At 40.2% G+C, this 288,358-nt stretch overlaps 4 protein-coding genes across 7 annotated transcripts; 1 reads left to right on the forward strand and 3 right to left on the reverse strand.

Moving 5' to 3' along the window:
* Window positions 1-51,890: 51,890 nt before the first annotated feature.
* MEST (mesoderm specific transcript) lies at window positions 51,891-70,743 on the forward strand. 3 transcript variants are annotated; one of them, XM_069541023.1, is made up of 12 exons: window positions 51,891-51,964; window positions 60,753-60,907; window positions 62,992-63,071; window positions 63,480-63,557; window positions 63,681-63,817; window positions 63,970-64,028; window positions 65,124-65,164; window positions 65,703-65,773; window positions 66,025-66,126; window positions 67,496-67,572; window positions 68,741-68,804; window positions 69,724-70,743. In XM_069541023.1, the coding sequence occupies exons 2-12, from the start codon at window positions 60,754-60,756 to the stop codon at window positions 69,839-69,841; spliced, it is 981 nt and encodes a 326-aa protein (XP_069397124.1). In that variant the 5' UTR covers window positions 51,891-51,964; window position 60,753; the 3' UTR covers window positions 69,842-70,743. The 3 variants fall into 3 exon arrangements, with proteins under 3 accessions (XP_069397124.1, XP_059876883.1, XP_059876882.1); XM_060020900.1 differs by lacking the exon at window positions 69,724-70,743 and adding an exon at window positions 69,368-69,677; XM_060020899.1 differs by lacking the exons at window positions 51,891-51,964; window positions 69,724-70,743 and adding exons at window positions 55,533-55,622; window positions 69,368-69,677.
* A 21-nt stretch (window positions 70,744-70,764) lies between these two features.
* On the reverse strand, window positions 70,765-200,772 carry COPG2 (COPI coat complex subunit gamma 2). 2 transcript variants are annotated; one of them, XM_060020897.1, is made up of 24 exons: window positions 200,663-200,772; window positions 199,451-199,503; window positions 198,808-198,888; window positions 195,225-195,296; window positions 185,902-185,981; window positions 169,569-169,644; window positions 167,780-167,872; window positions 166,715-166,801; window positions 165,468-165,625; window positions 137,545-137,678; window positions 136,485-136,552; window positions 127,938-128,126; window positions 115,780-115,875; window positions 115,236-115,479; window positions 112,805-112,880; window positions 111,857-111,960; window positions 111,245-111,370; window positions 110,202-110,264; window positions 109,604-109,743; window positions 108,869-109,040; window positions 73,315-73,412; window positions 72,421-72,559; window positions 72,027-72,125; window positions 70,765-71,549 (listed from the first exon to the last, which is right to left on the reverse strand). In XM_060020897.1, the coding sequence occupies exons 1-24, from the start codon at window positions 200,697-200,699 to the stop codon at window positions 71,419-71,421; spliced, it is 2,616 nt and encodes an 871-aa protein (XP_059876880.1). In that variant the 5' UTR covers window positions 200,700-200,772; the 3' UTR covers window positions 70,765-71,418. The 2 variants fall into 2 exon arrangements, with proteins under 2 accessions (XP_059876880.1, XP_059876881.1); XM_060020898.1 differs by lacking the exon at window positions 200,663-200,772 and adding an exon at window positions 200,297-200,327.
* Window positions 200,773-201,132: 360 nt separating this feature from the next.
* On the reverse strand, window positions 201,133-215,373 carry TSGA13 (testis specific 13). Its single transcript, XM_060020005.1, has 7 exons — window positions 215,351-215,373; window positions 212,882-212,960; window positions 210,943-211,014; window positions 209,851-210,057; window positions 205,190-205,329; window positions 204,492-204,619; window positions 201,133-201,302 (listed from the first exon to the last, which is right to left on the reverse strand). The coding sequence occupies exons 1-7, from the start codon at window positions 215,371-215,373 to the stop codon at window positions 201,133-201,135; spliced, it is 819 nt and encodes a 272-aa protein (XP_059875988.1).
* A 36,372-nt stretch (window positions 215,374-251,745) lies between these two features.
* KLF14 (KLF transcription factor 14) lies at window positions 251,746-252,729 on the reverse strand. The gene has a single exon (XM_060020006.1). It carries the CDS (start codon window positions 252,727-252,729, stop codon window positions 251,746-251,748), a length of 984 nt encoding a protein of 327 aa, XP_059875989.1.
* Window positions 252,730-288,358: the final 35,629 nt, after the last annotated feature.

Consider the following 288,358-nt stretch of genomic DNA (forward strand, 5'->3'; position numbering starts at 1 on the left):
GAATTGTTTATTTAATAGAATCCTGATATGTGTGGAGAAAAACATAGGTATCCACACGCACAAAAAAAAATCGACAAAAAAAATATTTAAAATGTAAACCGTCTCTGGATTATGGAATGGAGACATTTGTTTTATTTTTTACACTTTGTACATTTTGCAAATTTGCTTCAGGGACTATGAATTAATTTTATATCTTAAAAAAAAAATTCTCCCCCTAAGAAACAAAAAACCTGATTCTGACTTCAGCCTGAAAATTGTCTCTGGTCTTTGTCTGGGCCGATTTCGAGCCAAGCTGAATTCTGTGTAATTCTGCCCTCTGAAGTGCTATAGCTCTCCCATTCTTGACAGTAAAAGACTCTCCAGGCACTTGAGTAAGGTCCTTGCAATCAGAGTTCTGATTGCTAAGAGGTTCAAGCTTTGTTTGTAAGAGAAGAAGTTCTAATTCTTTTCTTTAAAAGTTCCTACTTTCACTGATTAATCTTATTTTTCATGAAGTTAGGAGTGCTCTTGTGAACTTCCATTTGTTGGCTGTCTTCTTTTTAACCCTGTGTGGGTTCTAAAAATCTTTTAGTCCCTACAGAGTCAGTGGGAGTCCCAGATAGGTAAGTGTGGCTGGCTTAGGGCTAGTTAGTGTCTTAGGTGCCCCTGTGCTTGGTCAGTCCCCTCCCCCCAGCCTCCCTTCCCCAGCAATTAGATGGGTATTTGGGTATTAAGCAGACTGGCCCTCTCTGAGCTAAAACCCTCTGGACCCTGCCTTTCCCCCTTCATGCTGAATCCATCCTCTCCTTCAGTCTCACACCAATTAGCTCTTCATCCCCTCACCCTCAGCTCTCAGCCTGGTTTCCTGCTCAGAGCCCAGCACCCTCCCCTCAGACCTGTCTCATGACATTGCTTCTGGGATTTGGGCCTTGGCTCTCTTCCTCGGCTTCATTTACCTTGATTCCCTAAATGACATGCACTTCGAGATGTTTAAGGAAATAATTCTGCCCAATCCAGTCCATTCCTGGGTCTCTTCCCTGAGACCCCAGAAATGGAACTGCTCCTGAGGCAGTGAACCCACAGATCCACAGGCCCCATGCAGTGATAATTCTCTGCAGCTCTGATAACAATTTGATGTTGTTCTACCTGGTGGTGGAATGTGCCAGGGAAGGAGCACGTTAGCCTCTGAATGGAGGGCTGACCCTTACCCTCCTCCAGCTTAGGACAGGGTTGAAGTACTTGGCCTGGGCCCAAAGACCTCAACCATACTTGCAGCCCCTCCCAGGGGAGTAATACCTACCTCCCCAGGATACCTTTGAGACCATTACAGGCTACACTGCTTGCTGGTGAAACAAAGAAATTGGCATGCTGGTTGCATACCTGATGGGATTGGCATTCCCACATGTACAGTTCTGCAGCCACTTCTGAGAGCCACGTAAGACTCTTACCTGTGGTAGAAAGGATGTATAATGTCTCCTCCCAGGGAGGTCTAAAAGCTTCTTTACCACTTGTGAGCCTAGGGCCTTTGGTTGTCATGTGCTGTGTTCTGCTTCTGGCTTGGGATTTGCATAGAACAATGCTTTGCCACAGAAGTAGCTCCGAGGAACTCTGAGGAGCCAGCGTAGGTCCCGAGATGGTCCACCCCAAGGGGACAGAGGAGGAATCAGTGTTGGGAGGTACCTGTGTCACTCTGCGCACAATGGTCAGTTGGAGAGCTTGTGCCCCATAAAAAGGCCAGTAAAAGTGGTTCAAGTGTGTCATATGGTCACATTTATCAAAATAATCTAGAAACCTGGGTTTTCATGTGAAATCTACAGGCCACTAATTTGCAACCCCTGTACTACACTCTGCAAATATAATTCCTGTCCTTCACAGTTTTTAAATAATCAAGATCATACCCATGGTAAAAACAAACATTAGTGGAAGTTCTGCTTCCATTTAGGATGTAGAAAGCAGCAAAGGACATCACTCACATCCTAACAATAAGAAAAAATGAATAATCTACAGAATCATGTTTTCTTGAATCCTTCAGAGAGCTGAGATCACAAGGCAACCAAATAACCAAATTCCAAGAAATGACAAGCTCTGCTGCAGAGAGAAGAGATGTGCAAACTGTTTCATGTTTAGCAGATCACTGAAGAAAAGGTGACTGCCATAGAAGTGGGTAAGAAGAAATCAGCTACAATTTTCACTAATTCCTAAATGCTGAGTTTCGGCTAGCAGATCAGTTTAGAATAACTGGGAGCCTGTGTTGGTTAATTTTATGTGTCAACTTCACTAGGCACGGTATCCAGATATTTGGTCAAACACTATTCTGGATGTTTCTGAAAAGGTTTTGTTTTGTTTTGTTTTTTTGGCCGCATTGTGCGGCTTATGGGATCTTAGTTCCCAGACCAGGGATTGAACCTGCACCCCCTGCAGTGGAAGTATGGAGTCTTAACCACTGGACTGCCAGGGAAGTCCCTGTTTTGTTTTGTTTTTTAATGAGAGTAACATTTAAATCAGTAGGTTTTGAATAAACCAGATTGCTCTCCATCATGTGGGTGGGCCTTATCCAATCAGTTGAAGATCTTAAGAGAAAAAGACTGAGGTCCCCCGAGGAAGGGGGAATTCTGCCAGCAGACAGCCTTTAGACCAGAGTTATAACATCAGCTCTTCTCTGGGGCTCTAGCCTGCCAGCTTGCCCTGCAGATTTTGGACTTGCCAGCCTCCATAATTGTGACAGCCAATTCCTTAAAATAAATCTTTCTCTCTCTTAGATGTATAGACAGATAGATATAGATATACATTTGTATCTATATGTATTTATACTGGTTCTGTTTCTCTGGAGAACCCTGACTAGCACAGAGTCCCAGACACAAGGGGAGTTTATGCTCACTTGCAAGGTCTTTTCTGTGGGTGTCTAATGGGTGCTCCAGAGAAAGATTGGGGGCAGGACAGGAGACCAGAGAGAGCCTCTCTTGGTGGTATAGGTTTGTAGAGGTGACTGGCTGCTGCTGGGGTTAGGCACAAACCACCACCGTATCATCTGGCCCTACTTTATTAAAGCAAAAAACCTTTAAGCCACCAGGGGAGGGGCTGTAGACCCTCCTGCCCCCCGAGTCACCAGGGGAGGGGTGGAAGCAAAATCTGTCTGCATATGGGGAGGGCAGGAAACCATTTCTCACTCCCTGGAGCCCAGCGGACATCTGTTGCTTCGGGAAGAAGGGTAGAAGCAAAAGATGTTTGCTCCTGGGGCAGAGTGGGGGAAGGGGGGGAGAAATCATGGGACCCTCTTGGGTCCAAGAACCTACACCAATATAAAGCAGAGGGAGAGAAACAGGTACCTCTCTTCTGCCAAGCCCCACCAAAGATACAAGGCAGAGTTTGGCTACCATGGGGGAAGTAAGGGAAGGAGGGTAGGAACATTAACAAGGTCCCACTCCCCAGGCCCAGATGCACAGGCCTTATCTGAGACTGAGATTGTACCAGGAGAATCAATAACCACCACCTGCCTCCACCACAGTCTAGCAACAAGCAGCAAGCAACAGCAGCCTATTGCTGAGGGCGAGACAAGACTGTGAGAGAAAATCCTGCAGCAACCCATATCCCACACTAAGCACAAGGTAATGGCGCTTGCTGGTGCACCCAGGGTAATGACGGCAACAACTAAACTCAAACCAGCCCAACTACTGACTAGATCAACTCAACCCGCTCAATAGTTGCTTAACAGAAGAAGCATGATTCTTTCCAGGCATAAATACTGTTTACCTAAGTCTCTATTGGCTTCTACACATAATGTCCAGCATTCAATAACAAATTATGACAATACAAAAAGGAAATGGTGAGAGAGAGAAAGAGGGGAAGGCTTATCATCAAGAGATAAAGCAATCAACAGAACCAGATCTCAGCAGTAAGTGTCTATCAGACAGAAACTTCTAAATAACTATGACTAATATATTAACACATATTGACTGGAGGATTTTGCAGAAACTAACGCCTGTGGCCGTAATATGTCTCTGGTCAAAAATGTATTAAAAGATCTAGTGGAAAAAGGCAGAAAACATGTATGCACATATGGAAAGTTTTGCAGATAGATGGAAACTATAAAAAGTAAATGTGAGAGATAAAAATATACAATATCAAAGATAAAGAATTCTTGTAATAGAATCATAAACAGACTAGATAACTTGAAGATAGTACATTAGAAATTATCCAAAATGAAACACAAGGAGGAAAAAGTGGGGAGGAAGGTTACAAAAAGGAAAATTTTTAAACTGTGGGACAGGGAATTCCCTGGCGGTCCAGTGGTTAGGACTCAGTGCTTTCACTGCTGGGCCTGGGTTCAATCTCTGGTCAGGGAACTAAGATCCTGCAAGCTGCGTGACACAGCCAAAAAAAAAAAAAAAAAAGCCCAAAAAACAAAAACAAAACAAAAAACTGAAATGGTAGGACAATATCAAGGAGAAGATAGAGAATAGGGCAGTAGAAATACTTAAAGATATAATGGCCAAGAATTTTCCAAAAGTAATGAAATACAACAAACTGCAGATATAAGAGGCACAGAGAATCTCAAGCAGCATAAAAATAGCCAAACCAAAACAAAATCAAATCTACCTATACAGTCATATGTCATTTTGTATGTGCTTTGCAGATACTGCAGGTTTTATAAATTAAAATTTTGTGGCAGCCCTACATTAAGCAAGTCTATCAGTGCAATTTTTCCAATAGCATTTGCTCACTTCATGTTTCTCTGTCACATTTGGTAATTCTCACAATGTTTCAAACTTGTTTCAAACAAATTATATTTGTTATAGTGATCTGTGATCAGTGATCACAGTGATGTTACTACTACAACTTGTGAAAGGCTCAGATGATGGTTAACATTTTTTAGCAATACAGTATTGTTAAATTAAGGTACATATATTGTTTTTAAGACATGATGCTATTGCACACTTAATAGACTACAGTATAGTATAAGCATAACTTTTTTTAACGTCTTTATTGGAGTATAATTGCTTTACAATGGTGTGTTAGTTTCTGCTTTATAACAAAGTGAACCAGTTATACATATACATATGTTCCCATATCACTTCCCTCTTGCATCTCCCTCCCTCCCACCCTCCCTATCCCTCCCCTCTAGGTGGTCACAAAGCACCGAGCTGATCTCCCTGTGCTATGCGGCTGCTTCCCACTAGCTATGTATTTTACGTTTGGTAGTGTATATATGTCCATGCCACTCTCTCACTTTATCACAACTTACCCTTTCCCCTCCCCGTATCCTGAAGTCCATTCTCTAGTAGGTCTGTGTCTTTATTCCTGTCTCACCACTAGGATCTTCATGACCTTTTTTTTTTCTTCTTAGATTCCATATATATGTGTCAGCATACGGTATTTGTCTTTCTCTTTCTGAATTACTTCACTCTGTATGACAGACTCTAGGTCCATCCAACTCACTACAAATAACTCAATTTCGTTTCTTTTTATGGCTGAGTAATATTCCATTGTATATATGTGCCACATCTTCTTTATCCATTCCTCTGTCGATGGACACTTAGGTTGCTTCCATCTCCTGGCTATTGTAAATAGAGCTGCAATGAGCATTTTGGTCCATGACTCTTTTTGAATTATGGTTTTCTCAGGGTATATGCCCAGTAGTGGGATTGCTGGGTCATATGGTAGTTGTACTTTTTTTTTTTTTTTTTTTTTTTTTGCGGTACGCGGGCCTCTCACTGTTGTGGCCTCTCCAGTTGCGGAGCACAGGCTCCGGACGTGTAGGCTCAGCAACCATGGCTCACGGGCCCAGTCGCTCCGCAGCATGTTGGATCTTCCCCGACCAGGGCACGAACCCACGTCCCCTGCATCGGCAGGCGGACTCTCAACCACTGTGCCACCAGGGAAGCCCTATGGTAGTTCTATTTTTAGTTTTTTAAGGAACCTCCATACTGTTCTCCATAGTGGCTGTACCAATTCACATTCCCACCAGCAGTGCAAGAGGGTTCCCTTTTCTCCACACCCTCTCCAGCATTTACTGTTTGTAGATTTTTTGATGATGGCCATTCTGACTGGTGTGAGATGATATCTCATTGTAGTTTTGATTTGCATTTCTCTAATGATTAATGATGTTGAGGATTCTTTCATGTGTTTGTTGGCAATCTGTATATCTTCTTTGGAGAAATGTCTATTTACGTCTTCTGCCCATTTTTGGATTGGGTTGTTTGTTTTTTTGTTATTGAGCTGCATGAGCTGCTTGTAAATTTTGGAGATTAATCCTTTGTCAGTTGCTTCATTTGCGAATATTCTCTCCCATTCTGAGGGTTGTCTTTTGGTCTTGTTTACGGTTTCCTTTGCTGTGCAAAAGCTTTGAAGTTTCATTAGGTCTCATTTGTTTATTTTTGTTTTTATTTCCATTTCTCTAGGAGGTGGGTCAAAAAGGATCTTGCTGTGACTTATGTCATAGAGTGTTCTGCCTATGTTTTCCTCTAAGAGTTTGAAGTTTCTGGCCTTATATTTAGGTCTTTAATCCATTTTAAACTTATTTTTTGTGTATGGTGTTAAGGAGTGTTCTAATCTCATACTTTTACATGTACCTGTCCAGTTTTCCCAGCACCACTTATTGAAGAGGCTGTCCTTTCTCCACTGTACATTCCTGCCTCCTTTATCAAAGATAAGGGGACTGTATGTGCGTGGGTTTATCTCTGGGCTTTCTATCCTGTTCCATTGATCTATATTTCTGTTGTTGTTTTTTTTTTTTTGGCCATTTAAAATATTTTATTTTGTGTAATTTTTCTATTGAGATAAACTTCACATGACATAAAATTCACCATCTTAAAGTGTACAATTCAGTGGGTTTTAGTATATTCACAATGTTGTGCAACCATCACCTCTAATTCCAGAATATTTCCATCACCCCAGAAAGTAACCCCACACCTGTTAGCAGTCACTCCCAATTCCTGCCTTCCCCATCCCCTGGCAACATTAGTCTACTTTTTGTCTCTCTAATTTGTCTATTCCAAACATCTCATATAAATAGAATCATACAATATGACTCCTCATCTTCTGATATGTTTGTTTAGCAGTTTATGAAATGACAATTTGAAAACTTTCCAAAATCAGTTTTTTGGTTCATGGTTTTAATTGTGATCATATCTGGAAAATAATAACAAAGAGCAATAGATCCAAGCAGAGGCACATCATCTGTTTCAGTCCCACCCATCAACCATTTTGTTGAAATCTGGCTAGGAGGGTACTCATCTTCTCAAAGTGTTCTTTTTTTATTTTTAACATCTTTATTGGAGTATAATTGCTCTACAATGGTGTGTTAGTTTCTGCTTTACAACAAGATGAATCAGTTATATATATACGTATGTTCCCATATCTCTTCCCTCTTGCGTCTCCCTCCCTCCCATCCTCCCTATCCCACCCCTCCAGGTGGTCACAAAGCACCGAGCTGATCTCCCTGTGCTATGTGGCTGATTCCCACTAGCTATCTACCGTACGTTTGGTAGTGTATATATGTCCATGCCTCTCTCTCGCTTTGTCACAGCTCACCCTTCCCCCTCCCCATATCCTCAAGTTCATTCTCTAGTAGGTCTGTGTCTTTATTCCTGTTTTACGCCTAGGTTCTTCATGACATTTTTTCCCCTTAAATTCCATATATATATGTTAGCATATGGTATTTGTCTCTCTCTTTCTGACATAATTCACTCTGTATGACAGACTCTAGGTCTACCCACCTCATTACAAATAGCTCAATTTCGTTTCTTTTTATGGCTGAGTAATATTCCATTGTATATATGTGCCACATCTTCTTTATCCATTCATCCGATGATGGACACTTAGGTTGTTTCCATCTCCGGGCTATTGTAAATAGAGCTGCAATGAACATTTTGGTACATGATTCTTTTTGAATTATGGTTTTCTCAGGGTATATGCCCAGTAGTGGGATTGCTTGGTCATATGGTAGTTCTATTTGTAGTTTTTTAAGGAACCTCCATACAGTTCTCCACAGTGGCTGTATCAATTTACATTCCCACCAACAGTGCAAGAGGGTTCCCTTTTCTCCACACCCTCTACAGCATTTACTGTTTCTAGATTTTTTGATGATGGCCATTCTGACTGGTGTGAGATGATATCTCATTGTAGTTTTGATTTGCATTTCTCTAATGATTAGTGACGTTGAGCATTCTTTAATGTATTTGTAGGCAGTCTGTATATCTTCTTTGGAGAAATGTCTATTTAGGTCTTCTGCCCAGTTTTGGATTGGGTTTATGTTTTTTTGTTATTAAGCTGCATGAGCTGCTTATAAATTTTGGAGATTAATCCTTTGTCAGTTGCTTCATTTGCAAATATTTTCTCCCATTCTGAGGGTTGTCTTTTGGTCTTGTTTATGGTTTCCTTTGCTGTGCAAAAGCTTTGAAGTTTCATTAGGTCCCATTTGTTTATTTTTGTTTTTATTTCCATTTCTCTAGGAGCTGGGTCAAAAAGGATCTTGCTGTGATTTATGTCATAGAGTGTCCTCCCTGTGTTTTCCTCTAAGAGTTTGATAGTTTCTGGTCTTACATTTAGGTCTTTAATCCATTTTGAGCTTATTTTTGTGTATGGTGTTAGGGAGTGATCTAATCTCATACTTTTACATGTACCTGTCCAGTTTTCCCAGCACCACTTATTGAAGAGGCTGTCCTTTCTCCACTGTACATTCCTGCCTCCTTTATCAAAGATAAGGTCGCCATATGTGTGTGGGTTTATCTCTGGGCTTTCTATCCTGTTCCATTGATCTATCTTTCTGTTTTTGTGCCAGTACCATACTGTCTTGATTACTGTAGCTTTGTAGTATAGTCTGAAGTCAGGGAGCCTAATTCCTCCAGCTCCGTTTTTCGTTCTCAAGATTGCTTTGGCTATTAGGGGTCTTTTGTGTTTCCATACAAATTGTGAAATTTTTTGCTCTAGTTCTGTGAAAACTGCCAGTGGTAGTTTGATAGGGATTGCATTGAATCTGTAGATTGCTTTGGGTAGTAGAGTCATTTTCACAATGTTGATTCTTCCAATCCAAGAACATGGTATATCTCTCCATCTGTTTGTATCATCTTTAATTTCTTTCATCAGTGTCTTATAATTTTCTGCATACAGGTCTTTTGTCTCCTTAGGTAGGTTTATTCCTAGATATTTTATTCTTTTTGTTGCAGTGGTAAATGGGAGTGTTTTCTTGATTTCACTTTCAGATTTTTCATCATTAGTGTATAGGAATGCCAGAAATTTCTGTGCATTAATTTTGTATCCTGCTACTTTACCAAATTCATTGATTAGCTCTAGTAGTTTTCTGGTAGCATCTTTAGGATTTTCTATGTATAGTATCATGTCATCTGCAAACAGTGACAGCTTTACTTCTTCTTTTCTGATTTGGATTCCTTTTATTTCCTTTTCTTCTCTGACTGCTGTGGCTAAAACTTCCAAAACTATGTTGAATAAGAGTGGTGAGAGTGGGCAACCTTGTCTTCTTTCTGATCTTAGTGGAAATGCTTTCAGTTTTTCACCATTGAGAGCGATGTTGGCTGTGGGTTTGTCATATATGGCCTTTATTATGTTGAGGAAAGTTCCCTCTATGCCTACTTTCTGCAGGGTTTTTATCATAAATGGGTGTTGAATTTTGTCAAAAGCTTTCTCTGCATCTACTGAGATGATCATATAGTTTTTCTCCTTCAATTTGTTAATATGGTGTATCATGTTGATTGATTTGCATATATTGAAGAATCCTTGCATTCCTAGAATAAACCCCACTTGATCATGGTGTATGATCCGTTTAATGTGCTGTTGGATTCTGTTTGCTAGTATTTTGTTGAGGATTTTTGCATCTATGTTCATCAGTGATATTGGCCTGTAGTTTTCTTTCTTTGTGACATCCTTGTCTGGTTTTGGTATCAAGATGATGGTGGCCTCGTAGAATGAGTTTGGGAGTGTTCCTCCCTCTGCTATATTTTGGAAGAGTTTGAGAAGGATAGGTGTTAGCTGTTCTCTAAATGTTTGATAGAATTTGCATGTGAAGCCATTTGGTCCTCGGCTTTTGTTTGTTGGAAGATTTTTAATCACAGTTTCAATTTCAGTGCTTGTGATTGGTCTGTTCATATTTTCTATTTCTTCCTGATTCAGTCTTGGTAGGTTGTGCCTTTCTAAGAATTTGTCCATTTCTTCCAGGTTGTCCATTTTATTGGCATAGAGTTGCTTGTAGTAATCTCTCATGATCTTTTGTATTTCTGCAGTGTCAGTTGTTACTTCTGCTTTTTCATTTCTAATTCTATTGATTTGAGTCTTCTCCCTTTTTTTCTTGATGAGTCTGGCTAATGGTTTATCAATTTTGTTTATCTTCTCAAAGAACCAGCTTTTAGTTTTATTGATCTTTGCTATTGTTTCCTTCATTTCTTTTTCATTTATTTCTGATCTGATTTTTATGATTTGTTTCCTTTTTCTAACTTTGGGGTTTTTTTGTTCTTTCTCTAATTGCTTTAGGTGCAAGGTTAGTTTGTTTATTCGTGATGTTTCCTGTTTCTTAAGGTAGGATTGTATTGCTATAAACTTCCCTCTTAGAACTGCTTTTGCGGCATCCCATAAGTTTTGGGTCGTCGTGTCTCCATTTTCATTTGTTTCTAGGTATTTTTTGATTTCCTCTTTGATTTCTTCAGTGATCACTTCGTTATTAATTAGTATATTGTTTAGCCTCCATGTGTTTGTATTTTTTACAGATCTTTTCCTGTAATTCATATCTAGTCTCATAGCGTTGTGGTCGGAAAAGATACTTGATACAATTTCAATTTTCTTAAATTTACCAAAGCTTGATTTGTGACCCAAGATATGATGTATCCTGGAGGATGTTCCATGAGCACCTGAGAAAAAGTGTATTCTTTTGTTTTTGGATGGAATGTCCTATAAATATCAATTAAGTCCTTCTTGTTTAATGTATCATTTAAAATTGTGTTTCCTTATTTATTTTCATTTTGGTTGATCTGTCCATTGGTGAAAGTGAGGTGTTAAAGTCCCCTAATATGAATGTGTTACTGTCGATTTCCCCTTTTATGGCTGTTAGTATTTGCCTTATGTATTGAGGTGCTCCTATGTTGGGTGCATAAATATTTACAATTGCTATATCTTCTTCTTGGATTGATCCCTTGATCATTATGTAGTGTCCTTCTTTGTCTCTTGTAATAGTCTCTATTTTAAAGTCTATTTTGTCTGATATGAGAATTGCTACTCCAGCTTTCTTTTGATTTCCATTTGCATGGAATATCTTTTTCCATCTCCTCACTTTCAGTCTGTATGTGCCCCTAGGTCTGAAGTGGGTCTCTTGTAGACAGCATATATATGGGTCTTGTTTTTGTATCCATTCAGCCAATCTGTGTCTTTTGGTGGGAGCATTTAATCCATTTACATTTAAGGTAATTATCGATATGTATGTTCCTATTCCCATTTCCTTAATTGTTTTGGGTTTGTTATTGTAGGTCTTTTCCTTCTCTTGTGTTTCTTGCCTAAAGAAGTTCCTTTAGCATTTGTTGTAAAGCTGGTTTGGTGGTGCTGAACTCTCTCAGCTTTTCCTTGTCTGTAAAGGTTTTAATTTCTCCATCAAATCTGAATGAGATCCTTGCTGGGTAGAGTAATCTTGGTTGTAGGTTTTTCTCCTTCATCACTTTAAATATGTCCTGCCAGTCCCTTCTGGCTTGCAGAGTTTCTGCTGAAAGATCAGCTGTTAACCTTATGGGGATTCCATTGTGTGTTATTTGTTGTTTTTCCCTTGCTGCTTTTAATATGTTTTCTTTGTATTTAATTTTTGATAGTTTGATTAATATGTGTCTTGGCGTGTTTCTCCTCGGATTTATCCTGTATGGGACTCTCTGTGCTTCCTGGACTTGATTAACTATTTCCTTTCCCATATTAGGGACATTTTCAACTATAATTTCTTCAAGTATTTTCTCAGTCCCTTTATTTTTCTCTTCTTCTTCTGGGACCCCTATAATTCGAATGTTGGTGCATTTAATGTTGTCCCAGAGGTCTCTGAGACTGTCCTCAGTTCTTTTCATTCTTTTTTCTTTATTCTGCTCTGCAGTAGTTATTTCCACTATTTTATCTTCCAGGTCACTTATCCGTTCTTCTGCCTCAGTTATTCTGCTATTGATTCCTTCTAGAGTATTTTTAATTTCATTTATTGTGTTGTTCATCATTGCTTGTTTCCTCTTTAGTTCTTCTAGGTCCTTGTTAAATGTTTCTTGCATTTTCTCTATTCTATTTCCAAGATTTTGGATCATCTTTACTATCATTATTCTGAATTCTTTTTCAGGTAGACTGCCTATTTCCTCTTCATTTGTTAGGTCTGGTGGGTTTTTATCTTGCTCCTTCATCTGCTGTGTGTTTTTCTGTCTTCTCATTTTGCTTATCTTACTGTGTTTGGGGTCTCCTTTTTGCAGGCTGCAGGTTCGTAGTTACCGTTGTTTTTGGTGTCTGTCCCCAGTGGCTAAAGTTGGTTCAGTGGGTTGTGTAGGCTTCCTGGTGGAGGTGACTAGTGCCTGTGTTCTGGTGGATGAGGCTAGATCTTGTCTTTCTGGTGGGCAGGTCCACATCTGGTGGTGTGTTTTGGGGTGTCTGTGGCCTTATTATGATTTTAGGCAGCCTCTCTGCTAATGGGTGGGGTTGTGTTCCTGTCTTGCTAGTTGTTTGGCATAGGATGTCCAGCACTGTAGCTTGCTGGTCGTTGAGTGAAGCTGGGTGTTGGTGTTGAGATGGAGATCTCTGGGAGATTTTCGCCGTTTGATATTACGTGGAGCTGGGAGGTCTCTTGTGGACCAGTGTCCTGAAGTTGTCTCTCCCATCTCAGAGGCACAGCACTGACTCCTGGCTGCAGCACCAAGAGCCTTTCATCCACACAGCTCAGAATAAAAGGGAGAAAAAGTAGAAAGAAAGAAAGAAAGAAAGAAAGAAAGAGGATAAAATATAATAAAATAAAGTAAGATAAAATAAAGTTATTAAAATAAAAATAATTATTAAGAAAAAAAATTTTAATTAAAAAACAAACAAAAAACGGATGGACAGAACCCTATGACAGATGGTGGAAGCAAAGCTGTACAGACAAAATCTCACACAAAAGCATACACATACACACTCACAAAAAGAGGAAAAGGGGAAAAAATAATATATCTTGCTCTCAAAGTCCACCTCCTCAGTTTGGGATGATTCGTTGTCTATTCACGTATTTCACCGATGCAGGGTACATCAAGTTGATTGTGGAGATTTAATCCGCTGCTCCTGAGGCTGCTGAGAGAAATTTCTCTTTCTCTTCTTTGTTCCCACGGCTCCTGGGGTTCAGCTTTGGATTTGGCCCCGCCTCTGCGTGTAGGTCGCCTGAGGGCGTCTGTTCTTCGCTCAGACAGGACGGGGTTAAAGGAGCAGCTGATTCAGGGACTCTGGCTCACTCAGGCCAGGGCGGGGAGGGTGGGGCACGGAGTGCAGGTCGAGCCTGCGGCAGCAGAGGCCAGTATGACGTTGCACGCCGTGCGTTCTCCCGGGGAAGTTGTGGATCGCGGGACCCTGGCAGTGGCGGGCTGCACAGGCTCCCGGGAGGGGAGGTGGGGATAGTGACCTGTGCTCACACACAGGCTTCGTGGTGGCGGCAGCAGCAGCCTTAGCATCTCATGCCCGTCTCTGGGGTCTGCGCTTTTAGCTGCGGCTCGCGCCCGTCTCTGGAGCTCCTTTAGGCTGCGCTCTTAATCCCCTCTTCTCGCGCACCAGGAAACAAAGAGGGAAGAAAAGGTCTCTTGTCTCTTCGGCAGGTCCAGACTCTTCCCGGATTCCCTCCCGGCTAGCTGTGGCGCACTAGCCCCTTCAGGCTGTGTTCACATCGCCAACCCCAGTCCTCTCCCTGTGATCAGACCGAAGCCCGAGCCTCAGCTCCCAGCCGCCGCCTGACCCGGCGGGTGAGCAGACAAGCCTCTCAGGCTGGTGAGTGCCGGTCGGCCCTGATCCTCTGTGCGGGAATCTCTCCGCTTTGCCCCCTGCACCCCTGTTGCTGTGCTCTCCTCCGCGGCTCCGAAGCTTCCCCCCTCCGCCACCCCCCATATCCGCCCGCGAAGGGGCTTCTAGTGTGTGGCAACCTTTCCTCCTTCACAGCTCCCTCCCAGAGGTGCAGGTCCCGTCCCTATTCTTTTGTCTCTGTTTTTCTTTTTTCTTTTGCCCTACCCAGGTACGTGGGGAGTTTCTTGCCTTTTGGGAGGTCTGAGGTCTTCTGCCAGCATTCAGTGGGTGTTCTGTAGGAGTTGTTCCACATGTAGATGTATTTCTGATGTATCTGTGGGGAGGAAGGTGATCTCCGTGTCTTACTCTTCCGTCATCTTCCAAAGCATAACTTTTATATGCACTGGGAAACCAAAAAATTCGTGTGACTAGCAGTATTGCAATATTCACTTTATTGTGGTGGTCTGGATCGAACCCACAATTTCTCTGAAGTATGCCTATATGCTAATAGTCAATTTGCTGAAAACTAAAGATTTCCCTTTTTTGAAAGAAAATCTCAAAGGCAGCCAGAGAAAAAAGAGAAATAACATACAGAAGAAAGATAAGAATACAGCAAACTTCTTGTCAACAACTATTCAAATAGAAGACAGTGAGAGGACATTTTTTAAGTGCAGAAAGGAAAAAGTCAACCTAGAATTCTATACTCAATGTAAATATCTGCTAAAAATGAAAATGATATGGACTTTTTCAGACAAAAATTGAACGAATTCATTGATAATAAACCTATATTACACAAAATGTTAAAGGAAGTTCTTTGGCAGAGAGTGTACTAGTGGAAATTTGGACATACACAAATGAAGAGTAATGGATAAAATGAGGGTAAATATAAAAGACATTTTCCTTTTTATATTTATAATAACTTATTATTTTATATAATATCTATTTAAAAGAAAATTTACTAAGTAAAAATGGTAACAATGGATTATGGGAATTATAACATGTAGAATTAAAATATATAACAACAGGGCTTCCCTGGTGGCGCAGTGGTTAAGAACCTGCCTGCCAATGCAGAGGACACAGGTTCGAGCCCTGGTCCGGGAATATCCCACATGCCATGGAGCAACTAAGCCCGTGCACCACAACTACTGAGCCTGCACTCTAGAGCCCGCAAGCCACAACTACTGAGCCCGAGTCCCACAACTACTGAAGCCTGCGTGCCTAGAGCCCCTGCTCGGCAATGAGAACCCCGCACAATGCAATGAAGAGTAGCCCCCGCTCTCCGCAACTAGAGAAAGCCCGCACACAACAACAAAGACCCAATGCAGCCAAAAATAAATAAATAAAATAAATAAATTTATTTTAAAAAATATGACAGTAACAGCACAAAGGTTAGGAGAGGAAATTGAGGTGTACTGTTGCAAGGATCTTAAACTAAACATGAATTGGTATGTTATTTCAAGGTAGAGTATAATGAGCTTAGGATGTATATTATAAACCTTACAGCAACCACTTAAAAAGTCATGAATAACAAGACAATAATGGAGATAAAATGGATGAATAAAAATACTGCTACTCCAAAGAAGCCAGAAAAAAAGAATAAAGAATAAATGGGACAAATAGGATATGAATAGTAAGATGTTAGGTTTAAATCCAACCATACCAATAGTCAAAACAAATATAAACAGTCTATACCTGGAGTCAGTAAACTATGGCCCTCAGCTCAAATTTAGCCTGCTGCCTGTTTTTGTAAAGTAAGTTTCACTGGACCACAGTCATACCCATTTATGCATTACCTATGGCTCCTTTCTCATTACAATGGCAGAGTCAAGCATTTACAACAGAGACTGGATGACTTGCAAACCTGAAATACTTACTATCTGGCCCTTTACAGAGAACATTTATAGCCAACCCCTTCTATAAACATCCCAATTAAAAGACAAAGATTTTCATATTAAATAAAGAAAATCAACTATGTGTTACCTACAGGAAATATACTTTAAATTCAAAATACTTGTTGGCTAAAAGTAAATGGATAGAAGAAACTATACCAAGTAAGTACTAATCAAAGGAAAGCTGGACTAGGGAAAGGAAAGTCTGTTCAACAAATTGTGCTGCGGGGGGAGGGATAAATTAGGAGGTTGGGATTAATTTATACACATGACTATATATAAAATAGATAATCAACAAGGACCTACTGTATAGCACAGGGAACTCTACTCAATACTCTGTAATAAGCTATATGGGAAAAGACTCTGAACAAGAATAGATATATGTATATGTATAACTGAATCACTTTGCTGTACACCTAAAACTAACACAACTTTTTAAATCAACTATATTCCAATATAAAATTTAAAAAATTTTAAATGATGCTGGGAAAACTGGATATTCACATACAAAATAATGAAGTTGAACCTTACACCATATACAAAAATTATCTCAAAATGGATCAAAAGCCTAAATGTAAGAACTAAAACTGTAAAACTCTTAGAGGAAAACATAGGGGGAAATCTTTATAACATTGGACTTGGCAGTGCTTTCTTAAATATGACACCAAGGGCTCAGGCAACAAAAGAAAAAATAATTGATCTTCATCAAAATTAAAACATTTGTGCTTTGAAGGATACTACTATAAAGAGAAAGGAAGAAAATATTTGCAAATCATACTTCTGATAAGGGGTTAATATCCAGAGTATGTAAAGAACTCCTAAAATTCAACAACAGCAACAACAAAAGAGACAACCCAATTAAAAAAGGGCAAAGGCTTGAATAGACATTTCTGCAAAGAAGATATACAAATAGCCAATAAGCACATGAAAAGGTGTTCAACGTCATTAGTTATTAGAGAAAAGCAAATCAAAACTGCAATGAGGTACCACTTCGTAACCAGCAGGATGGCTATTATTTTTTTTAAAATGGAAAACAGGTGTTGGTGAAGATGTGGATTGGAATGCTTGTGCATTGCAAGTGGGAAGGTAAAATGGTTCAGCTGCTATGCAAAAATAGTCGATGGTTCTTCAAAAACTTAGACATAGAATTACCATAAGACTCAGCAATTCCACTCCTGGGTATTTACCCAAAAGGACTGAAAACAGGAACCCAAACAGATACTTGTATACCAATGTTCATAATGGCATTATTCACACTAGTCAAAAGGTAGAAACAACCCAAGTGCCCATCAACTGATGAATGGGTAAACAAAATATGGTATACACATACTTTAAAATGTCTAAAATGGTAAGCTTTCTTTTGTATATATTTTGCCACAATAAAAACAAAACAACACCTGGACTGGCTATGTTAATTTTAGACAAAGTAGACTTCAGAACCCTTCAGTGATTTCCCATAGTCTTATGTTCAAGTCTATATTCTTTATTTTATTTTTAAAATTTTTTAAAATTAATTTTTATTGGACTGTAGTTGATTTACAAAGCTGTGTTAGTTTCTGCTGTACAGCAAAGTGAACCAGTTATACATATACATATATCCACTCTTTTAGAGTGACACACAAGACCTTTGAAATTCTGTTCTTTGTTTACCATTTCAGCCCAATCTCTTACCATACAGAATGGCTTCAAGTATGCCATGAGTCTTTGTGCTTGCTATTCTTTTTGTTTGGAAAATCCTTTTTTCACTCTTCATTATCCCTTTGGGATAAAGATGGAAATCACCTCTTTCTGGCAGCCTTCCCTGACTAACTCCTACCCTCATCCCAGACTTCAGGAGGTGCTTTTTCAAAATGGTTCCATGGAACCCTGTGTCTACCATGCTGTGCTGTGATGGGTGATTTCTTTGCCTGCCTCCTTCACTACCTTATCAGCTCCTTGAATGCAGGGATAGCATATCTCATTCTTTATAGTCCTAGTGCCTGGGATGGTACTGGCAGATGGTAGGCACACAATAAATATTTGTCAAATTAATGAAATTCTGTGACAGTGCTCATGAAGACACATGGGAGACCAAACCATAGGAAGGCTCCCCCTTTATCACACTGAACATTTTCAACCTTTTTTTCTGCTGTCTAGTATATCAGTACATAGGGCACAGTTGTAAAATGTCCTCCAAACTGGTAAATAATATCAGCCTTTGATTGTTAAACTAGTGAAATCCACACACAATGAATGTGAATAAATGTCTGCAAATGTCATCTTAAGAAACAGGATGTAGCAGTGCCTGGAAATTTAATCAAGGCATGATGGAATGTGGAGCAAAGCTGTAACCTAATCAATGGCCTTAACAGCTGAAGAAAGAATATGTGAGCAGAAGGGGGGTGGTCTGTAGGGAGTGCTGAAACGTAGAGCCAAGGAACAAACATTTGTCATTATGTCTCCAGCTCTGTCAAGGGAAAGAGTTGTTTTTTGACCATTTGACAGAAATATGCAGTCCACCCTATATCCCTATTGATGCCACAGAGCTCATCCAATTCCCTGCTTTTGTTCTGATTTCATGCTCACAAACAACCTCTTGATTATAATTTGGCTTTCCATATAGATTTTCCGACAGGAGAGAATGCAATGACCACTCAGCATGAACATCTGGTCTCTTTGGCAAGGAGCATCCTCTTTGTATATGAACGCATTGGTGTTCTGGTTTATAGATCAGTCAATTCATAGCCCCCGGGGGCTGCAGAGGTGCTCATTCTCCCAGCTCTTGCTGAGACTGCCAGCAAGGTCCTGTTCCCCTTTGTTTGCACCCTCACTCAGCATGAGCTGAGGACAAAGTATCACAAGTCAGCCATAGCTCCTCCAGGCTTGAGCCCATCTTGCTTCAGACTTACTCCTTCCTCATAGAAGAAAAGTGCTTTTGGACTTACAGTCCATGCTGATGCTCAGGGTCTATTGTCAGGACTTTCTCTCCTCTTCAAAAATCTGGCCTCTGGGCTTCCCTGGTGGCGCAGTGGTTGAGAGTCTGCCTGCCGATGCAGGGGACACGGGTTCGTGCCCCGGTACGGGAAGATCCCACGTGCCACGGAGCGGCTGGGCCCGTGAGCCATGGCTGCTGAGCCTGCGTGTCCGGAGCCAGTGCTCCGCAACGGGAGAGGCCACAACAGTGAGAGGCCCGCGTACTGCAAAAAAAAAAAAAAAAAAAAAAAAAAAAAAATCTGGCCTCTGCTGATGATACAGTTCTCATCTTCCCATACCATGATTCCTTGCCAATGTGTTTATTTATCTTAGTAATCGTTTCCAAAGGCCAGAGATTAGGCAAAATACTTTCAGAGAACATAGTTAGAGTTGATATGAGTCTGGCCAGGGCTTACCCTGTCAAGGACTCAGGCACAATTAGCATTGAAGATGGAAAAGGAGACAACCTGGTTGAGTTAGTCTTGTTGAAATGGATGCTTGGACAAGTTCTGTAGGTCTAGGGCCTCAACTAATGAATTTGGTAGTCCTATGGGTATTCTGTGGGGTTTTTTGAGTTCTAGGAAAAGTTATGGGCTAAGTTAATGGAGCTGCTGAGAGGAAATGCCAAATGGGTCAATGCTGGGCTGCAGAGAGGCCTTGAATACATATTCAGGCAGAAGGAAAGCTCTATAGAAAGTAGAGGAAAGGAAGGTGGGGTTGGTGAACACTAAGGAAAAAAAAAAACCCTAAAATTTTGTAATTAAATAGGAGGAATTAAGCATTTATCCTCCCTTTCCAGTTGGAACTGTATTTCAAGGTAAGCAAGTAGCCCTAGCCGATGAGGGAAAGTGCTACCAGAAGAATGCCAGCAAATAAATGTAGAAGGAATTATACAATAAGGAAAGCAATAGTTGGGAAACTCTAATGAAAATATTGATTCAGGCAAGGTACTTCAGTTAGTTTTAAAAGACTGTTTGGTGAATGGGTTTGGGGAGCTGATACTTGTATAGCACCAAAGCAACACACCACAGACAGCAAGGTGGAAAAACTGTACGGCAAAGGGGTCAGACTGTCATCACTCTTATATCCTGAGATCAGTCTCAGTGTTCCTAATAGACAGTCAACCAGATGTTATGTGTCCTATGATGTGACTCCATACAGAGTATACAATATAACCTATGACACGTTCTATCCAAATATATTTAACTTGAATAAATAGTTTAGATACAAGTTTTATTTTATGTGAAAAACAGGAGATGGAGGAACAAGTTGAAAAATACCATGAGGAAGCAACCAGACAAAGCCTGACAGTAGGATATTCTGCAAGACAACTGCCTTGACCTCTTAAACAGTCAGTGTCATGGAAAAGGAGCTGTGCTATGTTCAAAGAGACTTAAGGGACATCAAACAAGATGTAATATATGGTCCTGGATTGGTTAATGATTTGGGCAAACCAACGGTAAAGAACATTTTTTAAACAAATGGGGAAATTGGAATACGGATTGGGTAGTAGATGAAATGAAACTTACAGAAAGTGCAAGGTGACTGAAAAAGAAGGTTTCAAAGAGTATATCTACTAATATGTCATTTTGGTTAAAACAATACATATCACATGTAAGCATAGAGAAAGATTCGAAAAGATACTAATGTGGGTATTAGCAGTAGCATATCTCTTTTTTATTGAGATATAATTCGTATACCATAAAATTCATCCTTTTAGAGTATACGATTCAGAAGATTTAGTAAAATCTTGTGCCACAAATGCTTGTGCCACTATCATCACTATATAGTTCCAAAACATTTTCATTACCCCCAAAAGAAGCCCCATACGCATTAGTAATCTCTCCATATATCCCCCTTTCTTCACCTCTGGCAAACAATAACCTACTTTCTGTCTCTATGAATTTACTTATTATGAATATTGCATATACACGGAATCATATAATATGTAGCCTTTTGTGTATGGCTTCATTCACTTAGCATAATGTTTTTAAAGCTCATCCATATTGTAGCATGTATTAGTACTTCATTCCTTTTTATGGATGAAAAAATATTCCACTGTATGGATATACCACATTGTGTTTATCCATTCATCAGTTGATGGACACTTGGGTTGTTTTAACCTTTTGGTTATTATGAATAATGCTGATATGAACATTTGTGTACAAGTTTTTGTGTAAACATATGTTTTCAGTTCTTTTGGATATATACCTAGGAGCAGAATTGTTGGTCATATGGTAACTTTAACTTTTTGAGGAAATGCCAAACTGTTTTCTAAAGAGGCTGTACCATTTTACAGTCCCACCAGCAGTGTGTGAGGGTTCCAATTTCTCCATATCCTTGCCAATACCTGTTATTGTCCATATTTTTTTTATCAGAGCCACATTGCTGTGTATGAAGTGGTATGTCATTTGATTTTCATTTCCCTGATGGCCAATGATGTTGAGCATATTTTCATGTGTTTATTGGCCATTTGTGTATCTTCTTTGTAGAAATGTCTATTCATGTTCTTTTGGCAATTTAAAAATTAGGTTATTTGTATTTTTATTGATGAGCTGTAAGAGTTCTTTTACTGGATAAATATCCTGGATACCAGACCCTTATCATACATATGATGGGTAAGGTTTTCTTCCATTCTGTGGGTTGTTTTTTTAACTTTCTTAATGGCATGCTTTGAAGCACAAAGTTTGTTTTGTTTTGTTTTTGTTTTTGTTTTTGCTTCATTGTCCTGGCTAGAACCTCCAGTACCATGTTGATTAGAAGTGTCAAGAGCAGACACACTTGTCTTGTTCCTGATCTTAGGGAGAAAAGCTTTCAGTCTTTCACCATTAAGTATGATATCTGTTGTGGGGTTTTTGTACATGCCCTTTATCAGATTGAGGGAGTTCAATTTATACTTTTTGGGGTTTTTTTAATCATGAAAGGGTGTTGACATTTGTCAAATGCTTGTTTTGGCGTCTATTGAGATGATCATATGGTATTGTGCTTCATTCTATTAATATAACATATTACATTTATTTTCATATGTTGAACCAAACTTATATTCTGTCATAGTGTATAAGCTTTCTTACATCTTACAAAATTCAGTGTTCTGGTATTTATTGAGAACTTTTGTGTCTAAGTTCTTAAGGGATATTGATCTTTAGTTTCCTTTTCTTTATTTTTTAACATCTTTATTGGAGTATAATTGCTTTACCATATTGTGTTAGTTTCTGTTGTATAACAAAGTGAATCAGCTATACATATACCTGTATCCCCATATCCCCTCTCTCTTGCGTCTCCCTCCCACCCTCCCTATCCCACCCCTCTAGGTGGCCTCTAGGTGGTCACAAAGCACTGAGCTGATCTCCCTGTGCTATGTGGCTTCTTCCCACTAGCTAACTATTTTACATTTGGTAGTGTATATATGTCAATGCTACTCTCTCACTTCATTCCCAGCTTACCCTCCCCACTCCCCGTGTCCTCCAGTCCATTCTCTAGGTCTACGTCTTTTTTCCTGTCCTGCCCCTAGGTTCATCAGAACCATTTTTTTAAATATTCCATATATGTGTGTTAGCATACGGTATTTGTTTTTCTCTTTCTGACTTACTTACTTCACTCTGTATGACAGACTCTAGGTCCATCCACCTCACTACAAATAACTCAATTTTGTTTCCTTTTTATGGCTGAGTAATATTCCATTGTATATATGTGCCACATCTTCTTTATCCATTCATCTGTCGATGGACATTTAGGTTGCTTCTATGTCCTAGCTATTGTAAATAGTGCTGCAGTGAACATTGTGGTACATGACTCTCTTTCAATTGTGGTTTTCTCAGGGTATATGCCCAGTAGTGGGATTGCTGGGTCATATGGTAGTTATATTTTTAGTTTTTTAAGGAACCTCCATACTATTCTCCATAGTGGCTGTATCAATTTACATTCCCACCAACAGTGCAAGAGGGTTCCCTTTTCTCCACACCCTCTACAGCATTTACTGTTTGTAGATTTTTTGATGATGGCCATTCTGACTGGTGTGAGGTGATACCTCATTGTAGTTTTGATTTGCATTTGCCTAATGATTAGTGATGTTGAGCATCCTTTCATGTGTTTGTTGGCAATCTGTATATATTCTTTGGAGAAATGTCTATTTAGGTCTTCTGCCCATTTTTGGATTGGGTTGTTTGTTTTTTTGATATTGAGCTGCATGAGCTGCTTGTATATTTTGGAGATTAATCCTTTGTCAGTTGCTTCATTTGTAAATATTTTCTCCCTTTCTGAGGGTTGTCTTTTCTTCTTGTTTATGGTTTCCTTTGCTGTGCAAAAGCTTTAAAGTTTCATTAGGTCTCATTTGTTTATTTTTGTTTTTATTTTCATTTCTCTAAGAGGCAAGTCAAAAAGAACCTTGCTGTGATTTACGTCATAGAGTGTTCTTCCTATGTTTTCCTCTAAGAGTTTGATAGTGTCTGACCTTACATTTAGTTCTTTAATCCATTTTGAGTTTATTTTTGTGTATGGTGTTAAGAAGTGTTCTAATTTCATTCTTTTACATGTAGCTGTCCAGTTTTCCCAGCACCACTTATTGAAGAGGCTGTCTTCTCTCCATTGTACATTCTTTCCTCCTTTATCAAAGATAAGGTGACAATATATGCATAGGTTTATCTCTGGGCTTTCTATCCTGTTTCATTGATCTATATTTCTGTTTTTGTGCCAGTACCATACTGTCTTGATTACTGTAGCTTTGTAATATAGTCTGAATAGTCTTCTTTTTTTGTAATATCTTTGTCTGGTTTTGGTATTAGAGTAATAATGGCCTCATAGAATGAGTTGGGAAGTGTGCCTTCCTCTTGTATTTTTTACAACAATTTGTGAAGAAATGGTGTTAATTCCTCTTTAAGCGTTGGGTAGAATTCACTGGTGAAGCCATGTGGTTCTGGGCTTTTCTTTGTAGGAAGTTTTTGATTATTAATTCAATCTCTTTCCTTGTTATAGGTCTATTCAAAATTTGTATTTATTCTTGAGTCAGTTTTGATAGTTTGTATCTCTCTAGGAATTTGTGCATCTTATCTAGGCTTACCTAATTTGTTGGCATACAATTATTCATAGAATTTTTTATAATCATTTTTATTTCTATGAGGTCACTATATTGTCAGTCTTTCATTCTTGATTTTAGTAATTTGAGTGTTCTATCTTTGTTTACTTGGTCAATCTAGCTAATATTTTTTCAATTTTGTTGATCTTTTCAAAAAACCAATTTTTAGTTTTATTGATTATCTCTATTGTTTTTCTATTCTCTATTTCATTTATTTCAGGTCTAATCTCTATTATTTCTATCTTTCTGTTTGCTGTGGGTTTAGATTGCTCTCCTCTGCTAGTTTCTTAATATGGGAGGTTAGGTTGTTGACATGAAAACTTTCTTCTTTTTAAATATAACAATTCAGAACTATACATTTGCATATAAGCACTGCTTTCACTGCATTGCAAAAGGTTTGGTGTGTTGTGCTTTCATTTTCATTTATATCAAAGTGCAGTTAACTCTGAACAACACAGGTTTAAACTGCACAGGTCCACTTATATATGGATTTTTTTCAATAAATATGTAGTATAGTACTCTACAATCTGCAGTTTGTTGAACATATGGATGCAGAACTGAGGATATGGAGGGCTGACTGTAAAGTTACACATGGAGTTTTGACTGCATGGAGGATCAGTGCCCCTAGCCCTTGTGTTGTTCAAGGGTCAGTTGTATTTTCTAATTTCCCTTGTGACACTTCCTTGACCTGGTGGTTACTTAGGGATGTGTTGTTTAATTTCCAAGTATTTGTGAATTCCCCAAATTTCCTTCCATTAGTGATTTCTAATTTTAGTCTCTTTTGGTCAGGGAAAATACCTTGTATGATTTCTATCCTTTTAAATTTAGTAAGACTTGTTTTATGTTCTAACATATGGTCTATGCTGGAGAATGTTCCATGTGCATTTGAGAATGATGTGTATTCTACTGTTGTTGAGTGGAGTGTTCTATAAATGTCTATTAGATCTAGTTGGTTTATAGTGTTAAGTCTTCTGTTTCCGTACTAATCTGTCTTATTATTTTACCCATTATTGAAAGTGGGTTATTGAAGTTTCCAACTTTTGTTGAATTGCTGATGGTGTCCCAGAGATCTCTAAGATTCTTTTCATATTTCTTCATTCTTTTTTCTTTCTATTCCTCAGACTGGATAAGCTCAACTGAACTATTTTCAAGTTTGAAAATTTTTTCATCTGCCTGCTCAAATCTGTTCTACAGCCCTTCTAGTGAATTTTTCATTTCCGTCATAGTACATTTCAACCACAGAATTTTCATTCGGGTCTTTTTGTCAAATATAATGTCTACCTCTTTATTGATATTTTTATTTTATGAGATATTGTTCTCATACTTTCCATTAGTTTTTTAGACATGGTTTCAGTTCATTTTTTTAAAACATTTATAATAGCTGATTTAAATCTTTGTCCTTTCAGTCCAACAGCTGGGCTTTCTCAGGGAGTTTCTATTGATTGCTTTTTCCCCCTATGTATTGACCATATGTTCGTATTTATTTTCATTTCTCAAAATTTTTTACTGAAACTGGACATTTTAAATAATATAATATGGTAATCTGGAATTCAGATTGGCAATCTGGAATGTAATCTGTAAATCAGATTCTCTCCCCTCCCCAAGGTTTGTCATTGCTGTTCCTGTTTGTTATTGCTTGTTTAGTGACTTTTCTTAACAAATTCTGTAAAGTCTGTATTCTTTGCTGTATATTGAAATCTCTGATTTCTTAGCTTAGTGGTCAGCTAATAATAGGGCAGAAGTTTCTAGGAACCAATAAGTCTTCCAGTCTTTGCAGAGGAGCTCAGTGTATATGTTGGGACATGCCTTCAACACTCAGCTAGGCAGTTGAAAATTCTTCCTTTGCCTTTACTTCCTGCTTGCACAGAGACTCAAGGTCTCAAGTAAAAATGAGCTCTTAAGGTCTTTGCTGATTATGTGTACAGCCCTGAGCATGAGCACAGCTCCATATATGCATGTGGCCTTCTAGGTTCCCAGGAATGTGCAGATATTTTTACAGTCCCTGTGGTTTCATTGTCAAATTTTCCTTTTACGTTTGTCAGTTAGTCTATTATTTGCCCCAACCATTATCCAATAAGTGAGGCAGCTGTGAAGTTAAACAATTACCTCTAATTGTTTTTGACAACTGTCTTGGGGAAAAGGTTTTTTGCATTGGATGAACCCCGAGTCAGTCAAATAAAGACAACCTTGCAAGTGGGATCTCCCAGGAACCACCAGATAGGTCAAATAATGACAGTTCTTTATGAATGAGCTTTGAAGGAGCTCCAACTCCATTCTGCCCCTCTGATAACTGCCAGGCTGCTGGTTTTCACTGTAATTGTGGGCTATTGGTTTCCAAGACAACTATGGAGCTGGAAAGAAGTACATGGGAATATGGCAAATTAAATTATTATACAAATTATCATACAAATCTCAGTTCTTACTGAGATTCAGCTTTTTTTTTAATAAATACTTTTTGGATTACTGTAACCCTTTGTTTATTTTCCAGAGTTCTGAAAAAGTTGATTCTGATTATTTTTGCTAGTTTTTCATTGTTTTTGTGGAGGAGAGAATTTTGAGGTTCTTAGCCCACTATTTTTGCTAACATCACTCAGTAGTAGTAATTTCTAGGTGAAGGTGTTTTATTTTGTAGTTTTGGTTTGTCAACATTTTCTTATTTTTCACAATACACATGTGATGTGTCTGCAATAATAGGTGGTCATTTACATAAAGAAAAGGAAATAAAATCTAAAACTAAAGTCCATGAAATTTTAGTTGCCATCTCAGTGTATTTGGCTATTTAGGGACCATAAATTAGGTACTTTATATTCTTTTAATTTTCTCTTATTAGTTATCATTGTCAATTTACCTCTAATGACTAGAAATAAAACCTTTAAAATGCAAAGTCTACTTGCATTTTTGTGGGGGCAGCAAAGAGAATGGTGTGGTGACTGTGACTCTCCAGTTAATTTTGAGAGAGAACTCCTTGGGGCAGAGGAGTCATCATTAGAGTGACTGTATGTCCTGGTTTTCCTGGGATAGTCCCAGTTTAAACCTGTTATCAAACTGTAATAATTAATAACATGCACTTTACATTCTCAGGTGTCCCAGTTTGGATGATAAACTTTATGACCACTCTAGTTATTGACAGCAGCAGGAGGTGAGGAAGCTAGTGGATGACTCAGGAACTGCTGCAAGAAGAGAACACATGGGGTGCCAGTCTAGTACCAAGAATGGACCTGGGGATGAACAGTTGAAAGTCCTGAGCATGACTCTCCAACAAATTCACAGAGGTTTCCACCACAGTTTCTCAAGTATTTCTTGGATCGCCATCTTGGGTGAGTTCTTGATTCAAACTGATTCCTCCTGAGTTACTACAAAGCAATCATTAGATGCTCCTCCCAACTGCTTTGACTAACAGGGTAATTTGGGCCCATCTCCAGACTCTTGCAGGCATTTCCCATTTACTACTGGTTAGAATAGCCACATGGGCTCTTGAGTTGGCATTTGTGGTGCTGAGTTATCTGGTGAAGGAAATCCTGCTATAATGGTCTTCTTGGTGTTGGGGCTTTGCTGAAGCTTCTTTGAAAGTGCAGGGAAAGAGATTCACATTGGCTATAGGAACTTAGGTAAGTAATCAGGTTTGGAAGAACAGAAGCTGAGTCCTGTTGCCTAGAGATTAGTGAGAGCAGGTTCCTGGGATTTAGGGTGGCTGTTAAATGCAAAATCTGGCTGTGGTGATTTTGGATGCCTCTGGTTTGAGGCAGCATGTTTCAGTAGCTTCTTACATTTTTGGAGGAGAGGAGCATGAGACAGGAATTCTCCTTGTCTGGGGCAAATATCTGGCTTTATTATGAATAAAACTGCTATCAATATTCATGTATAAGTCTTCTCTTCGGTAAACAGGTGTAGAATTGCTGGTTCATGTGGTAAGTGTATGTTTAACTTCATAAGGAATTGCCAAACTGTTTTCCAAAATGGTTATACCATTCTACCTTGTCACCCACAATATATGAGTTCCAGTTTCTCCACAACTTCTCCAACACTTAGAATAGTCACTTTAAAAATTTTTAATCATTCTACTGAGTGTGTAGTTGTAAATTATTGTAGTTTTAGTTTGCATTTCCCTGATGGCTAACTTTTTGTATATCTTTTCATGTGCTTATTGACTAATTATCGAATTTTGTAAAGATCCCTTCAAATCCTTTGCCCATTTTTAAATTGGATAGTTTGTCTTCTTACTAATAAGTTGTAAGATATCTATAGACATATTCTGGATTCAAGTCCTTTGTCTGATATATGTGTTGTGAATACTTGCCTTTTGGGGTATCAATTATTATTATAAAGAGTATTTTTCAAGGTTTTTCCTCATTTCATCTTGGTTGTCAAATTTATTGCCATAAAATTATTCAAAATATTATTATCCTTTTAACGTCTTTAGATCTGTGGTGATAACACCTTTTCATTCCTGGTATTGGTGATTTGTGTTCTTTATTCCTGGATCAGTTTAGCTAAGGGCTTCTCAGTTTTATTTATCCTTTCCAAGAAGCACTTTTTACTTTGTTAATTTTTCCATTATCTATCTCTTTTCTCATTTGTTAATTTCTGCTCTTATCTTTATTATTTCTTTTCTTTTATGGTCACGGGCTTGCTTTGCGCTTCTCGTTCCAGTTTCTTAAAGTGGAAGCTTAGGTCATTGATTTCAAATCTTTCTTTTTCTGATAAGGTAAAAGTTTTCCTATAAGCACTGCCTGAGTAATATGTTGTATTTTCATTATCATTCAGTTCAAAATATTTACTCATTTTCCCTGTGATTGCATCTTCAATCCAAGAATCATTTACGTTTGTTGTTTAATTTCCTTCTCTTTGGGGTCATGATAACCGTATGAAAGAAACAAACTCCAATTGACGTTTGATTTAATGTTAGACATCTTTAAGCCTTATTGCTTGCCTGTGTTTGTTGCCTCCTGTAGCATCCTGATAAAGCTCACCCACGCCCAAGGCCCACGAGCACAGGTGACCTCTTGCTGCCTCTTTGCCTCTTTTCATGCCAGGTGGAACCTCTTTCAAACTTTACACTGACAGGTATTTCCCTTTATGAAATATTGCACACTCACTATCCATTCTTTCTCTCTGTTCTGGATTTTCACTCAGAGAGAGCAATCCTCGCCACCACTCACCTTGGGACTTCTACACTGTGTGAGTAGTTAATATTTCTTTGACCATACCAAAGGATCACAGTCATACTGACATCCAAACATCAAGTTGGAGAGTCTCCATGTTGTGGTGGAGTTGCTATAATAGGGGTTTTATTGAGTTCTAATTTAACGCCTTTGCAGTCAGAGAATACACTCTATAATTTCCATCCTCTTACATTTGGTGAAACTTATTCTATGGCCCAACGTATAGTTTATTGTGGTGACTATACCACATGAACTTGAAAAGAATAGCTTTTCTAAAATCATTGGAAGTAGTGCTCTACAAATGTCAATTAGGTCAACTTGGTTAATAGTGTTGTTCAAGTCTTCTGTATCTTAACTAATTTTCTGTCCTTTTGCTCTATTAATCACTGAGAAAGGAAGGCTGAAATTCATAACCACAATTGTGAATTTGTATAATTTTTTTAGTTCCATTAGTTTTTCTCTCATATATCTTAAAGCTCTGTTGTTAGATGCAAACGTATTTAGTCTTAATATGTCCAGGTGACTTGATCATTTTATCATTATGAAATGTCCTTATGACAGGAAGAAGTCTAAGATGACCCACAAAATTTCCTTCCCCTCTGGTATATATAACCTGAATAATCTCCAGGGCTGTTGATGTGATGGGTTTTACTCCGTGGGTTAGGTTTTATTGGCACTATTGACCTGAGACTGGGAGATTATCTGGGTAAGACTGACCTAATAACACAAAAAACAAAGTTTTCTCCTGCTGGTCACAGAAGAGGAGTCTGAAATTTGCAGCATGAGAAGGATTCAGTGCCCTTTGCTGGCTTGAAGATGGAGGGTACCACATATCAAGGAATGACAGTATCCTCTAGGAGCTGAGTGAGACCCTGGTTGACAGCAAAGAAATGGGGAACTTAGTTATACAACCACAAGGAACTCAATTCTTCCAACTACAAGAGTGAACTTGAAAGCAGATTTTTTTCCCCCAGAGCTTCCAGATGAAAACTCAACCTGGCCAATTTAAGCCTTGTGATATCTTGACTAGAGAAGCCAGCCATGCCATGCTTGGCTTCTAATGTACAAAATGTGAACTAATACGTGAGTATTGTTTTAAGCTGCCAGGCTTGTGGTAATTTGTTATGCAGCAACAGGAAACCGGTATGGTCCTTCTTTATCTCTTAGCAATATTCCTTATTCTAAAGTCTACTTTCTCTGATATTTATATAGATGCTCCAGATTTCTTAAGTTTAGTGTTTGCATGTTATATTTCTCCATCTTTTTATTTTAGTCTAACTATTTCTTTGTATATCAAGTCATTTCTTGTAGTCATCAGATAGTTAGGCCTTGCTCTGTTATTCACTCTGACAAGCTCTGCCTTATAATTGAGTATTTACATTTAATTTAATTACATATATTGTCTGGCTTATGTCTACCATCTTGCTACTACTTTTCTATTTCTTTCATCTGATTTTTGTTCTCTTTTTCTGCCTTCTTTTGCCCTAATTGCATATTTTTTAGTGTTTCATTTTATTTCCTCTAATGCATTACTGGTTATGCCTCTTTGTTTTCTGTGATTGTCCTATGTCTTATAACATCCGTCTTTAACTTGTTACACTGCACCTTCAAATAGTATTATATTTAATATTAAGTGTGAAACTATATACTTCTACATACCCCTACTGTCATTTGCACTCTTGTTGTCATATATTTCACTTCTACATATATAAATCCCACAATACATTGGTAACAGTTTAGTTTAAACAGTCAAATATGCTTTAAAGAAATTACAAAAGTGAGAAAATTAGTTTTTTTTAACCCACATAGTTGCCATTTCTGATTCCTCTGTGTGTGTGTGTAGATCTGAGGTTTCCTCCTTCAAGAAGAAATCATTTTCCTTCAGGTATTATTTTCCTTCAGATTGAGAAACTTCATTAACATTTCTTGTAGTATAGTAGTGTTGGAGACAAATTATTTCAGCTTTGTGTTTGTCTGGAAATGGGTTATGTCACCTTCATTAGAAAAAAAACCTTTATATTTTGGAATAACTTTAGATTTATAGAATAGTTGCAAAGATAACAGAGAATTCTCATAAGTCCCTCACCATTTCTTCTATTTTTAACATCATACATTTGTCAAAACTAAGAAACCAACATTGGTATATCTTTATTAACTAAATTTTAGGACTTTTTCCATTAATATCCTCTTTCTGTTCCAACATCCTATCCAGGATGCCACACTGCACTTAGTAATCATGTATCCTTAGATTCCTTGGGTCTATGATAGTTGCTCAGTCTTTCCTTGTGTTTTATGACCTTGACAGTTTGAAGGGTACTAGTCAGGTATTTTATTCAATGTTCTATATTTGGAGGTTTTTGGGTTTTTTTCATAGTTAGACTGCAGTTGTGGGTTTTTGAAGGAAGACCACAGAAGTGAAGTGCCCTTCTCATCCCATCGTATCAGGAGGTACATGATGTCCACATGATATCACTGGTGGTGTTAGCCTTGATCACTTGGTTAAGGTGGTATTTGCCAAGTTTCTTCATGATATAGTTTATATTTCTCCCTTTCCATACTCTATTATTTTGAAATGAGTTGGAACGTCAAGAAAGGAAGAAATTAAATTTCACCTGCTGGAGTGGCATAGGCAATTAATAAATGTATTTGGAAGTGTCTTGTCACTTTCATTTTATTTCATTCATTCAATATTTTATTTATATCAGTATGGACTCATGTATATTTGCCTTGGGTTATAATCCAATACTATTATTATTTTGTTGTTCAAATTGTTTCAGATTTTGGCAGTTGGGAACACTTTCAGGTTGGTTCCTATGTCCCTTTATTAGGCCCCCCATCATTTTATTTTTTTGAGAATTTTCTTACTTTCTGTTACTTCAAGATATTCCTTTCTTGTATTTTCTTCACCCCAATCTTAGAATTCAATCATTTCTCAAAGATGCCTGTTTTGTTTTATTTTACTTCGGAAATGGTACATGGAAACTAAAATCTGAGCACTGGGTTTATTCATTACTACTAGGATGCTTTTTGGTCCTCTCAGCAGACAGAGCTGCATAATATATTTATGTATACTAACTAATAAATACAAGTATATCTATGATTGTTTCTGCATGTGCGTATATGTGTATATATATACATACATATATATAAAAGCACAGACGAGTTCATATATATAATACATACATGAGCTCATATTGATGCCTCTGCCTTCAAAACCAGCACTGTAAGTTTCATTTTAACTTTCCTTTCTTCTCTGTAACTTCCCTTGTCATAGTGAGGAACCTGATTCCCACCATCCACCATCCATTTACTTAGTTGTTCATCTTCGATATACATGTAAAGCAATTTTAGAATTGTGAACCTGTACTCCAATGAGAAACAAATTTACCAGGTAAAATTCAGTTTTTATGCATAGTTTCTTTTGTCTTTAGCCTTAAAGCTTCTAGTCGAAATGCAGTTTCCAAAGTTACTTAAGGTCAGCTCCTTTTCTCCCTACACCCTTAAATGTGGTTATGGCATACATATGTAATACAGTTAAACTTATTTGTCACAGTTTACATTCCATCCTGGGATTCCCCCAACATCCCAGTTAATCTATATCTATAATTACTATTACGATTACTGTAGTATTATAGTAATAGTAAGTCTTAAAATCAGGTAACATTTTTTTTTCCCCAAAATTGTTTGGCTATTCTAATTTCTTTGCCTTTCCATGTGAATTTTAGAATAAGCTTATAAAAATCTACAAAAAAGTTGACTGGGATTTTGTTTGGGACTGCACTGAATCTGTAGACCATATTTGATGGAATTAACATCTTAGCAATATTGAGTCTTCCAGCTCACGAGCATGGTACATCTTTCCATTTATTTAGATCTTCTTTATATCTTTCATAAATGTTTTTTAGTTTTCCACATACAGATCTTGTACGTATTTTGTTAGATTTATACCTAAGTCCTTTTTGAGGGTGGTACTATTGTCAATAGTATTGTTTCGTTTTAATTTCAGGTTCCAATTGTTCATTGCTTGTACATAGGAATACAACTGGCTTCTGTATGCTAAGCTTGTATCTTGCAATGTTGTTAAACTCAATTTTTAGTTTAGAGGTTTTTTTTGTAGATCCTGTGGGATTTTCTGGATAAATAATCATGTTGCCTATGACTAGTTTGTTTATTTCTCTCTAATCTGTATACATTTCTTTTTCTTACCTTATTGCACTAGCTAGGAACTCAAGTACAATGTTGAACAGGAGAGGTAAAGAGGACATCTTTGCCTTGTTCCAAATCTTATGAAAGAAAGCATTCAATCTCTTGTCATTAAGTATAATGTTACCTGTATGAGTTTTTGCAGGTACCATTTATTAGGTTAAAGAAGTTCCCTTCCATTTCTAGTTTCCTGAGAACTTTTATCATGAATCAATGTTGAATTTTGTCAAAAGCTTTTTCTGCACCACTGATATGGTCATATTATTTTTATCATTTAGTCTATTAATATGGTGAATTATATTGATTTATTTTCTTCCCACCTGTATTGAGATATTATTTACATATAACATATGTAAATTTAAGGTGTACAGTGTGATGATTAGATACATGTATATTTTATAAAATGATTACCACAATAAGGTTAGTTAATATCTCTATCCCATCACATAATCATAATTGTTTGTGTGTGTGGTGATAACATTTAAGATCTACTTTCAAGTATATAATATAGTATTAATAATTATAGCTACTATTATACTGATGACTTTTAAGTGTTGATCCAGTCTTGTGTTCCTAATATGAACCCCACTTAGTCATATGTATTTTCCTTTTTCTCTATTGGTGGGTTCAGTTTGCTAACACTTTGTATCTAACTCATGAGAGATATTAGTTTATAGTTTTCTTTTCTTGAAATCAGTCTTTGTCTGATTTTTGTATTTAGGATAATGCTGGTCTCATAAAATAAGTTGGGAAATGTTCCTTCCTTTTTTATTTTGTGTAAGATAGTATGCATAGTTATAGTGTTATTTCTTCTTTAAATATTTAGTAGAAGTCACATTGAAACTGTCTTTTATAGGGTTTAATTGGGGACAAGTTTTTGTTTAGTTTTGTTTTATTGCGGTACGCGGGCCTCTCACTGTTGTGGCCTCTCCCATTGCGGAGCACAGGCTCTGGACGCTCAGGCTCAGTGGCCATGGCTCACGGGCCCAGCCGCTCCACAGCATGTGGGATCTTCCCGGACCAGGGCATGAACCCGTGTCCCCTGCATCGGCAGGCGGACTCTCAACCACTGCGCCACCAGGGAAGCCCGGGGGCAAGTTTTAAACTACAAATGTATTTTCTTTAATAGATATAAGGTTACCAGAATTATCCTTATCTATTCCTTCTGTGGTGAGTTTTGGCAATGTGTGTCTTTCAAGGAGTTGGTCCACTTTACCAAACCTTTTGAATTTTGAGACATAGAGTTGTTTTATCTTTTTAAAAGATAATTGCCTAATTATCTTTTTAGTATCAGAGGGGTCTCTCTTCTTTTATTCCTAATATTGGTAATTTTTATCTTCTCTCTTTTTTCTTGGTTAGCTGTGCTAATATTTGGTTCTTACTGGGGAGTAGGGGACATCAGAGAGCAACAACATGCCTAGAAAATCAGTATGCAGTGAACTCAAGCACTGGTCTAAGAACACCTGTAGATTTTTGACTCTCAATGAAAAATTGAATTTCTTGGTATCAGGAGGGCTAGTGCTATTGATCCTGCTGGGGACCTCTGTGCTGAGATGAATGGTGAATTTATGTTCTAGCATAATTCCTTGACAACCTGAGTTACTCTAGTTGCATCAATAAGTGGGTGCCTTTAAACGTGGGTCTAGAATCTTTTGTGATAAGGGATTAATTAATGGTTCAAGGTCCTAGAAACTTGCTTAAGAGCTCCTTCTTTGGGATAGTTAAAAGCTGGATCTTTGGGAACATCTTTAAAGTAAATAAATCTGTAGCCATACTGATCAGAAAGAAAAGAGAACAAAAATTACCAATATCATGAATAAATGAAGGGATAACACTACAGCTCTAACAGACATTAAAAAGATAATAACATTTATGAAAAAATGTATGCCAATAAATCTGACAATGATTCAAACTACCAAATCTTTCTCAAGAAGAAATTGGTAACCTGAATAGTTCTGTATCTATTAAAGAAATAGAATTTGTAGGTTTAAAAATCTTCCTTCCCCGCAAAACAAACTAACTGACCAACAAAAACGCTCCAGGCCAAATAGCCTCATTGAGGAATTCTACCAACAATTTAAGGGAGAAAAATACGAATTCTATACAAAATTTTTCAAAAATGGAAGAGGAAGACATTTCCTAATGCATCTTATTAGGCCAGTGTTACCTGGCAAAGACATTATAAGAAAAGAAAACTGGATATCAGTATCTTTCATGAATATAGTCACAAAAATTTTCACAAAAGTTTAGCAAATCAAACCCCAATCAAATAAAACATCATTTGAATTTACTTAAGAGGAATATGTCCACACAAAGCTTTGTATGTGAATGTTCATAATAGCTTAATTTGTAATACCTCAAAATGGAAACAACTCAAATGTCCATGTACAGATGACTAGATAAATGAGTAAATGAATAGACAGTTGATGGCTATATAGTTGATTCCATATAACTATGGGATACTATTCAGCATTGAAAAGGAACAAAGTAACAATAAAAAAACATGGATAGATCTTAAAATCATTATGTTGAGTGAAAGAAGTCATCCAAAAAAGAGTACATACTCACAATTTTATTTATATAAAATTCTAGAAAAGTCTAACTAACGTACAGTGACAGAAACTGGATCAGTGATTGCCTGGGGATGGGTATATAGGAGGTGAGGGAAGGAAAATAAATGCATCACAAAACAGCAGGAGGAAAATTTGGGGGTGACAGATAATGTTCATAATCACTAACTAGATTATTTTAAATATTTGTGATTTGTTATATATCTGTTATATCTCAAAAAATTATTAAAAATTCACCCCCCAAAAAAGAGAGAGGGCTGAGGAAAGCTTTTTTTTTTTTTTTTTTTGCGGTACGCGGGCCTCTCACTGCTATGGTCTCTCCCGTTGCGGAGCACAGGCTCCGGACCCGCAGGCTCAGCGGTCATGGCTCACGGGTCCAGCCGCTCCGCGGCATGTGGGATCTTCCCAGACCGGGGCATAGAACCCACGTCCCCTGCATCGGCAGGCGGACTCTCAACCACTGCGCCACCAGGGAAGCCCTGAGGAAAGCTTTTAAGTGGACTTGGTCTCTGGCAGTCATCCATCTCTGGCTCACCCACTTGCCTAGTTCTCATTCTTGGGTTTCCTAGTACCTTGATCCTCCCTCATTTTGACTCTGTATCTTAGCTTTTATTTCCTATTGCGGCATCAGCAGTTTATGGGGTTAGAACTTGGGGACGGTACTAGGTCTTTTCACTCTTTCCCTTAAGCCCCTGTTATATCCCTAGTTTACTGTCTGTCATTTTCAACGCTAACACCATTACCAAAGCAACGGTTTTTGTTCCCTCTATATATCCTGTATATAGTCTCTGCCCCCACAGGCTGAGGTCCTTCCATTGCCTCTCTATAAAACTAAAAGTTTAATGGTAGCAAGAATTGCAGTCAGTTTACTTTCTAGTGCCCTTGAGTTTTTAGCCTTAAAACTCCTTCCTTGGATTGCAGACACTTGAAGACAGTTTCACCTCTGAAGATGGTCCAGGCCCCTACATCCAGGGCTTTGGGCCCCATCTCTTTTGAGAGGGTGGCAGAAGACCTCTTTTCCTTCATATTCAATTTTCCTTCTTTTTCTGAGAATCATTTTAACCAATTTCACAGCCTCCAGCTGCTTCATCTTGAGAGCAGAGAGTGCTACACTAATAGCAGGCAGTCCTCCCAGAGCAATTTATGGCTTCACAGCTCTGAAAATTACAGTCATTTACAGTCTTCTCCATTAGTGCCCTGACCCCATCCAGTTATGTCTGCATGTTTTTGGTTCCTGATGTCTAAAGCTTCTTGTTGCTTTACTACCTGATTTCCGCAAGCTGAAAATGTACTTCTTCCATTTCCTGGGGGCCTTCTAACCTGTATACCTGTTCAATATTCAGATCATAGGGTCACCTTTGTTTGTTTTCTGTTATTGGGTTCACTAATTCTATTATAAACCTGTCATTTTCCAGAGCTAGTTCTGTGATAAGAGAAATTATCAGTGAATTCTGATTCTTCCTAAAGTCCTATTACTTAGGCTAGCCCTGTCTACCTCTCTTCTATGAGCTGTGTAGTTTTGCTTAAAACTTCTCCTATCAGTCCAACACCAGTGTCAAACCCAGACATGGCTTCTTGTGGCTCCCCTTCAGTGAGTCTCACCATTTATTCACCCATCTAGGCCAACCCAGAGGTTTAAGGGAGCCCTGCTCCCTGGCTTGTTGGTCTAAGCAGCCATTAAAGGCAAGCCAGGGATGCTTCAGTAGAGTTGTTCTCAAACTTTAGAGTGCATTGCTTTCACTTCGAGGGCTTACTGAAACACAGATTGCTGAGCCTATCCCCAGGGTTGCTGATTCAGGGGGACGGACCATTTGCGTTTTACCAAATTCCAGATGATGCTGATGGTGCTGGTCAGGGGACTACACGTTGAGAACCACTGCTGTACTCCATTCTCAGCAATTGCCCAAGGCAATATATTATCCACCTGTCCCTATTCCTCTTTCCTTTGTTATTGGCTATTGTTTTTAGCTTCACATCTGTCCTCTGTGCACATCCCAGGCTTGGTTCTCCCAGTTGTCCCTTACTCCAAGCCCTTTGACCGATCTTCCTGGCTTTTTCTGCTCCAGGAAGTCCCTTCTCTAGCTCCAGACTCTCGGGGTTCCTATTTCAGTATCAAAACCCTTAGCCACTTTGAAGAGGGTGTCCAGACCTACTTTGACCAAGTCTTAACCCCCAAATCTCCTGGCCATGGTTGCCCAATCCATTTTCCCTCAATCATTGCCTTGCCTTGAAACTAGCTAATTATTACCTCTGAATTTTATGCTAAATAGCTCTGGACTTCTCCCTCTTAAATCTGCCATCTCAAGTTATTATCATGGGCACCAAGAAGGAAGCTCCCTGGATTTATTTTTATTATTATTTCTCTATCAATAGCTCTCTGAAAGCACATTTCAATAGTACATTCTGGAATAGAGGCTAGGAGATAGTCAAGTGTATCTCAGTTTCTGCTCTAACACATTTCTCTTTTTTCTTCTGTTAAATCTCTTGAGTGTCTGATCGCCCATCCAAACCCAGAAACAACTAAAATATCTTCCTTCTTCCTATCTTCATTATTCAAAGCAGTTAAATCTGTATTTATCCTTTTAAGTACATTTGTTTCATGCAGTATAGTCTGGTTTCTAAGATATCAACCATCCCAGGCAGTGCCTTTTTTCTTCTTTCTCCCTTAAGCCCCTGTTATTTTCCTGTTTGCCATTTCTAAGCTAAGACTGTCTCCAGGGCAACAGTCCTCTGCTCACCAGTGGGGCCTCAGCTCCTGGCACACCCCCCTCAGCGAAGGCCCCTCCACTCTCTATGTGCAAATTGGATTTCCAGAACCTAATGCTCCAGGTGCAGGTTGATTGTTTTTTTCCTTTTTTTGGCCTTTGGGTTTATAATTATTTCATTTCTTCATCCACCTCAGTTCAAGAATCTATATTTCCAATTTAATTCTCTCATTCTGCTCCACCTCCCCTTGTTCCTTGCCCTCTAAAATTCACCATAATGGCCAAGACTTATTAAGATTTCGAGGGTCCCCACCCAGGAGAGACAGAAGCAGGAGTGTCCTTTGCTATCCTGTGGTCAGGTTGTAGATGTCCTGCTAATTGCCATGAGCTTGTCTTTCTCCCTGTCTTCTTTTTTTTTTTTTTCTGAGATATAATTAACATATAACATTATGCAATGTTTAAATTTAAGATGTATAAAGTGTAGGTTTGATACATTTAAATATTGCAATATGATGACTACAGTAGTGTTAGCTCATTCCTCTGTTTTTCAATAAAGTCCTCCTGGGGGTAATTTTCAGTCATCCCAGAGTGCATAAAAGGAAGGACCCATCCTGTCCTTCACTGCAGTATTCTCAGTTCCTCAGAATGCTGTGATCTGTGATAAAATTTTTCTTCTGCCTTGTGATGAAAAAAAAAAAAAAAGACCAGGTGCCAGCTAATGGTCCTTTTCTGGAGAAGGGCTATCATTTCCATTTTTGTCCTTTTTACTTTTGTGGTGTTAAAATGTCCTTTAATTTTTATGACCCTTTGTGGATCTCCCATATCTTATTAAACCTGTGAACTCTAAACCTTCTGGGCTCCATCTCTCTTCTCCACCAATTCTGAGGCAAAAAGCTGCTCACCAGAGCTTGTTGTTCAGAGATGAACTTCCCCTGACCCCAGAAATGGATGTGCCTCTGCGAGAACACTAGATTCCTACTCCTCAAAGAGATGCTAATCCAGACCCTAAGCCAGGGCAGGATCCCATGCTTTCCACATGAGATGTTACCCAGGAATGCAGCTGCTCTTAGGATTTACGTGAGCAGCCCTGAACCTCAGTCCCTTATGCATATACTAGCATTGGTTCTGCCAATCCCTCCAGATGTTAGCCCTGTCCTCAAAATCCCAAATCTTCCTGAATCCTTGCCTGGTTTCTTCTTCTGGCAAAGTGTCTGGACACTGTAAAAACCCCAAGAACATCCTTTATCCCCAGCCCTTATTCCTTAAAGAAATACTTCTCAAAATTTTCCACCAAACAATTTCTAATGGCAGAGGAACCTGAATTCACATGAAGGAGAGAGTGAGAGGCAGCCTGAAGGGGTTATTGCAAGCAAGGAATTTGTATTTTATCTTAAAAATCACATGCAATTTTTGCATTCTACTTCATAATTCATTCTTATTTGTGTTAATATAAAAGTATTTAAAATTATTTACCATCAAGCACAAGTGGCCTGACACTTCAGAAGTGCAGTATCGTTATCCGGCAGCTTGATTCCAGGTAGCACATGGAAGCAACGCCACGATCGTTTCAGCCATCCCCCTATCCCAGAATGGCCACATGGTGTGTCACATGGCCACCCTTGGCTTTACTTGGAAGTCCTTTTTTTCATCTCTAGTCAACCACCTATGTCGTTTCCCTCAAGGGACTACACAAATCTTCTCCAAGCCCTATCTTACCTCTACTCCATTCTACAAATTACCCTCTGTTTTGGCAAGGAAAGGGTTCCCCTTGGATGGCATCTTCCTTAACTCCTCCCTAATCCATCAGAGAAGGCTGATATGTGGGTCATGTAGTCAGCTTGGGCTGCTATAACAATTACCATAGAACGGATGACTTACACAATGAAGGTTTATTTCTTACAGTTCTGGAGGCTGGGAAGTTCAAGATCAAGGTGCTGGCAGATTCAGCGTCCTGTGAGGGCCTGCTTCTTGGCTTATAGATGGCCACCTCCTCACTGTATCCTCACATGGTGGAGAGAGAGTGTTCTAGTCTCTTTCTCTTCTTAGAAGGAAATTAATTCCATCATGGAGGCTCCACCCTCATAACCTCATCTAAACCTAGCTACCTCTCAAAGACTCTACCTCCTAATATCATCATATGGGGGGGTTAGGGTTTCAACATATGAATTTTGGGGGGACACACACATTCAGTTCATAACAGTGGGCTTTATGCTATGCTCTGTTAGAAAAGCACCAGAAGATATTTCCTTGGGCTCTGTTATTACAAAGATTAAAAGCAAAATAACTTTTCCCTTAATTCTAAAAGCAGTATATTGTAGTAGTCATCTGCTGTTTATGCCTGCTAAGCTGCCTTTATTCTGATATCAGACCCTCTTTTTTTTTTTTTCTCTCCTTTTGGGAACCACTCTTCAGTATGGGGCTGAGACCACCCTGCCCTTGCTCAGCTCCATGCATGGTCCTGTTACCCATGCCTTGCCATCAGGGTGCCAGGGCTCAGGGAAGGAAATGTGTCCCAGCTGCATCTTTAAGAGTTGGCTCAGGACTTTTCCTGGTGTGACTTTTCCTCTGGGGTTGCTAAGCTATTAGGCTGCTGTGTCATCCTCACAGTGAGAGAGACAGTCTGAGAATGAAGCCAATGCAGGGGAAGGAAGAACCAATAGATGAGGAAAGCTTCATTCTCAAAAACTTCAGTGGAGCACCTAGATCCAGCTATGTCTGAATCTACCCCCAGATGACACAATAAATAAATGAACTAGTGACACAATAAACCAATAAATTTTGCCTTTTCTTAAATTAGTTTATGTTTCTGTCACTAGCAATCATAAGAATCTTGACTAATATAGAAGTCTCTTTGGGAAAAGATAAAACATTATAGAGTATATAACAAAGTGAAATAGAAGTTGAAAGTCTTTTGTAATTTCTTCTCCATTGTTAAGAATTTAATGTACATTCTTCCAGACTTTTTCTAAACTTATACTAAATATTTTTACATCACCTTAAAAATCAGCTTTACTGAAGTATAATTCACATACAATAAAATTTAATAAGTTTAAGTATACAGTTGACCCTTGAAAAACATGGGTTTGAACTGCATGGGTCCACTTATATGCAAATTTTTTCCACTAAATTTGTACTACAGTACTACATGATCTGGGGTTGGTTGAATCAAGGATGTGGAGGGCTGGCTGTAAATTATGCTTGGACTTTTTTTTTTTTTTTTTGCGGTACGCGGGCCTCTCACTGTTGTGGCCTCTCCCGTTGCGGAGCACAGGCTCAGCGGCCATGGCTCACGGGCCCAGCCGCTCTGCAGCATGTGGGATCTTCCCGGATCGGGGCATGAACCCATGTCCCCTGCATCGGCAGGCGGATTCTCAACCACTGCGCCACCAGGGAAGCTCCTATGCTTGGACTTTTAACTGAGTAGAGGATCAGTGCCTCTAACTCCCATGTTGTTCAAGAGTTAACCGTATATTGTATATATTAGCCATTTCACCACATTCATAATCATGATATAGAGAATGTCTCCACCACCCCCAAAAGTTTGGGGGTTTTATGTAAATGAAATCATATAGTTTGTAGTCTTTTTTGTCTGGCTTCTTTCACTTAGAATGCTTTAAGAAACACCCACATTGCTGCATGTATCAATAATTTGTTTCCTTATATTGCCGAGTATCATTCAATTGAGTGGATATTGTATAATTTATCCATTTACAAGTTGAAGGGTTTTTCTAGATTTGACTGTTATAAATAAAATTGCTCTGAACATTCAACAAGTCTTTATGTGAGCATACATTTTCATTTCTCTTGGGTAATACCCAGTATCAGAGTAATTGAGTCCATATAGTAAGTATGCTTTATAAGAAACAGCCTGTTTTCCAAAGAGGTTATATAATTTCATATTCTCATCAGCAATGTATGAGAGTTTCAATTGTTCCACATCCTTGTCAACACTTGGATTGTTAGTCTTTTTAATTTTAGTCACTTTACTGGGTCTGAAGTAGAATTGCACTGTGATTTTAGTTTGCATTTCACTAATGATGAATGATGTTAAGCATTTTTTAATGTGCTTATTTGCCATTCATATGTCTTCTCTGGTGAAGTGTCTGTTGGCATCTTTTGCTCATTTAAAAATTGGGCTGTTTGTCTTCTTACTGAGTTGCAGGATTCTTATATATGTTGTATACAAGTCCTTTATAAGTTATATGTATTGTGAATGCTTTCAGTGTGTCACTTTCCTTTTCATTTTTATCACAATGTCTTTTGAGAACAAAAGGTTTTAATTTTGATGAAGTCCAATTTATCATTTTTCCTGTTAGGTTTTATATTTTTATGTCCTAGTTGAGAAATATTTGCCTAACCAAAGCCCACTAAGACTTTCCTCTCATGTTTTCTTCTAGAACTATTATGGTTATAGTTCTCATAATGTTTAGATCTGTAATCCATTTTGAATACATTTTTTATGTAGGCTATAATTTATTTTGAATTCAATTTTGTAAATGGAGTGAGGTAAGATTCCAGGTTCACCCCCCCATTTGTGTGTATGTATATATGTGTGTGCTGCCTATGGATATCCACTTGTTCTGGTATTATTTTCTGAAAATATTATCTTTTCACTACTGAATTGCCTTGGCACCTTTGTTGAAAATCAAATTACCATGCATATGTGGGTCTGTTTATGGACTCTCTATTCTGTTACATTGCTCTACATGTCTGTTTTTACAATTACATCACCTTGTCTTGATTACTATAGTTTTATAGTAAGTCTTGAAATAAGGTAGTGTAAGTCCTCTAACTTTGTTCTCTATTTTAAAAACCATTTTGGCTATTCTACGCTTTTTGCATTTCCACATAAACTTTACAATCAGCTGTTACTTTCTACAAAAAAGTCTGCTTGGGGCTTCCCTGGTGGCGCAGTGGTTGAGAATCAGCCTGCCGATGCAGGGGACACGGGTTCGTGCCCCGGTCCAGGATGATCCCACATGCTGTGGAGCGGCTGGGCCCGTGAGCCATGGCCACTGGGCCTGTGTGTCCTGAGCCTGTGCTCCGCAGCAGGAGGGGCTGCAGCGGTGAGAGGCCCGCGTACAGCAAAAAAAAAAAGTCTGCTTGGCTTTTTTTTGTGATTGTGTCAAATCTGTAGCTCAGTTTGGAGAGAATTGCTATTTTAACAATATTGAGCCTTCTAACCCATGAACATGATATAACTTCACTTATTTAGATCTTCCTTAATTTTTCTCAGTGATGTTTTCAGTGTACAAATCTTGTAATGTTTTATTTAATTTATCCCCAAGTAGTTCATAATTTTGGATGTTACTGTAAATGGTATTTAAAAATTCATTTTATAATTGTTCATTGCTAGTAAATAGACACACAGTTGATTTTGTATATTAACCTTGTATTCTATAATCTTACTAAACTCACTTCGTGGTTCTGGTAACTTTTCTGTAGATTCTTTAGGATTTTCAACATATACAATCATGTTGTATATAAATAGATTTTGTTTTACTTATTCTTTCTCAATATGTATGACTTTTATTTCTTTTTCTTGCATTATTCCACTGTCTAGGGCCTCCAGGACAATGCTGAACAGAAATGTGGTAAGTAGAAATCCTTGCATTGTTCCCTATATTAGGAAGGAAGGCATTAGGAATAATGTCAGCTGTAGGTTTTTCATAGATGTCCTTAATTGTGTTGAGGAAGTTTCGTTATTCCTAATTTGCCAAGAATTTTCATTAAAAATGGATTTGACTTTTGTCAAATGCTTTTTGCATCTATTGAGATGATTTTTCTTTTTTAGTTTGTTAATGTGGTGAATTACACTGATTGATTTTTGAATACTGAAACAATTTTACATTCCTTGGATAAGCCCCATTTAGTCATGATGTGTCATTCAATTTATATGTTGCTAGATTTAATTTGCAAAACATTTGTTAAGGATTTCTGCATCTATGTTCATGAGGATATTGGTCTGTTTTCTCTTCTTGTAATGCCTTTGTCTGGTTTCGGGAACAGAATAATGCTGGCCTTATAAAATGATTTGGGAAGTGTCCCTTCCTCTTTTATTTCTAGAAGACTGTGTAGAATTGGGATTATTCCTTCCTGAAATGTTTGGTGGCATTCACCAGTGAAGTCACCTATGCCTGGAGTTTTCTTTGTGAGGAGGTTTTTAACCATGAGTCCGATTTATTTGGTAGCTATAGGGATATTGTGTTCATTTCTTTCTTCTTGAATGATCTTTGGCAGTTTGTATTTTTTAAGGAATTTGTCTTTCATTGAAGTTGTTGAATTTATTGGCATAAAGTTGTCCATAATATTGCCTTTTCATCCTTTTAATGTCTGAGGATCTTTATTCTCTTCTCTTTTATTCCTGACACTGGTAAGTTTTGTCTTCTTTTCCCTGATTCATCTGACTTTTATTAATTTTATTGATCTTTTCAAAGAATTAGCTTTTATTTTCATTGATTTTTCTCTACTGTTTTTCTGTTTTCAGTTTCATCGATTCTGCTCTTTATTATTTCCTTTCTTCTACTTACTTGGGTTTACTTTGCTCTTCTTTTTACAGTTTCTTAAGGTGGAAGATTAGATTTCTCTTTTCTTTTCTTTTCTTTTTTTTGCGGTACTCGGGCCTCTCACTGTTGTGGCCTCTCCCGTTGCGGAGCACAGGCTCCGGACGCGCAAGCTCAGCGGCCATGGCTCACGGGCCCAGCCGCTCCGCGGCACGTGGGATCTTCCTGGACTGGGGCATGAACCCGTGTCCCCTGCATCAGCAGGCAGACTCTCAACCCCTGCGCCCCCACGGAAGCCCCGAAGTTTAGATTTTTGATCTGAGACTGTTATTCTTGTTAAATACCGTCAGCTCCCCTTATCTGTGGGATGGGCAGTTGGTTGAATGCAAGGATGACGAACCCAGGGATAAGGAGGGCCAGCTGTACTACAGCCATTTTATAAAAGGGACTTGAGCATCCTTGGATTTTTGTATGGGGGTGGTGGTTTTGGAACCAATTGTATTCATTGCTATAAATTTCCTTCTTAGCACAGTTTTAGCTGTATCCCACACATTTTTTTTTTGCGGTACATGGGCCTCTCGCTGCTGTGGCCTCTCCCGTTGAGGGGCACAGGCTCCGGGCGCACAGGCTCAGTGGCCATGACTCACGGGCCCAGATGCTCCATGGCATGTGGGATCATCCTGGATCGGGTCACGAACCCGTGTCCCCTGCATCGGCAGGCAGACTCTCAACCACGGCGCCACCAGGGAAGCCCTCCCACAAATTTTGATGTATTGTGTTTTTATTTCCATTCAGTTCAAATTTTTAATAATTTCACTTGTGATTTGTATTGGACCCATGGATTATTTAGAAGTCTACTGTTTAATTTCTAAATACCTGAGGATTTCCATATATTTTTCTGTTATTGATTTATAATTTAATTCCATTGTGGTTAGAGAATATGTTCAAATGAATTCAGTCCTTTTGCATTTATTGCGACCTATCCAATATGATACAGAATATGATCTATCTTGAGTATGATCTACCTTGATGAATAGTCCATGTTCGGTTGAAAAGACTGGGTGTTCTACTTTTGTTGTGTGGAGTTTTCTTTAAATGAAAATTAGTTGTAGTTGATTGATAGTATTGTTCAAGTGTTGTATATTCTGATTTACTGTTTCCTCTATAAATTTTTGAGAGAGGAATATAAAAACCCGTAGTTATAATTGTGGATTTGACTGTTTCTCCTCTAATTCCATCAGTGTTTGCTTAAGTTATTTTGAAGCTCTATTACCATATGCATACGCGTATAGGATTTTTTTTTGATGAATTAATTCCTTTTTCACTGTGAAATCCTTCTTTATCCATGGTAATATTCCTTGTTCCAAAATCTTTTTTATAATATTATATGTCACTTCAGCTTTTTAAACTAATGTTTTCTTGGTATACACCTTTCCTTCCTTTTATCTTTTCAGTAATGACTTTATTGAGATACACTTTGTGCAACATATAATTCACCTATTTAAAATTTACAGTGGTTTTTATTATACTCACAGAATTGTGTAACTATTACCACTATTAATTTTTAAAAATATATATATATTTATTTGTTTTTGGCTGCGTTGGGTCTTCGTTGCTGTGCACTGGCTTTCTCTAGTTGTGGCGAGTGCGGCCACTCTTTGTTGCAGTTCGGGGGCTTCTCATTGTGGTGGCTTCTCTTGTTGAGGAGCACGGGCTCTAGGCGCACAGGCTTCAGTAGTTGTGGCAGGTGGGCTCAGTAGTTGTAGCTCGCAGGCTCTAGAGTGTAGGCTCATTAGTTGTGGCGCATGGGCTTAGTTGCTCCACGCAGCATGTAGGATCTTCCCAGACCAGGGCTCGAACCTGTGTCCCCTGCATTGGCAGGTGGATTCTTAACCACTGCACCACCAGGGAAGTCCCACTATTAATTTTAGATGCACCACCTCCACCCACAAAATCCCTATACCTATTAGCATTCACTCTCCTTCCCCCCTCCTACCCCAGCCCTAGGCAACCACTAATCTACTTTTGGTCTCTATAGATTTGCCTATTCTGAAATTTTGTAGAAATGGAATCATATAATATGTGGTCTTTCGTGTCTGACTTCTTTTACTTAGCATAATGTTTTCAAGGTTCATCCATGGTGTATCATGTATCTCAACTTCAACCTTTTTGTTGCCAAATGATATTCCATTGTATGCATATACCACATTTTATGTATCCATCCATCAGCTGATGGTCATTTGGGATACTTGTGTGAACTTAGTGGATTTGCGCTGAAGCACCTGAATGTCTATGACAGGCATAATATTGTGGACAGAGATAATGGGAATGGGGGTAGAGTGAATCATAGATAGGACGTAATCCCTCCTATAGTTATAAAATCTCTGATTCCTCTCTCTCACTCTCTCTCCCTCAATGAACCAGCCCCTCAAAAAAGAGTAATTCATGGATTGGACTATATTCACGGCCCAATCTCCCCAATTTAGCACCATGATGCATTCCCCACTGTTCAGACTACAGAAGAAAAAGTCCCTGAAATACCAGCCTAAATTCAATGAAAACTTTCAAATGAATAATTTCATTCAACTGAAGAATTTCCAGCAGATGAAAGAGCATAGTATGGCATCCAGGACTCTCACACCAGCTGCTGTCTGTTAACTGCTGCCAAAAACAAGGGAATGTTTCATTTGGGAGTTTTCCTTGTTCTTATTTTAAGGTAAAGCTTTACTCTTATTTACAGACTATTAGGATTTCTAATATTGTCTTGAAGTTGACTGTGGAAGCCACTGATCCTACAGGTAGACAAAGGGCAGGACAGTACTATCTGGTAGACTCGGTACAGGCACATCCAAGTTTGATTTCTGCTGTATATTTGGTGCTGAAGACTCCTGCTTTCTGTACAGCTGGTGCCAACACTGTGAAGGGAAAGAAATTAACTCACAGGCACAGGAGAATGAGACTCTCCAGGAGTGCTATGAGCAGAGCTGGGTTCCCGCAGAGCACAACAGAGTCCTGCCCAGCTGCCCATGTGATAAACCACAGGCTGCGATTACTCATGACAGGAAAGAAAGAAGAAGAAAGAGAAGCCTGTACATTCCTTTAACTGCAGTGGCTGATAAGGGATTTTAAAAGAAGTTTCAAATCTGGGCTTCACAATTCATCCTTGCTCTTACTGGCTGGCTCAGCCTCCGCTTGCTCCTTATCTCGCCTGTAGCAGTAACTTCCAAATCAGTGTCTCATCTCTCAGGATCCTTATTTTCCTCTAGTCCTTGTTCTCTCCGACATGGAAAGACGTCAGTCCCCACTCTACCCTCCCTTAAGTCATAAATGTCATGTTTGCTTACAGATCAGAAGTGGAAAGTAAATACTAAAAGCACGCCTCCAGCTACCCCCACAAGTGCCTGCAGCTCTCCTCACTCGCATTTAGGGACCAGGCCAAGTAACAGCTGGGGGAACTGAAGGGTGTGAGACTAGAGAGTAAAGGGCCCTTTCTACGGGCATTCACATTTAAATTTAAAACAGAAAAGCGCAATAAACGAATCTCCCTGTAGACCAGATTTGCCCCTAAGCTGCCGCTTTGCCACATCTGGATGTTTCCAGGGATTTCTAATACATATGTAAATATATTAATATTGTAAATATCAACATATTTAGTTATATGATACATACAGATTTTTATACAAGTAGGATTATAATATACACACTCTTTTGAACCTTGCATTTTCGTGTACATTGAAAAGCTTTACACGTTAGGCAGCCTCATAACCAGCACCTTATAGATGGATATTTAGCTTGTTTTCAGTTAAAAAGATTCTTTTTCCAAATAATGCAGCATTGTTCATCCTTGGACACATGTCAGGGAGTATACACACAGAATAAATTTGGCCAAGTGGAATTGCCGGATCAATTTTAATAGCTATTGCCAAAATGCCCTCCAAAAAAGTTGTATCTATTCAATTCTACCAACAGTGTTCCTCTGTTTAACGTTTAACTTCGTTTCTGTATGTGTCTCATTAGTTATTCCCATCAGAATAGCTGGCCTCATTTCACTGGTCTGGAGTGAACTACCCACAGAAAGTTTCTTTACTCTGTTTATTGAAGAACAGGAGGAACATAAATATGTTTTGCCTACATGTAAAGTTAATGGCCTGTGGTAAAGAATGTAGACTTTTAAGCAGCCTTCCATGTCGTTTGGCTTGGGAAACACTGAGTTAGTGTGCTAGACACCTGGCATGGGTTTGGAGGAAAAAGGTGGGCCTTCTTGGGCAGTGCCTGCCAAGTTGGATGATGGCCTCTGCCCTTCCCTCCTGATCAAGGCACACATCACTAAGTCTGTGCCCATCTGTTTCTCCTCTGCTAGGGAGGGGCTGGAGCCTGGGGGATGGGAATGTGTTTTCCCCTTCTGGAGTCCTGATTATCCCAGCTGGACTTCTGGGTGGGGCCGGAACTTCCCTTGAGTACTTGGTCACCCCTTCATAAGCTTCAGTCACTTATTCTCCCCTCCTCCATACTTTCATGTCATCTGGGTAAAAGTCTTGCTCTTTTGCCCAGTGGCTAAGGTCCCATTGCTGGGCCAGAAGCAAAAGAATGCTTGGAATAGTAAGGAAACTTTAAACTTTAGAGTTTCTAAGAAACAGAGCTTTCAGAAGTAAAAGATCTGCCAACAAATAAAACGTTTCTGCAGAAGTTAGGTGGTGTTGCTCTGGTTCCAGCAACTTACTCCTTTCTCAGTCATATGGCCTCTGGGTGCCATCTTGTTCCCTGCCCCTCTTCCTATTCCCTGGAAGATCCTCACCCCCGCCTCCTCTGGGAACTCCCAACAGACCTTTGTTCATAGCTGTATTATTCACTCATCAGCTTATGTGTTTGTCTTTACCACTGAATTGGGAGCTACTGAAGTTCTTAACAACAGCAACAGTAATAGCAATAGTAATGATATGGTGCTTTCTCTGTGCCAGAAACTCTTCTCTTTACACACATTAACTCGTTTAGACTCCATACGTCCCTCATGATATCTTGGTATCCCCATCTTTGGCAAGTTTTTGAACATTCTATGGTGACTCTTTCCATTTATCAATAGATCTCTCTTCTCCCACTTATCCAGAAGGAGATTTTTTTAAAAAAAATCTACTTATTAATGGTTTACAATACATCAGTCCCTTAGCAAAAAAATTCATAACATTCATATCATAAGAAAAAATTATACAGAATAATAGCAGGATTGTTTCCTTATTTAGCTTGACGTCAAGGCTATTTATTTGGCCTTCGATACCATTAGTTTAAAGTAGAACACTCTATTTCCATCTACTAGAGTAGAACAGCTGTGTGTTTTTCCTTTAAAAAATAAACTCTGTAATACTTTTCAAAGATGATCTGTGATTTTTCATATATCATTTAATTCTACAAACCTTTTTGATGAATAGATAAACATGAGTAGACATATCTGCGTTCAGATCCTGGCTCCACAACTTACCACCTCTGCATCCTTGGGCAAGCTCCTTCATCTTTCAAAGCCTCAGCTTTCTCATCCGTAAAATTAGGATAATAATAGTTCTTTTATAGCATTATCATCAGAATTAAATGATATAATGTACATAAGGAGTTTAGCACAGTGTCTGGCACATAGTGATCAACAAGGGACAGAGATAGCACAGAGGGAGTGATATTTCTGTAGGAAGGCTTCAGGGAAGGCTTTCAAGAGCATGTGACAACTAAGGTGAATTTTGAGTAATGAAGTTTTTAGGTAGCCTAAGTGGGGACGAATGTATTTGGCAGGGGAAAGATGTGTAAAGGCATGGAGAATGGAAACCACACAGTGTTTTGGGAGGAACTACAATTAGCAACATTAAGTCAGATTATGAAGTTTGGGAGAGGTGCAGGTGGTAAGAGAGAAGATTCTAGAGGAAGGGAAGGTCCAGATTTGGAAGTGTTTTGCATGACCAGTTAAAGAGCTTGAATTTAGCATTGGGAATAGGAGTTAGTACAGAGTTTGAAGACAGAAAGAGATGCGATTTGATTTGCATTTTAGAAAAATCACTTTGGGCAGGTGTGTGAATGATGAATTAGAAAGGTGTGATCATGGAGACCTGGAAACCAATTAGGAGGCAGTAGTCCAAGTGAGAGATAATGAGGCCTGAACAAGGGGAAACTGTTGGGAATGGAGGGAAGCAAGATGAATCCAAGATACTTGGGAAGTAAGATGAAGAGCAGGGGGAAGGAGAGAACTTGCTGGGATTTGTACCCAAGGCTGCTTGGCTTTTTAGCTTCATTCCATTACGCCACAGGTATTGGTAATTGAGTGTAGTAGACTGGAGTGGCTAATGATGCCATTAACCACAACAGAGAATAAAGAAAGTAGCACACGTTCTGGGGAAGGGGGGTGGTTAGTTTGTAGTGGAGGAAGGGTAATGAATTTAACTTAGTCCTTGTGGAGTATAAGACGTGTGTAGGCCATTCATGTGAAGAGGAACAGAAGGCAGTCAAATATATGGATCTAGAGTTTGGAGTAGAGGGAAGGGCTGGAGATATAGATTTGGGAGTCTTTAGGGTAACTATGAAGTTAGGGAAATGGTTGAGATATGGAAGCCTCGCCAAAGATCTCGACATAGTTAATAACTATCTTTGGCCTTCAGTTTTACCATGTAAATGTACTCAGATTGGGCCCTATAAAAGTTTATTCGTTTATTCAGCCTCTTATTCAATGCACAGCCTGCCGTTTCATACCCTTCGCAATAGGTGGCGCTGACGCCCGGCAGGGAGAAGGCGGCAGCATAGGTTGGGCTCGGGGGCGATGGGCCGGTGCGCGGAGGTGGCGACGCTCTAGCCCAGAACCGGGTATTCGGTGGCTTGGCTGGGTCTTCCCTGGGACTGGGGTCAGGCGGAGAAGCTCTGGCCGCGGGAAGCGCATGCGCAACCGGGTCCCCAAACATGGAGTCTTGTAGCCCAGGTCTTACCTGAATCAGGTAGGAAACAGGCGGGGAAGGAGTGACCCTCCACCTTTAGCCTCCTAGCCCAGCGGATGACTGGGCATGGGCACACTCGGGGTATGTGGCTAGTGTGCGTGGACTACACCAATCCTGGGGCCAAGCTTTGAGTGATAGTGGCCCGGGAGGCCGTGAGGACCGGCTGGGGCGTGCCGGATTACGCGGAGGTTGGTGGGTGGCCGCACGAGGTGTGCGCTTCACTCGAGGGCCACGCGGGCGAGGTGCTCGGTCATCGTCTCCTAGAACCTCGCGGTCGGACGAGAACACAGAAGTCCCCTAACCCTCGCCCAAGGCTTGACTCCCCACAGAGCGTTTAGTCAGTCAGTCGGCTTGACCATCCCTCCAGGAAATCGGGTCTCGAGTTCCCGGGAGGCTGCGCCTTCCCGCTTCGGGACCTCATTGGTGGTTGGGAAGGTCGCAGCCACGCGGGCCTGGGCGAATGTTGGGGGCACGGGGACGCGGCCACTCGGCGCCGGTGGGGAGGGGGTGTAGTTTTCGCTGGGAGTTGGAGCAGCGAGTGCGGGGCTGTGCAGAGCGAGTGCTTAGTAACCGGCTGGGGACCAAGCGCTGCGGTAGTAGCGGGGGTGGGGGCCCTGGAGGGCACGGTGGGGGAGGACAGCTGAAGGTTTGCGGCGGTGATAGCAATCGAGGAAAAGCAAAACACCTGCTTCTGGGTTGACTCATCCAGGCTGGGGGGATAATTTAATGTGGAATGTAGTTTTAAAAAAAAATGAATTGTGTGCCGTAGCCCTTTCTTCCCCAGGCAGCTAGGAAATTGCTTGTCCGTCCGAAAGAAAGCTGTTTTCCTTAGAGGACTGTGATGAACATCAGATGAGATAATATACATGAAAGGGTAAAGAGCTATAAAAATGCAAGATATGATTTTATTTCAAATCCTTCAACCTATTTATGTGTGAGTGTATAAGATGTATTCCAGGTGTGGAACAGCAGAATAGTACCAGACTTGGGATTATGGGATGTGCCCAGTAATGCAAAGGGTGTGTAAAGATACTTTAGGGGTGCTCAGTAATACTGTAATCTCTAGAAACAGTCTCTTAGGTTTATCTTATCTGGTTAATGGGTTATCCAGCTCCCTTGCTTCTCTCCTCTCCCACTTATCTTTTGAACTTTTTTCAGCCAAAGATTTTTACCCAAAAACGAGCCTGAAGAGGAAGGAAGACACCAGTCGCCTTTTGGATATATGGGTTAAATTTGATTGAGAGGGAGGTTGATGTGATTGTATGCATAATTTCTTCAATTTGTCTTGCCCTCAGCATGAAATAGCATGTTGTACAAAGAGCTCTGGGTTGAGGGACACCCAGGAAAGATCTTGTTGTGGATCTGACCTTTCAGGGAGGGGTCACCCTGGCCAAGTTCCAGTGCCTCTCTGAGCCTTAGTTTCTGTCAGATGGGAAAAGACCTTAAAGGTCATTCATGCATTTATCCAGACCTTGCATACCTGCCGCAGGGCTACCCAACCCCTAGAGACAGCGAACTTGTCACGTCCCCAAATGGCTGAGCTACCCAGTCTCTAGACAACCCTGTTGGAAAATTCTTTATGTTGAATTGACATCTGTTTCTCTACAATTTGCACTCATTGGAGCCATACAGAATAAAATGTCTAATGCTGCTTCCACAAATATTTGAGGACTGCTAACACATTTCCCTTCTTCCACTCACTCCACAAGGGTTCTTTTCTTCCAACTAAACATGCCCGGTTATTTTAAACAGGGAGGCAGTGTGGGGTAGTGGAAAGAACGCCAGCTTTGGAGCCAGACGCATCTGCGCTCAGTTCCCAGTCCCTTCACATACTAACAGTGCTCTGAGCTGCTGTATCTTTCTCTGAAATATACGGATGAAAGTACTCATCTAGCGAGTTATTATGAGAATTAGGGATAAATTGGGTGAAGATCCATGCTATAGTAGGAGCTTAAAATATGACAGCTGTTACACCTTCAGTGACATAATTTGCAATGCATTTTAGTCGGTCTTCTCTGAACAAATTCCTGTTTATGTGTCTCTTAATATCTGCTGTGCAGAACAAAATAAAACACTTTCTCACTAGCAGAATAGAGCAGGATTAGCTCATTCTGGGTGCTTCTCTAATTACAGTCTACAGTCTACAGTGGTTTTTTTTTTGGAGCCATATCACATTGACTCACTGACAACTAAAATCCTGACTCGCTTTATGTGCTGCTGTTCAGTCAAGTTTCCCCCATCTTGGACTTCTTTAGCTTATTTGAATCGATAATTATGGCTCTTGCAAGTGGCAGCCCCAGTTCTGTCCTGTTGTCTCCATAAATATCCTTGTTGTCATATTATGGGTCTCAAACTGGGGTTCAAAAAAAAATGATTATTGAACCCACAGTACCAGCCCTGCTGATCTCACCACTGTTGCACATCAGCAAGCTAATAAATGCTGAGCTTTCTACCCTCATCTTTGCACAAATCTGAGGTCTTTTTATGTGGGACTGTCTGAGAATTGGAATGTGACAGGAATGTATGATAAGCTACGGGTTGAGGGAATGCTGCTGCCTGTGATGTCGGTCAAGTGTGGTGTTTGTATCCAAGAAATGAAAGGGTGCACTGAGAACCAGCCAGAGGCAGGCTGTGGATTTATGTACGGCTACATGTTTTCTCAGGCACTCCAAATGTTTTATACCTTGGGCCAGATTCTCCCCTGGTGGAGGAAGCTTCTCTCTGTAAGTCAGGCACGGTTAAAAAACTCATTAACTGTTTGGCTTCTGGGGCATTCTCTAGCATTCTCTCCCGGCTTTAGCCAAGCTGATCTCTGTTAGTATCCTCTGCGTTTTCCAGACTCCTTGCCTCTGTGCTGGGAGGTTCTTCCAAACAGGAATGCTTCCTTCGCCTAAACGAGTTACGGGTTTGAAGTCCTTCTCAACCTTGAGCCCTCCTTTTCCAAGGAGGTTTTTCCTAGCACTCTGTCCGGGAGGGTTTGTCTTGAGCATCAGACTTAGAATTCCCGTTGTCTTCAAGTGCTTCCCTTGGTCCCCTCTGCCGCCCCCCACCCCCCAGCAGTCTCTGCTCCTGTCTACCTACTTGTTCCATGTGGTTGGACATGTTCCATGGCTTTCAGAATAAGATCCTTTGTGAGCACTCAGTCCATTAAATACAAAATTGCCTTCATCTCGGATGCTGGTGCTTCTGGTATGGTGAGAATGAAAGTGCGGAATTGTTTGTAGGACTTATAGGTTCCATTGACAGTAAATACGAAAAACTATAATGCCAAGTTTGTTATATATTGTTGTCTTAGTTAAAATAGGAAAGTCTTTATTCTGTTGAAAGGACCGATTTAAATTTTGTTGAGTAATTATTTCAGTCCTTAAAAGGTGGTGGTTCGTTAAAATAGGTAATCTTCCACTTGTTAAGGGGAGTAATTTAAATTTCATTAAGTAACCAATTAAGGCCACAGAGGGTTTAAATCCATCGGTGGCTCCTCATTTTCTTCGGGACAAATTGTAAACTCCTTAGGTTGAAATACTCTTTCTAGCCTAATTTTTTGTCTACCAGCGCCACGGCCCAAAGGACTTGGAGTTTTCCCCAAAGGCTGTGCGGTCCTGCGCCTCCGGTGCTTTGCGAATGCCGTCCCCTCTGGTTGGAATGCTCTTTGTCTCTGGTAAATGTCTATTCATCATTCAAGACAACCCTTTCCCCCCTCCCCTTAATTACTTCCTCCCCTGTGCGCCCTCAAATTCTTGTACTTATTCATGCAGTATTTATTAGGAGTCTGCTTTGTGGCCAGCGCCGTGGCAGGCTCTGGGGATACAAAAGGTGAATAATACTTGGGCTCGGGCTTTGAGGGGCTTGCATGTTAGGGGGAGGGGGCCAACCTGTCACAAAACGCTGATAGGAAATTAAAGGGAAAATTTAAGCACCGTCAGTTCTTGTGTGTCATCCTCACCGGATGGACAGCAGCTCGCTTTGGGGGCAGGGGCCATTCCTCCTTCGTCTTTACACCCCTGGCTCTTAGCGCTCTGGAGGTGCTAAATTAAGCATTGGTTTCATGAACCTCGGAATCGACACCAGTAGAGGTGTACCCTAGACTGCGCCACACGTTTTGGTGACACGCTCATAGATGGCGGTTTCTCCTATGTCTGACTGGTGGCCCTCAGCTCCCTGGCACACTGTGAGGTACCGGGTGGGCTCGGCTGGCCCGGCCTTTCGCCCAGATGTTCGGAATCATGCTCGCCCGCGCTCTGGGCAGTTGAGTGGCGGGGAGGCCTGGGCGGGCACGAGTGGAATAGAGGCCTGCAGCGCCCCTGCTGGAGGGAGCCGGCACCGCTCGGGCCGCCTGGCTCGCTCGCAGCCCACGCGTTTGTCAGGAATTCAATTTACAGCCAGAAAACGAACAGACACTGATTCTCTACACTTTTCTCTTCAAAGGTGTGATAGATGTCTTTTAAAGGATTGTGGATGAGGAAAAAAATCCTTCCCTCTTTTCTGTACCACTGGGGCCCTCGCATTGTGATTCAGTCTTAAATAAATGCATAAACAAAGGGAGCTTTAGTCTCATAATTCGGCCGATCATTCTTTCCGCCACAGGACGGGCTAATGCCGGGAGTGGGTGCCGCGGGAGGGCTGCGGCGGGCCTCCGGCACGCCGACCACGTCGCGCTGCCGCAGAGGAAACGTGCCCAGCGCCGCGGCGGTGGCTGACCGAGAGAGCCCAGACTTGCCCCAAGTTTTGCCCCGTTTTTTGCTCTCGAGCGGTCGTCCCTTGAATCAGCCGATTAGCTCTGCAGTAGCCCAGCCGAGCTTGTCGTTCCCTAGCCACTCGGTTGTGCCCCTGGTGGGTACCTGTAGTTAGGGACCTAGGAGGTGTTGGGCGTTCAGGGACCGCTGCTTTGGCCCGGGCACTCGAGCGGTTCAGAGCCCCCGCCTCAGCGCGGATCGCGAGCGGGATGTGAGCTGGCGCCACAGCGGAAGCCCTGGTCCCACTGCATCTGAGGTCGAGTGGCCACCTCTGGGGCTGGGGTGGGGGGCCTATGGGTGGTCTCGGGGGAGGTGATGGAGTCTCAGGAAGTCTGTCGTGTCTTCCTGTAGTGTTAACTCGCCAGAGGAGGATTTTTGCTACAGAACCTGTGGTTCAGGGTAGGGGGCCGTGAGGGAGCAGCGGGGTGCTGGTGGGGGTCAATACCCCTGAAGGTGCCCTCCGAAGCAGCTGCTGTAGGAGGGGCGCCCCATCCTTGCGCCCTCAGCGGGGCTGCGGGGAAGGGGGTGGCTTCGGCGGGAGGGGCACTGCAGCGCGGTGGGCGGGCCAGGGGCGGGGCGCGGGTGGGCTCTAAAAGTCGGTGCCCACTCACTCTGCGCTGCCGCGGCCACCAGCACATCCCGGCGCATCACGGCGGGCGGCGCCTCCTCTGCGGCAACCGCGCCTTGCGCATTGCCGCAGCGCACGCCCCGGTGGCCGCTCGCTGCTTGCCGCGGCCGCGCCGCCCTCGCGGGCTGTGGGCTGCGCCCAGCTGCCGGCCGACCCTGCACCGCTGCGGGCGCTGCGGCGCGCCCTTTGCTCAGGGCCGGTGTGCAGGCGGCATGGGATAAGACGCCACCATGGTGCGCCGAGATCGCCTCCGCAGGTGGGTGCGTGGTGGGAGAGGGGGTGGGGGGAGCGTGTGTGACTGGCTTGCAGACGTCGTCCCCAAATGGGGTGCGGGCCAGCGGGTGGGACTTTGTCCGTCCGAGCTGGGGCTGCCAGAGCGCGACTCCCGCAGTAGAGGGAAAATCTCCGGAGGGTGAGGGGGGCATGCATTCCCGTCCTCTGAGCCCGTTCTACCTGCTTGGAAGAGGATGTCTCGCCTGCACACAGTAGAATGTTCAGAACGCCTGATCTCCCTGATTTAGGATTTCTAGACCCTGGTATCTCTCTGATGCAATTTAGAATTTCTAGACCCTGGCGTCACCCCGTGCGGTTTAGAATTTCTAGACCCTGGTAGCGCCTTGGAGTGACTTAGGATTTTTAGACCCTGGTGTTACTCTGATATGGTTTACAATTTTTTTTAGACCTCGGCATCACCCTGGCATGATTGAGGATTTTTAGACCCCGGCATCGCCTTGGTGCGATTGACGGTTTTTAGATCCTGGTGTCACCCTTGCGCGATTGAGGATTTTTAGATCCCAGTACCCCCTAGGTGTGAATTAGTGTGTCTAGACCCGGTTTCACTTTGACGCGATTTAAGATTTTTAGACTCCGGTAACGCCTTGGCGCGATTAGGGTTTTTATATCCCAGCATCGCCTTGGCGCGGTTTAGGGTTTCTAGATCTGGATTTTGCCTTGGCGTGAATTAGGATTTTAACATCCGAATATCACCCTGACACGATTTAGGGTTTCTAGACCCCTGCATCGCCCTGGCACGATTTAGAATTTTGAGACCCCGGTATTGCACTGCGGTGATTTAGGATTTGAAGACCCTGGTGTCGCCGTGGCGTGAGTTACCGCATAGGTGTGACTAGAACTGGCAGTGTCTTATCACCGAGGCGTAAGTATTTTTGAGATTTCAGTAACAGGAAGCCAAGTGAGAATGATGTGACCAAACTCATAATATTACACATGAATTATTTGCATTGGTTTACAAAATAGTTCATAGTCTCACCGCGATGCTGTGAAGTGGGCAGGTTTGGTGGTATTAAATGTGTGTATTTTTCCTATTTACAAGATGAAGAAATAAAGGCTCGGAAAGGTTCATTAATTTCTGGAAGGTTTGTTACTGGGGTTTGCTGAATTTGTACTCTTGATTCTTGGCTCATCAAAGAATGGAGATTTGGGTCAAAAAATGTTTAATCTATTTTGCCTACTGACTGCCTGATTGCTTACGTACTAAAAATCCTAAAATGTTGTTGGGGGCATTTTTACTGAAGTAATTAAGACAGAAAGCGGCTTTCTGAGGGGTTGCCTCTTCGCTTTCTTAGCGTAAAAGAGAAGGAAGAGGTGCGGGGTGAGGGTGTCCCGAGCGGAGAGTGTCAGTCCTTTCCCTCACCGCCCCGCATGGTGGTCGGCGGCGGGGCGGGGGAGCCTCTCCTGCTCAGCTCCTCTCGTATGCCCTCCCCGGCTCTCTGCTGAGTCACTGCAGATACTCGGCTGCTGGAACCCGTCAATGAATGAGATGAGAAGTATGGGGATCAGGAGTGATGAAATGCGCAGGTGAAAATGTATAAGCTTAAGTCCAGGACAGGTAGCGCTTAGAAATTATCATCTAAACCTGATACTTTTTGTCATCTCACCTTTTCAGGAGATAATGGGATGTAGCCTACTACTACTGTGGGGGGTGGATATTGCGATATAATGGTCATGTTCCGGGCATTTTTTCTAATCATTTCTTAATCTTTAATCTTTCTACCTTGGAAGGTAGAACCAAATCACTGGGTCTGTTTTATGGATATGCACTTCAGAGGGGGGAAGAAAAAAAAGACCGCCCTGGTGACACCTGAAAAATAGTCAAAAGAGCTGAGATTCTCTGTGGATGTGAAACTACAGGCTCTTATTTTTTGAAAAAAACTCTAAAATAAATAAATATCTTGTGAGTTGGATTAGTTTGTCAGAGATTGTGGCCAGATTACAGGTAATATGGTAGAAGGATACAGGCACAAAGACATTTCCACCAGGGCTTTCACAATTAATTCCCCTTATTTATAGTTCTGTGTTCTTGACAATTCTTATTTTAGTTTTAGACGGTATTTCCATTCTGGCTGTTTTTAAGAGAATTTCCATTCTACTGATGGTTCTTTCCCTGGTGGCCATCAGGAGTCATAAGCTAGAAACAGAGGGAACTGTTTCTAATTCCTGTTTAGCACTTCTTGTCATTGTGGATGAATTGATCTGGACCTTCGAAGTCCTGGGCATGGGAAAGTTGGGTGTGCAAATCAGTGCTTTCCTCCCCAAAACAAAATCAGTTCTCAGATGCTCTGCTCCTCTTTTTGGGGGGATGGGAAGGAAGGGGCATCCTAAGAAATTAAATAAATGGGGGAGCTTCCTCAAGAGTCTGCTAAGAAAAGCAGAAATATAATCTGCTGCCCTGACCTCTCAAGAGATTAGATATTCAGGGTCATGATAAAGCTGCTTACGTTGGAATATACAGGGCACCTATCTTCTTACTTTCACAGACTCTTTACCCTGAGCAGTTTCTCAGCACAAATCCAGATAGTAGTAGCAAACTGGGCTTCACTGGAGTCAGAGGGTTGATAAATATTAGAAAATCAAGAGCAGCTCTCTGCTTTAGGACATGTGATGTTCCTACTTTTTTTTTTTAAAACAAACATTAGTTTTATATATATATATATATATATGTAAAACATTTTACCGGTGCGGGGCTGGTGGGTAGATGGTAGAGCTTTTAGAGTAAATATGAAGGGAACCCTCCCTCCCCCCAGGAAGCCTTGATAAAAGACAATGAAGTTACTTAAGTAATTTATCTTCCTTTTACTTTATATAAAACCTCTACAGCAGGTCTTGGGAAGAGCACAAGGGAGGGGCTGTGGGGTTAAAGTGGGATGAAGTTGAGGGGGAAGATTACATATGAAAATAGTATATTTTTTTCCTTAAAATTAGAATGATGAGCAAATATGGTGATTGCCATAGCAGGCAGAGTACACTTACATTCTTGGTAAATTTTCTGCCACGGTTGACATGGAGGACAGGGTAGTCCCCACATGGTACAGAAATTCCCCACCCTGTTTTACCAGTTTGGGGCTTGTGTTAGAATCATGTACAATGTCACCCAACTGCTTACCCCGGGTTTCTGATTTCCCTACAGGATGAGGGAGTGGTGGGTCCAGGTGGGGCTGTTGGCTGTGCCCCTGCTTGCAGCCTATCTGCACATCCCGCCCCCCCAGCTTTCCCCTGCTCTTCACTCATGGAAGTCATCAGGCAAATTTTTTACCTACAAGGGACTGCGTATCTTCTACCAAGGTAAGAACAGGGCTCTTGAAACACTCTGCACGTAGAGGTCCCGTGGGTCCCTCTGAGGTACTTATTTTGCGTCCATTGGTCTCTGTTGCCCCTCAGTGATGGAGGGGAAAACCCTCTTTTTCTGTGTAGTGTCCATTTGAAGGAATGGACTAATTCCCCTCATTAATTTGATAGCAGGGAAACTCAAAGAAAATTGCTGGGAGGGTGAGGGTGGTGGAATGGAGATTCCAATGTCCATAGACTGACTTGTTAGTATAATTTATTTATTTTTTCTGATTTTGACTTTTTTTTTAACATCTTTATTGGAGTATAATTGCTTTACAGTGGTGTGTTAGTTTCTGCTGTATAACAAAGTGAATCAGCTATACATATACGTATATCCCCATTATCTCCTCCCTCTTGCGTCTCCCTCCCACCCTCCCTATCCCACCCCTCTAGGTGGTCACAAAGCACTGAGCTGATCTCCCTGTGCTATGCAGCTGCTTCCCACTAGCTATCTATTTTACATTTGGTAGTGTATATGTGACCAGTATAATTTACTTTGTAGCCTGATTTGCAGTGATAGATAGTACTGGCTTTCTTTTGTGAGCGCCCCTAGTGTCAGATAATATAAACAACATCCATAGATACAGCTGCCATTGGTTCTGTTCCCCCCATCCCTGATTTCATTTTATTGTTTCTATAAAGATTATTTGTTATATGTATAACTAAATGTGATTTAAGTCTTATACCTTTGTCTAAGTTAATTTGCTAATAATTATTATGACTGCTACTTACCAATTAATTACCTTATGCTAGGCATTGAATTATGTTTTCAACCTTCATAATTTCGTTTAATCTTTACAACAGTACTTGGAAAGGTGCTGTTCACCTCATTTTATAGGTAAAGGGAATGAGAAACAAGATTGGAAAAGACTGCTTTTGGGCGGGGGTCAAGAGCAATAACGAAAAATGTTTGTCATAAACCGTTTTTCATTATTGCTCCTGACCTCCTCTCATTCGCTATATTCAACTAAAAGTAAGTATATAATTTTCTTTATGTTGGTCACTTAGGTTGTTTCTAGTTTTCCAATGTTTTAAATAATGTTAAAGGGAAATCTCCATGTATGTGTTAATTTTTTCCTTATTTTTTCAAATAGTACTTCGTGTAAATGAAATGATTTATTTGCATGGATTCTCAAGAATAAGACTCCTAGGCTAAAGTATATACAATTTTTCATTGCTTCTAACTAAATTATTTTTGTAAACCTTATTATCAAATTCTCATGCCAGTGGCAGTATATGAATCTATCAGTTTTAATCTAATACTATTTTTTATTAGCAAGGCTACTTACCGTTTAAATATTTGGCTAATTTAAAAGATGTTTATACATTAAAAAATGTTCATGTTTATTAGCCTTTTCTTATAGTTGCTAGAATTTTGCAATAGTTGAGCATTATGCTTTTAATATTCAGTTGAGTCTCCTCTGCGGGAAATAAAATTGTTGGACAAATGGCATAAACTGAGGCACCCACTGGGTTGAAGAAGGGAATTTTTGTGAGGCCATTAATAATCAGGTACAAAGAACTTGTAGTTATTAAGTTGTGACTGTATACTTTTAACTGTGAAGCTTTACTTTTTACTGTGGAAAAGCAATTTACATATTAATGACACAGAATAAAGGGAGAAATGAGGAAATACTTCTTAAAAATCTAGGTGAAAGTAAGCAGTCTGCCGTCAAGTATTTTCATATAAAGTGAGCTATTTACGTTTATAAAAAATTGAAGTATAGTTGATCTACAATATTATATTAGTTCAGGTGTAAAACATTAGTGATTCAATATTTTAATAGATTATACTCCATTTAAAGTTATTATAAAATATTGGCTATATTTACAATTTTTAAATATACAGAATAAAAGAAAACATATCAAATGGCTATTCTTACGTAAAGCAATAAGCTTGCATTTTTAAAAAAATCTGTTATTTTAATTTCATTAATTTGGTCAAGGTTTCTTGTCCTTTATACCAGATTATTTCGTTTTTTCATATCTTCAGGGTTATTTTCTTAGGGCGTCGGCCTAACTGCTCTCTCTCTTCCCAGACTCTGTGGGTGTGGTTGGAAGTCCAGAGATAGTTGTGCTTTTACACGGCTTTCCAACATCCAGCTATGACTGGTACAAGGTAAGGAAATCAGACTTCTGGATCCTACTATGCCTTTAAAAATCCAAAATCGAGGATTTTGTTGTCAGCACTGGAAGACTTGCATATTTGAGTTGCTTAATAAAATAGGATTAAATGTAGAACTGTTGCTCATTTACTGTAAGGGAGTAAAAAAGTCTTTGGCAATCTGGGAGCGATCATTGCCAAGTTAAAAAATGTTGGAGTTCCTCCCTCAATGGAGATTAATTATAAGGAATAAAGCACTTTCCAGGAGGATCATTTGTGGGCCTGTGGTGGTTTCATAAGATTTTCCCTTTATCGAAGTCTGTTTATTAAGCTGAGATAGGGATGAAACTCCTTTGCTGCTGTAGGTTGGAGAAGAGGAGGGGCAGGATTAGAAAGACCAAACCATCCCTTTCCTTCTTGTAGATTTGGGAAGGTCTGACCCTCAGGTTTCATCGAGTGATTGCCCTTGATTTCCTAGGCTTTGGCTTCAGTGACAAACCGGTAAGCAGCATCTAGATGGGGCAGTGTTGCGGGATGGGGGTAGGCAAGGATGGAGGGGTCAGGCTGGCAGACACACCTGCACCCTTGACTTCACCCTGTGTATCTGGGCTCTCCTTTCCCTAGAGACCACATCACTATTCCATATTCGAGCAGGCCAGCATTGTGGAAGCTCTTTTGCGGCATCTGGGGCTCCAGAACCGTAGGATCAACCTGTTGTCTCACGACTATGGGGATATCGTTGCTCAGGAGCTGCTCTATAGGTCAGTGAAGCCATGACTTGTGTACGATTCACAGGTTTCACTCGTTTAAGATGAGAGAAGTACATTGTTCTGGGTTCTTTCTGGCCCTTTTCCCTCTTGGGAGTTTGTCTTCAGCTGCTCAGTAAGCTATGTGTTTCCCTCCCCACCTCTAGGTTCAAGCAGAATCGATCTGGTCGGCTTACCATCAAGAGTCTCTGTCTGTCGAATGGAGGTAACTGCCTTGGAGGCGGGTGGAAAGTGAGGTGTAGCCTAGAGGGCCACATTTAGATACGGCAGTGACGTCTAAATGGTAGCCTGATGGTACTGCAAACAGACCCAAGCAAAGTAGTGGATCTTTACCTCTTTCATGCCATGAACCACTTTGTGGCCTGATGAGATTTACTGACGCTTTCTCAGAGTAATATTTTTAAATACAGAAAATAAAGTAAGATTACAAAGGAAACTGATTATCTTGACGTAAGTTAATAGAAAGCTGTGTTATAGTAAGATGTGCTTTTTAAAATGTATTTAATGCATTTTCCAGCAAGATCTTGTGGTGTGTCTGGTAACAACTGTGATTAGAAGTAGTGGGGAGTGCAGATGATATTTCGCAATCTCTGCAACAACTGCAGTGGGTTCTGCAGACATTTGAGATGAAGCCACAGGTGCTTCTACTACTACTGTGGTTTGTGTCATAAACTCTCAATTCACAGTAGTGCCAAGTTTCAGTTGGAAATTAGCGAGCCCTTGATTAGACCTTTTGGAGATGTTTCTTGTTCTTTGCCTGCCATTGAGCCTGGCTTGTAAATCCATGAATATCCAGGTGCCCCCCGAACACCTTAGAATACCTTAAGGGCAGATTGGGAGAGGAGTCTGTTTGTCCCTTTATCAGTAATGCTCATGGCTTTCTCCCGTTGACTCTGGAAAAAAATGGAAACGGAAAAGCTCTAGGTGTTTTGAAGCATCTACACTTCTGAAAAATCTCTGGTTTCCTTTGCAGCCCGAATAGTTAACAACATTGTGTATTCTGAGGAATGGGTGGAAACGCTAAGGGGAGCCAGAGTCTAGTCATCAGCAGTGTGGATGACCATGACATATTTTTCCCTTCTCTCTACAGTGGGGAAAGTGATCCCAGTGGGATAGAGTTTGACCTGATAAACACAGAATTCCCTGGATAAATAATAAATGACAGTACTAAGTTTTTATTTGTAGTTTGGTTTTTGGCAGTAAAAGCCCTCAACTAATAGGGTGAATTGTCTCCGATAATGGGCCTATGTTTGGCCTAAGATTGTTGGTAAATAACTACCCTAAGTCTCTTCTCCTACAGGTATATTTCCTGAGACTCACCGTCCTCTCCTTCTCCAAAAGGTTGGTTACTCCACTGACTAGATCTTTAGTTTTTAAGGTTTATACTGATATAAATAATGCTGGTATCTTTATAACGGCCATACCTGCTCTCAAGGGCTGTAGTTAAAATCTGTTTCATCATGAACTCATGTTAATGAAGTTAATTTTTTCCTTAATAAAGGAAAAATAAAGCAGTAGAAGTGACCCCTAGATAAATAAAGGCTTATTTCTGAGAATGAGAGCAACAAATATTTGGAGAAGTACAGCTATCTAAAGAGTTGTGTCATTAGCATGATGTTTGAACAAACTGGGATCCTAGTCTAAAGTTGAATATATCAGTTAAAAGTCTTCGGGATTTAGGGAAGCGTAGAATGTAATCTTAAAGGGAATTAGAAATAGATTTGTTTTCTATGGGAGAAGAATGTGGGTAAGCAAAACAAGAAACTAAAAGCCAGTAGATTTGGCTAAAGTCCTTTTTTAGTTCCTAGTATAAAACCTTTTATCCTGGATAGTTGTTTTCTTTCTTTGGACTCTTCGATTTTTACTTTCACACCTATAGCTTCTCAAAGATGGAGGCATGCTGTCACCCATCCTCACGCGACTGATGAACTTCTTCGTATTCTCTCGAGGGTAAGTCATTGTCAAACACTGATTCACTTCAGCATGGGAGCAATGTAGTGAAAAGTTGCTGCCATTAAAGTTCTGGGCCAAATCTCAGGGTTTGACCCTTTAAAGTAAAGGTGTTGACCACTGCCAGGCAAGTAGTAGAAGGAATTCATAAACCAGTCAAGGGTCAGACATACATGACCTGAGGTTCCAATCATACTTGATGTACTGAGTTCTTCTCACACTTACCTTTCTGCTTTTTTGGACTCGTTCAGTCTCACCCCGGTCTTTGGGCCATACACCCGACCCTCTGAGAGTGAACTGTGGGACATGTGGGCAGGGATACGCAACAATGACGGGAACTTGGTTATTGACAGGTAAGAAATAACCCTTTGCTTTGGTTTCCAGAGACACTTCTTTTGGGAAGTGGGGAAAGATGTGGGATTGTGTGTTCTGTTCCTTGCTTTCATAACCACAAGGAGAGTGGTTATGACCTATGAGGCAAACCAAAAAGTCATGCTCTGTACTTTCTAAGAAGAAAGAAATTGAGAATAGAGTGAGCTCTGAGCCTAAGCCATTTGGCACCATAAGTTTGGATAAACAGCTGCAAATTCTAATGCTAATTTAGTCTGTAACTGACTGACTGGCAAATCGTCTTTGGACCTTTTGTCAATAGTAAATGTTTCAAAATGTCTAATCATAATTCTGAAAGGTGCTTAATGCCTCTCTCAAAGTACAGATTGTTTCCTTTTTCATATCTTTTCTGTAGCAACAGGGACTGAGAAGGGAGGTTTCTCTGTCTTGTACAAAGAATCCCCATGCCTTGGTTCAAATGAGAATGTAGCCACTTTCGCAGAGGGACCTAGAGATAGTGTATCCAGAACTACTTGGGGTAAAAGGCCCTGTCTCTTTGCCAGCTGGGTCAGTGTAGCTTCCAGTGTGTTAACTGGTGGCTCTGCTGGGAACTGTGAGGTCGAGGGAGCCATTGCTCCCTAAGGAATGGGACCCTTGAAGATTCATTTTAATATAAAAAACTGAAAAACAAAGCCCTCTTGTAAAATTCCCTTGTGCTTTCAAGAAACTAAATACCATTTCTAAGAGGTGATATTTGAAGTTCACAAAAATAATTGTCCTGGAGTTGGCAGGCAGAATAATTAGAATACATGAATTTGAGTTCTAAAATGCAGCTGTGACATCTTACACTGTAGGATGAGGACTCTGCCTCCATTTTATCTGTGGTCAGATGAAATGCAGAGGTTGAAGCTTTGTGCTCATGAACTTCTACACAGAATTTTAGAAGTAGATACCAATTTAGAGATCATGTAGTTCAGTCTCTTGAAGATGAGGAAAGATGTGTGTGTTAGCAACAACTTTTGAGTCACAGAGCTTGTTAGTGGTGAAGCCAAAATCAGAACTCTAGACCCAGACTTTAGTCACATGCAATCCAAAGTAACTTCCAGCCTTCCTAGATTTCATTCCCTGCTTAATAAACACAAAGAACCATTAATTCTAACATCGATAGTAGGCGTGATCACTGCCATAGCTACATGGTGGTTAACTCTAGAGGGTAACGGAAACGGGTAAATTTAAGTGGGCCATTCCCAGGAATGCCAAGTTGCTTCTGGATTAAGAAAACATTGATCGTGTTCAGTAGGTTGTGTTCCTTGTGGTTCCTGTCAGGCCTTTGCATCCCCATAGCAAAAAAAAGTTTCTTGTTTTACTCTTGCTGACTTATCTGTCCTATAGTCTCTTGCAGTACATCAATCAAAGGAAGAAGTTTAGAAGACGCTGGGTGGGAGCTCTTGCCTCTGTATCTATTCCCAGTGAGTATTTCTATATTAACTCTTTTTTCTTTTTTTAAATAAAGTTTATCTTGGGCTGCGTTGGGTCTTAGTTGTAGCACACGGGCTTCTCGTTGCAGAGCACTGGCTCTAGGCATGCAGGCTTCAGTAGTTGTGGCACAAGGGCTCAGTAGTTGTGGCTTGCGGGCTCTAGAGCGCAGGCTCACTAGTTGTGGCGCACGGGCTTAGTTGCTCTGCAGCATGTGGGATCTTCCTGCACCAGGGCTCCAACCCGTGTCCCCTGCATTGGCAGGCGGATTCTTAACCACTGCGCCACCAGAGAAGTCCCTCTATATTACCTCTTGATAGGAAAACTGAGGGACTACGGGTTAAATAACTGCCGGACTTAGCAAAGATACAAGATAACTAGCTAAATTTGAATTTCAGATAAACAACAAACAAACACCTACTTAGGATAAGTATAGGCTATGCAGTATTTGAGATATACTAAAAAAAAAAAGTCATTATCTGAAGTTCAGATGTAACTGGCCATCCTTTATTTAATCTGGCAGCCAGTGACATGTGTTGAAGAGAAGTATATAAAACATTGAGATCCTGTTGGAAAGGGAGTTGGTGTCTCTGTCAGGAGTGAGAGTTAGACCAGTTTCTGTGCTGTGCATTGTCAGTAGCTGCCACATTCAATGCTGAATTGCTGGGACAGCAGGCTGTTTAGATTACTAATAAAGAGGCTATAGGTGGTCTCTGCTTATTTCTCTCTTCATTCTTATGGATTTAAAAAAGAAATTCAGTGCACTATCTCACACAGAGTATTTAGTGCTCAGGCTATCACTGGTTGATTTCAAATGTCAAGGGTCAACTGTAACTGAAGAGAGAGACTTAAAGAATGACAGTCTTCTGGATTTATAGAAATGGAATGTTGGAAGTGGGGCTTATTCCTTTTGGTCCAGGACACGGAAGAGATGAAGGGACTGAATGGTTGTTTACAGGAGAAAAGGTCTCAAATGGACTGATTTTTAGGCTTGTTCCCATATGTTCCTTGTAACCTACTTATTGAAAGAAGCTAGGTTTTCTATTATAAAAGAAATTTAAAGAAAAAAAATTTTGTTTTTGAGGGGTAGTTAATTTTACAGTGGGACTAGGAAAATGGATGTGAGAGCTATTAATAATTCCTTCCTCTTCCCTTTCCTAGTTCATTTTATCTATGGGCCACTGGATCCAGTGAATCCCTATCCAGAGTTTTTGGAGCTGTACAGGTGAGTCTCCCTCAGGGGTCTTTGTTTTCTTAGTACCGCATCCTGACAGTGGTGAACAGGATTGTCTGTTGAGGCAATCTAGCCTCTGTCTCTGACCTCACTGGCTGTTCATCTAGGAAACACATAATAGAGGATGAAATGGGGAATCTTACTCTCACGTAATGTAAAGCTCAAGAAATTCAGTTATACATTCTCTTGGTTTATACAGTCTGTTTTCACTATCATGGTTACTACATGTTCCGAGATGTACAGGTAAGAAACAGCTATCACGTGAACCAAGGAATGGAAGTGGATATATTTTAAGAAGCGTTTGTTTTAGTCTGATTGTAAAGCCAACTCATTGGCCTCAGCTGAGGAGACTGCATGGGGAGAAGGAACTGTGGGAAAGTGCCTTCGCAGGTTGTTCTCCTCTCTAGGTATTTATTTGGAAGGTGTCGGAATATGAGAGCTTGATTATGTCACATAAAAATGTTCCATACCTTCACATGGCCTAGTAGAAACAACCCAGTAGTAAATAGCTTACATTTAATTTTAAACAAAAATACCCTCTCTCATCTCCTCAGGTTAAGCAAGGTCTTTTGTTATCTTTACTTGGACAGTGAATTGCTGAATGGCCCACTTCTCCAAGGAGCTGGAAGTCATCCCGCTCTGACATGTGTTGTATATGTGTTATATTTTCACGTTGTTGTCTGTTGGAATATGAGCATTTAAAAACTAGTCTGTATACATCATAAATGGAATTGGCAAGTTTACCTGCCTAAGATAGATATAATTCCAAAGTAGAAGGTGAATAAGCTCTTTGTTGGTTCCTTCCAGTGTGGTATGTCCACAGGGGCGTTTACTAGGGCTGCCCACTGGCTTACATCCCTCCCCCTCCCTCCAGCCTCAAGTTCACCTACATGCTGTTCTCTTCCACTAGGAAAACGCTGCCGCGGTCCACAGTGTCGATTCTGGATGACCACATTAGCCACTATCCACAGCTAGAGGATCCCATGGGCTTCTTGAATGCATATATGGGCTTCATCAACTCCTTCTGAGCTGGAAAGAGTAGCTTCCCTGTATTACCTCCCCTATTCCCTTATCTGTTGTGTATTCCCCTTAGCAAGAAACGCCCAAAAGAGGTCCTGGCCACCAAACACTATTCTCTCACAAAAGTCCACCTGACTCACACTGGTGAACAGCATATAGTAAAAAGCCAGCAGAAGCTCTAAGGGTGACCTTCTAATAGTCCACCCCCCATTCCTTTGACATCTGATCAAGTGTATGGACTTGCCTTTGTGTTATTAGGAAATTCTGATGGGCACTACTACTCACTGATGCAGAAAGACAGACAGACAGACATTCTTTTGCATAAAAGTCTTTGAAACACTTCTATGGACTTTTCTGAAATATTTAGAAATGCTAATTTCTGGCCCTGGTTGGAATTATCTAAAGGTGCCACCTTCACCTCGCCTTGAATGGCTTTAATTCTCTAAGTGGCACAGCTTCAAGTGAGAATGAGTCTCCCTTGTCATACCTTTGGATTTAGTTTCATTAGCTGCTTCTAACTGTAGTCATTTTGTTAGACTTTGGTTTCAGTAACGCAGTATTCTAAGTATACTTTAAGACTATGATTTACCTACACGTATTATGTATGTATTTTATAAGGACACTAAACCAGCAGACAGTTACTCTAGCAGAGTAGTTTAACCTTATTAAACATGTTTCATTTCTGAGTAAATTGAAGTAAAGCCAAGCTATTTACAGAATTTCCTAAAATCACAGAACATTAAGGACAGTAGTCTCTGTGCCAGAGATTTACTGTTATTTGCTGTTAGAACTGGTCTTTCCAGCTAATAACAGTCGGACTCGTCATACCTCAGTGCTTAGAAGCATGTCCCTCCTGAGCCAGAGTGGAGAGGAGGGGATCGTTGTACAGTCCAAGTTACCAGGCTGAATATATACTGATTGCTTAACTTCTCGTTGGTTGTCCCAGAGAGGGTTCCTCATGTAGCTCAGCAATTCCTGTACTTTACAGACGGGAAAGTTCTAGAAACTTTAAGAACAAAGTCTGAAAGTTCTATGAGCAAATGGTGCTGAATACTTTTTTTTTTAAGCCACAGTTTCATTGTCTTAGTTAAAACAGGATTATTAAGTGGTGATTTTAAATTCTTTTTTTTTTATTAGCAACTTCAAGTATAACAACTGGAATAAGTGTTTATTTTCTATTAATAAAAATGAATTTTGACAAAAGTGGACTCTGGCTCCCGCTCCCCCACCACCCCTCTGGGATAAAAGCTTTCCAACATTGCCAGGAGCTTTCAGATACACAGTGAATTAAAGAATTTAATGAAGTTAGGCAGCTGGGGCATAGGATAGTATTTGATTTTCAAGATCACCCAAAGCTGTACTACCATACCAAAGCTGACCAAGTGTAATAAAAAGAAAAAGGAACAACAAAAAGACATGCACAAGGACAGACATCTGCTTGATCTGCTGGCTCAGGGCCAAACATTTAATTTGCTTTTCTGAAGTCATTCATTTTTGAAAGTATGATTCTGGGAAATTCATGCCAATAGCCTGAAAGCCCACTGACAGTGAAGGGTACATCAACTTCATCTCACCCAGTAAAAACTTATCCAACAGAAGCCAAGATAACATCTACAGGTGTTCCCTCTTTGCTTCTGACAGTCACCTGCATGGTTACCCCATCTGCTAAGGCCAGCCTGGACCTCACCAATAAATCATAGCCACCTCTGTATACACCTGAGAGGAAAAAAGTGAGGAAAACCATGTTAAGAACTCAAAACAAGCTCTGAATAATGAAATTGATCGTGCTCTGCCTGCATTTCCTTTCTATTATTTTAGTTTAGCTTTTCTAGAGATTTGTGCTTATGGTGGGAATTGAATCCTACATACAAATTCTAAATAATCTTTTATATTCCCATAATACCAGGTACATAGAAGGTATTCAATAATATTGATATGGAGTACTTAAGCGGGGGGCACTGGTATCTGTAGAAGAGATTTAAGTGTCTTGGGCCAAATATACATCTTAAATAGCATCTAAGAATAGCATGCAAATTAAACAGCTAAAACAAATTATTCATTTTGATGGGGCTTCAAGTTGTAACTCATATAATGGGATAATGGGACAGTAGCAGGGCATGAGATGCCCATGCACATCCCTTCCTATCAAATTTTGCAACAAAATACAGGAGAAATCTGGTGAAAGTTTCTTACCTGCCAGATAGAGGGAATGGGAATTCTTGTTCTCAGGTACTTTGTCTGACCTCTCACATGGCTGCATGCCCAGAAATGTGATGATGTTGTTGACAGCTTCTGTGTTGAGAAGATTGATGCAACCGTATGAGAAAAGGTCAGCGTAGGGATCTGCCTCTGCACTAGCTGGTGCTGGGAGTTGGGGGTGCACAGGGTTGGTGGTGGTGTGTGGAGGGAGGCTACTGGACTGGAAATGGGTTGACTCTGTTAGATGATGAAGACAGCGTTCTGGCCTTTTAAAGTGAAATAGTTTACGGAGTTTTTAAAGAAAAGGGAGTCCTTTTGGAGTAACAAATATGCCTATTAGGTGTTAGACTGCTATCAGGCAATATACTGATAGCAAAATTGTTCTCACCTTCAAGAGTTTTGGTAGAACTGAGGGCAAAGGTCTCCTCTTTCTCAAAGGTGTCGCCTACCTCTTCCCAGGCAGCAGCAAAGTTAGGCTTCATTACCTTCTGAATGTGGTCAGACACAGTCACTTCAAGATCTTCTAGCTAGTGGGTTAACAAACAGGGGTCAGAAAATGAGTCCTCTCAGTTCAGTACGAAGGTAGAAGAGATTAGTTCATTTGGTTTTATCATTCTGTGTTATAGCCTTTGCAGGAGCCTAGGAAAAACTCTACTACCAAGCTAGTTTGAAGTTCTGTAGTCTGGATAAGTCTAACAAGGTGGGCCCTAGCAAAGGAAAGCAAGAAAACAGGTCATCTGGCAAGAGCCGTATTCAGATCAACGTCTGTAGCCCTGGTGTAGGTACAAAGCAGTCACATTGCCACACGTAACTGCAGAGTTCAAGCCGTACAGGGCCTTCTGAACTTCGCATTCACGAACAGGTAGATATTTCTAAAACCTTTCCCTGCATTCTGTGAAGGCTTTTCAGTCCATGATGTGGCTACATTATAAGCAAACTAAAAGCTGCTGAACAACAACAAAAAACCCCTACCCCCAATACTTTAAATAAAACTGATCTCAATGAAAATCATGTAATTATTTTCATCTCTTAATTATCCCTATTATAAAAACATTAAAAAGGGTGAGTTTTGCTTTAATCAGTACTGAAGTGGTAAATCCCAATTCTCTTTGGCATGATGCACTCCCACGACAGGAGGATTAGCCCAGGTCCTCCTCAGCTGTAATGTGTTTGAGAAGAATACAATCCCATAAGTTCATGTCAGATGAAAATGTTCTCTCCAGACAGAAGTCACTCAGTGGTGCAAGGGGTCAGAGTGAGTCTCTCTGCAGGGGAGACTCACCACGTACTCATCATCGTACCCCTCCTCAGCTGGAACCCCCGTGTCAGGGTCGCAGTCCCGGACAGTGAATTTCATGGTGCAGCTGAAGGTACCTGCAGCTGGAGGAGAGAGAGCAGGCGAGCCTGCGTCAATGGGCAGCGCAAGCGCACGGTTTCCATCAGTAACTTAGGAGGCACCATCTGCCCTTGGCTCTGTGTTCTGAATTAGCAAGTGACACATATGTAGGCTGTTTTCTAGGGTCGTAGTTCTCAAAAGAAGCCGGTACGCTGGACTTTAAAATCTGTTCCCTGCTGCGAGTTAGAGTAGTACAGAAAAGACAACATGGGCAAAACTCTGTTTTTATGTTCAGATAAGGAAAGCAGGGGGTATAGCTCAGTGGTAGAGCATCTGACTACAGATCAGGAAAGCAGCAGGGGAGACACTTTTTAAGGGGCTTTTTGTCATGCCTGTCAACGTTAAGAACCACTACTTTAGGAGCTGACAAACAAAGCATAAAATATGGATGGTAAAACACACAGATCATTAAATTAATACTATGTATATCACAGTCTCGACACCTTTACAGATATTATATCTGTAGATTGTGGACCAAAAGTGGCTTCAGAGATCACTAGAATGAACTTGCTTTATGTCAACTTTCAACCTTTAGTGAGTAGGTCAGTAATGAAGTTCTAATATTGGTGAAGTCAGTGTTGTACAATGGGAAAGCAAGTGGGTAATTACATGTTTTGAGATAATCAGTGGAAGAAATGAAGGAAAATGAAGTCTTCATGAAGAAGATAGGATTTTCTGAACTGTCTGAAGGAGAGGATTTATTAACCATGGATGAAGAAAAGGCACATAAGGGTCTAGTCCATGGTCTGGAAAAGGCTTGTAGGTTTAAAAAATTTCATGTGTGTGTGTGTGTGTGTGTGTGTGTGTGTGTGTATATATATATATATATATATATATATATATATATGAAACTGTGGAGTTAGAAAGTTACTTGGGGAATAGGCAAGGACAGGAAAGAATAGGCTCAGATGTAAAGACCATATATGACAGGTTGGGTAGTGAGACTTTCATTTGTTCAGTCTTAACTTTAAACTCCCTCCATCCAAAAATGTAGAAAATGTCAATACGTTTATAATGTAAAGGTATAAATGAATATGCCAGATCCTTAGATAAAGAGACGACTAAGACATGACCTTTTTCCCCACAGCTGATTGTCTAGGAGTTGAATAACAGTGTGTGTGAGAGATCTACCTATATATACCTGTGACATTACAATTTAGTACCATAGGTTCTTTAATATAAGTTTTAATAGAGTGCTATGTGGGAGTGCAGGATTAACAGCCTTGGAAAATCATAAAAAATTTGAAAGGATGTACAGTTTAATTGGATCTCAAAAGATGCAAAAGAGCTTTGGCAAGCAGAGGAAGGTACACGAGCTAAAGGAGTGAGGCTAGAAAGGCAGTGGTGTAATTGGAAGCAGTAAGAGAGAGGCTAATACATAGGTGCTGAGAAGAGAATGTGTTTAGGAACAAATCTGAAATACCTTATATTTCAAAGGAAGGAGACTAGATATTTTCCAGCAGGCTCTAGTAGCTGAGGCAGTCAAGAGATTGAAATGTTAGAGGTAATTAAAGCCACTGGTAGGAATCCTATGAATAGGCCTGAATTCAGAGAGCAAATGAATTCACTCTAGCATACCGAAAACAGATGATGGGAATGGATTGCCCCATATAGGAAAGAGTGTACCTATCAAAAGTACAGAATGTATTTCAGTGCAATAGGGGGTTGGTGAAAGAAGGATCTTGTTTAAATTAAGGTAGGATTTTCTGCAGGAGGAAGGGGGAAGAAGAAGAAAGAAAGAAGTGGAAATTAACACAAGCCTAGAATGCGTCAGTTGAGGTATTTAAAAAAGAAAAAATTAAAGGAGAGAATGGGATTACGGTATGAACAAAGGTCATGATCAAATAAAAATGGAGAGGCAGGATAGATGTTGAGTAATAGAAGATTATATGAACCCCAGGTTGGTTCATGGAGGCTACTGGCAAATAAGGAAGAGGAATAAGGAGAGACAGTCAGGAATAATGGTAGATCACAGACTGGGCTAACTGGTTGAATTTTATGTATAAGTAAAGACAGAGACACTTTATATATAAGTAAGTGATAAGGAAAAATGGATTAAGGACACAAATAGGAATGATATTAATAGAGATAATGTTTCTGAAACTTTTGTGGCAAATTTTCAAATAAATGGTTTGGTTAATACAGTAAGAGGTTACACGGAATCTAAGGTGAACTCCATTAAAAGCCACTGGTAGCACTCGCTCAGTGTTGTGAGAGAGGATGACTAACACTGGGTGAGGAGAAGGGGGTGGGAGAGAGCCTTTCCATGGCAAGAGAACAATACTGAGTCCACTGCCGTAGCAAAGATGAGAGCTTCATGAATGAAGCACGGCAGATAACCAAGGGAATAAGAGAGGAATGCCCTGGAGGTTTACATTAAGACTGTCCCCAGAAATCAGGCTTGTCTGAGAACTGACTGAAAATGGGAGATAACTACTGAGGAAACTTGTAGGAAAAAGAAATACCAAAACACAGAATTAGAGAAAACATGGATGCTGGAAGCTAAGAAAGGAGCGAGCCGTGTGAATCAGGCCAGGGCGCAGAACATGCAGTGTGGCAAATGGCAGAGTGGGAGATTTGGTGGGAGCTGTCAGGCCTCAACCACTAGAGGGAAGACTATGACTAAATAAGTGGGGTTATGAGGAGATTCCAGAAAGCTTTGCTGGAATAATAGTTACAGAAAATGATGTGGTCAGTGGGGTGAAAGATAAGAGGGTAGGAGGGATGGGCCTGAAACACAGGCTACCTGCAGCAATCCCCACAGGTCTGGACCAAACTGAGAAGGAAGGGATGCGTAGAGTGTGCAGGGAATCAAGGCAGATGAAAGAAAGCAAGTTGAGCAGTGAGTGCCAAAAATGAGGAGAACGTGCCTACCAGGAAAATGCTACACATGTGGCAGAAGGGGTGCTGAAGATAAGGTTTTTCTCTAGGACAAATATGGGGAAAAAGGAAGAAAGGTACAGAAAAGCAAGATTAAAGTTGCCCTCAGACAGAAAGGAGATGCTAAGGAATGACAGACATCAACTGGAAGGATAAGTCAGCATTCCTGGGCCAAAAGTCATGCTGGAATAAAGAAAGAAAAGAGAGACTAGAAGCAGAGAAATGGAAATATTGTATAGTGGAGAGCATAGAAGGCCGAGCAGGTGTGTAATAAAGACCTCAAATGGGGAATCCTGTCAGAGCTCAAAATGGTCTAACTGGACACATTTTGGATGTAAAGACCGTATAGCAACGAGAAGTGCACAGAAAGTGCGAGGAGCAAGGACCTGAGTAGGAGGCAGGAGTAGATTAGCTCCTGAAGCACCGATTTGGAGGGAAACTGTTAAAGGACTTGGGTGACAGGAAAGTTTATAAGGAAGCTGCTTACAATGAATGCGGATAAAAACCCATTGCTGCCAACTTTAGAGAGAGTAGGTTTGACTTAATAGAGGCGTAAATAGGTAGTTTGGCCAGAAGATAGATTATTGTTGGAGAATGGGTGAAGATTCTGAGGGAAATACACCTCAAGAGAAGTACTTTGCCTCCATTCCTTCTGTAGACAAGATGGTAAATGAAAGGGTGATGGATAGCTAAGATATCGTAGATTATTGCAGTGCGCCATTAAAATTGGTTGCTCTTAGAAGTTACCCTACCATGGCTAATAGTGACAGACATTTCCTAGGGAGATTTGTATGAAAATATCATGGAGAGAGGGGAGAAGACGGAGGCTAGAAGCATAAAAACAGAAGATGGAGGGTTTAAGCTGGGGTGCCGAATATAAGGTGTGAGTAGGGAAGGGCATTAAACAGGGCCAAAAGGAGGAACACTGGAAAAGGGCAGAGCTGCGTATTAAGTAGAGAGACGGGAGCTAAGCTAGATTACAGCCAAAGAGGAGAGAGGACATGGAGAGGAAGTGGCTAATAAGAGCTGGTGTTAATGAGGGAGTGCCTCACTAACAGAATCTGGGAATCTTTTCTCAAATGATATTTGAAGCAACAAGTATGACCAATGGAGTGACATATTAAAGAGTCTAAATGGGATGGATCCAAGCCAATGGCCAGTGGCAAGAATCCTGTGAAGGTCTGTACTGAACTGAGAATGCAAGTGTATTCAGAACAGTGTAGAAAACAAGATGAAAGAAGAGACGTCTCAATCCATGAGAAATGATATAAAGATGGTAGCTGAAAAAACAAGTGACTGTAGGTAATATAGGTGTTTCTCTAGGGTCAATCAAGGAAAAGAGTAGAAGAGCTGCAGAAGAGATGGGGTCATTTGAAGATTGGCAGGTACTGACAGGAGGGATATGGTACCATACTTGTACCAAAGATCATGATTAAATAAGAAAGAAGAGAGAGACTGGAAACTACATAAGGGAAGAACTATATGAAGAGTAGTTGAGAACAGGTGGAGTGGCATGGGCAGATAAGACGAGGAACACAGTTTTCCAGAATGAGAACTCTTGTAAGATCTTATAATGGGTCTATCTGGTTAAATGATGGGTCTTAACGCCAGACTTTGAAAAGCAGTATATACGATGGGAGGACAGGGCCCGAAAAGTAATGGGAAGTTTTGGTGGGAAGTTTTAGCTAGGAGGATTGGAAGGAGATGGACTAAGATGAACTCTGATATAAAGACAGGCCAGCAACCTTAAAGACACCAGGATAAATCTCTGAGCACTGGTCTATAGCATGCATGACTAATACTGAGAGCTGAGTGGCTAGCGATCATGCCCAACTCAAAAGTAAAACTTCATTTGTTATTTTCATGTACAGATGGTAGATGAAATTATGCTATATGTATAATTAAGACGTGGGAGGGCAGACCACCAAAGGGAGATACAAATGAATATCTTGCAAATGCCACATTAAAGTTATCCTTAGAATTTACTCTGTCGTGTCAAGATTTTCTGAAAGTGGAGAGACAGCTCCTGGGGAGAGAACCTGGCTAGGGAGTGCTGTTTGGGAGGAGACTGAATCCACTTGAATGAAACAGAGATGGTAGCAAAAAAAGAAGAGAAGCTGAAGATAAGGCAGCATATTTCTTTAGGGCAAGACAGGTAGCAAGGGAAAAGGAATGGGAGAACAACATTACAGGTGCCCCCAGATTAAAAGAATGCCATTTGAAGAATGACAGGTATTGACTGGAGGGAGAGGATCCCATACTTAGGCCAAAAGACACAGAAGGAGGGGTGGGGGGTAAAGCTAAGAGGAGCACTGTATAGACTAGAGAACGATTCTGAGTAGGTGGGTGGTAATAAGAAAAACCACAGGACCATAACGATTCCCAGAATGGGGAAGCCTATAGTGTGAGAATGGGCCTGAGTGGTATGTTGGGTATAAGCCAGACTGCAATGACTAGTCTATATAATGGGAGAGAAATAGAGGCCTGAAAAGGAGTGACAGCAGTAGACTTGCTCTTGATGCCTTCGTGGGAAATTTTTAATTAAAGGGCTTGGTTGGGGGAAAGTTTAGAGCAGTGCTTCTTAAGGTGTGTTCTATCAGCTCTGCCTAGGAATATGTAATTCTTCGCCCTCCTAGACCTACTGAATGAGAAATTTGGGGTGGGGCTCAGCAGTTTGTATTTTAACAAACTGCAGTTTGAGAGCCACTGCTTTAGACAAAGGCAGATTAAGAGTAATCCCGATTAAAAAATCTTTGCTAGCAGCTAAATCTAATTAGCTGAAAATTAGAGAAGCAACTGAGGAGACTTGTAAGAAAGGACAGTAGACAAGGAGAGAATGGCGACTAAAAACGGGAAAAGGGCCATGTGAGTTAGACTCGGGTGAGGAACTTGCAGGAGAGTAACATGGCCAATGGGTAAGGGCATTAGGGAGTGCTAGAGTGAGAAAGCCTGGCACACGGGAGAGTAGGAGCTTTAACAGAGTGATTTTATGTTTATCTAGATTGCAGCCGCTCAAAAAGAGAGAGGAAGGAGGGAATGTGGCTAAATAAGAATTGAGGTTATGAGGGGGAACCGTTCAGGAAGCTTTGTGGAAGAGAGAGGCTGCATGGGCTGGAACTATATAATCCAGTCCAGAGTCTGAACAGTGACTGCTGAGTATGAGGTGTCCGTTTATCTAGAAGAGATTACTGAATCTATGGGAATGATCGTACATACACAGTCTCTGAATGAAAGAGGGATGCTGAATACAAGGTACAGTTTTTAATAAGGCAAAATAAAGAAAAAGGAGTAAAACAACAAAGTTAAAATTGCTGCCAGCCAGATGAGAAGGTATCACTTAATATTGACATAGAAATTGTCACTGATACCACCTGGAGGCATAGGCACCATAGCTGGGCCAAAGAACACGATGGAAAGGAAGAAGACAGGTTAGAAGCTATCTAAGGGAAAGGCTTATCTAAAGAGTAGAAAATTGAGGCTTCCCTAGTGGCGCAGTGGTTGGGAATCCACCTGCTGATGCAGGGGACACGGGTTCGTGCCCCGGTCCGGGAGGATCCTACATGCTGCGGAGCGGCTGGGCCCGTGAGCCATGGCTGCTGGGCCTGCGCGTCCAGAGCCTGTGCTCCGCAACGGAAGAGGACACAACAGTGAGAGGCCCGCGTACCGCCAAAAAAAAAAAAAAAAAAAGAGTAGAAAATTGATTTTGAGTGAGGCACAGAGTGGGGATCAGGAGAGGAGGAAACCTCAAAAAGAATATGCATTCATCACTATGAAAGGTTAAGATATATGGGGGAATCCTCCAAAGGGAAATTGGAAAGAATGTCCCATAAGAGGGACATTAAAGATATACTCAGAAGTTAAGGAAATATATTAGAATTTGCAGTAAGTGAGAGAAGCACCTGAGGAGACTTGTATGAAAAAATAGCAAAGAAGGAAAGAGCAAAAGATGGAGATTGGAAACTAAATAAGCAGAAAGTGTGTGTGAATTGGGCTAGCGTGCAGAACATGCAGTGTAGAAAAATCAATATGGGAGGATAGTGAAGAGGTCTAAATGGGAACATTAGGAAACGGGAATTGGAATTTTGTCAGAGTTGTGTATGAATGAGAGAAAGTGAGGTTAAAATGTAGCAAAGTAAGAATTGGAGTATAAAGTTTTGCTGTCCAGGATGCTTTTTTGGAAAAATACTAGAAGCAATGGGTGTGGTCAATAGAGTGAAAGGTCAGAAACAAGGCCAAGTGGGATGGACATAAAAGGCAGGCCAGTGGCAGGAATCCTATGAAGTTTATGCTAAACCGAGAATACAAACAAATGCAGTAAAGAGTGTAGGACACAAAGGGAAGACAGCAGGGCTTGAGCAGTGAGTGTCCAACATGGGGGGAGTATCTAGCCCAAAGGGACAGCTGAATCTGTAAGAATGATGTGAATGTACGTGGAAGCTGAAAGGAGGGACACAGAAGACAAGGCAGCATGTTTCTCTAGGGCAAAATAAGGATCAGGGGAAAGCAATGGAAGAGCACAGATGTGAAGGGATGATTTAAGAATGGTATCTATTGACTGGTGGTAGTTATGGTACCATATTTAGACCAAGATTGTGATGGAATGAAAAGGAAAAGAAAGTTTGTTAACTGAATAAAGGACTATTGTATGAACTATAGAAGATTTAAGAGTAATGGAATAGCAGCAATACAGATCAGGTGTGTAATAAAGAGACTCAGAATGGAGATTTCCTTAAATGTTCAAATTGGATGGGAAGGCCCAACGGTAATGAGTGGTGTATCTAACAGAGTTTCAAGGACCTGGATAAAAATGGGAATCATAGAGTAGACTAGCTCTTAATGCTGTGGGTAAAATTTTTTAATTAAAAGCTTGGTTAGGGGCTTCCCTGGTGGTGCAGTGGTTGAGAGTCCGCCTGCCGATGAAGGGGACACGGGTTCGTGCCCCGGTCCGGGAAGATCCCACATGCCGCGGAGCGGCTGGGCCCGTGAGCCATGGCCGCTGAGCCTGTGCGTCCGGAGCCTGTGCTCCGCAACGGGAGAGGCCACATGACCAGCTAGGGAGCATGGGCCAGTGGTTTGCCTATAGAGAAGACTACCTGTATTTCTTGAGGAGTAGTTGGGAATCGCTAGGGAGGTAAACCTCACTAGAAAACTACTGTACCCTTTGCTATGACATAGGATAGTAGCTGAAATGGATAGTTAAGATATGGTAGAGCATAACAGAATAAGAAAGAAGAGGGGGTTTTAATCTAAATAATGGGAGCATTGCATGCATTAGAGTAGGGTTCTCAGTAGTCAGAGTAGCAAAAAGGCAAATAAGATGTGAATTGAAGAGACTTGGAATGGAGAAATCTGTCAGATCTCAGAAGGGGTCTAACTGGTTAAAAATGTTTGGTGTTAGTTAAAGATGACAATGAGTGGTATATAACTAGAGAGAAGTAAAGGCCTGCATATAAATGAATAGGAGTTAGAAAGTAGACTAGCACTCAAAGTCTTGATGGGGAAAAAATTTTTTTAAGAATGAATATATATATATATATATATCCCTCAAAGACAGCATTACATATTATTTATGGATATATGAATATTTATGAATAGTATAAAATATATATGAGGATAAATATTTAAGTATTTAGTGATTTTCTCTTAGAAGGAAGGGAAAGAGGTAAATGATTCTAAAGTGGTACAAAGGAAGTCTCAATTATATGTGTACTGTTCTATTTCTTTAAAAAAATCTCGATCAAATATAGCATAAAGTTAAGATATAAAGAAGTGGGGTAGTAGGTATATGAATTTTGGGGGAACAGAACATTTTAAATAAAGGGATTGGTTGATAAGAATGGTTCGAGGGGGAAGTTAGAATGAACCTTGATGAAAAGTCATCGATAGCAACCTGAAAGATGCTGGTTTGACCAACTAGAGAGTGCAGGTGGGTCGTTTATCTGGTGAGAGGATGAAGTGTACTTGGTAAGAAGTGAGTGGAAGTGCGCCTCAAGAGAAGACTAATGTGTCCCTCACTATGATGACAGATGGAAGCCAAAAATATTATAGATGTTCATGTATATGACAGAGCAAATAATCAAAGGAACTCAGGAAGAGCTTGTTGAGGTATGATGTTAAAGTGCTCAGAAATTAAAGTATCATGTTAGGACTGGCTGTGAGAGAAACTGCTGAGATGTATTTTTAAAAAGAGAGAGAAAAAAATTGAGGCTGAAATCTAAGTAAGGAGAGGGAGTCTAGGATATAGGCTGTGGTGCAGAACATGCAGTTTAGCAAAATGTTAAACAAGGAAGGGCATTAAACAGGTCCAGGATGAGGAGCACAGAGAGATCAGAATTAAAAGTTCAGTGAAGGATTGTATGGTAAGCCAGATATCAACCAGCCAAGGAAAGAGGTGAGAATGCCGCCAAGTAAGAACTGGAGTATGATGTGTTGCTGCCCAGAAAGCTTTGTTGGAAAAGATTTGAAGCAATCAGTGTAGTCAATAGAATGAGAGGTTAGAGAGCAATTAAATGTGATTGGACTTAAAATGGGCCAGAGCAGAAATCCTGGGAAAATCCAGACTCAATGGAGGGTGGAAACAGATTTCAGTACAGAATGCAGGAAATAAGGAAGATGGATGAAGGTTGAATTGTGAGTGCTGAACATTAAAAGTGTACATATCCAGAAAAGATGATTAGATTCACTGGAATGATATAGCTGAAAGAAGAAGGAATGTTGGAGGAAATGTAGGGAGTTTGCAGCAAAAGGAGAAAGGGGAAAAGGAGAAAACGGATAGAAGAGCAATGTTCAAGTTCCTTGTAGATGGAAAGACATTATTTGAATAGTCATACAGATGGAAGAAATGGCTTTTGCTCCATACTAAGGCCAAAGGTCATGACAGAATAAAAAGAAAATAGGAGAGGATGGCAAGTAAGTAAAGGGGCATTGTGTGAATTAGAGAGTAGTTCTGAGTAGCTGGAATGGCAACAAGACAGATCAGGTATGAATGAAAGAAACAGAGCCGTCAGGTCCCCGAACTGCATATATAGAATGAAAGAGGATCCGGGCCCTGAAAAAGAACAGGACTTGGGTAGGCTGGCTCTTGAAGTCTTCGTGGGAAATTTATGGCTGAAGTGATTGCTTGTTAAGAAAGGTTAGAAAGAGATGGATTAACATAAACCTTGACAAGAAGGCATTGGTGGAAACCTTAAAGACATCACCACTGATTGACCTTTTAGAAGGTGTGGATTGGATACTTTTCAGTATGTAGAGCAAACGAATGCTATTGGTTGAGGAGTGGTTGCGGATCATGATAAGGCAATCTCAAGGGAATAATACTGCATTTATTGATATATTATAGAATCTGTGGATGAAAGATAAGGGAATGTTTAAGATCTGGTAGGGCAAATAGTCAAAAGGAGTTATGGAAGACCTGCCTGTAAATGTGATGTTAGTTTGCTGAGAAGTTAAGGAGTCATGTTAGGACTGGCTGAAAGTGAAAGAAGTAACTGCAAAGACTCGTATAAAAAAAAAAGAGGAAAGAGGAAAGGAGAGAAGATGCTGGTTAGAGAAGGGGGATGTATGAATTAGGCTGGGTTTGTAATATGCAAGGCGCAAAATGGCAAATATTACTGAGACCAGAATGAGGAATGCAGGTATCACCAGCTGTCTACTCACATTACCAAAATACTTGTTAACATGAAAAGTTTTTACCTACATATCACCATGTGCTTGGGAAACTTGGTACAGTGAGTTAGCATTCTTGTGCTAGCAAAAACTTTGAGTTTGTACAGTCTATTTGGGATAGTATATGTTTGCTGCAGACATAGTTCTTTTATCTATAGGTTTACTTCCTATGCTCAAGGTTTTTAAATGTGTTGTGCATTATTCCTATCATCTTCCCTATAATATGTGTGGAACAACTCCAGCAATTCGCCAATTGGTAAGTAAATGTTTCCCAAGCGTTTCTTATTTATACAATGCATTTTGAAAATGTATATGCATTTGTTATTTCTCTTGAGAACCTTTCATTATTCCATGCATTGTAAAAGGAGAATGCAATTACAGTCTTATATCATAGTATGGGATCATTTTGTACTACAAACATGTACACTAGTGAATGAATTTTATGTTAAATAATTATGTAGTTGTTCTTTAAAATGGTTTATATTATAAGAAATACTTAAAAGTTTTTATAATAGCATTTTTGTGATGGTTGAGAAGATACGTTGGATTTTTTTTAAAAGGAAAATGGTTATGGGCCTTTTCAAATTTAAGATATTGCAATATAACCATTTACTAAGAAAAACTGCGATTCAGCATATTTTAAAGAAAGGATAATGAAAATTGCTTATTGTACTTATAAAGCAGTTGAGCCAGGAAGAGAACTGTGTGGTGAGGCATTTCTTAAAGGAAGAAAAGGGGGAGATAAAGTGATAACTGAAAATGAGACATAAGAGTGGGAAAGTATGTGGGAAAGTACGTTTGTATAAAGAGGTGTAGTCGGCAGAAAGGTCAGAGATAAATTCAGTAAAGTGGACCTAAAACAACACAAATTGCAGTGATCCTACCAAGGAATAAATGGAAAACCAAAGAAGTTCAGCAAAATGTGTAAAAAGAAGAAATACGGAAATGGATTGAGCAATGAATGTAGAACAAAAAGAGGAACCAAAGAGCGAGGTATTAGTGAGCGTGTGAGAATGGTACATACTCAGTATATGGATGGTTAATAAAAGGTAGAATAGGGAAAAAAGAAGAAAATGGGTGGAAAAGCAAAATTTAACTTTAGATGGGAAAGATCATGTGAGGAATGACATACTGAAAAACAAGGTTTGGCACTATAATTGTATCTAATGGAACAAGGAAGAATATAGGTGATAGAAACCAAGTAAAAAGAGCACTGTATGGATAAGAAAACATTTCAGAGTAACTAGATAAAATATAGGGTAAAACAGTTTCACAATAAGGAGATCTTTATTGAGGGCAGAAATGGACACAGGATTAAAGACAGGCGAAAAGTACCGAAGAAAGTGAAGGCAGATGGAAACAAGTCAGAAGGCGACTACATGCAGTAGAGTGGAGTATTAGAAAAAGGCCAAGTGGAGAACGAAGTTAAGACAATATGGATAAAGAAGAATTCAGCTGATGGGGGCAAAGGGTGTCATGGAATGGAACTGAAAACTGCACATCTAGAAAGGATTTATAACTTCGTAAGATGGTACTGGACGAATCACGGAACAGGGACGGGTTAACTAGGGGGTTAAAATATGGCAGAGGAGAGAAAGAGGAACAAAACAGATACGCAAAACTAGAGTTACACATACGACTAAAGGACTCCATGAGAAGAAACAAAAATGAGACGAAAATGACCTTATTCAGTAGTAATGGAAATAGAGGAAGAACAAAGGAGAGGAAAACTGCATGGATTACAGAAAGACAATGACAAAACTAGAGTCTAGTAAAACCAACACATGATGGGGATAATAGCAAAGAGTGGGTAAGATAAGGTGGTAGAACAGAGAATCCTGCCAAACTTGTTATAGTATATAAACTTAAAACATACAGAGTATTTATGAAAGTGGAGAAAATGTTAAGTGGGAATGAGTGGAGTAGAGGAATGAGGGATGAGAGGAAAAGGTTAGAGCATGTCCTGCAAAATATTAAATATAGAAAAGAATGAGGGCTGCAATGAGTAGATTTCCAGGGTTCTGTTCTAACACAGTGAACACTAAGCACTTTGAAAACAAGTAAAATTAAACAATGGAATGAATGTGGGATGGTTTAGGAAGTTTAAGTAAAAAGAATTAAAGTCACATTCAACAATGATACTTGACTAATAGGGAAGACAGACCTAAGAAAATGAAAAGTATAACTATGTCAAGTAGGCTGGCGTTTGGGGCGTGTCAGATGGAAGGAATTGTGTCGGTCCCAAGAAGGGATGGCTGGATCAGTGTCAAAGTGGGGGCAGGGCTAGGATCCTTGAGGAACAAGGGTCAATGGCAATCGATGGGAGCCTAGAGGCGGGCAAGGGGAGAGCGCAGCCCAGGGAGGCACGCTGGGCTTCCACAGCAGTGATTCTTCCCCGGGGGGGGGGGGGTCGATTTCACCCAAGGGGGGCTGTGGGCATGGACCCCAAGGGAGGCCTGTCAGAACATCTGAGGGAGAGCAGTACTCTGCTCAAAACAAAAACAAAACCAAAAAAATCAAAAAAGAAAACACAAAAACATTCCTGAAAGATGATGCTGATAGGCTTGCCTTGGGGGTCACGCATCCTCGGGTGAGAATCACTGGGTGGAAGGGGCAGGGTGGGCAGCTGGGAAGAGGGGTGAAGCATGAGCAGATGAGCCCGAGTAGGGCAGACGGAGGCATCAGAGTCAAGAGTGTCAAACATGGAGGAAAAGGACCCAGGCAGGGCCAGGGAGACAGCGAGTAAATGAATGTAGCCAGCAAGGCACCTGGAATGATTGGGGGAGGGGGGAGGGGGATTACGGTCCATCAGTTGGGAGTGGATTGCAAGCATGGTGTCCCTGAGCTTAGGACTCTGGAGGAGTAAGGCTGAGGGAGATGGAAGTGGTGACTGAAAGGAAGTTGGGTTGTATGTGAGCAGAGAGCACCGGAGCGGGGTGTCCACGCAGAAGGAAGGGGTAGATGGGACAGGAGAGGACAGTGCAGGAGAGCGTCTGGAAGAGAGATGACTGCCCCGAGGGGGGAGGGAGGGCGGACAGCAGGACCCAGGGCTCTGTGCAGGTGCAGACTGAGGGCGGTGGTGTCGGGAGTGGGTCTGGCAGGTGCGGGGGCAGGAGGGTGGGAAGAAGGTGAGAGTGCTGCGGTGAAAGAAAAAGGTCGGAGAATCAGAGGCCGGAGCCTCCCTGAGAGCTGTGTCAGAAGAGTACGTGACAAGGGGTCTGGATGGAAACCTGAAAGGTTACAGGGAGTGATGTCGTGGGGTCGTGCGGCCCGGGAGGCAAGCTCAGCCTGGCTCATGAGCGTGGGTTGGTGGGCGGAGCGTGAGGATTCAACACAGTGTGCCTGAAGCAGAGACGACTCAACCGGGTTGAGCAGTGGATGGGGGACGGAGAAGGGAGCACAGAGCAGAGGAGACAACTGAATCCAGCTGGAAGGTGCACAGACAGCAGCTGAAAGTGTGCCATAGAGAAGCAAAGCAGCAGAGACCTAGAAACTGGGCCCAGGATTAGGAGGTCAGGTGAGCTGCCTCCAACAACTGAGAGTGTGGTAGAGGCGCGGGCTCCGACGGGCCGCAAGAGTGAGGAACTGCAGGTGATGGCGCCCGGCAGCCAGGGCAGGAGAGGCTTGTTGAGAGGATCAGGGAACACACTGCCGAGAGGGATGGCAGAGAGTTAGAAGGAGAGAGTGGGTGTGGAGAATCTGCCCCCAAAGGTGGGCCAAGGGTGAGAGGAAGCCCATGCAGGAGGAAGAGCACTGCGCAGGTAAGGCAGGCGAGGAGCAGGGAGAGGTGGGTGAGGCCCGAGGAGCCTGGGCTGGTAGGGGTAGAGGCCCATTGAAAGTCTAGAGACGGGGCATGGTGAGAAGAACGGTCACAGAGAAGCACGCAGAAGCAATGACCTTCTTCATTCAATGTCGTGGACCCAAAAAGGTAGGGTGTTTAGGGGTGAATTTGGACGGCAGATGGACTTAGTATTAGCACACTGGGGACAAAGAGACTGGCCATCCTGGGAGCATGAGGGCTAGTCAAGGAAAAGAGTACTGAATCCTTCTCATGACTGACAGTGGTAGGGGAGCTGCTCAGGGGGTGGCAGGGAAGAGAAACAGGGACAAGCACCACAGGAGAAGGGAGAGAACCTTAAGAGTATGTGAGGGGCTCAGGGTAGAAGGGGGAAGGCAGCCTGAAGAGCTGTTAATCTGGGGACTTTGGCAGATCTCAGGGTTAAGGGGGGTAGGTTGTGTGGTATTGGGACCAGAAGGCAGGTGCAGTGCAGAGGTGAGACCTAACAGCCTGGGCATTTGAAGACCTGGGGCCTTCAAACAAACGGGGTCCATCCCCTGAGATAAATTCAGTAAAGTGGACCTAAAACAACACAAATTGCAGTGATCCTACCAAGGAATAAATGGAAAACCAAAGCAATTCAGCAAAATGTGTAAAAAGAAGAAATACGGAAATGGATTGAGCAATGAATGTAGATCAAAAAGAGGAACCAAAGAGCGAGGTATTAGTGAGCAAAACGGAGTCCATCCCCTGATACGACTGTGGTAAAACTGAGGAAATTGGGCATCGTTGCACATTAAGGAGGACTCAACAGAGAAACCACTAGTAGGTAACCTCAGAGATTTCGGATGGACTTAGTGGTTGGAGTTCAGAGTGCGGGTAGCAAATATGCTTAAAATGGCAGGGGAGTGAGGGAGAACCAAGGCTGTGTTGACATTTCCCAACCATCACCGATTCTGAGCTTTTGCTATTCCAGGGGCACTGGAAAGGGGGGTGGTGCAGGCCTAGCATGTGGTGGAGAGACTGCACACATGGAAGGAGGGGGACCTTCAAAAGGAGTGGGGTGTCCGAGGTCTAGTCTGAGAGGACAGTGTGTGCAGAAAAGGGGCACAGGGGGAGCAAGCAGTGGGTGGGATGGTAGAGGCTTGAGGGGTAAGGGACTCTTGTTTGGGAGACTTAATCCAGGAAACAACAGAGGGGGCAATGCAGAATGGGATGGAGAGAGAGAGGAGGATCTTAATATCTGTACACGAGGGGATCGTACCCTAGAGGGAAAGAGGGCAAAGAGTGGATCCAGACCATGTCATCGGGGAGTGGGAGAGCAAGGTGATGGGCAGGGGTGCATTCTGGGGCCTATGGGAGGAGAGACGAAAGCAGTGGAGGTGATGGAAGAAGAGGGGGGAGTCGGGCCTGGTGTAAAGAACTGTGGGCAGTGGCTCTATTAAAAGGGAACAGAGAAGAGGAAGGAAGGTGAGGTGAGGTGAGGATGAGTATAAGGCAGCCTAAAGGGAAGGCAGTACTAAACCCAGTGGAAGGACTGGATGAGAGACAGCAGATAATACTGGAGAGAACGTGGCAGGACAGGGGATGGAAAGAGCGTGAGCTGTGAGAGCCGGTCACACAAGGGAGCACCCCCTACGGAGAAGGGATGACCCAATGCAACTCGATGACAGGCATCAGGGAGCACTGAGATGACATCACGGGCCCTAGAGAAGAGGCAGACGCTTTCCCTGGGCCAGGGAGGGAAAGGGAAGGAACGGATCACGTGAGGAGAGGTCACAGGAAGGAATGTTCAAATGGGGTCTTGATGTGGCACGACAGGAGGGCCACCTACCAGAGACAGACCAGGTGATGGGAGGCATCCAGGGGAGGATGGAGAATGGAGCGCAGCAGAAGGGACACAGGCTGGACACCAACGGGGGAGCAGCGGGAAGAGGGAGGTGGGCAGGTAGGAATCCAGGCAGATCTCGGAGGTGCCAACCAGAAGGAACCTCAGAGTTACAGGGCCAGCCAGTGGGAGCAGAGGCTTGGGGAGGGAGGAGTGGAGGGTGGCAGGCAGGGGGTGGGGAGCAGTGGCCACTGCTACAGCCTCGAATATTGTGGCAAGGGTGCAACTCTTCCGCCAGGCTCTTTACTACGGATCCGCTGGGGGTGGGGAGGGAGCTGGGGGTGGGAAGGGAGGAGCTCGGGGAATGAGTGGGGATGGGGATGGCGTTGGGGTCGGGGTGCAGGTCGGGTTTGACAGGGTTGTATGGGAGGACAGGGTTGGGATTGCTGGGAGTGGAGGTGGGGTGGGGAGGGAGATCCAACTGCAGACACTGAGAAAATCATCTACTTTAACTGTGCTTCTGGACTGATTTCAAGTCCAGTGTTGGGGTGATGACTACAGGCTGAGGAGAGGACTGGGAAGACCAGGGAAGCCACCCAGAGAGGACAAAGGAGAGTAGCTGCAGGAAGGGAGGGAAAGGTCTGCCTGGCAGGAATCACAGAGGGAGGTGAGGACAGTAGGGGCAAGGCTCTCCAGGGGGACGGTGTCGTGGGTCTGATATGAGGAGGGGTAACCTAGGGTGATAGACAATGGCAAGCGGCAAGAAGGACAAGCACCAAAGATATTGTCCCAGTGCCTGAGGGTCATAAAGGATGGGGGGCAGGAGGGGTATATAGGGGTGTGTGAAAAGAATAGTGTCTTAATGCAGAACGGGGTTTACGGCACGTCAGGTGTCAGTGAGTTAATATGGAAGGGAATGTGGTGGTTCCAGGAGGACAGTGCCGGGCCAGCGTCAGAGTGGTGGGCGGGGCTGGGATCCTTGAGGAACAAGGGTCAATGGCAATCGATGGGAGCCTAGAGGCGGGCAAGGGGAGAGCGCAGCCCAGGAGGCACGCTGGGCTTCCACAGCAGTGATTCTTCCCCGGGGGGGGGGGGTCGATTTCACCCAAGGGGGGCTGTGGGCATGGACCCCAAGGGAGGCCTGTCAGAACATCTGAGGGAGAGCAGTACTCTGCTCAAAACAAAAACAAAACCAAAAAAATCAAAAAAGAAAACACAAAAACATTCCTGAAAGATGATGCTGATAGGCTTGCCTTCGGGGTCACGCATCCTCGGGTGAGAATCACTGGGTGGAAGGGGCAGGGTGGGCAGCTGGGAAGAGGGGTGAAGCATGAGCAGATGAGCCCGAGTAGGGCAGACGGAGGCATCAGAGTCAAGAGTGTCAGACATGGAGGAAAAGGACCCAGGCAGGGCCAGGGAGACAGCGAGTAAATGAATGTAGCCAGCAAGGCACCTGGAATGATTGGGGGAGGGGGGAGGGGGATTACGGTCCATCAGTTGGGAGTGGATTGCAAGCATGGTGTCCCTGAGCTTAGGACTCTGGAGGAGTAAGGCTGAGGGAGATGGAAGTGGTGACTGAAAGGAAGTTGGGTTGTATGTGAGCAGAGAGCACCGGAGGGGGGTGTCCACGCAGAAGGAAGGGGCAGATGGGGCGGGAGAGGACAGTGCAGGAGAGCGTCTGGAAGAGAGATGACTGCTAGGGAGGGAGGGAGAAGCAGACAAGGAGGGACGGAAGGCAGCACCCATCACTGCAGGACGAGATGGAGAAGCATGGTGTAGCATGTGGGGTGGCAGGTGCAAAGCTAAGAGAAGGGCAGAAGTGCCACTGTGAAAGGAGAAAGGGGAATCAGAGGAAGAAGCTCCCCAAGAGCTGTGTCAGAAAAATAAGCAACAAAGGAGTCTGAATAGAATATGAAAGGTTACAGGGAGCGACATTTTGGGGGCCCAGGAGGAAACCATACACTACGTCCACAGGGCGTGAGTATGGGTTGGTGGATGGACCGCAGATTCAGTGCATTGCTTCTGAGACAAAGATGACTGAATTTGGTTGAGCAGCAGGTGGTGGATCAAGAAGGGAGCACTCAGCAGAGAAGACAACCGAATCCAGCTGGAAGGTTCACAATGGTAGCTGAAAAATGTCACATGGCTCAGGTAGGACAGTTCCTTTGCTATGTATGCAGTAACTGCAAAGCGGCAGAGACCTAGAAACTGGGCCCGGGAGGTAGGAGGTCAGGGGAGCAGTCTCCTAAGGGTGGGAGAATATGGTAGAGAGAGATGGTCCATAGGGCAGGAAGAGTGAGAAAGGGCTGGCCGTGGAGCCTTGGGGTTAGGGCAGGAGCGGCTTGTTGAAAAGGTCAGGAAAGCACTGCACCAAGAGTGGGATAGAATTGAACCTGTAGGTGGCAGTGGACATGGAGAATCCAGGAACTTTTGCCCCTAGGAATGGGCCAAGGGCATGCAGGCGGCAGAGGAAAGAGCAGGTAAGGCCAGCAAGGAGAACGGGAGTGGTGGGAGGAGGCCAGAGGAGAATAAGCTGGTAGAGATACTGGCCCATTGAAAACGCTGGAGACAACTCTGTCAGTGCAGGGCATGGGGAGATGTGAGAGGTCAGGGAGAAGCTCACAGAAGCGTCAACCTTCTCCAAAACAGTGGACTAGAAAAAGTAGGGGGAGAGCAGAAGGATTCATAGCTGCACATGAAAGAGGAAGAAGCTGGCAACAGGTGGAGCTTCACGGCAGAAGGGAGCAGATGTCAAGGAAAAGACCACTGAATCCACCCAGGAACTGGCAGATGGAAGGGGAAGTTGAAGATGAAGTAGAGGAAAGAGAGCAAAGGGGATCTGGACTCTGTCAAGGGGGAGTGTGAGGTCAAGGACATCTGACAGGGGTGCATCACGGGGGCTGATGGAGAAGAAATGGAAGCAGTAGAGGCCAGGGAAGGAAGAAGAGGAGGAAGTGCCAGCCTGGTGTAAAGAACTGTGGGCAACGGCTTAACTAAAAGGGAGGAGAGGAGTGGAAGGAAGGTGAGACAGGGGAAGGCTAAGGCAAAGGCAGCCTAAAGGGAAACAGTGGCCTGGGCCTGTGGAAGGACCGGACGAGAGACAGCAGATGATACTGGAGAGAACGTGGCAGGGCAGGGGATAAAAAGAGCGTGAGCTGTGAGAGCAGGTCACAGGAGGGAGCACCCCCTACGGAGAAGGGATGACCCAATGCAACTCGATGACAGGCATCAGGGAGCACTGAGATGACATCACGGGCCCTAGAGAAGAGGCAGACGCTTTCCCTGGGCCAGGGAGGGAAAGGGAAGGAACGGATCACGTGAGGAGAGGTCACAGGAAGGAATGTTCAAATGGGGTCTTGATGTGGCACGACAGGAGGGCCACCTACCAGAGACAGACCAGGTGATGGGAGGCATCCAGGGGAGGATGGAGAATGGAGCGCAGCAGAAGGGACACAGGCTGGACACCAACGGGGGAGCAGCGGGAAGAGGGAGGTGGGCAGGTAGGAATCCAGGCAGATCTCGGAGGTGCCAACCAGAAGGAACCTCAGAGTTACAGGGCCAGCCAGTGGGAGCAGAGGCTTGGGGAGGGAGGAGTGGAGGGTGGCAGGCAGGGGGTGGGGAGCAGTGGCCGCTGCTACAGCCTCGAATGTTGTGGCAAGGGTGCAACTCTTCCGCCAGGCTCTTTACTACGGATCCGCTGGGGGCGGGGGGAGCTGGGAATGGGGTCAGTGGGTGTGTGGGAAGGGTGAGGAGATGGGGGTGGGAGGTGGGGAGGGGGACAGGGTTAGGGTGGGGGTGTGGGTTGGGTTTGACTGGGTTGGATGGGAGGGTAGGGCTGGGATTAATGAGGTGGGTGGAGGTACATGAGCCAATCTCTAGGCACTGAGAATATCACCTACTTTAATTGCGCTTCTGGACTGATTTCAAGTCCAGTGTTGGGGTGATGACTTCAGGCTGAGGAGAGGACTGGGAAGACCAGGGAAGCCACCCAGAGAGGACAAAGGAGAGTAGCTGCAGGAAGGGAGGGAGGGAAAGGTCTGCCTTGCAGGAATCACAGAGGGACAGAAGGACCATGGGGCAAGGCTCTGCAGGGGGACAATGTCGTGGGCCTGCTATGAGGAGGGGTAAAGTAGGGAAAAAAACAATGGCAGGTGCCAAGAAGGACCAGATTTTGACCAGTGATATTGTCCCAATGCCTGAGAGTCATTGAGGATGGTAGAAGACGTGTGGGATGTGTGTGTGAAAAGAATAATACATGCAGACTGAGATTTGTGTCCTGTCGGGTGTCAGTGAGTAACTGCGGAAGGGATTGTGGTGGTTCTGAGAGTACTGGCCAGTGTCAGAGTGGGGCCATTTGGGGATTCTGAAGAAGTGTCAGTAGCAACCAATGGGAGGCTAGAGGTGGGCAAGGGAGAGTGGAGCCCAGGAGGTCACATTGGGCTTCCCCAGCAGGGATCATCGTGGGGACAGGAGGGTGGATTTCACCCAAGGAGAAGCTGTGGGCAATGGCCCCAAGAGAGTTCCATGAAAACATCTGAACAGTGAGTAGCACTCTGCTCAATACAAAGAGAAATCAAGAAAATCCCCAAAGGAAAGCACAAGAGCACGCCGGGATAATGAGGCTGATAGGCTTGCCCGGGGGTCACGCATCCTCGGGTGAGAATCACTGGGTGGAACGGGCAGGGTGGGCAGCTGGGCAGAGAGGTGAAGCATGAGCAGATGAGCCCAAGTCGGGCAGACGGAGGCATCAGAGTCAAGAGTGTCAGAAGTAAGGGAAAACAGTGAGCAGACAGTGAGCAAATGGATGTAGCCAACAAAGGGCCTGGAATGAGAGGGGGCAGGTTAGGATTCACCATCCATGGTAGAGAGGGTGGGCAACAAGGTGGTGGTCCCTGAGCTGAGGACACCTGAGGAGTAGGGCTGAGAGAGATGGGAATGGCGACCAAAAGGAAGGTGGGTTGTGCAAATCTGAGCAGAGAGCTCTGGGCGAGATGTCCACAGTGAAGAAAGGGCAGACGGATGGGACAAAACACGGAGGAGTGCATCTGGGAGAGAGACGACTGCTGGAGAGGGAGGAGGAGAGAGGGAGGGCAGACAGCAGGACTCAGGGCTCTGTGCAGTTCGAGACCGAACGGGATGATGTCAGGCAGGAGGGAGGCAGAAGTCGAAGTACTGGAGTGGAAGGAAGAGGGGAGGAGGATCAGAGGGGGAGGCTCCCCGAGAGCTGTCAGAAGAGCATGCAACAAGGGGTCTGGAATGGAAGCATGAAAGGTTACAGGCAGCAAGCTTTACGAGGTCCCGGAGGAAAGTACAGCGTAGGTCCCCAGGGCTGAGTGTGGGCTGGTGGGCAGAGTCTGTGGACTCAGTACTGTGTGTCTGAGGCAAAGAGGGTTGAACTGGGTTGAGCAGCAGGTGAGGATCAAGAAGGGAGCACTCAGCCGAGGAACACCTGAATCCAGTTGGGAGGTTCACAGCCGTAGCTGAAAGAATGTTACATGCTCAGGTAGGACAGGTTTTTACTGTGTTGCAGTAGAGAAGCAAAGCAGGAGAGACCTTGAAACCAGGAGGCCAGGTGAGCAGTCTCTGACAGGTGGGAGGGTATGGAGAGAAGAGGGGATCCAACGGGCCAGATGAGTAAGAAACTGCAGGCGATGGCGCCCGGCAGCCAGGGCAGGAGAGGCTTGTTGAGAGGATCTGGGAACACACTGCATCAAGAGATGGATGACAAAGGGCTAGAAGGAGACAGTGGATGTGGAGAATCTAGGAACCGTGCTCCCAAAAGTGGGTCGAGGGCATGAGGAAGCCCATGCTGGAGGAGGCGCACCGCAAGGGTAAGGCAGGCGAGGAGCAGGGAGAGGTGGGTGCGGCCCGAGGAGGCTGAGATGGTAGAGGCAGTGGCTCTTTGGAAATTTGGAGACAGCCCTGTCAGCGTAGCGCATGGTGAGATGATGAAAGGTCAGAGAGCACCCAGAAGCAACGATTTTCTCCAAAATGGTAGGCCCAAAACATAGCATGCTTTGGTGTGAATTCAGACAGCCTGGGTTCAGTACAGCATGCTGGGGACCAAGAAGCTGGCAATGGGGGAACATAAAGGCAGGTCAAAGAAAAAGGGAAAGATTGGGAAATGTGTCACATGACTGGCGGCTGGTAGAGGAAGTAGGATGAGATGTTGAAGAGGAAGCAGAGGGGCTCCTGGAGACAAGAGCAGGAGAAAAGGTGGATGAGGGGCCGAGCCAGTTCAGTGGCAGCCAGCTTGGAAAGAGAGACATTGGAGTCTCGGGCAGCCATGAAAGGTGTCTGCGAGATACAAGTTGGGTCAGGGAAGTCGATGGGAAAAGAAAGGAACAGGTGGCAGTGAAGAGGGGAAAGAACATCATGGACATGCTCGGGGCTCAGAACAGGTAAAGGGGGCACTGCAGAGGACAGCAGGGCAGCCTGAAGGGCTCCCAATCTGGGACTTCGGGAGATCTCAGGAGGCAAGAAGGTTTTGTGCGGCACTTATGCCAGATGGTAGGAGCAAAGCAGAGCTGAGACACCATTGCCTGGGCCTTTGAAGACCCAAGGCCCTCAGAGCAAGGGGGAAAGGGCCACAACGACTGGTGACACAGAGGACAGGGCGGTGCTGTACCATCAGATAGACCCTGCACACAAACTACTAGCAGGTATCCTCAGGGACACTGGAAAGGACCAGGTGGAATCCAGTGTGCAGGTAGCAAGCCTGCTTAGAAATGGCACAGGAATGGGTGGGAACTAAGGTGGTAACAGCATTTGTCATCAATCACCAAATCCATTCTTCTGCTATTCATCAGGTGCTGAAGAATGGAGGTTAGCCAGTGGCAGAAAGACTCTGCGCAGGTAATCAGGGGAACAGCTGGGACCTGTGAAGCCAGTGGGGTATCAGAGGTCTAGTTTGAGAAGATAATGTGGGCAGGAAAGGACCATAAGGGGAGAGAGCAATGGGTGGGATGCTAAATGGTTGGAGGGTGAGGGACTCTTGTTTGGGAGGCTGGACCCAAACAACAGAGGGAGCAAGGCCGAATGGGACGGGGGGCAATTGGAGGGTCTTAAGATCTGCACATGGGTGCTGTGAGGGGATCGTGGCCTAGAGGGAAAGAGGGGTGTCTGGACATGTTATTGGGGAGTCGGAGAGCAAGGTGATGGGCAGGGGTGCATCCTCGGTCCAAAGGAAGAGAGATGGAAGCAGTGGAGGTGAGGGAAGGAGAAGACAGGGAAGTAGGGGCCTGGTGTAAACTCTCGTGGGCAATGGCTTGATTAAAAGGGAAGAGAGAAGAGGAAGGAAGGTGACACAGAGCAAGACTAAGGAAAAGGGAGCCTAAAGGGAAACGGTGGCCCAAGCCAGCGGAAGGACCAGACCAGTGACAGCCCATGATTTCAGGAGAGAACGTGGCAGGGAAGGGGATAAAAAGAGCGTGAGCTGTGAGAGCCGGTCACAGGAGGGAGCACCCCCTACGGAGAAGGGATGATCCAATGCAACTCGATGACAGGCATCAGGGAGCACTGAGATGACATCACGGGCCCTAGAGAAGAGGCAGACGCTTTCCCTGGGCCAGGGAGGGAAAGGGAAGGAATGGGTCCCACGAGGAAAGGTCTTGGGAAGGAATGTCTAAATGGGGGCCTCAATGCAGCACCAAGGGAGAGTCACCTGCCAGAGACAGACCAGGTGATGGAAGGTGCACAGGGGAGGATGGAGAGAGGAGAGAGGTGGAAGGAGGCAGGCTGGTTACCACTAAGAGGAGCAATGAGAAGAGGGAGGTCGCAGGTAGGAAACCAGGTAGATGTCAGAGGCGCTAACTGGAAGGAAGTGCAGAGTACTGGGGCCAGCCAGTGGGAGCAGAGACATGGGGAAGGAGGAGTGGGAAAGGGGTGGCAGGCAGGGGGCGGGGAGCAGGGACTGCTCTTACAGCCTCAAAGGTTGCAGCAAGGGTGGAACTTTTCAGCCAGGCTCTTTACTGTGGATCTGGCAGGGATGGGGTGAGAGCTTGGGGGATGGACTTTGGGACGGGGATCAGGATTGGAGTGCAGGTAGGGGTTGACTGGGTTGGGTGGGAGGGCAGGGTTGGGATCAGTGGGGATGGGGGGACGGGGGTTGGAGTCGGGACACATGAATCAAGCTCCAGGCACTGAGAAAGTCACCTACTTTAACTGAGCTTGTGGACTGATTACAAGTCCGGTGCTGGGGGTGATGAGCACGTTAAGAAGAGGGAGGGTGAGAGCACTGAAGCTGCCCAGAGAGGACAAAGGAGAGCGGCTGCAGGAAGGCAGAAGGGAAACAGCTGGTTGGCAGGAAAGACGGATGGACATTATGACCGTAAGGGCAGGGGGTGTCACAGATCTGAAATGAGGAGGGATAAACTATTCAAAGGGACAAATGACAAGCACTGAGAAAGAGGAGAATTAGACCAAAGATACTGTCACATGCCTGAGAGTCATGAAGCGCAGGGGATACAAGGGGTGGGTGGGGCTGCGGGCATGAAAAGAGACGGGAGAGGACAGTGCAGGAGAGCATCTGGAAGAGAGATGGCTGCCCCGAGGGGGGAGGGAGGGCGGACAGCAGGACCCAGGGCTCTGTGCAGGTCCAGACTGAGGGCGGTGGTGTCGGGAGTGGGTCTGGCAGGTGCGGGGGCAAGAGGGTGGGAAGAAGGTGAGAGTGCTGCGGTGAAAGAAAAAGGTCGGAGAATCAGAGGCCGGAGCCTCCCTGAGAGCTGTGTCAGAAGAGTACGTGACAAGGGGTCTGGATGGAAACCTGAAAGGTTACAGGGAGTGATGTCGTGGGGTCGTGCGGCCCGGGAGGCAAGCTCAGCCTGGCTCATGAGCGTGGGTTGGTGGGCGGAGCGTGAGGATTCAACACAGTGTGCCTGAAGCAGAGACGACTCAACCGGGTTGAGCAGTGGATGGGGGACGGAGAAGGGAGCACAGAGCAGAGGAGACAACTGAATCCAGCTGGAAGGTGCACAGACAGCAGCTTCTTTAAAGAACGTCACGTGGCTCAGGTAGGACAGTTCCTTTGCTGTGTGTGCAGTAACTGCAGAGCAGCAGAGACTTAGAAACTGGGCCAAGGATGTCAGGTGAGCAGTCTCCAACTGGTGAGAGTGTGGTAGAGGAGAAGGGGTCCAATGGGCCAGAAGAAGGAGGAAGGTCGGGTGATGGCGCCCAGCAGCCAGGGCAGGAGGGGCTTGCTGCAAGGATCAGGGAGCACACTGTGCCGGGAGGATGGCAAAGAGCACACAGAAGAGAGTGGGTGTGGAGAATCCAGGAACCGTGCCCTGAAAATTGGACCCAGGGTCAGAGGAAGCCCATGCAGGGGGAAGAGCGCAGCGCAGGTAAGGCAAGCGAGGAGCAGGGAGAGGTGGGTAAGGCCAGAGGAGCCTGGGCTGGTAGGGGTAGAGGCCCACTGAAAATGCTGGAGACGGGGCATGGTGAGAAAAAGAAACATCAGAGAGGACCCAGAAACAACCACCTCTTCCAAAATGGCAGACCCGAAATGTAGGGTCCTTATGGCTGTTTTCAGAGGCCATGGACAGCACTTTGTGGACCAGGAGTTGGCGGTCAGGAACATGAGCGTGTGTCAGAAGAGAGGGAGCAGGTATCGAGGAACAGGCAGCGAAGACCTCACATGACTCAGGTGGCAGGGGAAATAGGACGGATGCTGCAGATGAAGTAGAGCGTTTCTCAGCGGAAGAAAAGGCAGAGTATGGGCCAAGTAACGTCCAATCCCCACCCACTCTGGATAGCAAGAGACAGAGGCATCTTGGGCAGCTATGAGAAGGAGGGAGCAGGTTGGGTCAGGGAGTCGATGGCACAAGTAAGGGACAGGCACAGAAGAGGGGAGAGAACCTCATGAATGTGGGGACATCCACTGATCTCACGGCTCAAGAGGAGTGGCCTGTGCAGTACTGAGGCCCAGTGGTAGGAACAGAGCAGGTCCCAGCTGAGATGCCAAAGCCTGGGTGTTTGAAGACCCAGGGCTCTTAGGAGCAACTGGGGACAGGGGCCACAATGACTGTGGTGACATGGAGGAAACAGGGCAGCATTGCACATTAGATACATCCTGCACAGAAATGACTGGCAGGTAACCTCAGGGACTTCAGGATGGACTCAAGTGGGTGGAGCCCAGTGTGTTGGTAGCAAATATGCTTAGAATTGGCAGAGAAGTGGCCAGGAATTCAGGTGGTATCAACAGTGCTTCTGCTATTACAAGGGAGCTATAAAGGGTGGAGTCCTAGGATGTGGCAGAGAGAGTCCACACAGGGAACCAGGGACCTTCAAACCATATGTGTAGTCAGAGAAGAGAATGGGGGCAGCAAAGAGGCACAGGGAGAGACAGCAAGGGGCAGAATGGTGGAGAGTTGGAGGTGGGGTCTCATGATCAGGAGAGTGGATCTGGGGAACAACAGAGGGGGCAGGCAGAATGGGATGGACAACCAGAAGAGAGTCTTAAAATATGGCCAAGAGGGAAAGAGGGCAAAGGAGAGATCTGGACCACGTCATCACGGAGTGGGAGAGCAAGGCAATGGGCAGGGGTGTACCCCAGGGTCCGAAGGAGGAGAGATGAAAGCAGTGGAGGTGAGGGAAGGAGAAGATAGCAAAGTGGGGGCCTGATGTAAAGTCCCGTGGGCAATGGCTTGATTAAAAGGGAAGAGAGAAGAGGAAGGAAGGTGAGACAGAACACGACTAAGGAAAAGGGAGCCTAAAGGGAAATGGTGGCCCAAGCCAGTATAAGGACCAGACCAATGACAGCCCATGATTTCAGGAGAGAACGTGGCAGGGCAGGGGACGGAAAGAGCATGAGCTGTGAGAGCCGGTCACACGAGGGAGCACCCCCTACGGAGAAGGGATGACCCAGTGCAACTCAATGACTGGCATCAGGGAGCACTGAGATGACATCACGGGCCCTAGAGAAGAGGCAGACGCTTTCCCTGGGCCAGGGAGGGAAAGGGAAGGAACGGATCACGTGAGGAGAGGTCACAGGAAGGAATGTCCAAGTGGGTCTTGATGTGGCACGACAGGAGGGCCACCTACCAGAGACAGACCAGGTGATGGGAGGCATCCAGGGGAGGATGGAGAATGGAGCGCAGCAGAAGGGACACAGGCTGGACACCAACGGGGGAGCAGCGGGAAGAGGGAGGTGGGCAGGTAGGAATCCAGGCAGATCTCGGAGGTGCCAACCAGAAGGAACCTCAGAGTTACAGGGCCAGCCAGTGGGAGCAGAGGCTTGGGGAGGGAGGAGTGGAGGGTGGCAGGCAGGGGGTGGGGAGCAGTGGCCGCTGCTACAGCCTCGAATGTTGTGGCAAGGGTGCAACTCTTCCGCCAGGCTCTTTACTACGGATCCGCTGGGGGCGGGGAGGGAGTTGGGGTCGGGGAGGGAGGAGCTCGGGGAATGAGTGGGGATGGGGATGGCGTTGGGGTCGGGGTGCAGGTCGGGTTTGACAGGGTTGTATGAGAGGACAGGGTTGGGATTGCTGGGAGTGGAGGTGGGGTGGGGAGGGAGATCCAACTGCAGACACGAGAAAATCATCTACTTTAACTGCGCTTCTGGACGATTTCAAGTCCAGTGTTGGGGTGATGACTTCAGGCTGAGTGAGGAGAGGGCTGGGAAGACCAGGCAAGCCACCCAGAGAGGACAAAGGAGAGTAGCTGCAGGAAGGGAGGGAAAGGTCTGCCTGGCAGGAATCACAGAGGGAGGTGAGGACAGTAGGGGCAAGGCTCTCCAGGGGGACGGTGTCGTGGGTCTGATATGAGGAGGGGTAACCTAGGGTGATAGACAATGGCAAGCGGCAAGAAGTACAAGCACCAAAGATATTGTCCCAGTGCCTGAGGGTCATAAAGGATGGGGGGCAGGAGGGGTATATAGGGGTGTGTGAAAAGAATAGTGTCTTAATGCAGAACGGGGTTTACGGCACGTCAGGTGTCAGTGAGTTAATATGGAAGGGAATGTGGTGGTTCCAGGAGGACAGTGCCGGGCCAGTGTCAGAGTGGGGGGGCGGGGCTGGGATCCTTGAGGAACAAGGGTCAATGGCAATCGATGGGAGCCTAGAGGCGGGCAAGGAGGGAGTGCAGCCCAGGGAGGCACGCTGGGCTTCCACAGCAGTGATTCTTGCCCCGGGGGGGGGGTCGATTTCACCCAAGGGGGGCTGTGGGCATGGACCCCAAGGGAGGCCTGTCAGAACATCTGAGGGAGAGCAGTACTCTGCTCAAAACAAAAACAAAAAAATCAAAAACGAAAACATAAAAACATTCCTGAAAGATGATGCTGATAGGCTTGCCTTCGGGGTCACGCATCCTTGGGTGAGAATCACTGGGTGGAAAGGGCAGGGTGGGCAGCTGGGAAGAGGGGTGAAGCATGAGCAGATAAGCCCGAGTCGGGCAGATGGAGGCATCAGAGTCAAGAGTGTCAGACATGGAGGAAAAGGACCCAGGCAGGGCCAGGGAGACAGCGAGTAAATGAATGTAGCCAGCAAGGCACCTGGAATGATTGGGGGAGGGGGGAGGGGGATTACGGTCCATCAGTTGGGAGTGGATTGCAAGCATGGTGTCCCTGAGCTTAGGACTCTGGAGGAGTAAGGCTGAGGGAGATGGAAGTGGTGACTGAAAGGAAGTTGGGTTGTATGTGAGCAGAGAGCACCGGAGGCGGGTGTCCACGCAGAAGGAAGGGGTAGATGGGACGGGAGAGGACAGTGCAGGAGAGCATCTGGAAGAGAGATGACTGCTCCGAGGGGGTAGGGAGGGCGGACAGCAGGACCCAGGGCTCTGTGCAGGTCCAGACTGAGGGCGGTGGTGTCGGGAGTGGGTCTGGCAGGTGCGGGGGCAAGAGGGTGGGAAGAAGGTGAGAGTGCTGCGGTGAAAGAAAAAGGTTGGAGAATCAAAGGCCGGAGCCTCCCCGAGAGCTGTGTCAGAAGAGTACGTGACAAGGGGTCTGGATGGAAACCTGAAAGGTTACAGGGAGTGATGTCGTGGGGTCGTGCGGCCCGGGAGGCAAGCTCAGCCTGGCTCATGAGCGTGGGTTGGTGGGCGGAGCGTGAGGATTCAACACAGTGTGCCTGAAGCAGAGACGACTCAACCGGGTTGAGCAGTGGATGGGGGACGGAGAAGGGAGCACAGAGCAGAGGAGACAACTGAATCCAGCTGGAAGGTGCACAGACAGCAGCTTCTTTAAAGAACGTCACATGGCTCAGGTAGGACAGTTCCTTTGCTATACATACAGTAGAGAAGGAAATAAGGAGAGATGATGAAGGTGGGCCCCGGACGTAGGCAAGATCAGGTGAGCATTCTGAAACAGGTAGTAGAGAAGAGGAGGTCCAATGGCTAAGAAGAGTGAGGAAGGTGAGGCAATGGCACCCAGCAACCAGGGCAGGAGAGGCTTGTTGAGAGGATCAGGGAAAACACTGCACAGAGTGTGACAGCAAAGAGCCAAAAGGATGGAGTTGGATGTCGAGGGTCCAGGAGCTGTGCACCCATGAGTGGGCCAAGGGTGTGAGGAAGCCCATGCAGGAGGGAGAGGACAGCGTGGGTAAGGCCAGGTTGGAACATGGGGAAGTGGACAAGGTGAGAAGAGGATGAGCTGGTAAAGGTAGTGGTCTGTGGAAAATGTTGGAGACGAGCCTGTCAATGCAGGGCATGACGACACGAAACAATGGAAGGTCAGACAGAAGCCTGAGGGACCTGAAAAGACACGGTGCTCAGGGATGAATGGGGACAGCATATGGAGTCACTACAGCACATTGCAGACCAAGAAGCTGGAGACTGGGGAGCATGAGGGCAGGTCAAGAAGAGAGCAGATGTCAAGGAAAAGACCACTGCATCTGTGGCATGACTGACAGGTGGTAGGGGAAGTAGGATGGGATGTTGAAGATAAAGCAGAGAGGCTCTTGAAGACAAGAGTGGGAGAAAAGGCAGAGGATGGGCTGAGCAACGTTCAGTCCACACCCAGCCTGCAAAGAGAGAGATCCTTGGATTCTCGAGTGTCCATGAAGGTGGTAGGCCAGTATTGAGATGGGTCAGGGGAGTCAATGGGAAAAGAAAGGGACAGGCAGCATGGATGAGGGGAAGAACCTCATGAATGTGTGAAGGGCTCAGGGAAGTTAAAGGGGGCTCTACAGAAAAGGGGAAGGCAGCTTCAAGAGCTCCCCGTCTGGGGACGTCAGCAGATCTCAGGGGCAGGAGGGGTAGTATTGAGGCCAGACAGCAGGTGTACACTAGTGAATAAAAGAAAGTACAGGTGCTATCTGTTATATCTGTGGGAAAGCACTGTTTTATGGGAAGATAGACAATGTAGAATGTTTATAGAGGGAGAGGCTACAGCATAGCCAAGTACAAAGCAAAGGTGTATAGTGCAATCAATTGGATTTTGAAAGAATTCTATTTAGCACTGGTAAAATATGCCTCCTACAGATGCCGATATAGTGTTTATACGTTCATTGTTTTTCCAATGAAAATGAGCAGAGGAAAAAGAGAAAAGAAGTGGTTAAAATAAAATTGGAACTAAGTCAACAGTATACATACAAATCATTCTTGGAATTATTAAGGAACATTATAATGGTTAGGATGCATAGTGCGACCTGTTGATCACAATTAATGGAATAAAGGGAAATGGGAGAAATATATAAAAAGAAATTACCACAGGGAAATTGGTGGGTGGCTGCCTGAAAAATCTGTCAGACAATTACGTCGAAGTGGGTAGATTCAAGAGAATAAATGGTCACATAGAGATAAATTCATAAAACAAAATCTGAAGGGAGAGCGTCAGCAGCAGTCCTCGTAACATTAGTGCTCCTGACATCCCAAGATGAAGACACATGCCAGAGAATGGGGTTGTTTTGAATAATAAGAGTAGGTCAAGGAGTAATTTCACACATTGTCACATACTGAATCCATTTAAAGGCCAGACTGTGAACCAGTTTTTCTAAGGCTACAAGATGGGGAAACAGGAAGTGAGTGGATGTGCCATGTTTATACTGCATTCTGGAGAGATGTTATCATTTAAGAAAGGCAGCAATAAAGATGACAGCTATCGATGATGGTGTGAAACGGGAACATGAAATAGGATAGGAAGACAGGTTCAAAGCCAGCACAGAGGAAATGTTGACATTTCAGTGTGTTTGAGGAAAGGGAGGTTGGTTGCAAGATGAATGAACAGGCGAATGAGGTCTCAAACTGGAATCTTGGCGAGTCTCATTAACGGGTCAGATTTGGAGGAATATGGATTCTACGGCTAGGCTGATGCAAATTCTAGTGATAAAGGTAGGGGGAATGGTGGCTAAACAGTAATGTTCAACCTATCCTGCTTTTTTATTAGCATTTGAGTAGAAATTCAGATTACGTGCTTAGCTTGGAAGAATGCAGAGTTTCACCAAGGGTCATTAATATGGATCCCAGTGAGTGGCTGGAGGTGCGTCAAAGTAAAAAAAACAGATAAATTTTACTTAATTGAAGCTGTGGATTTAATTCAGATTGTCAGGAGTTAATATGGCTAATACTGAATAGCAAATAATGGAATGGAGACAACAGATTCAGTGAGGAGATTGGAGTCCATCAGGATCCTGTGGTAGCTCATTAAGATAAAGGTTTAAGGAAGTGTAGAACTGCAAGAACTGCAGTATGTATGTATAATATGAAAGAGTTATGAATTGTTAAATGGGAGGCAGCATCCCTAATGAAAAACAGAAAGAGAGGGCTTCCCTGGTGGCGCAGTGGTTGAGAGTCCGCCTAACAATGCAGGGGACACGGGTTCGTGCCCCGGTCTGGGAAGATCCCACGTGTCGCGGAGCGGCTGGGCCCGTGAGCCATGACCGCTGAGCCTGCGCATCCGGAGCCTATGCTCCGCAATGGGAGAGGCCACAACAGTGAGAGGCCCACGTACCGCAAAAAAAAAAAAAACAGAAAGAGAAACTCATATACATGTCCTGTTAAACTTGATCTTAGTATGGATATTTTCTATTGAAGGCTATTTAAATGAGTTATCTAAATTTGTTGAAATGAGAAATAATGATGCAATGAGGACCAAGAGTTCAATAATAAAAGCAATATAGGGATTAGAATGGTTCTGAGTAAGTAATAAAGCAAAAAGGTAGAGTCATTACAGAGGTCCAAAGTGGGGAAAAATTTGTAGAATGTTGCATATATATGTTGTTACTGGTGTAATAAACATTCAGAGGAAGGAACGTTGCTGGATGAGAAAGGACACTAAGAAAGCATTCTGCCTTGAAGGCTTTTCTAGAAATTTTTCAGTAAAGAGTAGTTGTTGGAGGATGGAAGATAAGTAGGACTAAATTGAGACTTATGATGTTGATTACTCTTTCCACAATTTGCCCAAGATTTCAGGGAAGGAGTTATGGTAATATCTTGATGTTGAGTTAAAGTAAATTTTTTCAGATGGCATAGATTTTTTGTATACTTATAAAGTAAGGAGGAGTGGGAAAGTTTAAAGATACAGAAAAGGTAAGAACAGGTGATGGAATAACTTTCTGAGGATATGGGTGGGTGGGTATCTTTTGAACTGTGAAAGACTTGATTGTTAAAGAGGATAAAAGGAGAAAGTGGATAGTTTCAGAATTGAAACAATAATAGCCTCTATCTATTAAGTATTTACTATGTGTCTGGCACCACGCTAATCACGTTACTTAATTTCATTTTATGCTTACAACAATCCTAGAAGGTTTACAGAGATCAAATAACTTGCCTGTGATTACACACTCAGTGTGTAACAGAGTCAGAATTCAAATCGAATTTATCTCCAAAACCTACATTACTTTCTATTCTATACAGTTTTCAAGTTGAAGGAAATCACAATCTATAGAATTTCTATTTTTTTCTGTGACTATACGGAAAATATATTTTCTGAGATGAGACAAGCAGAGGTGATTGATTGTATAGATCTTCAGGTGATTGGTAAAATCCAGAATATCTGCAATGGGAAAATGCTGAAAGGAAGGCATGTGGAAAAGACTCTTATTACCACCTATGCCCTGGTATTTCACTTCTATTCATTGCACAGCAAAGACTTTGGATTGGCCATGGATTAAAAATTTTAGAGTTTCTAACAAAGACTAAAGAATAGAAAGGAGTCTTTTTTTAAGCAGGTAAATGATAGGTAAAACGTAAATCAACTACTAACAAAATTTTAAAAGTCCAAGTGTTGAGACTTCCATTGGAAGAATTCCATTTCTTTTCTCCAAGATGCAATCACAAGAGTTTATAACTAAGTTTTAACACCAACCAGCAAACCCTCTGAATTTAACAGAAAAGAAAGAAAATTCTCCAAATGACAAATTTTTATAGACAAAATACTAACAACCATCAAGCAAAAGAGTCCATAGCCAGCAGACCAAAGGTTGAAACCTCTGGGCTAATTTGTAAGATCTGTTTTAAAAAGAAATTAACTCCGTAATAAGGAGGGGTAAGAAAATCTCCCTATGCTTTCTGTCTTAGTAGAAGTGTTTTCTGTTGTTGTTGTTTTCTCCTATACTATATGTAACTTATGTAATTTCAATATTGTTGTTTTATGTATTTTGATATTGTAAAATTGTATTTATTGTATTCTGTTAGAACCACTCCCTGGGGTGTGAGGCACCTGAGTTATCAGTTATCCAAGTGAACCTGGGGAAATGGGAGGAGCTAGTATTCTCAACTGGGGAGAGCTTGATTCTTTAACCAATGAGTTCAGCATTTTGCTTCCAAAATTAAGTGGCGAAGTAATGGCATCCCTTAAAAAACAGAAACTTAGTGGGAAGTAAAATGGGGTTAGAATTTTGAAATATGGAGAGGTGCCTACTAGAAAAAACTGAAGAAGTATGGTGTATCCCAGGATGATGGCAGAAGCCATAGGGCTACATTAAGACTGGGCCCAGATACTGGTTTAGAATAAGGGTAAATAAAACTAGCTTTATTTACATAAGAGTACAGCCAGCTTAATTACTGGCTGGTGGACATAAGTCAAATCTAACCAGAGGGAAACAGACCAGGAAAGAAAGTGAAGCTAAAAGGGAATGGAATAAGAGAAACCTCATAAAGGGATAAAGGAGGTAATTAAAGGTTAAAGTTGGATGGCCTAATGCTCGAAGGAGAAATAGTGGAGGCCAGATAGGAAAGTGCCTTCCTACCCAGGAGCTTATGGATCCAGGGTGGCCGCAACTGCAGGTCCACCCAGGGCCAGAGGGAACAACCTGGGGTTCAGACCCAGCAATGGTGCCAACTTGAATCTACCTCGTGCTAGAGTTGAGTAGCCTGGTCTATCATCCAACACAGGTAAGATTGGGCAGGGGCTCCCAGAACCAACATCTAAAAAGGGAGTTGGGAGAGGGGCTAAGGGAAGACAGGTTAAGCCCCAAATGTAATGAATGATGACCAGGGATAACTATTTACTAGTGCTTTTACGATTTCTTGTAACTCTGTAACTTTCCCAATATTTGTTAACTTCTATCTGATTTTTCCTGTATTAGAAGTAAAAATTGTTTTTTCCTGTATTAGTAGTAAAAATTGTTTTTTCCTGTACTAGTAATAAAAATTGTTCAAAATGTAAGTGCAATGTGTGTGCTTATTTCAGTGAAAACTGGGTAACAGCTGTGAAAACTCTGCAGTGAATATGGGAAGAAAAGAACTCAGGTGGGAAAATGGGAAAAAGAAATCAAGTACAACAAATACTTGACATTCATAGGTTAGAAGATCTCAAACCCCCAATTTGTAAATACCACTGGCACTAGCAATTGGCTGTTCTTCACAGGCCTCCCCCACCCCCCCCCCCCCAAGACTGCATACAGGTCAAGCAGATTACAAGCCCTTCTCAAATGTGGATACACAGATGTTGGCTAAGCCACTCATTAGGCTGAGACATACTCTTAGACACTTGCCTCGTGTTACAGGACCCTTAAAAACAATATATTTTATGATGCCATGGATCTACTAAATAAAAAGTCCTTAGGATGCCCTGGAAAGAAACATCAGGGAGAAGTAGGCCATGATCCTTCATAGGAGACATCAGGTATATGAACCCTCACTAGTGGTGACACTGTTCCAACAGAAAGTTTGAGTTCCTTTTTGGGCTACCACTGTATACATCCAGTTTCTGTTTTATAATTAAATGTCCAGCATATTTTACTCAGAAACTTGGTTATAAAATTAGTATTTCTGTAAGCAGTAACTCATTTTATAAATATACCATCATTTAATTCCGGAAAAGAAACAAATTCTTGAACCCCAAACATCTGTCCAGACATTTAAGAGCTCAAGTGGTAATGCACTCTTAATCATATCTCTTCCATTCTGTGTGTTATTACCTGCTGTAGAGTCATCATCAGGTAAACGAACAAGAGTGTAGCATATTCCTGGTTGATTATAAGGTAGGCTGGGGACTGGGATACAACACAGCACTTCATAGGAATCTGATGGTTCCACCTGCACTGTCACTTTCTCCAGTAGCTGGTCATTGAGAGTATTGGTACAGTCAAACTGAAAAGTCAGCAAATAGGAAAGTTATGAAGGAGAAGAACTGTTGCAAGCAAGTTGTTCCTTCCCACCTATAACCCACGACTGAGTTCTGGAACCCTCTATACTTTCTAAACACCACGCATGTCTCCCCCTAAGATTTTTCCTGAGGCAACGAGGATAACCTTATTCTTGAGGTCTTTTTTGTTTATATTAACCAGTGTTTTCCTCCTTCCTGAGACGGAGTTCTACCAAACAAGATGGTAGAAGTCTGATAGCTGTCTGAGAACCAAACTGAAATCCAAGTTCTTGGAATGACACACTTATTTTACCCTGATATTAAATGATGACTATTTTTTCCACAGGTTATCCTTTATGCTATCCAACTTCTTCAGACATTTCAGTTTTATGTCTTTTTAAATTTAAATCATCAAAAGCTACCCATCACATCTCTACAGCTATGGAGTTAGGAAAGAAAACCAGATATGCTGCTAAATTTGCTTCTCTATAAAAGGAACTAGAATCATAAACTAAAAGGGGATTAACACTAAACCCCTTACTGGAGCCAGTTCTGGCGCTTATCTCACCTGGAATACAATATGATTGGTAAACATGTGCTTGATACAACGAACAAAATATTCTGTCTCTGCTTCTGTAAGTTGAACAGGCTCAGAAGACTTGAACAAGGGTCCTAGATTCATAAACTCAGGAATGACAGCCAGTTGTTCTATCAAGAAAAAAGGAAAGAAAAGGAGGAGGAAAGTAAGAAGACAGGGAAGACATTACTCTGGGTGTCTAAAATGTTTTAAGTTTCCATAGTCTTACTAATAGTTGAACACTCAACTAATGTGTCCCCAAGCTTTAGTGAAATAATCTTTTAAGTAAGAGTTTATACACTCAATTACTAAAAGCAACAGACAGACAAACTTAATTCCTAATTTCATAGAATTTGAGTTCCCTGATACAGAGTAAGAAAAGCATTCTCCGTAAGCTGGCAACTGGAAATTGGAAAGTCCCACAGACTCCAGGTAGAGCCCGCAACTGTAAGCTAGGACAATCAATATTCGGCCATACAACGAGCTCCCGTACTGAGAATTAATCAAATTGAACAAAAGTAGTGGCCTTCATTATACTTACAATGCCTCGGGTGCTAGGCTACTGCTTCTACACATCAAATCATCATACCTTGGAAAATGTCTTGCCTGGAAGGAGCCAACTTCTCGGGCTTAGTAGCCATCAGTGTGATTTCTACAAAGACAAGTATGAGCAATCAAATGAGCTTCCCTCCTACTATCAAGCCAAACATGCAGACAGGAGATGAGGACAGAAACGTTAAGCAGATAAACATAAGGTGCTATTGCTGAATCATACTGGGAGGTTCTCTGTCATCTTTTTTGGAGGAACACTCAAAATGTATTTAGTGAACATATTTTATGAAATAATAAAGTAAGTCCTAAAAATACAAAATTTGCTTTAATGAACCGAAATGTTTTTTTTAATTACTCTTAAAAGGAGGAATACTTTATAAAACAAATCTCGTGATTCAAACAGGAAAAACTACTTATATAGTACCAACAAAAAAACCTGAAAATGTTGAAAGCGTAAGCTCTTTCATTTTTGGTTCTAACCACTACACACTTTGTTCCTTTATTTTTTTAAGCCTCCAACAGAAAAATTAATTAAGACGTTAACTAGTATCGGAAAATAGAAATAAGAGGTGACAGCACAATTACTGCTCTGAAACACACGGTGACAACTAACTTCAAACGCTGTAACACTTAGCATTAAAAAAAAAAAAATTTCAACCTGAGTCACAATTCATATTCTTGCTTTCATGAGAAAACCAGGGAAAAAATTTTAAAACCCTAATTTAAAAAGAATCATCCAGGGGGCTTCCTTGGTGGCACAGTGGTTTAGAGTCTGCCTGCCGATGCAGGGGACACGGGTTCATGCCCTGGTCCGGGAAGATCCCACATGCCGCGGAGTGGCTGGGCCCGTGAGCCATGGCCGCTGGGCCTGCGCGTCCGGAGCCTGTGCTCCGCAACGGGAGGGGCCACAACAGTGAGAGGCCCGCGTACCGAAAAAAAAAAAAAAAAAGTATCATCCTTCTTAGTTCTGTAAGATTAGAAGCAGTGACCATTAAAAGAAATATTAAAGAAAGTATGCTAACAGTGTATTTTATTGGTGTAAAACTACTTATACATAGAAAAACTAAGTGTTCCCCTTACCTGCTTTCTGTTCAAAGACAGCAGCCATAGCAAGAGGAATAGATTTCATATCAAAGGGCTTTTCTGAAGGCTCCAGTGTGTACTGGTGTAAGGCTTTCTCCATCCCTGGTACAGAGACTGTCAGACCTATGAAACAGAAAACTCTCAGCACTACTTCTTGCCAATCCTAGGACCCAGATAGGCCCAGATTTGTAATATTTATCTAAGCTTTCTAAAGAAAACTATAACCACAGATTTTATAACCTAAATAATAAAAAATAAAGGCTCTTATAATTCCATCCAAGGAAGCATAGGAGCAGAGCATAGGAATTTTCAACAAAATAGAAGTATCTTCCAGAAAACAAAGCAACAGAGACACATGGAAACGATGATAGCATAAGGGAAAAAAGGTAAACCCATCCAAGAGGGAGCTCAAGGAGGACCAGGAAAAAGCAATATTCTTTGGGCTTTTACATACTTTAGGTCTCCCTAGAAATGGAAGTGCATTCAAAGACAGAAACCAAGCATTTTGCCTAGTGAAGCCAGCTCATATGCAAATCATCATGGATATGCTTCTCAGACACCATTTGTGGAACAAAAGTGTACTTGTCTCCATTCTTGGCTCTCACTGACCATTGAAGATATAGGTAGCATTCAGCGCCATCTGCCTCTGCTGCAGCACATTCAGATAGAAGGTAGCTCTATCCCGTACCTCATCATCAGTATCCATCATACACCTGTCCAGGGATACAGAAGATACATGTCACAGCACCGTAATGATTTCCAATAGCTTCACCACTATACCTAAAGGACACGATCCAGGCCATCTGATACTGCCTTTATAAAAGAGCTCAACAACAGCCAACGGTGGATCCTAAAATCTCTACAAATACCGGGTACTGTTCTCAATTGGTAAAGAAATGGTGTCATTATGAATCAGAAGCACTACATAAGTAGGCATTAAAATAATTAGGAAGGACACAATAACATAAGATAGCAGTTTGGAGTCTATTCTTGGATCTGCAACCACATGACCCTGGTAAAGACTTAGACTTCGAATATAATTTAAAAATGGTAATATTATACTTTCCAAGGATACTAAAAAGCATTCCGAATCCAGGCATTGATATCACTCAAATGGCAATTTATTTGATTTAAACCAGCCAGCCTTTGGCTTGTAATTTTTCTGCTTCAATTACAAGATGTAATCACAGAGTGTTTGCTAAAGCAAGTCTTTTCCTCATCAAATAGGGAGTCAAGGAGACCATGAAAAGCTGGTATTTTCAACTCTACATAGTGAATCTCTTTGAAGTTGGCCCCTGTTATACAAATTGAGGCACATGTATTTAAGTCACTTCCTCAAAATTATGCAAGAGAAATTAGAAGTCAAATTTTACATGTACTTAGCACATGCAAAATTACCAGAAGAATAAGAAAAATGCCATTTGCCCTGACTCCATCAGCTCTACTCTTAGGTCCTGCAATGCGTTTTGATATGGTACAATGAGGAATTCTCTATTCAGCCACATGGCATTCTTATTTTAAAAAGAAAAGAAAAGAAAAAGACATTCTTTTAATTACCTTTGTAAGAGTACTAGGATACTTGGGAGAAGATTCTCATTCTGAGCCCCAAATTTAGCCAAAGCACTCACAGCAGCTGTAATGGAGCATAAAACAAAACAACATGAATATTGGCTTCTCAGAGTCAAGCAGTAATCATTAAAAAAAAAAAATTAGAGGAGTTTCCCCGTGTTCAGTTGGAATAAACTCTTATTGTTTTATTGTGAGTTTCTTGATCTTATTTCCTTGATCCATTTAAGCATAAATAGAAATCAGCAGGCCCAAGAGAGCTCTGAGTAAGAAAACCCACCATGCATTGAGGAAAAAGGATCATATGTATTCCTTATATGAGCTATCTTCCAGTCCAGCTCCTTATAAGCTCTAATCTTAAACAACCAGCCCCACACATTAAAAAACAAAAACCAAAACCCAAAACTCTATTATTAAAAGTCACTGTATCAACAGAGGTTTACTGCTTACTTAACCTTTGTCAGGAGTTGTGCTAGATGCTGGAAGCAGAAAGACAGAAGACATCAAGGAGTTGTACTCCAGTGGGAAAGACAGGTAAGTAAAGAGGTAGTTACAACATAGCACAGAAAGTCCATGGTAGGACTATATCCAGGGTACTACGTGAGGAGATAAAGGAATGTAAGTCACAATTGGAGAAGGAGGAGACAGACAAGGAGTTGACACTTATTACTTGAGCTAAAGTCTGAAGAACAAATACAGTTAGCCAGAGGGAAAAGGCAGGAAAAGAGCATTCGAGGGAGAGAGAATAAAAAGTACCAAGGCCCTCAGGCCAGACAAGAAAGTGTGGCAAGATCCTGGGACTGGACACAGCTGAGCAAGGCTGAAGCACTAGACCTGTGCTGGAGAGCAGGAGAAAAGTGAGAGACTAGAGACAAAACAAAATTCGGTTATGGTTCAACCTCAAGGCTATTATTAACGGGTGTTAAATACAGGATGAATCTGTGTATTTGTAGCAGAGTGTACTACTCTAAATTTGTGAGATTTTATGTCTAACGACCACTTTGGTAGCAGAGTGTGGAGAATAATATACTGGATATGGGCGAAACTACAAGCAGTCAGACTAGTTGGGCAACTGAAATGGATGGGAGCCTAATGCAGCCCTCAGGAAATCCACGAAAAAAGACAATGAAGAAATGCATTTTGAGGAGACAGAATGGAAAGAACTTTGCCAAAGGATAGATGGGGGTTATAAAACAATGGAGTAAGGTTCTAGCCTTGCAACTGAGTGGATGATATAGGTGAGGATTTCCGTTTGGGATAGTTTGAATTTCAAGCTGAATTTAAAGTGCCTTAGATAGCCAGACGTACAAGTTCACGAAAGAGACTGCAATGCCACAGCATATCAGCAGAGCTCTGGAAATGATCACCAGAATGAATGTGTATGTTGAGAAGACAAACCCCTAAGGAAAACTAACGTTTTAAGGAATGGAACAGAAGCTCTATAAATAAGACTGAGGAGTGATGGAAAGATGCAGGCTATTGTGGAAACCAAGGGAAGAGAGTTTCATGAAGTGTTTAGGCAACAGTACATCAAATTGACTGAGGTGAACAAGGGTAAGAACATTAAAGTGTCTAACTTGATTTTCCAACTAGCTTATAAGTAATTTCCAAAAAAAATAGCTTCAGAAGATTTTTAAGGGAGAGAGCAAGATTATAGTGAGTTGAAGAGAAAATGGAGAATAAGTTCATAGGGGCAGCTAGTAATAGCTCCTACAAGGTTACATAACAGGGGGAGTATGGTCAGTAGCTAGTGAGAGACAATGGATCAAAGGAAGGCTTATAGTTTTAACAGGGGAGATTTGTACCAGTTCACATGCTGAGGGGAGGAGGAAGTAAAAAAAACCCTAAGACCTGTTTAAAAAGTCACTTAAAAACTACAGAGGGCTTCCCTGGTGGCGCAGTGGTTGAGAGTCCGTCTGCCAATGCAGGGGACACGGGTTCGTGCCCCAGTCCAGGAGGATCCCACATGCCGCGGAGCGGCTGGGCCCGTGAGCCATGGCCGCTGAGTCTGCGCGTCCGGAGCCTGTGCTCCGCAACGGGAGAGACCACAGCAGTGAGAGGCCCGCCTACCACAAAAAACAAAAAAACCAAAAAAAAACACAAAAACTACAGAGGCAGAAAGACACACAAATTTCACAGACATTCATACTTATGACCATAACTCGGAAAAAATGGATGACGCCATCATAATCTTCCGTCATACCGAAAGTCAAGGGTTATTTGTCTCTGATACAGGCAGAAATCAGGATGGAAATTGGAATACAAAGAAATAGCTGTACATCTGGGGCTTAAGTGTGCTCCAAGATCCCACCATCAAATAGACGTTGCAACTTCATTTTCCAATTTCATTACCACCCCCTTGAGTTAATAAGCATTTCACAAGATCAGCAGTTACACCATTATTAGTGTTGCAATGACTCACCAGCTCTGACAGCCTCATTCTCCAGTACCACCCTATTAAAAATAAAGCGGATATACTTGGAGGGGACAGGCGTTCTGGGGCCCTCTTTGCCCAACAAATGTAGAATCTTAGTAGCCAGAACAGTGTGTTCACAGTCCTCGATGAATTCACAAAGGTGGGCTAGACCTGCCTCTTTACTGTCAGGGTTCTCTTCCACAATGCTGATTATGCAGTCCACAATGGCTCGCTTATATTCAAAGCCTCCCTGGCAAAAAAGAAAACTGCCATTCATTCTGAGGACACTTTTTGGAGAAATGCTTATACTCCAAGGCTCATGCTATAACATTCAGATTTCATTTCCCTTCCCATATGAAAAAAACAAAAGCATTTTTTTCCTCCAAGTGGGAAAGCCAAAGCAATATAGCATGTCTAGTAATAAGACAGAAAACAGAATTAGGCACACTATTTGAGATGCATACTGAGATGATAAAGAAAGCTGCTTTAAATACTACGGCATAAGAATTTAAGAGAGCAACTTCACATGATTAAAAAGTAGTGCACCTACGTCATCTCGGAGCATGTTGGAGAGGAAAGTCATCATGACGCTGTGCTTTCGAGGGTATTTCTGACAGAGAGCACTAATTGCCTGTACAACCACCACCTATAGAAAGACAAACAAAAAGGACATGCACCTTTATAATGACTGTACAACTACCACCTAGAGGAAAACACAGAAAGGACGTTCATCTTTATAACTTTAGCTACTTATGTACTGTAAGCTAAGAAAGCACTATACTTAACTAAAATAACAATACTGGTTCTTCATGAAAGATAAGCAAAAGAGACCTCAGAGGAAAATAAAAAGCAATGTAAAAATGAAGTGTATTCAAGAGACCCCAGGGCTTCCCTGGTGGCGCAGTGATTGAGAGCCCACCTGCCAATGCAGGGGACGTGGGTTCGAGCCCTGGTCCAGGAAGATCCCACATGCCGCGGAGCAGCTGGGCCTGTGCACCACAGCTGCTGAGCCTGCGCTCTGGAGCCCGCGAGCCACAACTACTGAGCCCACGTGCCACAACTACGGAAGCCCGCGTGCCTAAAGCCTGTGCTCCGCAACAAGAGAGGCCACTGCAATGAGAGGCCTGCACACCACAACGAAGAGTAGCCCCTGCTTGCTGCAACTAGAGAAAGCCCGCGAGCAAGCAATGAAGACCCAGTGCAGCCAAAAATAAATAAATAAAATTAATTAATTTTAAAAAAAAGACCCCACCCCTTTGCTCCAAGCAAATGAGCTTTGAGCATATTTTAAAATTTTACATTTAAAATTTTCACATACAAATTTTAAAGTGAACAGTAAAGATAAAAAGCTTAAGGACTCATTTCCATAGAAGAAATAGAGAAAGTTACCAAAGAACTATTTCACAAAATGGTTTCTAGGAAATTTTTACCACAACTTTAAAGACCAGTGTCAAGAAGTAAAATGAGTGTGAAATTTTACCCTACTTGCAAGTTAACAGGTTAGACTGCTACAATTTCATGGATGCTAGAAGAATACACAAGAATCCTGGATCAGAGATGAAAGACAGTTATTTAATGACAGCAGAAGCAGTAGCCAGGATATCAGCATTTGGGGATCAGTTTGCTAAGCCCCAGTTACCATAGGACAATGCAAAAAGGGCCAGATAATACTTGAGCCCACAGTAGGCTGCATTACAGGAGATTTTGAGATATGGAACTTGAATATTTTACAGTGGGCAGTAAGCATGCCAGTCCTCTATTCAGAAGGGAAACATTACCTTTATTATACTAGGCAATAAGCATGTTTGCTTTTTGCTCTAGAGGCAGGACTAGCTGTATCTTCTAGGGCTGTATGGAAACCGGCCATTTACTACTTTTAGGGAGATGCTGTATCTTTTGAGACTGGAAGAGATCTTGCACTACACAAAGGGGACAAAACTGGTACAGTAGGAAACAAAGGGCAGTTAGTGCCTAATTTGCCGGGTGTGCAGAAATGCAAGAAATTTATGGAAGACTGGAGAACTGTCTGCCAACCAGATAGTCCCAAATCTATATATGTTGTTTCAGAGCATAGAAAATGAAAGAAAACATCCACAATCTTTTATGAAGCATTGATATATAAACCTAATAAAGATGGTATACATACAAAAAGAAAAATTACAGATGGAAATCATTTATGAACATTGATGCAAAAATTCTAAGTGATACATTAGCTAACAGACTCCAACACTACAGTAAGAAAAGAATATGCCATGATGAAATGGAATTTATACTAAGAATGCAAGAATGATTCAACATTAGAAAATGAATATCATTCATCAATATTAATGAGTCTGAGGAGAAAAATCATGACTATATCCATAGATGCTGAAAAACCTTTGATAAAATCCAACAGTCATTCCTAATAAAAATTCTTAAAAAAATAAAACAGGAATGGACAGGCACTTCCATTTTACACACACACACACACACACACACACACACACCCCTCAATTGTACTGCCAGCATATTACTTAATAGGGAACCCCAAGAGTCATTTACTTTAAGGTCAGAAACAAAACAAGGACGCTACTGTCTCAACTGTTATTTGCCATTATTCCAGCACTATTAGCCAATGCAATTAGATAGGAGAAAACAATTAGAGGAATAAGAATTAGAAACTAAAAGACAAAACTATCTTTATTTACAGATGATATAACAGTATATCATGGAAACCCTAGAGAATTTATGAGAAAACTAACTCAATAAAATAATTCAGCAAGGTAGCAGGCTGTAAAGTTAAAATGCAAAGATAATACTATTCATATACACAAATAATAACTAGTTAGAAAACACAATAAGTAAAAAAAGATTTATAACAGCAACAATAAAGTACATAAAAGAATTTTTAAAACATTCAAATCTAATATAAAAAATACTATAAAATATTCATGAAAGGCACAAAAGTAGACTTGAACAAATTAAGAAATATCCCTTTTCTTCATTAGGATATCTCAACATCATTAAGATATTTGTTCTCCCCTAAGAAAACTTATAAATTTAACGTGATCCCAATAAAAATGCCAATGAGTTTTTTTTGTTTGTTCATTTTGTGGTTTTTTGCCGCACCATGCAGCATGTGGGATCTTAGTTCCCTGACCAGGGATCAAACCCACGCCCACTACAGTAGAAGCACAGAGTCTTAACTACTGGACTGCAGTAGTTAAGTTACTGGACTGAAGTCCCGAGATTTTTTTTAAATGAAGCTAGACAAGTTAATACTAAAATTCATAAGGGAATATAAACATGTAAGAACAGCTAGGGAAACAATGAAAATAAAGAGCTATGAGAGGAGACTAACAGATATTCAAACATCCTTACAAAGCTTCTATATTTAAAATAGTGTGTAGTACTGATGCATGAATAGGTAAAGAGAACAAAAGAACAGAATAGAAAGCCCCCAAATAGACCCAAGTACATATGGAACTTTAGTATATGATAAAGGTAATATCTCAAATACTGGACAAAGACAGACCTTTAAATAAAATTTGGGGGGGCAACTGGATAGTCATTGGAAAAGGATAAGATTAGATCCACTTCTCATTTTACATACAATAATAAAATCCAATGGATCAGAGATTTACATGTAAAACATGAAAATATACATATACTAGAAGAAAACATGGGTGAATTCTTACACCCATTCAGATTCTATAGTCTGAAGGGAAAGGCTTTCTAACTATTACTCAAAGGCCCAATGTAATAAAAGAAAAGATCAACAAAAGAAGATGTGGCACATATATACAATGGAATATTACTCAGCCATAAAAAGAAACGAAATTGAGTTATTTGTAGTGAGGTGGATGGACCTAGAGTCTGTCATACAGAGTGAAGTAAGTCAGAAAGAGAAAAATAAATACTGTATGCTAACACATATATATGGAATCTAAAAAAGAAAAGTGGTCATGAAGAACCTAGGGGCAGGATAGGAAAAGATGCAGACCTACTAGAGAATGGACTTGAGGACACAGGGAGGGGGAAGGGTAAGCTGGGACAAAGTGAGAGAGTGGCATGGACATATATACACTACTACATGTAAAACCGATAGCTAGTGGGAAGCAGCCACATAGCACAGGGAGATCAACTTGGTGCTTTGTGACCACCTAGAGGGGTGGGATAGGGAGGGAGACACAAGAGGGAAGAGAGATGGAGATATATGTATATATATAGCTGATTCACTTTGTTATAAAGCAGAAACTAACACAACGTTGTAAAGCAATTATACTCCAATAAAGATGTTAAAAAAAAAAGATCAACAAATTTGACTACATAAAAATTAAAAACTTGTGCATGACAAAAGACATCATAAGGAAAGTCAAAAGACAAATGACAAACTGGGAGAAAATATCATAACACATTTCACAGATGAAGAATAAATATCCCTAATATACAAAAAACTTTAACTGAGGAAACAAAAGACCAAAAATCTTATAGAAAATGGGAAAAAGATGTGAGCAGACAATATTAAAAAAGAGATATTAAATGATCTTTAAAAATATGCAAAAATGTTTACCTTCCCTCATCATAAAACAAATTAAAATTAAAACTACACTGAGACATCCTTTCTCACCCAACTGATTGGAAAAACTTCAAAATACAATATATGTACTCTATTGGTAAGGCTATGGGGAAACTGGCACTCTTTCGCACTCCTGGTAGAATTTAACATTCTCTACAAAACTACGTATTTATTTACCTTTCAATCTAGTATATGAACTTCTAGGAATTTACCCTGAGGACACACCTCCAAAATTTCAAGAAAACACATGCAGAAAGTTATCCACTGCAGCATTATTTGTAATCACAAAATACTGCAGACTATCTAAACATCCAAGCATAGGAGATTCATTCAATAAACTATATTACAAAATGACCTTCATAACCTCCCAAGGTTTCCCAAATATTCAAAATGTCTACTTGAATATACAGGCTACATTTGTTTTTTAAAAGTAGATAAATACAAGAAGAGAGTAAATAGAGTCAGCTATACCTCTTGACTGAGAATTAAATAAAAATGAAGGAATAATATCTTTTTACTTTAATTCTTCTAACTGAAATTTATTGCTATTTTGATTATCTCTGACACATTCTCACCAGTTTTCTTCAACACTGTATTGGAAGTCCCAGTCATTTTAATAAGGCAAGAAAAAGAAAGGAAAGGTATTTGGATTGGAAATGAAGTAAAAATGTCTCCATTCATAGATAACATGACTATTTATATGGACAATCCTAAGGAATGCATATAACAACTACTAGAACCAATAAGGGGACTCAGCAAGGATACCGAATTATGAGAGAGTTAAAAAACAAAAAAGAATTTTTTTTTTTTTTTTTTTTTGCGGTATGCGGGCCTCTTACTGTTGTGGCCTCTCCCATTGCGGAGCACAGGCTCTGGACGCGCAGGCTCAGCAGCCATGGCTCATGGGCCTAGCCGCTCTGCAGCATGTGGGATCTTCCTGGACCGGGGCATGAATCTGTGTCCCCCTGCATGGGCAGATGGACTCTCAACCACTGCGCCACCAGGGAAGCCCCAGAAAACTATTTTTAATATACTAGTAGCAAACAATGAAATAGAAATGTTAATAAAATGGAATTTAAAAAGCATAAAATATTTATACATAAATTTAACAAAAGACGTGCAAGACCTCTAGAATAAATGCTATAAAACACTGCTCAGGGAAAACAAAGAAAACCTAAATAAAGGGAGAGGTACACCATATTCATAAACTGGAAGAATAAATAATATTAAGCTATCAATTCTCCTCAAATTGATTATAGATTCAACACAACCCCCATCACAATCCTAGAAGGCTTTGTTTTACAGAAATTATAAGCTGGTTCTAAATTGTATATGGAAATAGGAACTAGAATATTAAAAAAAAGAAGGACAAAGTTGGAAGACCACACATTTAAGAGATACCATAAAGCTACATTAATCGATACAGTGAGGTACTGGCATAGGATTGACAAATAGTTCGATAGAATGTGATATGGATCCTAGAAATACACCTACAATTATATGGTTATCTGCTTTTTAGACAAAGATGCCAAGGCACACCAATGGGGAAAGAGAAGTGTTTTAAACAAATTATGCTAGAATGAGTGGAAATCAGTATGGAAAAAAACTGAACTTATCACACACAAATATTAATTCAAGTTGGATCATAGACCAAAATGTAAAAGCTAAAACTGTAAAACATTTACAATAAAACATAGGAAAATATCTTTAAGACTTGGAAATAGACAAAAGATTTTTAGGACACAGGAAGCAATAACTGTGAAGGAAAAAAATTAATATATTAGACTTCATAAAAATTTAAAACTTCTGCTCATCAAAAGACACTGTTAAGAAACGAAATAGGGAACTGAAACAAGATGGCGGAGTAGAAGGACATGCTCTTACTGCCTCTTGTGAGAACACCAGAATCACAACTAGCTGCTGGACAATCACTGACAGGAAGACACTGGAACTCACCAAGATAACCCACATCCAAAGACAAAGGAGAAGCCACAATGAGATGGTAGGAGGGGCGCAATCACAGTAAAATCAAATCCCATAACTGCTGGGTGGGTGACTCACAGACTGGAGAACACTTAAACCACAGAAGTCCACCAACTGAAGTGAAGGTTCTGAGCCCCATGTCAGGCTTCCCAACCTGGGGGTCCGGCAACGGGACAAGGAATTCCTAGAGAATCAGACTTTGAAAGCTACTGGGATTTGACTGCAGGACTTTGACAGGACTGGGGGAAACAGAGACTCCACTCTTGGAGGGCACACACAAAGTAGTGTGTGCATCGGGACCCAGGGGAAGGAGCAGTGACCCCAGGGGAGACTGAACCAGACCTGCCTGCTAGTGTTGTAGGGTCTTCTGCAGAGGAGGGGGGTGCTGTAGATCACCATGGGGACAAGGACCCTGGCAGCAGAAGTTCTGGGAGTACTCCTTGGCATGAGCCCTCCCAGAGTCTGTCATTAGCCCCACCAAAGAGCCCAGGTAGGCTCCAGTGTTGGGTGGCTTCAGGCAAAACAAACAACAGGGAGGGAACCCAGCCCCACCCATCAACAGTCAAGAGGATGAAAGTTTTACTGAGCTCTGCCCAACAGAGAAACAGTCAGCTCTCCCCACCACCAGTCCCTCCCATCAGGAAACTAGCACAAGCCTCTTAGACAGCCTCATCTACCACAGGGCAGACAGCAGAAGCAAGAAGAACTACAATCCTGCAGCCTGTGGAAAAAAACCACATTCACAGAAAGACAGACAAGATGAAAAGGCAGAGCACTATGTACCAGATGAAGGAACAAGATAAAACCCAAGAAAAACAACTAAATTAAGTGGAGATAGGCAACCTTCCAGAAAAAGAATTCAGAATAATGATAGTGAAGATGATCCAGGTCCTCGGAAAAACAATGGAGGCCAAGATGGAGAAGATGCAAGAAATGTTTAACGAAGACCTAGAAGAATTAAAGAACAAACAAACAGAGATGAACAATACAATAACTGAAATGAAAACTACACAAGAAGGAGTCAATAACAGAATAACTGAGGCAGAAGAACAGATACGTGACCTGGAAGACAGAATGGTGGAATTCACTGCTGCGAAACAGAATAAAGAAAAAAGAATGAAAAGAAATGAAGACAGCCTAAGAGACCTCTGGGACAACATTAAACGCAACAACAGTCGCATTATAGGGGTCCCAGAAGGAGAAGAGAGAAAGGACCAGAGAAAATATTTGAAGAGATAATAGTTGAAAACTTCCCTAACAAGGGAAAGGAAATAGCCACCCAAGTCCAGGAAGCACAGAGAGTCCCAGGCAGGATAAACCCAAAGAGAAACATGCCGAGACACATAGTAATCAAATTGGCAAAAATTACAGACAAAGAAAAATTACTGAAAGCAGCAAGGGAAAAACGACAAATAACATACAAGGGAACTCCCATAAGGTTAACAGCTGATTTCTCAGCAGAAACTCTACAAGCCAGAAGGGAGTGGCATGATATACTTAAAGTGATGAAAGGGAAGAACCTACAACCAAGATTACACTAACCGGCAAGGATCTCATTCAGATTCGATGGAGAAACTAAAACGTTTGCAGATAAGCAAAAGCTGAGAGAATTCAGCACCACCAAACCAGCTCTACAACAAATGCTAAAGGAACTTCTCTAAGTGGGAAACAAAAGAGGAGAAAAGGACCTACAAAAACAAACCCAAAACAATTAAGGAAATGGGAATAGGAACATACATATCAATAATTACCTTAAATGTGAATGGATTAAATGCTCCAACCAAAAGACACAGGCTTGCTGAATGGATACAGAAACAAGACCCATATATCTGCTGTCTACGAGAGACCACTTCAGACCTAGGGACACATACAAACTGAAAGTGAGGGGATGGAAAAAGATATTCCATGCAAATGGAAATCAAAAGAAAGCTGGAGTAGCAATACTCATATCAGATAAAAGACTTTAAGAATGTTACAAGAGACAAGGAAGGACACAACATAATGATCAAGGGATCAATCCAAGAAGAAGATATAACAATTATATATGCACCCAACATAGGAGCACCTCAATACATAAGGCAACTGCTAACAGCTATAAAAGAGGAAATCGACAGTAACACAATAATAGTGGGGGACTTTAACACCTCACACCAATGGACAGATCATCCAAAATGAAAATAAATAAGGAAACAGAAGCTTTAAGTGACACAATAGACCAGATAGATTTAATTGATATTTATAGGATATTCCATCCAGAAACAGCAGATTACACTTTCTTCTCAACTGTGCATGAACATTCTCCAGGATAGATCACATCTTGGGTCACAAATCAAGCCTCAGTAAATTTAAGAATATTGAAATCATATCAAGCATCTTTTCTGACCACAACGCTATGAGATTAGAAATGAATTATAGGGAAAAAGTGTAAAAAACACAAACACACAGAGGCTAAACAATACGTTACTAAATAACCAAGAGATCACTGAAGAAATCAGAGGAAATCAAAAAATACCTAGAGACAAATGACAATGAAAACACGATGATCCAAAACCTATGGGATGCAGCAAAAGCAGTTCTAAGAGGGAAGTTTATAGCTACACAAGCCTACCTCAAGAAACAAGAAAAATCTCAAAAAAGCAATCTCACCTTACACCTAAAGGAACTAGAGAAAGAAGAATAAACAAAACCCAAAATTCGCAGAAGGAAAGAAATCATAAAGATCAGAGCAGAAATAAATGAAGTAGAAACAAAGAAAACAGTAGCAAAGATCAATAAAACTAAAAGCTGGTTCTTTGAGAAGATAAACAAAATACATAAACCATTAGCCAGACTCATCAAGAAAAAGAGCAAGAGGACTCAAATCAATAAAATTAGAAATGAAAAAGGAGAAGTTACAACAGACACCACAGAAATACAAAGCATCCTAAGAGACTACTACAAGCAACTCTATGCCAATGAAATGGACAACCTGGAAGAAATGGACAAATTCTTAGAAAGATATAACCTTCCAAGACTGAACCAGGAAGAAACAGAAAATATAAAAAGACCAATCACAAGTAATGAAATTGAAACTGTGATTAAAAATCTTCCAACAAACAAAAGTCCTGGACCAGATGGCTTCACAGGTGAATTCTATCAAACATTTAGAGAAGAGCTAACACCCATCCTTCTCAAACTCTTCCAAAAAATTGCAGAGGACGGAACACTCCCAAACTCATTCTGGGAGGCCACCATCACCCTGGTACCAAAACCAGACAAAGATACTACAAAAAAAGAAAATTACAGACCAATATCACTGATGAACATAGATGCAAAAATCCTCGACAAAATACTAGCAAACAGAATCCAACAACACATTAAAAGGATCATACACCATGATCAAGTGGGATTTATCCCAGGGATTCAAGGATTCTTCAATATATGTAAATCAATCAATGTGATACACCATATTAACAAATTGAAGAATAAAAACCATATGATCATCTCAATAGATGCAGAAAAAGCTTTTGACAAAATTCAACACCCATTTATGATAAAAACTCTCCAGAAAGGGCATAGAGGGAACCTACCTCAATATAATAAAGGCCATATATGACAAACCCACAGCAAACATCATTCTCAATGGTGAAACACTGAAAGCATTTCCTCTAAGATCAGGAATAAGACAAGGATGTCCACTCTCACCTCTATTATTCAACATAGCTTTGGAAGTCCTAGCCACGGCAATCAGAGAAGAAAAAGAAATAAAAGGAATACAAATTGAAAAAGAAGAAGTAAAACTGTCACTGTTTGCAGATGACATGATACTATACATAGAGAATCCTAAAAATGCCACCAGAAAACTACTAGAGCTAATCAATGAATTTGGTAAAGTTGCAAGATACAAAATTAATGCACAGAAATCTCTTGCATTCGTATACACTAATGATGAAAAATCTGAAAGAGAAATTAAGGAAACACTCCCACTTACCATTGCAACATAAAGAATAAAATACCTAGGAATAAACCTACCTAGGGATACAGAAGACCTGTATGCAGAAAACTATAAGACACTGATGAAAGAAATTAAAGATGATACCAACAGATGGTGAGATATACCATGTTCTTGGATTGGAAGAATCAATATTGTGAAAATGACTATACTACCCAAACCAATCTACAGATTCAATGCAATCCCTATCAAATTACCAATGGCATTTTTTATGTAACTAGAACAAAGTAATCTTAAAATTTGTATGGAGACACAAAAGACCCTGAATAGCCAAAGCAGTCTTGAGGGGAAAAAACGGAGCTGGAGGAATCGAACTCCCTGACTTCAGACTATACTACGAAGCTACAGTAATCAAGACAACATGGTACTGGCACAAGAAAAGAAACATAGATCAATGGAACAAGACACAAAGCCCAGAGATAAACCCATGCACCTATGGTCAACTAACCTAACCTAACTAACAAAGGAGGCAAGGATATACAATGGAGAAAAGACAGTCTCTTCAATAAGTGCTGCTGGGGAAATTGGACAGCTACATGTAAAAGAATGAAATTAGAACACTCCCTAACACCATACACAAAAATAAACTCAAAATGGATTCGAGACCTAAATGTAAGACCGGACACTATAAAACTCTTAGAGGAAAACATAGGAAGAACACTCTTTGACATAAATCATAGCAAGATCTTTTTGGATCTCCCTCCTAGAGTAATGGAAATAAAACCAAAAATAAACAAATGGGACCTAATGAAACTTCAAAGCTTTTGCACAGCAAAGGAAACCATAAACAAGATGAATAAACAACCCTCAGAATGGGAGAAAATATTTGCAAATGAAGCAACGGACAAAGGATTAATCTCCAAAATATATAAACAGCTCATATTAAAAAAACAAACACTCAATCCAAAATGGGCAGAAGACCTAAATAGACCTTTCTCCAAAAAAGACATACAGATGGCCAAGAAGCACATGAAAAGCTGTTCATCACTAATTATTAGAGAAATGCAAATCAAAACTACAATGAGATATCACCTCACACCAGTTAGAATGAGCATTATCAGAAAATCTACAAACAGCAAATGCTGGAGAGGGTGTGGAGAAAAGGGCGCCCTCTTGCACTGTTGGTGGGAATGTAAATTGATACAGACACTATGGAGAACAGTATGGAGGTTCCTTAAAAAACTAAAACTAGAATTACCATATGATCCAGCAATCCCACTACTGGGCATATACCCAGAGAAAACCATAATTCAAAAAGACACATGCACCCCAATGTTCACTGCAGCACTGTTTACAATAGCCAGGTTATGGAATCAACCTAAATGCCCATCTACAGAGGAATGGATAAAGAAGATGTGGTACATATATACAATGGAATATTACTCAGCCATAAAAAGGAACGAAATTGGGTCATTTGTTGAGCCATGGATGGATCTAGAGAGTGTCATACAGAGTGAAATAAGTCAGAAAGAGAAAAACAAATATCGTTTATTAACGCATATATGTGGAACCTAGAAAAATGGTACAGATGAACCAGTTTGCAGGGTAGAAATTAGAGAACAAACGTATGGACACCAAAGGGGGAAAGCCGTGGGGGGGTGGGGTGGTGGTGTGATAAATTGGGCGATTGGGATTGACACGTATACACTGGTGTGTATAAAACTGATGACTAATAAAACCTGCTGTATTAAAAAAAATGTGCCTTCTTGATAAAATGTTTAAAATAAAAAAAGAAAAAATTGTCTTGCGTAAAGAAATACTTATTTGAAGTTCACAATTAACTTCAGTTTTAATTATTTTCCTTTTTAAAGTTCAAAATATGTTTTTATATTGTTAATTTTAAAATAGTATGCATAGTATGATTACATTTCTCTTAATTTTTTTCTGAATATATCTAGCTATTCATTTACCCAACTGCACATATACAGAGCTGTATTTGGAATCATGTTTAACAAATATCATAAAGTTGTTCTGGGGTACTGAGATTGTGGATAATTTGTAGCTGTTTTTTAGGTGATTTATTTATATTCTTCATATATATGTCATGTACATCTCTATTTTTAATAAGATTTATATTTTTAAAAAGCAAATAAAATTTATTGAAATTAAAAAAAAAAAGAAATGAAATAGGTAAGCCAGAGACTGGGAGAAAACATGCTCATATTTAAACTCTTACCTTGAACTCATCTGAGATTTCAGACACAAAGGATGATATCTGCTTCATGAGCCTGTCCACACTGCTCTCACTTCCTGTTTTGAGGAGTGTAGTAATGGCCAGTGTAGCAATGCTTCTGTTTGAGTCTGTGATCAAGTTTTCTAAGTCCAGATTGCAGGCAGTAACAGCAGAGGGGTGCTTCATTGCCACCTGGCCAAAGGGCATGGAAAAAATTCAGCAAATTGCTACTGATAAAGACCAGAACTTTAAAAAATAAAAGAAGATGAAAACAGAAAAATTTTTTTAAATGGAATTTTATTTCCTTTATTTGTAACTTCTATTTGGGCCTCCCCTTATAATATGATCATCACCGTTAATTATACAGTTGTGCAAAACCAGAATCAGGAATTTAAAAGTTTCCCTTTTTTTTTCACAACTCACACACACACACTGTATTTTCTTTTTACAAGAGATAAATAAACAGACACCAAGCATTGTAAATGGATGACCACAACAAAAGCAACAATGATTGCAATTACCAAACATGAAACACACTCATACTATGTCATAATATTGACATTTAGTCCAATAATCCTCCACTGTAACAGCTCCTTTACTTTGCAGTGAAAATTGATTTGTATATTTTTTGCCTCTGAATCCTTGTGGGATTTTTTTTTTATTATTCAAACAGAAAGTCACAAAAATTATAATCATCCTCTTCAGTTCACTCAGTCCCATGTAATTAATTTTTTTATCTTGATCTTGTTAGCACTTTTATGAATTCATAAGTTTTCCATTAGAGTTCTGAAAATGCTTATTCATTCAGTTCAGCAGTATAGTCAGTTACCAGAAACCTGTACTAGTCAGAGTCTTCTCCATGAATTCCTTGAAGGTGAAACTCTTTTATAGGAACATGTTTGTGAAAGCATCAGAGTACACCCAGAACTGTCTGTAAATGACAAAAGACTTAAAAATGACCACGGTTGGGGCTTCCCTGGTGGCGCACTGGTTGAGAATCTGCCTGCTAATGCAGGGGACACGGGTTCGAGCCCTGGTCTGGGAAGACCCCACATGCCGCGGTGCAACTAGGCCCGTGAGCCACAACTACTGATCCTGCGCGTCTGGAGCCTGTGCTCCGCAACAAGAGAGGCCGGGATAGTGAGAGGCCCACGTACCGCAATGAAGAGTGGCCCCCGCTTGCCACAACTAGAGAAAGCCCTCGCACAGAAATGAAGACACAACACAGCTAAAAATAAATAAATTTTTTAAAAATGACCACGGTTAAAGATTTGATGAAAGTTCATAATAATGCAATTGACAAGGAAATTTAGTTATTTCTGAGATACACATTTTAAAGTAATAACTAGAATTATGACTTATAACATTATACCAGAACATAAGATTTTTAGGAATTTCATGTAATGTTTGAAACATTTATATTAACATATTTCCATACAAATAACCCAAAGAAAGTTTAGTATTACTTGTTTTTCTATTTGTTTCTTTGTTTTTTTATACTGCAGGTTCTTATTAGTCATCAATTTTATACACATCAGTGTATACATGTCAATCGAATCGCCCAATTCAGCACACCACCATCCCCACCCCACCGCAGTTCTCCCCCCTTGGTTTCCATGTTTGTTCTCTACATCTGTGTCTCAACTTCTACCCTGCAAACTGGATCATCTGTACCATTTTTCTAGGTTCCACATATATGCGTTAATATACGATATTTGTTTTTCTCTTTCTGACTTACTTCACTCTCTAGACAGTCTCTAGATCCATCCATGTCTCAACAAATGACTCAATTTTGTTCCTTTTTATGGCTGAGTAATATTCCATTGTATATATGTACATCTTCTTTATCCATTCCTCTGTAGATGGGCATTTAGGTTGCTTCCATGCCTGGCTATTATAAACAGTGCTGCCATAAACATTGGGGTGCATGTGTCTTTTTGAATTATGGTTTTCTCTGGGTATATGCCCAGTAGTGGGATTGCTGGATCATATGGTAATTCTAGTTTTAGTTTTTTAAGGAACCTCCATACTGTTCTCCATAGTGTCTGTATCAATTTACATTCCCACCAACAGTGCAAGAGGGCTCCCTTTTCTCCACACCCTCTCCAGCATTTGCTGTTTGTATATTTTCTGATGATGCACGTTCGAACTGGTGTGAGGTGATTTGCATTTCTCTAATAATTAGTGATGAGCAGCTTTTCATGTGCTTCTTGGCCATGTGTATGTCTCCTTTGGAGAAAGGTCTATTTAGGCCTTCTGCCCATTTTTGGATTGGGTTGTTTGTTTCTTTAATATTGAGCTGCATGAGCTGTTTATAAATTTTGGAGATTAATCCTTTGTCCATTGATTCGTTTGTGAATATTTTCTCCCATTCTGAGGGTTGTCTTTTCGTCTTGTTTATGGTTTCCTTTACTGTGCAAAAAGCTTTCAAGTTTCATTAGGTCCCATTTGATTACTTTTGTGCTTATTTCCATTACTCTAGGACGTGGATCAAAAAAGATCTTGCTATGATTTATGTCAAAGAGTGTTCTTCCTATGTTTTCCTCTAAAGAGTTTTATAGTGTCCGGTCTTACATTTAGGTCTCTAATCCACTTTTTTTTTTTTTTTTTTTTTGCGGTACACGGGCCTCTCACTGTTGTGGCCTCTCCCATTGCGGAGCACAGGCCCTGGATGTGCAGGCTCAGCAGCCATGGCTAACGGGTCCAGCCGCTCTGTGGCATGTGAGATCCTCCCGGATCGGGGCATGAACCCATGTCCCCTGCAGAGGCAGGCAGACTCTCAACCACTGTACCACCAGGGAAGACCTTGAATCCATTTTGTGTTCATTTTTGTGTATGGTGTTAGGGAGTGTTCTAATTTCATTCTTTTACATGTAGCTGTCCAGTTTTCCCAGCACCACTTATTGAAGTGACTGTCGTTTCTCCATTGTATATCTTTGCCTCCTTTGTCATAGGTTAGTTGACCATAGGTGTGTGGGTTTATCTCTGGGTTTTGTATCTTGTTCCATTGATCTATGTTTCTTTTCTTGTGCCAGTACCATATTGTCTTGATTACTGTAGCTTCGTAGTATAGTCTGAAGTCAGGGAGTCTGATTCCTCCAGCTCTGTTGTTTTCCCTCAAGACTGCTTTGGCTATTCAGGGTCTTTTGTGTCTCCACAAATTTTAAGTTTACTTTGTTCTAGTTACGTAAAAAATGCCATTGGTAATTTGATAGGGATTGCATTGAATCTGTAGATTGCTTTGGGTAGTACAGTCATTTTCACAATATTGATTCTTCCAATTCAAGAACATGGTATATCTCACCATCTGTTGGTATCATCTTTAATTTCTTTCATCAGTGTCTTATAGTTTTCTGCATACAGGTCTTCTGTATCCCTAGGTAGGTTTATTCCTAGGTATTTTATTCTTTATGTTGCAATGGTAAGTGGGAGTGTTTCCTTAATTTCTCTTTCAGATTTTTCATCATTAGTGAATACAAATGCAAGAGATTTCTGTGCATTAATTTTGTATCTTGCAACTTTACCAAATTCATTGATTAGCTCTAGTAGTTTTCTGGCGGCATTTTTAGGATTCTCTATGTATAGTATCATGTCATCTGCAAACAGTAACAGTTTTACTACTTCTTTTCCAATTTGTATTCCTTTTATTTCTTTTTCTTCTCTGATTGCCATGGCTAGGACTTCCAAAGCTATGTTGAATAATAGTGGTGAGAGTGGACATCCTTGTCTTATTCCTGATCTTAGAGGAAATGCTTTCAGTGTTTCACCATTGAGAATGATGTTTGCTGTGGGTTTGTCATATATGGCCTTTATTATATTGAGGTAGGTTCCCTCTATGCCCTTTCTGGAGAGTTTTTATCATAAATGGGTGTTGAATTTTGTCAAAAGCTTTTTCTGCATCTATTGAGATGATCATATGGTTTTTATTCTTCAATTTGTTAATATGGTGTATCACATTGATTGATTTACATATATTGAAGAATCCTTGAATCCCTGGGATAAATCCCACTTGATCATGGTGTATGATCCTTTTAATGTGTTGTTGGATTCTGTTTGCTAGTATTTTGTCGAGGATTTTTGCATCTATGTTCATCAGTGATATTGGTCTGTAATTTTCTTTTTTTGTAGTATCTTTGTCTGGTTTTGGTACCAGGGTGATGGTGGCCTCCCAGAATGAGTTTGGGAGTGTTCCGTCCTCTGCAATTTTTTGGAAGAGTTTGAGAAGGATGGGTGTTAGCTCTTCTCTAAATGTTTGATAGAATTCACCTGTGAAGCCATCTGGTCCAGGACTTTTGTTTGTTGGAAGATTTTTAATCACAGTTTCAATTTCATTACTTGTGATTGGTCTTTTTATATTTTCTGTTTCTTCCTGGTTCAGTCTTGGAAGGTTATATCTTTCTAAGAATTTGTCCATTTCTTCCAGGTTGTCCATTTCATTGGCATAGAGTTGCTTGTAGTAGTCTCTTAGGATGCTTTGTATTTCTGTGGTGTCTGTTGTAACTTCTCCTTTTTCATTTCTAATTTTATTGAGTCCTCTTGCTCTTTTTCTTGATGAGTCTGGCTAATGGTTTATGTATTTTGTTTATCTTCTCAAAGAACCAGCTTTTAGTTTTATTGATCTTTGCTACTGTTTTCTTTGTTTCTACTTCATTTATTTCTGCTCTGATCTTTATGATTTCTTTCCTTCTGCGAATTTTGGGTTTTGTTTATTCTTCTTTCTCTAGTTCCTTTAGGTGTAAGGTGAGATTGCTTTTTTGAGATTTTTCTTGTTTCTTGAGGTAGGCTTGTGTAGCTATAAACTTCCCTCTTAGAACTGCTTTTGCTGCATCCCATAGGTTTTGGATCATCGTGTTTTCATTGTCATTTGTCTCTAGGTATTTTTTGATTTCCTCTGATTTCTTCAGTGATCTCTTGGTTATTTAGTAACGTATTGTTTAGCCTCTGTGTGTTTGTGTTTTTTACACTTTTTCCCTATAATTCATTTCTAATCTCATAGCGTTGTGGTCAGAAAAGATGCTTGATATGATTTCAATATTCTTAAATTTACTGAGGCTTGATTTGTGACCCAAGATGTGATCTATCCTGGAGAATGTTCGTGCACAGTTGAGAAGAAAGTGTAATCTGCTGTTTCTGGATGGAATATCCTATAAATATCAATTAAATCTATCTGGTCTATTGTGTCACTTAAAGCTTCTGTTTCCTTATTTATTTTCATTTTGGATGATCTGTCCATTGGTGTGAGGTGTTAAAGTCCCCATTATTGTGTTACTGTCGATTTCCTCTTTTATAGCTGTTAGCAGTTGCCTTATGTATTGAGGTGCTCCTATGTTGGGTGCATATATAATTGTTATATCTTCTTCTTGGATTGATCCCTTGATCATTATGTTGTGTCCTTCCTTGTCTCTTGTAACATTCTTAAAGTCTTTTATCTGATATGAGTATTGCTACTCCAGCTTTCTTTTGATTTCCATTTGCATGGAATATCTTTTTCCATCCCCTCACTTTCAGTTTGTATGTGTCCCTAGGTCTGAAGTGGGTCTCTTGTAGACAGCAGATATATGGGTCTTGTTTCTGTATCCATTCAGCAAGCCTGTGTCTTTTGGTTGAAGCATTTAATCCATTCACATTTATGGTAATTATTGACATGTATGTTCCTATGACCATTTTCTTGTTTTGGGTTTGTTTTTGTAGGTCCTTTTCTCCTCTTTTGTTTCCCACTTAGAGAAGTTCCTTTAGCATTCGCTGTAGAGCTGGTTTGGTGGTGCTGAATTCTCTCAGCTTTTGCTTTTCTGCAAACGTTTTAGTTTCTCCATCGAATCTGAATGAGATCCTTGCCGGTTAGTGTAATCTTGGTTGTAGGTTCTTCCCTTTCATCACTTTAAGTATATCATGCCACTCCCTTCTGGCTTGTAGAGTTTCTGCTGAGAAATCAGCTGTTAACTTTATGGGAGTTCCCTTGTATGTTATTTGTCATTTTTCCCTTGCTGCTTTCAGTAATTTTTCTTTGTCTGTAATTTTTGCCTATTTGATTACTATGTGTCTCAACGTGTTTCTCCTTGGGTTTATCCTGTATGGGACTCTCTGTGCTTTCTGGATTTGGGTGTCTATTTCCTTTCCCATGTTAGGGAAGTTTTCAACTATAATCTCTTCAAATATTTCCCCTGTCCTTTCTCTCTCTCTTCTCCTTCTGGGACCCCTATAATGCGAATGTTGTTGCGTTTAATGTTGTCCCAGAGGTCTCTTAGGCTGTCTTCATTTCTTTTCATTCTTTTTTCTTTATTCTGTTTCGCAGCAGTGAATTCCACCATTCTGTCTTCCAGGTCACTTATCCTTTCTTCTGCCTCAGTTATTCTGCTATCGACTCCTTCTAATGTAGTTTTCATTTCAGTTATTGTATTGTTCATCTCTGTTTGTTTGTTCTTTAATTCTTCTAGGTCTTTGTTAAACATTTCTTACATCTCCTCAATCTTTGCCTCCATTGTTTTTCCAAGGTCCTGGATCATCTTCACTATCATTACTCTGAGTTCTTTTTCTCGAAGGTTGCCTATCTCCACTTCATTTAGTTGTTTTTCTTGGGTTTTATCTTGTTCCTTCATCTGGTACATAGCCCTCTGCCTTTTCATCTTGTCTATCTTTCTGTGAATGTGGTTTTTTTCCACAGGCTGCAGGATTGTAGTTATCTTGCTTCTGCTCTCTGCCCTCTGGTAGATGAGGCTATCTAAGAGGCTTGTTGGGAGGGACTGGTCAGAAATTTTAATTAAGGTAAATGGCTTTTTGGACAACATACGTTAAAAGGCAATTGTTTCAAGATGAATGTTTGTAATAAATAAGATATGATATATCATTTGATAAGTGATTAACTGCTAGTTACAGTATAGCACAGCACTTTATCTTCCTAGGTTTCTATAACCTTTATAACAATATCATAGTCTGTCTTTTATTACAGTTGGCCTGTTCGTCCTTATAGTACATGTGTTCATGGTTATCTATTCTACTAGATTTTAGAATATCTGCGAGTAGGACCTAGAATGATAAACACTACTCGAAGTCACTTAAATGTAATATCTTACCACTTACAAAACACTTCTGTATTTAAGCAACCAAACTGCAACCAAACTGGATTGCTCACATGATAAAACATGTGTGTCATTGTCCTGCTTCTTTGCTTTTGTTGATGATGTTTGCCTCTCTGCCTAATCCAATACTGGTATAGAATCCTTTACCCATAATGGTAAAATTTTGAGAACTCAGCAAAGTATTGCCATCAGAATTCACTCAACAGCAAAAAATGACCCAAACTAATGTAAAACTAAGTCTTAATTTATTCCATGTAGTGAGAATAGTCATACGTATAAAGCAGAAATATTAACATGTCTAATGTGTCTAACTGCTCTAGGCCCAAAGGGGTTAGTATTAATATAAGAGATGGCACCATATTACCTCTCTAAAATTCTCAAAATACTGATTTCTGAGATACATCTGGTCCCAAGATTATAGATGATGGAATGTGGACCGATATCAACTCTTCAAAATACAATTCATATTGTTCTATAAAGCCTCCTTCCATGGCTGCTCTAAATTTCTCTCCTCCAGTTGTTAATACAATTAATTTAGTCGACCACATATTACACTAGACCATTATTCTACAACATTAAACTTGCATTTAAAATTTTTAGGGACTTCCCTGGTGGCACAATGGTTGGGACTTCGCACTCCCAATGCAGGGGGTCTAGGTTCGATCCCTGGTCAGGGAACTAGATCCCACATGCATGCCACAACTAAGAGTTCGCATGCCACAACTAGGAAGCCAGCGAGCCGCAACTAAGGAGCTGGTAAGCCACAACTAAGAAGCCTGCCTGCCGCAACTGAGACCCAGCACAGCCACATAAATATTTAAAAACATAAATAAATAAAATTTTTATAGTTATTTAATTCATTCTGTGTTTCTGCACTCTATCCTCTAGATTTATGCTGTCCAATATGGTAGCCAATAACCATATGTGACTACTAAGCCTTTGAAATGTGGTTATTCCAAACAGAGGTATGCTGTAAATACAAAATATACACCAGATATCAAAGACTTAGTATGAAAAAACAGAAGGTAAAATATATCTCTAATAATTTTATACTGATCATGTTGATAAATTTTATAAATGTTAGGGTAAATAAAATATATGTTTAAAATTAATCTCATCATAAAGAATTTAATGTGGTTACAATAAAATTTAAAATTGCATATGTGACTCACATAGTATTTCTATTGGATAGTGTTGCTATAGACCAACATTGTCCAAGAGAACTTCCTGCAATGATAGAAATATTCTGTATCTGCAGTGTCTAATATGATAGTCACCAACTACAGGTGGCTATTGAGCACATGAATAATAGTATAAATGGCCATATCTAAAGCTGCAAATACAAGTGAGGTGCTACAGAAGTGAAGCCCATAAATCATATCTACTAACCTTGGACAGAAAGCCAAATGCTTCGTATTTACTGTTTCTCAATTGAACACTGATACAAGTCAATAGTTAGCAAAGGAACACCTACCTTGTTCAAGGTCCTCACAGCTGCATATCTCAAAGCTGGCTTAGGAGAACTACAGAAAAGCTGAAGAACTAGGAAAGAAAAAAGGTCACTGTGAACATAGCTCATTTCAACCTATAGCATGTTTCTGAAAATACAGTACATGAAGAATCACATTCAAAATACGCATAAGGCAATTAGATGACAGCATCAAAAATTCACATGGGGCTTCCCTGGTGGTGCAGTGGTTGAGAGTCCGCCTGCCGATGCAGGGGACGCGGGTTCGTGCCCCGGTCCGGGAGGATTCCACATGCCGCGGAGCGGCTGGGCCCGTGAGCCATGGCCGCTGAGCATGCGTGTCCGGAGCCTGTGCTCCGCAATGGGAGAGGCCACAACAGTGAGAGGCCCGCGTACCGCAAAAAAAAAAAAAAGAAAAAAAAATTCACATGAAAAATACATCATCAAAAATAGAAAAAGTACTTTTTGTTGAGCTATAAAAACTTTAAATACAGGAAACAAAGTTTATTTTTTTCCTAAAAATGTTAATATACCCATTAATATCTGAATTTAAAGAGTAGGAATATTTATGGTTGTAAGAGTAAATGGGTTTTTTAAACATGGAGAACTGAAGGCATTAAAGTTACTTGTTTTCTAAGTAAAAACTTAAATTTTTTAATATGGGGAAATGATAACTTCAGAAAAAGAAACACAGTCACCCCTCCATATCTGCAGGGGACTGGACCCCGGACCTTCCAGGACCCCTAGCAGATGCCAAAATCTGGGGATGCTAAAGACCCTTCTATAAAATGGTGTAGCACAATCAGCCCTTGGTATCTGCAGGTTCCACATCTCAGGATTCAACCAACTGTGAATTGATTGGGTTGAATTGGTGGGATGTGGAACCCAAGGATATGGAGGTACAATTGTAACTAAAAAACAGCTAAAATAAACCATTTATGTATCAAAATGTAAAAACTACATATACAGAGCTAAGGTTCAAAATTACCTATTCTGTAGACCTATGGAACTTAAAACAAAAACATAAGAAAATAAACAAAAGCCAGTTATCAAATATACAACTAACCTGAAACAGCAGGTGCCAACTCCCTTGCAGTACAGTTAGGAAGATGGATGATAGCTGAAGCAGCTTCATAAATAACCATTTCATGTTTATTTCGCAAGCAGCTCTCAATGAAATCGAAGACTGGACTTTCATGGCTGACAATAAATATACACAGGCCATAATTAGATATCATAAAGAACAGAGGCAATGTGCATAGTGGCTAAAAGCACAGACAGGGGGACTTCCCTGGTGGCACAGTGGTTAAGACTCCATGCTCCCAATGCAGGGGGCCTGGGTTCAATCCCTGGTGAGGGAATTAGATACCACATGCATGCCGCAACTGAGAGTTCATATGCTACAACTAAGGAGCCTGTGTGCTGCAACTTAGGAGCCAGTGAGCCGCAACTAACAAGCCTGCGAGCTGCAATTAAGACCTGGCGTGAAGAAATAAATAAATTTTTTTTTAAAAAAAAGCAAAGACAGAATGAGAAGCACTTTTGGAATTATGAATGAAGGACCTCTGAAAATACACTCCTCCATAAAAGCAATGAGAATACTGGTGTAAAGTTTCAAAATCAACATTTTCAGCACTCTAGAAGTTAGCTGAAGGATTGCAACAATCCTAGGAACATTTATTCAAGAGGAACAGCTGAATCTTCATAAGAACAGTAAGCTTTCTGGTATTTTAACTTGCTCTATTTCATACCCTCTTCCCAGCTTCATGGTAGCCTTGGAAACCAGGGCCTCAGAACCATACTAGCTATGAAAGCCAGCAGCCTAGTAGCCACTGAAGGAGGCAGATGAATTTGGAGCACCATCAAAAGCCATGTTCCTGGAGCACTGTCGCTACTTGACCTGAATGATGCTCCTTAAAAAAGCCCCATTCATGAAGCTAATGTTTTGGCCGCACTACACAGCATGTGGGATCTCAGTTCCCCAACCAGGGGTTAAGCCCATGCACTCTGCAGTGGAAGTGTGGAGTCCAAACCACTGGACCACCAGGGAATTCCCCGAAGCGAATTTTTATTTCATCTAACTCTGAGGACATTCAGTGAGGAAAGCCCTATCCCCAGGAGGTTTGTCTCCCAAAAAACAGCAGCAATTGCTTAACACTGCAGTTGCCACAGGTACTGATTCTAGTTGGCGCAAACAAGAGTCTTGCCAAAAAAACTTAAAAAGAAAATCTAAGAAATGAGATGCCCATAAGGGGCTTTAATTTCTGACATATTCCTGGGGATCTAGAAGGCTGTGCAAATACCCAGGTAAGAGCTTACGGAGCTCTAGCCTCTCACCCATGCTTGACTTTGAGTTTCTGCACAATTAGGAAGGGAAGACTAGGCACAGTTATGCATACCCCCACACACAAAATGCCCACTGAAAAAAAGATGGGAGACATGTTGGTCAAAAGCATTTAAGAAAATCTGTCAAGTCATTATCCAAAGACTCAGCTAACCAAGCAGACTTCAGTAGCCACACGTGACAAAGAATAAGGACTGCAGAATTAGTCCAGGAAAGTCACTAAACAAACAACAATAACAAACAGCAACAAAAACAAACTCTGAGAATGGAAAAGGGAGAAATAAGATTGTCAGTTACCACAGTATATTAAATATACAGTTTTTGACAAAAAGCTATGACACACAAAGAAATAGTGAGGTATGGCCCATATATAGTGAAAAAATGCAGTCAACAGAAATTATTCTTGAGGGAGCCCAGATGTTGGATGTACTAGGCAAAGCCTTTAAGTCAACTAATATAAATATGTTCAAAGAAGCAAAAGAAACCATATCTAAAGAATTAAAGGGAATTAAAAAGTTAAAGGCATGACAATCATGCCTCACCCAAGAGAGAGTATCAATAAAGAGGAAAAAATGAGTTGTTTGTTTTTTAAAGGAACCAAATAGAAACTCTGGATTTGGAAAGTGCATAACTAGAATAAAAATTTCAAATCTGCTCAGATAAAAGAACAAGTACCTACAATATGCTGCCTACAAGAGACTCACTTTAGGGCAAAAGTCACACATAGATTGAAAGTGAGGGGATGGAAAAAGATATTTCATGCAAATGGAAACAATAAGAAAGCAGGGGTAGCGATATTCATATCAGACAAAACAGACTTTAAAACAAAGTCCAAAAAGAAAGACAAAGAAGGACACTATATAATGATAAAGGGATTAATACAAGAAGAGAACATTACACTTGTTAACATATATATGCACCCAATGTAGGAACACCTAAATATACAAAATAAATACTATCAGACATAAAGGGAGAAATTGACAGGAATACAATAATAGTAGGAGACTTTAACACCCCACTGACATCAATGGACGATCTTTCAGACAGAAAATCAATAAGGCAAGAGAGATCCTAAATGACACAACAGATGTACTTAATTGGTATCTACAGGACACTTCATCCAAAAAAAACAAAAACAAAAACCAAACAAAATACACATTCTTTTCAAGTGCTCATGGAACATTCTCTAGGATAGACCACATACGAGGACACAAAACAAGCCTCAATGAATTTAAGAAGACAGAAATTATTTCAAGCATCTTTTCTGACCACAACAGTATCAAACTAGAAATCAACCACAGAAAGAAAAATGGGAAAAAAAATCACACGGAGACTAAACAACATCCTACTAAAAAACCAATGAGTCAACAATGACATCAAAGAGGAAATCAGAAAATACCTTGAGACAAACGACAATGAAAACACAACCTTACAAAATCTATGTGATGCAGCAGAAGTAGTTCAAAGAGGGAAATTCAGAGCGATACATACAGGCCTTTCTTGAGCAACAAGTAAAATCTCAAGCAAATAACCTAACCTACCACCTAAAAGAATTAGAAAAAAGAAAAATAAACAAAAGCCAAAGTCATTAAAAGGAAGGAAATAATAAAGATCAGAGAGGAAATAAATAAAATAGAGATCAAAACAACAATAGAAAAGCTCGATAAAACCAAGAGCTAGTCTTTTTGAAAGGATAAACAAAATCGACAAACCTCTAGCCAGGCTAACAAGAAGAAAAGAGAGAAGACCCAAATAAACAAAATAAGAAATGAGAAATAACAACCAATACTGCAGAAATACAAAAAGTCATAAGAAAATACTATGAAGTTATAAACCAACAAATTGAACAACCGAGAAGAAACAGAAAAGGTTTTAGAAACAGCCAGAATTGAATCAAGAAGAAACATAATTTGAACAGACCAATCACTAGAAGTGAAATAGAATCTGTAATAAAAAACAAACAAAAAAACTAAAAAAACTCCCCACAAACAAAATCCAGGACCAGATGGCTTAACTGGGGAATTCAACCAAACATACAAAGAGGAACGTATACCTATCCTTCTCAAATTATTCCAAAAGATTTAAGAGGAGGAAACACTCCCAAAGTCAGTTTATGCAGCCACCATCACCCTGATACCAAAAACAAAGACACTACAAAAAAAAGAAAATTACTGGCCAATATCTTTGACAAATAGAGATGCAAAAGTCCTCAACAAAATTTAAGCAAGCCAACTCCAACAACACATATAAAGGATCATACACCATGATCAAGTTGGATTCTTACCAGGGTCACAAAGATGGTTCAACATATGCAAATCAATCAACGTGATATACCACATCAACAAAAGAAACGACAAAAACCACATGATCATCTCAATGATAGAAAAAGCATGTGATAAAATTCAACATCCATTCACGATGAAAACTCTCACTGAAGTGGGTATAGGGGAAATACATCTCAATAAAAACCATTTATGACAAACCCAGAGCCAACACAATACTCAACAGTGAAAAGCTGAAAGCCTTCCCACTAAATTCTGGAACAAGACAAGGGTGCCCACTCTTACCACTGCTATTCAACATATTTTTGGAAGTCCTAGCCTCAGCAACCAGACAAGAAAAAGAAATAAAAGGTATCCAAATTGGAAGGGAAGAGGTAAAATTGTCATTATATGCAGATGACACAATACTCTATACAGAAAACCCTAAAGACTCCACACAAAAACTATTAGAACTAATAAATGAATTCAGCAAGGTAGCACGGTACAAGATTAATATACAGAAATCTGTTGCACTTCTTTACAGTAACAATGAAATATCAGAAAGTAAAAAAAAAAAAAAAAAGTTTAAAATCGCACTAAACACACACAAACACACACAAAAACACAGGAATAAACCTAACCAAGGAGGTGAAAGACCTATATGCTGATAACTCTAAAACACTGATAAAGGAAACTGAAGATGATTCACAGAAATGAAGAGATATCCCATGCTCTTGGACTGGAAGAATTAATATTATTAAAATGGCCATACTACTGAAAGCAATCTACAGATTTAATGCTATATCTATCAAATTACCCATGACAGTTTTCACAGAACTAGAACAAATAATCCTAAAATTTATATGGAATCACAGAAGGCCCCGAATTGGCAAAGCAATTCTGAGGAAAAAGAATAAAGCTGGAGGTATAACTCTCCCAGACTTCAGACAATACTACAAAGCTACACTAATCAAAATACTGTGGTACTGGCACAAAAGCAGACATATAGATCAATGCAACAGAATAGAGAGCCCAGAAACAAACCCATACAATTAATCTTCAGCAAAGGAGGCAAGAATATACGATGGAGAAAACACAGTGCCTTCAGCAAATGGTGTTGGGAAAGCTGGACAGCTATTTGTAAATCAATGAAATTAGAACACTCCTTCACATCATATACAAAAATAAACTCAAAATGCTTTAAAGACACATATAGGATGTGACACCGTAAAACTCCTAGAAGAGAAGACAGGCAAAACATTCTCTGACATAAATAGTAGCAATATTTTCTTAGACTAGTCTCCCAAGGCAAAAGAAAAAAAACCCAAAAATAAACAAATGGGACCTAATCAAACTTAAAAGCTTCTGCATAGCAAAGGAAACCATCAACGAAATGAAAATACAACCTATAGAATGTGAGAAAATACTTGCAAACAATGTGACTGACAAGGGGTTAATTTCCAAAATATACAAACAGCTCATAAAACTCAATATCAAAAAAACAAACAACCCAATCAAAAAATGAGCAGATGACATAGACATTTTTCCAAAGAAGATATACAGATGGCCAACATGCATATGAAAAGATGGTCAATATCACTAATTAAATGCAAATCAAAACCACAAGGAGGTATCGCTTTACACCACTCAGAATGGCTATCATCAAAAAGTCTATAAATAGGGCTTCCCTGGTGGTGCAGTGGTTCAGAGTCCGCCTGCCGATGCAGGGGACACGGGTTCGTGCCCCGGTCCGGGAAGATCCCACATGCCACGGAGGAGCTGGGCCCGTGAGCCATGGCCGCTGAGCCTGCGCGTCCGGAGCCTGTGCTCCACAACTGGAGAGGCCACAGCAGTGAGAGGCCCGTGTACCGCAAAAAAAAAAAAGTCTATAAATAATAAATGCTGGAGAGGGTGTGGAGAAAAGGGAACCCTCCTACACTGTTGGTGGGAATGTAAACTGGTGCAACCAGTAAGTAGGGAAAACAGTATGGAGGTTCCTTAAAAAACTAAAAATAGAGCTACTAAATGATCCAGCAATCCTATTCTTGGGCATATAACCAGAAAAGACAAAAACTCTAATTCGAAAAGATACATGCACCCCAATGTTCATAGCAGCATTATTTACAACAGCCAAGACATGGAAGCAACCTAAGTATCCATCAACAGATGAATGGATAAAGAAGAGGTAATATGCATATATATATAAAATACACACACACACACACACACACACACACACACACACACACGATTACTCAGCCATAAAAAAGAATGAATCACTTTGCTGTACACCTGAAACACAGTAGTGTAAATCAACTGTACTTCAATTTTTAAAAAACTGAGAGAGTTCAGAAACAACTTTTAAAAAATTCAAATCTGCAATTCAACAGCTGATTTGCACTGACAGTAGAAAAAGCCAGAAAACTTGAGGATAGGTTAAACTGAGATAATCTAGCTGAGGAAAATAAAGAATGAAGGAAAAAAAAACCAGAGCCTTGGAGACCTATGGAATATGACTAAGTGTACCAACATTTTCATGATAGGAGGCCCAGAAGGAAAGGAGAGAGACAAAGGGACAGAAGGAATATCCTGACAAATAATGACCAAAAACTACCAAAATTTGTTAAAAATATTAATCTACACACTTGAGAAGCTCAACAAATCCCAAGTTGGAAAAATAAAAAAAGATCCACATATAGACACACCATAATCAAAGTGCTGAAAGCATAAGACAAAGAGAAAATCTTGACAGAAGCAAGATAAAAGCTACTCATCACATTGTACAGGGGAGCAACAATACAATTAGTGGCTTTTCACCTGAAACAATGAAATAGAGAATGCCGTATTCAAAGTGTTGAAATAAAAAGATAAAAATTCTCTATCCAGCAGAACTATGTTCCAAAAATGAAGGCTAATAAAAGGACATTCCCAGATAAGCAGTGACTGAGACAATGTATTGCTAACATACCTGATTTATAAAAAATACTAAACGAAGTCTGTTAAACTGAAAGACTGACTCCAGTGACATGAATAATCAATGAGAAATAAAGTGCACCAGAAATGGTAAATATGTGAGTTAATATAAATTATTCTACAAATAATTTTTTCATTTCTCTTAACTAATTAAAGGACATAAAATTGTATAAAAATAATTATAACACTGCATTATTGAATAATGCACATACATGTAATATACATGACAATAATAGCAAACAGGAGCAGGGAGAGAACAGAACTATACTGGAGCAAAGATTCTATATTTTACGAAAATTAAATTAGCCTTAATCTGAAGTAGATCATGGTAAATTAAAATGCATATTCTAATTCCCAGGGAAACAACTTTTTTTTTCTTTTTTTGCGGTACGCGGGCCTCTCACTGCTGTGGTCTCTCCCGTTGCAGAGCACAGGCTCCGGACGTGCAGGCCCAGCGGCCATGGCCCATGGGTCTAGCCGCTCCGTGGCATGTGGGATCCTCCCAGACCGGGGCACGAACCCATGTCCCCTGCATCGGCAGGCAGACCGCCAACCACTGCACCACCAGGGAAGCCCGAGAAACAACTTTTTAAACAGTAAAAATATTGACAGAGAAATTAAAATGATTCAATGAAAATTTTATTTAACACAGAAGGAGGCAGTCAAAGAGGAAGAGAGGAACAAAAAAGACAGACACTTCTATAGAAAAAACAGCAAAATGGCGAAGGTAAATACAACCATGTCAATAATTATATTAAATATGAAAGGTCTAAACACCCCAACCAAAAGATAGAGATTGCCAGACAGGATAAAAAAGCAAAATCAAACTATGTGCCGTCTACAAGAGATACACATTAGATTCAAAGATACAAATGAGATGAAAGTAAAATGATGGCAAAAGGTATGCCATGCAAACTAATCGTAAGAGATCAGGAGTGGCTATATTAATATCAGACAGAGAATTTAAGACAAAATATTACAAGAAACAAAAAGAGACATAATGAGAAGCTGCTCAATACATCAGGATGATATAACAGTGATAAACATATACACACTTAACAACAGAGCCTCAAAATATATGAAACAAAACTTAACACTAGGGCTTCCCTGGTGGTGCAGTGGTTGGGAGTCTGCCTGCCAGTGCAGGGGGCGTGGGTTCGTGCCCCGGTCCGGGAGGATCCCATGTGCCGCGAGGCGGCTGGGCCCATGAGCCATGGCCACTGGGCTGCGCGTCCAGAGCCTGTGCTCCATGACAGGAGGGGCCGCAGCAGTGAGAGGCCCGCGTACCACAAAAAACAAAAACAAAACAAAACAAAAAAACTTAACACTAAAGGAGAAATAGATCTTTTAACAATAAGAGCTGGAGATGTCTATACCTACCCAATAGCTGATAGAACAACTAGACAAAATCATCAAGGATATAGAGGACCTGAACAATTTAATTCCTCAACTCAACCTAGAACATTCAACCCAGTGACTATAAAATACATTCTTTTCAAGTGCATATGGACAGTTCTCAAAGACAGATTAAATGCCAGTCATAAAATAAGTCTCAATACATTTAAAAGGATAGAAATCATCAAAGCATATTCCCCAGCCACGAATGAAGTAAATTATAAATTAGCAACAGAAAATAAAGGAAATCCCCAATATTTGGAAATTAAACAACTTATTTCTAAGTAACCCATGTATCCGGAATAAATCAAATGGAAAACAAGAAAAAATCTGAAACAGAATGACAACAAAAACACAGTAAATCAAAATTTATGAGATGTAGCCAAAACAATGCTTGGAGGGAAACTTATAGCTCTAAACACCTATACCAGAAAAGAAGAAAGGTCTCAAATCAGTAACCTAAGTATCCACAATAAAGAAATTAGAAAAAGAAGAGTAAACCAAGTCCACAGCAAGAAGCAAGTAAATAAAGATCGGAGAAAAGATCGATGGACTAGAATGCAGAAAAATAACAATAAAAAAAATGAACGAAACACAAAGCTAGTTCTTTGGAAAAATTCAACAAAATTGACAAACCTTTAGCTAGACTAAACAAGGAAAAAAAAAAGTGAAGAATACAAATTACCAAACTCAGGAATGAAGTAAAGGACAACACTACTGACCCTAAAGGAATTTAAATGATTATAAGAGAATATTATAAACAACTATATGCCAACAAATTAGATAACTTAGATGAAATGGCAAAATCCCTAGAAATACCAAACTACCAAACCTGACTTACAAAGAAATATAGAATCTAAACAGACCTATGAGTTAGTTACTTAAAATCTTCCCTCAAGGGCTTCCCTGGTGGCGCAGTGGTTGAGAGTCCGCCTGCCGATGCAGGGAACAGGGTTCGTGCCCCAGTCCGGGAAGATCCCACATGCCACGGAGCAGCTGGGCCCGTGAGCCATGGCCACTGAGCCTGCATGTCCGGAGCCTGTGCTCCACAACTGGAGAGGCCACAGCAGTGAGAGGCCCGCGTACCGCAAAAAACCCCAAAAACTTCCCTCAAAAAAAGCAAAGGTCACAACAGCTTCATTGGTTAATTCTATCAAATATTTAAGAAATAATACCAATCCTTCACAAACTCTTTTATAACATAAATGAGGGTACACTACCTCCCAGCTAATGATGTGATGCCATTATTACCTGGATAACAAAGCCTGACAAATTCTCAGAAAACAACAGACCAATATCCCTCCTGACATAGACATATGAACTCCTTAACAAATTATCAGCAACCTGAATCCACCAATACATAAAAAGAATTATATATCATAATCAAGTAGCATTTTTCCCAAGAATGCAAACAAAATTGATTTAACATCAGAAAATGAGGACCTTCAAAATGGCAGAGGAGTAAGACGTGGAGATCACCCTCCTCCCCACAAATACATCAAAAATACATCTACATGTGTAACAACTCCTACTGAACACTGGCAGAAGACCTCAGACTTCCCAAAAGGGAACAGAAGCCCTCAGGCGACCTAAACACAGAGGGAGGGCCAAATCCAAAGCTGAACCCCAGGAGCTGTGTGAACAAAGAAGAGAAGGGGAAATTTCTCCTAGAAGCCTCAGGAGCAATAAACTTGATGTACCCTGCATCTGTGGAAAACCTGAATAGACAACGAATTATCCCAAAATTGAGGTGGTGGACTTTGGGAGCAACTGTAGAATGGGGTTTGCTTTCGGCATCTAATTTGTTTCTGATTTTATGTTTATCTTAGTTTAATATTTAGAGCTTATTATCATTCGTAGATTTGTTTACTGATTTGGTTACTCTCTTCCTTTTATATATATATATTTTTTTTTTATGTAGATATATATATATTTTTTCCTTTTTCTCTCTTCGTGAGTGTGTATGTGTGTATGCTTCTTTCTGTGATTTTGTCTGTATACCTTTGCTTTTACCATTTGTCCTAGGGTTCTGTCTGTCCACTTTTTTTTTTTAGCATAGTTTTTACTGCTTGTTATCATTGGTGGATTTGTTTATTGGTTTGGTTGCTCTCCTTTTTTTTAATTACTTTTTTATTTTTAATAATTTTTTATTTTAATAACTTTATTTTATTTTTTCTTTCTTTTTCTTTCTCCCTTTTCTGCTGAGCTGTGTGGCTGACAGGGTCTTGGTGCTCTGGCCGGGTGTCAGGCCTGAGCCTCTTATGTGGGAGCGCCAAGTTCAGGACATTGGACCACCAGAGACCTCCCGGCCCCATGTAATATCAAACAGCGAAAGCTCTCCCAGAGATCTCCATCTCAACACTAAGACCCAGCTCCACTCAATGACCAGCAAGCTACAGGTCTCGACACCCCATACCAAACAACTAGCAAGACAGGAACACAACCCCACCCATTAGCAGAGAGGCTGCCTAAAATCATAATAAGGCCACAGACACCCCAAAACACACCACCAGATGTGGACCTGCCCACCAGAAAGACAAGATCCAGCCTCATCCACCAGAACACAGGCACCAGTCCCCTCCACCAGGAAGCCTACACAACCCACTGGACCAACCTTACCCACTGGGGGCAGACACCAAAAACAATGGGAACAACGAATCTGCAGCCTGGGAAAAGGAGATTCCAAGCGCAGTAAGTTAAGCAAAATGAGAAGACAGACAAATACACAGCATATGAAGGAGAAAGGTAAAAACCCACCAGACCAAACAAATGAAGAGGAAATAGGCAGTCTACCTGAAAAATAATTCAGAGTAATGATAGCAAAATGATCCAAATTCTTGGAAATAGAATGGAGAAAATACAAGAAAAGTTTAACAAGGACCTGGAAGAACTAAAGAGCAAACAAACAATGATGAACAACACAATAAATGAAATTTAAGATTCTCTAGAAGGAATCAATAGCAGAAAAACTGAGGCAGAAGAATGGATAAGTGACCTGGAATATAAAATAGTGGTAATTACTACCACAGAGCAGAAATAAAGAAACAAGAACAAAAAGAATTGGGGACAGTCTCAGAGACCTCTGGGACAACATTAAACGCACCAACATTCAAATTATAGGGGTCCCAGAAGAAGAAGAGAAAAAGAAACAGAGTGGGAAGATATTTGAAGAGATTATAGTTGAAAACTTCCCTAATATGGGAAAGGAAATAGTCAATCAAGTCCAAGAAGCACAAAGAGTCCCATACAGAATAAATCCAAGGAGAAACACGCCAAGACTCATATTAATCAAACTATCAAAAATTAAATATGAAGAAAAAATATTAAAAGAGAAAATCAACAAATAACATACAAGGGAATCCCCATAAGGTTAACAGCTGATTTCTCAGCAGAAACTCTGCAAGCCAGAAGGGTGTGGTAGGACATACTTAAAGTGATGAAAAGGAAAAACCTACAACCAAGATTACTCTATCCAGCAAGGATCTCATTCAGATTCAATGGAGAAATTAAAACCTTTACAGCCAAGCAAAAGCTAAGATAATTCAGCACCACCAAACCAGCTTTACAACAAATGTTAAAGGAACTTCTCCAGGCAGGAAACACAAAACAAGGAAAAGACCTACAATAACAAACCCAAAACAATTAAGAAAATGGTAATAGCAACATACATATCGATAATTACCTTAAAGGTAAATGGATTAAATGCTCCAACCAAAAGACACAGACTGGCTGAATGGATCCAAAAACAAGACCCGTATATTTGCTGTCTACAAGAAACCCATTTCAGACCTAAGGACACATACAGAATGAAAGTGCGGGAATGGAAAAAGAAATTCCATGCAAATGGAAATCAAAAGAAAGCTGGAGTAGCAATTCTTGTATCAGACAAAATAGACTTTAAAATAAAGAGTATTACAAGAGACAAAGAAGGACACTACATAATGATCAAGGGATCAATCCAAGAAGGAGATATAACAGTTGTAAATATTTATGAACCCAACATAAGAGCACCTCAATACATAAGGCAAATGCTAACAGCCATAAAAGGGGAAATCAATCAGTAACACGATAATAATAGGGGACTTTAACACCCCACATTCACCAAGGGACAGATCATCCAAAATGAAAATAAATAAGGAAACACAAGCTTTAAATGATACATTAGGGCGTCCCTGGTGATGCAATGGTTGGGAGTCCGCCTGCCGATGCAGGGGACGCAGGTTCATGCCCCGGTCCGGGAGGATCCCGCGTGCCGCGGAGTGGCTGGGCCTGTGAGCCATGGCCGCTGGGCCTGCGCACCCGGAGCCTATGCTCCGCAGCGGGAGAGGCCACAACAGTGAGAGGCCTGCATACCACAAACAAACAAAAAACAATTAAAAAAATGATACATTAAACAAGATAGACTTAATTGATATTTATAGGACATTCCATCCAGAAACAACAGAATACACGTTCTTCTCAAGTGCTCATGGAACATTCTCCAGGATAGATCATATCTTGGGTCACAAATCAAGCCTTGGTAAATTTATGAAAACTGAAACCATATCAAGTATCTTTTCTGACCACAACGCTATGAGACTAGATATCAATTACAGGAAAAAAATCTGTAAAATAATACAAACACATGGTGGCTAAACAATACACTACTAAATAACCAAGAGATAACTGAATAAATCAAAGAGGAAATCAAAAAATACCTAGAAACAAATGACAATGAAAACACGATGACCCAAAACCTATGGGATTCAGAAAAAGCAGTTCTAAGAGGGAAGTTTATAGCAATACAATCCTACCTCAAGAAACACCTCAAATAAAGAACCTAACCTTACACCTAGAGCAATTAGAGAAAAGAGAACAAAAAAACCCCAAAGTTAGCAGAAGGAAAGAAATCATAAAGATAAGATCAGAAATAAATGAAAAAGAAATGAAGGAAATGATAGCAAAGATCAATAAAACTAAAAGCTGGTTCTTTGAGAAGTTAAACAAAATTGATAAACCATTAGCCAGACTCACAAAGAAAAAAAGGGAGAAGACTCAAATCAACAGAATTAGAAATGAAAAAGGAGAAGTAACAACTGACACTGCGGAAATACAAAGGATCATGAGAGATTACTACAAGCAACTATATGCCAATGAAATGGACAACCTAGAAGAAATGGACAAACTCTTAGAAAATCACAACCTTCTGAGACTGAACCAGGAAGAAACAGCAAATATAAACAGACCAGTCACAAGCACTGAAACTGAAACTGTGATTAAAAATCTCTTCCAACAAACAAAAGCCCAGGACCAGATGGCTTCACAGGTGAATTCTATCAAACATTTAGAGAAGAGCTAACACCTATCCTTCTCAAACTCTTCCAAAATATAGCAGAAGGAGGAACACTCCCCAACTCATTCTACGAGGCCACCATCACCCTGATACCAAAACCAAAGATGTCACAAAAAAGAAAACTACAGGCCAGTATCACTAATGAACACAGATGCAAAAATCCTCAACAAAATACTAGCAAACAGAATCCAACAGCACATTAAAAGGCTCATGCACCATGATCAAGTGGGGTTTATGCCAGGAATGCAAGGATTCTTCAATATATGCAAATCAATCAATGTGATACACCATATTAACAAATTAAAGGAGAAAAACCACATGATCATCTCAATAGACACAGAAAAAGCTTTTGACAAAATTCAACACCAGTTTATAATAAAAACCCTCCAGAAAGTGGGCAGAGAGGGAACTTACCTCAAAATAATAAAGGCCATATGGTGAAAAACTGAAAGCATTTCTACTAAGATCAGGAACAAGACAAGGTTGACCACTGTCATCACTATTATTCAACATAGTTTTGGAAGTTTTAGCCACAGCAATCAGAGAAGAAAAAGAAATAAAAGGAATCCAAATTGGAAAAGAAGTAAAACTGTCACTGTTTGAAGATGACATGATACTATACATAGAGAATCCTAAGGATGCCATCAGAAAACTACTAGAGCTAATCAATGAATTTGGTAAAGTAGTAGGATACAAAATTAATGCACAGAAATCTCTTGCATTCCTATATGCTAATGATGAAAAATCTGAAAGAGAAATTAAGGAAACACTCCCATTTACCATTGCAACAAAAAGAATAAAATACCTAGGAATAAATCTACCTGGAGACAAAAGACCTGTATGCAGAAAACTATAAGACACTGATGAAAGAAATTACAGATGATACAAACATATGGAGAGATATACCATATTCTTGGATTGGAAGAGTCAACATTGTGAAAATGACTATACTACCCAAAGCAATCTACAGATTCAACGCAATCCCTAGCAAACTACCAACGGCATTTTTCACAGAACTAGAACAAAAATTTCACAATCTGTATAGAAACACAAAAGACCCCGAATACCCGAAGCAACCGTGAGAAAGAAAAATGGAGCTGGAGGAATCAGGCTCCCGGACTTCAGACTATACTACAAAGCTACAGTAATCAAGACAGTATGGTACTGGCACAAACACAGAAATATAGATCAATGGAACAGGAGAGAAAGCCCAGAGATAAATCACGCACATATGGTCACCTTATCTTTGATAAAGGAGGCAAGAATATACAATGGAGAAAAGGCAACCTCTTCAATAAGTGGTGCTAGGAAAACAGGACAGCTAAATGTAAAAGAATGAAATTAGAACACTCCCTAACACCATACACACAAAAAAACCTCAAAATGGATTAAAGACCTAAATATAAGGCCAGGCACTATAAATCTCTTAGAGGAAAACACAGGCAGAACACTCTATGACATAAATCACAGCAAGATCCTGTTTGACCCACCTCCTAGAGAAAGATAAATAAAAACAAAAATAAACAAATGGGACCTAATGAAACTTAAAAGCTTTTGCACAGCAAAGGAAAACATAAACAAGACAACCCTCAGAATGGGAGAAAATATTTGCAAACGAAGCAACTGACAAAGGATTAATCTCCAAAATATACAAGCAGCCCATGCAGCTCAATATCAAAAAACAACCCAATCCAAAAATGGGCAGAAGACCTAAATAGACATTTCTCCAAAGAAGATATACAGATTGACAACAAACACATGAAAGGATGCGCAACATCACTACTCATTAGAGAAATACAAATCAAAACCACAATGAGCTATCACCTCACACCAATCAGAATGACCATCATCAGAAAATCTACAAACAATAAATGCTGGAGAGGGTGTGGAGAAAAGGGAACCCTCTTGCACTGTTGAGGGGAACGTAAATTGATGCAGCCACTATGGAGAACAGTATGGAGGTTCCTTAAAAAACTAAAAATAGAACTACCATATGACCCAGCAATCCCACTACTGGGCATATACCCTGAGAAAACCATAATTCAAGAAGAGTCATGTACCACAATGTTCATTGCAGCTCTATTTACAATAGCCAGGACATGGAAGCAACTTAAGTGTCCATCGACAGATGAATGGATAAAGAAGATGTGGCACATATATACAATGGAATATTACTCAGCCATAGAAAGAAACGAAATTGAGTTATTTGTAGTGAGGTGGATGGACCTAACGTCTGTCATACAGAGTGAAGTAAGTCAGAGAGAGAAAAACAAATACCGTATGCTAATACATATATGTGGATTCTAAAAAAAAAAAAAAAAAAATGGTTCTGAAGAACCTAGGGGCAGGACAGGAATAAAGATGCAGATGTAGAGAATGAACTTGAGGACACGGGGAGTGGGAAGGGTAAGCTGGGAAGAAGTGAGAGAGTGGCATAGCTAGTGGGAAGCAGCCACATAGCACAGGGAGATCAGCTCCATGCTTTGTGTCCACCTAGAGGGGTGGGATAGGGAGGGTGGGAGGGAGACGCAAGAGGGAGGAGATATGGGGATACATGTATATGTATAGCTGATTCACTTTGTTATACAACAGAAACTAACATACCATTGTAAAGCAATTATACTCCAATAAAGATGTTAAGAAAAACAAAAAAACAAACAACCTGATTTAAAAATGGGCAGAAGTACAGAATGGTCATTATTCCAAAGAAGACATACAGATAGCCAACAGGCACATGTAAAGATGCTCAACATCACTAGTTATCAGAGAAATGCAAATCAAAACCACAATGAGATATCAGCTCATACTTGCCATAACAGACATTAAACAGTCCACAAATAACAAATGCTGTGGAGAATGGTGTGGAGAAAAGGGAACCCTCCTACACTGTTGGTGGGAATATAAATTGGTGCAGCCACTATGGAAAACAATATGGAGACTCCTCAGAAAACTAAAAACAGAACTACCATATGATCCAGCAATTCCACTCCTGGGGATATATTCAAAGAAAAGGAAAACGTTAATTCAAAAAGATATATGCACTCCAGTGTTCACAGCAGCATTATTTACAACAGCCAAAATATAGAAGCAACCTAAGTGTCCATCAACAGATGAATGGATAAAGAATATGTCGTATATATACACAATGGAATACCACTCGGCCATAAAAATAAATGAAATTTTACTGTTTGCAACAACATGGATGAACTTGGAGGATATTATGCTAAGTGAAATAAGTCAGACAGAGAAAGACAAATACTGTATGATATCATTTATATGTGGAATCTAAAAAATAAAACTAGTGAATATAACAAAAAAGAAAAAGACTCACAGATATAGAGAACAAACTAGTGGTTACCAGTAGGGAGAGGGAAGGGGGACCGGCAATATAGGGGTAGGAGAGTAAGAGACACAAACTATTATTCATAAAATAAGCTACAAGGATATATTGTGCAGCACAGGTAATACACACAAGATTTGATAATGACTAGAAATGGAGTATAACCTTTAAAAACTGTGAATCACTATGTTGTACACCTGAAACTTATATAATATTGTAAATCAATTCTACCTCAATTTTAAAAAAGGAAAAAGAAAAAAGAAAATCACTTTGTGTTACATACCAAATTAATAATAAAAAGGACAGAAACCACATGATCATCTTAACAGGTACAGAAAAAGCAGTCAACAAAATCTAACACCGATTTATGATAAATACTCTCAAAAAGGCTAGAGAATGAAGGGAATCCCCTCAAACTGATAAAGGGCATCTTCATAAAATCCATGGTCAACGTCATGCTTAATGCTTTCCCCTTAAGATCAGGGACAAGGCAAGGATATCTGCTTTCACCACTTCTATTCAACATTGTACTGAAGGTTCAAGATGGTACAATTAGGAAAAAAAGAAATTAAAGACATCTAGTTTGGAAAGGAAGAAGTAAAACTGTATTTGTTCTCAGATGACATGATCCTGTACATGAAAATCCCAAGGAATATAACACACACACACACACACACACACACACACACACAAATGGAACAAATAAATGACCATATCAAGGTTACAGGATACAAGATCAACACGTGAAAATCAACAATCAACTGCTGATTTCTATATATTGGCAACAATTAATCCAAAACAAAATTAACAGAACAATTCCATTCACAGCAGCATCAGAAAGAGTAAAATACTTAGAAATAAATTTAATAAAAGCAATGCAAGACTTTTACACTGAAAACTACAAAACCCTGCTGAGAAATCTAAATAAATGGAGAAACAATTTCTGTTCATGGACTGGAAGACTAGATATTGTCAAGATGGAAATTCTCCCAAATTGATTTATCCAAAATAGATCTATTCTATTCAATGCGATCCCTATCAAAATGCCAGCAGGCTTTTTGTTGTAGAAATTCAAAGCTGATCCTAAAATTATATGGAAACATAAAGGACCCAGAATAGTCAAAACAATTTTCAAAAAACTAAATATAGCAAACATTGACAGATCTGAAGGGAAAAGAGAGCAATTCAATAATAGTAGAAGACTTCAATACCCCACTTTCAATAATGGTTAAAACATCCAGACGGAAAATCAATAAGGAAGCAGTGGGCTGGAACTACATTGACCTAACAGACATATACAGAACTTTTTGCCCAACAGCAGCAAAATACACATTCTTCTCAAGTGCACAGGGAATGTTCTCCAGAATAGATCACGTTAGGTAACAAGTCTTAACAAATTCAAGAAGATTAAAATCATACCAAGTATCTTTTTCAACCACAATGGGATGAAATTAGAATTAACAAAAGGAAAACTGGAAAATTCACAAACATACGAAAATTAAACAACACACTCTTGAACAACCAATGGGTCAAAGAAGAAATCAAAAGAGAAATTAGAAAATACCTTCGTACAAACAAAAACACAGCATACCAAAACTTATGGGATGCAGTAAAAGCAGTACTAAGAGGGAAGTTCATAGCAAAAACTGTAATTTTTTTAAAGGCCAACTATAATACTGGACATACAAAATCAAAAATAATTGCCAGAGAAATTCTGAAAATTAATAAATGAGTTTAACAAGTGCGGAGTATGGTCATTTTGTCCAAAACTGATCTTCTGGCCACTCAGAAAAGAAGCTGGATTCCTATGAACTTCCATAACAACTGGACTCAGCTAAATGTGTAATCGATTCTGGTCACCCACAAAGCTTGGGACTCAAGCTCCTTCCTATCATGCCAAAGGAGGGGCTGGTGCTTCCCCAACAGTAAAGGTGGACATGGAGATTTCTACTACTAGCATGCCATGTCATACATCTGGCAAGGTTTGGATCCCAGCCCTTGATTATGCCAGGGAAGGGGTGCTTCCCTCAAAATTTATGTTAAGCCATCAAAATACGTTCTAGGTTATCCAATTTGTTGGCATATAATTATACACAGTAGTTTAAAAATCTCAAAACCCAAGGGTCATAATCCCTTTCTCAGGGTGAGAAAAATGGTCCTGATAGACCTCTGTACACTGTCCTAGGATGAAAAGGCAATGTGGAGCCCAGTGCAACTAGTACTGCACCAGTCTATGTGTTTCGCCCAATGAATGTTACTCCAGTAGGTTAGGTATGAGTTTTGCTTGGATATTTGTACTTATTTGCATAAAAATTGTTATAGCAAGGTGGGCGTCAAGCCAGGTTTCTACTGTAGCTTTCTGGAAGTGGATCAAAGAATGAGAGGTCATTTGGCAGCATGACCAAAGGAGACTCATTTTGGCAGCATGGCCAGTCATTGCGATGGTTGGTCTCACTAGCTGCCTGTGGAAAAATATCCCTAAAGTCCCAATGAATGAAAAATCTCGGGGATAAGATTGCCCAGGTTAGAATTTCTTGGTTTTTATTAATGTTCTTGGTGGGAGTGTCCCAGGAAGAGGCAAACTCAACTGAGGGGAAAGCTAAACAATCCATGATAAAATTATATACACACACAGAGAGAAGAGAAATAAGGATACAAAACAAGAACTGAGAAACACTACTGCAAATGAATAAGAGAGGAGGATTTGTTCTACCATATATCTACACTATTATAAAGCTGTGATGATAAGGCAATGTTTTGCTGGTACAGGGAGAGAAATATAGAGTAGTGGAGAACAGGAGCCCAGAAACAGACCAATGCATATAAGGATGCCTGTTTCATGGCAAAGCTGATATTGCATAGCAAAGGGTATAGACAGGTATTTCAACAAATGGCGCTGGGACTACTGCATATCCATATGGGAAAAAAAGACTGCTACCTTATACCATATCCAAAAAACAATTCCAGGTAGATTATAGACCTAAAACATGAAAGTTAAAACTATAACACTTGTAGAAAATAGTACAGAAAATACATTTGAAAACTTGGGGTAGAAAACATTTCTTGATCAAGACACCAAAAATATTATTCTGAAAGTAAAAGAATGACATTACCTTTAAGAACGTTCTGTTCATTAAGATATCAAGAAAGGGAACAGACAAACTTGAGTGGGAAAAGCTATTTGCAACTTATACAATCAACAAAGGACTCACATCTAGAATACAGAAGAACTAGAAATCAATAAGGATAAAACAGATAACCCCCCAAAAAAAAAGGGCAAAACTCCAATAGGTATTTAAATATAAAAGAATATCCAAATGGCTCATAAATATAGAAAAAGGTTCTCAAACTCATTAGTAATTAGAAAATTACAAATTAAAACCACAATGATTTGACAATGATGCCAAGATAATTCAAGGGAAAAGGACCAGTCTCTCAACAAACGGTGCTGAGACAACTGCAAACTCATATTGCTACTGCATATCCACATGCAAAAGAATGAAAATGGACCCCTGCTTCACACCATATACAAAAATATCTCAAAATGGACCAAAGACCAAAATGTAAAAAATAAAACTCTTAGAAGAAGGAAGCATAGGTGTAAATCTTCGTGACCGTGGGTTAGATAATGGTTTCCTAGGTATAATAACAAAGGCACAAGCAACCAAAGAAAGAAAGACAAATTAGACTTCATCAAAATTTAAAACTTCTGTACTTCAAAGGACACTATCAAGAAAGTGAAAAGGAAGGCCACAGAATGGGAGGAAATACTTGAAAATTATATACCTAATAAAGGTCTAGTATCCAAAATATATTTAACAACTATTTCAAACAACAATAAAAGACAAATAATCCCATTTTTTTTAAACGAGCAAAGGATTTTAAAAAGATATACAAATGCCCAATAAGCATATGAAAAGATGCTGAAACTTGTTAGGGAACTAAAACTTTTCTTGCTGTCAGACCAAGAACTTACCTGTATAATTTTTTTTTCAATAAAACTTTTCCAGTGGGGGGAAAAAAAATCCCCCATTGATATACCTCTTCACACCTACTATGGTGTGTATAATAAAAAAAGACAGACAATAGTGAGTGTTGGTGAGGATGTGGAGAAATCAGAACTTCACACACTGCTGGCAAGAATGTAAAATGGTTACAACCACTTTGTCAAACAGTTTGGCACTCCTCGAAAAGTTAAACATAGTTACATAATGACCTGGGGATTCTACTCACAGGTAAATGTCCATGAGAACTGAAAACATGTCCATGTAAAAAATTACGCATGACTGCCAATAGCAGCAGTCTATTGCAGTCTATGAATTATTATTCATAATAGCCAAAGAGTGGGAACAACCCAAATGTCCATCAACAGACAAATGAATAAATAAAATATGGTATAGCCACCCAGTGGAATATTATTCACCCATAAAAAATGAGGTACTGATACTTCTACAATATAGATGAACCCTGAAAAGATTATTGTAAGTGAAACCAAAAACTAAAGACCACATATTGTATGATTCCACTTATATGAAATGTCCAGAACAGGCAAATACATAGAGACAGGAAGCAGATTAATGTTTTCCAGGGGTTGAGGGGAGGATAGAATAGGGAGTAGGACTGTTAATGGGTTGGGGTTTTCTTTTTAGGGTGGTAAAAATGTTCTGGAGTTAGTAGTAGTGGTTATACAACTTTGTGAATATACTAAGGACCACTGAATTTTACACTTTACAAAGGTGAATTTTATGATATGCGAGTTATAGCTCAATAAAAAATATATAATATACCCCTTAGATTAGTAAAATTTTTAAAGTTTGACAATATCAAGCCTCAAGAAATCCCACACTGCTGGCTGGAGTGTAAATTGGTACAATCACTTTGAAAAAAAGTCTAACGTTACCTAGTAAAGAGATGTATACCCAATGATCTAGCAATTCTATTCCTAGATATGTACCCTATAGAAATGCATGCTTACATACAAAGACACAAAGCTATGGTAATGAGGCAGTGTGGTATGAGGTACAGGGATACTGTTTATAGCCATTTCATTATTAATAAGTGCTCCAAACAGAAAATAATCCAAATGCCCATTAATAGAAGAATGAATATAAATAAACTAGGAAGTATTCAATCAAGGAAATATAAAATATAATTAAAATGAACTAGAGCTACACCAAAAGCAAGGGTGACTCTTACACCAGAATACTGAGTGGAAAAAAAAAAAAAAAAGACCCAAAATACTGCATGATTCTATAGACAGAATGTTCAAAACAAGGCAAAACTAAACTTTACTGTTTAGGGATACATGCACAGGGGGGTAAAAATCTAAATAAAAGCAAAGAAATAACTACCATAAAAGTCAGAAAGTGGTTTCTACTGGGGGTAGTTATGACCAAGAAGGATACATAAAACATTTCTGAAATACCAGAAATGTACTACCACCTAATGTATATGATCATTATAAGAGTGTCTCACAGAAAGTGGACATAATGTATACAACTACAACTTTTATGCATTTTTCTATATGTACATTATGTTTCTCAATTTAAAAATTTTAAAGAATTAATATTATGTATTCTCTCTTGGACACAGGGTTATAAATCCAAGGTCAATTTTGTTATCAGTGATATACAGGTCAACTACAGTCTGAAGTTTTTATGCTTGATTGGCCATCTAAGAGAAGTGTTTAAAGTCTCCCAAGACCTTGAGATTGGGATTGACATATATATACTAATATGTATAAAATGGATAACTAATAAGAACCTGCTGTATAAAAAAATAAAATTCAAAATCCAAAAATAAATAAAGTCTCCCAAGACCTTAATTTCTTGTATTTAACATTATGCTTTACATATTTTGAAACAACACTATTAAGTATATGTAAGATCGCTCCTGTTATACCATTTTTAAGACCATTACTTTTGTCAAAATACAAAATCCCACTGTCATTTTTAATGCTTTAAACCTTGATTCCTATTGGGGCTTAGACTAATAATGCTAAACTATTTTTTTGTGTTAGTATATATCTAGCATATATTCTTGACATATTTACTTGAAATGTTTCCTCGTCATTCTGTTTGGAAGTGTCTTATGTAAAAGGCTATATAGTAGGTCTGTTATTTTGTTTACCCAATCTGAGACTCTTTTAATAAGTAATCCTTTAATAATGTAAGTAAACCCATTTACATTTATTATTATAATTGAAATATCGTTTGCTAGCCAGCCTCCAAGATGGTCCTCCCAAATCTCCACTTTTGAATATCTACATCCTTGTGTAGCCCCCTCCCACATTACACGAGGGTTGGTCTGTGTGACCAAGAGAAAGCATCAGAGGTGATGGCATGTCACTTTCAAGATTAGGTTATAAAACACTGCAGCTTCCACCTTAGGCTCTCTCCCTCAGTTCACTCTGGAGAAGCCAGCTGCCAGGCTGTGAGGACATCCAGGCAGCCTAGAGAAAGGCTCTCAAAGTGAGAAACGAAGCACCTGGTCAATAGCCAGGAAGAAACTGAGGCCTATCAACTACTGCATGAATGAAATTGGAATCTTCCAGATTCAGATGACTACAGCTCTGACAACTTGATTGCAACTTCATGAAGAACCCTGAACCAAAACCAGACGGCTAAGCTACTTCCAAATTCCTAACCACAGAAACTGTGAGATAATAAATGTCTGCTATAAGCGGCTATGTTTTGGGCTAATCTGTCACACAGCAAGAGATAACTAACACATTTACACTTAATTCTATCCAATTTATTTTCTTTTTTCTATTTATATACTTTGCCTTTATTATTTTTTCCTTACCAACCTTCAATCAACTTTTCTTTGTTCCATTTTTATTTCAACATTATTAAAGCTTTATATTCCATTTATATTCTTAGTTACTAACCCATATATATTTCTGACAAAGTTTAATATCACTAACAATATCTTCCTCCCAAACAAAAACAAACCACAAAAACTTAACATGCTTTTACTTCCATCTAACATCAATATTCATCACGGTAGGCTTCCCTGGTGGCACAGTGGCTGAGAGTCCGCCTGTCGATGCAGGGGACACGGGTTCGTGCCCCGGTCTGGGAAGATCCCACATGCCGCGGAGTGGCTGGGCCCATGAGCCATGCCCGCTGAGCCTGCACGTCCGGAGCCTGTGCTCCGCAACGGGAGAGGCCACAATAGTGAGAGGCCCGCGTACCGCAAAAACAAAAACAAACAAAAAAATACTACAGATTAGTTGTGCCAGTTAAGTCTGAAATTAATTTATACAAAACTTACAGAATGTATTTGTTTGTATGTGACTTCTTTGAGATTTATCCATGTGGTTACATTTGACAATGGTAATATGTTCATTTCCACTGTTGCATACTGTTTACTATATGAATATACCACAATTTATTTTTTTGATTCTACCAGTGATGGACCTTTGGCCTGCTTCCATTTCAGGGCTATTATGAAAAACAGTACTAAAGGTGTCCTTGGTATGTCTTTTGACACACAAACGTATGCATTTCTGTTTGGTATTTAAAAGAAGCCAATTGAAATTCTGATTGAGGGTTCAATGAATTCATGAATCAAAATAAGATGATGTGCTATCTTTACAGTATTGAATATTCTAATCTAAAAACATGACATATCCCTCCATTTATTCAAGTCTTACTTTAAATAACATTTGATAATTTTCTGTGTAGAGATGTATACAATTTTCGGTAGATTTATTCCTAATGATTTGATTTTAATTAAAATGGTACCATCTTTTCAAAATTGTATCTTATTGATCAGTTGCTGGTATGTAGAAATAAAATTGATTCTGGATATTAGCCTATCCAGTAACTTTGGTAAATTCATGTATCAATTCTAATAGGTAATATATAGATTATTTTGCACTTTCTATATACACAGTCATGTTGTCTGCAAAGACACTTTCATGTCATCTTTCAAATCTTTAGATTTTTAATTTTTTTCTTAACTTATTGCACCAAGTAGGGCCTTCCAGTAAAATGTTACTTAAAAAACAGGATTAGCAAGCATCCTTGTCTCATTCACAATCTTAAAGGGAAAGTCTTTAACTGTTCACCAATAAGTATAAAGTTTATTGTAGATTTTTTGGTACTCCTATCAGAATAATTATGTTCCCTTCTATTATTTGCTTTGAAAAGATATTTTTAATTACAAATTGCCACTGAATTTTATCAATTGCTTTTTAGCATCAAGATGTTAGGATTTATCTCCTTTATTCTTTATTTATGTTTTTTTTTGCGGTACACGGGCCTCTCACTGTTGTGGCCTCTCCCATTGCGGAGCACAGGCTCCAGACGTGCAGGCTCAGCAGCCATAGCTCACGGGCCCAGCCGCTCCGCGGCGTGTGGGATCTTCCCAGACTGGGGCACGAACCCGTGTCCCCTGCATCGGCAGGCGGACTCTCAACCACTGCGCCACCAGGGAAGCCCTCCTTTATTCTTTAGATGAGGAATATTATGTTGATTTTTGACTGTTAGGTCAACCTTACAGTTCTAGAATAAATGCATACTGGGAAATACTTGTTCATTATTTCTTCATATACCTTTTTTGCTCCATTCTCTCACATCTCCCTCTGGATTCCAATCATATATCAAGTGGTAGGCCACCTGATATTATGCCACAGTTCTCTGAAGCTCTGTTTATTTTTCCTTAATCTGTTCTCTGTTCTTCAAATTAGTTACTTTCTATAGCACTATCTTCAAATGCACTAACACTTTCACTCTCCTCAGCCATCTCTAGTTTGGTGTTAGGCTCATCCAGCAAATAATCCATTTCAGTTATTGTACTTGTAGCAGGCAAAATGGCTTCCCAAAGATGTCCATGCTTTCCTCCGTGGAACCTGTGAATATGTTACCTTAAATGGCACAGACCAATCCCTGGCTGACAGCCAGTAAGGAAATAGGGACTTACAATCTATAACCACAAAGAAATGAATTTGGCCAACAACCTTAATGAGATTGCAAGTGGATTTTTTCCCAAAGCCTCCAGTAACCAAAAGCACACTGCCAACATCTTAACTTTACCCCATGAGACCAATGTCTAACCTAAAGAACTGTGAGATCATGGATGTTGTGATTACATTTGTAGTAATTTGTTATGGCAGCAATAAAACACTAATACAGATTTTGGTACCTGGAAGTGAGGTGCTACTATAATACCTAAAATTGTGGAACTGCTTTTGGAACCAGACAATAGGCAGAGGCTGGAAGAATTCTAGTGAGCATAATGAAGAAAATCTAAAATGCCTTGACGGACTGTTATTATAAATTTGGTCTTGAAGGAGAGGCAGTGAGGGCTCACAGACTGCTTGTAGAAAGCTGGTCTTGGAGGATCAGAAGGAAGTCAGAAACTTGTTATTGTAAAATGGAGTAAGGTGGATCCTTGTTATGTACTGGCACAGAGCTCAGTGAAACTGTGTCCTACAGTTATGTGGAAAGCAGAATTTGTAATTTTTGGATATTTACTTGAGGGAACTTCCAAGGAAAGTGGTGAAGGTATGACCTGGTTTCCTCTTGCTGCTTATAGTAAAATGTGACTACTGGTTACATTTCCCAAATTCTTTGCACTTCTAGCAATTTTATTTTTATTTTTTTAGTTATTACTGTATATAGACATTGTGAACGATATAATGCAAAGACTCTAGAATCTAAGATGTTCCTGTAGCAGGCAGTTAACTGAGCTGGGATCAAATTCCAAACGTTATCTTCTCCATGGTGAGTTGCAAGTGAACTCTCCATTCAGTTCTTTCAGCTGACAGCTACTGCTTTTTGACAGGTTTACTGGAGTCTTCCCCTTGAGTAGTCAGCCAAAGATTTTTGCAGAGTTTGAAATTGATTCTGAGGCTCACTGTATCTGTGGCTCCCTCTTTCCCAGGATTTCCACCCTAAATTTTCATCATTCTTCTAATTTCAAACTGTGTTCTCTCCCCACTATCCATAAATACTATGGCTTTCTATGATCCCACACCCCAAAACTGTGGAGTGCCCTCAGAGACCAGCCAGATATACACAAATCTCACCCAGTATAGTTTCTGTCTTCCATGCAGTAATTTCCCTCCAGTTTTTGCCTGCTTTTCACCACTCACCAATACTTTCAAATAGTGTGGGTTCTTTTGTTTCACGGACACACAGTTTTGGACTAATGATATAATCATTATTTGCAGGAGGGCTAATATAACCAAGCTACTCTACCATTACTGAAAGCAGGAAGCTCAGCTGAAATTTTTTTTTTTTTTTTGGCTGTGTTGGGTCTTTGTTGCCGCACGCGAGCTTTCTCTAGTTGCAGCGAGCAGGGGCTACTCTTCATTACGGTGCGTGGGCTTCTCATTGCAGTGGCTTCTCTTGTTGCAGAGCACAGGCTCTAAGCACATGGGCTTCGGTAGCTGCAGCATATGGGCTCAGTAGTTGTGGCTCACGGGCTCTATCTAGAGCGCAGGCTCAGTAGTTGTGGTGCATGGGCTTAGTTGCTCCGCAGCATGTGGGATCTTCCCAGACCAGGGCTCGAACCCATGTCCCCTGCATTGGCAGGTGGATTCTTAACCACTGTGCCACCAGGGAAGCCCTGAATATTTTTTTCAATATTCCATTTTTTCTTCTCTGTTGACATTTATATCTCCTAGTTTTTTTAGTGATTACTCAAGAGGTTACAGTATTCATCCTTATATTATCACAGTCTACCATCAGATACTATAACACTACTTCATGAACAGTATAAGAACCTTATGAATGTGTATTTCTACTAGCTTCCCTCACGTGCTTTAAATAAATTATTAAATGCAGTACTTCAACATTCTCTTTTATAAAAATAAAAAGGATAAACAAGATGATTCTTAATGTCACTTCCAGCTTTCACATTTAGTTACTAGATAACCTATGATAAATATTTTTTGTTCAATATCAGTTTGTTATTTATTGTATTATTAGCAATCATAATCTGTTAAGTATATATGCTGCAGCATACATTAAAGTAAAAATAAAATTTGTGATTCTTGGGCTTCCCTGGTGGCGCAGTGGTTGAGAGTCCACCTGCCGATGCAGGGGACACGGGTTCGTGCCCCAGTCCAGGAAGATCCCACATGCTGCGGAGCAGCTGGGCCCGTGAGCCATGGCCGCTGAGCCTGCGCGTCCGGAGCCTGTGCTCCGCAACAGGAGAGGCCACAAGAAAAAGTTGTGATGCTTGGAATCCCATATTTTTTTTCTTAATTTGGAAAACACCAAATCCATCTGTAAAGTCGACATTGCCCAAAAAATATTCATAAAGGAAATAAACGCTGAGGTATGTTAACCAGCAAATGGAAAATTACTTAGGATTAGCTGAAAACACTTACCCCTCTTCATTTTCTTTTAGTAAGCGACTGGCAATTCGGATCAACATGCAGTAGGCAAACTGTGATTTGAGACCAGATTTAGTAAATTTATTCAACATCTTAGAAACAGCAAGGCGATCACTCTTTTTAAGGTGATACAAAACTCCCAACGCATGGTACTAAAGAACAAGAAAAAGAATATGATATAGAGAGAAGGCTGAGTAGGAAGAGGATAAAACTTACATAAATATAGAATCATACGGAAATACATTTTTAATAAAAAGATACCCAAGTTTAATGTATACAAATAGAATATCTTTTTCATACTGAATCAAACACAGGCATGATTGAAAGGATAAAGAGTTTCTAATTTACCCTCAGAAGTTGTTAATACAGATTAGGTAAGTATTAAGGGGGTGACATACAATCTGAAGATGGCTCTAGCAGGTTCAGCGTTGCCCCATCCATCGTTAGTACAAAGGCTCTCAGGTCCAAGGCTTTAACCAGTGTTACAGGTCTTGCTTAGTGGATTTAAATCATCTGTGGTTATGTTAGTGGTTAAAGGATTAATCTCCTGAAGTAGGCTTATGGCATGTAATTATCATGGCACTTTGTGTAAAAACACAATGATCAGAGTTAGGAAGGTGAGAATGTTTCCCAAGGGAAAAATTACTACTCTACTTCCTCATAAGTGAATATGCTAACATGAGAAGTAAACATTAAAAGAGGATAAATAAGTACCCTCTCAAATATAAATGGAGTACTTTACATAAAATTGCCAGTTAAGCATTTAATCTTGTTCCTTTTAATTAAGAATAGCGTAATGAATATCAAAAGGAGATCTTTCCAACAAAACAGTTTTAAAGCTTCGCAAAGTGATAATTACTCTTTACTGTTCTTCTAATGTCTAGTATAATCAAGGCCTGAAAAGCTTGGAATTGAACATCCATCTTCACAAATTATTTTTCAAACAAAGGACTGAAATGAATTATGACCTCTGGAATGAGCATCTCAAACTACCACTGAATATAAGAATCTTCTCAAACATTCCTACAGTTTCTACTAAACACTATAGCAGGGCCTACAGTGGTAATCATAATTAGTGGGATACTCACTTGGGAATATGCACTAATATATACTTAATATTATGCTGCTTAATATGAGCCTTTAGCTAATACTCATCTGGGGAATCAATAAACTGCCCCTAAAATGTAGGGCTAAAGAAAGATGATCTGGAGACATAAGCTAAGGTGATTCAATGACAGTACCTGGACCATAATATTATCACTTGAAGCAGCTTCTTGGGCTTCATTGACCCAGCGCTTAACCACATCATAGCTTATCTTCATCATGTGCTAAATACAGAAAAAATTGAGAACAGATCATGCATAGTCACTAAAAGTTTAGAAACATGAGTTAGTTTTCTTGGAAAATTACTAACAGACATTTCCAGAAAAAGAGAAACAATGTTATAGCTTTTATAAGTCTATTTCAAGTCTCTGAGACAACTAATAAACCTGAAACACTTTCTCCAAGACCCCTTTGCAAAGGTGAGCATATGTTTGTGGGCTGGGAAAGGTGTATAAAGGGAAGTAATGAGAGGGGAAGGACGGGGAGGGAATGGATAATTAATAGGATGGTACTTAAATAATGTTAACATTATAGGTTTTACTTCCAGGAAACTCACCTGGAAGAAAAAACAGAGTACCATAAAAAAGTAGAGTACCTGCTGTAAAACTTGACCAATTATATTCCAGAACCAGCAACTCTCGTGATTCAGATGATCTAATCCATTCACACATTAGTAACCAATTTTAATCAAATACAATGTGATAGGCTGTCATGAATAAATTTTGTTTTGATAAAAAAGAGAAAGAAAAGATATTACTAAAACAACCAGCACTTCCTGGGAGGAAATTTAGTAATGGGACAGTAGACTTTGGACTGAAGGACACTGCAGACACAGGGCACCAACAAAAGCAGAGGACAAAGAGACAAGAGGTAGAAGGGCAGGTCATAAAGGAAGATTTAAAGAAAGAGATTAGCTCAGTTTCTTCCCTGATCCCCATCCCACCCTAACCCACTATCTGTATTATATATACAACATAGCTTTCTGATTACCAAAACCTTTCAAACATATGAAAATTTCATGTTTTTATAACTGCCCATTTTAATTGCTCAATGTTCCTCTTTCAGGTAAAGCATTATTGTATAAAGTAACAGAAATCTATACATATTTTTAAATATTTCATTTGCGAGAGAATCATACTGATACTTTGTTTTTGCAACTAGAAACTGTACCATGCATGAGAACCAGTTACTTGTTCACTTACTAAGGAAGATACCAATGCTGAACTGGATACACTGGAGACTTTATCCACAATGGCCTGTTTCATGTATCTTTCAATGGCCTGCAACATTGTTCCCTGAGAACACACATAAAGAAAAAGCGGTTGAAGCAGAACATTTTCATCCAAAACTACCACTTCAAAATAATTTACAAAAACAAGTCACATATTTGTCTCTGTGCAAATATTTAGAATGCATTAAAAGGCTTATCATATAATAATCAGATCCCAGAGGGCAAAACCCAGACAACCAAGTGACAGCTTCAAGAAGGAACATTTGGGGGCTTCCCTGGTGGCGCAGTGGTGGAGAGTCCATCTGCCGATGCACGGGACACGGGTTCGTGCCCCGGTCTGGGAAGATCCCACATGCCATGGAGTGGCTGGGCCCATGACCCATGGCCACTGAGCCTGTGCTCCACAACGGGAGAGGCCACAACAGTGAGAGGCCCGTGTACCGCAAAAAAAAAAAAGAAAGAAAAAGAAAAAAAGAAGGAACATTTGTAAGGAAGAGGAATAACTGTTCCACAATGAAATAAACTATCTCAAAGTGAAGAATCCCAGTTCGGAAGAAATACACAAGTAGAGGCTGAACCTATCAGGGATATTATAAAAGAAATTCCTAAATGGGGATGCTTTTAAAGTCCTGAAGATACCTCTACGTGTAGGGCATGTATTTTATATGGATCCCAGAGAGTCCTATAAATCAACTGTAATCTCTGATTATTTTAGATTCATAAGAAATTAAATGTGCAATATGCTACTATACTGAGTCCTCAATAGGAAATCCTCTGAAAATAAAGTTCTTTTTAATTTATCTGGAAGAAAGCTTAGCACTGGGAAAGTGGTGGCAGGTAAGTAAGGATGCATAAATACACCAAGATCGATACTTAGATGAAGAGTCTTAGCTAGCCCTGGAATGGTCAAGTCTTATGGTATCAATTTAATGCTAAAAGCAAAAGCAACCACAATAAAGTAACTGAGCATTGAAAAATACAAAACCATTTCTATTACTCCTCCTAGGATCCAGATTTACCACTTAACCCTGCTCAACCTTTGAAATTTGAGAAGATTGCAAGCATATACATAAAATACACCCGATCATGAATATAGCTGAAATATTATTCAGTTTGCTTGGCAATGCCCAGCCTGTCCTTCATTTTAACCTTTCCTTCTCAGAGTTCCAAGAAAGGGACAGCCTAACATACTCTATAACCTCATCCCTCCCAATACAACAGACTAAGTCAAGGTTAAACACCTGATTTGGACCCAGGTAGATAACAAGCCACTGGTTGGCTGATGGCTAATCAGATCTTTTCTCTTAAATACTTAAATGAGAGGGCTTGAGCCTGGTAAATGATGGATGATAAGAGTAAATATCTGAGAATCTTGCTGCTGAGTTCCATAGAGCTGCCCTATTTCTTGTTCTGGTTGTAAGCTTTACCTCAAATTCTGAGAGATTTGTATTTTGTAAGAAAGATTTTTTTTTTTTAAAGCTAAATTCGAATGGGTTTTTGTCTCCTGCAAGCAATGTGCCCTGACTATGACAAAAGTCCATGAGGGTAAATATAGAGAGAAATAGAATAATCTAAATAAACAAAAGGAAAAAACAATCGAAAAGAAAAAAAAACCTAGAGCCACAAAAGCCTTTCTGGTGGTCATGTTTCTCTTCTGCTGATGATTCACAAAGTCAGACAGGGACTCCTACTAAATTTACATGGTCACCTGCAGATAAACATAGGTCCCCTTTGACACCTCAGTAAAACAAAGAACTTACATCAGTGATTCTGCAGAGAGCCCTGATGGCTGGGCCTCGGTACACATCTTCCTTTCCAGTCATGTCCTTAGTCAGACTGAGAAAAATCAAATTGGTTACCATAAGATTAAAGTTTTCTCTTTTGTGGAGTCCACCCCTCACTAATTCCACTTGTCCCCATAATTATCTTAATACAACTACTGATTAAACAAGTATTTATTGAGTGTCTTCCTTGGATAAATATAAAAACTACTGGATAGAAGACTATTTTAAATCTTAAGAATACAGCAGTGAGTTGGTGGGAATGTAAACTGATACAGCCACCATGGAGAACAGTATGAAGGTTCCTTAAAAAACTAAAAATAGAACTACCATATGACCCAGCAATCCCACTACTGGGCATATGCCCTGAGAAAACAACAATTCAAAAAGAGACATGTACCACAATGTTCACTGCAGCACTATTTACAATAGCCAGGACATGGAAACAACCTAAGGGTCCACAGACAGATGAATGGACAAAGAAGGTGTGGCACATATATACAATAGAATATTACACAGCCATGAAAAGAAACAAAATTGAGTTACTTGTAGTGAGGTGGATGGACCTAGAGTCTGTCATACAGAATGAAGCAAGTCAGAAAAACAAATACGGTATGGTATCACATATATATGGAATCTAAAAAAAAATTAAAAAATTGGTACTGATGAACTTAGTGGCAGGACAGGAATAAGATGCAGACATAGAGAATGGACTTGAGGACATGGGGTGGGGGAAGGGTAAGCTGCGACGAAGTGAGAGAGTAGCACGGACATATATACACTACCAAGCGTAAAATAGAGAGCTAGTGGGAAGGAGCCACATAGCACAGGGAAATCAGCGAGGTGCTTTGTGACCACCTAGAGGGGTGGGATAGGGAGGGTGGGAGGGAGGCAGATATGGGGATATATGTATACATATAGCTGATTCACTTTGTTACACAGCAGAAACTAACACAACATTGTAAAGCAATTATACTCCAATAAAGATGTAAAAAAAAAAAAGAATACGGCAGTGAGCAAAACAAAGTCTTTGCCTTCATGGAGCTTACATTCCAGTGGGAAAGAGATATTAATCACATAAACTAAATATAAAAATAATTTTAGATACTGATTACTGGCATAAAAAGCAGACGATTATATAGAGAGCCTCAGGCTGAAATCCCCCAAAATCCCAAAAACTCATCAGACTTAAAAATAACTCTTTAAAAGAAACTGACTAAAACGATTACTTCATGAGGTCTCGCTCTCACAGGAATGGCTTTCTAAAATAATTGTCAATGGTTTCAGACCTTTCTGTGGAGCTGCAAAAACAGGCAGAGGAGTGTGGACTGAGCTACAAAACTTCATGGCCATAATTTTAAAAGGTTTTTAACCTTCAGATTATTCACTCTTTTACCCTTCCTTCTCTTGTCCTCTGTGCATTTATACTACCCTCAAACTGACTATCCACCTCCTCCCTCACTCAACTTCCCTCACATAATCCAAAACAGCCTCCAACTCCAACTCACTCCATTAGGGCACCAAGAGGAGAAAGTTGTGAATAACTGACAGTCCTTCAATTTTGTTCATTTTTCAATTATTAGGTAGAGTATTTCACTCATATAACAATCCATTTTCAAAGTATTCAGAAAGGTATAAAATATAAAGTCTAAGTCTCTCCTCACCCACCCTAGCCTGTAGTGCCACTCAACTGGAGACAGTCATTGTGAACAGTTGCTTAAAGTTTTCTTAAGAAAGTTCTTAAAATATATGCAACCACAGAGACTTTTTAAAATACATGCCAATGGATCGCCACTCTTCTGGTACCTTCAATCTTACTTAGTAATATAACTTGAAAATCTTTCCTTATAGGCAGATGTTTTAAAATTTTAGATACTTATATATATTAAAATGTCTAAATAGTATATCTAAAATATATTTTTAATGGTAGCACAGATTTCCATTGTTTGGGGATAAATAATTTATCAACCAGTCTTTTTCACAAATATTTGCATTTTTCCAATTAGATTGAAAAACTGAGGCTTGGCAGGTTTGGTTCCTGAGTCCTCTCTCCTTGGCTTGCTGATGGCACGGAAGTAGCCATAGTAATGCATAAACAAAAAGGCATGGCTACGTTCCAATAAAACTTAATTTACAAAATGAGGCAACAGTTTTGGCCATGGGCCATAGTTTGCCAACCCCTGCTCTGTACTTCTGTTTAGCTTGGGCTGCCCTGACAGTAAAGGCTTACATACAGATAGTTTATTTGGGAGTGTGTTCTGAGGGACAAGTAAAAGATAAGGAAGTAAACAAAGGAGGAGGGAAAGTCAACCCAAAGAAGTTTTCTCTAGTGTGTCACTGCCACAAACAACTGGTTATTTAATGACCAATCTTCTGAGGACCTTAATGAAATACATCTCAGAAACCACACATTCAAGGGATGAAAAGGAAAGAATTTATCCACTAGCTCTTAGCCCCTGGTAGAGATTTCACCCCGGAGTGTTAACTCCCCATTCTCTTAACATGTGAATGTTAACTCACACATGTGAGTTCAGTGAGTGTGCAAGAAATTGCAGGGCAGGAAGCAAAACGCACAGGACATGCTTGAAGTGAGGCACTATCGATGCTAGTGAGCTGGACCCTACATGGCAATGTTGACCACAGCCACAGCTGGAACCAAAGATGAGGCTGAGGAAACGGGAGGTTGCTCAAAAGTGGCACCCAATACAGCCCATTATTTGCACCCCTCACATTTGAATATGTCTTCCACTGAATCTAATCTATCACTGAGTCTTCAAGATGGTAACCATCCACTATTTCTACAAGAGACTGGAAGATGAGTAGAACATGGTACAACCCATACTGCTACAACACATTTCAAAGCCATAATTGATATTCATCATCTCCTTCCTATAACCACCCATTCTTTATTTCCCTCACTCTTGGCCAGCACTTCATCTCATCTTGGTTATGTGTCTGGTAGGTGACTCAAACCTTGATCCCAAGGGATCTGAGCCTTTGTTGGATTTACCCTGGTTGGACCATTGGTTGTTCCCTAGTCCCTAGTCAACATTTTCCCATGCGTGAACGCACAAAAATATACTCAAGTGAATACCTTGAATTCTAGATACAGTCCTGTCACCTTTATATAGAAACAACCCTAGATCCTGATAGGGATCAAGGTCAGTTACCTCTACAAGTATAGCAGCTCCTTTCATTACCTGCTGGTCTACTAGCATGAAGAACACAAAGTGACCCAATAGGAGTCATCATTTCAAGTGTGCAAACTGGCTCACTTCCTGCCCCACGGTTGCTCTGACTCTGCAGTGTGGGATGCCTTAGGTTGCCAACCTGTTACTCAGACATGTAGAATCCAGAAGTGTGGGATGTTTCTGCACTGGAGACAATCCACAACCCACGGGAACCAGGAGTCAATGGGTTAAATGCTTCCCCCTTTTCACCCCTTGAAAACATTGTCCCCTGGGAACCGGGACCTCTAATCCACATTCGGGGTGAGAATGGGAAGCATAAATTCTACAAGTGAGTCACTGGGAGTGAGGGTTAGAGGAGCCAGTCCTACTTCCACCTCTTGATTTCTGGACCTACCTATTTTATTTCTTGGTGACAGTACCATACACTGGCAATCGATTCAATGGATATATGGCATCTTGGAGGAGAATTCCCCAACCTCACAGAGTCCTTCCTCCAACCTACTACCTCAGCTGAGCATTCAATAGGCCATCTTATCATAGCATCAGGCTGTCTGCTCCTAGGTAAAGCACAATATAACAAAACTACTCATCTCCCTCCCAGTCACGAGCCCACTATCACTCCGCTTTTGCCATAAAATGAATGGCAATGTCACGTAGGATACCATGACAATAAATTAAGAATAACTGTTTATACCACAACTTGGCCCTACTGCAAACCCCTGGTTTATTCTATCTATATTTTATGGTGTTTGGGTCATGCAATTTAAAAAAATTATGTAGTCAAATTTATCAATCCTTTCTATTGCCTTTGGATTTTAGTCGTAATTATGAAACTTTTCCCTACACCAAGGTTAAAGAAGAATATACTCATGTTTTCTTCTAGTACTTGTATGGTTTCATTTTTTAAAATTTATACTCCTTATCTTTTTAGAGTTTACTCATGTATATGATGTGAAATACAGATCTAATTTTATCTTCTTCTAAGTGGCTACTCAGTTGTCCCAGAAACATGTATTAAAAAGTACATGCTGGGGCTTCCCTGGTGGCACAGTGGTTGGGAGTCCGCCTGCTGATGCGGGGGATGCGGGTTCGTGCCCTGGTCCAGGAGGGTCCCACATGCCGTGGAGCGGCTGGGCCCGTGGGCCGTGGCCGCTGGGCCTGTGTGTCCGGAGCCTGTGCTCCGTGGCAGGAGGGGCCGCAGTGGTGAGAGGCCCGCATACCGCAAAAAAAAAAAAAGTACATGCTTACCCCAGTGATTAGAGATGCCACCTTTGTCATATGCTAAGTTTGCATGTGTCCTTGGGTCTAATTCTGTACTTTCCATTTGTATCAGAGAATTCTGAAAAATGTACATCAGCACGGCCGAGTTGACACTTTACACAGTCATCACACAATTTTACTCCACTGGTCTCTTTGTCTATTCACGTGTCAGTACCACACTGTTGTAACTGTACAGGCCTTAGTATTTCACTGACTGGTAGTGCTAGTCCTTCCTCACGGTTTTCCCTTTTTCAGTTATTTCCTGGCTATTCTTTTTTTTTTTTTTGGGGGGGGTGCAGAAGTGAAGGCCACAACCCTAAGATCCAGGAACAGGGTGCCTGCCTAAGACAGCCTTAATTAGAACAACAAAGAACAGCCTCCCATCCCTACCAGCCCACTGCACTGAGGGATAAGTAAGTAACCTGCAAGAGAACAACCCTCTCTGAGGGGCTGGGGGAAGAAAATACCAAAAGCTGAGGGCAATCATTGAAAAAAAAAAAAAACTCTGTCACACCAGCCCTCAACCTAAACATAGGGTATCACTAGAGGAATTTGAAGCCAAGCTTGGGGAGCACTGCGTGTTACAAGAGCAACAAGAAACCAAACCCAGTCCAAGCTCTGGTAAGCTGTAAGCTCTGGTCTCTCTTTAGGTTTTGAGCCAGTTGGTTACTCTGAGATATCAGTGTCAGCACTCTAAAGGATTCAGATAAATTGCTGAACTTGCTATTTGTTCAGCCCCCTTTTCATGGAAACATTGGACATAATGCTCTTTCCAAATCTCTATACCCCAAAAGCCTCCATTTAACTTTTGCTTCATTTCACCTGGGTTAATATCTAGAAGTGAACGAACTGGATCTTATGGTAGGTTCATGTTTAACTTTTTAAGAAACTGCAAAAATGTTTTCTAACATGATTTCACCACTTTACATTCCTACCGGAGATCCAATTCCTCCTCATCCTTAGTAATATTTGCTAAAGTCAGTCTATTTAATTTTTAGTCAATTGAAAGATGTATAGTGGTATCTCATTGTGGTTTTAAACTGAATTTCCCTAATGACTAAGAAGGTTGAACATCTTTTCATTTGCTTTATTTGCCATGTATATGTCTTCTTTAGTGGTGTCTATTCACAGATTTTACACTTTTTTTATTGTATTGTTTTCTCATTATTGAATTTTGAAAGCTCTTTATATGCCCTAGATACGAGTCCTTTATTATATATAATTTATAAGTATTTTCTTCCACCCTGTGGTTTGTCTTTTTGTTTTCTTTATGGATCAAGCTTTTGACGTTGTATCTCAAAAATCTTTGCTTAATTCAAGGTCACAAGGATTTTTCCATATGTTTTCTTTTAGAGGTTTTGTAGCTTTAGGTTTTATATTTAGGTCCATAGACCTTAGAAGAAAAAAAAAAGGCTACAGATTAAATCTTTAAGCTTTTTCATGTCTGAAATTGCTTTTATGCCAACTGTTTTTGAAAGCTATTTTTGCTGGACACAGAATTCTGGGCTAACAATTGTGCTTTTTGTTTTCTTTCAGTACTACAAAGATGTAGTATCATTTCCCTTCAGCCTAAAACACTTCATTTAATATTTCCTTCAGAGTAGGTCTGCTGGTGACAAATACTCTTGATTTACCTTCATCTGAGGAGTCTTTATTTCACTTTCACTCCTGAAAGATATTTTTTGTGGACAGAGGATACTGGGTTGTCATTTCCGTTTGCTTCAGCACTTAAACGACGGTGTTCCACCATCTTCCGAAATGTGTTTTCTGATGAGAAATCCACAGTATTTTTTCAAAATATTTATTTATTTATTTGGTTGCGCCAGGTCTTAGTTGTGGCAGGTGGACTCCTTAGTTGCAGCATGTGGGCTCCTTCGTTGCAGCTCCAGGGCTCCTTCAGTTGAGGCTCGCCGGCTCCTTAGTTGCAGCAGGTGGGCTCCTTAGTTGCAGCTAGCCAGCTCTTTAGTTGCAGCACACAGCCTCCTTAGTTGTGGCATGCAAACTCTAAGCTGCAGCATGCGTGTGGGATCTAGTTCCCCGACCAGGGATCAAACCCAGGCCCCCTGCATTGGGAGCGTGAAGTCTTATCCACTGCGCCACCAGGGAAGTCCTCCCACAGTATTTTAAACTGAAGTTTCCTTATATGTAATGAGTCATTTTTCTCAAACTGCTTTCAAGGGTTATACTTTATCTTTGGTTTTCAGCAGTTTCCTTATGATCTGGGTGTGGATTCCTTTGAGTTTATCTTGCATATGCTTCACTGAGCTCCTTGAATCTGTAAAGTTATGTCTTTCCCCAAATTTGGAAGTTTTCAGCTATAATTTCTTCAAAAATTTTCTGCACCAATCCCTCTCTCCTCTTCTTCAGGGACTCCAATGACACGAATGTAAGACCCTTTGATACAGTCCCATAGGTTAGTGGGGCTGTTTATTTTTGTTTTCCATCTTTTTTCTCTTTATTCTTAATTGGAATTATTTCTACTGAATTACTTTCAAGTTCACTGATGCTTTCCTCTGACATCTCTATACTACTATTGAGCCCAGCCAATGAATTTTTTATTTTGCATGTTGTACTTTGTAATTTCTAAAATTTTCAGTTGGTTCTTTTCTATATATATAGTTCTCTGCTGAGAATTTCTACTCTTCTATTCATTTCAAGAGTGTTCACCTTTATGGAGCATGGTTGTACTAGCTGCTTTCAAGTCTTTAATAATCCCAACATCTAGATAATAACCGGGTTGGCATCTATTGATTATCTTTTCCCTTGAGAATTGGTCAGACTTTCCTGGTTGACTCATTTTGGATTGTATCTGGAGATTCTGAATACTATGTCATGAGACTCTGAGTCCTGTTAAAAGCCTCTGAGGAATGCTGACTTTCGTTTTACCAAGCACTCAAGGCAGTTTCAGATCGCAAGTTCTGTGTGGCCTTCTGTGCATGTCATTTCTCCCACACTCTCTGGCTCTCAAGGACTCCTTCTCCCAGTTCTCACCAGAAATATGAGATTCTCTCAGAGTTTTAGCTCCCTATGCTACTGCACAATTCTTTGGAAGCAAGCCCTCAAGAAAAAGAGATAAAAGAAGGAAGGAAAAAAAGAATACAGTTGACCCGTGAACAATGCAGGGGTTAGGGGTGCCAACCCTCCACGCAGTCGAAAATCTGAATATAACTTATATTCAGCTCTCCCTATATGTGGTTCCTCAGGATCCGTGTGTAAGTGGACCTGCACAGCTCAAAACTCCTGTTGCAAGGGTCAACTGTAACGTGGATTTCCCCCCACTCTTCACATGCCAGGGGCCCATTTTCTCAGAGACAGGTCTTATCTCAGGGTTTCAGGTGTCTGAAATACTGCTGTCACGTCATAGTAGTGTTCCACAACTAGGGCTGGCCTCAAGGCAGGACCAGAAAGTAAACAAAAAAACAATAACAAACAAGGATTCTCCCCCATGCTCTCCAGCTTGCAGGGGTCTTTTCTTTAACTTGTGCTCAGGCTAGAGAGATGGGCTTCTGCCTTTGTTGACTCCTCCCACTGTACAGTTCTCCCATTAGCCTGCTCTTGGGTCAAATGTGGGGTATAAAGAGGAAAAATAAACATGAAATTCACTGTTACCACACTGGTTATTCATTAATTACTGTTTTCTCTCCTCAAATTCACTGTTATTATTCAGTTTTCAAAGGCCTCGGGTAGTCACTTTCTGTACTTTTGTCCACAGGTTTTTGTTGTGATCATTGGGAGACACGGCCTGCCCCTTACTCCATCTTGGCTAGAATCAAAAGTCCCCTGACTTCCCCTTTTACTCACTGGTGTTCATTTCATTAGGCTTTGGAGAAAGGAGTTTTATGACTTGGCATCATTTTCATGATTTTCTCTCAAAATTTTTCCACAATTTCATTTTAAAAGAGAATTAAGTATGAATCCAAATAAATCAGGGCAGTCTGCTTGGCGACTGGGCAGGAAAGAGGCAGGAAAGAGGCAGGAAAGAGGCAGGACACAGAAAGGTTTCTCAACTCCCATTAAACCCACAGCGATGGTTAATTTTCTGTGTCAACTTCACCGAGTTAAGGGATGCCCAGATAACTGGTCAAACACTATTTCTGGGTGTGTCTATGAGTGCGCTTCCAGAAGACTGGCATTTGAATCAGCAAGCTGAATAAAGAAGATCACCCTCACCAATAGGAATGGGCATCACGCAATCAGTTAGGAGCTTGAATAGAATAAAAAGGCAGAGGGAGGAGTATTTGCTCTCTGCTTGGGCTGGGACATCCATCTTCTCCTGCCCTGGGAAATTAGGACTCCTGGTTCCCAGGCCTTCAGGTCTGGTCTGGAACTATACCACTGGCTTTGCTCGGCCTCCAGTTTACACAGAGCAGATTATGAGGCTTAGCCTCCATAACTGCGTGAGCCAATCCTTCATAATAAATCTTTCTATATATCTATATATATCCTATTAGTTCTTTTGTCTGGAGAAACCCAACTAATACACCCATATTTCTCCACTCCTTCATATGTGTGAGTGCTGTCTTGAGAAAGACAAATAATCCTTATGATTTCAGCCCCCTTAACTGAAGTGAGAAAATGGATTATCCTGTGCTTAATTCATGAAACAAACTTTTAATGTGTGTCTAATACATGCAAGGCACTTTTCTAAGAATTAATGTTACAAAGTCATATATGATATAATTTTTGCTCTCAAGGAACTAACAGTACAGTGGGTAGAAAAACATGTAAACAAATCATTACAGCACAATGTACTAAACACTAGAATAGAGGTTAAAACAAAGTGTTATAAGAACAGCAGAAGAGACAATGACTAACCTGTCAAGAACAGGAAAGTCAATACATAAAATGATGTTTGAGCTTTGTGGAAAAGGAAATAGGGTAAATGCAGGCACAGGGAGAAACATGTACAGTGATACAGAGTATCAAATAGCATGATGAGTTTGGGAAATGGCAAAAGCATTGATGTGAACCCCAGGGAATGCCGATATTTAGGGTGACAGGCAGAATAAAACAGCCACTTCTGTGGAAGAATAAAATGGAATAATCAGAGATGGGAGGAAATTCAGGACTATGGTTCTGAAAGCCAAAGACGGTAGAACTTCAGGGAGTGTTTAACCATATTAAAACTAAGAGAGAGGTCAATTAAAATACAGACCGAAAAATCAGCTTTGGGATTTTGCAATTAAGAGATTACTGGAAATCTTTGAGAGAGAAGTTTCACTACAGTGGTGGCTAAGTCAGATTAGAATAGTATCTCATTTCCTTTCTTGCTCTACACCAAGTCCTGGCAGACATAACGTCAGGGACAGCAGCACCATTCAAATAGAAAAGTTGTTTCAGGCTTGAATGTTTCTTACCAAGTCTGTGGATGGTCTTAGCTTCTTAGTTCCCTCAGGAAGCTAAGTATTATCCTCCCCCTGCCCAAATCCTCACATTATTCCCACAACTGATATCAAAACTGCCTGCCAGACAGCCGTTTCTACAGCCCCTTTATTTCTTCCTAAACCATGGCCTATGAACGTTCTTTTGATTTTCTGAGACTAGGGATGTAACTAATCACATACTGAAACCCATTCCCCCATGCTACTCCCCATGTGAGTGATGGGTCATTCCTCAGGACTCATTTCCAGAATTCTAAGCAATCTTCAGATGCAGCTTTTCACTGGTGAGTCTCATCAGACAGGGGTAGAACAGTATAACCAGATTGTCAATATACTTGACCATCCTTAAGCCACTAACTAAATCTCTTCATGTTTTTCTTTTTGTTAACTGAGTTGTAATTTATATACAATAAAAATGCCAGCTTAAGTGTTCAGTTAGATGGCAATTGTGATCACTCATATAACCTTTACCCAAAATAAAATACTGAACACTTCCATCACCTCAGAAAGTTCCCTCATGACCACTTCCAGTCAGTCTCCTCCAACCTACCAGACTTCTGGTTTCTGTCACCACAAGTGAGTTTTGACTGGTCTTAGAATTTATATAAATAGAATCATCCAGCATGTGTTTTCTTTTGCTCCAGCATATTATTTTAGGAATGTAACTGTGTTGTTGCTTGAAACAGCAATTTGTTCCTTTTTATTGCTGAGTATTGATCCACTGTATTAATATAACACAGTTGGTTTAACCATTCTCCTGTTGATGAACTTTTGGGTTGTTTCTGGTTTAGGGCTACCACAAAGCTGCTATGAAATTCTTATACAGTCTTTTTTGCGGCCAAAGATTTTCATTTTCTTGGGTAAATACTTAGCAGTGGAATTACTGGCCACAGGGTAGGTATATATTTAACTTTATAAGAAACTGACAAACTTTTTCTGTGGTGGTTGTATCATTCATTCTACATTCCCACCTACAATGTAGGAAAGCTTCAAATGTTCCATACACCAAGTTCCATACTTGGTATTGGAGCAGGCTTGTTGATTTGGGTACTGTCAGGCTTTTCTATTTTAACCATTTTAGTGAGTATGAAAAGGTATCTCACTGAGGTTTCAATCTTCATTTCCTTGATGACTAATAATATTGAGAACACTTCCATGTGCTTATTGGCTATCTGTATATACTCTTTTGTGAAGTGTCTGCCTTTAGGTTTTCTCAATATCCATGATTTCTTACCAAGCTAACACAATTGTCTATGTATGTAGAATGGTCATCTAATATATTAGTTTTCTATTCCTGCTATAACAAATGACCACAATTAGTGGCTTAAAACAACAAAAATGTATTTATTATCTTACAGTTAGTTCTATGGGCTAGAATTCCAACTTAGGTCTCACTGGGCTAAAATCATCGTGTCAGCAGGGCTGCATCCATCTCATACGCAAGATAATATTCACCCTATCCCAAGATCCCCCCCAAATCAACACATTATAGCATCAACTAAAAGTCCAAAATCTCAGGACTTCCCTGGCAGTCCAGTGGTTAAGACTCCATCTTCCAATGCAGGGGGCACAGGTTCAATCCCTGGTTGGGGAGCTAAGATCCCACATGCCATGCGGTACAGTCAAAAAAAAAAAAAAAAGTCCAAAATCTCACCCAACTCAAAAGTCCCAATCTTATCATCAAAAATCATCTAAATCAGGGATGGGTGAGATTGGGTATAATTTATCCTGAGGCAAAATTCCTCTCCATGCATGGACATGTGAAACTAAAAAACAAGTTCCCTGCTCTGAAAAACAAAGATGGGACTGCCATAGGATAACACATACAGATGTTCCTGTTCAAAAAGAGAAAATGGAAGGATAAAAAAGTTACTGTTCCCAAGCAATTCTGAAATCCAGCCAGGCAAACTGGAAGCGGTTTCAAGTCGTGGCAGAATTCACTATGGTTCTCAGCTCTACATTATGGGCCTCCGCCCTCCGAGCCATCCTTCCTTTTTATAAAGGGCAGCTTGTGTTTAAAGCTGAGGAGTCTTATCAGCCTGTCTCCTGCCTGTAGAATTTTGGGGCTCTGATAGCCTTCTTTCACTTCACCTCTCTGTTCCTTTCAGTCCAAGCTGGCAGTGTTTCTGCTGGTATAAGATTCTCACGAGCCTTGTGGGACTACCATATACGTACAGAGACTCCACTAGACAAGAGGCTCCTCCACAGATCTTGCCTAGATAATCCCATCTCTATTTTTGGCTTCTGCTTAGATGCTGAGGGAATCTATGAGTCACACCCTTCATCTCTCAGTGTTTTGTGTGAGTGAATACGCTGACCTTTAAATCTTTCTGAGGTTTCAGGAAAAGGCTGTAGAGTAACTCTGATTTTTTCTCTAGAGAAGGCTTTCCCAACACACATCTCTTGATTTTAGCATCCTTTGCCATTTTGGTAGGCTGACAATTTCCAAAATCAACAACTCCTGGTTTATTTTTGTTTTGTTTTTGAGATGTAATTGACATACAACATTATATTAGTTTCAGGTGTACAACATAACGATTTGGTATTTATCAAGATCTCCTGGTTCATGTTTAACAGGTCTCTCCTCAATTTATTACCCTACTCTCAAATTTTACTACAAGTGGCAAAAAGAAACCAAGCCACACCTCAACATTCTGCTTGGAAATCTCAGTTAAATATCCAAATTCATTGCTTACAAGCCCTGCTTTCCACCTAACTGCAGGATACAATGCCACTAAGCTTTCTGCCACAATATAACAAGGATCCCCTTCCCTCCAGTTTCTAATACCTTCCTCATTTTCTTCTGAGCCCTCACCAGCAACACCTTTAATGTCCATATTTCTATCAACAGTCTGTTCACAATGCTGTATGATAAATGTTTTCTCTATCCTGCTCCTCACTTCCAAGTCTAGCAGAGTCATTAACGCCCATATTTCTACCAGTTTGTTCAAGGCAGTGTAGGCTTTTTCTATCATGTTCCCCAAAACTCTTCCAGCACCTGCTCACTGCCCAATTACAAAGCCACTTCCACATATTTAGGTATTTGTTACAGCAGCACCCCACTTCCAGGTACCAAAGTCTCTATTAGGTTTTTGTTCTAGTTTTGAGATATACGTGACATATAACATTGTGTAACTGTATGGTATACAATGTATTGATTTGATACACTTAAATACTGCAAAAATCTGTTAGTTTTCTATTGCTGCTGTAACAAATTACCACAGACTTAGAGGCTTAAGACAACATTCATTTATTTACCTTACAGTTCTGTAAGGTGAGGTCCAACACAGGTCTCACTGGGCTAAAATCAAGGTGTCAGCAGCATGGCATTCCTTTCTGGAGGCTGTAGGAGTAAATCCATTTCCTTGCCTTTTCCAGCTTCCAGACATCACCCATATTCCTTGGCTTATGGCTCCCTTCCACCATCTCCAAATCCAGCAACAACAGTGCATCCCTCTGAACCGGCTTCCATCATCACATCTCTTTACTGACGCTTTTCTTCTGCCTCCCTCTTCTACTTTTAAGGACCCTTATCCTTATATTGGGCCCACCTGGATAATCCAGGATACTCTCCTTATCTGCTGATTAGCAACTTTAATTCCCCTTTGCCATGTAATGTAACATATTCACAGGTTCTAGGAATTAGGACAGGGATATCTTGGGGGTGGAGGGGGCATTATTCTGCCTACTACATCTACTAATTACTTAAAAGGAACGAGAAGCAAACCATGATTCAAAGCGGCCTAACAGGACTCAGATGGAAGTATTAACAGCTAAACAAAGGAACGAAACACCCTCAATCAACAGTTGATTAATCTATTTTTAATTTTTCCAATATTTAGTGAATCTAGCAATCTAAGTGAAGATTTTTTTGTTTTGTATTTGTGCCACACACTGTTAGCTGACTAATCCGATACCCATTTTTAATCCCCTCCCTTCTCCCAAGCCTGCCCCTTGGGCTATAAAAGCTATATACTCACTTTCCTGGCCTCCTAAGGTTAGTCATAACACAGTTGTGCCAAATAAAATCTAAAAATTGCCTTGGGAAAAGCTTTTGCATACCTGATAAAAGGGGCAGACAGCACTGGCTCTCTCTGGCCCCCTTCTCAGTACCCCTCCCACCTTGAATGGTGCACTGCCAGTAATTCAGGCATCTTATTTTGCAATAATGTGAGGACGTCCCAAAGAATTTAAGAGACACCAGCCCTGACACTATTGAACTACTGAACCAACACCAGGTACTCTGTGCTTATTTTGTTTGTTACTATTTAATTCTGGCTTTGTGTTATTTTCAGCTGAAAGCTTTACTAATATTATGAAACTACATTCAACACAACTGCTGGTTAAACGTAAGTACCCTCCTCCAAAACTTATTTTCTTGTACAAATACCAGATTCACTTGAATGAGTTATAATTAGTAACTATTAACTACAACTATATATTAATAACTGTTAGTAACTATTTTCTAAATAACATTTGTTATATATCTTAGGACTCTGAATTATACATACTCATTCTAGGACATTTGGAAATTATCAAAAGTTTAAAGAAAATAAATAGCCACAATTCCAAACACCCAGAGATAACTTACTGGTAATATATCAGTGTATATCCAATCATATATTTTTATATGCATACTTAGAATATTTTTAAAAGAGACTACAGGGAATACACAGACTTGAATCCAACTTTCATTTAGCACTTTATTGAAGACTTTTCCATATCATTAAAGATGTCTCAAAAATATATTCAAAAAATTAAAATATTTCATAATATGACTAAAACATGATTAATTAGATCATTTTTAACAATGTCAGACATTCAAGTTGTTTTTTCCTTTTTGCTAGTGTAAACAGTGTTGCAATAAGCATCATTGTATATAAATATTTCTGTGCTATCTCTGATTGTTTTCTGTGGATAATTCCATAGATGTGGAATTACTGGATCAAAGGGATAAACCCTTTCAAACATTCAACAAATGCTGCCACGCTGCTTTCTAAAAAGACTGAATCAATTTATTATTCTACCTCCTGTATACAAGAATATCAATATCCCTTACAAGTACTGACTGCCTTTTTTCTTTTTTGCCAATTTGACTGGCAAAATATTATAATTTTTCAAAATTTATAAAGAACTCATAAACTCAATAGCAAAACAAACAATCTGATTGAAAATGGGCAGATGTGAACAGACATTTTTCCAAAGAAGACATACAGATGGCCAACAAGTACATGAGAAGATGCTCTACATCATTAATCATCAGGAAAATGTAAATCAAAATCACAATGAGCTATCACCTCACACCTGTTAGAATGGCTACTATCAAAAAGATAGAAGCAGCAAGTGTTGTTTAGGACATGAAGAAAAGGGAACCCTCTGCACTGTTGGTGGGAATGTAAATTGGTACAGCCACTATGGAAAACAGTATGGAGGTTCCTCAAAATATTAAAATAGAACTACCATGTGATCCAGCAATTCCATTTCTGGGTATTTATCTGAAGAAAACATTAATTCAAAAAGATATCTGCATTCCCATGTTCACTGCAGCATTATTTACATTAGCCAAGATATGGAAACAACCTAAGTGTCCATCAACAGATGAATGGATAAAGAAATTGGGGTACATATATGCATTGGAATATTATTCGGCCATTAAAAAAGAATGAAATCTTGACATTTGTGACAACATGTACGGACCTTGAGAGCATTATGCTAAGTGAAATAAGTCGGACAGAGAGAGACAAATACCATATGATCTCTTTTATATGTGGAATCTAAATAAATAAATAAATACATAAAACCAGGCTCATAGATACAGAGATACAGAGATCAGACTAGTGGTTTCCCAGAGGCAGGGACTGGGGGAGTGGGAGAAATGGGGGAGCTGTTTTGGGGTTTGTTTTTTTTTAAGTTTAAATAAATTGAATTTAAAAAGCACAAAAAACAAAACAAAAAAATATTGTAACTCATTGTTGAATTTTTAATTACATTTTTTGGTTACTAGTGAGAATGACTATTTAAAGATATTTAGATCCTTTATATTGATTATTTTATGAAGTATCACTTGGAGTTTTTTGAAGTATAAGAGTTCTTTATATATTATAGATGTTAGCCTTTTGATGTACTTGTTATATTTTTTCATAAATCAACTATACTCTAATATAAAATAAAATTTTTTTAATAAATATTTTATTTCAATGTATCATTTACTTTTTAGTTTTGCTTATATATTTTTATGACATTTTAAAATGTAATCAAATCTATTAGTATTATCCTTTGTGACTTCTTTCTCAGCTTTATTAAACAGAGATGGTTTTCACATGACAACCACATTTTAGAAAAGAATGCTTTAAGACATTATGTTCTTTTCAATTCCTACTGGCTTTCTTACAGTCAAAAAGTAAAATTAACAGAAAGAGAACAACAAATACTCCACTAAATATGTAAGTATCACATCGTAGGTTTTAACTATTCACATACCTGCTTGTCACAATTATGACATCCTCAGAGATGGTAGCCATTTCTTTGATAGTAAGGTAGCACATTCTTCTCAATGTTTGCTGAAAAATTATTTATAAAAGGCAAAAGGTTATTCATAAAGAAATGGTTTTTTAAACTGTTTGAAGTGAGGGCCCCAAGTCAATATATTTAGAAAGCTATTCTTAAAAAGATTCTCGGGCTTCCCTGGTGGCGCAGAGGTTGAGAGTCTGCCTGCCGATGCAGGGGACACGGGTTCGTGCCCCAGTCCGGGGAGATCCCACATGCCACGGAGCTGCTAGGCCCGTGAGCCACGGCCGCTGAGCCTGCGCGTCCGGAGCCTGTGCTCCGCAACAGGAGAGGTCACAACAGTGAGAGGCCCGTGTACCGCAAAAAAAAAAAAAAAAAGGCCTGGATGAGAAATATTCAAAATTCTAGTATTTCCTAAACACAAGTAATTGATGCACTAACAGTAGAAGACACCTAGATGAAAATTCAAAAATTCAGTTAATTACATGGATCTTTATACAGAAGGACCCAAACTGTGACTGTGACAATGTGAGTCCAAAGACAGGTTTTTCAAAGTGCTAAAGGCTTGTCCTAGAAAATGTATTTTTTAAATTCTTTAAAAATATATACAGAGAGACATGCAGACTCTGTGTTTTCCTCAGTTCAGCATATTTTTTCTTAAGGTATTTGTGGTTGTACAACTACTATTTTCAATTATCAAGATTTCTAGATGGATACCTGGATCCAAAAGAAGTGTTAAACAAATTTTCGCCCACCCTTTCTCCTCACCTGGATCTCTGATTTTATTCATAAACACTCATACTCAATGCTCAAAGCCTTGGTTCCTCTAGCCTGTCTAGCCTCATTCTCTACCAAGTAACTTCGTATTTCTTATAAGTAGTGAAAGTCAAATACATCAGACCCAGCTCCAGAGTCCAAGCTGTACAAAGGATCTGTTGGAGACTACTGAACCCATTAAGGAACAGGCAGAACAGAGTGAGGATTCTCATGGTGATTAAACACAAGAAAAAATCACCCCAGAATGAGAAAGGCAGCATGGGGGCAGATAATGAGGCATATCACATCCATATGAAGCTACTATGAGAAGAAAGCAAAAAAAATGACAATCAAAACTTCAGAGCAGAAGAAAATTTACACTCCCCCCCCCAAGCAAAAATCTACCATGAAGCAGAATAAAACTGGAGATCCAAAAAAATTTAGCTAAAGCACAAAAAATGGAGGCTCAACACTGTTAGTCACTGGGGAAATACAAATTAAAACCACATTTCATATACCACCTCACACCCACCAAATTGGCTAAAATTAAAGAGTGACAATGTAGTGTTGACAAAGATGTGTTTTTAACAACTATACTGCCTAAACAAATACACAGAAATGCTGAATAAAACAGGAACAAAAAAATTTTAATACACAGCCAAGGGAAAATGAAGGGAAATTCACAGGTGCCCAAAATGGAAAAACACACAACTCATAGCCACAGAAGTGTAAGCCCAGGGTCTTGCATAGGATAAAATATCTAAAGTCTACAAAAGATGGGATTCTAGAAGGTATATTCTTCAGGCACAGGGAAAATTATTCTAGATAATAACTCAGAAATACAGTAAGGAATGAAGAGTAAAAAAAAAAAGAAAGCGGTAAACACTAACAAGACAGAATGGTATTGGCGTAAGAATGGACAAATTTATCAATGGACAGAAAAGACAACCCAGAAATATACCCACATACATACAGTAAACTGATCTTTGACAAAGGAGCAAAGGCAATACAAAGGAGTAAAGATAGTCTCCTCAACAAATGGTGCCAGAACAACTGGATATCCGCATGCCAAAAAGATGAATCTAGACGCAGACCTTACACTCTTCACAAAAATTAACTCAAAATCGACCACAGACCTAACTGTAAAATGCAAAACTATAAAACTCTTAGAAGAAAACCTAGATGATGTTGAGTATGGTGATGACTTTTTAGATACAACGCCAAAGGCATCACCCATGAAACAAATAATTGATAAGTCAGCCTTTATTACAATTAAAAACTTCTGCTCTGCAAAAGACAATGTCAAGAGGATGAGAAGATAACACAGACTGGGAAAAATATTTACAGAACACATAACTGAGAAAGGACTGTTATCCAAAATACACCACAAACCCCCCAAAAAACAGAAAAACCTCTTAAAAGTCAAAAATAAGAAAAACAACCTAATTTTAAAATGGGCCAAAGACCTTAACAGATACCTCACTTAAGAAGAAAAACAGAAGGCAAATAAGTATATGAGAAGATGCTCCTCATTATATGTCATCAGGGGAAGGCAAATTAAAACAGCAAGATAGGGCTTCCCTGGTGACACAGTGGTTGAGAGTCCGCCTGCCGATGCAGGGGACACGGGTTCGTGCCCCGGTCCAGGAAGATCCCACATGCCGTGGAGCGGCTAGGCCCGTGAGCCATGGCCGCTGAGCCTTGCGTCCGGAGCCTGTGCTCCGCAACGGGAGAGGCCACAACAGTGAGAGGCCCGCGTACCGCAAAAAAAAAAAAAAGAAGACAAATAATCTGAATAGCAGCATATCTATTTCCTTTTAAAGCAGTTAATTATCAAAAACCTTCCTACAATGAAGATGGTTTCAATAGTGAACTCCATCAAACATTTTAGGAAAAATTAATAATGATTCTAGAAAAACTCTTCCAGAGAGCAGAGGAAGAACCACTTCTCAATTCATTTTATGAAGCCAACATTACCCAAATACAAAACCCAAGAAAAAACTATACATAAATGTGTTTCATGACCACAGAGTCAAAATCCATAACAAATTTTAACAAACAGAAAACAAAGATTTTATATTTTCCAGGAAAATAAATGCATCTCACCATATTAATATACTAAAAAAGGAAAACCACAATAATTCAATGGATATAGAAAAGACATTTGACCAAATTCAATACCCATTTATGGAAAAAAAAAATCTCCCAGCAAACTAGGAACAGAAAGGAAATTCCTCAACCTGATAAAGGTCACTTATGAAAAACTTGGAGCCAGCATCACATTTAATGGTGAAAGATTAAATACCTTTCCTCTAAGATCAGGAACAAAGCAAGGATGTCCTCTACCATCACTTCTATTCACACTATACAATAGTGCAAGAAGACAAAAAGGTAAGATAAACAAATAAAAAGCATACAGGGCTTCCCTGGTGGCACAGTGGTTGAGAGTCCGCCTGCCGCTGCAGGGGACACGGGTCCGTGCCCTGGTCCAGGAGGATCCCACATGCCACGGAGCGGCTGGGCCCGTGAGCCATGGTCGCTGAGCCTGCGTGTCCGGAGCCTGTGCTCCGCAACGGGAGAGGCCACAACAGTGAGAGGCCCGTGTACCGGAAAAAAAAAAAAAGCATACAGACTGAAAAAAGTAAATCCTAAGGAATCTCCCAAAATACTCCTAGAAGTAATAAATAAATTTAACAAGATCACAGGAAACAGGTCAATATACAAAAATCAATTTAATCTCTATAGACTACCTACAAACAATACAAATGCAATAGTATAAAAAATGTTAACTGCTTCAGGGATAAAGTTCACAAAATATGTATAAGACTTTTATGCTGAAAGCTACAATACTGCTGACAGAAATTAGAGACCTGAATAAAGGGAAATATATACCATGTCTATGGAGTAGAAAACTCAATAATGTTATAATGTCAATTCTCCTCAAATTGATCTCTTTGTTTTAAATTTTCTTGTAGTTGAACATATTGATCTTTAGAGTCAATGCAATCACCATCAACATTCCAGCAGGCCTTTTTAATAGAAATGAACAGGTTGATTCTAAAATGCATAGAGGAATGCAAAGAACTTAGAAGAGCCAAAACAACTTTGAAAAGGAAAAAAATAATAATAAAATAGGAAAACATGCACGACCTGATTTAAAACTTACTATAAAGCTACAGTAATCAAGACAGTGTGATACTGGAATAAGAATAGATATATATATCAATGAAAATAATAGAATGTTCCAATGTGCCATTGTAACGCAATCATCATTATTTCTTCCTCCTCCTCCTCCCTCCATATTGGTATGCAATTATTCCAGTAGAATTTGATGAGAAAAGAAAGGAGGAGGAAAAGGAGGGGGTGGTGGAGGAAGAGGAAGGAGATGAAAAGAAATTCAACCCTCACTTTATATCATGTACAAAAATTAACTCAAAATGATCATAAAGCAATTTAAGACACAAAAACTACAAAATGCCTAGGGAAAAAGCATAGGAGAAAATCTCTATGACCTTGGGTTAGGCAAAGATTTCTATAATACACATCAAAAACACAATCCATAACAGGAAAAAAAACGATGATAAACTGGACTTCATCAAAACTTAAAACTTCTGCTCTGTTAAAGACTAAGAAAGTGAAAAAACAAGACACAGACTAGGAGAAAATATTTGGGAAACATCTGATAAACAACTTCTATCCAGAATACATTAAGATCTTCAAAACTCAATAATAAGGAAATATACAACCAAATTATTAAAATTGGGCAAAAGATATGAACAGATCCTTCATCTTGGAAGATATATAGAAGGCAACAAAAGCACATAAAAAGATTTTGAGATAATTAGTCATTAGGAAAATGCAAATTAAAACTACAAAGAGATACTACTACATACGTATTAGAATGACTAAAATTAAAAAATAAATAAACAAACAAAAAACATATAACACCAAGTGCTGGCTAGAATGCAGAGCTACTAGAAGCTTCATACAGTAATGGGGGGAATGGTACTGTCACTTTGGAAAATGGGTTGGCAGTTTCTTACAAAGTTAAACATATATACACCTATCATATGACCCAGCAATTCCACTCCTAGGTATTTACCCAAGAGAAATAAAAACTTACATTTAAAAACTTATACATGAATGTTTATAGCAACATTATTCATAACCACCAAAAAATGGTAACAAACCAAATGCTCTTCAGCTAATGAACAAATAAACTGAGGTACATCCATACAACAAATTACTACAATGAAATAAAAAGGAGTAAACTGACACAAAAAATAACATGGACAAATATCAGATGAATTATGCTAAGTGCCTGAAAAGAAGACTCAAAAGGCTTCATATAGTATGATATCATTCTTATGACTTCTGGAAAGGCAAAACTATAAGGAAAGAAAAGAGATTACTGGTTTCCTGGGCCTGAGGATGCGAGGAATAGATCATATAGTAGGGAATTTTTTGGAGTGATGGAAATGTTCTAAATCTTGACTGCAGTGATGATAATACTACTGTATGCATTTGTCAAAACTCATAAAACTATACCCTAAAAAGCGTGAATTTTACTATTTGTATATTATACTTAAAAAAAAAAAAGAAAGAAAAAGAATGCAGTGGTGAGTGAATGAAAAGGCAAGCCACAGACTGGGATCTGGGAAGGAGAAAATATTTACAAAACACCTATCTGATGATGGTCTTGTATTCAGAAAATAAAAAGAACACCTACAACTCAATAAGCAGAAGATAAACAACCTGATTTTTTTTTTAAAAAAAAGGTAAAAGATTTCAACAGACACTTCACCAAAGAAGATAAACGGATGGCAAATAAGCATATGTTTGCTTAATACATGCTTAATACATTCATCATTCAGGAAATGCAAACCCAAGAATGCCACTTCTAGATACTAACCAAAGAAAATGAAAACATAGGTCCACACAAAGACTTGTACTTGAATATTTTTAGCAGCTTTGTTTATAATATCTGTAAACTGGAAACAACCCAAATATCCATTAACTTGTGAATGGATAAATAAAGACTACCTCCATACAGTGGAATACTACTCAGCAATAAAAATGAACAAACTACTGATACATACAAAAACTTGGATCAATCTCAAAAGCTAAGGGAAAGAAACAAGACATAAAAGTCATAAATGACTATATACTATATGATTAAATCTAAATGAAATTCTAGAAAATGCAAAACTATGTTGTCAGGAAGTAAATCAGTGATTGCCAGGTGCTAGGGGTTGAGGGAGGAGATAGACAACTAAGAAATATGGGGGAACATTCTGGGGTGACGAAAAGTTTCTATATCATGACTGTGGTGATTGTTCCATGACTCTATACACTGGTCAAAACACAACTGTACACTTAATTGGTGTATTTTATTGTATATTTAAGCTGATTTTTAAAATTAAAAAAACAAAGCAGATTCTTTAAAGGCTAAAATAAAGTTTTAAACCTATAAATCAATAGATGGAATATAAATAAGCAAAGAATATAAACAGACAATTCACAGAGGAGGAAAGTAAAATGGCCATTAACTATATGAAAAGAGTTTCAATTTCGGCAGTGATATGGCAATGCAAATTAAAACCACAAAGAGATGCCATATCACCTTCTTGTGAATGGCAAATATTTAGATCAGATAATAGAAATTATTATTTGGAGCAGGTAAGGATTTGGAAGCAAATCAGTGTAAATTAGTACAACCCTTTAAGATCAATTTGGCAAGATCGTATAAATAGCATTACCTAGAAATTCCACTTAGAGGTATCTACCCCAGAAAAATTCTCTATGTGCACAAGAAGACATGTACATAAACATTATGTGTGATGTCATTTGTAATAGCAAAAAAGTAGAAGCAACTTATAGATCTACCAATGGGAGAATGGATAAATAAATAAGAATACTGTATATTCACACACTGGGATTCCATACAGCAGTAAAACAGAATAAAGTAAAAGTACTTGTAGCAAGTGGGCAGATCTCAAAAACATTAATTTTTTAAATTGCAAAATAATATCAAGATGACATCATTCAGATTATATTTTAAAACACAAAAATACTAAGTATATATTATGGATACAAACAGATATAATATATAAACATAGGAGGATACCAATCTCAAAATAATTATTACCCTCTGGCAAAGGAAGGCTGGGAAAGGAAGGAGTTCCACATGCCACTGGCAAAACCCCCTCATCTTCCCCACAAAAAATCATATCCTTAATTCCATACTCTGCCTAAGGGACCATCAAAACAAATCACATCATGCTGTACATGGTTACTAAACCTCAGTCACTACAAAAAAAAATAAAATATCCTGGTCATTACTCAGTAACAGTACCCCTTTTGTATTTCATTTCCAAGCATTCACTCTCCAACCACCACTCCTAACTCAACTCTTTCGCTCCATCATGACCTACAAGCCATTGATTCCATCAACTCTTTACTGTCCCAATCAGCCCCCGTTCTTACTTGCCTCCTAACCAAGCACAGACTCCACAGTCAATATTTCAATCACTCAATTTCCTTTTTCCTCCCTCTGCTTACTAACATGGCAAAATCCCAATCTTGATTAAACCCCATCTTTAACTGTTCCATGCCTTAACCTGAAGCCTGTAGCTGGAGAAAAACATTCACCATGCTACCTGGGAATACTTTAATTCATGACCACTAACTTGAAGGGGCCATGCGTCCTGTCCAACAATCCTACATTTCCCCAATCCATTTCCTAGAAAACTACTTCATGTCTTCTTCTCTTAATACAACCTCTGTGCTAGAAGCTTCGAGTTTGTCCTCACGCTATTTCTTCCCTGCTCTGCATCCTCTTCCCTGCTCCATGTCCAGCTCTTCTTCCCAACTGCCAGCCCTGTGAGCAGCGACAGCCTCTGGCCTACCACAAGACACGTGAAGCAGCCTTCCACAACTTTTATGATAGTCCCTCTCCGTGACCCCACTCTCCAGCAGCTTGAAATGCCTCGTTTTCTAGTTTAATTCCTCTAATAAATAATTCAATAATGAACACAGCAATTCTGCTTCCCTGATTGAACCCCAAATTTTGGTACAGGAAGTGATTAAAGGGAAATAGGGCCTTAAGGATAGGAATCTGAAATTGCTTTTCTGACTTGATAAAAGGAATTAATGACCCTGTCTCCAGTGGTAAAGGGGACACTAGTCATCCATGGCATGCTGTGGCAAAATACTTAAATCATCACCTGCAGACAAATATAATCAAGGACTATAGAAGACAAAGGTTTGGGTAATCAACTAGTTGCTGCCATAGAACATTTTTGTAAAAATGAGTTGTATAATGGCCTAGTTCCTTCTAAGTACACTGGCAAACTAGGTAAAAGAAAATGCTAAGCTCGGAGTTTTGAATTCACAGCTTAAGGTCTATGTCAGGGACTAGAAAACGTCCATAATGCCTTAATAAAAAGCCTCATGCCATGTGGACACAGGGCTGAGATTTCTGAAAAGTATATCCTGCAGGTGACTGAATTACAATGCAAATTCAATTTACCCCCTGTGAGCCATTTTATGTTAAAGTTAGGACCATGATTGGCAAGGAGAGGGGCCCTGAAAATCAGAATGGGGACATATGGGCAGATTCTGATGAAGTGAAGTACCTTGAACCTCTAAATTCCTCCAAGCCTCCTGGGCAAGCAGAAGCAGTCCTTCATACCCTGTCTGAGGAAATTAGGCTCCATTTGCCTGAAGAATGTGCACTGACTTTCCCTGAGATAGTTGCCTTACATGGGACACCGATGTTCCTGAGGACCTAATCCCCAAACTGCTCACTATCTAGACACATAACCAGACTCAAATCCTATAAAATCCTCGGGGTCAGGCACAAAATGTGGCCTGTGATGATATGCAATACATACCAAAAGAACTGCACAATTTGGCCAATTTATGTTAACAGAAAGCTGAGAAATACAGATCCCACAATCCCCTTCTCTGATGGTTCTGAGTCAGAGCTGGGCAAAAAGGAAATATGTGCCACATTTGGAAGACAGAAGTGAAGCACACATTATGCTTGAAAGTCAGGGTGGTCGAAGGTAATGAGAGACAGATGCAGAGGTGCTGGCAGCTTTAGTCTGTCCTCACTCTTCTTCTTCCCTACTCCATGTCCCTTCCCCACTCTGCATCCAGCGCGTCTTCTCATCTGCCAACAGCAACCCCAGGCCCACAAGAAACTTGACTAAGAACTTAGAGATGTGATAGCTATGTCCTCTGACTTCTATACCAGTCCACCTCCGCAGTGTCACGCCAGAAGCTGGATATTAGCCGTCTTCATGACTGCACGGTAGATCTGTGAGTGAACAGCTTTGAACTATATACTTTCATTCTTTCATTTTCATATGTCCTTTAATGAACATTTATAAATTTTATGAAGAGAAAATTTTTAAGTAATTTTAAACATTTCAAGCAACTTTCCCTAATTTGGAGCACTCTAAGTTCCCCCAAGGAAAACAGATAAAAGGAGCTTTTTTTAGCCTAAAAGAATTAAAAAAAAAAAAAAGACTTACATCATTAGATTGAAACAATCGAGTCATTGCAAAGAAGGCTTCTGTGGCTTCCGTAGTTCCAAAGTGTTCACCCTAAGTAATTTAAATTAAGTTTAAATTAAAACAATTTCTTAAACTCAACAAAAATTAAGGACTTTCCATTTATTTCTGCAAAGATCTTTTAGAACTCAGGAAAAACTCTCTGTATAAACATTGTGCCTCTTTGCTATTTTTCTGGCTTTTAATTTATAAACCTACATAGCCATTTATCCATTCCTTATTTAAAATAATCCATTATCATACACCATGCTTTTATGAAAGTTCTAGAACAGTGGTATCTAACTTTTTAGCAGGAACTATTTTAAATTCCCTGAAGAACTGTGATTTACAAGGAGATAGAAAATGATAGTAAATTGACTTCCTTATCAGAACAGGATGTTATTGTTACACTGCCTAAGAGCAGAGATCATACCTTCTACATTTCTATAATCCAATGCCTGACAATATCATAGGAGCATAATAAATATTAAACTGTAAAGAACTATCTATTAGGAATCCCAGAAAACATGGTAAAAAGGGACCAACCAAAAGGGCAGCAGATTAGTTATATAAAAGTAAGGCTTATAGGGCTGCTAATACATCTCAAGACACTGGCTCAAGCCCCTAAAAACATGCTTTGGGTCAGAACTTCAACGTGCTTAACAAATCATCAGAGGATCTTCCCAAAATGCAGATTCTGATTCAGTGGCTCTGGTGTGAACCCTAAAATTTTCCATTTCTAATTGGCTCCCAGTGATGCGAATGCTGCTGATCTGGGAACCACATATTTCTGAGTAGCGAGGTGTTAGATAACCTATTGGGTTGGCCAAAAAGTTCGTTTGGGTTTTTCTATAAGATGTAACAGAAAAACCCAAACAAACTTTTTGGCCAACCCAATATTTTATTAATAGTCAAAACACTGCAGACCACAGACCACCTGAAACATTACCATTTCAATAGTTAACTTCTTCAGTAAAAACAATCCTATATAATATGTTGGGCTCAATCACTTTTCAGGGCTTCAGCTCTCATAAAAAATATAACTAGTCAATCTATTTGTCATAGGTGTAAGAATAAACAAATTTTGATGAAAAACCCTGAAAGTTTAGGATGAAAGACAAAGTATAAGAGTTTACAATTACTTAAGTCAGAGTACCCAGCTTGCTCATCATCAAGACATTTCCCTTACTTTCTTTCATATTTAGAGAACATACAGACGCCCATCTACTTGTCAGTCATACTAGTACAGTAAATCCTAAGTCCCTACTTTTTGACTTGAAACTCAGAGAATATATGGATATGTCAACTCTAGTAGAAACTTAGAAGTATTTTTCCATAAAGCACTACCAAGAACTAGGCAAAAGATAAAGCTAAAGTTCCCAAATCTGTTCACCTAGTTGACTGTGTTTATCAGACTGTGTGGGTAACTTCCTTATCAAGATAATTATATGTTTCAACATGAGTTGCCCATCAAAGCAGTATTGGTCAATGTAAAAATACATGCTACTCTGAACCAACTTTAACTACTCAAAATTCTGCTTATAGACTGGAGTTCCCCAACTTGGACACAATATATGCTATGAAAAGTTAAATCAAACTGACTTTGCATTAAATGTTTCTAATATAATACCACATGAGAATATATGTTTGTGAATAGATATATTTTATTTAAAAGCATGTTCTTGTTGCTCTGCCTCCATTTGCAAGCTACAAAACTTCATGTCTCTGGATGAGGTCTTCAGTCATGAAGTATAGTAAAGTAACAATATTCTCATGGAATTCAGATTGGAAACCACAGTCTTCTAAGCACCATATGTAAACCACCTGAGGGGGGGGGGGGGGGGGGGGGGGGGGGTGTGTGTGTGTGTGTGTGTGTGTGTGTGTGTGTGTGTGTGTGTGTGTGTGTGTGTGTGTGTGTGTGTGTGTGTGTGTGTGTGTGTGTGTGTGTGTGTGTGTGTGTGTGTGTGTGTGTGTGTGTGTGTGTGTGTGTGTGTGTGTGTGTGTGTCTAAGAAACAGACTCACATTTTCTAAGGCCCTAGACTAAAAATCATGAGATTTTTTTAGTCTGAAGCAAAAAAAAACAAAAAACCAAAAAAACACACAAGAAACAAACAAAAAAATAAAACCACACACAAGAAAAAAAAATTAAATAAATAACGATAAGAGCAAGTGGGGGACTTCCCTGATGGTGCAGTTGTTAACAATCCGCCTGCCAATAGAGGGGACACAGGTTCGATCCCTGGTCTGGGAAGATCCCACATGCCGCGGAGCAACTAAGCCCGTGCGCCACAACTTCTGAGCCTGCGCTCTAGAGCCCGCGCGTCACAACTACTGAGTCAGCACGCCACAACTACTGAAGCCTGCGCGCCTGGAGCCTGTGTTCCTCAACAAGAGAAGCCACGACAATGAGAAGCCCGCACACCACAATGAAGAGCAGCCCTTGCTCGCTGCAACTAGAGAAAGCCTGTGCACAGCAACGAAGACCCAACGCAGACAAAAATAAATTAATTAATTTAAAAAGAAAAAAAAGTGCAAGTGGATCTATGTTTCATGAGTGCAAATATTTTTGTTGGTTTTGTCTGCTACATCCCCAGTGCCTAAAACAGTGCATAGAACGCAGCAGGTATGTAATAAATATATATGCTATATGACCGAATGAAAACTATTCCTGAATGTTTACTATGTGTCCAGGACTATTCTCAGTACTTCACATTTATTGTATCATTTAATCATTATAACTTTATAAAACAGGTATTAGCATAGTCCCCATTTACAGAAAAAGACATTAAGGTACAAAACAATTAAGCACAGAATCATACTGCTAGTGGTGGAGGAGGGAAAATAAATACAGGCATACCTTGCAGATACTGTGGGTTCAGTTCCAGACCACAGCAATAAAGTGAATACTGCAATAAAGCACGTCACAGGAATATTTTGGTTTCCCAGTGCGTATAAAAGTTATGTTTACACTATACTGTAGTTTATACTGTGCAACAGCATTACGTTGAAAAAAAAACAATGTACATACCTTAATTTAAAAATACTTTACTGCTAAAAAAAATGCTAACCATCATCTAACAATGCAGGGTTGCCACAAACCTTCAATTTGTAAAAAAAATGCAATAAAGTATAATAAAATGAGGTATGCCTGTATAAAATTTGAATATTAAAATCAAAGTTTTAAAATAGTAATATAATATACTCCCCCCAAAAGGATAAAATATCTATCTGGAATTTGTGTAAGATTTTGCAATATATTTTTATTTTCTGAACATATCTAAAAAACATGTTTTAATATTAACTAATACTTGTTAAATTCAAATCAACATTGAGATCCTACCATGTGCTTAGCTGATTTGGTACCTCATGAATAAAAAAGAAGTGTCTGTCATACTCCTCGTCCTCAAGAAATTTTACATATTATTATGTTAATCAAACACGGTAAATTTTAAAATTAAGTGAATTTTTAAAAAATAAATAATTACACTTGCCAGAAAGTACTTCACTGCATGTTATGTATTTCTATCCCAGGACACAAATCTGAGGAAAATCAAAATAATTTACCTGGTTCAATAAGTAAAGAATCTTTGTAAGAATATGCAAACATCTTCTTGGATTGATGGGCGTGTCATTGAATATACGAGCCTGTGGAAACAAAAAACATTGCTATATATATTTTCTATCTTTGCTATCACAGACTACAGAAAATCAACTTAAATAAAGACTATTATACATTTTAATCACAGTATCCAAATAATGTTGCTTACAGTTTTCAACTTATTATGTTATATAATAAATTATTAGATGTGGCCTAGGTTTTCCATTCTATACTATTCACTCCCTTAGGTCTGCTACTTCAACTTGTGGGCTTTATCTATTAAGTAAGAATCACAATATTTATCTACATCATTTGAATACAATAGGCTTAATATCTATAACTTCCTTCAATAACCTTGCACTAAACACCTCCTTGGTGTTTTATTTAAAATTCTCAACATGTGACAGAGTCTACATATTTTTGCATTTCTATAAGCTCTAGACTCTCCTATGACAAGTAACCCCTCTTCTTTTTCCCTCAAGTATATATTCTTTGAACTCAGTTGCATTCCTTAATTCTTATTTTGTATCAGAGCATTCTGGGGCTCTTTGTCCCCCATTCTAAAATGGAATAGAAAAGAAAAAAACACACTATACTTCCAAGCCATACCTCCTGTAAGACAGCACTCTTCTCCAGATGCCGAAAAGGATTGGAGCCACTACCTATGTTACGGGGGGAAAAAAAATGTCTTTAATAGTTGTCCTACACAAACTTACTTTCTACAGAAGGGTACTGAATGCTTGGGAAATCTCACCCAAGTGAAGTGACCACTTGGATTTCACAGTGATAATCATTACTAATATGCATACAAACTGATTAAAATCCTTCTGACACTAGCTCTGTCTGCTATCCTGTAAGATCCTGTACTTCTCTTTTGCAGAAACCCTGCCTGAAATGAGTGTATTCTTTCCCTGCCTTCTTTTTACATGAATGTTAGAAATATCTGTCATGTCCATACAACTAAAATTAATGAGACTGTGGTAGGGTCCTTTGGATTTCCCTAAAGGAAAGCACTATTTTATGTGTTTCTAACATTTACTGTGAGGAGTTTATCAGAGAATTAGATACACGTCAAGCTGGAAGGGGCCACAGAGGTTTACTAACCCAACCCTCGACCACACTTAGAGCAGCTATCAATCACTGAGGGTTTGGGGGGGGGGGTTGTTTCTTTTTGTTTTTTGAGGTGACTTGGCATCTTCCTCATTTACTCTGGACCAAAGACGGCTATCAAGATGCAACTCACTTTTGGATGCTTGAGTATTAAACGAGCTAGGTACCACGGAGCAGGCTTGCCCGCACGGAAGTGGACAAAGCAGAGGTCCCCGGGGAGACTGCAAGGTACAGACACCACAAAGTTCACAAACACACTCAGTCCCGTCAATCCCAGACCCACCGTGGGCCTTGCACTACCAGCACCCCACCCCACCCCGCCTCTCGCAAGCGCACACTCACTACCTCCGCCACCTGCCATGGGCCGGACTCTGGTGGGCAGCCCAGCCCTGGCGAACTGGAGCAGGTGGCTCCGAGGAGCTGAGCCGGAGGAGGGGGCTGGGGGCGGGGCCGCCGAGCAGCCCGAGGCTGCGCGCGAGCGCCCGGGCGCTCGCGCGCGACTTGAGGGGAGGCTCCGGCGCCCGGGGGAGGGGCTAGGGGCAGGCCCCCGGCTGGAGAGGAGTGGGTCGGAGGAGGGGCTGGGCTCCAACTCCGGCCCGCCGGCACACCGGCGCCCACGCCCCCAGGTCCGCAGTCCCCGAGAGCAGGTGGCGGCGGGCAGGGGAAGGGGGCCCCGCGGCTGAGGGTGGGCGTCAGACGCCCTGCGCGTACCAGACTCCTCGTCCTTCTTGTCGAATTTTTTAATCATCTTGGACGACTTCCCAGCGCCCAAGCCCACCGCCACCGTCCCAGGCGCCGCAGCCAGCAAGCGGAAGAAGCTGCAGGAAGGTCCGCCCCGTGCTCTGGCGCCGGTTGGGCCGCGGTCCCGTCACTCGGAGAGAAGGCCCGCCCTCCCCGGCCGTCGCCGACCTCTCTCAGCCCCAGGGGACGTGGCCACGCCCTCTCTTCCTCCCCAAGCCGGGAGGAGGCGGGGCCAAGGGTGGGCTCCCCGGGGCCGCGTCCCCGCCCCTACGGTGACAGGTCGCTGCAGGGGGCTCACCACGGCCCACCCTGCAAGCGACCCGGCAGCCCATGCCCGGAGAGGGCAGAATAAGATTTTATTTGGTTGGCACGCCCTAAATGGCGACTTCTCCAGGCCGCTCAGTCTCTGGAGAGAGGGGAGGGGCATGTAGGGCTTGTTTTCATTTAATGACACTGGCGTTTTTTATAATCCACTGCTGGGCCCTTCCGTTGCGGAACGCGCTCTCTCCTGGCGCGGTTCTGGTGGGCTTCTCCTCCAGGAGTGATGAAAGGGTTAATGGTTCCCAAATCATCTGGGAAGTTGGCAGGTAGCTCCCTGACTTCTTGGAGACTGCAACAAAGCACAGGGCACCTTCGTGAATGTGGATTTCCAGATGTGCCCCATAAATGGTTTAGGATTTCCAGTAAGTGCCCCATAAATGGTTTAGGACACTTAATGTGAGACGTAAAAAGAGATCCGCTCGGAGGGCCGAGAAAGCTGCTCTTTACTCTGAGCAAGAGGATAGGTTTTGGACCACGGACTACCATTCCAACCTTCTTTATAATTCTTCCCTTCATCAACACCCACCAGTTTAGGGTCTTCCCTATTTAATCCCACCCCTTTCGAACGATTCCATCTGTGGCCATTTTGACGCTTACATAACGCTTAACTAAGTGAAGGAACTTTCACTTGTATATTCATGTTCCTCTTAGCCTTTTCAGTTCTCCTGTCCGAGAGTGTAACTAAGAAACTGTTTCTACCTTTGGCTTCACTGTCATCACTTTTTCCAGAATCTCTTTCAACTTATGCCCTTCTTGGACGCCTCCGTTGTGGGCTCTTCTTGCTCCCATCCCTCCCCCCCCCCCATTTTGAAGTATTATGCCTTGTAAATATCCCTTAAATTTGTTTTCTTGGGCTTCCCTGGGCGCAGTGGTTGAGAGTCCGCCTGCCGATGCAGGGGACACGGGTTCGTGCCCCGGTCCGGGAAGATCCCACGTGCCGCGAAGCGGCTGGACCCGTGAGCCATGGCCGCTGAGCCTGCGCGTCCGGAGCCTGTGCTCCGCAACGGGAAAGGCCACAACAGTGAGAGGCCCGCGTACCGCAAAAAAAAAAAAAGTTTGTTTTCTTATTCCTACTGCTGTCACCTTAATTCAGGTCCTATCTGTTTGTTTCTTGGACAGTCTCCTAACCAGCCTTCATGGCCTGGTAATCTTTTACCAAGCAAGCAATTCTCTGTGTAATCTTTCTTTATTAGGATGCCTGGTAAACATGGAAAATTATTGATGGAAGGAGGAGTTGCTAGGTTCTCTTTTACGTGAAGTAGAGACACTGTTTCAACTTCACAGTGGATTGTCTTTGTTTAGGAAAAGCACAATAATGGGCCCTTTAGATACATAAGTATATATCCACTCATTTTTCTTGAGGGAAACTGTAAAGTCACCATAATTCTAATAAATGCTGCAGACTGAGATGTTAAGTGTTCTGTTTAGAAATGTAAACTGGGATACCTTAACAGAATCATGCCCTTGAAAAATCAGAGAAATTCTAATCTAGATTAGATTCTAGACTGGAGAAATTCTTCCTTCCAATATAGATTTAAGCTGAACTGCTGATATCCTGCGTATGGTATCATTTAAGATTTAGCTCTGACTAAATGTACTATTTTATGTTTGCCTTATCTGGCTTATAAAGCTCAAAGCTTGCTTTCCATGTGGAGTTTCCCTTGAAGGAAATAGATGTTCCTACTGATTTATTCTGGGGGCTGAAAATAAACAGGCTTAGGGGAAGGAGCTACCTTTTCCCCTTCCTTGGGCCAAGGGTATTAGGAGCCTAGGCAGAGACAGTGCTGGTAAGCCAAGAGACTCCCAAGAATGGATAATGTGCTGGGGGCCTGTTGGGGAGTATGAAGGGACTGAGGGGGGGTTGAGGCTGAGCCTAACAGTGTCCCCTTTTAAAGCAAGATAAATGACTCTCTGCCAGCCTTTAATTTTTCTTCACATCTATGAAGTGTTATTTAATATCACAGCTTGGTTTTAGCTGTATATGGGGAGTTAAGAGAGGCAGGAGGGATGTCAGGTGGTGTGGCAGATAGGTACAGAAGGAGCAGAGACACTTGAAGAAGCCAGGTAAGGGATGGTACGATATGACCTCATACCTCTGGAACTGTGACTGTTTGAGCTGAGGATGGCTGGCAATCGCTAGGATGGCCTTGTAGAACAGGGAAGCATACCTTAGGGAGTTCCAGAAACTGCTCGAGGAGAGCAGTCCTGTAGGAGAAATGAACCTTATCTTGGAGCCATAGGCTGGTGAAGTCTGGGGAGCCATCGATTATACTTCTAATACACAAATGTGTGTTCAGTGCTCTGAAATTTTTCAGTGGGTCCCAACCGCCTGCTGGATAAAACCTAAGCCCTTATTTATACAAATATACAAAGCCCTTCATGACCTGGCCCATCCATATGTCTTACATATGGAAAGTGCTATTATTATTGGTGCTTGATAAATATCCAACACGAGTAAGTGCCCCATAAATGTTGCTAAATGAATGACAATTTGTGAGGAGCGTTTTTGTTGTACCCCTTCCTTACAACCTTATCCCAAACCTCTTCCATGCCATGTCCTGCCTCAACCCCAAAGAGACTCATGGACCTCTGAGACGCATAGCTTATCCTTTGGCCCTTCTAGAACAGTTTTCCTCGAAGTGTGATATGCGTACCACTGGGTAGTTTTAGGTGATACTTAGATAAACATTTAAAATTTTAATTATTATGGGACTTCCCTGGTGGCGCAATGGTTGAGAATCCGCCTGCCAATGCAGGGGACATGGGTTCGATCCCTGGTCTGGGAAGATCCCACATGCCGCGGAGCAACTAAGCCCGTTCACCACAACTACTGAGCCTGTGCTCTAGAGCCCGCAAGCCACAACTACTGAGCCCTCGTGCCACAACTACTGAAGCCTGCGCGCCTAGAGCCCGTGCTCCGTGACAAGAGAAGCCACCGCAAGGAGGAGCCCTCACACCGCAACGAAGAGTAGCCCCCCCGCTCGCCGCAACTAGTGAAAGCCCACACTCGGCAACGAAGACCCTACACAGCCAAAATAAATTAGTTTTTAAAATGTAATTATTATGAATTTGATTAAATGTTTGAGAGAATTGTATAAGAGAAAAAAAAACCCATGTGATTAGTATATCAAACCCATGATGGCAATGATATAGTATTAATTAGGACAAAAAAATAATTTGAAAGAAAAACATTAAGTAAATAACAGGGCAAATAACTCATTGACCAAAACTAGTAAAGTGGTAGGTGATGTAGTTTGGAAAACACTATGCTAGAGCTTTCTTGAAATGTGAGGATTGAAACAGGGTGGAAAGCCTAGCACCACTTGGGCCTCTATCAGTTCTTGGCTTCCATGCTAAAAGGAAAACTAGTCTCCAGAACCTCCAGGAGAGATTTGCCCTTATCTCTCGTCCCCATAGTTTGTCCCTCCTGCCCACAGCTCCATCCCATAAACCATTGTTTTGATAGAGAGGACCTTACCGTCACTCCTCAGATCTCTTTTACAGACTGGAGCAAAGTTGAGCTGAGGGTACATTTTTTTCTGTTTTCTCAAAGCACAGACCTTTGAATACTTCCCTTCACTCTTGAAATCCTCGTCCGTGGAAAACCTTAACAAAGAAAGTTCATTTAGTAGATCCTAGGGTGAGGGATTAATGGAACCACTCACTGCATTCTCAGATTCTGGAGGAGAAGAAAGGACAGTAGGATTTGAGGGTGTTCATTGGTACAGAGCGGGAGTATTGTTCAGTGGAAGGGATGCTTCTAGAACCTAGCATTGTAAACCTATGAGGGAACTCCAGAATCTCCTCTCTCCTCTCTAAACAAGATATAAGCTGCTCCTATAACCAGTTTCAAATCAAATCTCATACATAGCAAATTGTTCCTATATCACAACCCTTAACAGGCACCGAGAGAAATTTTTTGTTGTTGCTTCCTCAAAGCATGGACCTTTGAATACTTGTCTTCACTCTTGAAAATCATTCTTGTGAAAAACTTTAGTTTTGCATTACTGTTTCTCTGTTGCTAAGGTAGAAGTGTGGTTGGGGATCATGTAGGGAAGCTGTCCTATTATTACACAGTTGTCCACATTCCGTACAACTGAAAAGTGTTTGTTAAATCATATTGAAAAGAGATAGTGACACGAATAAGGAAAAGGTAAGAAAGAGCCAGGACTTCACCTAAACCATTGTTCTCTCTTGGATTTAGGGTCCTCCAACAGTGTCACAGGGAAGACTGGTTTCAGCCCAGATCTTAACTTTTTTTTCTGATACATCAGAGGTAGGAAGAAGTTCTCAGTGGGCTTGTGCTGATGACTTTCCTGCAGCAAAGGGAAGAAGAGTAAGTGAGGGAGTTAGCTGAGTCTCCTGGACTTACTGACCTAAGCTCCTGGGCTAAGCTCCCATTCCCCTAAAATCATGCAGCAAAACCTGCCGAAGAGGGAAGTAGGGATGCAGAAACCCAAAGAAGAGAAAACAGTTCCCTGGGTGGGCTAATACCTGTTGGTTTCACAACCAGACGATTTGTACAAAGTTAGGTCCGTTTCCTAAGTAATCAATTAAGCTTGCCCACTAGCCGTTTGTAGTAAATGGAAGAAAAATTTCCCAGGTTTTGTGAAGGATTCAACTAGTGAATTGCTTAGGAAACCAAACATTTGGTAATAAATTGGGGAATAGATCCATGGGATTCTACCCACCTTTCTTGGAGTTGGCTGTCTCATTCACATCCCATTCTCTGTCTGCAGTGAAAAGGCCACAGAATGGGATGTTTTGTGAGGTAATAATTTCATCATTATTAAAGTCATAGAATCAAAGACTTTCAGAAAGGATCTTAAAGACCATCAATTCTAACCATTCATCTGACACTCTTATTCCCTCCATAGTAACACTGTCAAGTGGTCCATCTTCCTATATCTAAAAACCCAGCCTGCTTAATCTTTGATCAGCTGATTGCTATCCCCTGTAACTTCTACCCTACAGTCCAAACGGAATAAATCTAGTGTCTCTTCCACAGAATCCTTAAAGAATTTGAAGAAATCTATCACGTTCCCCCTGAGCGCCCTCTCTCTTCCAGGCTCAACATTGCCAACATTTTGAACTTTTTTTTTTCATATGACATGGCTTTGGGTTCACTGTTCTCCTGATTTCTCTCATTTTCACTCATTTGAGAAAGTTACAACTTATATTTCCACATTATGTTAATAATTATATCTATATAATGTGTGGCAATCTGAAATGAAAACAATATGCTAGCTGTAGCAACTGCAGGACACATCCTATTAAAGTCTCTATTCAAATGTCATTGCTGCTTCTGAGAGCCTTCCCTAACTACACTATCTAAAATCACCACTCACACCCATCACCCTCCATTCCCTTATCCTGCTTTTGGGGCACTTAACACATTATACATTATCCGTGCGATTGTTGGCTTGCTTATGGTCTTCTACCTCACTGGAATTAAACTTTGACTTAGTCACTGATAGATCCTTACTACCCCATAACGTTGCCTGGTACATAGTAAGTGCTCAATAAATATTTGTCGAATGAATAAAAGAATGACAATTAATGAAGGAATAACCAAACTAATTAATTGACCCATACTGAACATTTTTGCTCAGAATTTTCAAACCTCTTTTTTAGAAATGCTTGCTGCTGAACCAAGTCTTTTCAATTCTGTACTCATTCTCTTTAAAGTCTTCCAATTTTGAGGAACAGGAATTCATTTAAGTTACCTCAATTAATAGGGGTTTTACGGTAGCAGCATGTGTGCCTAGGACCTAAGACACAGCTAATAATCTGGCCACAAAAGAGCAGAAACCTTAGCAGAGCTAGACCTTAGAGCAGAAAAACAAAAATAAAAAACTTATCTGGAATCCAAGGCAGCACTATCTAGGACCACTACTGCATGAGCTTGTCTATCTTGTCTCATATCATTTAGCATTATGTCATTAACACGCTTCCTACTTTCTTCCTGTCTGCTTCCTTCTGTCTCTAGTGTTCATTCCTTACCTTTACCCTGTATATCTTTTTACCTACCCACAGCTTCTGCTTATTCATTTCTACTTCAAGCTGCCCCTACCTTCTTCCTCATGGTTTGACGTTTTTATGGCCTTCCTCTACATGCCCTTTCACGTTTTATTCCCACAGCCTCAGTCTTTTCCTTTCCCAATTCAGATGCCTGGGAGCAAGAATATGATTAGCTCAGGGATTTTGGTTGTTGATAAGTTACAAAACCGAGCAGGACCCTGTGGGGCTCCTGGGCACAGAAGCCTTTCTGTCCCCCATTTCTTGTTCATAGGGAACAGACTCCAGCCTCCAGCCTCCATGACCTTCCTTGAGTTCAAAAGGGAAAGATTCGAACAGTCGCTAATCAAGGGAGGAGCAGGCAAGAAACCACCTGAGGCGAGATTAAAGGGACCAGAGAAGCTCCTCAAGACCACCTGAGATTAAAGGAGTGCAGGCCCTGCACACACCCTAATCTTATCAGTAACCTTTGAACCATTACTGTAAAACTGCTCATCAAATCCTCCCAGGTTTGGAACATAGTTTTTCAGGGCAGGAGCCCACTGTGTCTCCCTTTGCCTGGCAAAGCAATAAAGCTATTCTTTTCCACTTCACCCAAAACTGTCTCCGAGATTTAATTCAGTGCTGGTGGTACAGAGGCCAACATTTTGGCATCAGTTAGTTGGTTTAGGTTTTGGTTTGGTTTTTGGGTTTTGTTTGTTTGGTTAGATTTGGGGGTACCGATCGACACCACAGTTCACTAACCAGCCTATGAATTTTGCTTCACTGGATCAGGTGGCCTTCTCTGGTCCTAGGTAGGCATAGAGAATTGAGTCTAGTTATTCAGAATAGGACCTTTTGGGGCATCCTATTCTTCACAAACTGTGGTAGGGCCATGTCACTTAGAAGGGGCTGTGAGTATAACAATCTCTGTGATAGACATGTCTGGTTCATTCTTCAACTTGATTGCTGGTACCCACACTCTTCTTATACACATGTCTGGGTGTAGCAAAAGAATGCTTCTTTTGTGCATAATCTCAGGCTCACAAAAGATTATCACATTTGTATAGTAAGAGAAAGGGATGCAGCATGAATATTAAAGAGGCATTCTAGATATTGGGCATTTCCATCTTCTTGGACTTCTTCCAGATAGCCCCATAAAATTACCATGCTGCCAGTCTTTGACAATCAGAGCCTTAATACTGTCTATTAATACAATTTGGCTGGTACCACAATTTACTCATGAGTATGATCACGTCCCACATGTGACCTGGAAGGCTCACAAAGTGCCAGCTGTTGGAAGAAAGCTCTTCTTGCACCAGGGTTACGTGATAGTCTTGTATTTCCTTCTCTACCTTGAGCAAGGCAGCCCTGGCTTGACATTTGTTCCTCTCAGTGTATGTTATCCACTACCATGAGAGACAACCTCTGAGGTTATGTCCAAATGGCACAAATTCTGAGACCCAAGGAACCATAGGCAATGAATTAATTAACTCCTTTGTCAGCATATACCACTGGATATTAGCATTTTATCATCCGTTTGGAAAGGAATCTCTCACTGCCATCCATCTAGCTGATAAGAAATACTAATTCCATATTGACCACATTTTATTATAACAGTCTGTCTTGGATCATTCCACTCCCAGCATCAAATTTCTGTAATAATTAGATTTTTTAAATTTACACTTTCACTTATTTAATTTCTTCTTGTTATATTAGGCCCACTCTTAAGGCTGTCAAGATCTTTTTTAGATCATATGCTTAAATATCTCTTAATTGATTTTCTTCATTTCCTCTGTTATTGATTTATTCAATTCTTCAGCATCTCTCACTTTGACAATTGTAGTAATAATATAACTAATCTTACCAATTTTTTTCTCTTCCACAACTAATACACCTTTCTCTCAACTTCCTAAAAAGGTCTTCTAAAATGAAAATTTGATTTTACCTTTTATCTCCTACCATTTACTCTCTTACATTCCCCTAAATGCTCCTCAATTTCTCATGTCTCTATGCCTTTGCCCTTCCCACTGATTGGAATAGTCTCCTTTTTTTTTTTTTTTTTGGACAGGGGTCACCTCTTTTGTAAAATCTCCTTGATTACTTCCTTTCCTCCAATAAAGATACTGTTCTCTACTGTATATTAGTGTATCTTGTATATTCTTTTATTATTCATATATCCTGGTATATAATAATTACTTTTTATATCTCATTTATTGATCTGTCTCTCCTGTTAGACTCCAAGCTCCTTCAAGATAGAAACTGTCTTGTAATCATCTTCATATTTTAGTTCTTAGCTTAGTGTATGTCCAGTAATTGTTTATTGAATTGAATTTGAACTTCTCTAGTGTATAACAAAGTCCCAAACATCTGGCTGTTGTGATAGTAAATTTTCTGTTCTCCCCTTCTGACACCCAAGAGCAGTGGGTATAGAGCATAACCCTTTACCCCTTTCCCAATTTGATATTCGTTTCTGTTCCTTGTTCGTCATTTCCTGTTTTATCTGTTGCTACTTTATACTCAACTAGAAAGCCAGTGGCTAGTTTACCCTTTGTTAATTACAAACTAAATATCTTTGACCAAGGAGGAACAATTTTGAATTAAGACCCTCTTTTCTCTGTGTAATGAAGTTTCATGACCGAAGTTTGTACAATTCTGATTCTGAGTATTTCCCAGGCTCTCAGATTCTATTTGGTGAAGCATATGGCAAAGAATAAGAAGGAAGAGGTTGGGTCCTGAGTACCATCTTCCACGTTAGGTTAGCTCCCTTCTTCAAGCTAACTCCTAATTCTTCAGGATCCTTACTCAGGGTGCCAGGAAACTTCCCCAGGTGCCATTACCTTGAGCAGTAACTCACTGGAAAAGTATTTTGATGTCGTGTCCTTTCCTTGATGGTCGATTGAGCAGGGAAGTGGGTTGTTGGTCATAATCAGTAAGGTCTTATCCTGATCATACTCTGTTACTTTCAATGTGAAGCTTTGAATTTTCCTGTTTCGAGCCAGGAATTTATGCAGTGCAGTGGGCTTCAAAGGCTCATAGTACTGGGCCTGAGCAGACAGAAAGATTTCCAGAGAGACAAAGGGATTAGTTCAAGAGCAGATTAACAAATCAGTTGGCTAATCTTTTGCCTCTATGGGGTAGGGGTAGAAGCCGGACAGGGGCTGGGTTTAATAGAAAATGTCTGAAGCTCTCTGTCCCTTTCTTCTCTCAGAGCTTTTCCCTGCAAACAGACCAAGGGGCTGGGGAAATGAGATGGAAAAGTTTCCACATTAAAAGGAGCGAGATGACTTCATTCTTGTGGAAAAGTTGTGCCCAACATTGTGCCCAAGAAAACAGGACAAGCAGAAGTTTCTATGTTCAACCTAAACAACCTTCTCTACAACTCACTCTGAGGCGGAGGAGGGAAACTGCCAGGAACCAAATCTCCTAGTTCAGAGAGCCCTGAGGGGGCCAACACAGCCCTTATCTGCATCTTCCTACCCACCAACGTTTCTCCACAGGCACAACCACATTAATATGCAGAATAAGCACAAAGTTAAAAAAAGGAAAAGCAGTCACAAAAGACAGCATGTCACTTAAGATGTAGTGGGGGAAGGGGCATGCCCACTAAACTTGCTTTTCCATCAGCAGGAGGAAGGTGGAGGATTAGAGAGAGAGGAAGGGAGAGGGAGAGAACAGAACACTTCCTGATTCGAAATATGTTTTCTCAATTAAAAAAAAAAAATCAGCTGCAGGAACCACCTTCTTCCCAGTCCCGCCCTCCTCCCTCACCACCATTCCCAACAGTGTCCTGAGAGAGCTCTGCTTCCCTGTCCTAGGAGGATGCACAGTCACAGAAGCTGGTGACACTTGGAGGCACTTGGGATACTCTGCAGTGGGCCTCAGCTGAAACTTGCTGTTGGAGATCTTGGGGGAATGCTTTTATCACCTACCAAATTTGGATGGACTGTGTAATGGTGAAGGTTCTCTGGAACAAATTTTGATTGCCCGACTGCATCAAAAATCTAGAGACAATAATCAAAATTAGTATTTCAAGTTGTACCTATTCTAAACAATATTCCATTCCTTACCTCACCTTAGTCTGGCTAAAATCTGGTCTCTAACTTAAATTAAGTGAGAAGAACTCCATGCTCTGCACCCTGGGTTTCTGGAATGAGAGCCATAGCATGGAGAGCTAGGTTCTAAGGCACCCTGACAGGGTAGCTTGTACATGGAAATGTGGACCAGCTTTGTGAAATGTTAGGAGCTGTTAGGAAGTGAAGGGGTGAAATAGACAAGGGCAGCATCAAAGTTTAGACCGGGACAAATCATCCCTAGAGCTCACACCTCTTTCTTCTGCCTTTTCCATCTCTATAGAAGGGAAATCAGGTAAAAAACAAAACAAAACATGCAAAATCAGGTGAAAAACAAAACAACCTTTAAGGAGAAAAACAAGTTACAGAAGGGCAATAACTTAAGGGTTGTGGGTGAAAGGAAGCCTGGGGGATAACTGCTTTCGGGGCTGGGGGCGGCACACAGAAGGGAGAAACAATGGTGCAGTCTGCATTTTTGAATATTTCTGTGACATATGATTCTTCCAGAAATGTGGCAAAAAGTAATTGAATTTTGGTAACCCTTCTGTCTACCACTTTGTGTTTTTCTGCTGGTGGTGGTGCTGGTGATTGGTGGATTGCTTGAGTGCCATGTCTGGTGGTAGAGTTGCTGGACCTCCTCCATCTCCTTCTGCTGACCCCCAGGGCTGTTGCCTGGCCTCTAGCTTAGCCCCAGGTTATCTAAGGATAAATCAAAGGGACAAGAACACAAGGAGATAAAAGCTCTGAGTTATCTCCTTCGGGCTTGGCCTAATCAGGAATCTGATAAAGAGCACAATCCTGTCTGTGGATGAGCATTTCTAAAGATTGCCATGCCCCCAAGGAGGTGATATAGTAAGCTGGGATTCAGAAGAAAGGGAACTCACACTGAACAGGTGAATGCGGCAAGAAGGTGAATGAAGAGGGAGATAGTAAGAGTGGGACAGAACTGTGTGATGAGGGGAGGAAAATGCCAGGAGTTGGCAATTTCCAGGGCTTGGAGGAGGACTGTGGGGAGGATTAGCAGAGATATGCCATACATTCTTTTAGGAATGCTGGGATGAAATAGGGGACAAATCCAAAGTTGCAATGATTTCATTTGTGTTACCTTCTGTAAAACTGAAGTCCCTTTGTTCAAAACAAAAATACATTTGAAAAACTGGCTTCACAGATATGACATATATATTTAGAATCACAGACGTCTCGGGAAAATTTATTTGGGAGAAGATGTGAAGACTTTTCCTTTATAGTTGTTTTTTTTAATTAATTTTTTGGGGAAAGTCTCTGGGAAAAATGTTTTTACTCCCAAATTTTTCTAAGGTATTGCATCTTGTTTCCAAATTAGTCTCCAGTAGTTGACTAAATCCATAAGAATGTCCAAATTGGAGTATGTTTTTAGTTTTATGTTGAATTGTACTATCTCTGGCTGATGAAATAAAAGTTGACCTGGAAAATTCACTTGAATATGATAAACCTTGGGAAGCAACCAAGCTATCCAAAGGAGTTTTGTTGCAAGAAGTGACCACAAAATCAAGTTTAAGTCAGGGCTTAACACTCGCTCATCCCCTAAAATAGATTTCTGGTCCCTGGGTTTTGATTCTTTGCTGATATGTCCCTGTCTCTTCCCTTTTCTATGTCTCTGTTTCTCTTTCATAAAATTAGATAAATTAACGTTGCTTTCTATATAAATCTTGACCCCTTTTTGCTTTTCAACATGAAGTTTGTGAGACCCAGCTTATAAAGTAGTCTAAGCAATTCCAAAGAAAGATTATAAGTGAACATTGCTAATGCTCTTTCTTACCTCATCACTATCAACAATTGTTTCTTTCTCAAATTTAACTGGGCTAGTTCTTGAAGTCTTTGATTTGCCATACTGAAACCTGAAAAAGAGGCAGAATATCAAATTATTTTTTTCTTACTCAGAGTCTTGGTCTTCTACATGTTCTCAACCTCTCTCAATGAAGTTTGGGGACATGACTTAGAAGAGCCCAGTTTGAGTGATCACTGATTGCGTATGTATGGGTAGTAAAGAACAGGACTCATTATTCAGCCTGCATGCTGGGCTCTTCAGTGTGAAGAGTTAATCAAGTGGGACCTCTTGAAGACATGGTGACAACTAATAAGTTGATTTCTTCTAAAATAGGGGTTTTAAGAAATGCAAATTAAAACCACAATAAGCTATCACCTCACACTTGTCAGAATGGCTATTACCAAAAAGAACACAAATAACAATTGTTGCAGAGGATGTGGAAAAAAGGGAGCCCTCATACACTGTGGGGATGTAAATTGGTGCAGCCACTATGGAAAACAGTATGGAGGTTCCTAAAAAAAAAACTAAAAATGGAACTACCATGAGACCCAGCAATTCTACTCCTAGGTATATATCCAAAAAAACCCCTGAAGATACTAATTCAAAAAGATACATGTACCCTAATATTCATAGCAGCATTATTTACAATTGCCAAGATATGGAAGCAACCTGAGGGTCCATCAACAGACGAATGGATAAAGAAGATGTGGTATATATGTACAATGGAATACTACTCAGCCATAAAAAGAATGAAATTTTGCCATTTGTGACAACATGTATGGTCTTGGAGAGTATTATGCTAAGTGAAGTAAGTCAGGCAGAGAAAGACAAATATTATATGATATCACTTATATGTGGAATCTAAAAAATAAAACAAACTAGGAAATATAGCAAAAAAGAAACAGACTCACAGATATAGTGAACAAAAAATAGTGGTCACCAGTGGGGAGTGGGAAGGGGGAGGGGCAAGATAGGAGTAGGGGATTAAGAGGTACAAAGTACTATGTATAAGATAAATAAGCTACAAGGATATATTGTACAACACAGGGAATATAGCTAATATTCTATAATAACTTTAAATGGAATATAACATTTAAAAATTGTGAATCACCATGTTGTATACCTGAAACTTATATAATATTGTACATCAACTATACCTCAATTTAAAAAAAAAAATAGGGATTTTAGACCACTCAAGGAACTGGCCTAGTAGACTGCTTAGGCAAATTCTTTTGGGCAACTGGACAATCATAATACCTTTAAAGACCACCTACGGTTTTGAATGTCTACCTGCATACTCTTCTCCACATGGAAACAGCTCTGCCCTTGCCAATAATTAGCCAATGATTCCATGAGAAGGGATACAGTTAGTGGAACTTCCCAACTAAATTTCCAATTCTTAATGACCATGCTTGGATTACTGGTTCCCTCATGTACCCAACCACATCTAAGTTTCCCTACATAGAATTAAGGTAATAAAAACAATCATCAGTGGTAAATATTCTCATAATCTAAACTTTCATTTACTTTCCCATCTCCCTCTTCTCCAGATACCAGTTCCCTTTGGAGAAAAAGGGCAAAAGTTGCAATATTTAGTAACAAAGTATTTTGGATTCCTTGACCAATTCTTACTAAACCCATTTACTGCCCTAACATAGTGAAAGATGCTCATCAGTAAGATTGGGTTACTTAAAATAAATAGCCTGCTTTCTCTTTGGAGGTTAAACTAGCTTAAATTAAGTAGGACCCTGGAACTACCTCAACTAAACCTCTCTCCTTTAAAAATGAGGGTGGCAGAGTAAAGACCAAACCAAGAAAAGTAGAAATGGCCAAGCTATGTAGTTGATAGGTCAACGGGCTATAGCATGGTATAAATAATCCCAAATCCAGGATCAAATCCCATCCAAGGATGGCTCACTTCCATCTATTGCTGGCCACCAGCTGCATCATTAACTCAGGCCAGAGGTCTTAAAAATAGTCCCCAGGAGAGAGGGTGACACATTGTGGGTAGACCAAAATAAATTCACTCCCACTTAACATCGTAGAGTTGGTGCCCTTTTGATGTGTACCATTACCTTAAGTTATCTAATAATTAACACTATATTATAGGCTTTATTGTAGCACTTTTCAAAATGATTCTTTGGTATCTAAGAGGCAGCACAGGATCCCAGATACTCTTGTTCAAGGCCAAGTTAAGGCATAAAACTGCATGAAAAATGCTTCTTCAGCCCAGCAGTGTCCATATTTGACAGCCGGCATTTTTCTTTTGGTAAAGCTACTCTAGTTGCTGTATGAAGCACAGATCAAGATCTGATTTTTGATCCAAGGACAGTAAGTCAATTAAAACGTTTTTAATGAGTGTCTACTCTGTGACTAGTACTTTTCAAAGTGATATGGACTACAAAATGAGTCTGTATAAGAAGGTATTCATAACTTGGTTGGGCAAAAAAGACTACACACTTGGCCTGTCTCTTTTGGCCCATTACTGTTCACTGCTAAGTGGGCCAACCCAAGGCAAATATTCACCCAGAGGCCAAACTCAGTGCCTCTAAATAGTCCACGTTCTGCAGGGGTTCAGTTCAATCCAAACATTCTTTTCTTAGCATATTCTTTGTGCTCAGCCCCATTCTTGATCCTGTGTGAAAACAAGAGGAGACTTATTGATGCCATTGTAAAGGCAGAAAATGCACAAGACATGATGATCCTTGCCCTCAAGAACTTAAGTTTAGTTGGTAAATGTGGGGAGGGAAGAGAAAGTGATTGTTAAATATGAAACAATAATGACAAATACATGCTAACATATTAGGTAAGTCAATTCATTTCTTGGGGCCTCAATTTCCTCATCTGTAAAAATAGAGTTAACCAAATGATTTAAAGGTGACGTTCTAATTCCATGACAGTGGTGAGATTTACCTATATAAAGAGCTGAAATAAAATTAATTCACGTGTCAGTTGTGGGAGAAGTTTGGAAGAGTAGCCATCCTTTAATGTATACCTCCCCTCTCAATATAATCATACTTTTCCAGATATTAGTCCTGACTGGAAGGTTATTTTGTTTTTATTTTTTTGCTGTTGTTGTTTGAAGTGATAAGACATAAAAGTGGGGAGGTAGGATGAGATCAAATAATGGGGGCCCTGACAATTAAGGAGAGCTTTGTTAAGGCCTATTAGCCCAAGCTCCTAAAAAGCCTATGGGTTTGGAGGAAAGATCTATATTAATGTTAATAGTTTTGATAGGTGATTGCTCAGGCTTTATGTCTAGTTTGAGTGTCTAGACACAAACCCTAAATATGACTATCTAGAGTTTATCACTAGACTGAGTTAGCCTCTGAAACTTCCCTTCAAGGGAAATAGACTAATAAGCTTTTCACCCTTTTCTCACCTTTAGTTTTTCTGGAATTGTGAATCCAGCTCACATGTATATTGAAACTAAAATAAGTAGGAGCCAACAAATTGGGGGATATAAGGCTTGTGCTGTTTGTCTGCAAACCAGTATGGGGAAAAACATCACACAAACACAAAAACTACATCTAAAATAAGAATAGAAAGATGGAGTGTACAATACCTTGAAGGACATTAGGAAAGCTTAGTTCAGGGAAGAAGGGGAAATCCCTTGACATGGAAACTGTCCATTTTGAAAATATTCTAGCGGAGACACAGGGAATTTGTGATGAAAAGGCAATCTAGAATGCTGAGGTGTTCTATGTTGGAGTCAGAGAATGAAAAGTCCAAAGATTTTAAACAAAATCTGCTATAATCTGCTCCAGTTTGTTTTTCTAACCTATGACTCCCCAACACACACACACACTGACCCTTTCACTGTATCTTTTTGAAAAAAATTTATTGAAGTATAGTTGATTCACAATGCTGTGTTAACTTCTGCAGTACAGCAAAGTGATTCAGTTTACATATATATATACATTTTTTTTCATATTCTTTTTCATTATGGTTTATCACAGGATATTGAATACAGTTCCCTGTGCTATACAGTAAGGATATATTTTCACCATATCTTAATCAACTTCTGCCTTAGCCAATGTTTTTATCCTTTTCCTCAGACATAGTGAACATTTATTTCTCTTATTCTCCAAACTTAAAACTCTCTCCCCAACCTCTTCAAACCATTTGAGTCTTCTTCTTTACTTATGTTACTACTTAGGCTTTTCTTCTTCAGAGAAGACTTTCCACATCAATCTAATCCCAAATTCTAGCATGCAGGTACTGTTTTTTTGTGCATGCAATTATATAGTAAATTGTTATTCTACGTATACTTTTCTTATATGCAGGTTGTTTGCTCCCTAGGCAGTAAGCTCCTTGAAAGTGAAATATGAATTATATATATATTATGTTTGTTCCACCCACAGTGCTTTATACATTAGGCATTCAAAATCAATATTTGTTTATTTCAATATATTTGCCAAACATCTATGACATGTTAGGCACTGTCGTAGGTAATGGGAACTAAATAAAAATTAAATGTACTCTTTAACCTCAAGGAGCTCACAGTTTAACCTAGAAGACAGATCAGGAAAGAGTGGAATGCAACACGTTGCAATGGGCATGTTAGAGAGAAGTTCAGGATGCTAGCGGAGTAGAGAGGAAGAGCACTTAACCTGGATGAGGAGAGACAGGGAGAGGTTTGGAACTAGTCCCTAAAGTGAGCCTGGAAAGGTGAGTATGAGTCAACCAGGTGAAAAGAAGAGGAAATGGGCATTTGAGAAAGAGGGAGCAACACAAGCTAAAACACGAACATAGAATAAAGCATGTCTTGTTTAGGAGCATTGCCAGTAACCACAGTATGCCTGGAACATAAGATTTAATGAAGGGACTTCCCTAGTGGCGCAGTGGTTAAGAATCCGCCTGCCAATGCAGGGGACATGGTTTCGAGCCCAGGAAGATCCCACATGTCGTAGAGCAACAAAGCCCGAGCGCCACAACTACTGAGCCTGCGCCCTAGAGCCTGTGAGCCACAAACTGAGCCCCTGCGCCACAGCTACTGAAGCCCGCGTGCCTAGTGCCTGTGCTCCGCAACAAGAGAAGCCACCGCAATGAGTAGCACGTGCACCGCAACCAAGAGTAGCCCCCACTCGCCGCAACTAGAGAAAGTCCGCGCAGCAACGAAGGCTCAACGCAGCCAAAATTAATTAACTTTTAAAAAAAGATTTAATGAAATGGTAGCAAGGGATGAGACTAGAGAGGAAGCCAGGGTCTAAATCCTAGAGTGAAGTCCCTAGAAGAAGCTTGTAGGTTATTCTATGAATAATAAAGCACTATGGAGGGATGTTAAGTAGGGATACTTTGAACAGTATATATTTTTAAAATACAAAAATGGTGGCCATGTGAACTATAGATTGGAAAGATGCAGAGGCATTTGAGAAAGCTAGTTAGTATTGAGGAAGGTTTGAGAAGGGTGTATGGCAATTTTTGCCACTCACCCCTGTTTCCTAGCCCTGGATGACTTATTCAAAGATGGCCAACCAGATTCTTTCTACTAGGAATTTGAAAGTTTGATAAAGACAGAGAGATGAAAGATGATTGTAGCTGAGTTACCTTACCCAGTGTCCCAGACAAGTTTGAGCTCCACCTGCTAAGGTCCCCAGAAACGCCTCAGATCTAGTCTTCCTTGAAGCATGGTTATTCAGTTTTCCCTCCAATTCTGTGAGCTTTCCCAATGTCTTTTCAAATAAATACCCCTTTTTTGCTTAAATTAGTCAGTTTGTTTCTGTTGATTGCAACCTAAAAAGCCTGAACTGATATAAGGTCTAAAATAAGGTAGTGGCAATGAAGAAGGATAAAAGAAGGAGATCTGAAAGATGTTAGAAAGGTGGGATTAATAAGACTTGGTAACCGGTTGGATCCATGGGCTCATGAATATTATAGTCACATTTCTAGCTCAGTTACCTGAGTGAATGTGGGTGCAATTTACTAAAATGTAGCATAAAGAAGATGGAGTCAGTCGATGAATTTTGGTTTTGGTCCACTGAGTATGAGATGCAGGTGGGGACAGTGTTGAGTAAATGGCTTAAAATATGCTTTTGGGAAAGAATTACACATTTGGGAATCAGCATCAAGTATATATGCTAGCTGAAAGTATTGGAGCCAATGAGCTTAAGCAGGAGAAACGGTGGGCTGAAAAGACACTAAGGCACGGGACAGAGGCTCAGATAAAGCAAACGCTAAAAGAAGAACATCACAAGTGGATGGTGTAAAGAATGCCAAAAAGGAGTGGCCAGAGGTTGGAGAACCAGGAGAAAGGAGCCCCAGAAATCACGGGAAGAGATGAGAAAAGAGAGGAGAGCCTCTACCTTAAAGCATCTAAACTGCAACTTTTGAAGGTACAGAAAATGATTAAAAACTCACAAAAAGTATCAAAGCTTAATAAGCAAGCCCATTGTACCAGTTATAAGGCAGATAAATCAGATCCAAAAAACCTGTTAGGCTTGAGTTCATGGCAAAGCCAGGATTTGCTTGAACAGAGACCATCTGAGAGAAGATAATGTGAATGTATCATACATTGTCCCCTGACTGTCTTCTTTCCAAACACAGGAGCTGCATCCACCAAAACTCAGGTTGGTCACCCCTTTCTACTACCCCTTAGGTGTTGATCTATGATGGGACCTAAGAATTGTTCCTCCTCAACCCTTCATCTCCACAACTTTCTATGTCTAGATGGAGACCTCACAGCCCAGGTAAACACTGGGTAGTAAGGATGGGGTGCTTGGGGTGGCATAGTGCATTTTGGGAGTATTAGGTGAGGGCAGGAGGCAGGAAGAACTCTTTGTGGAACCATTTTCTTCCTCTCCTCCTATTTCTCACTGCTTATAAAACAGAAACTTCTATCCATTTAAAAGTATTGGTATGGTAGCATCCTCCCTTCTTCTCTGAAAAGAAAAACTATGGCATATAGTACTGAGCAAGGGTAGGTAATCCCAATTTTGGCTCTTGCTTTCCCAAACAACCTGCCAGCAACACGTGGTAAGTTACCTGGGGGCTAGGGGGATGTATTAAGAAGCCAAATTTATATTCGGGTCCCAGCCATAGACTCCAAACTAGCCTCTAGCAAAAACAGATACTTCGAAATTATTTGCTTTTTGCTTTTTTTTTTTTTTTTTTTTTTGTGGTACGCGGGCCTCTCACCGCTGCGGCCTCTCCCGCTGCAGAGCACAGGCTCCAGATGCACAGGCTCAGCGGCCATGGCCCACGGGCCCAGCCACTCCGCGGCATGTGGGATCCTCCCGGACCGGGGCACGAACCCGCGTCCCCCTCATCGGCAGGTGGACTCTCAACCACTGCGCCACCAGGGGAGCCCTGATTTTTGCATTTTTTAAAAAATTGCTTCGGAACCTGTAGGGGGAGGAGGTATATTTGGTACGTCAAACACCTCAACATCCTGGCTGCAGTGAATGCTGCGGCTGTAGTGTGAATGTTCTACATTGGTTCAGATACCAGCGAACAAGGAAATAGGGGTTTCAGGAAATTATCTCCATGGCAAAGCAAAAATGAAAGCCTGCTAGAAACTGGAGCCTGGGCAGAAAGCTTTGCCTAGCAACCTGCCTTCCATCTGTGGACAGAGTGGGACCAGGGTTTAAACATTCATTCATCTCATCTGTTGATCAATACCAAATCTGAACAGAACTAGCATTATTCAGCAATGAATAAATGGAAAATGACTTTCAGAGTTAATGAATTTTATGAGGAGGAGAATGTAGCCACAGCAATAGCCACTGTGGAATAAATATGGAGCTAAGAAAGACTATCAGAAATAGAGACATAGGAAGAAGATCAGGAGATTGGGAACCTGGGAAATTCAAGGCCATGAGATTTGTTTGTAGACCTGTCTATTTAAAATATGGGGATATCTACTCACAAGAGAGAGTGGAAGCTATCTCCCTACACAGAGCTTTCATTCAATTTATCACAGGAGTGTAAGGGATGTGGGGGCCAAAGGAGAAACAAAAGGGAAGAAAATGGGTTTTTAAAAATATACAGGATGGACAGTAAGGGATAGAAGGTGGTCTCAGGAAAAACCTTGGGACTGAAGCCGCTCACCATGGCAAGTTTCTAAGTGTTGTGATTGGGATGCTATTTGGAGGAGCAGAAGATGTGTTTTCCCATTTACGGCACCTTCCCAGTCCCACTGACACATTTCATTCTCTTGTATCTTTAGAGCCTTTCTCCTGATCTAGCTCAATGGCACCACAGAACAAGGTTGCAGATTCTTAACTTGTAAGTCCAAGCATCAAAGACTCGACTGTAAGACAGAATGGTTCAGGAAATAGATGTGATCAATAAAGATGCCTCTCTCCAAGAGAGAAGAATATTTGTCAGTATTACAGAATGCTTCCCTGATATGGGAGACACAGTGTCACAATTCATTGTCAAGATTGAATTCACCCACAAAAGGTAGACTCTGGGCAATTAGCACTGATTTATTGGCATCTCAGTAGGCTGAAACAAACAAGCTTTCTCCCCACCCTCTTTTTTATTTTCTTGATCCTTCCAGTTCTTTCAAATAACATCAGACTTTTCGTAGCGTGATAGCCAGCAACAGTGATGTAGGATAATACATAATCATACCAAACTATATGTCTTCCTGTACATTACATTTTCACACCAAACCATATATTGAATTTCAGTACTGACAAAAACTTTAAAAACTTCAATATTTTATATTGTAAACTTAGGGTGAGGGGGGTTGGGAATGTGGAAGGATCTCTTTAGGAAGCCTCTTCTTTCTCACTTTTCCACTTTGTTTTCCCTCAAGAAGCAAATTCATATCACTGTTGGGGCTTCCTTTGTATTTGGAGAGATCTTATACATTAAAAGTTCACATAAATGGTTTCACTCATTCCTCTGTTCAGGCTCTGGCCCTCTATTCTCCATGTCTCCCTTTTCTCCATGTGGCAGGCCAATCCAGAAATTTGAATTTGATTTCTGATAGAGGGAAGAGGCCCCTCAGACATGGCTTTCTCTCACTATTTTAGGTATTAATATATGGTATTTGTTGCCACCATTTGCTTTTTATCATTCTGCTCAGCAATGGCTACAGGTCAGGACTTCAAACTATGAAAGCTTCAGACTCACATTTACTCATTTATTTGTTCATTCATGCAGCAAATGCCAAATATTTATCAAACACCTGCTGTGGGACTTCCCTGCTGGCGCAGTTGTTAAGAATCCACCTGCCAATGCAGGGGACAAGGGTTCGAGCCCTGGTCCAGGAAGATCCCACATGCCGTGGAGCAACTAAGCCTGTGCACCACAACTACTGAGCCTACGCTCTAGAGCCCGTGAACCACAACTACTGAGTCCGCGTGCCACAACTACTGAAGCCTGCACGCCTAGAGCCCGTGCTTCACAAAGAGAAGCCACCGCAATGAGAAGCCCCCACTCACTGCAACTAGAGAAAGCCCGCATGCAGCAACGAAGACCTAACGCGGCCAAAAATAAATAAATAAATAAATTTATTTAAAAAAACAAAACAAAAAACCCTGCTATGTGCCAGCGCCTCATCTAGGCTCCAAGAATACAGTAGTAAACAAAACAGACAAAAATCCCTATCCTCTTGGAGCTTACATTCTGGTTGGGGACGAGATGCAATTGCAGTTTACATCTGCTCTTGGATGCTAACAGATATCTCAGACTTGACAAGTTCAAAATAATTCTTGATTCTCCCTCCCCATCATTCCTCCCTCAGTTTTTCCCATCTCAAGAGGTGGCACTGCCATTTATTCGATTGTTCAGGCAGAAAGCTTTGGAGTTATCCTTGATTCCTCTTATTCCCTCAACTACACATCCAATCTATTCATCGTCAAGACCTATTGATTCCATTATCCAAATGTGTTCCAAATCTGACTGCCTTTCAACCACCCTGGTCCAAGCCAAAGCTTCCTTTCACTATGGGCTGCCTAAAAACAATTGCAGCTTTCTTTGTGATGAATCTCCTTTGCAGGAGATGAGGAAAAGGGGAAGTAATGTTAGGAAGTGAACAATATGTCAGGCACAGATTAGATGCCTGTTGGCAGGTCTTATCAGCTCTATTTCCCTTAAGAAATCAAAGACATTTGATAAGAAAGAATTCTAAGTGATCTTTCTCAGGCTTTTAGAAAGAGTCTATGAATTATGGTCCAAGTATTCCATTTCCCTGAGTTTGCATGGTGGGCCTGCTTCCCTTATGTCCTCATGAACACTTGGTTAAACCCAGAGACAGTGTTAAACACACAGGAGAAGGGGAAGGAAAGAAGCAAATGTATTTCTGTAGATAGATCTTTTTCAAATGTAAAAATTAAAAAATTACAGAATTTTCCTGCTCAAACCCTCTCAATACTTCCTATCACATTTAAAATAAAACCCAAACTCTTTACTATATTATACAAGATCACCCTTCTCCCTAACTTCATCTCCTTCTAGGCTCTCCATCATGGCAGCAACTCTTGCCATCTTGGACTTCTTGCTATTCCTTGAACACGCTAAGGTCATTCCCTTTCAGGGCTTTTGTTAATTCTAGTCTCTGGAACACTCTTCACCAAGAACTTCCAATGACTTACACCCTCACTCCATTCATTTTTCTGGGCAAGTGTCACCTTATAAGACAGGATTTCCTTAGCCACTCCAAATAGGTACTCTCTCCCAATGAAATTGTATCTCTGTATTATGCTTTATTATTCTTCAAAGCCCTTCGATTTACCTGAATTTATATACTTTTAAATTTATTATCCATCTCCTTTAGAAGAATGTACACTGTAATGTGGCAAGGATTTTGCATGCTGTCTTCACTACTATCTCCCCAGTGCTTGGAAGAGTACTATTTGATACACAGTGGACACTCGGCAAATATTTGTTGATTGAATGAGTAACTGAAAACCCTGCTGAAAAATTCCAAGTAGACTATGTGAGTTTGGGGGCTTGATTTATTATTGCTACGCATCGTTGGTGGTACTAAATAGCCATCCCAAACCTTCTCCCTTTTTATCTTGTTCTTAAAGAAGAAGTAGGTGTGAGCAAAAATCAGCGTGGAACCAGAATCGAGGGTTTTATGTGGCTTATCAACAGCCTCCTTGAGGCATTTCCCTCCCTACCCACCTCTGCTCTGTGCTCTCAGTTTGGCTCTGATATGTCTATTAGTTTTGAGCCAATCACATTTGTGAATACCATAGCAGTATAGCCATGACTAGATGAAGAGGAAGAGGTCTATTCTTACAAGAAGAATGAAACAATACCATTGGAAAGGCTGAAAATTCACTATAGGGAGCCTGCATCTGGTATGCCTTTACTTATGGAGTTAGGCTGGTCCAGAAACAGTGGGAATGCCCTGATCAGCAGGCAGGGCCAACCAACTGGGTGTTTCAAATGAAGAGAGAACTATGGCTTGAAAATGTTAGTTTTAGAAATGATAGAAGGCAAACTAGTGGCATATCAGTAGATGAATGAAGAGAGATTGACACTCAGGGGAAGACACGAGATCTGAAATGTCAAAACTAGTCTTATACAAAAAGAAAAGAAGAATATCTCTCTGATTTTATATGGACCTAACTGCTTTTACACTTGGGACTAGGATAGGAAAAGGTTGGGGAGATGTTTTTGATGATAGTAGGTCTGGGAAAATGACTGTGTCGTACAGAGATTTAATGGAAGAGGAAAGGAATGATATTAGGGAACAATTTAGAATTATACCCCAAGAGGGAGCCTGGATCCAGGAATTTGTGTGTGTGTGTGTGTGTGTGTGTGTGTGTGTGTGTGTGTGTGTGTGTATGTTACGCGGGCTTCTCACTGTTGTGGCCTCTCCCGCTGTGGAGCACAGGCTCCGGACACGCAGGCCCAGCGGCCATGGCTCACGGGCCCAGCCGCTCCGCGGCACGTGGGATCCTCCCGGACGGGGGCACGAACCCGCATCCCCTGCATCGGCAGGCGGACTCCCAACCACTGCGCCACCAGGGAAGCCCCCAGGAAATTATTGAAAGTCGCCCTCCGATGGTAACAAATTGGAAGTCCTTAATGAGAACAGCTGGGGGACTTTGATGATTCCTGGGAATAAAAACTTTGGGGAAGGGATGCTTCAGGAATCCATAAGCAGATAACAGAGAAACTTTGAGTTTTAGGGCCAGTGTAAATATAAGCTAAGGGGAAAAGATATTGATTTGGATTTGAGGAAGCCAATATAGCTAAACAGTTATTGGAAAGCTGATCAAATTAATAGTTATTACATTATTACATGCATTTCGGGTGCTCAAATTCATAATTTGGGATGTGAAAATAGCCTCTAAGTAGTGACTAAAACAACATTTGCACTTTACGTGATTGGATCTGCAAGGAATCCAATCAATTTCCCCAGTGCCTGGCCTCTACCCCTTACATGTCCAGACATCTTTGAGTGGTTACCAATATGCTGGAGATCAGAGTAGAGAACAGTCTTCCTTCTTCTTTCTTACTGCATAGTCTTAGGCAGCTCCTCAACACGTACAGACTTTAACTTTTACCTGAGACTTTGACTTTAGGGGAGAGGCACCAGTTGACGGGGTGCTAGAGTTGGCCCACAGATAACCTTTAGGGGATGTAGGAGATTCTATGTTGGTCCATGAGCACTTCTGGAAGTTCTCCTGGGAAGTTTCATAACTCAATTTAAAAAAAGAAAAAACATATAGGCATACACTATATGAGATTAAAACCTAACCCAATCAAAACCTCAATTAATATAGGGGAAAATATTCACACATGGAAGAGAAACACATTACCCTGTTCAAAAACTGTTTGGTCAGATACTTCAATTCACACAATTAAAACATTCAATAACACTAATTTTTGAATATTTGGCATAGTAAAAATGCTTGTATGGCTTTTTATCACTGAATGTCGTGAGTCTAACAGGTTCCATAGGAAAAAAATACAACATCTAATTACACTAAAGGGCTTAATAGCATACTAGATACAAAGGAAGAAAATCTCAGTAAATCTGACAACATAACAAAAGAAACTATCCAAACTGAAGCATATAGAGAACACATGAAATACATAAGAAAAATAAACAAGGCCTCATGACCTGTAGGACAATATCAAATGGTCTAACCTATGTGTAATTGGAGGCCCTGGTAAGTGGGGAAGGGAAGATATTTTAAGAGATAATGGCTGAAAAGTTTCCAAATTTGAAGAAAAATATCAATCAACCGATTCAGGAAGCTCAACAAACCCAAAGCAGAATAAACAAAAAGAAAATGGGACTGAGAAACATTATACTCAAATTTCTGAAAACCTGTGATAAAGCAAAGGGGGGAAAATGTACACAACTGTTTAGTCTGGGTTAAGGGTAGATACCATTCTTACAACTTTTCTCTAAATTTTAAATTCTATCAAAATGAATAGTTACCAAAAAGACAAGATGTAACCAAAATACTGCTTGATAGCAGGGAAAGTGGCAGGGAAGAGTTCAGAAGTAAACAGTCTTCCTTTTTAACTCCATCTGTTCAGGAGTATATTTCTTAAATTTGTAAAAACTGCACATTGAAATTTTAAGGGTAATTACTAGAAGAATATGCAGATATATCCCACAGAATATCTTGCTTGTTAATATTATGAATGTTTCCTTGCTTTTAAATACCAATTTTATAGAACTATATCATTCAATAAAAATATTTTCCATCCTTATTTATCTAAGAAAAATTTATATTCATTCCACAAAATTCAATACTACTTAAAAAATGTGTTTTATTATTTTTAAGGTGCTATAATTTATTAATAATGGCTTATTTTATTTGTTTAATTGAAGTATAGTTCATTTACAATATTATATTCGTTGCAGGCATACTACTTAGTGATTCAGTATTTTTACAGATTATATTCCATTAAAAGTTGGGAATTCCCTGGTGGTCCAGCAGTTAGGACTTGGTGCTTTCACTGCCGAGGGCCCATGTTCAATCCCTGGTTGGGGAACTAAGATCCCGCAAACTGCACATGGCGCGGCCAAAAAAAAAAGTTGTTACAAGATAGTGGCTATAATTCCCTGTGCTATACAATATATAATTGTAGCTTATCAATTTTATATGTAGTAGTTTGTATTTCTTAATCCCATACTCCTAATTTGCCCCTCCCCTCTCCCCTCTCCTATTTGGTAACCACTAGTTTGTTTTCTATATCCATGAGTCTGTTTCTGTTTTGCATATACATTCATTTGTATTATTTTTTAGATTCCACTTATAAGTGATATCATATAATATTTATCTTTCTCTCTCTAACTTATTTCACTAAGCATAATATCCTCTAGGTCCATCTACATTGCTGCAAATGGCAGAATTTCATTCTTTTTTATAGCTGAGTAGTATTTCATTGTATATATAAGCCACAACTTCTTTATACATTCGTCTGTTGATGGACACTTGGGTTGTTTCCATATCTTGGCTATTGTAAATAGTGCTGCTATGAACACTGGGGTGCATGTATCTTTTTGAATTAGTGTTTTCCTTTTTTCTGGATATATACCCAGGAGTGGAATTGCTGGATCATATGGCAAATCTATTTTTAGTTTTTTGATGAACCTCCATACTGTTCTCCATAGTGGCTGCACCAATTTACATTCCCACCAACAGTTGTACAAGGGTTATCTTTTCTCCACATCCTCTCCAACATTTGTTATTTGTAGAATTTTTGATGCTAGCCTTTCTTTTTTTTATTGGAGTATAATTGCTTTACAATGTTGTGTTAGTTTCTGCTGTACAACAAAGTGAATCAGCTATATGTATACCCCTATATCCTCCCTCTTGGACTTCCCTCCTACCCCACCCCCATCCCACCCATCTAGGTCATCACAGAGCACTGAGCTGAGCTTCCTGTCCTTTATAGCATGTTCTCACTAGCTATCTATTTTATGCACGGTAGTGTATATATGTCAATCCTAATCTCCCAATTCGTCCCACCCTCCCCTTCCCCCACCCCGTGTCTACATGTCCCTTCTCTACATCTACGTCTCTATTCCTGCCCTGCAAATAGATTTATCTGTACCATTTTTCTAGATTCCACATATATGTGTTAATATATGATATTTCTCTCTTTCTGGCTTACTTCACTCTGTATGACAGACCCTAAATGCTGGAGAGGGTGTGGAGAAAAGGGAACCCTCTTGTACTGTTGGTGGGAATGTAAACTGATAGAGCCAATATCAATTGTGGAGTGAACAGTATGGAGGTTCCTTAAAAAACTGAAAATAGAACTACCATATGACCCAGCAATCCCACTACTGGGCATATACCCTGAGAAAACCACAATTCAAAAGAACACATGTACCCCAATGTTCATTGCAGCACTATTTACAATAGCCAGGACATGGAAACAACCTAAAGATTTTGAGTATCTTTTCTTGTGCCTGTTAGCCATCTGTATGTCTTCTTTGGAAAAATGTCTATTCAGATCTTCTGCCCATTTTTTGATTGGGATGTTTGTTTGTTTGTTTGTTGATATTGAATTATATGAACTATTTATATATTTTGGATATTAACTCCTTAGTGGTCATATCATTGTAAAATATTTTCTCCCATTTAAGAAGTTGTCTCTTCATTTTGCTGGTGGTTTCCTTTGCTGTGCAAAAGCTTTTAATTAGGTCCCATTTCTTTCTTTCTTTTTTAAAATATTTATTTATTTATTCATTTTTGGCTGCATCGGTTTCTTTTTTCTGTCCTGTATTCCCCACTCCCTTACCAGTTCATCCTGGGAAGACTTCCTTAGTGTTTACATCACTGGCAAATAAGTCCATATCTCAACGTCTGCTTCTGTGGAACATGATCTAAGATATATCCGCCTATACACATACTTAGTACACATTCAACTTGCTAATTTTCTTCCTATCTAATAGGTGTAAATTAATATCTCATTGCTGTTTTAATTTGCATTTCGCTGATTATTAATGAGTGTTAACATTTCTTCATATCTTAATCAACTTTTGGTTTCTTCTGCCCATTGTTTTATTGCGATTGCTCTTTTTCTTGTTCATTTGCAAAATTTTTTGGTATATTCTAGATATCAATCCATTGTCAGTTTTTATGAGTACAAGTAATCTTCTTTAATTCTATTATTTGTCTATTAATTTTTTCTCTGGATAGAAAGCTTTTTTTTTTAATACTTCCACCAAGACTTTTATTAACCATTTTGGTTTTTTAATTATCTTTAAAAAATATTTATTTATTTATTTTGGCTATGCGGGGTCTTCGTTGCGGCATGTGGGATCTTTTCTCTTTTAGTTGCGGCATGTGGACTCAGTTGTGGCATGCACGTGGGATCTAGTTCCCCGACCAGGGATCAAACCCAGATCCCCTGCATTGAGAGCACGCAGTCTTACGCACAGGACCAACAGGGAAGTCCCTATTAACCATTTTAAAGTGAGCGATTCACTGACATGTTCATTCACAATGTCATGCAACTACTACTTCTATTTAGTTCCAAACATCAGCCCAAAGTAAAACCCTTCTGCATTAAGCAGTTTCTCCCCATGCTGCGTCCCCTACAGCCCTGGCAACCACCAATCTGTTTGACCTCTATGAATGTTTCTATTCTGGATAGGTCATATAATGCAATACGTCGTTTTGTGTCTGACTTCTTTCGTTTAGTATGTTTTGGAGGTTCATCCATGTTATAGCATATATTACTACTTCATTTTTTTAATGGCTGAGTAATACTCCATTTTATGGGTAGACCACACTTTGTTTATTCATTCTTCCATTGATGGACATTAGTGCTATTTCCACCTTTTGGCTATTATGAAGAGGGCTACTATGAATATGCATGTCAATGTACTTGTTTGAGCACTTGTTTTTAATTCTTTGGAATATATAGCTAAGAGTGAAATTGTAGGGTCATATGGTAATTCTATGTTTAACTTTTTGAAGAACTGCTAAACTATTTTCCACAATGGCTGAAGCATTTTACAATCCCACTAGCAATGTACAATGGTTTCAATTTCTCCACCTCTTTGCTCATTATTTTCCACTTTTTTTTACATTGTAGCCATTCTAGTGAGTGTGAAGTGGTACCTCATTGGAGTTTTGGAAAGCTTTAATTTCGATGTAATCAAATTCATCAGCATTTTGCCTCATGGTTTGTGTTTTCTAAATTTTGTTTAAAAGTCTGTCCCAGGGCTTCCCTGGTGGCGCAGTGGTTGAGAGTCCACCTGCCGATGCAGGGGACACGGGTTCGTGTCCCTGTCCGGGAAGATCCCACATGCCGCAGAGCAGCTGGGCCCGTGAGCCATGGCTGTTGAGCCTGCGCATCCAGAGCCTGTGCTCTGCAACAGGAGAGGCCACAACAGTGAGAGACCTGCGTACCGCAAAAAAAAAAAAAAAGTCTGTCCCTGCTCCTAGGACATAAATATATTCTCTGAATTTTTCTTCTGTGACTTTCCCCCTACCCCTACCTTTAAGTCTTTAACCCATCTAGAATACCCCTTTGTATTTGATGTTAGGTAAGGATCCAGTTTGTATTTCTCAATATACTGATGATGTTAGGTAATAATTCAGTTTATATTGCTCCACAGAGTGAGCCAGTTTCCTCAACATCATCTACAAATCAATTGATCAATCAAGCAAGAAAGCAATCTTCATTTCTCAATGAATTTTTGGAGCCTTCTTTAGTATACATTTGATTCTGATAAATTTTTGTTTCTAAATTCTTTATTCTATTCCACTGGTCTCTTTGTTCTTGAGCCAAAAATTTATTCATCAGGTATTAAGCGCCAAAATTCTGTTAATATCAGGTATGGAAAATTCTACCTCTATACTCATATTTTTTGCTTGTTTGTTTTTTTTGTTCTGGCAGCACCTCATGGCATGCAGGATCTTACTTCCCCAACCAGGGATCTAACCCTTGCCCCCTGCAGTGGAAGCGCGGAGTCCTAGCCACTGGACCGCCAGGGAATTCCCAATACTCGTATTTTTTAAGTTGATTTTTATTCATATTTAAGAGTCAACTTATCATCTTCTTCAGAATGTCCAACTGCAATTTTGAGTTGGATTACTTAAAATTATAGATGAATATAGAGAAACATTGTTATAATATAAAGTTGTACCATCCAAAAGCATGACATTTAATCTATTTAGATCTTCTTTATATTGTCTATTAGTTTTTTCCAAAATAAGTTATTATTCTACGGAGTTGTACCGTTTAAGAAGGTAAAACTGTTTACTTAGATTTTCTTTATATCCTTTACTAGAGTTTTAAAGTTTACTTCATAGAAGTCTTAAGCATACTGGATTACATTTAGTCCTAGTTACTTCACAGTTTTTGTTGCTACTGTGAATAGTGTTTTATTTTTATTACATTTTCTAGTTGGTTATTATTGATTTAGAGAAATTAGTTCTAACAGTTTGTTGATTCTGTTGGTTCTTCTAGATCAATGATTCTATCATCTGCAGATAATGACAGTTTTTCAGCTAGTTACATCTTTTTCTTTCCTTATAAAGTTGGCCAGGACCTTGAGTATAAATAATAGCAGAGATGGGGGCATCTTAATCTTGCTCCGGATCTAAAGTTTCTCCATTAATTATGTTTGCTGTTGGTTTTTGACGTATAAATTTTATCAAGGTGAAGTATTTCCTTCTATTTCTATTCCTAGTTTTCTTAAGGGTTTTTTCATCATAAATAGGTGTTTATCAAAAATCAAATGTTTTTGGTGACTAGTGGTATAAGGTTGATGTTGTAAATTTTGTTGGTAGCTTTTCTTATATAGACTCATACCTTAATTTCTGAGATTTTTTTTTTTTTTTGGCCGCACCGTGCAGCATGCGGGATCTTAGTTCCCTGATAAGGCATCAAACTCATGCCCCTGCACTGGGAGTGTGGAGTCTTAACCACTGGACCACCAGGGAAGTCCCTGAGACAAATTTTAATTGACCAAGATTGGAGAATTGGTGACAATGAGGTTTGAAAAAGAGACTTTTAATTTCTTCTGTCTTTACTGAGACAGAAGACTTTATATTGACCCCACTTTCTTCTCCTTCCCTTTCAGCAAAATTCCTTGAAAGGTTTGTCTATACTTACTATCTCCAATATTTCTCCTCCCATTTTTCTTTTTTTTTTTTTTTTACTTTTTTTGTTGAAGTATAGTTGATTTACAATGCTGTGCCAATCTCTGCTGTACAGCAAAGTGACTCTGTTATACACATGCAGACATTCTTTTTTTATATTCTTTTCCATTATGGTTTATCACAGGATTTTTAAAATATAAATTTATTTTATTTTTATTTTTGGCTGTGTTGGGTCTTCTTTGCTGTGCATGGGCTTTCTCTAGTTGCGGTGAGCGGGGGCTACTCTTCATTGTGGTACACGGGCTTCTCATTGAGGTGGCTTCTCTTGCTGTGGAGCAAGGGCTCTAGGCATGCGGGCTTCAGTAGTTGTGGCAGGTGGGCTCTAGAGCACAGGCTCAGTAGTTGTGGTGCACGGGTTTAGTTGCTCCGCAGCATGTGGGATCTTCCCAGACCAGGGCTTGAACCCATATCCTCTGCATTGGCAGGCGGATTCTTAACCACTGCGCCACCAAGGAAGCCCTATCATAGGATATTGAGTATAGCTCCCTGTCTTCCCATTTTTCTTGATCCCACTTCAAACCACCTTACATCCCCATACTTTACTAAAACTGCTCTTATGAATGTCACTTGCATTGCTTCTTCCAATTAATTTTAGGTTCAAATCTTATTTAAACTATCAGCTGCATTTGTCATAGCTGATTACCTCTCCTTGGTTTCCAGGACACCGCACACACGGCACACAAATATCTATGCATGTTTAAATCTCCCCTTCTCTCCTAAAATCCATACTCATATATCCATCTTCACATTTCCACTGGGATGTCAAACAACACGTCCAAAACTGAGCTCCTAAAATCCACCCAGGGAAAAATACACCAAACTCAAACTTCTTGCAATCTCTATCTCAGTAAATAGCAATTACTTTTTTTCCAGTAACCAAAAAACCTTGGAATCAACTTCCTCGCTCTCTCTCACATCCATTTCCAGTACTTCAGCAAATTCTGTCACCTTTACCATCCACTGTCCCTGCTACCATCATGGCCTAAACCATCATTGTCCCGTGACTGAATTGTTGTAATATCCTCCTATCCTAACTGGCCTCCTTTATTTAACCTGGACCCCCCTCTCCACATCAGCCTATCTCAACATAGCAGCCAGAATAATGATGTAAGCACATGTCAGACCATGCTGCTCCTCTGTTTAAAACCCTCCAATTGTTTCCCATCTCACTCAGAGTAAAGCCAAGATTCTGTCAATGTCCTACAAAGCCTTACATACATGGTATGGTCTCCACCCTGCCTCCACTACTCCTTCACCTCTCTGCTATTATCTCTTAATACTATATCCCTCTTGCTCAATCCAACTCACCTACTAGCCTTCTCTTTGTTTCTCAGATATGCCACGTGTACTCACAAGAGCCTTTCCACTTGCTATTCCCTATGTATAGTCTGCTTTTCAAGATATCTACAGATATGAATTCCTGACCTCCTTCAGGTTTCAACTGAAACCCTATCTGTCATCTTATTTAAGATTGTGATAATCCTCCCCAGCCAATATTTCCTATATCCCATTCCTGCTTTATTTTCTCATTGTTATTGATACTTGTGCATATTTTACATACTATATATTTTATGAGCTCCATGAGGTTAAGAGTTTTTGTCTGTCTTTTGGCTGTTCTGTTCCCAACATCTGGAGTAGTGTTTGGCACATAATAATTTTTGAATTAATGTGTGCTGGATATCTCCTGTGTGACTTTCTAGATCCACTCTTTACTCTTTTCCACCTCTCTGCCCATTTCTTATTCTCTGCCCTGGGAGGCTGACCTGTTTGGTCTGCATCCTTTGTCCTCTGGCTGCTGGTTGGATTTGGTAAATAGGAATCCTAGGAAGAGAGGTGAGGGAAGAAGGACATTTAAGTCAAATGATATAGTCCCTTGACTCTCCCCATTGGGTTGTCACAAATGAATGTCACAGCTTTCCTCCAGGTAGCCCTCTCTATATGACTTTATCTTTCTGGGTTTTTTTTTTCCCTCTGCTTTTGGGTCTAGGTGTGGAAACAGTGCTAGGGTACTCTACTGTCCTTTGTGCTACATGCTGCCTATGGCTTTGTAAATAACCCTTGTTACCTCTTTGAAATACCTTAATTTGCATGTACCATTTGTTTCTGCTGGGACCCTGAGTGATAGAGAATGAATGAATGAACAGCTCAGCATGAGCCCAGAGTGTAAGAATATCCATGTCCCCTGTGGCTGCTCAACAAAATGCTCCTGCTGCAGAGATGGCTGAATTATCAAGTAGATAAAATGACCTCTCCTGTAGATATCAGTTGGTTTCTTTCCCAGCACTGAGAGCTTGTTTAATGGGCTCATAAACAAAGTGAAATAGTGGCAGATTTCAAGTTTATACATAGGCTCAATAACATGATTTTTTTCTTTCTTTTCAGGTTATCAACCTGTGAGCAGTAATGACCTCTGAACCTTCACACTCAGGTGAGTGGTGGTAAATGAGTTACGCCGAATCTCTTCAGTCATGGAAGGGACTTCTCTTTCCCCATACTGAAATAAACACTTATTCTGGATATGAATTTGTTTTCCATGCCTGCCCTTTCTCTCCCATTAGCATCATTTTTGGACTTAGCGTTGATTCATTAACACAATATTTCGTATAATTTTATTTTGGACCAAGAAATTCACACTTCATAAAAGTAATAGAGCAAAAGGTTGATTATGACCATGGGATCTCCTGGTTTTACCATCATCAGAAGTCACTGGGTAGAAAGGTTTTTGAAGATTCATTTTCGGTGTCAGCAGGGAGACCTTATATGATTGAGAGCACTTATAAGATAGGGATGCTTGTCAGGGCATATGTTCTGAACCAGGACTATATATGGGGCTGTTTCTCCCAAAGCCAGAATACATGGATCAGGCTAAATGTTGGAGGAGTGGGATTCTTACATCACTTACAAAGTTCTTATTTCCCTTCTCCACTGCTTTGGGCTTCACTTGTTTAAATTTCCTAATACTAAAAGTCCCACAATGGTCCCATTGAATTAGAAGTTGAGGCTACCTCTTGACCATTTGGGGCTCCTCATGCCACTGGGAAAACAGATTAAAAGAGAGGTTATGATGTTGGTTAGTGTACATTTGATCCTTGATAATGTTGCTGCTATAATAAGAGGGCAGAAATGGAGGAGGAGTATGGTGGAATCTAGGCGTCTTAGGAGAGGGAGGGTATAAGTGTCTGGATGTTAAATTTAATGTCTTGGAGAAGAATCTCAACTGTTGGGTATAAAATTAATTATCCCCCTAGCGGCTGCCATAATCACGCTTCTGAAACTTCCTTTCCTATCAATTCCTGGCGATTCATCTATTAGAACGGTCATTTCCAGTTCTTATGACTCCTTGCTCTTCATTTCACAACTTAAATCTTCTATGTGATTTTAAGGTCTCCCCTAAACCCCTTATTCAGAGCAGTCTGGCTCTCATCCCTCTCTCCCTGGCGCATGTCCCTCTGACTATGGAGTGGGGAGGAAGGATAGCAAGGGTAGAACCTTTTGGGTTGTCCACAGAGAGATTGTTTATGTCTCTCTTTGGCTCACTGTCTATGGGCATAGTGTGGACAAGGTTGTAGTTTCAACAGGCTCCACTGAGAGAAGATTTGTTCTCAAGCTGTCCCTTTGGCTACCTTCCAACTGGGGTCCTCCCATCACATTCTTTTTATATGTGTGCATTTTTTTAATATATGTGTGCATCTTAATCCCACTGAAGACTGTAGCCCCCAATCTCATCCACCCTCTGCAGCTAACTCTTGGGCCCACAGGCATTTGAGAGATTCACGTGCAGTTCCTTCCAGGAACTGAGAACTTGGTGAGGGAGTGGCCCTGGATTTCTCTTTTCCTTGTTAGCCCTCCTATACCATCTTTCCTCCATTTTTCCCTCCTGATCTCAAAGAACAGGGCAGGTCCCTTGGCGGTCCTTTGGCTAAGAAGACATTCACCTGTACTACCAATTGCCAACCTCCTTCATAGGACACTGGTAGGCATGCTCAGGAAAATCATTCCGCAAGGAATTACTATGTTAAAATAGTCTTTTTCTTTTTGGTCAAGAGACAGTCTCCTAAATTAACTGAAACCTGTGTCAGTTTATAAGGAAAATAATGCAATTTTTCTTCTAAAACAGGGCCAAGTCTGGGATCAGATAGGCAAGTGCTGCTCCTTGATAAGCCTGAGTTGGACTCTCTTGGCTCCTGTCAACTGACATCCAACTCAATGCTGTTCTGCTGTTCTGTGCTTTGACCCTGTGGCTAAGCCTCTTGCTGTTTGGCTTTTAGAAGGCTGGACCATCGATATCTTCAACTGTACACCTCAGGGGAACAGGTCCAACTCTAGAAAACTATCCAGGAAGGCATTTTAGCATCTGGCTCTGTTTTATGCCAATTCTCAAGGTGATGTGCTATGCTGGAAAAAAAATTATTTAACAAAGTCCCAACATATTATCCTTAAATCAGGACCTGACAGGAAACAGAAAGTAATTCCTCTTCTTTCCCTAGTGGTTCCACAGTAGGGGAGTAGCTTATGTCCTGGCAGAAATGACTAATTTCTCTATCTTCTATAACAAGCATTTACAGTTGGACACCCGGAACTGACTTCTCCACAATGATACACTCTAAATGAGATGGAATGCCAGCAACAAAATCTTTGGAATGGAGTATCAGTTACCTGGCTGTCCATGATCTGGCTCAAAGGTGAATTCCTGAGGTCCCTCTCTGAGCCCTCTAATATTTCTCTTGGGTTAACCCGGTTTAAAGAGTCTCATCCCCATAAATGGGAACATGGCTGGGTATCTGTCACACAGGACCCTTCACAGCCTGTCTCAGGATTGTAATATGATGGCAGGGTATTTACAAAGGTCTGAGGGTGTTCAATTACTGGATAACTGTGTTCTGATCTGATCTGATCAATTCCTTGATAAGCATTCTGTTATCATTATTGTTCTCTTAATTTTGAGGATTTCCCAGTACACTTGGGGATATTGATGGTTTAGAGGTTATTGGCATAACTTGCTTCTGTTAGATTTTAAATTTGATTACTATCAAATGATTCAGAAAAATATGTTTATGTGTGTATAAATTATAGTTGTGTATGTATATATGTGCACACGTGCACATACACAGAGAGAGAGATGAATAAAGCAAATGTGGTAAAAGGTTAACATTTGGACGATCATTGTGAAGGGTACATGGCAACTTTGCGTACTGCTACACAAAACTTCTCTGTCTAGAATTATGTCAAAATAAAAAGTTAAAAAGTATACAGATACATATGTAAGGTCTGATTAAGAAACTTAAGAAACATATCCCATAATATTAGTACTGCTAAAATGTGCGATTACAGTAAATTTTGTTTTCTCTTTTCAGTTTATCTGTGTTTCTAAATGTTCTACAATGGAAATGTATTGCTCTTGCTCTGTAATAAGGGTAAAAGAGCATTAAAATCATAAACTGGTAAAAGGTAATGTTTTTCAAAGTTGATCTTATTGGCTATGCTAACCACATGATAGTTACTGCTCTTCTTGAGGAATGTAACGTAGACATAGAGTTCCATAATGTGTAGTCTAGATCTCCTGTTTTGAGTGAACAGATATTTTGTTCTGTCATCTAAACAAGTTAAAAAGAAAAAAGGACTACTGGCATTCCTCTAGCCCTTTAAAGTTATTGATATTTTGCTGAATATCTTTTGATATCCCTCCATATCCGCTCTCTACCTCTCTCTGCTCTTCTTTATCCTCAGAAATCTGAGCCAGTCAAAATACTGTCTTGTTGTCTGGCTTCCAGCTGGGTTTGGCCAACGGTGAGCAAGTAAGAACAGATCCATGGGAAGGAGAAGAGTGAGAGCTGGGTAATTTTTTCTTGGTTCCCTCCTGGCAGGCTTGTACAAGCTGGCTTCACCCCTTAACTGAAGAACATTGCACCTGCCAGGTAACCCTCTCTACACAGCTCTCTCTTTCTCTTTCTTCAGGTGTGGTAACCTGCTGCTAAGCCCCTGCCCTTGCTCCTTCAAGTCGAGGAGTCGTACCTCAAGTTACTAGTTGCAGGATACTTGCTTCACTTCTACTCGCACCTTTGAAGACAGTGCCTTTATTAAACTTCCCTCGATTGACCCAACTGAATGTGCCAGATGTTTGTTGCTGGGACCCCAAATGACATGGCAATATCTGGTGCCTTGTGGCTTTAAAGGAAAATTCATCAACTGTGCCTGATAGCCTTCAGTAGAGGTTATTTTCCTACCACACATCTCTTTGATTCTCTCATATGGCCTCTTTAAAAGATTGGCTACAGATGACTCATAGAGATTGTTGTGTGGGTCTTTAGCTTGGCTCAGATATAACATCTACCACAATTGTTTGCTGCCATTGATATGGCCCATGCTTTCCTCTAGATCTCTGTCCACTCCAACCAGCAGCCCTCCTTTCACTTGTGATGCTCAGTGACTCACTCTCAGCATACTTAACTATGGTTGCATTAATTCTCCTGACTTGTACTACTCTGTGGTGTGGCAAGACCTTTTCCTTGGTGTTCCCGTCTCCCGAAGAATTTTCTTGCAGGACTGTATCAATGATGACCTTATCTAGAGCCCATTCAGAGGTATTTGTACATATTCAAGCTCCAGAATGTCAGTACCTGACTTCTGAGCATTAAATGTCTGTTGTCGGGTTTCCCTGGTGGTGCAGTGGTTGAGAGTCCGCTTGCCGATGCAGGGGACACGGGTTCATGCCCCAGTCTGGGAAGATCCCACATGCCGTGGAGCAGCTGGGCTCGTGAGCCATGGCCGCTGAGCCTGAGCGTCTGGAGCCTGTGCTCCACAACGGGAGAGGCCACAACAGTGAGAGGCCTGCGTACGGCAAAAACAAAACAAAACAAAACAAATGTCTGTTGTCAAATAGATTTTCCCCTGAAGGTGTCTTTTTCCAAGAAGGAGATTCAGTGCCTTGTCAACTTGTCTAGTGACCTGCAGCTTATTCCTGTTTATATACACAGTCAGTCACCCATCAGTCTTCTACCTCGGAGCTCCCTTGAGTGGGAAGCCAAAGAAGCAGGAGGGACCCAAGTCAGTACACAGGAGAGGACTGTCATTCTGGCCTTGAGGTTTTCATTACTCTGACTGGAGTGACTCTGTTACTTTCCCTTGAGGCTTCCTTGTTAGATGATGGGCCTCCAAGAACTCTAGCAGAATGTGGAGTCTTTTAAAAAAAAAACAACAGTCTCTGAACCTCTGGATGTACATATTGTACAAGAACAACCTCTATACCATAGTTCCTAGGAACTACATCAGGATAGTCCAGACTCTGAGCACAATCATAGTCGTCCTCTGAGTACGACGGAATACGTGTTCAGGGTAGTAAGGCAAGATTGCCTGTTGCAAAGATGTTAATATAGCTAATGGCCCACATGTCACCAAAAAGGACTAGAAGACCCCATCTGTCTCCGTCATTCCAGTTATAAAGGAGATCAAAATGTCCCACTCAGCCTTAAAAACAGTTTTCTGAGATGAGAAATTATGTGATATTAGCAATCTAAGGAAAAAGGTATGTATGATTTGAAACTAAGAATTTAACACCTCAAAACTCTAGGTGGACACTTTCCTTTTTACTGTCCAACCTGAAAATTCATCGGGGAAGCAAATGTCCCATCATAGATTTTGTGCTGGTAATTAAGTAATTAAACGGTCACTATAACGTGGAGCAGGCCTTACTAGGGAAGAGATCTGAATATCCAACTGCTTCACAGATTACATATTCATGTTCCTAGCTAAAATCAATCCCTCCGCTTGTGCACTAGATCCCATTGCCTTCGCCTCCTCAAGGATATCACTCCTGAAGTTCTCCCTCATCTCTGTCTTGCATTAGCAAGTTTTTACTCCCTCTTGGAACATTTTCATTAGCATATAAACAGGCTGGGTTGGTTGTTAGTTTTTCCATCTAAAAAAAAAGCAATCAGTTCTCTTGACCCCATTTTCCCCTACCAATTTCCACTCCACTCCTTTGCTCCCATTTACAGAAAAATGTCTCAAATAGTTCCCTGTACTCATGGTCTCCAGGTTCTTTCCTCCTGTTCTTTCCTAAATCCACTGCAATCTGGCATTGACCCCTACCACTCTACCACGACTGCTCTTATCAAGGTCACCAATGACCGCCAAGTGGCAGGAGCCAATGGCCAGCTCCCCAGCCTTCATCCTACTTGACTTAGCATGATTGTCTGACAAAGTGGACCACTCCCTTTTTGGATACTTTCTTTATTAGGCTTCTAGGACATCACGCTGTTGGCTTTCTTCCTACCTCACTGGTCACGCCTTCTCAGCTCCCTTTCTGGTTCCTCCTCAACTCCCTCAGTTCTTCACTTTAAGACTGTCCCAGGGATCAGCCTTAGCCTTTCTTCTCTTCTCCCTCTACACTCATTCTCTTGTTGATCTTGTTGATCTGATTCAGACTATGAGCTTTAAATATGCAGTTAACCCCCATCTTTTTAATCTCTAGTCCAAGACCTTTCTCCCAAACTCCAGACTTATTTCAAAATTTCCACTGGGTTGTCTAACATACATCTCAAACTCAACATGTCCAAAACTAAACACTTGTTCTTCCCCTACAAACCTGTCCACATATCTAGACTTCCTCAACTCAGTTTATGGTAACTCCATTCTCCTAGCTGCTCAGGCCAAAGCAATTTGAATCACTCTGACTCTTCTCATATTCTCACTCCCTGTAGCCAACCTTTTAGGAAAGTCTATTGGCTTTTCCTGTAAAATGTATTAGAATCTGACCACTTCTCACCACCTCCTCTACCATCACTCTGGTCCAAGCCACCATCACCTAGATTAACGAAACTGCTTCCTAACATATCACCTTGTTTGAGCCCCTTTAACGTAACAGTCAGAATGATCCTTTTAAGCATAAGGCAGATCATATCATGCTTCTGCTCAAAGTCCTCAATGACTCTCCATTTTACCCAGAGAAAAAGCCAAAGTTGTAGGCTATAATACCCACATGATCTGGCATCCCCTCTTCCTTCTGATCATAATTCTGCTCCAGCCATCCTGTTCTCCTTTCTGTTTCTTGATCTCATCCTCTAGGGTTGTTTCTTTAGCTGTTCCCTCTGTCTGGACAATTTCCCCTCAGATAGCTCCCGACTAACTTTCTCACCTCCTTCAAGTCTTTGTTCATATCCTATTTGTACAATGAAGCCTATCCAGATCACCCTGTTTATTACCTCAGTCTAACCCCTACTCCCACCCAGCACTCCTGATCCTACCTAGCCTGCTCTACTTTTTGTTAACGCCATATCTTTTATTACTTAACATACTATATACTTATTGTTTATTTTCTATATCCCTGCTAAAATATGAGATCATAAGGGCAGGGATCTTTGTTTTATTCATTTTGTATCCTAAGTGCCTATAACAGTGCCTGACACATTCCAAGTGCTCAATAAATATTTGTTGAAATGTATGTCCTGGTCCATGAAAGCCTCGTTCTTTTAGGTAAAAGCCATGAATACACACAGCCCCAGAAGGAAAGCCTCTAGCACTGCCTCTGGGGCTGCTAGATGCATTCCAGTCCAATCCATTGCTGACCCCTGCTGGAACCCACTGACCAAGTTGCTGTCCCACCCTTGACTGCACAAGTGGACTCAAAACTCTTTGGGTGACAGGATGCTGCTGATACCCTCTCTGCCATCTATTTGTGCCATAAACACATCCTGCTTGGAGCAGTAATAACTATAATCCTTCCTTTTCCTTGGACTTTTCCTGATTCCAGGGGTCTGCAGAAGATAGACTTCAGCTTCCTTTTGTTTTACTTATATTTAATAAGTTTGTTCTTTTGTAAGGACCCCATTAGTCGGGGATGGGAGTGGTTGCTCTTAGTTACACCTTCAGAACTAATAACTTAATCATTTTGCTTTTTCTTTTTTTGGCTGTATCACATAGCTTCTGGGATCTTAGTTCCCCAACCAGGGATTGAACCCAGACCCTCAGAAGTGAAAGCACGGAGTCCTAACCACTGGACTGCCAGGGAATTCCCAAGAACTAATAAGTTAATCTTTAACCAGACTAAAAATTGGTGAGAGGGAGATATGCTTTGAAAAATATTAATGTGATTTTTTTTCTTATTTTCTTCCATGCGACCATTACCTTTTTAACCAAAGGCATCCATTTGCCTCAAAAAACATCATGATAGTTATAGCAGGAATGCAAAGGTAAACAATGACTCTATTTCAGCTTTTGAAGCCTATAACTAAATAGTAATCTTGAAAGCTTTGTTGGGAAAGTAAAAGAAGCTCCAAATTTCAAATACTGTTAAATACTAAGAGCAAAGCATGAAGCCTGGACAAAAAGTTTCACTATAATCATAGGCGAAGCAAACTTAGAGTACGACAGTGGGAAGTTGTCACCTACTGAGAGAGGAAGTGAAGTGTTCTTCCAGCTGGAAGAGCCTAGGATAAGGGGAAGGTCAGTGGGGTTGAGACAAGACTTGCTGGTGCTTGTATCCCTGAGAAGGAACCCATCAGTCCCCTCATTCCTTGGGTCTTGGCCCAGAAAGGGGAAGATGGACATGACATCAGGAACCCAAATAAGTTGAAGTAGAATTTGGAACTTCTGGGCTCACCCTCCACTTCCACTGCAAGCTCAGCGTAGTGCTAGGGCAACATGGTACCATCAAGAAGTAATTCTGAAATGGCTGAGAGATATCTATGCAGATGGACCTGTGTGTGTAACCCAGTGTCTTATGGCCTTGGTGAGATATGGAGAGGGACCAGAATATATTTTATGTCTTGGCAAGAGGGTGCCAAAATGCTGAGAGAACCCAAGGTCCAGAAGAAGTCTGCATTTGGGATGAGAAAGTTGCATTCAACAGAGATCTCAGAACTAGAGGTTATAGCAGGACCATTGGCTCCAGCAGGGAAATGAGAAAGGCAGCCAAAGAACCAGACAGGACCTGTTGTTAACTCATTGGGCATAAGCACTATATGCCCAGAGATCCCTAGAATAGCTGCACAGCATGGAAAATGAGTGAGGACCCAGAGAACAGCACTGCACACAGCACTGAGACTGTTTTCCCTTCTGCCATGGGTTCCTGGCATTCAGAAACCATGGTGGGAAGGATCGGAGAGACCCTTGGAAGGAGGCAGCCCTGAGAGAGAATTTGACAAACTAAAATTTCTCCTCTGTCATTAACAGGAGTGGGAGCTTGCTAGTAAGATACAATTAGCTATAGATAATACAGGATGCTACCATTCTGTAAATGTTTGCACGTTTTTGACTGGTTTTCTTTTCTTCCCCTTTACTAAATATTTTGAAAGGGGAACTAGCATTCTGGGTCAAGCTCTGAATCATCAAGAGCTTTTTGTAAAAAAAAAAATGAGAGGAACAAAGAGTATTCTGGAAGAGGAGAAAGGAAGGAAGACCTGGGGAGGTGGAGAGACCTTCCTGAGGGAATTTAGATTGGGCTCAGTTCCTACGTGATTTAACCTTTGTTGGCACCACACCCCCACCCTCCCACCCCTGCAATGAGCTTAGAAAATGGGGACGGGTCTCTGAATTTCTAGAGAGGGATAGGAGAAGAAACCCCTGTCCAAATCCTGGAATAGGCGTTAGAGCTCCTGAGCTGACATCTCTAATATATGGGCAAAAAGGGTTTTAATTACTTTAGATTCTTAGGGTACTATACCTTTTCTCAATATAAAATAATCTATATTTGTCCCACTAATGTATTATACTTTGAATTTTATTTTGACTCTGATATTAATCTTGTCATACCTGCTTGCTTTAATTAACATTTGCTTGGTATATCCTTTCCTACCCTACCATCTGCTTTTGTTTTTTAATCAATAGTATTTTCCCCCTCCTTTAAAATATCTTTCAATTTTTTAAATGTAGGCAAGCAATACATGGAGATATGCTCACTTTAAAAGAGAAAAAGCATTATATATACAAGGCTAAAGATCCGCTGACTGTTTCGCAACCTGGTTCTTTCTTTAAGCTGCCTGTTACTATCCTTTGACCACTTTTTTATTTGTCCTTATATCTTAAATTGTTGATTCTTTATATATTCTGGATATTAATCCTGTGCCTGTTAATTTTTTTTTCAGAGTGTAGCTTGATATTTAACTTTGATTAGGTTTTCAGATGTAAAACATTTTAGAATTTGGATGCAGTCAAATCTGTCTTTTCCTTCTTTAAATTTTTGTTTTTAAAATTGTTGTGTCCTAAACAAGAAGGTCTTTATCCAATGATTATAGCTTCCAGCTTTTTTATAAGCTTTAATAGCTTAAAAATGTTTAGGTCTTTACCATCTGGGATTTATTTTTCTGAAAGATTTGGGATAGAATGTAATCCTGTGTTTTATTTCGTTGATTTATTTAACTGAAGAGCCAATTGTCTCAATAAAATTTACTGACTAGTTTATCTTTTCCACACTGATGTGAAGTGCCTTATCGCTTATATGTCAGCTTCTATAGTCACAAGTCTATTTCTGGGTTCTTTATTCAATCCACTTATTTGTCTATTCCTGCACATTACCACATTGTTTTAATGACCATAGCTTTGTAGTATTTTGACATCTGGCAGATCAACTCTCCCTCCCTCCCTCTCCCTCCCCACCTCCCATGATCTTCTGTAATATTTCCTTGAAAAAGTTTCATGAAAAATCTTTTTGCTGTTTTGATTGGAATTTCATTAAATACATAAATTTGATAAAAGGATGGACATCTTTTTAAAAATTAATTAATTCATTAATTTTGCGGGGGGGGGCTGTGTTGGGTCTTCATTGCTGCATGTGGGCTTTCTCTAGTTGCAGTGAGTGGGGGCTACTCTACGTTGCGGTGTGCGGGCTTCTCATTGCAGTGGCTTGTCTTGCTGCAGAGCACAGGCTTCAGTAATTGTGGCACGTGGGCTCAGTAGCTGTGGCTTGCAGGCTCTAGAGCGCAGGCTCAGTAGTTGTGGCACACGGGCTTAGTTGCTCCATGGCATGTGGCATCTTCCTGGACCAGGGATCAAACCCGTGTCCCCTGCATCGGCAGGCGGATTCTTAACCACTGCACCACCAGGGAAGTCCCAAGGATGGACATCTTTATAGTATTGAGTTTTACCATCTACAGGAACATTATTTATCCCCATTTAGTCATATTTTCTTTTACATCATTCAGCAAAATTCTATAGTCTTGTCTATAAAGGTTCTTTATGTTATTCATTGCTACTGTATATGGATGGAATCACTTAGTCTATTACATTTTCTGATTGATGATTGCTGGCATATAGGAAAGTCATTGATTTTCTCCTTTCTTCAATTAATGTAGTGAATTATATCAACAGAGCTCCATTATTGAATTAATCTTGCATTTCTGAGATAAATTTAACATTATCATGTTGCATTATTATTTTCATTTGCTGCTGAAATACAATTTCTAGTATTTTATTGTACTTGGGATTTTTGCGTCCATCTTTATAAATAAAAAGTGGTGTATTATTTTCTTATCTTTTATATATCTTGTTTTGGTATTAAGGTTAGCTTAACTATTTAACATGAAGTAAATTGGATAACTTTCTCTTTCCATGATTTAAAGCAATTTATAAAATATGGAAGTTACCTGTTTCTTGAAGGTTTAGAGAACTTGCCTATATAACCACCTAGACCTAGTGCCTTTTTTAGGGATAGATCTTTTACTACTGTTTCAGTTTCAGTTTTTCTATATCTTCTTAGACTATTTTGAAATTTTATATTTTCCTGTAAAATTAGCCATATATTTTTCAACTCTATTGATATAAAGTTGTTTGTATTATTCTCTTATAATTAGGAAAATCTGCTCATGCATTATGATTTTATGTCCTTTTTTATACCTGATAAATTTTTGTGCCTTCTCTCCTTTTTCTTAATATTTGCCAAAGAAATCTATTTTTAGTAGGCTCTTAAAAAGTGTTTCAGACCACTCTACTCACTTTCTTTTTCTGTTTCACTAACTTCTGCCTTTATCCATGGCAGTGTTTTTTCAAACTTTTTTCATTATTACCCCTCTAGGAAACTTTTTAGACCTCTTTTCCCTTAATTACTACTTTCTTCCCCCTGCAACCCGCAACCTTAAACCACACATATAGTACGTATCTGTTTATGTAGTAGGGTCTTTTGAAGAGCCACAACCATTGTAATAGCTAACATTTTTTTCAGCCCTCAAGAACCGATTTTCGCTCCCTTGGGGGCAATATCTTTTCTACTGAGAATGCATTGCCCGTGGTAATGTCTGTTTCTACTTTCTTTGGGGTTATTTATTTTCCTTTTCTTCTGAGTTGAAAGCTTGTTCGTGCACTTCCAATTTTTTTTAAGTAAAAAAATTGAAGGCTATAAACTGTACTTTCTCCCCCAGTGCTGTTTGCTTGCATCACAGAAGTTCTGCTGTTTTGTACTTTTGGTTTTCATTCAGTTCTAAATTTTTGTAATGGCCGCTTTTATCTGAGTTATGTAGGGGCTTGCTTTTATATTTCCCCATACATGGATTTTTGGGTAAGATTTTTATTGTATTTTTATGTGACTGCCTACCTGGAATTTGTTGAAACTTTCTATCTTACCACATGGCCAACTGAAATTCCTGCAATCTTTCAAAGTTTGATGTTTTCTGTAGGCTTTTGGTAGACACTTTTTATCAATTTAAGAATTATTTTTGTTACCAGTTTGCTAAGGTGTTTTTACTTTTTATTTTTAATTATTCTTTTATTGAAGTATAGTTGATTTACAATGTTGTGTTAATTACTGCGGTACAGCATGCTAAGGTGTTTTTAAATTAAATCACAAATTGGTGTTGAGTTTTAACAAATACTTGTTTTGGAACCAATTGAGATGATCATGCTTTTTTCTTCCTAATTTCTATTAATTTGATTAATTACTTTAATATATTTCATGTGTCTCATCTACCCTATGCTTTCCCTTAGAGGCCTAACTCTGTACATTCTCCAAGGCATATTTGTGTTCCCATTTACAATGATAATATCACTGAGACTAAGCTAAAAATGTTAGAAGTAATACATCTATATTTTCTTTAACCTTCTAATATACCCATCTTAGGGTTGATGGGATGATTTCCCATTGCTTTCTCTACAGATTCAGGTAGGTACCTCTCAATATTTCCCTGGATCTGAGATCCCTGGTGGAAGTGGGCATTTCTGTTTTCTCTCTGAGAGCTTGCTTCCATTCTTCTGTTATATCTCTTCGTGCTCTAATTACCTCCTCTAATTAAGTAATGACTAAACTACCACCCTCTTCTTTAGTTCCATCGTAAGATCATTTGGCTCTGCATCATTTTCATTTTCCCATTTGTATTGTCAATTTTTTGTGCCCTTTAAGAACACAACCTTTCTTCTAAAGAAATGCTTTTCTTCCTCCAGATCAACTGGCCTGTCTTCCTTCACTTTTCACCCTCCCACTGCTTCTATTTTGACTTCAAGGCCTGAACATATATTTGAAACAAATACAATTCTTACTTGATTTCCTGAAGAGACCTACTTCCTAGGAAGAGAAGAATCCAGGCACAACACTTTTTAATACTCTTCCTAGCCTTTGGAATTACAATAGCATTGCTTCTCTCTACCCCAAACCCCCATATAACAAACATTTGCATTTCTCTTTTTACGTTTATGATTAAAATCCACCATTCCTCTGTGAATGAAAACACAACTTGAGTTCTTGAAATTCCCGTCAGGGCTCATATAGTCAACACATCAGGCACTTGGGACATAAATGCAAGGTGACTCTGAATACCCATGTGAATTAAAGAAGTTGGCCCCTTCCATCAAGATTAGCCCAAATTGGGTGAAACTAACCTAATGCCACCTGCTAATCTCCAGCACAATTTAAGGGCTAGACTCTCCCAAGTTTGCTGTAAGTACACATGGAACTTATGCCATTAAGTTCCTTAAAGTCCTCGTCTGCAATTCTGGCTGAGAATAAATGGCAGCACAAATTTTTCCATTCAATGGTGCCTTTCCCTTCTGCAGCAAGCCTGTCTCAACTATATCTATGTGAATCAAGATCAGCCAGAGTGACCTGTACTTTTGCAAAGCTCTATGTCCAGTACCTCTAAAAAAATAATGACTTGCCTATGGACGTTAGCTACCATAAGCTGCTAGAACTTGAAAAGGCCAAAGAACTAAAAGGCCCAAGATCACTACAGCACTAAACCTGTGCCCTTGCAAACCAGATGTTCCATCTCTACACATCTTATTTTGGTCCCCTAATTCCAGCCAGAGTGCCTACTTCTCAAGACTTAATAGCCAATGCATATTTGCATGTGTTGGGGCTTAAGGGGGAAAATTAATCATATCCATTTCCTTTCTAAGTTCTCAATCAACTAGGTAACAGATACAAGAATCAGACCAATGAGGATCAAAATATCAGTATTTTGTTGATGAGGCTGTACCTATAGCCAAAATTGGGCTTTCTAATACCAACCCTCCACTGCCTTTCCCACCCTTCCCAATTCCTCCTATTGGTATTACTCACCCAAAGAATATAGAAAGAAAACACTTACCTGGGGAGCTGCAAGGGGGAATGGCTGTTCCAAAAGTGGAGACACAGAGAAGTGCTCTTCAGACCTGCCTCTGGAAAGCAGGCCTGGGCCTCAGGAGGTGTGCTTACCATATGAAAGCTGGATCCGAGTGGAGTGGGTACATATTGCAGGCAGAGGTACAAAAGAGAGAAGAGAGCTTAGAAAGAAAGAGAGAGAGAGAGAGTGTGTGTGTGTGTGTGCGTGTGTGTGTCTGTACATGATGACCCTCTTCTGTATGTCTCCATCAGAGAACACAATCTTCCTTTGGAGATTAAGTAAGAGGTAGAGACAGAGGCCAAGAGTGATATTCCAATACAGTTTCCTACTTGGAGGAGAATAGGGAAATAGGGACAAATGACAGATTCTTGTCCCTGTGGGTGGGGCAAGGCCTGTACTCTTCATCCCCTCCCAGCAGGGGCAGGGGATCCAATTCTCTCATGCCCAAGGTCTGACCTGGAATTCAATCCCAGCTCCCAACCCAGATTTCGGGAAGACTTCTATTAAAAGATTCTGTTACTAGGTCATTCCTACATCAGAACTCAGGATGGTGGGAGTCGGGCAAGAGCCCAGAGGTTCAGATTGACCACAACCAAACCCCAGACATACTCACTTGCTGAGCTCCATCTGATGAACAAAAAGAAGCAAAAGAAACACTAATAAAACTAGGAAGACCCTTTCAAGGTATTTCACTAATAACAGGTCCTCACGAGCTGTCTGGCCACTGGAGTGAAAAGGGTAACAACAATAACCAAAGCTAAGAAAGATCAGCCTACTAATATTACCATTGTCTGTCTCCCTTCCCACCACCCCAAGTCCTTGGAGAAGTCACTGAAAGACATGCTACATTTAGCTTGTCAGAGGCCTTTCCCAGACAAAAGTCCCCAAGGTACAAGAACTCAAATAAGGACACTACTTGGGAGATTGAAAATCAAAAGTTATTTATCAGAGGGTGATTGGAAAAGTCACGCTTTCTCGAGCCCAATTCCAGAATGGTCAGTGGGAGTCTCTCTCCTGTTAGCTTCATCGGTCCACCTACCCAATGGTAGATCTTCTACTGAAGGGGACAAAAGGGAAATCACAGTCCTCAAGGGGGCCCCAGAGTTCCCTTCCTATCAAGTCCCAGCTGAGGAGACAAACCGAACAAAGGGAAGACTCTTTCCACCACCAAAACCCACCTTCACAATTGTGGGCCTCCTATTCCCACAAGTAACTCAAGGAAAGCTCCACCTACCCTGCTCAGTCCTCATCAGGAAACACTGAACCTCTTCATACCCTTTGAGTCCTTCCTAAATACCCTTCCTTCACTTAGTGTAGGGGCACTTATTAGAGTCCCAGTGTTCACATCACTTACTCTCTCAAGGAAGATAGAGTGCCCAGGACTAGAAACTGGCATTGAAAATTTATCTACCAGATCAAAAGGTAAAGTCTCTCCCAAGATGCTAAAGAGGCATTCCCACTTCAAGTCCACATGGTGTGGAAGGAGGGAATGGACTCAACCTGCTAAGAAAAGGGCTTTGGGGTTAAACACAACAGGCAAAGGGTTCAGCGGGGACTGGACAGATGAAGGAACGTAGAAATGATAGGGAATAGGGAAGGAGGGGATCCTGGTGGTAGTAAAGGAGAGTGGTGCCCTTTGACTAAGGGCCCAGATGGGGTAACTAAGCATGAGGGAAAGAGTCACTCAGAAGGCCAGATAACTAAGTTCTAGTCATGGCTTTTGCCAGCAACTCAGCATGTGACTTCGAGCTTACCTGGCCTTCAGTACCTTCATCTGCAAAACAGGGGAAAGAGGTTTGTTTAACTAGATGCCTATTATGGTCCTTTGAGAGTCTGGCATCCTCCACAAACGTGATTGGTGGACTATGACAAGATATTCAGGAGGGGGCTAAAGAGGACTTTACCAGAGCAGGAAATGCCTTTCAGCCCCATCTCTAATGAAAGGGTCACATGTATACACATTCACACATACATAAGCAGAGTGGCCAACAATTTCATCCATAGCAGCAGAAACACTTACAGAGAAAAATAAATACTGGTGATGCTCAGTTCCTGCACTGGGGGAGAGGGGTCCTGAGGATGTAACTTGGAGGGGCTCCAAGGTCAGGGGAGAAGGGTCCTCCTATTTGACAGTAACTTTCACCTTGCTGTCCCTTCCCCAAATCCAGAGCAGCTAGCTGTTTGAAAGAAGCCACTCCCACCTTCCCCTCCCCAAACCACCAACTCACCTGTTGCAGAAACAAAAATGCACAGACCCCAAGGGAAATAATCCCCTAGCTAGCCACTAAGAAATGAACAGAATCTACCACACCTGAGGTTACTTGGGAGTGTGGCCAGCTGGGACCCAAAACCCCTATTTCCCTGAACGTTAACAATGGTTCTGAAAGGTCTTGGTTTGGACCTATCTCAACCACCGTCACTTGGGTTTGCCCTCTTGGTGAAGTGGGAACTAGCCTGGATCACCCTTTTATTTCTGGTGCATTTATGATTGTTTCCAAATTTTTAAACCAATATCATTGCGAGTGAGCCAGGAAGTTACTTCCCCAAGTAGCACTTCAAATTAGAAGAAAAGCTACGACACAAGTGCAGGGTTCCAACCCTTGCAACAGGACCTGCAAACAGGCTCGCACCACCCCCCAGACACCAAGAAGCATCTCCCAGCCATACATCCACATGGACTCTTACATGGCCTCTCCTAGCAGAGGTAGCTGGCGCAGTTGGGGAGTGGGGGATATCAATCTCCTATCAACCTGTGATCCCTGTTTAAAATACACTAAAAATACATTAGTAAACATTGCTGTTTACAGAAATAGAAATCATTTCTGTTTCCAAAGGCCTCTCACCATCCCAGTCTTGGACATTTCCAAGACTGCCACCCCTGACACCCTCTCCAAGGTCCGCCCTGGTGGGTGGGTAAGACACTAGAGTCCTTTGAGACTGAGAGCTCCTCAGGCACCTGAGAATTCCAGTTTCACATCTCTGGTTCCCACGGAAGGGAGACTCTTCAGGACTCTGGAGAGTACCGGGGTTCATCCCTTCTTATCAGTTCCTGGGGGCTGTCTTGAGGCAAACCCCCCTTTTTTGGATGATATACGTGTTGTAAGCATTCCTGCTATTTTCGGGCCCACAGTCCCTCCCCAGAGTCCAACGTGCCTGCCTGGACCCACTCTCAGAGCGGAGAAGCCAGTCTGTGCCTTGGTCTAATCACTCTGGGAAAGAGGGATGGGCAGAAAGAAAGCAAGGACAATGGTCTGGGGGATCGTCCTTGAGGGGACAACTAACAGCAATGACTGTCAGACAAGCAGGTGGTAAAGCTGAGCACCTGCCCGGGGACGGAGCCGGAGCTGTCCACCAGGTTGGCGGGTTGCGAGTCGACGCGGGGAGTGCGACGGCGCCCCCGGTACTCGATCATGTCGGGATGATAGGCTGGGTGGCGGCGGGCGTGCTTGGTCAGGTGGTCGCTCCGGGAGAACTGCTTGGGGCAGAGGGGGCAGGAGAAGCGCTTCTCGCCCGTGTGCGTCCTGTAGTGGCGGGCCAGCTCGTCGGAGCGCGTGAACTTCTTGTCGCAGTCGAGCCAGTCGCAGGAGAAAGGGCGCTCACCCGTGTGGGTGCGCTGGTGGGACTTCAGATGTGATGACTTGTAATAAGCTTTGTTGCAGCCCGGGAAGGGGCAGCGGTGGCGCTTGGCAGCAGGTGTGACTGGCCTCCGACGGGGGCCTGGACCCGTGGCGGGGGCCGGGCCCGCCCCAGGGGCCACGCCGGAGACCGCGCCAGGGTGGGCAGGCACTCCCGGGATGGCTGGCGCGCCAGGGACCGCGAGCGCGCGGGAGGAGTGCACGGGTCCGGAGACCTCGGCCGCGCTGGTGGCCGGGATCGGCTTGGAGCACAGGGTCGGGCCGGAGCACGGGGTCGGGTCGGAGGAACCGGACGAGGCGCGCAGAGCTTCCCCCGAGTACTCTCCAAAGCACCCCCCAGAGCCGCCGCGCAAGTCAGCCAAGACGCTTGCAGCCAGCAGGTGGGGCGCGGCGCCGCCCGCGCCGGGGCTGGGGGCGGGGACCTGGGGGAACGGGGGGACCGACACGGGCCCCGGTGGCCCCGGACCCGGCAGAGCGGACTCCGGCGGCGCCGCACCCACCTCCGAGCTTGCCGCTCCGCCCGCGCCCTCGGGGTCCGGCAGGCGGCGGTGAACCACGGCACCCGCGGACATGGACACCAAGCACTCGGCGGCGAAGTAGTCCAGGCACGCCACGGCAGCCGACATGCTGGCACCGCCGGGCCGCCGGCGCGCGCCGTCCGAGCGCGGCCGGCCGCGGGCGAGAGAGTTCTCGGGAGCGTCCGTCCCGCAGCCTCGGAGCGAGAAGCAGGAGGCCCGGTGCGCGCCGCCCGCCACCCGCCGCCGCCGCCGCAGCCGCCGCCGCCGCCGCCCGCGCGGCGCCCGCCCCGCCTGACGCGCCCCTGACGCACCGGAGCCCGCGGGGGCGGCGGGACCCGCCCCGGCCGCAGGACACCCCCTCGGAACGCGCGGCCCACCGGGCTAAGTCATTTTTAACAGCCTAAGAAATTATCTTGTCTTCGCGTTCTTGCCTCTGCTGGTGAGCCAGGTAATTTTAATAAAGAGAAAACTCCCCGATCGTAACTTCTGGGCAGCCTGCCGGCTTCGCTCCCCCTTCGTCCGCTGGTCCTCCGCCAGCTGGGTGTCCGGCGGAGTCCGAGAAACTTTTTTTTTTAAGGGAAAAAAATGCTTATACCTGACATGTCTTTCGATTCATAATTACGATTGTTAGTTAAGCGGGCTGGAATTACATTTCACTTCTGTTACCGCTGTCAGATCGAATTTAAAATATCCCCGAGTCTTCATCAAAAAAGTTTTCTCATCTAACAGTTCCACTGCTAACCCAGGGTCCGTACCAATTCCCTAAATAGAGCCACTACGTAGCCATTAATTAATAGCATTTTGAACCAGAAACATTTTTAACCTTGAAGAAAAGCAAAGAATCCCCTCATGGTTGAAATTGAAACTTAAAATCCTTTGAGTAACGATTTAACTATTCAACCAAAGAAAGAAAAATGCATGTTTAAACTGCTTTAACCTGTCACAGGCATACAAACAAATTTCCACGCTGTAATATAAATTATAGACTAGCAGCGAGATAAACACATTAAAATGGATTCCCACAACTTTAATAATAGAAAGTCACGTTTCCAATTAGGCAACATCTTTTATTTTTCTCTTGACAAAAATTAAAAATAAGAAAATGCAGCAATTTATATAGAATTGCTCATATGGCGTTTTGTGATTGTGGAGGTTTTTCTCTTTATATAATCAGATATATGTATGTATATGTTTACATTTCTTCACTGCTTTCATTTTTTTCTTCTTTTGAATTTTAAAAAATTAAAAACACAGAAAAGCAAACAGGATAATTTCTAAAAATAGTCATAGCGTATCGTTTTTGATGTATACAAGCTTCACTTACATATTTTTGAATTATGTGCAGTTTATTTGCAATTCTTCAGTACTTATTCTTTTGAACATTAAAAATACATATATCTCAAGAATAACAAATATTCATGTATTACTTCTTAGGGTAATCAAATGTGAAATATTTGTCACATTTGCTTCAGGTTTTTTATTTTTATTAAAAATTCCAGATAGAGTTGAATGTCACCTTATTTTCCTCCCCAGTTCCATTCACCTTTCTCTCTCCTTACTTGCCTAGGTAATCAGTATCATAAAGTGTGTATTCTTCCAGCATTGTTATTATTCTTTATTACCTAATTACCTATATATATTATATGTAAATATATGTCCATGCTTATATATTTTAAATTTTCTTTATAAATGGTACAGTAGTGTACATATCATTTTGCAACTTACTTTTTCCCCTCAGTATGATTTTGAGAACTATCCATGTTGACACTTACAGAATCTGCTTTATTCATTTCAGTAGTTTTATGATCTTGTCAGCTTTGTTATCTTTATGGAGATTCTATTCTAAAACAGATAATTATTATAAAGCTGCTTGCTTCAAAATTTTAGACAATTAACTCTTTATCTACACATATTAAAATTCTATCAGATAGAAGTCTTTACTAGCTGCTTTTTAAAAATATTATTATTTAGAAAAAAATCTAAAGCTATTTTAAAATGCAGAGAGAGTATTACAGGCACCCATGCACCTATCTCATGTAATTGGTAAATGTCAGCATTTTGCCATATCTGCTTCAGGTCTGTTTTTTTTTTTAATTGAACTATTCAACTTTCTGATAAAATTGAAGTCCCTTTGCACTCCTCCCCAAAACCATTCTCCACCCTTTTCTCCAAAGGCAAACATTATCACGAATTTGGTATGTAACTTTTAAATCTAGGCTTTATACTTTTACTACATATGAACCCATACAAATACAGAGTACTGTTTTGATTTTTTAAATGCACAGGTGTGGTGTTGGACTATGCATATTCTATGACTTGTTTTTTTTTCCTTCATGGTATGTTTTCATTCTTTCCATGTTGATAAATATAAATCCAGTGCATTCATTTTAATTGCTGTATTGTAGATCCATGCATGTGAACGTGCTGGGTTTATTCATTCCCCTATTGATGAATATTTAAGCTGCTGTCAATATTTTGGTATTAAGCGCAATGCTAATATGAACATATGTGTACATGTGTCTTCTATAGGTAGGTAGAATTTCTCTGTCTACCTATATGGGGAATTGCTAGGTTACACATACATTTGCAGTTTATTAGAGACTGCCAAATGGTTCTCCAATTTATACACCCATCAGCGGTGTATGAGAGTTCTTGTTTCCCTCACATGACCTTCCCTTACTTTCTAGATTCAGACTTTTCTTATTTCTGACAATTTGATTTTTTTTTTAAAGCTCAGTATCTCATCGCTTTATTTGGATTTCCCTCACTGCCAACGAGGTTGAGCATATATTTACTGGTTATTAAGGTTTCTGAGTCTGTGGTTTGTTTTCTCATAGTCTTCATCCGTTTATCCAGTGGGCTGTGTATGTTTTCATCTTTTTCCCTCTTGATTTGTAGGAGTTCACATATATTAACATTATATTGTCTCATTCTGTGACGTCTCTTTTAACTTCCAATAACTTTTGAACTATAGAAAATTTAAAATGTAGTCATTCACTGATCTTCTTTATAGTTTGTGTCATTTATGTCATATTAAAGACAACTCTCCACACGTGATGCCACAAAGATAGCCTCCTATGTTTTTTCCCTTAATGTTTTAAAGTTTTGTTTTCCACACTTGTAAAATTGATCCATCCAAGACTTATTTTTTGGAATGGTGTGAAGTAGGAATTTAATTTTATTCTCCCTCCCTCCACATGGAAAACCTGTTGTCATGACCTGATTTACTAAACAGTCTTTCATTCCTCCCATTAATGTGTAATGCCACTGTGATTATAAATTAAATTTCCGTACATTCATGGTTATATTCCTACTTTGTCCTTTTCTACTGATCAAACCAATTCTGAGACGGTACTACAAAGTTTTAATTATTATGGCTTTATTATAAGTCTTCACCTATAGAAGGGCATTTCCTCCATTTGTTCATTAAAAAAACTGTACCAGCTATTTTTTGGACTTCTGCTCTTCCATGTTAACTTTAGTATCAGTTTGTCAACTTCCACTGAAAAATCTTCTCAGTATTTTGCTGAGTTAAATTTGTAGGTTAAATTGTGGGAGATATGACATCTTTATAAAACTGAGTCATCCAATACATTAACATTATTCTGATTTCCTCATATCCTTCCATAACATTTTATACTTTGCGTATAAAATGCTTGTACCTCTTTGTTAGATTTATTCCTCAGTACCTTACAGTTTTTGTTGCTTTTTCAAGTGGGATCCTTTAAAAAATTTTTAAATTGGTTAGTGCTGCTGTTTGGAAAAGTTACTGATTTTGGAATAATCCTGGTTTTTTTGGCTGTGCCACGCGGCTTGTGGGATCTTAGTTCCCCAACTGGGAATTGAACCCAGGCCCTTGGCAGTAAGAGCGCAGTGTCCTAACCACTGCACCGCCAGGGAATTCTCATGGAATAATCCTGTTTTAGCAAATATGCTGAACTTTCTTACTGTTTATTTGTAAATTCTCTTGTATTTTTATGTAGATAATATTATCCTTAAATAATACTCTTAATACTTTCTCCTTTTCTTATGTCATTGGATGGGCTGGGACCTCCAATATAACATCAAATAGCAAGAATGAGAGCAAGCATTGTTTTCCTATTTCTATCTCGTTGAGAATGTTTCTAATGTGTCATCATTATTTATGGTAGTTGCTATAAGTTTTTGGTAGAAACGCTTTATAAGGTTAGGGAGTTCCCTTCTATCACAGTTGAGTTTGAAGTAGGAATATTTTAAAACCATGAAATGAACATTGAGTTTTGTTAAGTGCTTTTTCTAAAACTTTAGAGATGATTATCGGTTTTGTCTTTGATATGTTAAAGTAACGGGTCACTTTGATAGATTTTTCTAACGTAGATTTATCCTTGCATTCTTTGACATAAACCTTGTTTTGCCATAATGTACTATTATTTTTTAATACACTACTTCATGCAATTTGCAAGTGCTTTTTATTTTAGGATCTATGTTCCTAAATGATATTGGCTTATGATCTTCGTTTCTTGTGCTACCTTTGTCCATGTTTATACCACTCTCATAAAATGCATTTAGAGGTTTCCCTTTTTCTACTTTCTGTAACGATTTGTATGAGATAGGTATTATTTGTTCCTTGAATGTTTACTAAGTTTCATCTGTGAAACAATTATATTTTGAAAATTCAGTTCAGTTTCTCTCATGATTATTAGTTTATTTGGATTTTCTATTTCTTCTTGAGTCAACTTTGTTAATTCACTTTTTTTCCTTTAAAAATTAGGTATTACATTTAAGCCTCTAAAATTTTGGTATGTGGTTCACAGCATTCCCTCATTATTTAAAAATTCTCTACAGTATCTGTAGTTATATCCTCCTTTTCATTCCTGATACTACATACTTGTGAATTCTCTTTTTTTCTTTTTGTCTTAACAGGTTTGTCTTAAAATGTAGACAACAGAGGTTTGTCTACACTTTAAGACAAACCTATAGAAGTGTGTCTATAATCTTTTCAAATAGTCAACTTTTGCTGATCCTATCCGTTTCTTTTAAAATATATTTAATTTCTATATTTATTTTTATTAATCTCTCACACTTTTGTCTAGTTTAGCATGTTACACCTTTTTTAAAAAAAGTTTTTCAACTTAAATACCTAACACATTAATTTCCAATCTTTCTTATTTTTTCTTTTTGAATAAATTTATTTATTTATTTATGGCTGCATTGGGTCTTCATTGCTGTGTGCCGGCTTTCTCTAGCTGCGGCGAGTGGGGGCTACTCTTCCTTGCAGTGTGCAGGCTTCTCATTGTGATGGCTTCTCTTTGTTACAGAGAACAGGCTCTAGGCACACAGGCTTCAGTAGTTGTGGCACGTGGGCTCAGTAGTTGTGGCTCACAGGCTCTAGGCTCGTGGGTTTCAGTAGTTGTGGCACATGGGCTTAGTTGCTCCGTAGCATGTGGGAATCTTCCTGGACCAGGGCTCGAACCTGTGTCCTCTCCACTGGCAGGAAGATTCTTAACCACTGCGCCACAAGTGAAGTCCTTTTCTTATTTTTTTAAAAATATAACTTAGGGCTATAAATTCCCCTTGAAGAGAAATTTCCCAAGCTTTATCTCTATTCCACAGGTTTCAAAATAGTGCTTCCATTGTCATTCAGTCCTACGTCATAATTCCGTTGTGACTTCTTAGACACTAAATTTTCAGAAGGGTGCTTTCCATAGATGACAGGATCTGTCCTACCAACAGTACAGAAAAAGTAACATTTACTTTTGTGTAGGTGATCACCTAAAGGAAGCTCTTTCTGAAAAAAAGGAGGTGCCTCTGTGTTTAATGTAAGTGTTTGCTTATGTTTTTCTTAATTTGTGGATGTGGCGCTTACACTGCAAATTGTCTAGATGATCCTCTTGAAATTTGGAAAAGCAATGCAAATGAGGGGCTTGGGGTTGGGGCGCTAATACTGATTTGGAGGTTGCTGAAGGAGCTCTTCCAGTTCCAGTGGAAGACACACAGTCTTCAACCGCTGGGAAGGGCCTCCCAAGAGATTCCTCTGTATGAAAAGAAGCATAGTTGGAGGAAGTGGCAGGGAAGAGATGCCTTATATATAGGTAGTTTCTCTGGATAGGGAGGGGAGTTTTCTTGTTTCTTGGGGTTGAGGAATTCGCTGGATAATGGACAGAGCATCAGTTGTTTAAGTTGATGAGAAGACTTTGGGGTCTCTTTATAGGTGGTGTTCTATCACTTGAGCTGATCTGTAACCAGTGCATATTATGTAACCTCTTAGGAATTTGCTCTGGAAGTAATGGAGGATTATTTGAAATGGAAAGTAGAATAAGGGTAATTCCTCAATGTAGTGTTTACTGCAGCTTGAAGTAAATGTTACAGAAACGTTACCTCTCCCAAGCTTATTCAGAAGCTTCCAGGAGCAACGTCAAAGAGATGTTCCTGAAAGCCTGGAAAGGATGACCTGTCTACTACCCCTTTGGTCACAAGTGGTTCAAAGGAGGCACATAGTAGGCATTCTATAAATATATATGGAATAAATGAATAGGAATATATAAACTGACAGATTAGTATCACCATTCATGATTACCAATCTCAAATAGACATTCAACATTCCCAGAAATATTGCAAACCCATTGCAACTGTACCAGTCTCCTTCCCCACTTTTGGCAAAGGCCAGTCCATTCTCATGAGTTATAGCCCCATTACTTCTTGTTTCTCAAGGTCCACAAACGATAACATATCTCTTCTCTCTCCATCATCTTCTGTCTTTCCTTCTCTACAGAATAATTTCAATCAACATTCAATAATGGACTAATATCTCCAATTTAAAAAAACTCCCCCCTTGACTCCCCATCTCCTCTAGCTACTGTCACATAGCCATATTCCCCTTTAAAGCCAAATTTCTCAAGAGATGGATATCTTATCTGTCCTCTGTCACCATTTCCATACCCTCATGTATTATTAAAATCGCTCCAATATTTAGCCCTTACTTTGCTACAGAAATTCTTTTTAAGATCAATATTGATTCACAACAATGTGAATGTACTCAATACCACTGAACTGTATACCTAAAAATGGTAAATTTTGTTACGTATATTTTATCACAGTAAAAAATCTCTTTTCTCAAAAAGAAAAAAAAAAAAGATCAACATTGGCCCATGTTGCTAAATCGAATCTTCAAATTAATAGATCTTTCAGAGCAGTTGAGTCATCCTTGAGACACTTTTGGCTCCTGTGGCACTACATTCTTTTGGGCTTTCTTCCGTCTTTCTAACTGTTCCTTTTCAGTCTTAACTGTTCATTTATCTTCCTTTACCTAACCTTTAAAATTTTAAGTTCTGCAGAATTCTGTACAATGCCCGCTTCTCTCAATTCTACCCATTCTCTCTACCCACTTTTAACATCTTCCATGACTTAGGTACACCTATATACCAACAATTTATGAACTTATACTCTTTACACCAGATATATTTTCCAGAGATGTCAGGTAGTTTTGTATCCCTATGACTACTTGACAACTACCCAGTCCTCCTGAGATGTCTCATAGATGTCTCAAACTTAATATATTCAAAAGCTGACTTATTGGTTATTACCCCCAAATCTAATCTTCCTGTATTTTTCTCTGTCTCGGCAAATAGCACTTTCATACATCCTGTTCCTCAAGCCAGGAAACCAGGTGTCATTCTTGACACCTCCCTCTCCATCAGCCCCCACATCTAACTCATCCTAATGTTTGGTTAATTCTACCTTCAAAATGTACCTTGACCATTCAATTGTCTATTTTCCCTCCAGTGTCCTAATCCAAACCTCCATCATCTTTTGGTCTAACTACTATAATAGCGTAACATAGTCATGGGTTCTGGGTATTTGGACATCTTTGGGGAGCCATTATTCTGCCAACACAAGGCTGATGCAGAGTAAGTGAAGAGGAAGAGATGATAAGAGCATGGTAAGAGTTAAATGAGTTCTGAGATCTGGGTGAGTGGGAAGCAGGTCATGTAGGACCTTGAAAACCAGTATAACAAATGATATGGTAAGTTTTAGGGAGGATTTTGAGCAGTGATATGATCTGACTTACTTTTTAGAGGTTCACCCTGATTGCTGTGTGGAGAATAGACTAGAGTGTGGGCGATACTGGAAGCAGGTGACAGGTTAGTTAGCCACTGCAGAAATCCAAGCAAAAGATGGTGGTACTTTAGACCAGAGTGGTGGCAGTGAAGGTGGTGAGATGTGGTCCAAGTCTGAATGTCTTTTGCATTAGAGTGAGGGATGTCTGCTTGCTGATGTGTTGGACATAGGGTAGGAGAGATGGTGAGGACTCACTAATGACTCTAAGATTTCAGCCCAACAACTGGAAGAATATACTTTGTATTTTGAGATGAGGAAGACTTGAGAAGAAGCAGGATATAGGAGGTGGAAAGTGGGAGTTTGTATTTGGAGACTTTTAGGTGCCTTGTAGACATACATGGTAGAGATGCTGAATAGGCATTTGGATGTATGAGTCTGATGCTTTTGCAGTTTGGCCTGCATTCCTGGCTGAGCAACAGGATAAAAGGATTGTTTAAAAAGCGTTATATATTTTTATAGGTATATTCCTGGAGGACAGGAATTCCAACTCTTGGTAGTTTCTCAAATGCCATATATAATTATTTTATTTAGTATTTTTAGTATAATGATAATAAGTCATTATCAAAGTATTTTTAAACTAACAGTTTATATTAAATTATAAACATTGAATGCTTTCTATTTGATATAATCTAATAATTTAAATCTAATGTTTAGATTCAATTTCAATTCTTAATAAAACCCCTATGTTCTTAGCTGTCAGTTTCTTTTAGATTTTAGATCCAGCTGAACTTCTTTCATGTTACATTCAGGCTCATGTTAATTTACAAGCCTAAGCTAAGTATACATAACCTTATGAAAAACAGGTGAGCCTTTATTTGACTAATTTCAAATACTTTTCAGTGCCTGTACTGTTGTGAGCTTTAAAAAATAACCAGTGACATGAAGAATTAGCACATAGTAAATAATCAGTAAATATTTTTACATAATGAGACTGAGAGCAAAGGCTTGACTGAGGTGTCTATATTAAGACAGAAAAAAGTAGGTGATAGAAGGTTCTATAGTATAATGGCCCAATAGTTCAGCAATATGTGTGGAGACTAACAAGTCAGATTCAAATCCCAGCACAAGACATAGGACCCTCCCTTTTAACAAGGGGGAATATAAGTTGGTGCAGCAATTTGACAATAATTTGTGACGATGACGATGTAAGTACCCTGTGACTTAGAAATTTCATGCCTTGGCATATACCTTAGAGAAACTCTTGTCTTTAGCCCTAGGAGACAGCTACAAATATGTTCAGTGCAACATTTGCTGCAAATTTTTGAAGCAAGCTAAATATTCATAAAAATGCAAGGCATGATAGCCTGTACATGAAGGTTAAGTACATGGAAATTGCTTCTAAATTAACATGTTATAGTTGTTAATAGCACAAACTCTGCAGCCAGGCTGCCAGGTTCTGGTGCTGTCACTTAGCTGGTCACCAGCTATGTGACCTTTATTAAGTTACTCCTCATTTATAAAAAGGAGATAATAATAATACCTACTTCATTGGGTTGTAATGACAACCAGTTAATATGTGTAAGGTGATCAGACCATCCGTAGGCAGGTAGTAAGCACAATATTAGTTATTAATTTTTGTTTACCCATATATTATCCATCATATACATCCACATATTAAAAATAAAATCCATTAATGGGTGGGATAAACAACAAATTTTAGGCAGTAGTTATCTCTGTTGAGGGAGGAAAGGGAATGAGATTTCAACAGATTCTTTAGTGTTTTATTTATTTATTTTAAATCTGAATTAAATAAGGCAAAATGGTAAGATTTGTCAATATGGGTGTTGCGTACGCTGCTGTTTGCTGTGTTATTTATTCTCTATACTTTTCTATGTGCATGAAGTATTTTATTTAAAAAATCCCAGTACAGAGCCTGGAACATTACATGCACAAGAAATAATGGCTGAATGAATGAGTGATTAAGAAGTGGCATGGGTTGGGGAAGCAGCTCAGGGAACATCCAGTCGGACTCCCCTTTTATTCTGCTTTCTAGTCCCTGAGGAGGAGAGCAGTGGGGTATGTGGCCATTAGGAGGGAAAGCTTCTCTTCAGCAATAGTGGATTTAGGGAGACAGTAGAGCAAAGCTTTCAAGGTTCTGAGGGGAGATTATTTTGAACTTAGAATTCTATACCCAGGTGAACCCATCATTCAAGTGTGAGAGCAAAATAAAAACACTTTCAGAAATGTAAGGGTTCAGAAAATATACCACTCAAGCACCCTCTCTGGAAGAATAACTAAACAATGTATTTCAGGAAAATGAAAAATGAATCAAAGAGGAAGGTGTGAGGAACACAAAATCTGGTGACAAAATGCAGCAAAACTTGTGGCAAAATTTAAAATCATTATTGATTGAGGAGAGTGCAGAAAGAGAGAGAGAGAGAAAGAGCAAGCAATGTGGAAGTAAAATCCCTAATGATCTTTACTTGGGAGGTAGCAGGGGCAAAGGAGAAAAATAAAAGCAAGAAGAGGTTCTTGACTTGTTCGGAGAGAAACTAGTTATATTCAGTAATTGAATATATTGATTTTATAAAACAAGTTTAAGTACATGCTTAAGAAACAAACACTGGAAAAATTGAAATAGGATATCTAACTTCCTAGCCATTAAAAGAAAAAAAAATTAAATAGGAAAACACCATCCTTTCAACAAAAGGGGAAATGAGAAAAAAGGAGAAACAATAACAAAGTATTGTAAACAGAATGCACAAAACAAGATGCAAAAATTAGTCCAGAAGTGTCAGTAATCACAATGTGAATGGATTTAGTAACTGTATGAAAAGACAGAGTCCCACAGATTGGAAAAGAAAGAAAGAAAGAAAAGACCCCAAGCCCTAAAGAGCTATATGCTGGCTACCTAAAATACCTAAAACAAAATGACCCAGTAATTTAGAATTAAGTAATAGAACAGACAGAACAAAGATAACCAAATTAACATTTCAAGTAGGAAAAAAAAATAAGGATATGGGAGATTCAATTGTTAAGAAGCTTTATACTCAAGAAATAATGGGGAAATATACATATCTTTTAAACTTACATGAATATTTACAAAGAAAATTTCAATAGATTCAAAAAAAGTAGAAATCATTCAAACCTACATTCACTGACCACATGCATAAAACTATTAAACAACAACAACAAAAATAGTAAAAATGACAAACAGACAAAAACTATCCTCTTGAAAATGAGAAAGCACACTTCTAATTAACTTGGATTAAAGAGGAATTAAAATTGAAATTAAAAACTACTTGGAAACGAGCACATGAGCACATTACATTTCAAGATCTGTGAGTGCTGCCAAAGTGGTCCAAACGGAAAGGTTTACAGCTTCAAGTCCTTGTAGAAAAAAGAAATTGTGAAAATAAACAAACTAAGCATTTGACTGAAGAGCTAGAAAAAGAACAGGAAAAATACACCCAAAGAAATAAAATGAAAGAGAAGAATAAGAATAAAACTAGAAATTAATGAAAATTTTAAATAATTGGGCTTCAATACTAAAGCCCATTACTACTCTTTGAGAAGACCAATCAAGTAGATAAATTCTTGGTCAATTGGATTAAGGAAAAAAAAGATATAAATAATGTAAGGAACAAGAAATGTGGAAAAAACGGAATGATTGTTATGTACAACTTTATATAAATGCAATTTAAAATTAAGATGAAATGTTTGATCCATAGAAGTACAAATCACCAAAGTTGGTTCAATAAGAAGGAGAAAAACTGTGGACATCACCTAAAATGAATGGAAAAATAATTTAAAATTTACCCTCTCCCCCGCCAAAAAAGCATCAGACCCAGGTAGTTTTGCAATCTAGAGCTACCGAAATGAAGGAGCAGATATTTCTCATGTTATATTTACATGGTTCTAGCCCATAAAACAGATTGGAAGCTTTCCAGTTCATTTCAGAGGTAGATATTACTCTAGTTCGGAAATCAGATGAACATAGGACTAAGAGAAGAAGTTGATCTCATTTATGAACAGAAATACATTTCTAAATAAACTGTTAGCATTTGAAATCTAGCAGGGTATTAAAAGAATACTGCATCTTGTCCAAATTGAGCTTATCCCAGGGGAGAAAGAGTAGTTGGAAAGTAAAAACTACATTAATAGAATTCATTGTATTCACTGAAGAGAAAAAAAGATGATTATCTCAACAGGTGCCAAAAAAAAACAAAAGAAGAGTAGTTGGTAAAATGCAATACATATTCCTAGTTTTAAAAAGGAGATCTTTGCAAACAGGTGATTGAAGAAAGCGTCCTACATTTGAAAAGGTGTCTCTACCAAAAATCTACAACAAACATAATGTTTAATTCATGAAATACTAGAAGCATTCCCATTAAAATGAGGAACAATCCAGGTGTAGCCCCTACCACCACCATTTAGCATTGAACTTGATGTCCTGGTTTAATGCAATAATGAAAAAAAGGGAGGGGGAGAAGAATAAGATATATAAATGTTGGAAAGGAAGATACAAAACTGTCACTTTGGGCAAATATTTCCATCTACCTGGAAAAATCAAAGAAAAGTGTCAGAAACTTTAGAACTAGTAAGATATTGGTAAGGTGAATATAGAAAGGTCTTCATGAAGGAAAGTATACAAGAGAATGAAGTTCACAAATCAAGGCCTGAATAAATGGAGAAATACATTTGTTTCTTATCAGAAAAGCTCTGTGCTATAAGGTAATTATTCCCCCAAATTTATAAATTTAATGCTATCCCAGACAATATATCAACAGGTTTGTGTATGGAATTTGGCAAGCTGATTCGAATCTGGAAGAGTAAAATGACAGGAATAACATTTTTCTAGCAGATATTAAAACACATCTTCAAGTTTAGTAATTGATTCAGTGTAGATTGGCATAGGAGTAGACCAATAAATTGATGGAACAAAAGAGATGGTCCAGAAACAGAGCTATTTATGAGAGCTCCGTGTATGAAAATGTGACATTTCAAATGAGTGGGGAAATGATAGACAATTTATTAAAGGGTTTCAACAATTAGTTAATCATTTAGGGCAAAATAAAGTTCAGTCACTTCCACATACAATATAAAGAATAAATTCTAGGTGGATTAGAGATCTAAGCATAAAAATAAAATTAAAATTACTGGGATAATAATCTCAATAGAGGTAGAATAAGTTCTTGACAAAATTCAAAATCTGTTGGTGATTAAAAACTCTTAGAAAACTAGCAATAGAAAAGAATATCCTTAATTTGATAAAGGGCGTCTACAAAAAACCCTACATTGTACTTAATGATGAAAGACCAAATGATTTTCCTGAGATTGGAAACAAGCCAAGGATTTTCACTCTCTCACTTCTATTTAGCATTATACTGGAGGATTTAGTTAGCACAGTAAGGCAAGGAAAGCCATACAGCTTGGAAAGGAAGAAATAAAGCTGTCTATTTTCAGACATGATTGTCTATTTAGAAAGTTCCAAGGACTCTACCAAAAAGTTACCAGAGCTAATGAGTAATTTTAATAAGATTGTAGGATATAAAAATCAATAGTATTTCTACTATTGAAAGAATAGCATTTTCAACAGTTGGTGCTCAAACAATTCAAAGTCCATATGCAAAAACAACCTCAATCTAGACCTTTCACCTTATACAGAATTAACTAAAAATGGATCATGGACCTAAATGTAAAAATCCCAAACCATAAGATTTCTAGAAAAACAAAATCTTTGTGAACTTTGGTTAGGCAAAGATTTCTTAGATACAATACCAAAAGCATAAGCCATGAGAAAAAAAATTGTAAATTGGACTTCAACAAAATTAAAAATTTCTCTGCAGAAGACACTATGAAAGGAATGAGGAAACAAGACCCAGACTGGGAGAAATATTTGCATGTTACATATCTGACGAAGGACTTGTATTGAAAAAATATAAAGAACTTTTAAAATTCAATACTAAAAAAAAATACAGTTTTTAAAATAGACAAATGATTTAAGGAGACACTTCACCAAAGAAGACATACGGATGGCAAATATACCAAAAGATACGCAACATCGTTGTTAGGGAAATGCAAATTAAAACCGAAATGAGGTACAACTATTCACTTATTTGAATGCTTTTTAGAAACCTGACAATACTAAGTGCAGAGCAACTGGAACTCTCATATATTGCAGGTGGGAATGCAAAATAGTTTAGTCACTTTGGAAGACAATTTGATAGCTTATAAAGTTAAGCATACACTTAACACATGATCCAGTAATCCCTCTCCTGGTATTTAGCCAAGAGAGATGAAAATTTATATTCACCCAAAGACCTTCATGTGAATGTTCATAATATTTTTATTCATGATAGCCCAAACCCAGAAACAACCCAGATGTCCTTTGGCTGGTGAATGGATCAACAAACTGTGGTACAGTTGGCCCTGTGTAGCCATAGGCTCTGCATCTGCGGATTCAACCGAGGACCAAAAATACTCAAGAAAAAAAATTCCAGAAAATTTCAAAAACCAAAACTTGAATTGACATGTACTGGCAACTATTTACACAGCACTTACATTGTATTAGGTATTATGAGTAATCTAGAAATTATTTAAAGCATAGGAGAGGGTGTGCGTAGGTTATATGCACATACTACACCATTTTATATAAGGTTCTTGAGCATCCCTGGATTTTGGTATGGGGCTGTCCTGGAACCAATCCCCCGCTGTCACTGAGGGATGAATGTACTTCCATACAATAGAGTACTATTCAGCAATAAATGAAATAAACAGCTAATACACACAACATGGATGAATTCCATATGCATTATGCTAAGTGAAAGAAGTCAGGTAAGAGGCTATGGACTTTATGATTCCATTTGTATGAGAAATCCTTGAAAACAGATCCACAGTTGCCATGGGTTGAATGTGAGAAGAAGGGAATAATGGAATTTGGCGGTTTATAGAACTGTTCCATATCTTTTTTGTGGTGGTGGTTACTTGGCTGTATGAATTTATTAAAACTGTTGTGCAATAGGGAAGGAACCTTTGAAGGAAAAGACTCACAGATATGATTACTACAAAATATTAAACTTTTAAAGGACAAACATCATCATAAATTTGAAAATCAGGCCACAGACTTAGAGAATATATATTTTCAGCATACTTAACAGACCAAGGATTAATCCCTACAAATTAATATGAAGAAAGATAAATATTATAAAAGACAAATGGGCAAAGTACATAAGTTCAGGGTAAAAAACAGGAAGCTCAAAGAAAGAACCAAATGGTCAATAAACATGAAAAGATTCACACCTCGCTGTCACTCAGTGAGCTATCAATTAAAGCAATACTATAATAACATTTCAGCCGTCAGATAAGCAGATCTTTTAAAGATTGTTAAAACCCAGCATTACTAAGGATGTGAGGCTGCACATACTCCTGTGGAGTTTTTAAGAGCATATAACGGTACATTGTGAAGGATAATTTGGGCATAGCTATCAAAAACTTAAATATGCATATTTTTTGACTCAGTAATGTCACTTCTAGGTATTAATACTATAGCAGTACTTCCACAGGTGAACAAAGATGTATATGAAATAATTTTTTATTAGAGCCTTGTTTGTAGTAGTGAAAAATAGGAACCAATTTGAACGTCTGTGGGCAGAGGAGTGGTTAAATAACGAGGTTAATTGATATAATGGACTGTTATGACAAATGACACATATGTGAGTACTGATATAGCACTGTATATTTATTTACAAAGAAATGCATTATTAAATGAAAAAAGCAAGTAGTAATGAATGTATAGTGTTCCTATTTGTATTTTTTAAAAATCTACAATTCTGTACACATAAACACATACGCATGCACAGAGAAAGGTCTGGAGAAATACACAACAGAGTCAGGGTAGTGGTTCTCTGTGGGGAGAGCAATGAGATTGGGGGAACTTGCTTTTCACTTTACATTCTCTGGTCTTATTTGAACTTTTGAAATGCAAATGTATCTATGTTTTACTTGTATAGTTTTTTTTTAATTAATGAAACAAAGAGGTATAATTCAAATATATCTATACATTTTAAATTCAATAAGCCCAAGTAGAAAACACAAAGGTATGTAGTTTCCAAATCATCAGTGGTAAAAGAAGGTAAACTTGTCTATTATAGTGAGAAAAAAAAAAAGAACCAGGAAGCATTAAAAATAAAAGTCATAAAATAAATTGACAGAACAAAGACCCGGTAAAACTGTTGTCATGATAGACATGAATGGCTTTAAGATCTCTATCAAAAGACAAAAGACTCTCAGATTAAGTGGGGAAAAAAAAAGAAATTTGGCCATAAGCTGTTTATAAAATGAATATATCTTATAGATATCATATAATAAATATAAATAAATGAATAAACACAAAGTGAAAATGACAGAGAAAGTTGAGAAGTAATGGGATGGGCAGAAATATCAGAGACAAATGCAACCAAAGGGAACACAGTCATATGTGCTAAGCTTAAAATCATACAAAATAGGATTCAGGACCAGAACAGTAAATGGAATAAATATAATTAATTTTATACTGATAAATGATAGAATGTGCTACAAAGGCAATACAGTCAAGAATGTAAATGTCTCCAAATAGAGAATTGGTTGGTTATATTATGGTACCTATTTATTTACAGTGAAACTCTACGTGGGCAATAATAAACATACAGTGACATGAAATGTGTTATAGATAAATTGTGAAGGGAAGAACATATTCTGTAAATACTATATGAGCTCAAATTGTTGTAAACTTTTATAAAAAGGAGGAAAAGGACTGGCAGGATCACAGTGTCAGGGCTGTCCCTTGCAGGTGTGGTGTGGAGGAAAGACAAACAGGCTGTGAAGCAGTCCTAAAACAGGACACTTGACCACACGCAAGGACATAATACTGGGTATTCTGCCTGAGGGTTGGACAGCTCTATCTTTAAACCAGCTTTGGCTGACATCTCTCTTCCCTTTATTTCTCAGCTTTCTAGCAGCCTGGATTTCTTTGTTCCCTTAACAGGGGTGCCTGGTAATAGCTTGTAATCACTTTTCCTGAGACTGGTGTCTACCACAGTGAGCCATCACATTTTCCCTATGATTTGTGTGATTTTGGTATTTGGCTCCATTATGAATGTTGTAGGATATCCCCTGAGGGGTGCCAAGATATTAGGAGGGACCAGATTGACCTAGAAGCGTTTAAGTTGGATCATAGGAAAGTGCTGTATGTCACAGGGTGGCCAAATCCAACAAGAAGAACAAGATGACTGTGGATTCCTTTGAGGACAAATATCTGCATTAGTCCTGGAGGTCCGGTTGGAAGGCTTATTCATTCTGTCTCTCCTATAACATCTTCATTGCTTCTCATGGGGATTGGGTTGTCACAGTGCTGGGAAGGGAATAAACTCGGAGAAAATTGAGAAGATATTGCAATGGAAGAAATGACTTGATTGATCTAAACCTAGGTCAGCATGCACTCCTTTGGGCTAAGCTTGAGGTGATACATTGCCTCTTCCATGATGCTGGGCAGCATCACGAGGCCGGAAAATGTCCCTAGGTCCTTCTCTGAATGACCTTGAAGCACTGAAATTTAAGAGGTGTCCTGGAACTCATGCCAGTAGGGACAGGGGAATCAAAGTTACTGGCAAGAGAGTGGTTGGGGAAGAAACTGGATCCTGACTGATGTCCCCCCTCATAACCTCAGAGGAAATAAGTCAGGGGTGACTTTGTGGAAATAAAGAAAAAGAAATCTTTCCAACAGTGACAAAATTCTAGGGGCAGAGTGTCAAAGTCTACTACTCTGGGGCACAGATGCAGGGTTAATTGGAACGAAATATTACTACTTAGTGCATAAAGCAAGGAAATGACCAAATTTCAGTAGAGAGATTTGAATGAGACATAAAAGATACATGGACTGGAAATCTTCTCTTGACTGTTTCACTAACTGTCTGTAACAGTTAGTGGCAAATCCCATAGACTGCTGGTTTTCAAAGTTAAGCCTGCATCAGAAGCGCCTGGAGGGCTTGTTAAAATACTGATTGCTTCCCCTCCCCCAGAATTTTTGACTCAGTAGATCAGGGATGGGCCTTAGAATTAGCATTTTTAACAAGTTCCCAGGTTGATACTGATGCCGCTGGTCTGGGAACCACACTGGAGAACCTCTGGCTTAGAACCCCAATAAGCAGGTAAATAAAATGAGTGAATGGAAGATCTCAAAAGACCCTTTCTTAATTCCAAAATCCTAGGATTCATGTATTGAAGGACTTCTTGATACAAGGGTTGTTAAATAATGGACCCTTTTTTACATTTAAATGGGAGAAGCTGGTTGGCTGCTCAGGGAATGATCTTGGAGGTGCTGTCCCTGTCCCTGTCCCATATATCAAGCCAGATCCTTAATCTCCCAGGCTCAGTAGAGCCACAAATTGAGTTATGGTGTGAGGGAAATAATATGCAATCTAGATTTTTCATAAAATTGGCTCAAGCCCCTTCAACATCCTGGGGAAATCCCAATGACCTCCCTAGGATTTATGTTCTCAGGGACACCTTTGGTTCTGAGCTCCTGTCTTCCCTGAGCTCTCATCTGCTGCTGTTCCCTTCCTCATACTGCACATGACCAGAATGTGTGTCTCTGCTCTCTTCCCTCATTCCTCAAATACCACTCACAGGAGATGCGGGTGTAGCAGACATCTGTTGTTTTGCCTGTCCAACAGTCCCCATCTTCCTGGTCATAGTACCCTGATCTGCTTTGGGGAGTAACCCCTCCCCTAGTGGAAACAGATACAGGGGCTATGTAGTGTCCTACCAAGCCAGGCCAGTCAGAAGTTGGCTCCCTGAACTTTGAATCTGGTGTGGAGTGGCTGCTGCCGGGCTCAAGAGTGACAGGCTGGTCAGATCACCAGTACTGCTTGCTAAGCCCAGATCTTTGATCTGTTCTATATCGTCAAATAAATCCTGTTTTGAAGTTAGCCACATTCCTGCTTGTGAAGAAAAAAGAAAAAACGTAAACTGGAGGTCTGGAATCTGGAAGGAGTTTATATTACAGCAATACAAATAACTTAAGATGAGCTATTATTCAGCCTTGCTGATTGAAAAAAAACAGTCTTTTGGCCACTCCGCCACAGGACTGTGTCTCTGTCCACATTTCCTCATGGGCTTCGGTTACTTCACATGTTGTCCAACCTCCGTTTTCTCCCTCCCCCTTTCATCCCATCTATTATACTTTCCCCCCCAACATTCGTTTGCTCACTGATGCCTCCTACAGAGCAGTGTAACTCTGTATCACAGTCTCCCTCCCAGCCATGGCCGTGGAGTGTCACCCTCCACATCCAAGGGGATCTATCAAGTTCCTCTCAAAGAAGACCACTGCCTCCTCACCAGGAACTTCGATACCTGCCATTCAAATAATACAGTTTTTTTTTCACCCTCCAACAAAGTGAATGCCTACTATGTATCAGGTCTTACAAATGATATGTTACCTGATGAAGCAGAAAACTGTATCCTGTTAAATGAACCAACAAAAATAAATCAACAAAAGACTGATAAACCAAGGGGAAAATCTATTAATTTTAATGTTGGTAACCAGCAAAGGGATCGGAACAGGGATTGCCAAACTATGACCTGTGGTCTGTTTGTGTACAGTCCATGAGCTAGAAACCTTAAAAAAGTTTTTTTTAATGGATTGTAAAACAAAAATAAGAATATGGGACAGAAATCTATGTGGCTCACAAACCTGAAATATTGAATTTACTACCTGGCCCTTTACAGAAAAAGCTGGCTGACATCAGGGTCAGAATCCTCATATAAGAAGGTGCCTGTGGCTGAGATGGACTACCCCAGACCCTAGGCATCAGATCAGTGTGGAAGTATTTCATTTGGGGATTATCTCTTTGGGCCACGAAGACCTTTCTGCCTGTCATCTTAGGAGGTGGCTAATTCTGTGGTTGAAAGCAAGAGAGGGAGGGATGTTCTGTGGTCACTGGACCCAACTGAGAGTTATGAGGAGGCCAGAGAGGTGTGGGGGGGAGGATGTGGCACATGGGTCCACTTGCTTTCATCATCTTTGTCACAGGCAACAGTAGCAGGGGATACAGGGCGCGAGGACTTCTAGGATGAAGAGAGTGAATCTGCATGTGGGAGAAGGGGTCCCGGCAGTTGTGGTATATCCCTGATGCCTGTGAGTTCAGCAGGAGAGATGGCCTGGGGTAAGCAGTTGTGGAGACCCAGATCGGGGAACATTTGAGTCCCTAAAATTCACAGTGGATGAGTTACAAGGCTAACTGGCTCTTAGACCAATGGATGCCACCCTCAGCTCCTTCAGGTCCTGACTTCCCTGCTTCTCTGCCTAAAATTACATCACCTCCACCTCTACCTTCCCCATAAATCCCTCTTGCTTGCTTTCTTTTTCTCCTTGGTACTTACCAATATCCAGCTATGACGTTATTTAATTCCCTCCTTAATTCTCACTTGTCTCCTCCATTAGAATGTGAGCCTAATGAAAGCAGGGATTCTGAAGGGCTATTTTATTTACTGCTTTAACTACAGTGTTCAGTAGTGCCTACCACATAGCAGGTGCTTAATAAATACTTGTTGATTGAATTGAATGAACCCTGTTTCCTTAAGAATATTTACCGGGAAAGCTCCCTGGAAAGTCTTAATTCCTGTTAATTTGGTCATGAAGGGACTTAGAGTCCAAAATTGAACATTAAAGGAAATATACCCTTATTTTGTATCCTAAACTGATAACATATGGCATATTAGTTATATTAGCACCAGCTCATCAGTACATTTTCTCCTTAGCAAAATGTTTACATAGAATGCTTACTATCAAAAAGTTACGTATTGAAATGAATCAGAATAGAGGTAACAGCGTAATCGTTACAGCTGGTGCTATCAAGCTATAGTATGGTCTCATGACCACCTACATGTGATGGGAACACACCTTCCATGAGGATCAAAACACTTATGGGCTGTTGGGTGTCCTGCTCTCATATGATAACAGCCTGCACTTACCCTAGTATCTACTCTGTGCTAGGTGCAATTTGTTGACAATTTTCTGTGTAATCTGTTGAATGAGCTTATGAGTAATAGTGACTAGTTTGTGCTTTTCCGTGTACCAGGTACTATTTCATATACTGTATCATTTAATCTTCATAAGAATCTGAGCAGGTGGTTCTAATTATCATCCCCATTTTGCATATGGAGCAACAGAGGCATTGAGAGGTTGAGTAACTTATTCAGCGTCACACAGTTAGCAAGTGGTGGAGCTGGGATTTGAGTTCTAGCAGCCACCAGGCCTCTCATGGGCACTGCTGGAGGCTGAGAAGCTATTGCCCACTGCTGCCTTTCTTTCGACTTGTATGTGTCATAGCCTCTATGACACAGCAGCTCTGCAACTAAGTAGATCCCTCACCATTGTTGTTTTTTCTTTCTTTCTTTTTTTTAAACATCAAACGCATTCCAGTCACGCCTTCCTCAGGAAGCACCTCTGCCCATCTTCAGTGGGCTTGTCTACCCCTCAAGTCTAATCAGCAAAAGCCTGTCACTATCTAAATCATAACTGTCCCATGTAAAAGTGGCTGCCACTTTAATTCTAAAAACAAGATCGTATTTTAAGTATATCAGGAGAGGCTTTCTATTGTAACTTCGTGTCGAACTCCTCTATAAATCTGAGAATGTTCTTATAAGCACATAATTTTTGTGTTTTATACATTTGGAATTTCGCATATTAGATTTTCTTAGAGTAGCACATGATTCAAGGGAGAACGTTGACCTTTTCCTTCAATTAAAAAATATTTTTGCACACCTTTAGTGACTAGAACTGAGCTGGCTAATTAGAGAGAAATGAGCTTAAACATGAGCTTACTCGCTTGTGGAGACAAGACACAGACACAGGATATGCTTTGATAACCAATAAAACTGCTTTTGATCAGTGTCAGACTGAATGGAGCAGATATGAAGTACAGTGAGTTTGGATAAGATGGGATATCTTGGGACTATCTAATCACAGAAGACATATTTCACTCTTAGGAATGGTTTAAATTCAGTCCCCTTGGGTGGGCTCGATCATATGGTCTGGAAGGTTTCTCAGATTTGAATAGCCTTGTTTATTAAAAAGAAAAAAAAGAAGAAGAAGAAAAAAAAGAAAAAAGAAAAAAAATCCATTAGCTCCAAGAATAATCTTGATGGGGACATAGTTCCCTCTAGTGGTGCTAGAAGGAGTTGCAAATTTTCTTTATTGTATATTTCTCTTTTTTTCCTTATTTATTCATTCAGTCAACAAATATTTAATGAGGACCTGCTATATATTAGGTTCTGTATTATAGATAAACAGATAAAAGACACAGTTTCATTTTTCAAAAGCTCACAAGGCTAGAAGAGAGAAAGCCAAAGAATTATTATACACTATATCTACAAATAAAAATAACAATGTGAAACTACCTAGCCCAGATCAGGAGGGATGGGTTTAAATAAGAGAAGACTTCCTGAAGGAGTAAAGATGTGATCTGAGACTTGATGAAATAAATGCTACATTTTACTCTTTAGAGTATCTATATATGTTTGTTGTAGAAAATTTAGGAAATGCAGATGAGGTAAGAAAAAGAATTACACATTATTCCATCACCCAAAGACAACCACTTACAATATTTTGCCATATCTACTCCACTCCCCTTTTTATGCGTAATTTATTTTTTTAACAGACTATACTCATAACATTTTGTAATCTGCTACATTGTAAATGTAATTGCCATTTTCAATCTGCCATAAACAAGTTAATATATTTTGAAATTTTTCTTACTATATATACTAATGCAACATTATTACTCTTTTTCAAAATAATATTGGTTATTTTCCCACTTTTATTTTTTCAGATGTTCTTTAGGATAATTATGTTCAGTTTTTAAAATCCCACCGGTATTTAGATTGTGGGAAATATAGAGATTTATTTGGGGAGAGTTTATAGCTTTATCATATTGAGTTTAGAAATATTAGATCCAGAAATATTGTAGATCTCTCCATCTGTTTGGATTTTCTTTTATGTTCCCTCAATTAAATGTTATAATTTTCATCATTAGTGTCTAGCATCTCAATTTAAAGATTTCTAAACCTTTATTTAGAGGTTGCATTAACCTCTAAATAATTGCATTAGCATTTAGATCTTTCTCAACTCATTATTTTTCTAAGTAATTATTATGGGTGTAGGCATAGAATGCAGCTGATTTTTAAATATTTGCAACCTTACTGATGTCTGAATTTTAACTTTTTTTTTAGCTGATTGCTTTGAATTTCCATATGGACAGTCACAACACCTGAAATAATGACCATTTTTGCCAATACCTTCCCAATAACTAATCTTCTTTCATGTTTCTTATTGCATTGAGAGGAACATCCATAACTATATTCAATCACATGGGGACCCTTGTCTGGGTTTTTACTTTATTCATTTTTTAAATAGAAGTATAATTGACTTACAACACTATGTTATTTCTAGGTGCACAACATAGTAATTTGATATTACAAAATAACTACCATAAGTTTAGTTACCATCTGTCACCATACAAAGTTATTACAATATTGTTGACTATATTCCCCATGCTGTACCTTTTATCCCTGTGACTCATTTATTTTGTAATTGGAAGTTTATACCTCTTAATCTCCCTCACCTATTTCACTCATCCCCCTTCCCCCTCCCCTCCCCTCTGGAAATCACCTATTTGTTCTCTGCATCTATGCATCTGTTTCTGTTTTGTTATGTTTGTTCATTTGTTTTGTTTTTTAGATTCCACATATAAGTGAAATCACATGGTATTTGTCTTTCTCTGTCTGACTTATTTCATTTAGCATAATACCCTCTAGGTCATCCATGTTGTCATAAATGGCAAGATTTCATTCTTTTTTATACCACTTTTTATCCATTCATCTATCAATGGACACTTAGGTTGCTTCCATATCTTGGTTATTGTAAATAATGCTGCAGTGAATATAGGGGGTGAATATATCTTTTCAAATTAGTTTTTTTATTTTCTTCAGATAAATACCCAGAAGTGGAATTGCTGGATCATATGGTAGTTCTATTTTTAATTTTTTGAGGAACCTTCATACTGTTTTCCATAGTGGCTGTTCCAATTTATATTCCTACCAACAGTGCACAAGTGTTCCCTTTTATCCACATCCTTGCCTACACCTGTTACCTGTTCTCTTTTTGCTACTAGCCATTGACAGGTGTGAAGTGATAGCTCATTGTGATTTTGATTTGCATTTCCCTATTGATTAGTGATGTTGAGCATCTTTTCATGTGTCTGTTGGCCATCTGTATATCTTCCTTGGAAAAATGTCTATTCAGGTCCTCTGCCCATTTTTTAATCAGGTTGCTTGTTTTTTTGATGTAGAGTTATATGACTTCTTTGTGTATTTTGGATAGTAACCCCTTATTGGATATATCATTTGCAGATATCTCCCATTCAGTAGTCTACATTTTTGTTTTGTTGGTAGTTTCCTTCACTGTACAAAACATTTTTAGTTTGATGTAGTCCCATTTGTTTATTTTTGCTTTTGTTGCCCTTGCCTGAGGAAATATATCAAAAAAATATTGCTAAGACCAATATCAAAGAACATACTGCCTATGTTTTCTTCTAGGGGTTTTATGGTTTCAGGTGTTACATTTAAGTCTGTAATCCATTTTGAGTTTATTTTTGTTCATGACGTAAGAAAGTAGTCAGGTTTGATTCTTTTGTAAATAGCTGTTTTCCCAACACCAATTATTGAAGAGGCTGTCCTTTCCCCATTGTATATTCTTGTCTCCTTTGTCATAGATGAATTGACCATATATGTGTTCATTCTCAAGATTGTTTTGGCTGTTCAGGAACTTTTGTGTTTCCATACAAATTTTAGAATTATTTGCTGTAGTTCTGTGAATAATTCTGTTGGCATTTTGATAGGGAATGCATTGAATCTGTGGATTGCCTTGGGGAGTATGGTCATTTTAACTATTAATTCTCCTAATTCATGAGCATAGTATATCTTTCTGTTTATGTTGTCTTCAGTTTCTTTCATCAATATCTTATAGCTTTTCGGGTATACAGGTCTTTTACCTCCTTAGTTAGATTTCTGTCTAGGTGTATTATTCTTTTTGATGCAATTAGAAATGGGATTGTTTCCTTAATTTCTCTGATAGTTCATTGTTAGTGTATTGAAATGCAACAGATTTCCACATGTGCATTTTTGTATCCTGCAACTATACTGAATTCATTGATGAGTTCTAGTAGTGTTTGTAGTGTTTAGTAGTGTCTAAACTTTGAGTCTAGTAGTGTCTTTAGGATTTTCTATATATAGTATCATGTCATCTGGAAACAGTGACAGTTTTACTTCTTCCTTTCCAATTTGGATTCCTTTTATTATCTGATTGCTGTGGCTATGATTTCCAGTACTGTGCTTGATAAAAGTGGTGAGAGTTGTCTTCCTTGTCTTGTTACTGATCTTAGAAGAAATGCTTTCAGCTTTTCACCATTGAGTGTGATGTTAGCTGTGGGCTTGTTACGTATGGCCTTTATTATGTTAAGCTATGCTTCCTCTATACCCTCTGTTGAGAATTTTTTTATCACAAATAGATGCAGAATTTTGTCAGAAGCTTTTTCTGCATCTATTGAGAGGATCACATGACTTTTATCCTTTATTTTGTGAATGTAGTGTATCATATGATTAATTTGCGAGTATTGAACCATCCTTGCCTCACTGGGATAAATCCCAGTTGATGAAGGTGTATGAGTTTTTTTTCCTGGTCACGCCACGTGGCATGCAGAATCTTAGTTCCCCAACCAGGTATTGAACCCGTTCCCCCTGCAGTGGAAGTGCAGAGCCCTAACCACTGAACAGCCAGGGAATTCCCTGTATGATCCTTTTAATATATTGTTGAATTAAGTTTGCTAATATTTTGTTGAGGATTTTTGCATCTATGTTCATCAGTGATATTGACCTGTAATTTCCTTTTTTGTGTGATATCTTTGTCTGATTTTGGTATCAGGGTGATGCTATCCTTGTAGAATTAGTTCAGAAGCATTCCATCCTCTTCAGTTATTTGGAATAGTTTGAGAAAGATAGGCGTTAAATCTTCTCTAAATGTTCAGTAGAATTCACCTGTGAAACCATCTGGTCCGGGACTTATATTTGTTGTAAGTTTTTTTATTACTGATTCAATTTTATTACTGGTAATTGGTCTGTTCATATTTTCTATTTCTTCCTGATTCAGTCTTAGGAGATTGTACATTTCTAGAAATTTGTTCATTTCTTCTAGGTTGTCCATTTTATTAGCATATAATTGTTCATAGTAATCTCTTATGATCCTTTGTATTTCCATGGTGTCAGTTGTAACTTTTCCTCTTTCATTTTTTATTTTATTTATTTGGGTCCTCCCTTTTCCTTGATCAATCTTGCTAAAGGTTTATCAATTTTGTTTATCTTTTCAAAGAACCAGCTCTTAGTTTCACTGATCTTTTCTTTTCTTTTTTTTTTTAGTTTTTATTTATTTCTGCCCTGATCTTTATTATTTCTTTCCTTCTATTAACTTTGGGTATGTTTGTTCTTCTCTTTCTATCCCCTTTATATAGAAGGTTAGGCTGTTTGACATATTTCTTGTTTCCTGAGGTAGGATTGTTTTGCTATAAACTTCCCTCTTAGAACTGCTTTTGCTAAATCTCATAGATTTTTGGATTGTTGTGTTTTCATTTTAATTTGTCTCCAGGTATTTTTTAATTTCCTCTTTGACTTGTTCAGTGATCCATTGGTTGTTTAGTAACATATTGTTTAGCCTCCATGTGTTTGTGTTTTCTGCTGTTGTTTTTCTTTTTTTCATTGTAGTCAATTTCTAATCTCCAACCATTGTGGTCAGGAAAGATCCTTGATATGACTTCAGTTTTCTTAAATTTATTCAGACTTCTTTTGTGGCCTGGCATGTGATCTATCCTGGAGAATGTTCCCCATGCACCTAAAAAGAATGTATATTCTGCTGTTTTGGGGTATATGTGTATGTATGTGTGTGTGTGTGTATATATATATATATATATATATATATATATATATATATATATACATACATACATATAAAGTTCATCTGTCATTTATTTCCTTTTCTGTCTTCATTGCACTGGCTAGGACTTCCAGTACTATGTTGAGTCATAGTGATGAGAGTGGGCTTCCTGCCTTATTCCCAACCTTAGTGAGAAGGTGTTCAGTCTTTCACTATTAAATATGATCTTCATCAAGTCGAGGAAATTTTCCTCTATTTCAAGCTTTCTTACAGTTTTTACCATGAGTGGGTGTTGAGTTTTGTCAGATATTTTTTCTGAATCAATTGATATGATTATGTGAATTTTATTTTTTAGCCTATTAATATGGTGGAATACATTGATTTTTAATTATTGAACTGGCCCTGCATCCTTGGAATAAACCCTACTTGGTCATGATGTATGTCTTTTTATATATTATTGAGTTCCATTTGCTGATATTTTGTTTTAAAATTTGCATCTATACTCATGAAGGATATTAGTTTGTAGTTTTCTCTCTCTGTGTACGTGTGTGTGTGCATGCGTGAGTGCGTGCTGTCTCTGTCAGGTTTTGACATCAGGGCAATACTGGCCTCAAAATTTGAGTTGAGAAGTATTTCCTCCTCTTTTATTTTCTGGAAGAGCATAGTATTAACTCCTCTTTAAACAACTGGTAGAATTCTGTTTCAAGTTCACTGATTCTTTCCTCTGTCCTCTTCATTCTGCTATTAAGACCGTCTGTTGAGTTTTAAAAGTTAGGTTACTGCATTTTTCTGTCATAAAACTGCCATTCAATTCTTCTTTATATATGTTTTCTGAATCTTTTTTCATTTGCATTAACTTCTCATTGAAGCAGTTATATGATGTCTCAGTTGATTTTTGTGTTAGGTGTGAAGAAAGGATCTAATTTTATTTTTTATGTACAAATACCCAGATTTCCCAGCACTTTTTCATTGAAAAGTACATCCTTTCTCTTTATTTTAGAGTGCCAGCTTAGTCATTAATCAAGCATTCTTACATTCATGGTTCCCTATCCCCATATCCAGATGCTCTATTCTGTTCCATTGATCAAATTGCTTATCTTTTTAGCAATACCATACTTCCTTATTACCATAGTTTTATCATAAATCTTCATGCCTGATAGAGCAAATTCTCTTCCTTTGTTCTTCAAGAATGTTTTTGTGATTCTTGGTTCTTTGCATTTCCTTATAAATTTTGGAACCAGTTTGTCAAGTTACTTTAAAAAAGTTTTGAGATTGCATTGACTCTAGCCAATTTATGGAGAACTGATACCATCAAATTGAGTCTTCTAATACATCAATATTTATTTTTTATTCTTTTTTAACTTTTTTGTTAAATAATTATAGATTCATGGGAAGTTGCAAATATAGTACAAGAGACCCTGTATACCCTTCACCCAGCCTCCCCCAAAAGTAACATCTTACATAACTATAGTACACTATCAAAACCAGGACATTGACATTGGTGCAATCCATAGAACTTACCCAGATTTCACCAGTTTTACATGCACTCAGTTGTGTGTGTATAGCTCTATGTAATCATATCACAGGCAAGATACAGAACTGTTCCATCACCACAAAGATTCCTGGTGCTGCTCTTTATGGTCACACCCATTCTTTGATTTTTTGATAAAAATTTTAATTTCCTCCACTCAACAATATGTCTTGGAGATCCACCCACGTTAATACATATACCTAATTCTGTTTAAATGCTGAATATAACTTCATAGTACAAATACATCTTAGTATATTTAACCACCCCCCTACTAATGGACTTTTAAATTATTTTCATTTATCCACTATTTTAGACTCCACTGCAGTGACTATCCTAATACTTGCCTCCTCATGCACATATGCAGTTGTTTATCTAGGATAGAAACAGAGGAGTGTAATTACTGAGTTGTAGGATAAGCCCATCTTATATTTCAATAAGCAATGCCAAATTGTCCCTCCAAGTGGCTATACCAATTTATAATACCACCAGCAGTTAGGGAAGGATGAGCACATTGATGAAAATGAATAAAATGGAGAAAGACGGTACAATATTTTTTAAATAAATTATTTTATTTTATTTATTTATTTTTGGCTGCATTGGGTCTTCATTGCTGCGCACGGGCTTCCTCTAGTTGTGGCGAGTGGGGGCTACTCTTTGTTGCGGTGCGTGGGTTTCTCATTGCGGTGGCTTCTCTTGTTGCGGAGCACAGACTCTAGGCATGCGGGCTTCAGTAGTTGTGGTGTGCGGGCTCAGTAGTTGTGGCCTGTAGACTCTAGAGCACAGGCTCAGTAGTTGTGGCGCACGGGCTTAGTTGCTCTGCAGCATGTGGGATCTTCCCAGACCAGGGCTCGAACCCGTGTCCCCTGCACTGGCAGGCAGATTCTAACCACTGCACCACCAGAGAAGCCCAGACGGTACAATTTTAAATAGGATTGTCAGGATGGATCTTACTGAGAAGATGGAATTTGAGTCTAAGGAAAAGAAGGCATATGTGGCTATCTGGGGGAGAGCATTCCAGGCAGAGAGAACAGCCAGTGCAAAGGCTCTGAGGTAGCAGTGTGAGTGTGCTGGCTTGTTTGGAGAACACTGAGGAGACGAGGTTGGATTGTGGTAAGAGAAGGTGCTGACTGTGAAGGGCCTTGGAGGCCAGGGAAAGGTCTTTACTCTGAGTGAAAGGGAGATCATGGCAAGGTTTTGAGCAGAGGAGTGATGTGATCTGACTTTTTTTGTTTGTTTTTAATAAAAAAAACTTCATTGAGACAGAATTTACATACAATAAAAGGCACCCATTTTAACTGTGCAGTTTGATGACTTTTGGTGGTTATGTCATTTGCCCAAACCCAAACACTGAGGACATGGCAGCACTAGTACCTACTGCCAAAGGCCATGCTTGTTCCTCTGTGCCCTCAGAGGCAGTAATGTCCAGGCCCCAGACTGTGGTTTCCTGTCCCAGTGTATCAGGAACGAGTGGGGACTAGGCAGCGGGAAGCCTACCCTGGGGACAACAGCATGGAGAGGCCTTGAGGGCACAGGAGGGCTGGAACTCCCTACCCTCACCATTTGTGCTGGCACCCATGGGCAAGGCCATCTGCTGAGCCAATTATTTTAGAGATACCCATTTAATTTGTCTCTTACTCTTGCTCTCTAGGCAATTTTAGGGAGGAAAAAAAGAAAAGTCTTCTACTCACTAATTTAATTCCCTTTTTTCTACTCTTTTTTTTTTAATTGTAGAAGAAATGCTTTTCCATTATACAAAACTCAGGTATCATCGAATTATAATACAATAATAACATCCCTTATAATTCTCCCTCCTAAGATAACCGTAAGTTTGATACACAGTCTTCTTTTTTTCCTTATTTACTCATATGCTAATATCTGTTAGAATTATTCATTTATTTTTACAAAAATGTCATGCATAGCATTGTGATTTTTTCCTTCACTTTTAATATCCTTTGGAGCATTTCTTGTGTCAGTGTAAGCAGATCTCACTTTATTTTTGTAAATGGATGCATATTATAACATTGGGTGTTCCACCAATGATTTACCTGGTAGGAAATCTTATTCCTCCCCTTCCTGTTTCATGAGGGAATTTCCACTCCCAGGGTAACAGTATGAATGATTCCACCCCCTAGGTAGGAGTGGTTAATCTCACTGATGAGACTCAGAGTGGTTTATCTCACTGGGCATAAGCGGCCTCACCCTTTCTGGGCTGGCCTGGGAGATGCTCACATGTGGCCTCCTCCCCCATTGAACCTACCAGGGGGCCTCTGCTCCAGCAGGCATGAGACTGAAGTCCTAGGTGGGCCACTCTTGGAGAGTGGAGACAAGAAGGCTCACCTGTGGCCTCACATTTCAGTCACATTCCCCAGAGAAGCTCAATGTGGACTTTGAATTATGACTTTTCCTTAAAAGAAAAGAAAAAGAAAAAACTTCTCTCTCAAGAGGGAGAGAGCAGTATCATTTTTTGCCCACCTCAAATCCCAACATTTCTCCATTCCCCACTGATGGACATTTATGTTTTGTCACAACAAATATTGCCTTTTCCACATTTACTTTTTGTACCTATGCTAATGGGGTTGACAACAACAGGAAAGACTTTTTTTTAAAAGTTATTTGTTTTATTTGTTTATTTTTGGCTGTGTTGAGTCTTTATTGCTGCGCGCAGGCTTTCTCTAGTTGCGGCAAGTGGGGGCCACTCCTCGTTGCGGTGCGCGGGCTTCTCACTGCAGTGGCTTCTCTTGTTGTGGAGCACAGGCTCTAGGTGCACGGGCTTCAGTAGTTGTGGCACACGGGCCCAGTTGCTCCACAGCATTTGGGATCTTCCCGGACCAGGCATCAAACCCGTGTCCCCTGCATTGGCAGACAGATTCTTAACCACTGTGCCACCAGGGAAGTCCCAGGAAAGACATTTTTTGAAAGAAGCTCTCTTTAGAAGTCCTTGAATTGGGACCCAGGATGAGCATTGAGGAGAACCTTCATTATCAACACCAACTATGACAGGCTGGACTGTAAGAGTCTCCTGAGGCACAGAGAAAACTGCATCCCAGGAAGTTTTGTTCATTCAACATTAAGATTGCACCTACAGTGTGCCAGGCACAGTTTTAGGCAGTGGGAATAGAGAAATGGACAAGACATGCAAAGCCCCAGCTTTTGTGGAACCTGCAACACACAAAGAAACAAGCAGTAAACAAGGAAATGTCAGAGTGATAACAGCTACATGGTATGAAACGGGGATGATGAGTCTTAATAATTGGAACTTTTGAGAACATTGTGGAGCTGTTGTAAGAGTATGCTTTCTGGTATAAAATTGTAAAAGCAGCCATAGGCTTTATTTCAGAAATATCTAGTTCTCGAGCCTGTATTACAGTAATTGGTCTGTTGGTAAGTGATTGGTTTTCCATGGTGCTTCCCATGCCATGGTTCATTCAGGAAAGTTGTATCTGAATTTCAGCCACACATGCCCTCAATTCTCTTCCCACTGTACTCTGTACATCTTTTCAAGGCACTTTAGAATTTTATGTATGTATATATATGTTATATATATAAACTATATATATATACCATATATATATTATATTTTATATATATATAGTTTTAAAATAGTTTCTTATTGTTAGTTTTTCTGTGTGTGGTGGGATTCTATTTTGAAAACCTAGAGAGGCCTTGCATCTGGGGAGGGAGGACACAGTAGGGAATGCCAGTTTGGACTAGTGACGTGAGATCAGTCTTAGCCTGGGTGCTTTTTGGTTAAGCACACTTGGTGAGTCCTTCCAACATGAAGTCCAATATCCTTCTGTCTGGGGAAACTGTTTCCTTTGTTATTTGTTTTGTGGTTTTTAAGGTTCTCCTTCCTTCCCTTTCTCTGCTCTCTCTTATTAGAATATTATTTGTCAAATGTGGGCCTCCCTAACTCTTTTTTTTTTTTTTTTTGTGGTACTTAGGCCTTTCACTGCCGCGGCCGCTCCTGCCGCGGAGCACAGGCTCCGGACGCGCAGGCCCAGCGACCATGGCCCACGGGCCCAGCCGCTCCGCGGCACGTGAGATCCTCCCGGACCGGGGCACGAACCCACGTCCCCCGCATCGCCAGGTGGACCCTCAACCACTGTGCCACCAGGGAAGCCCCCTAACTCATCTTGATGCTTTTTACTGGTTTTCTTTTCACATGTTCCAGTTTCTTGACTTTTTGTTTTACTTTTGCTTAGAACTTTTTACTTTTGCTTAGAACTTTTCATGTTTTACACTGATTTTTTTTTCCATTTTGACAATCACATTTTAAAAAAAATTTTTATTGGAGCATAGTTGATTTACAATGTTGTGTTGGTTTCAGGTGTACAGCAAAGTGAATCAGTTATACCTATACATATATCCACTTTCTTTTTTTGACAATCACATTTTTATTTACTGAATGTTCTTTCATGTTCTCTGATGTCTCTTTTTTATGGGATCCTTTTTTTGTTTCATGGATTAAATATCCCCTCAATCTCTCTGAAATGCCAGATGTTCTTTTCCAGTTCTAGATTTTTCACTTTATTATTTGTTTCTTCTGGGTACTTTTTTCCTGTTAATTCTGGTCATTTCCTTCCAGGTTGCATATTTTCCTCAAAGTCGGTGATCCTTGCCCGCTGTTCCATTTTGTCCTGAAAATTTCCATTTCAGTAGTTTTTATCTAAAAGCAAAAAGTCTTCACATCTGCATTGATAGCCAAAAATGTTTTTATGGGTTCTTCACCCTTAAAGTACACTGTTCTTTCATTACTAACGGTGATGTGTTTAATCACTCTTTGGAATCCTCTCACCAAAGGAAGGCCTTCTTTTGCTCTTGTAAATAACCCCAGATGATATACTCATTTGCATGTTCGAGTACAGTCTGGATTCTGCAACAGCTGGCAGAGTGGGTGAGGAGTGGTTCCCCACCCACTCATGGTCAGCAGTTAAAAGCTCTGTTTGGGTCCACCTGCCAGAGAGAGTTGCCCTGCACCAGCATCTGTCCAGACCCTGTGATCCTGGTCACTTTAGTTTCTGGTTGTTCTGGTAGTTCCTGAAAAGCACACCTGGTTCATTTGCATCCTGGGTAATAGCCCCCTCTGCTTCAAACAGGCCATTTCATCAGGAGTTTGGCAAGATGATCTTTATAGGCTGAGGTTAGGTACGTATAAGCCCAGATCTCCAAAGAGGGACCGTCCTTCCTGGGAACAGGAATCGTAGCATGTTGAGGGTGCCATCTGTATGGTGAAGGGAAGAAGTTGTTCCAAAGCACATTCTATACCTTTATATTCTAATCTCGCTTATAGTCAAGAATTATACTCTTAGTAGAGTTTGATTTGGGGGGAAGAAAGATTAAGAAAAAAGAGGGAATAAGAGCCCTGAGTATGAGACACGGGCACAGTCACACCAGCAATTTTTACTTGGCTAATTGGTATTTCTTTATCCAGGATAATTCTAAATGATAATTCTCCTTACTAGATTATTAAATTCAGGCAAATCTGCTTCTATCTGAAAGGCTTAGGAGTCGCAAGCCTTCGATTATTCTGTAACTAAATGCATTACTTATAATAAAAATAGAGATGAACTAGTAATCCTCATTTCAGCTTTAAAACACGAAAAGGTCTTAAATGATTAAGAACCCTAATCCAGCAAGTAAAATTGGATGGATGCCGAGGTTTTAGATTTGAGAAGATGAGAGTTCAGGTGAGTAACATTCCAGGCTTTTACGATACAAATCTCCCTATTGGAGTAAAGAGATAAGGACAATATTAACACTTGTATAACCAGTGACAGCGTACATGAATGCATCTGTTCTGTAATTATTGTGTTGCTCTATACCTATTCTTAAAGGGTGTTAAAGCATTTACAAGAATCTGATATATTAGATGTTGAAAAATGTAAGTTGTAATCAACATTTAAGTATCTGTGGAGCTCTTATTTTCATATTTCTTTGTTTTTTATTTTTTGTTAAGTGCATAAATACTTCGAGGAATTTTAAATGTTTACAAAATAATACACTAGATTTTGCAGGATAATAAAATGGATACTAGATGAAGCACTACCAATAAAGTGCATTCCTCAGTGAGAGAAACATCCCTCCCTCCCCCAGCCTCTGCATATTCTGCTTTGAGAGCTCTCTCTGATTACACCAAACCATTTATGTTATTTTGCTATGAGAAAAAGAGAATCCTACAGAGGGAGGACAAGACCAGAATCAAGAGTGATAAATTTTGTCTCATTATAAAATCCTCTCCATGGCTATGTTTCTCTCTACCCCACATTAAACTCGTGACCCTTCTCCCTGGTTCTCAGGTGGCAATTTCTTCAATGTGTTTGGAACTCTACCTAGAAAAGCAGACTGGATCATGTCCCCAAACAACTTTTATATGCACAATAGGCCTTTACCAAACAGTAATAAGAAAATTACTTTTAATTAATCGTGTTGTCCCTTTATATTATTTCTCTTCACAGAAGAAAACTAAATAACAACAAAACCCCCAAACTACTCTAGATAGAAAAATTTAAAAACATTGAGTTTTTGAAAAATTTGAGTAATTCTTTTTTTTTGCGGTACGCGGGCCTCTCACTGCTGTGGCCTCTCCCGTTGCGGAGCACAGGCTCCGGACGCGCAGGCTCAGCGGCCATGGCTCACGGGCCCAGCCGCTCCGCAGCATGTGGAATCCTCCCGGACCGGGGCACGAACCTGCGTCCCCTGCATCGGCAGGCGGACTCTCAACCACTGCGCCACCAGTGAAGCCCTTGAGTTCTATTGTGAGGTTTTTTGTTTTGTTTTGTTTTGGCCACGCAGCTTTTGGGATCCTAGTTCCCCGACCAGGAATCGAACCCGGGCCGTTAGCAGTGAGAGCATGGAGTCCTAATCACTGGACTGCCAGGGAATTCCCAGAGTTCTATTTTTGAACTCAGAAAGATCCTATGTACTCAAAGTAAGTTAAAATTTAGATGGAAGGAGATACATGGACTTTCACACTAACAGTAATAATGAAGAAGACGATGAATATGCTTGGATACTTGCTCTGTGCAAGCTTTATTTTAGGTCTTACCTGAGCCTCACTGGGTGGGCACCACTGCGGTTCCCATTTTGCAAATGGGGAAACTAACTTGCAGAGGTGGGCCGTTGCTCATATTCACCCAGACATAGACCTT

Source organism: Delphinus delphis, chromosome 9 (assembly GCF_949987515.2).
Source record: "Delphinus delphis chromosome 9, mDelDel1.2, whole genome shotgun sequence".
Taxonomy (NCBI): Eukaryota; Metazoa; Chordata; class Mammalia; order Artiodactyla; family Delphinidae; genus Delphinus; species Delphinus delphis.

What these genes read in the sequence shown, in the direction of transcription:
- COPG2 (XM_060020897.1), bottom strand. Translation starts at nt 200,699, where the DNA reads ATGATTAAAAAATTCGACAAGAAGGACGAGGAGTCTG. An exon ending in CTCTCTGCAGAATCACTGAT is followed by an intron (nt 167,873 to 169,568) that starts GTAAGTTCTTTG and finishes GTGTGTTCTCAG; the next exon opens with GGAACAATGTTGCAGGCCAT. An exon ending in GAATGAGGCTGTCAGAGCTG is followed by an intron (nt 112,881 to 115,235) that starts GTGAGTCATTGC and finishes GCTCCATTACAG; the next exon opens with CTGCTGTGAGTGCTTTGGCT.
- TSGA13 (XM_060020005.1), bottom strand. Translation starts at nt 215,373, where the DNA reads ATGGGCCAAAAGAGACAGGCCAA. An exon ending in GGCCAAAAGAGACAGGCCAA is followed by an intron (nt 212,961 to 215,350) that starts GTGTGTAGTCTT and finishes CCTCTTTTTCAG; the next exon opens with GTTTCAGTATGGCAAATCAA. An exon ending in ACACAGTCCATCCAAATTTG is followed by an intron (nt 210,058 to 210,942) that starts GTAGGTGATAAA and finishes CTGTCTGCTCAG; the next exon opens with GCCCAGTACTATGAGCCTTT.
- MEST (XM_060020900.1), top strand. Translation starts at nt 60,754, where the DNA reads ATGAGGGAGTGGTGGGTCCAGGTGGGGCTGTTGGCTGTGCCCCTGCTT. An exon ending in CCAGCTATGACTGGTACAAG is followed by an intron (nt 63,072 to 63,479) that starts GTAAGGAAATCA and finishes TCCTTCTTGTAG; the next exon opens with ATTTGGGAAGGTCTGACCCT. An exon ending in GAGTTTTTGGAGCTGTACAG is followed by an intron (nt 68,805 to 69,367) that starts GTGAGTCTCCCT and finishes TCATCTCCTCAG; the next exon opens with GTTAAGCAAGGTCTTTTGTT.
- KLF14 (XM_060020006.1), bottom strand. Translation starts at nt 252,729, where the DNA reads ATGTCGGCTGCCGTGGCGTGCCTGGACTACTTCGCCGCCGAGTGCTTG.